The following is a 288,358-nucleotide window of genomic DNA, read 5'->3' as shown; positions in this document are numbered from 1 at the left end:
TATTGCCTCAGCGATTTTCCCGTGATCAAAACAGACTCCTAAAGAAGCCTTCGCCGCTGCCATGGAATCATGGCGTCAGCGTTGTGAAAAAAGTGTACGTCTGCAGGGCGATTACGTCGAGAAGTAACGCCAGTTTCATCGATTTCGGGTGAGTAGTTAATTAGAAAAAAATCGGAGGCCTTAGAATTTGAATGCACCTCATAAGTATAATACTTCACAAATAATTGATTGCTGGAATACAAAACAATGCCGAGCGAAAATCAGCGATAGGTGAACATGCCTCATAAGTTTTTCTTCAGAGTGCTACCACAGTGTCTTACAAAGAGAAACATAATCGTCTTACACGCCATCAAGTGTTAAAAAAAACGATCGCAACGACTACGTTACTGTCACAAGCTGTCTTGGTACTACAGGTGCTCACAAGTATCACTAACGATACCCATGTCAAAAACTATACAAGCCTTGTAAATCGAGGTATGGCATTATCTCCGACTGAAGCGGTTTTTCCAGACAAAAACGTAGACGCTGAATATAGACCATGATTACCTGAGTGTATATTAAAAGACCAACAGTGCAGTGATTTTAAATAAAAGACAGTCATAACATAAAGAAACTGGAAGAGTTTTGCGGCGTTGTGGAATGTTTCCAAACTACTATCCGAAGGTGACTGACGATCTCTACATTTAAACTCATCTGTCACAGTGACGGGATAGCTGATGACTCTGTGTTCCGTTTCGATTGATTCCCCATATTGCAGTCATGTACGCGACTACTGTTTCGGTGCTGCCCCTCCACCAAAACTCTTTCTCTATCTCAAACAAGAGATGTCAGTCAGTCATTATGTGGTAATCAACAGCGTACCAGTGAATGGATGGGATGCAAAAGACACTGTCGATGTACTGTAATAATAAGCTTCACAGTTGATAGAGCGAACAAATTTAGCAATTTTACAGTAATTTCAACACCAACCAGTGACATGGCAGCATGCTTTCCAGATTCTGTATCATCGCTAAAACACCCCTCCTCTACTTTGCGAGTACCGTTGCGAATGTAGATAGATGACTGTGCAGTATGTCCATTCATTGTTAAATCTCTCACATATACATCATCAAAGTATACCAGCCAGCGATCTACATATTTCTAGCACCTCGAGCATAGTGCGTAATTTACGATCTTTCTCTAGATGGAAGGGAGTCACAGGCCATTCTTGCATTCTTAGGATAAAGTTAGAGGCTGAAAGATCCTCTTGCACTGTCTTTGACAAACCCACCCTGCAGCACCATTGGGGACTGATGACCATGGATGTTAAGTCCCATAGTGCTCAGAGCCATTTTGCAGCACCATTACAGATTTGATCTGCAGCTGACTAGAAGCAGACCGCTACATTCCACGTCTCGTGAATGAAAGCAGCTTGCCGAGTCCTTAACTGCTGTTCTGCACCCAACCAAGTGCACAAAATTTCTCCAGATGCGCGCATGTCGAGGAGGTTAGCACCCCTTATCAGTATACGGTAGTAGATTTGAAAGTGTTGTGATACAATAGCAGACTGTTAAGAAGGACAAGAAACGGGTGGTTTTTATGCGTGATGGAGCTCCACACAGATGGAGTTCGAAGCATTTTACATAAATCAACTACGCTATCAATTCTAAAGTATTTTTCTAGTTTCTGCGATCATTACTGGGAAGGTATTGGCAAGAGAGAACATAAACACACGCACTCCTAAGACTACCGGTTACGCACTTAAAACAGGCTATAATATTAGATTGCTTCAGTTTCCGACCTATTAGTCATATGGAATGTAGCACTGTTAATATTTCAATGTAAGAAATATATTTCCAGCGCATGACATACATCCTTCTTGCACGTTTCTCTACGATAAACTATGGTAACAAACTATAAAATGAAATACATTCTTCCTTAAAATATCGATTCTGTGTGATAATCCACAATGTAGCTTTCCAGAGATGTATAGCGTCCGCTGTTCACATCCAATCACAGTTCAGAAATTATACTATGCTCGCATCAGTCTTTTATAAAATGATCATCAGTAACGGAGAATACCTCTTACAAGGAAACATATAAACGCATAGCAGAGGCGTTTGACAGGTGAAATTACACGTTATGCCGCCACTAACTCTGTAAACAGGACATCTGTCACGCATATGTATACATGGGGATTGCAGTGCCTTACAAACACCTGTCGCTAGCTTAGAATCACCTTACTTATGAAACTGAAGTCTCGATTTTATACCCATGATGCGACAGAGGAATAAAGTACGTCACATAAATATTCGTTCACGTAGAGGAATGTGTCAAAACATGATGGTCACGTTTCGACCCGCATGCGATAGAAGTCCTCTGATGACCGAGAGGTATGCTGTTAAGGCAGCAGTGCTCTGTGTCAAACACAAACATGTGGTTGTATATGAGCTGAGTGCAGGCTATGTCACACAATTGATGCATCCTGACAGAAAAACGGAAAAAAATGGTCAAATGACCTGCACCAACATCTCCCTCCCTCTCTAGAATGCAACAATAGTCTGCCATTAAATCGTACCTTGTTACAGCTCCATCTCAACCGATCACTCCATCTACTCTCTGTCATCATTTAACGCAGACGCATTTGAGTTTAGAGGCAGATGGTTCTCTGTTTTCCTGCAAAGCATGAAATACAGTACTTAACTCACGTGTATAACTGTTACTCAATAGACATACAGTAGAATGCTGCCTCAACAGAAAAAAAGTGACTGTTTCCCTGGTTCCCGTGGCTTCTGTGTCAACGTTTTCTCGGATTTATCTAGCTGTCGCATACTCGTTCCCATGTACAAGAATTGTTCTGCGCTAACCAGAAGACACGCAAGTACTTCCATAATTTCCCAACATTTCGGTGGAGTTTCCCTCAATTTATACATATTTTCCATAGTTTTTCGTTATACTATAGACTTAATGTCACTTCTACCCAAGCAATCATGACATACTTCTCGTTCCGTGTTCTAAAATTGCTTGTAAATGTAGTACAGCTGCCAACACCTAGCGCAAATGCACTATTTTTCTCGTTGGGCGGTATAGTATATCACTGTACTCGAATGCATCCCAAAGAGAACTGCTGATGGCAATAGGCGAACTGCATTTAAGAATCAAGAGGACGAAATTTGCTGTATATCTTGAAGAGAACAGCTTTAATGGTAAGAATATAAAGAAGGCAGATTAATAGTTCTCCAGAGCAATAATCAAATAACCGTTGCAGTTGCACCTTTAGTTATACCTTCTCTAGCTCAATACCCACAGGTCTCAACCCCCAGCCTCTGTGCACTGATATCACAACATCACAAAACTAAATCACCACTCTCTACCACATCTACCTGCTGCTACGGTCGCAGGTTCGAATCCTGCCTCAGGCATGGATGTGTGTGATGTCCTTAGGTTAGTTAGGTTTAAGTAGTTCTAAGTCTAGGGGACTGATGACCTCAGATGTTAAGTCCCATAGTGCTCAGAGCAATTTGAAGCATGTGAACCACATCTACCACATTACCAGATTAGTCGCACCAACTAAACAAATTCTCTGCATCGGATTTTTTATTAATCCAATATGGTAAGGGTTCCATGCTAATGAGCAATAACTTCCAGTCCACCACATTTATTAGCAATTGGATCTCACTTGCTGCAACAATTGTCAGTCCTTTGCAGGTCTCCCTGTTAATTGCTACAGATTAGTTGTGTTGCAACCCTCCTCCAGAAAACATCACTGTCTGTTAACAGCCTATATCTAAATACATATTCTGCAAGCCTCTGTACAGTACATGGTGGGGGACGCATAGCAACAGTATTGCGGATTTTTGTTCTCCTTAAATTTATCCAGTAGAGTTTTACAGGTAATATTCGATCTTTCTTTCGAGTTTTCCTGTTACATTGTACAGAATGGAGTATAACACTAGGTCATTTATAGTGATGCAGTTGCTTCATCAGGTCAGTCACAACCTATCACATTTTCAGTGGTTGTGACCTCACACAGGAATCATTGACTGACCAGTGAAGTGATTTGATGACTCAAAGAAGCATACCCCCACCTAACTTATGCTTGCACTCCTTCATGTGATGTAATCATCCATCTACATTGTTGCATGATCTTATTTGACAGCATGTGCTTACATAGTTTATTCGACCTGTGCACTATCTAATTTCATGTGGAACTTGGACTACCTTGTTCTCTCCCCTCTATTAAATACACATATGTGGTGTCACCTCCATCTTGTGTGTAGTACTTGTATTAAAGCTGCACTGTTTCTATTACAAAATTCAGAGTACTTCCTGCATATACTGCTTTCTCTGAGCGTAATGACGTACAGATGTAGGCAACAAATTACAATCGCTATGTAATGGAGTCTGATATTCCCCATGTTATACATTCCACTGTAGCCTCATGGCACTACTGGGTTAGTGGAATGTACAAGTTGCCTATGGAGTGCTAGTCCCACATCACAAAGCACTTGTTAGCAGATGATACAGAACTATGTAATACAGACCCGACGTATGGATGTAGACAACTGTTTATAACTGTTATGTAACAGAGCCAGATATTCTACGAGGTACATTACTAGGTTAGCAGAGTGTACAAGCTGTCTCTGAAATGCTATTCCCACATCACAAAGTATTTGTTACCAGATGATATGGAATTGTGAAGTACAAGGTCTTAACAGTTGTACTCTGCAGGAAATGAAATGACGCTTTTAACACTATGGAAGATTGCCTATATCGACAGATGTTGCCTGTCTGTTCTACATTTTGACACAAAAATCGCCATTTTTCAATGCAGGTCAGTGTTTTTGAGGGAAGTGCCATCGTATAAAGTGTTGACCTTTTGAGGTATTATCTGCCTCCATGCAGAATATTGATGTGCAGTTTATCACTTTAAACAAAAAAACAGCTGTATTCTTTGAGTGTATATAATTATACAGTATTTTTTGCTGACTAAACCGTAGAATTTGTCACTGTGTGTCTATAATACAGTATAAACTATGTAGAATATCCAAAAGAACGTCTACTCATCTCCCTTGGAATAACAGTGTTTGTGGGGAACAGTAGCAGTTTGTGGTGAGTTTTTCTTAAGACTCATGGAATAACAAGATCTGATGATTTCAGTCGACCACATGCTGATATAATATAACCATCCTTCTTAAGCAGATCCAGATGAAATGGAGACTTATAAGCAGATCTTCCATATAACTCATAATATGGTAGTAGACGTCATTATTTTCGACAAGTCCACCCACGTTTGCTCTGTGGCATTGATGGTTTCTTCATCAAGCACACATGATGTGTCACGCACCACTCATATATCCACAGATGAAACATTTGAACCAGTTACCACGAATCGCTGCTATAGATGGCTCTCCAGATGCCGCCAGATTGCACTTTATAGACCACTAGGGGACACTGAATTCGCATCACTTCAGACCCTGAAATTTTGATTGGTCTGCACATCTTTTTGAGGCCCCACACTCTGAGCTCTGCCTCACATTATCTTCATATTGTCCTCAGACTACTCACAGATGACGCTGAGGGCACATCAACAGTGCAGTGAACTCCTACGAACCTAGCTCGACGCCAGTGAGACATCACTAGCCTAACATAATGTTTCTGCTGCTCCAACTACTAGTGAATATTGTAAACCAGAGTTAACGAAACAGAGAGAGAGAGAGAGAGAGAGAGAGAGAGAGAGAGAGAGAGAGAGAGACTGCAGAGATACATAGAGACTACAGGATGAAAAATTACATATACTCAGAACTGTATATATTGTAACAAATTCATTTACGTTTGAATCATTCTATAGTGTTTGATGTACTGTAGGATGTCCAACAACTTCGTTACACCAGCAGGCACAATAAACATTTATAGCGACAAGGATAGGGTTTGTAACTATCGAGATCCACAGAACAAGATTCAATATCTCTCTACATTTTTGAACTAATAAATAATTATTTCAATGTTGGCAGAAGTACTTGAAATTTTTCTTTTCTGGAACCAGCCAGGAGCCGAAAGTGTCTAGATTTCTTCCTTTTTTATTATTTCAGTGTTCCTACATTTGTTAAATCTATTCTTGAAGTGATTTAATTTTGTATTCCGCGGTACAGGACTTCTGCAATAAGGATGTCATGCTACATTGACAGAGGATCTGATAGAACCCAAACATCTGTAATCCAAGGTCGTCCTTAGCACTACCAAGCAGTGCTTGTGTAGTAGCTGGTGGGTGGAAGACTGTCTTCACTAGGTGATTCCTAAGAGTTCGTCTTATCTTTCTAGGCAATACACCACCAAATGAGATAAACACAATGGCTATGGTCTTCCTGAGATTCCTTTTCTGTCTTCATTGGTTGTACAGTTAGTATAGTATGTAAGGTCCTCTAATTGGCAACTCTTTGGGGCCCTTTTCCTGGAATAGTATCCTCAGAGTTCTTGGTTGAGATTCAGTGTCAGGGAGGGTGCGAGACCCATGTACCAATGTTATGGGCCCCCCCATTCCTCTACATTAGGTGGCTGCAGCTGTATGTATGCAAGTATAGGTCAGTGTGTGTCTTCTTATGGTACATGCTGTGTAGCCACTCATCCACTTTGACCTCCATGGTAAATTTGGTGTTGTGGTGAACAGTACTGAGATATATGAGGAAATGGTTAAGAAGAGGAGGGAAACATCTCACAATGAACTGACTTCAGGGACTGGTGGAGCAACAGCAAAGACGTCAGCAGCATGCATCCCTTGGAACAAACCTCATATGGAGCAATGTGTTGGTATGAAGAGAGGGAACGAGATGCAGGGATCACACCAGCGCCTAGGCACAGAGTGCTGACAGAGCGCTAGATCGGAGGAAGGAGATGGAAGCCCTGTGCCAGCACCTAGGCAGTCAGTTCAGCAGCACACCTGATTATGATGATGTGATCGCTTGCCAAAATATTGTTCCCATTGGACACTGACATCTGGTCTTTCACTCATGAACTGTTTCATATTGAGAGAGTGGTACTCATCGTTTAATCAGTTAGATCCACCATTTTATATGCATAGATTTTAATACTCATGATTCTTCATGGTACTGTGAAATAAGTGACATGTACGGACAAGCAGTTTTGAATGCAATGAATAAACCTAATCCATTCATATTAAACCATTTGTCTACTACCTTGCTTCAAATGTGACACAAGAAAAAATCAGCTGCTGAATATTTATATATTCAGGATTGCTGGTTTATACATTTGAATGTAAATTTAACACAACCAATTAGCTCTGAGTACTTCCCATTCGAAATATGAGTGTATACATCCCTCATCGATGTTACTGAGAAAGCAAAATCAAGATGGAATATAAGGAAAGTAAACTACACTAATTATCAAAGGCTTTAAGAAATCGAATGTGCACATTTGACCCGCAGAAGGATACTCTAAGTAACTACAGAAAAATCGTAAATATGATCAGTACAGCCATATCAGCTTACATCTCTTAGAAGGTGATAAGGAATCCGAAATCTCTGCCCATGCCATGGAACTCCGAGTGTTCTCATGAAGTGGCTCAATGTATAAGGGGTGTTCAAAAAGAAACGAGCCGGAATGTGGAATGCGCAAACCAGTGACGGGAGGGTAATATCGTGCCATGTGTAACGAGGTGTGATTCCGACCTGAGCGTGGAAGTTCACAGCCCATCACTAGAGTGCACACGTGCACGTCACGTGACTATACAGAGCTAGCAGAAGCATGCATCAATCGTCCAACGGTGCCAGTCGCATACCAAAGTGACATGGAGGCGTCAGAAGAAGAGCAAAGAGGTGTTGTTCGTTTTCTGACAGCGGAAGGAGTAGGAGGAACGGAGATTCATCGACGAATGTTTCAAGTGCGCGGCGAACACTGCATGACCCTTGCAAGGGCAAAGTGTGGCACAAGCGCTTCAAGGAAGGACGGGTGTCGTTAGCCAGTGATACACGATCTGGAACACCACACTGCATTACCGATGGCATCGTCCAGCTGGTGGATGCACTCCTTACCCAGGACTGCCAAGTGACAGTGAAAGCCAAAGTTCCCTTAAAAACGCTCTGAGGGGCAAACGATTCACCTCAGATGACGACGTCCAGCTGTACGTGTAGAAGTGGTTAACATCGCAGCTCTGGGTATTTTATGAAACAGCCATTCACCGCCTTGTGTCACAGTGAGACAAGTGTCTCAACAGCCAGGGTCAATACTTTTAACATACAGATACTGGTTTCTGTAATAATGCCTCCAGCTCGTTTCTTTTTGAACGCCCCTTATAAATTAGTGTTTGCATTATACAAGCATAAGAGTACATGTGAACATTTTTGCATCTTATTGATTGGCGACTCCATGTTGTCTTGTGCACTACGACCAGATAACAGGTATACTTGAAAAAATATACTATCGCTAAATCGATTTTCTGTCACTCAGTGACAGAAAACCGATTTTGCGATAGTAAAAAATATACGACCAATGCTGTCTCTTTTTTCAAGTATTTTTGCATCTGTAAAAGAGAGGGTTCCAATGCTAAGCAATTCCCTAAACTTCAACAGAAAGATTCCATGCAAAAAATACTGTGAATGAATTGCAAGAAATGGCTCTCTTTCAGAAGTTTGAGCAATCGTAGAAAGACTTAGTACCAAACGTATACTGTGAAATTCTATAAACAATTTCATTGAACACTTCACAGACATTACTGCATCTCCATCAGAGAAAGAGAAACATCATAGTTTGAAAGCAATATTCACAAAAAACTAATGGTATGTAAATACTCTACTAGCACAGCATCCAGAGTTGGTAAAATAAATTTCTTTATGATATTCATCTTATCTATAGCACTAGAAAAACCTACTGTTGTGGGTTTTTAATGCAATATGGAGAGAAAGTGAAATTCTTCGAGAATGTACCACAAAAATTATTGTACTTTTATTAAACTTCAGTAAACATACTTGAACGATAGATTCATATCTTTTAATTGCACTGCTATGATGCTTTTGGAAGAGTTTTTGTGTCTTCCCAAGTATTGTTTCAAGTTGTGGTTGGAACATACTGAAATTTTGCACCTATCACATAAGACTTTCAGAAAGGGGAGAGCACTATTGATTAAGTATCTTGAAGATGGACATCACAAGATCCTTCATGAGAAAGATTATGTTACTGTTTTATTCTTGGATATATCAGGAACTGATCCAGGTGTCACACATGTCTCATATTTGTCTTCGTCTTGTGAAAAATTATTTACGTTGTAGGACTGTTTACATTGCCTAGCAAGACAACAGTTTATATAAATCCTTCTCAGTGCTGAAGGGAATAACTCAAGTTATTATTCTGAGATCCATTTTATATGTTTTACTCATAGCAGATCTGGATAACATATCTGGCTCCGCTATTTGTGTGCTATAGTATGCACACGATGTTTGCATATATATAGCATCTTCAGCTTAGAATTGTGTTGGTTATGTATCAATAATGCAGATGATTTACTATCTGAGTAGTCCTTGAAGAAAGATTTCAGTGTGTCATGTTCCAAATCTTCCATGGTTTTTTTAGACAACAGTAATAAACATACCCAAAGAATATGATAAACCTGGCACTTTTTAGTTTCAATGTTCAAACATCAGCAAAGTTATTAGGGCTTCTTCTGGAGAGTAGACTATCCTGGACTGAAAGTTTTAATCATACTGTTATGCAAATAGAGGAAGCTCTGAATGTCTTATTTGATGTAAGTCACGTTTGGTTTGAAACCCAGCTAGGCATCATTATCATCATCTTATACTAAGTACTGATATGAGCTGTAATGGACTACAGAAGCTTTCTTCTTAGAAATGCCCCACAATATGTACCACAAGAATTCAATGTACTTCAATATCAGTGTCTAGGAGCAATGAAGTTGTCGCCAACTAATGCTCTTGTAATAGAAGCCAAAATACTGCCTCTTGATATCCTCAGAGAACTACTAGCTAAATATTTTCTCTTTCAAAGATATGTAATAACTAATCATAAAGCTAAACTTTTGCCAGAAAGAGGATACCCAGAAGTTAGTTAGTTTCAAGTTCCATGGACCATTTTGCATAATAAATCGTAATGAGACATTTTACATTCACATCGCAAATTAATTTGTAAATATAGCTACATACTGACATTTATAAGAATTCTTTTGAAGAAATGTATAGATGTGATTTAGTAATTCCTATCCACCACCTTTTACACATTACTGTAACAGAAAGTCTTCTACAGAATAGAAAGTGCTTTCAAAAAAAACTTTTTCAATTTATTTTCAAATTTTATCTTACTGTTTGTGAGACAGTTTACATCCCTGGGTAAGCGATAAAAATTTTAGTTGCTGCGTTGCACGCCTTCGTGTGTTATAGACAACCTTAATGTGAAATAATGAATGTCATTTTTTAGCTTTCTGATGTTGCTGTTATGTACATTATTGTCCTTTTTGAACTGCAATGGATTATTTACGACAAAAATGAGGAAAAAAATTTACTGTGAAGCAGTAGACAGACTGCCTAACTCCTTAAATAGATGTCTATAAGATTATTGTAGGTGAATTCCACACATTATTTTTACAGCAAATTTTCGTGCAATGAAGACTTTCTTTCTTAAAGATGAGTTACCTCAGAACATTATTTCATATGACTTTACAGAATGAACATGTGAAAAATATGTCCACCTACTGGTTTGCCTCTTCCAAAGATTTTCAGTTATTCTAAGTGCAGACGTCGCTGAATTAAGTTTTTGTAGGAGTTCCAGAACGTGATTTTTCCAGTTTAAATTCGCATCGACACAGACACCAGAGAATTTCGATGTTTCCACCCTATCTGTTATTTCTCCACCATATATTACTAGTGGCTGTAGTACCCCTAAATGTGCAGAACTGTGTATGTCATGCGTTTTTAAAACTGTTGATGAGAGCATACGCAGAAAACCAGTCAAGGATACTTTTATGAACGTTATTTACCATTTCTTATGTTTCTGTGTATATGCATGGATTGATTACAACACTAGTGTCATCTGCAAAAAGAACTAATTCTGCTTCTTGTATATTAGAGAGGATCATGTACATATATGCATTGGTTGACTATGCCATCAGTCCCATAAAACTTCAATTTATCTGAAAGAATACTGTGATTCACACAGTCAAATGTCTTAGATAGATCGTAGAAAATACCAGCTGGCACTATTTTACCATCTAATGCTCATAAAATTTGGTTAGTGAACATCTAAATGGCATCCTAAGTAGAGCAGATCTTCTAAAATCAAAAATGCAATTTGCTGAGGATGCTATAGTTGCTCACTTGGGGTAATATTCTATAATACATCACCTTCTCAAAAAATTTAGAAAACGATGTCAGCAGTGAAACATGTCAGTAGTTATTGACATCTCATGTATCACCTTTCTTAAATAGGGGTTTGACAACAACATATTTCAGTCTCTCTGGAAAAATGCCTTGAGGTAGTGATGAATTACGTGTTTCAGTCAAGAGCGTCTTATTATATGGGAACAAATCTTTAGTACTCTATTGGAAAAACCATCAAAACTAGATGAGCTTTCATTTTTTTCGAGAATATATGACTTTCTTAGTTTCACAAGGAGAAGTTGGTGATATATTCATATGACTGAATTTTACTAGAACTACTTTTTCAACATACTACTGAGATTTTTCTCTTGAACTGTTTGTCCCCATGCTTTCTACTATATTTAAGAAATGATTACTAACTATATTTGCTACATCTCACTCATCATTTATGTTTCTTGATTTTTAATACCTTTTCTTAGTAATTTTGAGAAGTTTTCTAGTGTACAACTACTGCACTACTTGTTCTTGCATTTACCTTTTCCTTTCACAAGATACTTTAAACCCGCTAGTAAAATGTAAATGTCATGTAACTAGGTCCTCCCGTCGAGTAGACCATTCGCCAGGTGCAAGTCTTTCGATTTGACGCCACTTCGGCGACTTGCGCGTCGATGGGGATGAAATGATGATGATTAGGACAACACAGCACTCAGTCCCTGAGCGGAGAAAATCTCCGACCCAGCCGGGAATCGAACCCGGACCCTTCGGATTGATAGTCTGTCACACTGACCACTCAGCTACCGGGGTCGGACAACCCGCTACTGATACATGGTTATTTAATATCCTTTCTGATTACCTAATGTGGAAAGCTATTTTCGAATAACTGTATGAATTTACCACAGAATATATTAAATTTTATGTTAATGTTTCCCTCATTATAAATATCATCCCAGGTTATCGATCGTAAAATATTCTTAAAAACATATGTCCTGGAGTCATTAATTATACCAACTGCTTTCCACTTAGAAGTGTTCATACTGTAAGACACTATATTATTTATCATAACTAACTCTGCTTCATGATCAGAGAGAACATTTGTTACTAGGTAAACACTTATATTATCGCTTTGATCTTCACCAAAGGAAACATTATCAGTTAGGGCCCTACTGTCGTTATCGACATGTATCAGAATGTTAATCATTGAGATCAAATTTTATCATCCAAAGAAAGTTTCCAGATAATTTTTCTATCAGAACCCTTTGGAAAATCTACATTGAAGTTACCACAGACTACTAACTACTTGCTGCTGTCTGACAGGTAGGATAGTAAGGTATCCAGATTTCTCACAAGCATTTCAAAATTTTCCAGTGAGGATCTATATACAGTTACAATTAAAAGTGAACTATTTTTACAAGCACAAAGTTCTTTGTGCTCATCACTACAAAATCTACTTGTCTCAATGCTTTTGAACTTGTGTTCTGTCTTAATATATGTAACAACTCCTCTTTTTCCATATTAGTCCTGCATCAGTAAGCTGTTAGAGCAAGCTGTTCCAGGCGCATGCCCACAGGTGGGAAGATAGGTGCACATGGGCACTGCCATGCCTGCCGGACAGGGGTGCTCTAAGTGCGCATGTGCATGGAGTAAAGGAGTCTACTGCAGGCTTAAAGTGATGGGAAAACAGGTCACGTGTGAATAGTCAACATTGTATATAATGCAACCGGTTATGAGGAGACTATAACCAAGTAATGCATTGTAGCAGGATGTGTGTAACAGAAAAATTCAGTCTTTATTACAAGAGACTAAATATTTGGAGTGAGAACCCTTGCTTCTCTAAGATGAAGAACCCTTACAGTGTTGGGTCTTGGAGCTGGGACCATTCTGCAGTTTTTATCGTCTTCATAATGGAAAACAGTTGTTCATAACGATTTGTAGAGTCAAACACTGAAATAATGTTAGCTGCATTTCTGTGTAGCTTTGGAAATTCTTCTGGATGAACATCACAGTAACATCTTAACAAATGCGGTGCAGTGAAAAACGGCGTGCTGATTAATTTGAATTCTTTTCTAGGTTATGTAGGTCTTTAAGATTGGTCTGGACTGACTGACAGAGTTGCACAATTCGTGTTTTGTTGATAAGTGGAGAAATACGAGTCTGGAGGTAATTTGTAGCGATGAAAGGTTTTCAAAAAACGTTAGATTTCGTGTTGTAAGTCGTGTTTCAGACAGACAATGTTTGTTCATGAATGCATTTATTTTGTCATATGTGCAGATATTTTCCTTGAAGTGACAAAGCTCAGTGATTGTCTTGTGATTTTAGTGAGAAAGGTCAAGTCTGCAGCCAATTTGTCGTCACTGTGTACTGGCTATGTCTCTACGTTTCCATAAATAGGACGATTTCCTTCCGAATAGCAAAAAATAAGTTGAGAACTTTGCCTCTACTAAGCCACTGCACTGCACAATGATAGCGTACGTCACCACATGCTGCTTCGATGTCTTGCAAAAATTCCTTGAACTGGCGGTGATTGAAGGTCAATTCAGACTGGCTGTTATGCCCCATCACGTCCCATTCTGTCAAAACATTCTGCAATGCATTTCAAATGGCGTCCCATCCCATCATTTCACATCATGCCACTGTCAAGGTTTCTCATGAGGAACGTTTTGACGTTTAATGTCATCCATCTGTCGATGATCAAGTGACCCTCAAGTTCATTTACACCCGATACCTGGACAAGCGTAGCTCTCCATATTTCGTTTCGTCGTGATTGATATCAGTTGTTTGTTGTTCGTTATTTGTTACAGATTGTTTTGTTTCATTATTTCCTTTATTAAAATTTAAAATAAATGATGAAGATTAACTGAAGCAGTTAGGTACCAGTCCGAAGTGTACGACTATATTACTTGCCATCTACCACATTTATAATGTAGATTTTTATACACACCAGTACCGTATTTAACATTTTACAATGAAATGGGTTGCTACATGGTTCCAACTTGAAGTGAAAAAAGTACTGTGGGTATAATCAGATTGATCAGTAGGTGGAATTTATTTTAATATTGTCAGACATTTGCAGTGTTTCATAAAGAAATGGACGAAAACCTTCACACACTTCAAGTTGTTTGTTTAATTCTGTGTTTGTGACAGGCTTATTTATTGTTAAGTGGATCTCTAGATAGTTTGTCTATCGGCTTTGCTAGCAATAGTTGTCAGTGTACATGTGGTTTCACTAGCTAGCCCCAGTACAAATAAGGCACTTGAACTATTATGAACTTAATACAAGATGTAAAGAAAACACATAAATCTTGAAGCGAAAGGTATTGAGGGAGACATTACTACTGCAAAAAAATCTGCACTGGAGTAGCATCTAAACGTAACCTTTAAAAAACTAATTTTTCACGGCAGCTCCTAACACTGTGTTCCTTTTAGTTATTCTTATTTGAAGTAACAAATGGAAAAACTGATACTTCGACTTTCTAGAATATAAAATGCAGATTCCTCTTCCTCGAGCAGTGTGCGAAATTCCCTTTCTGTGCTATGTAATGACATTTTGCGGACCTGCACTCTTTTTTGTGCGTTTCGCAGTTCTGTCTTCCTTCTTTTATATACAAGCTATCCCTGCTAGCTGCAGCTGACCAGAAGCGTCATTTTCGTACAAAAGTGCATCCAGCATCCACGTATACAAGCTACCGCGTTGCGTGTGTGACTTCGCGCGTAAAAAGAGTTAAAAATCGCCTTGCGAAGCTCACAATTTCCCCGAAAAAAAAAACAGTTGAAGACACCCATACGAGTTGAAATTACGTGACTTGAACTGCTTTGACGTGCCGTGACGTGACAGACAGTGTGAATACACTTTGATGTAAAGACGCCGTGACTGTCAATGTGAATTGGCCTTGACACCACAGAGCCGTATAAAATTCAGACATTGTACCACGATTTGCATTACGTCGTAATATTGCGCACTCATCTCGCAAGGGGCCTCTTGGTGGATAAAATTGTGTATACTTGATAAGTCTTTCCCAAATGTGGTCTTGAATTTTTCCTGTCATACGAGACACAAATCGTTGGTGTCTCCCAACCATCTGCAGAGCTCCATCTTTGTCACAGAACAGAGCATGTATCATGGCAAACACGTTTTCAATGGATTCACATTCAAATACATCGCAACCTGTTGTGAAATCCATAGGTCTAACACATAATAGTTACTCAAACACTTTGTAGTGCGGAGTCAAAACCCCACACAATTATTGCAAGCTGTGCATAGCCTGTTACATCAGTGGTTTCATCAAATGCTAATGATATTCTAACCTTTCTTCTTCAGTTGGTTTTTCAGATCTGTACCCATGTCCCAGATATGACGAGAGACTATATGGTTCAAATGGCTCTGAGCACTATGGGACTTAACATCTGAGGTCATCAGTCCCCTAGAACTCAGAACAACTTAAACCTACTTAACCTAAGGACAACACACACATCCATGCCCAAGGCAGTATTCGAACCTGCGACCGTAGCGGTCGCGCGGTTGCGGACTGAAGCACCTAGAACACTCGGCCACACCGAGTCACTGTAATCCAACAGGACTGGTTGACAGGCTACCAAGTAAGCCTGTGCTGCCCGTGGGTGAGCTAACAGGTGGATGTGGGCACCCATGCTCGATGAGACAATGTTGGGACAGCCTGTGTAATCTAACTTATCTAACCCTGTAATTATGTGGGCTCGGATAGGCACTGGAATCTACCTTTTCAGAGTTCTCTAAGTTTTCCAAACAGACAATATTTTGATGAACCAAGCTAACTTTTCTTTTCTGTGCATTATTAAGTATTTTGTAGGGCTCTTCTATTAGCTTGACTTCTTTGCCGGCCAGTGTGGCCGAGCGGTTCTAGGCGCTACAGTCTGGAACCGCGCGACCGCTACGGTCGCAGGTTCGAATCCTGCCTCGGGCATGGATGTGTGTGATGTCCTTAGGTCAGTTAGGTTTAAGTAGTTCTAAGTTCTGGGGGACTGATTGCCTCAGAAGTTAAGTCCCATAGTGCTCAGAGCCATTTGAACCATTTTGACTTCTTTCAAAATAGGGTGCCTGAATCCTGATTCTAACCTAAACAAGGTACCTCTCTGACATCAGCAACCACAGGGATCTTGCTCTGTGTGATGGTGCCCCCCCCCCTCCCCATATATTATGTGCAAGAAGCTCAGCCAACCTATCTTTCCTTCTCTTCAGGTGGAGGTCGTTTCTAGTGTACCCTAACTCCCAACTGTAGTAACAGCACTGGACTCATACGAGATTTCATTTCAGTCAACAGCAGCCTGCTCAACTCAGTGTTCACATGACTCATAGCAGCGTTATCCCAGGGCTGGTCATGGCAATTAGGACCTCCACAAAACTCACATTTCTGTGTAGTTGCGACTCGTATTCCATCCAAGTCACCCCTAATGCTGTAATTACTGTCTTTAGAGAGGATGTTCCTTGCCTCACCTACTACAAGAACCTGATCCTCTTTGCCAAAATATTTACACAAATTCTCTATGTCCCCTGTCACCTGCCTAAGGCTAGCACTTGGCTTCGCAATACTTGTAACCTGGTACCCTGTTTCAACATTTGCCGTGCACCATCCAGTGTACAGTCGTGCTCAAAAATATCCGAACGACCTGAATTGCATTTTGCCTGATTCGAATGCAACCCACATAGCGCAGCTGTCTAGCAGGTCCTCTAATCGCTCCTCGATACAGTCGTTTCACTATTGAAAATGGTTCCAACAAATCACCACTAGAAAACACTGCTCTGTATCGCAATAACTCAAGATGTAAAGTAATACCAAGGTACTACAAATATCAGAGAACATCTTATCACAGATAAGACGGTCCTTAAGGCTTGTAAGCTCACATTTATTACAATAAATGACATACCTGAAATGTTACCACTCTCACTATTACGCCAGATAGGTAATTTACGTAGTAAGTTCGTCGTATTCATGATTTCCTCTTCAAAGTAACATACCGTACTTATTATTTAACACAAAATGACATTAAAAATTTTAGTTATTCACGAGCAGCTAGTTGAGAATACGTATGAACTTCAAATGAGACGACGAACCGTCTCGTTCTGCATATGGATTCAAACCCAGGTCATACAGACTAAGCAAAGACTTCGTGACTGACGGAAACTAACAGTCATTCCTGACTAGGCACACAGAGAGTGATATACCTCGATTTTAGACAGTATCAGTTCGCAAATATCAACTTTAAGTTACATAACGAAAACATTTTTAACGGTCGCGAATTCCTACCCAGCATCTATTGTCCTTGTTAACGAACTACGAGATATGTTAAATATTGCTTCTTCACAAGTAACTTACTTGAAATGCCGTGAGGTAAAGCTTTTTGTTGGACAGGGATTCGAACCCAGAACCTAACTGGATTGCCATCGAAGCACAGTCAACTGTGATATATCGGATTTTCTCGGCAGTAGCTAGATGTTTTAAAACTGAAATGACGAGACGAAACATTAATTTTTTCTTTCCCAGAACTCCAACCTCGCGCCTATCGCTGTTATATTCTAGAGAAAACGAACGTTAAAAATGGGTTTGTTACACCAGCAGCGACATGTGAGCATGTTTGAACTACAAATAATATGACGAAGAGTTCAATGCTGACTGGGAATCGAACCCCACACATGTCGTTGTTAACTGCACACAAAGAGACGTCAGCTACCGAATTTTTCTCCACCAGCAGCTCGGAATAACAGCCTTGAAGTTACAGTTATCTCGCAAACAGTTCTGTGTCTCACTTGGACTCGAAAACGTCAGATATCGTTAGTGTTGACAACGAATGAAAATACATTAAAAATCAAAATTATTATCCACCAGCAGATAGGTGATCTCATGCTAGAGCTTGATAATACATAATGAAAGCTTTAGTGCTGGGCCAGGATTCGAACCCTTTCACGCGCAATATGGGGAGATGTTGAGGAATCTGCAGTTTTGAACAAACAACAAATTGAGTCGAACTGTATTGTCACGAAGGGATCAAATACCGCGTTAAGGGCGGTCTGAGTTGCATCCCCAGTTCAGAACCAATTTTATCGACATACAGAAGCTCAAATAAGAGATGGAATTAATGTCCTGTGACCCTGCATAGCGTTTGTTTCGACACTAGAAATAAATAACTAGTATAAGAAAGGTTACTGTTGTAAGAGTTTCTACGTGTCGCGGCTCCTGACTTTATTGTGGTTTAACCTAACGTCTACTTGGTAGAGAAGGAATATCATGTTTGACATGAATGTCAGACCACAATGCCATTATACATTATTCACTTGGCGTAGCCAGAAGAGAACAGAATCTGTCTCTCCTTATCAAAAATCATCAGCAGAAGTTGGAATCGAACCCAGACCATACATACATGAACCAAGCATCAATCCAAGAGACCACCAAATTCTCTGCTCTTTCACTCATTTTCTGCCAAAACAATGTTGCACCACACTGGATGAGAATTCTGACACACAGGCTCCCTGTAGTGTTTGCAGCATGTTCAGTACATTCATTTACTTGGTTGACCGAATCGCCATGAAATAGCTGCCTTGGCTGCCCAGTGCATATATTCGACTCTATTTTGTAATCACCGAAATACAATCACGTAACTGACACCTACACAAAACTGCCAACAGTGTAGGATGCAGAAATTTAAATAGGAAGTGTTCCTTTGGTCTTTAGCTACTCTATTGCGCTATCTGTTTGTTGAAAACGTCATGCAGTGCAAAAGAAAAGCTGTAACTGTCTGTCTCTCAGAAGTCTAGATCCGGCCACATGCATTATCTCATAGCATTGTGCAATGCGTGAAGTTCTGGAGGAATTGTTGTTGACTTCTGGAGGTGTTGTAGCTATGTGTCAGCTAGTAGCGTAAGCGTAACAGTAAGCGTCGCGCACTGTTGATAAGACGTGGCGAGTTCGGGTATGTTCACTGCTGCATTTTTAAAACGCAATACTTCTGTCTGCTGAAGTTATCGATCTAATAGTACTTTGAACATAATTCCCTTCACTTCTCAACCCAAAATAGTCGCATGTGGAAAAAGGGCGACTTTCTGCGACATTTTGTTCTTTTCAGATTTAATAGATGGCCAGGCTGCAGATGCATCTCGAATCTTTTGTATTATGTATGGGGAGAGCGCATCATACCAAAACACGTTAGAAAAGTATTTTCTACATTAGCTGTCGTGTGGCAGCGACATTTTATTCTTCATCAAACCTTGTTTGACAGCTTTAACTCAGAACAAGTTTTCTACATGCATGTAATCAATAAACTGCATCTTCATTGTCAGGCTGTTACAGATAACATCAGAGAATTCGCATATTTCGTTGATGATTAATTTCTCTCTCATGTTAACTAATGTTTTAACAACACTAAAAGAAACCTTACGAAAATTGTTCACTATATTATAAGAAATGAAATAAAACTAGCCACGATAACCTTACGACGAATGTCTGTTTCAATAAAACTGAGTAACTGTACACAAGCGTGCCTCTATCGGCACGAATTAGTAAAATACTATTCACTTAGATTTCGATTGGGTCTGTGTTTGATTGGTATGCTGTGTCATACTCAAGTGGTATGCAAATGTGGCATTTCATAAATAAAGTTATGTATTCCTAGAACCCCAAAATTTCCTTCTCTGCAGCAGAAAGAGGCGTTACCTGTTGTGCAGCACTGTAAGTTTTCCACGATGACGCGAAAGTATTTTCTTGCGATTTCCTTATCGATGTGTGATCTGACTGCTTGTAGCTCTTTCACAGAAGGGATAAAAACCTGACACTCAGCAAGACTAGAACCGCAAACCATAACATACGTTTTCCCACAACTTAGCACGTTTCCACAGAGCTAGGGAAGAGTCATGCGTCTACGTTTCCTCTTACGAAGCCAATAGTAGCTAGAACTCGTAAACCGCTATTTAAAGGACGAGATTAGATGCGATTTTCACGTGCAACGACTTTCCTGGGCTGAAAACCGTAAATTTACAATCTGTTGTTGTAGCTCAAGGGATAATAACTCAGATTATTCAATGGAAATGACAGGAAAAATCAAGTGAACTTTGAGGCTTAATTCAGTGCACACCAGGAAATAACTCGTCGATCACAGAGTTGCCAAATCTCAGTTACATCACCAACAGGAAGAAAACGAACCGATGTGATCCTACAGTGGACTGGGAAGTGACCATAGCTGACGTCTTAAAGATGCGACTGCTACGGCCTGGAATACGTAATCCTTCTGATTCACATTTCTGTAACTGGGTTTAGGGACTGGAGCGTAGTTACTAATAATACACAGAACTGACTGCAAACTAAGCTTCGTAAATCAGTAACTCCGATATTTGTTTTTATTTTTCTTTCGTAAGTGTACTCAAAACTAAGAAACTCATTGACGGACGTTTCCTTGCCTCGCCGATAGTCGAGCACAACAATCAAATAAAAATAAAAAAAGAATGTGTGTGTGTGTGTGTGTGTGTGTGTGTGTGTGTGTGAGAGAGAGAGAGAGAGAGAGAGAGAGAGAGAGAGGAGAGAGTGAGTGAGGGAGACAGATAAAAATAAAAAAGAGTGAGAGAGAGAGAGTAAAAAATTGTTGCAAAGAAACTGAATCATGGTATGTAAAGAAATCTTTCATTAAAATGTCACGTTCCACATCATTACGAAATGTCGTGTTCATGAGCTATGGAACAAGCATTAATCTAATCTGATCTAATCATATAATATTGCTGACTAGTCAGGAAGAGGCATGAATTACAGAAATTTTCGCCAATATCAGTAACCAAATCTAAACTTGAAAATAAAAGACGACAGTTTTTGTAATAAACCGGGACTCCTATAAAGACCCTTTCATCCCTGTTAACTAACCATGAAAGATGTGTGATATACCTCCATTCAGAAGTAAAAAAGTGTTCATGGATTTAAAGATGAAGCGCATGATGTGAAGTTCTGTGACAGACATACGAACCCAACACGCAATCGGATTGTTAACTAAGTAAAATCAAATGTTACGTATCGATTTTTCTTACCGGCTGCTAGGTGTTTGAATCTAAAATAAGGATACAAATTTTTGTGCCTGAGCGATAATCGAACCGCGCACCTACTTTCTTTCTTTATCATCCACGAACATAGCTTAGGTATCAATTGTTTACTCACCAACATTAAGATGTGTGCATGTTTTACCAGAAATAATGAGACCTCTTGCTGTTGTTGGCAACACATGAACAGACATTAAAAATGCACATTAATTTTCGCTAGCAAACTGGTATGCACGTGACGGGCCTTAAAATGAAATTATGAATATTTTTGTACCGCATCAGGATTCGGACCCACATACTTACCTTTGGAGGAGACCTAGAGAAGACTGCAGTCTTGGGAAAAGAAACGAAATGATTGAACTATACTGTTCCGAGGGATTCAGATCCTCGAAAGAGAAGATACGAATTCGAATCACAGTCCAGCACCAAATTTTTCAACGTCTCTAGTTCGATCAAGTACAAGTAAAATAAGAGCCCTGTTCCTTTAAATGGCTATCGGTTCATCAAATCAAATAAAATTTTCTAATGTAAGTAAGTTTACTGGAGACAGTATTTCTGTTTACCAAGACATTCCGCCTATGTCATTTCCCAACGTAAACCGGCTCAGCCGAGTTGGTAATGAAGGAACGTGATGTTTAATGCGGGTTCTGGATTATAACGTCTTTCTCTTGAGGTTACCAGAGGTAAAGTAAATCTGTTTGTGCTTCTTAAAAGTAAATGCCTGAACCACCAATTGGACCTGTGATAGTTCGTTCCACCTGACCATTGTGGCCACATTTCCCAGACCCAGGAGTATGCTGTAACAGGTGATGTGCTTAGCTTACAAAATTAGTCACGGTGGAAAAAATGCGAGTCGACTAAATGGTTAAGTAGAAGCATTCTTCTGACGTGCAGATTATGCTATTCTCATGTCAGCAGGATGTAAAGACTCTTCTAGGCATCATAGCCTCGATGTGAAGCCATTTTGAAATTTTCACTAATTCAGCAAATTTCTTAGTTCGAGAAAATCCACTGTGAAGTGAGAAGTTAACGGATAATTCGATTATTACCGTCATTGTTACTATCACTTTCTTCATACCCTTGCTGGAACACATGTGCTTGAAGATCATTTAATGCCTTTTGGTCAGTATAGAAGTAGTTGCCAAAGAAGAGGTTCTTTCCTTGTCTATGGAGTCCTTTTCATGTTAATAGCAATCATCAGCAATTACTCGGAGATTACATTAAAACTAAAGTATTGATGAAGACGTTACTTGATAACAAAAACGCGCTGCCTTTCTTAATTTACTTGCGCCTAGAAATGGCTGCCGAATACTGCCAAACCAAAAGCCAAGGGATCTTACTGCCTTCCGATATACCTCGCTGTCAGTTGTTCCACATGATTTGGTCGACGTGACCTGTTTCAAGTTGTGTATGGCAGAGAATGTTTTAGAAAATCAATTGTTTTCCTTTGCTATAAACAGAAAGATTTTCTTCTAAGCTATCCAAGTTCAAAATTTTCGCATTATTAGTTCAAATTTAATATTCGCTTCTATAATGTAGGAAAGTATTTCACAGTTGCAAAACCCGCATCAGACTCATTTACCTTACACTTAGTCGCTGACCATAAATTCCAGCTCAGAGTGACACCAGTTTAAGTAACCTAATGTAGCGAAGACTGTTTGCCAGTGCTCTTTCTCACCGGAAAATATGCAATTCACTCATTGGGCTCCATAAGTACACTGTAACAGTAATTGCTGTGTGTATGCAATGCATACGGATTGTAGAATTTAGTGGTGCTCCCTCTTCCATTTCTGTATACAATATGCCTGACCTAAACGGGCCCTTTATCATTACAGGGCCGGCCGGAGTGGCCGAGCGGTTAAAGGCGCTATAGTCTGGAACCGCACGACCGCTACGGTCGCAGGTTCGAATCCTGCCTCGGGCATGGATGTGTGTGATGTCCTTAGGTTAATTAGGTTTAAGTAGTTCTAAGTTCTAGGGGACTTATGACCACAGCAGTTGTGTCCCATAGTGCTCAGAGCCATTTTTTTTATCATTACAGGCCCTGGGCAGTGCAACAACACACTGACAACAGTAATGTGCTTATACTGACAGCCTCACTGTTCGTTTTAGCTGATTTTGTAATCATTTGAATAAAACATGACTTTCCAGTGGGAGACATTTCGTCCCCCTTTTCCTTGTGTGAAATTTGTCAGTAAGTGTTTGCCTTCCAACCAGAGAAATGCGGCAGAGTACGGCCAGTAAACGATTCACAAACCACGATTTAGTGCCTTTGAGACGATTTCTTTCAACATTGTCGTAGCTGAAGGAATTTAGTTTCTTCTTAAACCGTCTTATGCAGCAACATTCACAGATATCGCAAATAGAGAAAGCTCTTTATCCAGGTGCGAAGGTTGTGAGACAAACTTTCTACAGTTTGTGTCAGGTTGATGTTTTCGTCTGATAGCACTGCGTAAGTATTTTGTCTAAGAGGTATCATAAGTAGTGTTCCTGTGTCTGTGGGAATCATTGATTGAAGGGACCGATGACCGTAGCAGTCTGGTCCCTTAATCCCACAAACCAACCAACCATTGGTTGAAAACGAGTTTAACACCAGTGGGTACAGTACTGCCAAATATTCAAAATGATTATCAACCTAAGTCTAAATTCATCCACAAACTGAGGCGTATTTATAATACGGAAGCTAGACTATGTATCCTTGTCTTCCTTGAGTGGGCATTGGAAGGCATTTACACACACGTATACAATACTATGAATATTTCGAACGCTGTAGCTAACGTTGCTCTCATAAATTAATTTTGTTTTGTTAGATTTTCTGGGTCTTCAGCGTGTAATATGTGTTGTAACTATAGTCTTAAACAAAAAAAAATTGTCCGTAAGGTGGACAATACAATCGTGCAGCCGTCAGAATTCTATGTACGGCAATATGCTCGATCTGGCTACATTGTAGACTGCGGCACTTCCTGGAGGAAGTCTTGAGTGCAGTCTGAGTGCATCACTTTTAACTGCGACTGTAGTCTTAAGATAAAACGCAAAACTAGCTAATACGACATCTGGCAACCGAGAGCACACGTCGACAAAATTTATATCGCCCCTTCCCTCTCGGTGCTGAAGCTATTAGTGTATTTCAAGCGAATCTACAAAATATTTCGCTTTCTGTCACATTGGTAATAACAGTGGGGTTCAACAGTATTTTAGCGAAAGATTTCTTTGCCGACCATCTGCCTCTGAACACCGCATCCGTCTGAGTTCTCTGGGACCCGTTTGCTGCCTACCGGCGGGGGCTGAGGCACTGCGCTGCCACGCCTTCCGCCGGCAACGTCAGCTCCACTCCTCACTCTCGACGATGTATAATGCTTTAATGCTGTTGAGTGGTGACCCATAAAATCTGTCTACGATTTGTGTTTCACACTCTATTGAAGCGGAGGCACAAAACCGTATTTATCTGGTGAGTGTTTTATTACACTAGTGTGCAATACATCAATGTGGCCATGATTTAATTTCATTGTGATCCAGTGCGCTATAATTAAAGTGTCATATCCTGTTCCTTTTACTTTCGCAGGAGATTCTTCAAATAATTTATTTTTTTCATGGATTCATATGTGTTAGTCAAGGCACAGAGTGTAAATGCAGTGCAATGTGTTTGGTTCCTTTCTTTGATTCCCTATGGTAAATGGATGCAAAACATTGTGTCAATACCTTTCAGAGCCTGCGCCATTGCTGCTCAGGCATAGTGCTTGTTTTTAGGTCTATACATTAATTATGGAGTAGTGAACGCTGTTCAGAAGTGATATTTAAAATATTCAATTGGATTTAAGGCGACAAAATTGCCCATACTTGAAGCTACCCAGAGATTAACCCAACTTACAGGGTCGAGCTACCAAGAGGACTTGAAGTGTAAAGGTTTTTCTGCGGATTTCGTTACAGAATTTTTTCTGGGAATTCGTAGCTGAATAAAATAAATCAGAAAAAAAGCTCGCACACGCTGTCCCCTACCACGGTTAGAACTGACGATTCATTGAGCTGTTGCGACACAAGACACAGGCTGTACAACGGGGCTACGGACACACTGCTGCCAACAGCCACTTTGAGAATGGTATTGGTCGCTCAGCCTCATAACACATCGTGAAAGATAATAAAAGTTGTCACTTATGTGAAGAACAGCATTTCTTTAGCCAAATAATTGAATTTTCAGTCTCAGTGTCTTAGTTTACATGAGGATTATATACTACGAGTCATTCAAATGGAAAAGGAATATCAAGCGAATTTAGCGAGTCAATTCAGTACCATATGTGGAAGTGATTTCACTGTCACAGTGTTGTCAAATGTTTGTGACGGTGTTGCCAATTCTCAGCTGTGCTAGGAACAGCTCTGTAGCGGTATGTGAGGAGAATCCCATGCTCATGTCATAGCAGGATACGGAGAGGAGGCGTGTGGTTTGGTTAATATGCAGCGTTTTCTCCTACCAGTTGTGTCAAACATTCAGATGTATAATCTTCCATAACGATTACAGTTTCCCACAAAATATATACAAATAAAACACTTACCTTGTTACTTTGTGACAACAGATTATTTCAATACAATAAAAAGTTTTTGGAAATCAACTTTGCCCACCTGTCACAAAAAGTAAGGTAACAAACACTATGCACCTTGAAATCGATTGCATCTATGTGCAGTCTTGTGATAATACAGGTAGAATTTCATGAATTGCACGAGAATGTAGAAAAAAGTTGGTGTGAATGGAAGCTGTAAGAAACACAGTTAACTAATTATCCTGCGCTATGTAATAATCAATTCATTTGAAAATTCAGAAGAGAAGAAGCTAAAAATCATGCCCATTAAGACAGAAAGTAAAGTGCAGATCTGCGCTTTTTCATCTTCAGTTCCATACAAATAATGTATACTAATCAGCGTATTCGTTGCTTTCGTAATGTTTCCTTCTTCTAATAATGAACTGGATCCACACCCATGAGTCTGATTGCTTCTTTGTATCCTTCCATCTTCTATCTTTGTGTGTTATTGCTCGGTGTTCAAAAAGCAATATATTATGCCTGCTACAACAAGGTATTAGAACGAGGTCGCAAGAAGGCTAACGAATTACAAGCAAAATACACTGTGACGCCAATTTGTCTGTCGTCATGGTGTTAAGTCGACAGAAATAATTGTATATTATTGCCTGTATCACCGGCATCCCGTTGTCGTCTTCTCTTACTGAGATTTTCATATTACCATGAACATAAGGCGCCGAGAGAAATGTTTATATTCTCCGTGACGAAACATCCCACATTAAATTCATCCTGATCCATTCGTAACGTGCATCGATAGCAGTGAGTGATAGGAAATATGTTGTGAGGTGACGAATAACAATGACAATGGTAGTAATAAAAAATCAGTAATCAAAGATGTTTACTGCATTACAGACAAATGTTAAGGATTAACAAAATAACGGAGAAAGACTGAGTGTTTAATTGTCGCACTGCATAGGTCTTCTTACCACTTTGTTACTGAATAATGTTCTGGTTGTTTGCACAGAGAAAAGAAAGAACCCTGTAGCCATACATATCGCTAGTAGAACGAGATACTATCTATCAACTATCCTTGCTTTACATCACGAGACGAGCATGGCCTCACCGAGCTGATATTTGAAATACATTTCTGTTTTCTCTGTCTGTCTGTCTGTCTCTCTCTCTCTCTCTCTCTCTCTCTCTCTCTCTCTCTCTCTCTCTTTATTATGCTTTTTATTTTCTGAGGAAAGCATCGAGAAGCACGAGTAATAATCAAGTAGGCATATAATCTATTTACAGCTATTTTCATCGTGATACATAATGCAAAAATACACATTTTTAGTGTATTATTGCGTAATTCCAATTATTGACAGTCTATTCGTGAGCTTGCTCGCATTCAGTGGGGTGAAACCTGTCACAGAAGAAAGCAAAACACAAATATTTCTTGCACCATGCGCAACACACAAACGAAAGCATTTCTTGCACCATGCGCAACACACAAACGAAAGAGGAGACGGAAATGGGATGCCGATGATGCAGGCAATAATACCCAACTATTTCTACCGACTTAACACCATGACGACAGACAAATTGCCGTCACAGTGTATTTTGATTATAATTCGTTAGCCTTTTTGCGACCTCGTTCTTATACCACGTGGGAGCAGGCATAATATATTGCTTTTTGAACACCGAGCAATAATACACAAAGATATAGATGGAATAATACAAAAAAAAAAAACAATCAGACTCATGGGTGTGGAACAAGTTCATCATTAGAACACTAAACAAGAGGGAAACATAATGAAAGCAATGCATACGCTGATTTGTATACATAATTTGTATAGGTCTGAAGATCAAAAAGCGCAGATCTGCACAATGACCGCATCTGCACTTTAGTTTCTGTCCATACCCATGAGTCTGATTGTTTCTTTGTATCCTCCCATCTACTAAAATTAGTTCTGAGAGCAACGATAGCTACAGCGTTCGAAAGTTTGTCTCACAATCTTCGCACCTGGATAAAGAGCTTTTTCTATTTGAGATATCTGTGAATGTTGCTGCATAAGACGGTTTAAGAAGAAACTAAATTCCTTCAGCTACGACAATGTTGAAAGAAATCGTCTTAACGGCACTAAATCGTGGTTTGTGAATCGTTTACTGGCCGTACTCTGCCGCATTTCTCTGGTTGGAAGGCAAAAACTTACTGACAAATTTCACACAAGAAAAAGGGGGACGAAATGTCTCCCACTGGAAGGTCATGTTTTATTCAAATGATTACAAAATCAGCTAAAACGAACAGTGAGGCTGTCAGTATAAGCACATTACTGTTGTCAGTGTGTTGTTGCACTGCCCAGGGCCTGTAATGATAAGGGCCCGTTTAGGTCAGGCAAATTTTATACAGAAGTGGAAGAGGGAGCTCCACTAAATTCTACAATCCGTATGCATTGCATACACACAGCAATTACTGTTACAGTGTACTTATGGAGCCCAATGAGTGAATTGCATATTTTCCGGTGAGAAAGAGCACTGGCAAACAGTCTTCGCTACATTAGGTTACTTAAACTGGTGTCACTCTGAGCTGGAATTTATGGTCAGCGACTAAGTGTAAGGTAAATGAGTCTGATGCGGGTTTTGCAACTGTGAAATACTTTCCTACATTATAGAAGCGAATATTAAATTTGAACTAATAATGCGAAAATTTTGAACTTGGATAGCTTAGAAGAAAATCTTTCTGTTTATAGCAAAGGAAAACAATTGATTTTCTAAAACATTCTCTGCCATACACAACTTGAAACAGGTCACGTCGACCAAATCATGTGGAACAACTGACAGCGAGGTATATCGGAAGGCAGTAAGATCCCTTGGCTTTTGGTTTGGCAGTATTCGGCAGCCATTTCTAGGCGCAAGTAAATTAAGAAAGGCAGCGCGTTTTTGTTATCAAGTAACGTCTTCATCAATTATTTTAGTTTTAATGTAATCTCCGAGTAATTGCTGATGTTTGATATTAACATGAAAAGGACTCCATAGACAAGGAAAGAACCTCTTCTTTGGCAACTACTTCTATACTGACCAAAAGGCATTAAATGATCTTCAAGCACATGTGTTCCAGCAAGGGTATGAAGAAAGTGATAGTAACAATGACGGTAATAATCGAATTATCCGGTAACTTCTCACTTCACAGTGGATTTTCTCGAACTAAGAAATTTGCTGAATTAGTGAAAATTTCAAAATGGCTTCACATCGAGGCTATGATGCCTAGAAGAGTCTTTACATCCTGCTGACATGAGAATAGCATAATCTGCACGTCAGAAGAATGCTTCTACTTAACCATTTAGTCGACTAACATTTTTTTCCACCGTGACTAATTTTGTAAGCTAAGCACATCATCCGTTACAGCAGGGCTTCCCAACCTTTTCAGCTGGCGGACCCCTTTTTCAGTCGAAAATACATGGCGGACCCCTAGTCAGTCAAGAGCACAGTAACTTTAAATTTCAGAGCGAAACACATGGGAATGAAAGCTTCTTAATGCAAGTGCCATGTTCCCAATGACCCCTCTTCCCCCCCCCCCCCCCGCCCCCCGCCCCCGAAGTATCAATTGTCTTTGATTTAGAGATGAATGAAAACAACTTGAAATTAACGATCCAATTTGAATTCCCATTGTATCCAGACACTTACTAGTGGATTTACTCCCTTTGTTCAACAAACCATAGCTTGATTAAAATTAGTTGGTAATTGACATTTCACAGATTGGAGCTGCCTTCCTCCAAGAGCAATCAATGTCACGTCCAAACTGTTTGCTGTTGACAGGCTGTCGCTTGTGGTCTGTTAACTTCCACTGTTTGGCTACTGTTGTGAAAGGAGCATGCATATTTCGTAACAGTCGTGTGTGTGTGTGTGTGTGTGTGTGTGTGTGTGTGTGTGTGTGTGTGTGTGGTTTTTCGTGAAATCCGAAGAATAATGTTCAAATGTATGTAAAGTCTATGGGACTTAACTGCTGAGGTCATCAGCCCCTAGTCTTACACACTATTAACCTAAGTTTAACTTCCACTAAGGACAACACACACACACACACACACATACACACACACACACATGCCCGAGGGAGGACTCGAACCTCCGGCGGGAGCGGCCGCGCAATCCACCACGACATGGCGCCCCAGACTGCGCGGCCATTCCGCGCGGCTGTGAAGAAAAGAGGCAGACCCATGATTCGAGATACAAACACCTCACGAAAGAAAGGAGGCCAAGGAATTGCCTTTAAAGGACTATTGTGACATCTGTTGTGCAATGTGTGGGAATACATACACCCAGTTTACATGCGTTTTCAAAACCGGATTTCGTAAGCCGATGTCCCAGTTCCGCTTTTGGTTGGTCACTTCATAATCGATTCTGGAAATCTGCTTTTATAAAGCCGTTTTCCAATTCCACAATCGATTTTCGTGCCCATGTAAACAGCTCAGAAAGTCTAGTTATTTTTACGTCTTTGCGTATCTACTGAACGGCAGCTGTCAGTCCATAGCCAGCAGCTAGCAGGCGGCGTTGCAACAGTGTACTGTCAGTTGGTAGCTGGCAACTGGCAGGCGGCATGGCAACAATTTAGCCACAGCTGACAACTTCAACTACTACTTGGACACTATATCGTGGCAGTCAGTCTCGACTGTAAACAAATTAGGAAAACAAACAAACCGACTCTCTTATTTCTATATAAGAAAACAAAGCATTTCACAGAACATAAGACTTTTTTTTCTCAAAGGAAACAATTCTGGCAGAAGAGGTTTACCTTTTACAAGGTGGCATGTGAAAAGTCCTCATTTGTTTACGCTCACAGCCAGTTGCCACAATATGGTGTCAGAGTAACAGCAAGTAATTGTAATTGAAGTACAGGCAGGCCATATTTTTAACTGAGAGGAGGGAATATACTATAAAGAAAAGAAATTAGCTTTAGAGATCATTCTAATTTTCGTAACAAAAATATCGATGCCAACAGAATTCAATTAATAATTATTTTGTAAATGATAGAAGAGAGAAACAAAATTCCTGCAGAGTTGTAGTTCAGGTACGTTCACAGAGTAGCTACAAAGAAAAATGCTTTCATCTTTACTACAGATGAGTCTGTAGGAATAACAATGGAATCCTAATGTGATGGTTGACGGTGCTTCTGCTGACACAATTTTGAAAAGTTGGGTTCAATTCTTGACAACTGGAGACTGATGTCTGATTACGCATCTAGACAGCTTCGGTACTTAATTTTGTGGACAGCATAGATCGAGAATCCAGAGTCACACATGTATGTTGTGGCAAACGGAAGAAGTACACGTTTTGCTTTTTCAAGAAGGGGGTAGTATTTCTTGTTATCCAAACGGATACAAAAGTGTGAGTAACCGTCAATGTCAAAACTTGATTTCAAGGTAGGATCTGTGGCAATTTCTATCAACAACTCATATTCATTTGATGATAAAATGTTCGGCTTTTTGGATACAGTGAATGGGTTGACCACCCATTCGTATTTCTGCAGCTTCTCATCTTCAGCTGTTGGGAAATAATGCTCCAACAATGACATCAAGCTTCAGAGATGTTCCAGGATTTGATGAAACAAATTCTTCCCAAGCGCCACTGTTTTGTTTTTCAAAAACTCCTTGAGAAGAGGAGAACACTCTACCTCCCCTTCCTCGACACTCTCTGCCCAAAAATTGATTTTCCTCTTGAATGCTCGAACTTTGTCGATATCGGTGACCTTTGTTTCACTTTGCCCTTGGAGTGAATTATTCATTTCGTTGATTTTGGAGAAAATATCTGACAAATAGGAAAGTATACACTGACAAATTTCGTCATTAATAAGATCTGCTAATTTAGTGTTATACTCCAAAAGGAAAGCTAAGACTTCCAATCTTAATTCGTACAACCGAGAGAGTGCATTCCCACGTGAGACACACCTCACTTCTGTGTGGAGAAGCAGGGAACGATGAAGGCTTCCCATATCTTCACACAATATTGTGAAAAGTCTTGATTTTATGTAGTTAATGATTTGAATGGATTTGTCTAAAACTTTCTTGAGCGAAACAGACATTTGTTTCGTAGCTAAAACGTATCTGTGGAGAGCACAATGACTACTGCGGCAATTCTTGGCGTTTTCTTTTATTTTGGTTATTGCTCCGACTATAGGACCCGTCATAGCTTTTGCACCATCTGTGCACGCATGTATGCAATTAGACCATGAAACTTCGTTAGTCCTTAAAAAATCATCCAATAGACGTAATATTTCAGCAGCTGTTGTGTCGGTAGGTAGTGGTCTGCACAATAAGAGGGCCTCCTCAAAACATTCAGAATATTCATAACGGACAAAAGCCAATAAAATCGCTAATCCTGCAACATCAGTGGATTCATCTGTCTCCATAGAAAATGAATTGTGTTGGACGCGAGAAACAAGAGTGTCTTTCACATCATTTGACATGTCTACAATGCGTCTCTTGACAGTATTGTTTGATAATGGCACCGAAGATACAAGCTTTACTGCCTTTTCGTCTAGCATCCAAGAAACAATATCATTAACACACGGCTTTATGAGGTTTTCTGCAATTGTATGAGCTTTGCCTGTTTTTGCCACTCGATAACTAACCAAGAAATAAGCTTTTAATGAATTTTCATTAATTGTTTTTGCATGAGTTTTTATGCAATGCTGAGAAGCAGCTAGTTCAGCACTCTTTCTTTTGAAAAAATCGATGTCTTTAGCCTGGAAATCCGGGTGACTACCTTCAAAATGACGGCACAATTTAATTGGAGCCATTGAAATGTTCGGAAGGATTCGCGCACGACTTACGCACAGCTTTACCCTCCTTTGTCTGCATAAAGCCCATTTCTTAATAGTTTTCGTTGTACTTACGCTTCTTGGTTATTCCACTTCCATAGGATATTGCAAACTGTGGAGTACTTGTAGCGTTTTCACATAATAAATCCGGCTGTGGAGTTTCTTGTGATTGTTCTTCCTTTAGTCGTCCTCCCTCCTCATTCATTTCAACTGGAAACTTCCCTTGTTGTGAAGGCGATGGAGAAACTGCACCCTTCTTCAATGATCCTGACTTCAGCCACCGATCCATGTTAGAAGTAATAACCTGGTCAAAAATCGACTTATGAAATAGGTAGTGCACTGACAAAACAAGTTTAACATTTAATTATGCCTGGGGCCGCATACGTGCTAGCGAGCGCTGTGATTGGTCGACAAAGCTCGCTCCGGGCACGCGTAATAGGTTTCAGCGCACCTAGCGCCGTGAGCTGGCGCACAAACGACCCCCGTATTGTTGCGAAATAGTCGATCAGAGAAGCCGCATTCTCCGGCACTAACCTGTGTATGTGTTCCCACATAGAAACCACAAAGGCTGCTTGGGAATACGACCTGAAGTAAAAGTACACATGTTATTCACACGAAAAAAAAATTGTGATGAATTTCATTTTCACATTTTTATTCAGTAATCTTACTCATTATTTTACACGATTTGGTGAAAGTTGGCCGCGGACCCCCTAGAAAGAGCTGGCGGACCCCTAAGGGGTCCGCGGACCACACTTTGGGAAGCCCTGCGTTACAGCATACTCCTGGGTCTGGGAAATGTGGCCACAATGGTCAGGTGGAACGAACTATCACAGGTCCAATTGGTGGTTCAGGCATTTACTTTTAAGAAGCACAAACAGATTTACTTTACCTCTGGTAACCTCAAGAGAAAGACGTTATAATCCAGAACCCGCACTAAAAATCACGTTCCTTCATTACCAACTGGGCAGAGCCGGTTTACGTTGGGAAATGACATAGGCGGAATGTCTTGGTAAACAGAAATACTGTCTCCAGTAAACTTACTTACATTAGAAAATTTTATTTGATTTGATGAACCGATAGCCATTTAAAGGAACAGGGCTCTTATTTTACTTGTACTTGATTGAACTAGAGACGTTGAAAAATTTGGTGCTGGACTGTGATTCGAATTCGTATCTCCTCTTTCGAGGATCTGAATCCCTCGGAACAGTATAGTTCAATCATTTCGTTTCTTTTCCCAAGACTGCAATCTTCTCTAGGTCTCCTCCAAAGGTAAGTATGTGGGTCCGAATACTGATGCAGTACAAAAATATTCATAATTTCATTTCAAGCCCTGTCACGTGCATACCAGTCTGCTAGCGAAAATTAATGTGCATTTTTAATGTCTGTTCATGTGTTGCCAACAATCGCAAGAGGTCTCATTATTTCTGGTCAAACATGCACACATATTACTGTTGGTGAGTAAGCAATTGATACCTTAGCAATGTTCGTGGATGATAAAGAAGGACGGTAGGTGTGCGATTCGATTATCGCTCAGGCACAAAAATTTGTATCCTTATTTTAGATTCAAACACCTAGCAACTGGTAAGAAAAACCGATACGTAACATTTGATTTTACTAAGTTAACAATCCGATTGCGTGTTGGGTTCGTATCTCCGTCACAGAACTTCACATCATGCGCTTCATCTTTAAATCCATGAACACTTTTTTACTTCTGAATGGAGGTACATCACACATCTTTCATGGTTAGTTAACAGGGATGAAAGGGTCTTTATAGGAGTCCCGGTTTATTACAAAAACTGTCGTCTTTTATTTTCAAGTTTAGATTTGGTTACTGATATTGGCGAAAATTTCTGTAATTCATGCCTCTTCCTGACTAGTCAGCAATATTATATGATTAGATTAGATTAGATTAATACTTGTGCCATAGCTCATGAACACGACATTTCGTAATGATGTGGAACGTGTCATTTTAATGAAAGATTTCGTTACATACCATGATTCAGTTTCTTTGCAACAATTTTTTACTCTCTCTCTCACTCTTTTTTATTTTTATCTGTCTCCCTCACTCACTCTCTCTCTCTCTCTCTCTCTCTCTCTCTCTCTCTGTCACACACACACACACACACACACACACACACACACACACACACACACACACATTCTTTTTTTATTTTTATTTGATTGTTATGCTCGACTATTGGCGAAGCAAGAAAACGTCCATCGATGAGTATCTTAGTTTTGAGTACACTTACGAAAGAAATATTAAAACAACTATGAGAGTTACTGATTTATGAAGCTTGGTTTGCAGTCTGTTCTGAGTGTTATTAGTCACTACGCTCCAGTCCTTAAACCCAGTTACAGAAATGTGAGTCAGACGGATTACGTATTCCAGGCCGTAGCAGCCGCGTCTTTGAGACGTCATCTATGGTCACTTCCCAGCCCACTGTAGGATCACATCGGTAACTGAGATTTGGCAACAAGGCAAGGTATGTTTGGAAACTGTGATCAACGAGTTACTTCCTGGTGTGCACGGAATTAAGCCTCAAAGTTCACTTGATTTCTCCTGTCATTTCCATTGAATAATCTGAGTTATTATCGCTTGAGCTGTAACAAAAGATTGTAGATTTACGGTTTTCAGCCCAGGAAAGTCGTTGCACGTGAAAATCGCATCTAATCTCGTCCTTTAAATAGCGGTTTACGAGTTCTAGCTACTATTGGTTTCGTAAGAGGAAACCTAGACGCGTGGCTCTTCCCTAGCTCTGTGGAAACGTGCTAACCTGTCAGCAAGCGTCTGTTATGGTTTGCGGTTCCAGTCTTGTTGACTTGTCACTTGGCACGATGCGCTCTCCCCATACATAATACAAAAGTTTCGAGATGCATCTACAACCTGGCCATGTATTGAATCTGAAAAGAACAAAATGTCGCAGAAAGTCGCCCTTTTTCCACATGCGACTATTTTGGGTTGAGAAGTGAAGGTATTATGTTCAAACTACCATTAGATCGATAACTTCAGCAGACAGAAGTATTGCGTTTTAAAAAATGTAGCAGTGAATATACCCTGAGTCGCGACGTCTTATCAACAGTGCGTGACGTTTACTGTTACGCTTACACTACTAGCTGACACATAGCTACAACACCTCCAGAAGTCAACAACAACTCCTCCAGAATTTCCGCATTGCACAGTGCTGTGAGATAATGCATATGGCCGGATCTAGACTTCTGAGATACAGACAGTTACAGCTTTTCTTCTGCACTGCATGACGTTTTCAACAAACATATAGCGCAATAGAGTAGCTCAAGTCCAAAGGAACTCTTCCTATTTAAATTTCTGCATCCTACACTGTTAGCAGTTCTGTGTAGGTGTCAGTTACGTGATTGTATTTCGGTGATTACAAAACAGAGTGGAATATATGCACTGGGTAGCCGAGGTAGCTATTTCATGGCGATTCGGTCAACCAAGTAAATAGATATACTGAACATGCTGCAAACACTACAGGGAGCCTGTGTGTCAGAATTCTCATCCAGTGTGGTGCAACATTGTTTTGACAGAAAAATGAGTGAAAGAGAAGAGAATTTGGTGGTCTCTTGGATTCATGTTAGGTTTATGTGCTTATGGTCTGGGTTCGATTCCACCTTCTGTTGATGATTTTTTTATAAGGAGAGAGAGATTCTGTTCTCTTCTGGCTACGCCAAGTGAAGAAGGTATAATGGCATTGTGGTCTGACATTCATGTCAAACATGATATTCCTTCTCTACCAAGTAGACGTTAGGTTGAACCACAATAAAGCCAGGAGCCGCGACACGTAGAAACTCTTACAACAGTAACCTTTCTTATACTAGTTATTTATTTCTAGTGTCGAAACAAACGCTATGCAGGGTCACAGAACATTAATTTCATCTCTTATTTGAGCTTCTGTATGTCGATAAAATTGGTTCTGAACTGGGGATGCAACTCAGACCGCCCTTAACGCGGTATTTGATCCCTTCGTGACAATACAGTTCGACTCAATTTGTTGTTTGTTCAAAAATGCAGATTCCTCAACATCTCCCCATATTGCGCGTGAAAGGGTTCGAATCCTGGCCCAGCACTAAAGCTTTCATTATGTATTATCAAGCTCTAGCATGAGATCACCTATCTGCTGGTGGATAATAATTTTGATTTTTAATGTGTTTTAATTCGTTGTCAACACTAACGATATCTGACGTTTTCGAGTCCAAGTGAGACACAGAACTGTTTGCGAGATAACTGTAACTTCAAGGCTGTTATTCCGAGCTGCTGGTGGAGAAAAATTCGGTAGCTGACGTCTCTTTGTGTGCAGTTAACAACGACATGTGTGGGGTTCGATTCCCAGTCGGCACTGAACTCTTCGTCATATTATTTGTAGTTCAAACATGCTCACATGTCGCTGCTGGTGTAACAAACCCATTTTTAACGTTCGTTTTCTCTAGAATATAACAGCGATAGGCGCGAGGTTGGAGTTCTGGGAAAGAAAAAATTAATGTTTCGTCTCGTCATTTCAGTTTTAAAACATCTAGCTACTGCCGAGAAAATCCGATACATCACAGTTGACTGTGCTTCGATGGCAATCCAGTTAGGTTCTGGGTTCGAATCCCTGTCCAACAAAAAGCTTTACCTCACGGAATTTCAAGTAAGTTACTTGTGAAGAAGCAATATTTAACATATCTCGTAGTTCGTTAACAAGGGCAATAGATGCTGGGTAGGAATTCGCGACCGTTAAAAATGTTTTCGTTATGTAACTTAAAGTTGATATTTGCGAACTGATACTGTCTAAAATCGAGGTATATCACTCTCTGTGTGCCTAGTCAGGAATGACTGTTAGTTTCCGTCAGTCACGAAGTCTTTGCTTAGTCTGTATGACCTGGGTTTGAATCCATATGCAGAACGAGACGGTTCGTCGTCTCATTTGAAGTTCATACGTATTCTCAACTAGCTGCTCGTGAATAACTAAAATTTTTAATGTCATTTTGTGTTAAATAATAAGTACGGTATGTTACTTTGAAGAGGAAATCATGAATACGACGAACTTACTACGTAAATTACCTATCTGGCGTAATAGTGAGAGTGGTAACATTTCAGGTATGTCATTTATTGTAATAAATGTGAGCTTACAAGCCTTAAGGACCGTCTTATCTGTGATAAGATGTTCCCTGATATTTGTAGTACCTTGGTATTACTTTACATCTTGTGTTATTGCGATGCAGAACATTGTTTTGTAGTGGTGACTTGATGGAAACATTTTCAATAGTGAAACGACTGTACCGAGGAGCGATTAGAGGACCTGCTAGACAGCTGCGCTATGTGGATTGCATTCGAATCAGGCGAAATGCAATTCAGGTCGTTCGGATATTTTTGAGCACGACTTTACATCCCTCCCATGTTTACTACCTAGCAGCAAGGCTATTTTCTTCCTACTCTCTTTTGGTACCCACCTATACTGAGTTTATTTGCTAGAAGTCTGCTATACCCTATAGTAATCTACAGCTGGATGAGGCACTTTCTATCGTATTTCAGGCAACAAGTCAAATTTATTCGAGACTGTACGCTCAGATATAGATGAAGTTGAAGAGGTGCTCCTCTTTCACCAATTGCATTTTACCTTTATCCAGTATACAAAATCTCTCCCTTTCAACCTATGTACTTCAAATATCTCCATTAGAGCTGAATTCCTTTCTTAAAATATTACTTAATGAGAATTACGTCATCAACTTATGGTTTTATTTATACAGGCAGGTCCGTTGATAGCGACCGGACCAAATATCTCACGAAATAAGCATCAAACGAAAAACCTACAAAGAACGAAATGCGTCTAGCTTGAAGGGGGAAACCAGATGGCGCTATGGTTGGCCGGCTAGATGGCGCTGCCATAGGTCAAACGGATATCAATTGCGTTTTTTTAAAATACGAATCCCCTTTTTTATTACATATTCGTGTAGTACATAAAGAAATATGAATGTTTAAGTTGGACCACTTTTTTCGCCTTGTAATAGATGGCGCTGTAATAGTCACAACGTATAAGTACGTGGTATCTCGTAACATTCTGCCAGTGCGGACGGTATTTGCTTCGTGATACATTACCTGTGTAAAAATGGACCGTTTATCAACTGCGGAAAAGGTCGATATCGTGTTGATATATGGCTATTGTGATCAAAATGCCCAACGGGCGTGTGCTATATATACTGCTCGGTACCTTGGACGACATCATCCAAGTGTCCGGAACGTTCGCCGAATAGTTACGTTATTTAAGGAAACAGGAAGTTCTCAGCCACATGTGAAACGTCAACCACGATCTGCAACAAATGATGATGCCCAAGTAGGTGTTTTAGCTGCTGTCGCGGTTAATCCGCACATCAGTAGCAGACATATTGCGCTAGAATCGGGAATCTCAACAACGTCGGTGTTAAGAATGCTACATTAACATCGATAGCACCCGTACCATATTTCTATGCACCAGGAATTGCATGTCGACGACTTTGAACGTCGTGTACAGTTCTGCCACTGGGCACAAGAGAAATTACGAGACGATGACAGATTTTTTGCATGCGCTCTATTTAGCGACGAAGCGTCATTCACCAACAGCGGTAACGTAAACCGGCATAATATGCGCTATTGGGCAACGGAAAATCCACGATGGCTGCGACAAGTGGAACATCAGCGACCTTGGCGGGTTAATGTATGGTGCGCCATTATGGGAGGAAGGATAATTGGCCCCCATTTTATCGATGGCAATCTAAATGGTACAATGCATGCTGATTTCCTACATAATGTTCTACTGATGTTCCTACAAGATGTTTCACTGCATGACAGAATGGCGATCTACTTCCAACATGATGGATGTCCGGCACATAGCTTGCGTGCGGTTGCAGTGGTATTGAATAGCATATTTCATGACAGGTGGATTGGTCGTCGAAGCACCATACCATGGCCCGCACGTTTACTGGATCTGACGTCCCCAGATTTCTTTCTGTGGGGAAAGTTGAAGGATATTTGCCATCATGATCCACCGACAACGCCTGACAACATGCGTCAGCGCATTGTCAATGCATGTGCGAACATTACGGAAGGCGAACTACTCGCTGTTGTGAGGAATGTCGTTACACGTATTGCCAAATGCACTGAGGTTGATGGACATCATTTTGAGCATTTTTTGCATTAATATGGTATTTACAGGTATCACGCTGCAACAGCATGCATGCTCAGAAATGATAAGTTCACAAAGGTACATGTATCACATTGGAACAACCAAAATAAAATGTTCAAACATACCTATGTTCTGTATTTTAATTTAAAAAACCTACCTGTTACCAACTGTTCGTCTAAAATTGTAAGCCATATGTTTGTGAGTATTACAGCGCCATCTATCACAAAGCGAAAAAAGTGGCCCAACTAAAACATTCATATTTCTTTACGTACTACACGAATATGTAATAAAAATTGGGGTTCCTATTTAAAAAAAACGCAGTTGATATCCGTTTGAGTATGGCAGCGCCATCTAGCGGGCCAACCATACCGCCATCTGGTTTCCCCCTTCAAGCTAGACAAGTTTCGTTCTTTGTAGTTTTTTCGTTTGACTCTTAATTAGTGAGATATTTGGCCTGGTCACGATCATGGACCACCCTGTATTAAGTGTGGGCATCAGCTCTGTTCTACTATTCTGAAACCTAAATCATTTTTCGCTTTCAGATATCTGACCTCCTTCTGGAAAACCACTCAACTGGAAATATGTGCAAGTCGTAATGGAACATTTGCAGTTCGCCACGAAAACAAAGAACAATAATAAAAAAAAGTTAAAGGTTAAGGAGACACAAAAGTAGAAAATCCACTACTATAACCTGAATGAGTGCAGCGAAAGTCGGTTAAATTCCGATGTTAAGAAGCATGTATGCATTTAATATTTATTGGAGATAGTAGTTCTTCAAACCTCCAATAATTGATGGGAATGCAATAAGTGATGCAAAACATCTCTTCTCGGCCAGTTTCGGTTGAAAAAAATGCGGAATTTGTGGTAGGACATCATGGAATATCCCCACTGCAGTCTCTTATAGTTTCATGAAGTTCCGGTAGATAGCGGCGCTATACGTAGCCTTCAAATGGTGTCTGCAACGGAGGTGCATTTCAAGCAGAGAGCAGTCATTGAATTTCTTACGGTGGAAAACCAGAGCATCACAGATATTTACAAACGCTTGCGGAATGTCTGCGGAGACATGGCAGTGAATAAAAACATGGTGAGCCGTTGGGTGAGGCATCTATCATCATCGCAACAACATCATTCAAACCTGTCTGATCTACTGTACGCCTGCTGGGCACACACAGCTGTGACACCTGCAATGTGGGAGCGTGTAGACGCTCTCTTTCAAGGCGATCAACAAATCACAAACACCTTGCTGCTCAACTGGACGTCTCTGTTGTTGGTGTTGACGAACATGTCCATCAGATAGGGTTCTCAAAGCTGTGTGCCCACTGGGTTCCTCGCCACTTAACAGAAGACCACAAAGAGCTGTGACGGATCATCTGTGCTGAACTGCTTGTGCGTTATGAGGCTGATCACGAAAATTTTTTGTCGTACATTGTGGGAGGACTCCAACGTCGACCACTAGGGTGGTACCATGTAGGCATACAGTTGCAGTAAGGCCATCGAATTGAATGGAGATTATGTTGAAAAATAGGGTTTTGTAGCCAAACAGTGAGTAATGATGTGGTGAGTTTTAATCCTGAATAAAGCCAATATGCTATCAGGAAAAAAATGTGTTGCATTACTTATTCTGTGCTCCTCACACTAAAGCAACCCAAACACCACCAATATTATTGTCAACATTTAGGATTGTCATAAACTTTGGTATTAAAATCGGTACAAAGCCCACAGAAATCCAATTGTAAAATGAGGATGAGGAGGGACTGCAAACGCCTGGAAAACCTAACCTGTGAGTCACTTCTGAGCATAATACTTATATAAATATATTTGGAAAGAATAAAGTCTAACATAAGGTACTTACATACTCAGTTTTTACACAGATTATTTTATGGATCAGTCATACTTCTTGGATGATTTAACAACTTTTAGAAGGGCAGATTGTTAACCTGCATAATTATAAAACTTTGCATGGCTCATTTGAATGTTATAGGTATACTGGAAGATGCTCACAATTGTTTATACGTCCAAACGATTCTTTTATTCAGTCTGTTGAGCTTCAATTAATGGAAAATTTCTCTTAATATCGGAATTATGTGCTACAACTGAAAATATATATTGGCATATCAATAGTAACTCTGACTTCTGATAGCTGAACTCTATATTTCTGAAAAATTACAGATATTTGTTCCAGGCAGTTAATAACGACTTCAAGTATCCTCTGAAACTTGTAAAGCCAGAAAATTCTTAAAATGTACCTACTGGTCAAACATTGCTGACTCAGAAATCTGTTTCTTATCCTCCTCAATAAACCAATGCCCGTTTTATGCTGTCCTGTTCCACTAATTTAGTCAAAGATATCCACTAAAAAATGTCAAAACCTGATAGTTGGTGATACCATTCTTTATGACAAGTAACTGGAGTTTCATAGGAGACATGTCTAGAAAGTAAGTACAGTTTTGGAAAAGCCACAATTCATATTTACAGGAAATAACATACTTTAAATTATTTTTCTATATAGCTACCACCATTGTTCAGACATTTGTGACAGTGAGAAACCAACATTTCTATGTCTTCTTCATAGAAAGATGCCAATAGTGAAGACAGTCAAAGCTGACCACCATTCTTTGTGTCGTCATTGCTGCCAAAGCGCCCTCCTCCAAAATCATGCTTCAAGTTCAAGAGAAAGTAGTAGTCAGACGGCTCAAGACGGGGGCTGTATGGTGGGTGACAGAAGTGCTTCCAACCAAAGTACTGAATAGTGCTTTAAGTGACACCAGCAAACTGGGGACATGTTTTGTAACGAAGTAATATGATGCCTTGATTGGGCATTCCACACCCTTTCGCTACAGTCGCAGGTTCGAATCCTGCTTCGGGCATGGATGTGTGTGATGTCCTTAGGATAGTTAGTATCGTACCACAGTGACAGTTTCACCTCTGTGAAGTCTCAACAAACAGAATGCCTTGTCTGTCCTAGAACACAGTGAATATTATTTTTTGTTCTGACAACGTTGTTTTGAATTTTCGTTTTTTGGTGGATTATGAGTGCCTTCATCACATCGAGTATTGTTTTGATTATGGAGTATTATTATAAACCCCAGTTTCATCACAAGTCACAATTCTGTTTAGGAATTTATCGGCCTTACCATTGTATCAGGTGATAAATGACAGAGCACTACTAAGTCTCTTCATTTTGTGGACATCTGTAAGCATTGTTGCAATCCAATGGGAACACAATTTGCAAAAATTTAAGTAATTTGTGACAATCTCATGCAAAACAGTTTTTGAAGTGTGTGAAATTCATCACAAAGCATTCTTATTGTGAACCATCTGTTTTCACGCATTGTCTCATTCACTATCTCAGCCAAACGATCACTGACAACAAAAGGCTGCCCAGTCCCTCATTCATCATGAACAATAGTTCTTCCATTATTGCACTGTCTCACACACTTTGTCGCCATTCCATCAGCCATTACATTTTCACCATAAATCTGTACGAGTTGACGATGAGTCTCAGCTGCCTTAACATTCTTTGCATTCAAAAACCTTATAACACAACGCCCTTCATAGTCTGCAGGCTCAGCGACTGTCTTAAACGTTTTGAACACTCACACAACACAATCAGGCTGTAATGGCGTCAGTGGAATGACAATGAGCCAGCCAGATAGGTGTGAATATGTGGAACTGTGACACTAGTGCTGCGGTGTGCCGGCCGGGGTGGCCAGTGGTTCTAGGCGCTACAGTCTGGAACCGCGCAACCGCTACAGTCCCAGGTTTGAATCCTGCCTTGGGCATGGATGTGTGTGATGTCCTTAGGTTAGTTGGGTTTAAGTAGTTCTAAGTGCTACGGGACTGATGACCTCAGAAGTTAAGTCCCATAGTGCTCAGAGCCATTTGAACCATTTTGTTGCGGTAGTGGTAGAACGAAACGGTATTTACTCTCGAAATATGCCTCATAAAACACTGTCACTTTGAAATTTTTCGATGGCTGTTTCAGTGCAGTGATATACTAGAGGAGTGATCAGGCTGTTTCAGTGCAGTGATATACTAGAGGAGTGATCTTCTACATTTTTCAAAAGTTTCTTACGTTTTTGTACTCAAATAACAACAGTCTTCTGCCTCTTTCAACGAAATCATTGATTCTCAGTAATGACCTTCACTCGAACCACAGATATGTTACTACTCTCAGTTTTCTTTATTTGGTTACTAAACAAACTTGACTGATGATGGATAAACCAAAAATAAGCCTCACTTAAAGAAACAGAGAAAAATTCTGCCAAGATGATTGATGGTTTTTCTTCCAACAAGAAAAAAGATTTCAGAGCTTCCCACAGTTGTAAGATTCTCTCAACTGTAAGCAGAGAAGAGAGGCATCTAGTTTTAGAGTGTGACAAAACCTCTCTATAGCAGGTATCCACAAATTAACAAAATTCAGCAAGTTCTGAGGTTTTGATTGAGTAGATGGAAAAGTAGTTAAAAAGTTTCACCACAATTAATTCGATAGCAACAGATAAAAGGTCTGCAGCAGTTGAAACAGTGTTATGTAGAATGTGTACTGGACAGCCAACTCCCAAGTATCGTTCTTAAGCAACTGAATATACTGTTTCGACGTATATAGTTCAACCCCCCCTCCTCCGCCCCCCTACCTTCCACACCCCACCACCAAAATTAGTGTTGCATTTGTCGCCGCAAAATGCTACACAATTTTTTTAAATTAATTTTATGATCTGTGAACACTAAACTGCAAAAATTGGATATAGTTCCTGATGTTTCATTTTGTACAAAATCCAGCTTAATTATTGTAGTTTTTATCCCTTCACCTGCATCAAAACACTGAACAAATATAGAAAATAATTTCAATGTTTTGTCATTGCCATCATCAGTTGCTAGTCCAATAAAATGGAGTTCCTGTCTTTTTCTTTTCTTTTTTTGAAGTTCGAATTGCAAATGGATACAGAATGAGGAGTAAGAATGTTTTTGATTACTACTGCAGCTTTTGTTCTGGTGACACTTTGCTTTTTAGAAATCACAGGATCAGGACAGATACCTGAAACAATTTCGTCATGTAATCAAGTGGCTTAAAATGAATGGTGATGTTTTACAAGTTTTTGTGGTAATTACAGCAGTAGAAATGAACATTTCCTTTCCTGTATGCGGTTTTAAACACACAAAAAAGAATGCGAGTTTTAGACTGTACAAGGTGGTCCATTGATCGTGTCCAGGCCAAATATCACACGAAATTAGCGTCAAACGAAAAAACTACAGAGAACGAAACTTGTCTAGCTTGAAGGGGGAAACCAGATGGCGTTATGGTTGTCCCACTAGATGGCGCTGCAATAGGTCAAACGGATATCAACTGCGTTTTTTTTAAAATAGGGACCCCCATTTTTATTACATATTCGTGTAGTACGTAAAGAAATATGAATGTTTTAGTTGGACCACTTTTTTCGCTTTGTGATAGATGGCGCTGTAATACTCACAAACATATGGCTTACAATTTTTACGAACAGTTGGTAACAGGTAGGTTTATTAAATTAAAATACAGAACGTAGGTACGTTTGAACATGTTATTTCGGTTGTTCCAATGTGATACATGTACCTTTGTGAACTTATCATTTCTGAGAATGCATGCTGTTGCAGCGTGATGACCTGTAAATACCATATTAATGCAAAAAATGCTCAAAATGATGTCCATCGACCTCAGTGCATTTGGCAATACGTGTAAAGACATTCCTCACAACAGCGAGTAGTTCGGCTTCCGTAATGTTCGCACATGCATTGACAATGCGCTGACGCATGTTGTCAGGCGTTGTCGGTAGATCATGATGGCAAATATCCTTCAACTTTCCCCACAGAAAGAAATCTGGGGACGTCAGATCCAGTAAACGTGCGGGCCATGGTATGGTGCTTCGACGACCAATCCACCTGTCATGAAATATGCTATTCAATACCGCTTCAACCGCACGCGAGCTATGTGCCGGACATCCATCATGTTGGAAGTAGATCGCCATTCTGTCATGCAGTGAAACATCTTGTAGGAACATCAGTAGAACATTACGTAGGAAATCAGCATGCATTGTACCATTTAGATTGCCATCGATAAAGTGGGGGCCAGTTATCCTTCCTCCCATAATGGCGCACCATACATTAACCCGCCAAGGTCGCTGATGTTCCACTTGTCGCAGCCATCGTGGATTTTCCGTTGCCCAATAGCGCATATTATGCCGGTTTACGTTACCGCTGTTGGTGAATGACGCTTCGTCGCTAAATAGAGCGCGTGCAAAAAATCTGTCATCGTCTCGTAATTTCTCTTGTGCCCAGTGGCAGAACTGTACACGACGTTCAAAGTCGTCGACATGCAATTCCTGGTGCATAGAAATATGGTACGGGTGCTATCGATGTTAATGTAGCATTCTTAACACCGACGTTGTTGAGATTCCCGATTCTAGCGCAATATGTCTGCTACTGATGTGCGGATTAACTGCGACAGCAGCTAAAACACCTACTTGGGCATCATCATTTGTTGCAGATCGTGGTTGACGTTTCACATGTGGCTGAAAACTTCCTGTTTCCTTAAATAACGTAACTATCCGGCGAACGTTCCGGACACTTGGATGATGTCGTCCAAGGTACCGAGCAGTATATATAGCACACGCCCGTTGGGCATTTTGATCACAATAGCCATATATCAACACGATATCGACCTTTTCCGCAGTTGATAAACGGTCCATTTTTACACAGTTAATGTATCACGAAGCAAATACTGTCCGCACTGGCAGAATGTTAAGAGATACCACGTACTTATACGTTTGTGACTATTACAGCGCCATCTATCACAAGGCAAAAAAGTGGTCCAACTTAAACATTCATATTTCTTTACGTACTACACGAATATGTATTAAAAAAGGGAGTTCGTATTTAAAAAAAAAAACGCAATTGATATCCGTTTGACCTATGGCAGCGCCATCTAGCGGGCCAACTATAGCGCCATCTGGTATCCCCCTTCAAGCTAGATGCGTTTTGTTCTTTGTAGTTTTTTACGTTTGATGCTTATTTCGTGAGATATTTGGCCCGGTCCCTATCAATGGACCACTCTGTATACCTCTCCTTGAGTACTTCTTTTGTGCTTTTGCGTATCAATACGATGACTTACGTCAGATTTTTCACCATGTTTACGAAAGTCCATATTTCTGTATGTCTGCCACTGAAATAGCACTTACGTATCGCTGGTGGGAATCAAAACAATGAGAACTCACACACTATAATAACACATAAAAGAACTACAATGGTAATAGATTTTATGGAACGCTAGTTACTAAACAGTATGAACAAGTGAATAATGCTTGTGTTATTTAAGTTCCATGGTGCTCAGAGCCAACCAATGCTTGTGATACAGCATATCCTACTGAAATCAAGCAAACTAGACATAGCAGGAGAGCAAGCGGCTACTGGTTGCTTATATGGTATATGTTAATATACATCAGTATATTGAACCAGTGGAATATAATTCTTCGATTCCCTTAATTGAAAATGGGGGCATTTAGTGTTCCGAATGAGTCCTTTTGGGAAACTGGTACAAAGAGAGAAAAATTGGGTCTTTCCCGATTAATCAGGAAATAACCATATTTTCACTTGAGAATGCGATTTTACGAGGTGACGGCCGTCCGCACACGGAGCGACTGAAGAGGGATGCAACGGGCAGGCGGTTTAAATCAGAGACTGGATGGCCACTGGCTGACAACGCTGTTCCATCCGCAGCACAACTCTGAAATGAGAAACTGTAGTTTTTGTGTGCGAGCGTGGAGGAGAGGGCCCATTTATTGTTTGTTACACCCGTGCATCTTTCAGTTTTGCACTCATCTACAAACAAGTCAACAGCTTCTTCACATTTCAGTAGAAAAGACAGCCGCAGCATCAACAGAAGGAAAATCAACACCATTCCAGAAAGCACACAGAACAGCAGGTAGATGTAAAGTGTCCTTCTTACCTGAAGGATTTTTTAACCACAGACACATGAAAGAAGAATCCACCAAGATAAGTAACACGCCAAACAAACTATCCAATTTTCATCAAAACATAGGGGGACTTACGAGTAAGCTAAATAACGAAAACGGTACCGGTAAATTACAGTCAGATCGGTGGTGTAAGAAAAAAATAAATAACATTTCGCAGGCCTCTTACTCGTTATTGCAGATATATGACTTATTTTCAAATGAATAAAATAAACAATGTTATACGTCCTAAAGTGGTACTAACATTAACAATGATTACCCTTACACAGGTCTGTTAAAATTGTTTTGTGTTAAAACACTGCCAGTACTTGAAAAATTCAATCTGAGGTATGACAAGCGCAAAGGCGAATTGAATAAATAAAACAGTGCGCGCTAATACCGTGTGGCTGATTAATGAACCACTGTCGACATCTGAATGGAGAGTGTTGTCAAACCGTCAATACTTGACCACACACGCTCGGTATGTATTGACAATACGGAGAATATTTTGAGAGCCATCAATACTGTTCGTCAATATTTATAGTGCTGACGATACAATACGCACGGGTCCCAAGACGGTCCATATCTTGACAATTTTGACAATATTATTGAACGTGTGAAGGTACATATAGCAGACGACGAGATCGTCAAAACTTTCTTCCTGAGAAACTCTGACGTGACGTAAATTGACGGTCCGTTGACGGCCTATGTGAATACCGGCTTTTGAAAAGTATTGTGGAATGTTTTAACGTGATGTGGAGCGGTGGCTAGTGTGAACTGGCCTTAATTCTCACCTTCTGTAGAAGTGCTTTGGAACCAAAAAAGCATCGGTTGTTGGAAATCTAATAGCTTAGTAATGGAAGTGAAGGAAAAAATAAAACCGTTCATCTAATGTTGTTAATGGAGCACTCGGGTATTTGGCACAGTGAAGCAGAAGATGATTTTGCAAAAAGACAGCTTCACGGAAGGGAAAATACAATTTATATAGCTTCCATATTCCGACTTTCTCCACGTTTCAAGGAAAGAGGCATACGGGCAATGAGAGCAGCAGTGGCAAAAACCCCGGCAGAAAATGGGTTTTCGTTCACTTAAGTCCAGTGCACTATTCTCATAAAACTGTGGCACAGGCAGAAGCAGCTTCCGAGGAGAAACAACGTAAGTTATTCGATTACGTTTGGGACACGCGCATATCCGTCGCAACTGTTTAGGATCTGAGTGATACAAAATGCAGCGAATATCCAAAAGACGACGAAGCTCTTAACCATATTATTTTGGAATGTTTTAAATATGCACCATCCGAAAATATACTTTGGTAAAACCATGCAAAAATCCGGATTCCTTCGCGAACAAATACTGAAACACACATCTTGAAATCAACCGTTCAACAGCACATTACCTGCAATATATAAATCTCTACTGCACGTATCAAAAACTGACATTTGTAAACTTAACACACACACACACACACACACACGCACACATCAATTGCAGGTCATGGCTGGTTGAGCCCATACGTTTAGCTCAGTCTCAAAATGCACTAATAAATAAATAAAAATAGTATTATTGGTTCCTACAGTCATTTAAACACTCGCTATTATGTTGTTATTTTAAATGCCAGTGATATAAAGATTTATATTATTTTCTTTGATTAGACTATAAAGAATTTTACACCTAATTTCCCTTGCAGACGACCGGATTTAGCCATTTCTGCTAGAGCAGTTGGGGTGAACTACGTTAACAATACGTTTCGATGAAAAATGTTTCTCTAAATTTGCTACAACAAAGATAGTTATACTTGTTTACTAGTGGTAAGGCCAGAAGGCTGTGAGGACTGGAGACATGGCGCTACTATGAGACGAAGTAAATTGGAAATATGGCGTCGTTTGGCAAGGGTATGTGGAATGCAGGATGTTTAGAAACGGCTTTTTCGTCCTGCAAAGGAAAACCAGTTCTTGCAGTGTATAAGGTAAATCTCTTAAGTACTACAGTTCGGTCATTGATACAAGGAGTTAACGGATTTTGTGCTACGTCTGATACAATCCTATCCGTAAATTGTAATACTTTCGCGTCCGCCATGTTAATTATTTGACGGATAGTTTTGTGGGATGTTTATAAGCAAGTGCAATGCTACACGACATGTAAACTCAATTGTTGTACGCGGAAATATCGCCTATGCGTTGGGCTAACGATTGTAAGTGTAATGTCAGTGGCATTGTGAAGGAGTGATATGGTACAGTACTCTGCGGTAGGCGTAACTTCGGTTTCAGAATTGTTTGTGTTTTGTGCAAATATTTTCGGTCTTGTCATCAGTAACGCGAATTCACCGGCATTATGAACGGATTGTGATGAGAATAGCGTGACCTTGAAGTGCTTCTAGCGTTGAATTTCTCCGTAGATGCAACATGTAAATATGCAACCTGTGTGTAATCATCCAGGTGGTAAACCAACTGTCTGCCCAACTCTTTGTGTTCAACTGTAAGTGATTTAATCACAAGCCTTTAAAAGTGGTGGTGGTGCTGGTGTGTTTGTGTGTGTGTGTGTGTGTGGTCCGAATTTTAGAAAGCAGAGTTGATGATCTGCGAAACTTCTGTTATGGGTCGCTAGCACAGTAATTGTTCTTCTTGTTAGTTGTGGCGTGTGAGGTGTGGGAGCTTGATTTAAACAGTGTTCAATATTTTTATAGTTTTGTTCCAAGTGTCAGTGTTTCGACTTATTCCTTTTCCTCCGTCTGTGTGTCCAGTAGTATGCAAATAATGGAATTGATTGTTGAGTCTCGGTTTTATCATTAGCGTTATTATTAGATAGCGAGTCTAGATTCCTATGTACCTATATTTCAACGAAAGTTCTAATTTTTGTTTGATAGGAAATGTGCCGGTTAGTAAATGTAAGTTTTTATTTTATTTATTTATTTGTCAATAGGACAATAGGTAAGATATTTTCACTTCATATGTATTTGATGTATTATTGGTGTAATTAATAGATAACAATTACAATATGATATTGTATTGCCGATTATTTCCAGAAAATCGAATCAGATTTTCAAATACCTTTATTAGACATGACGCAAATATATCATATGCTATCTGAAGAAAAATTTGGGTTGAAAAAGTAGAAGGTATTCCTTTGGTATGTGTCATCAGTTTTGTTGTAGTTACTGCACACACACACACACACACACACACACACACACACACACACACACACACACACACCTGTACTGTTGCAAGTTATGTCTAATTTAGGACAGATACCATTCTGATTCCTGTGTGCGATACAGGTCTGTCCATTTTCTGGTGTTTGGAGTTACAGTTTCAATGAAGATGCTAATGCTTTATCCTCATCAGTCTGTGCCAGATGTAAATTCTGGTTTATAATGTCATTTGTGTGCAGTTCCCATAGATTTTTGTTGTCATAGTAGATTAAATGTTTCACCAATAATTTTTTTCTACTGGGAGCGAGTAAGTGGTTTCAAGTGGGATATTGAATCTACAAACACTACACTGTTGATTGTACACTTTTCATGTTAGTTGCATAATCATTAAAAGCGTTTTGTTTTTGTAGTGTTGTCTGTCATTGGTCTATGTACACATTCTAGTGTTTTCGTTCGTTAGTTCTGATTGATGTCACCATTAGGTCCAGTGGTGCAGTAGTTGGTTTTCAGATAGGCTAGTATAGAAATTCTTTTATTTTTCAGAGTGTAAATGAGAGACTATTTATTGCTATTGTAATTTGTTGTTTCATACATTACAGATGGGTGATAATGAGTTTTGTTTGGGAGGTTTCAGATGCTGTCAGTGCCTGTATGAAATTCCATAAATTGAAGTGTGGGTTTGGTCACCAGTATCATTGACCTAAGTGCTCAGCTTTGTAGTTGTTTTCAGAACTTATGTTACCATTTCCAATCACCTCAACCCTTTTATCTTTCCTCTTAGTCTCTACTGATGTTGTTAAGCCACATGAGGTGTGAATTAGGTTCATACTTTCTTCTCAATAGCATTTTGAAAGCAATAGGTATACTGTCAGTACACTTGATTTTCAGTCTTTGGTGTTTCAGAGATTTCACAAGCTTGTTTGTTAGTTACAATATTGAAAACAATTGAGAAGAGAGGTAGACAGCACTTGCATTAAAGTATTTCCCTACCGGAGAAACAATTCCAAAGTAACACATCTGTATTTTCCATGATTCTGTTTGAATTTTCGAGTGCTGTCGCACAAAATCATTTGTGTGTAGGATAGCTCCATGAGTGACTGAACAAAAGCCAGTGAATTATTTTGCACTTTAAGCATTGCAATGTTAATGTAAAATGACTTGGCCGAGCGGTTCTAGGCGCTACAGTCTGGAACTGCGTGACCGCTATGGTCGCAGGTTCGAATCCTGCCTCGGGCATGGATGTGTTATGTCCTTAGGTTATTTAGGTTTAAGTAGTTCCAAGTTCTAGGGGACTGATGACCACAGATGTTAAGTCCCATAGTGCTCAGAGCCATTTGAACCATTTTTAAAATGACTTGTTCCACATTGTTATGAGTTAGCATTTTACGTTCCATTCATATACTGAGACTGGGCAACAAAATGACATAATTCAGTCATGCATATTGTTCTCATTTATAATACAATAATAATTCAGCTCACCCATTTTGTATAAAAATTCACAGAACTTTTGTTGCAGAGAGGAATAAATGCTCAACAAAATTGTGTAGAAGATTAATGCATTAAACAAGTATTTTACTAATGAAATTAAAAAAAAGAAATCCCCAGTAAGGGAATGACACTTTATTTTTATGCAATGACACATTGCCGATTGGGTGGGGAAAATGGTACTTACCCCTTTTGATCTACAGTAGATGCAGCCAATTTCTCTGCAGATTGGGCTATTCCCACCCAATATTTGTCTTCCATTGAGGAATTTGTAAATATCTTTTCATTTGCTGCATTCCTTCCAAGGAATGAAATTCCATAACTATCCTCAATGTAAATCACCTGCCCAAAAAAGTCTTTAACTCTTTTAATCCAGTGTAAGCAACCAGCTTTCCATAAAATTTCATTGGTATTGAAATTTTTTTAGGTTTTTTTCAGTAATGGAATGACAGAAGATAACAATTAAAAAAAAAATCAGCCTGGGAATCTTACTAAGAAAATAAAAGCTGTTTAAATGAACTGGCTTAAGTCATTTGTATAGTTTTGCAGAGATGTTTTATTTATATATGCCTTTACAATATTTTGTTTCATTGCTTTAAGAAATTAGTTTTCGAGGGTACCCAGAAACTGGAATATTAGTCAAACTATAAAACTGTTTACTGAGTTCCAGCACTTCTTAACATTTGAAATTGAGCTTCAATTAATAAAAAAATTGTTTCAACTATTAGAACTAGTTGTCAGATTTGTAATAAGAAAATATTTTGTTCTTACTTTTTATGTTCCTTTTCTCAGGGAATGGCCATGTAGTTATTGAAGGATCAGAAACATGACAGACTATATCCATATGTTTTTGTTCCACAACATAATCACTTGCATAAATTTGCATCTATCAACTTTACTCGTCATGCTTTGCTACTGGATGAAATAATACTTAATTTTGCTCACTGACTTTGTAGAGTGGTAGCTATGATGTAGATTATATTCCATTCCTTGTGTGCGTGTGTTCACACGTACGTATCTGTACTTGTACAATCTTGGAGGGGTGAGGGATTAATGTTCATGTTTGTGGTGTATCAGGCATGGTTCACAAAAACAGTTTATTTGCTTGCAAGTAAATGTATTTACTGGTTCAGAATTTTGTTTATGATGATATCCTTGGCTACCTTAGATCAGAAACCAAATGCCCATACATTATAGATTATAACAGCCTCGTTGCATTGTATTACTATTGCGTTAGTATGATACATCAAGAGACTGACTATATATTAAAATGGATTTGGGTGATGGTTCTCATTTGGCTCTGTTATGTGATTACAGTTTTAAACATTTCCCATTCACAAGCATAAAAACTGAGAAATGAACCATTCTCATAATTTATAAGATGCGAAGCCATTGCTCTTATCACAGTGCTTATTATTTGAAGAATATTACTTGAAAATATGCACGTTATGTTTTTCAAAAGAGCCCATTTCATTGCACCTTAGAAGTTTTTATTAATAAAAGTGTAGTGGTTTATGTTAGATTGATCACAGTGAGATCATTGCAGTTGTTTATGCATCACTATTAGACACAAATTCAAACACTTGATTGCATTACTTAACATTGCAGTTTTCTTTCTTGTTTTATTCATACTCATTTTAGTGAGTTTTTTCTGCTATTATGAATCCATCTAGAAAGACGTCTGCACTGTTCTGCTGCTTTGTAACTCACTTTCTAGTCAGTAACTAATCATATATAATTTGTTTTGTAGATAAATATGTAGCTGTTCTCAAAATACTCGAGGTTTTTGAGACAGGTATGGCTGTTAATCCTTTGAGTCCCAACAATAGTGTCAGAAAATTAATTTTAAAAGTTTTCAGAAAATTAGCATTTATCGTCATAGTGAACAATGAATACAAGAATAATTAGCAGAAAGTCAACAGTCAATTATTTTAATGAGTTTGTGTAACTTTGGAATATAATTTCAAAATTTTTCATGAAATTAACCTTCGTTATCACAGTAAGTAATGAATACATGAATAAATTGGCAAAAAGTAAACTGTCAGTTGGGATAAAGTTGTGATTTCCTATTAGAACCACTGGGGCATACAGTTTTCAACCACCCATCACTTCATGAGATGTATATGAAAGCAGTTTTGCATATTTCTTAGACACAATTCTGCACCTTGACACTTCCATGAACTTGTAATGCCCATAACAAATTGTAGTCCTAAGTAATAAGCAAAAATGGGCCTAAAATTTAATACATTTGTATCAAAAGTACATACTGCTACACGTGATTTCATTTCAAAATCACTCATAACAGCAGCAGTACAAACTCATAAAAATTATGTTACAGTACTGTTAGATATACTTAATTTCACTGTCAGTGATTTCCTCAATATGACCACTATAAAAAGACCCACATGTCACAGTCTCCATGCTGACTGTTGCTTTGAATGTTGTTTAAGTGGCTGTTACAATGCACTACATTTGTAGAAGTAGCTCAGTGTGTCATTGGGTGTCTTTGTCTTGCAATAGTGTAAGTGGTTTCATGTGAAAGGCACTGGTATTTAAAAAACAGTAATAATAAAATGGTGGTTTCAGGCAGAAATCACAGGTACTCACAGGGTTAACAAGCGGCCGTGCGAATCGTGGACCAGTGAGGAAATATCTTCACAGCTATGATGCTTTATTTTGTTATATATGTTTAATGATACTGTATGATACTACATGTCATTACAGTATTATACAAATGGTGTTGGGAACACAAACACGCATCTAAACATAATGTGGAGGTGTTAGAAAAAAATTGCTGAAAATTTGTAAGCTATGAATATTTTAAATATTCGTAATTTGGATTGTCATTGGACAAAGTGTCAAAGCAAAGTTACATATATATAGTATATATCTTGGCTGTTAAAGATAAGTACTTCATTTTGTTGCTACATTTTCTTTGATCTTGACACTATAAATAAACATTTTTCACCTTGGATAGCTAGAAAAAGATAACTACGTGGTTTATTGGCCTGGCATCATATACACTATCAAAAAAAGTAGTAGTTTGTTTTTCAGAAAAAGAGTTATGTGTAGAAAGAAATTGTTTAGTAATGTTAATTCAGAAGTTATATATTGTAATAAATTGTGGGATTTATGGTCTAAAGGCTGTAATTAATTTTTTCCAAAGATGATGAACAGACTGCTTATGGGTGTAGTACTTGTTTTTGGTATGTAAATGTTTAGCACCAAAAACAGTTCAATTATGAGCAGTATTTTAAATGTTGGAATTTGTTTTCATCTAAACAGCTAATATTTCTGATTCTATTAGTGTCTCGGTTATAATTAATAGAAATACTATAGTGAGTAAAGTTTTCTTTGTACTGTGGAGTTGACTGTGCAGTGTATAAATCTCTCTTACTCTGCCCCTCCAGCCCCAGTTTGAGAGACCAAAGCAGATTAATTTTATGGTTGCTGCTGTAAACATTAGAGATGGCATTAAACATGTGCAGTAATGTAGCCTTTTCTTAAAGGACAACTGGGTTGTTTCAGTCGAGAGGTAGTTGATGGCTCATTGCACAATTTTACTTATCAAAGCTGAATATCCATTTGTTCTTGTTATTGATGGGACATGAAAAGCTTTCAAAGATTTCAAATTTAACACAAATACAAGCAGTGGAGATTGAAATGGGAAACAGTTCGGCTTTGTATTGGCAGCTAAATCCCACAGCAGTTAATTGTGTTGCTGTGTCTGGAACAGGTTGATAAGTATTTTTTCAGCACCACCAGCCACCACCACCATTATTGTTGTTATTTTAGTACCTCAAACAAGAGTATATCCAGCAAGGAGCACAGGAGGTCAATACCACAGAGGTGCCTGTTGTATTGCTTGTTTGGCATAATAACCATAGTACTTTTATTATCAAAGAACTGGTTCTACACACTATTTCAAATAAAATAAGAAACTGTTGAATGTAACAAATACTAGTAGATTTGTGATGGCGCCCTCTAAACACTCTTTGTAACGTGTCTCCATAATGTCATCCCCCCTGCCCGTAAATTACTTGCAGCAATTGACATTTATGTTGAACCCTTTTTCCTGAATGAGATGCCATCATTAATCTCATAAAAATGTGATTCCTCTAGTGGAATGTTGTTAACACACAAACCATGAAGAAGGTAAAGAAGTCCCAACTGATAAATATTCTATTGTTTTAAAAAACTGTGGCACGTTTGAAGAGACTAATTGGGTGGAAAGCCATTTTGAAGTCCAAACTGTGTCAGGCAGAGTCCTCATAAGTGTATGTGTTAGATAAAAATTTGTAGGTCATGTTACTTTCTCAAGAATTCTAAAGCTAAATGAGTACAGTGTAGAATTTCCATTCTTAAAGATAGGCGTAAAATGATGTCTTTAGTGTATCAGGTGATTTGATTTAGCTCGAGTTAATGTTATTTAATATACACAAATAACATTATAGACTTATTAAAGCAGTGCTTATTATAAAAAGTACTTCTAGCGTTATCACTTAATCTTTTTATTGTGTGTATCCATACCCATTCTCTTCTCACCAGCTGTTACCTTTTCTTGTTTTTGTGCCGATTTTGCATTTGAGTATGCTGGTAGTTTCTGAACTTGCTGCAAATATGGAAGTCTCATTTTTTCCCTCTCAGTGTACCATACTGAGGTGCATATCTTCAGATGTGTTATGTACTGTAAAATGGTTTGCCGTGTTCCAGTAAATGTCATTACATTACAAAAAGTTTGAAAGTATTTACCTCTACCTGATGCTGCTTGCATTCCAGTTTTCACAGTACTTTCTCATTACTTTTGTTACTGTGGACCAGTTGTCTCTGCTGTTCTCTTCTCCCTCCTAAAACATAATTCCTCCCCCTTCTCTTATTCATTCATCATGTTCCCTTTTGCCTTAGTTATTAAGTTACTTGTTTTATTGGAAATTTGGTAAGTGATGAGACGGCATTCATCACACGTTAAGCTCTATAATCAAAGATGGTACAGAGTGCAGAAAATACTGTAAGCAGATACGCATAAGGTATGAAATAGCAGTTAAGGGAGTTTTGCAGACATTGGATTTTAACTGTGGAGTGGGGTATGGTCTTCAGAGTATTGGAAACAAATGTATGTGAAAGCTAGGAATTGGAAACATGTGGTTTACATACCTTATGAAAATAAATAATCTGATGAAGTGACATGGGTTTCAATAATATTTGTTGCCAATAAAAGAAGTTCAAATTCCATGCAACCTTCAAGAAAATTCATTTTTTTTATTGTTGTGTTAGAGCATACATTTAGGGAGTCAGAGCCCCATCTTCAGTTGCTTAACATCCTTCTTTTGTTATTGTTTGTAGACAGCAGTGTTCATTAGTCTCTTTGCTAGTTTACACAATGCACCAGAGTTTTTGCATGTTAGAGGTTTCCTGACACACATCAACACTTTAAATACCTGTGATGATTGAATCTGTGAGTAAACCATGTTAGCCAGCATTGTGAGCATCACATCTTAGAAATATCAAAATAAGATCGCATCAGTTCTAGAGTCTCTAAATGGTACACAAATGGACCACATCCAAGAAAAGGCAAAAGATCCTGTTGAAATTATTCATGTTGTCCTGATCACTCCCTGTCTTCTGGCAGTTTCCTATAAAGAAAAATACTTTTGCTTGTTGTTGTTGTAATGCTTGTCCCCCATAATTATTTTACAACAAAGCAAACCTGTTACCTGTCCTTAGCAGGAACTCACTTGTCACATAACCAGGCACATCCATGTTCCAGTTCAAGGTAGCATGCATTGTTACCTCTCAATGTGAGCACTAATGGTAGCCATGAAAAAATACCTTCATCAGAACCTGTCACAGTTTCCTATTAAAGTCATCAATTTTACTGCAAGTGAGAGTGAGAAATGTGAGAAAGAGGTCACAGAAGGTGCAAGCAATTGTTGACAAAGTTAATTAAGTCAGTCGTATGCAAATTATGGAAGGAGCAACACACAGTGCCAAATAATTCAGATATCTGTCCCAAATCGGAATAAGTGAATGCACACTATAAACATTTCATTGATGACATAGATAAATCTGTTATTAGACAGCAATTTCTGCAATTTTATGAACAGTAAAAGGGAATACCACTTTTGCAAAGACTTAAATGTTTGATGCACAGAACTAGACCACCTGACTAGTGATGAAACTGAGAAAGAATTTAGTTTGTGGGCTCTGATTTTAAAACGTACCACAGTCAATAAATCATTTGTGAGAGAACATACTTGTAAAAATAATGTACTATGTTTGAATTTTTATGAAAAAATGAACCTTCAGAATTAAAACAGCCAGTTGTTTGTATAAATGAACAGTGAATTTGTACACACTGAATAAATGTTCCGAAGTGACTGTTCACGAAGGTTGTTGTCAGACAACAGTGATAAGCAATGCTTTATTGTTGTGACTGCAGAGTTTTTTTAGTATTCATTTCTCCTCTGTGACTACAACAAGTGAACTTCAGACTGACATGTAGAAATCAGCAGAAAAAAATAAAAAGTATGTGGAGAGAAGAAAAACTTTACTTTGAGCATTAATTATATTGCAGTGACAAAATTTTGCAAGACTGTGGCTTCCTTCCTACCACCATCATAGCATGTATACTTGAATCCTACAAAACTATTTTGAAGTCTATAAAAATACGATACATAGATGTAATATGCTAATCACCTTATTATTTAACCAGAAAAGTAATGGCTAATACTTTTGCTATTGATAAATAAATGCTGTGTGTCACCTAGTCTAGTGAAAGCCTTTAGACATTATTTATGTGCTTTTATATTCAAGAAGCTTTCCAGTTGAGATCACAAGGCTGAGTGGACTCCTACCAGACCTTTGTGCCAGACAGCGTTACTAGCCACAAACACCTGCCACTAGACCACATAGCCAGTTTGCTCTTGCTGCTGTATCATTAACCTTTCCTATTGTGATAGTAGAAGACTAGAAACACAGTGTATCATGCCAAAAAAGTGTGTGATTATTATTGGATGGTAGATACTTTGATGGATGAGGAAAGTAAAATATAATAAAATCAGTTAACATAGATTCAAACAAAGAGCTGACATTATCATCCATGACTGAAACAGCATGTAGGGGAACAGTAGACATGGCTGTGGAAAATAGTGACATATCCGGGGAAGGTAGTTCTTCAGATACTGCCAGTGAAATGTCATAAGCAGCAGAGTCGAGACATACTGTATGTGTTGTTCCTGTTCTTATTCTATTAGGGGCTGCCAAGTGAAAATGATACAGATGGGAAAAAGTGAGTGAACTGGTCATCATTTCAAAATTAATCACTGTAACTGTTAACACACAGTTTGTGCAGTGCAGTTGAAACAGGCACACCAGCTCTGGGAATGTCATGATGACCTTTAACTTTGACTGCAAGGGGTCGTATCTTATTCAATTTCTGGAGCATGCTTCACAATTAATGCACAGCAGTATGTGGACACTTTGCAAAACTTGGAAGCTCGCCATCAAATCCAAATGTCAAGAAATTTTGATGGATGACATCATTCTGTTGCAGGATAATGTCTGCCCACATGTTACCAAAGTTGTTCAGAGTATGCTGCAGTAGTTCATCGGGAAGCCATCACACATCCTCTATACAATCTTGATCTCTCATCATGTGATCCCCATATTTGTACAGCCCTGAAGAAAGATATTTGTGGCAATCACTTTGCTTCAGGCGAAGAAGTGCACATCTGGTTGAAATTGTTGGTCCTGTAGGCAACTGCAAACATTTTCCCATGAAGGCATAGACCATCTTGTTTCTCAGTGGGATAAATGTATTAACCGTTATGGTGATTACTTTTGAAATAGTAAGCAGTTTACTTACTTTTTCCAGATGTCTCATTTTCATTTGATTGCCCCTGGTAAATGGGCATTTTATTTAGTGGCACGAACAGACGTGCAGTGTGTGACAGACAGCCCTGTACTTGCAAGAGTACCTCTCCTCCCTCATTCTTGGGTGTAAATGGTGCTGCCACCATGGCCAAGTAATCAGTATGCTTTGCTATTCTCTTTGCTGTTCTGTGTTATTGTCCCAGAGTTTATCCAGCAAATAAATATTCTGTGTATCATAATTGAAGACACAATACATGTAACTCACTTTTATGGATTGTGGTCAACTGGCATATTTGACTCTGGGTATGTGCTGTTTTCATTTGAATGATGGATTGTCAGTTCTTTATAATGAAAATGAAGCTGAAAATCCGTGGGAAAAAAGAACTGAAAATTCCACATAACTGCAAAGGAATGAACTTATGCATAAGCATATTATTGGAAACTCCTTTTGGCTGTTTATGGATGATGCTGTTGCCTAAATCCAGGAAGACTTACGGAACTCAATGATTGTTGCATTAACTGGCAGCTGTCGATCACTCTGAAAGTATTATCTCAACTCTCATATGCTACTTTCAAGTGAGCAACTACTTTTATTCTCAATGAAAAGATTGACTTGTGAAATGTCTGTAACTCCATAATCTTAATTCTCGACTTAAAAACTGCTTTCCTACATGGAGAGATATTTAACAAGCAATGTTAGTCGGCTGCAGCTGCATCCAACTTCACATTTACATGGCATATCGACACAGTTTTGCAGCAGTTTCTTCACTGACATTATGATGACCACTTGTATACTCTGCGAAATTTTTTGGGATAATTGAGATTTTATTGTGCTCAGCCCTAATGTGGAAGAATAATATGGTGTTCCCATATTTTTATTGGGCTTATGTGATAGAAGCAACTTACGGAATTCTTCAGAGACAATATTCATGAGTTTTGGCTGTATTTTAAAGACCACAGTTATTGGAGGAAGGCATGCCAAGAAGTCTTGTAGAATGTGTATGGCACAAGTACTGTTACCGTGTAAACCATTCATAACAGTTGAGCACAGTGAACATGCTAGTTCAGCAGCAAGGTGCTGCAAATAGGAAACAATTGAGTTAACATTTCGCCAGATGCAAGTTTGATTATTCTGGATTTTCTGGAGACAACGCATATAAAGATGGTTAGACTACATCTTTGTGTCACTTGTTGTATACCTCAATTAGAATGTGGTATTTTAATTAAATGCATTTTATACACTCCTGGAAATGGAAAAAAGAACACATTGACACCAGTGTGTCAGACCCACCATACTTGCTCCGGACACTGCGAGAGGGCTGTACAAGCAATGATCACACGCACGGCACAGAGGACACACCAGGAACCGCGGTGTTGGCCGTCGAATGGCGCTAGCTGCGCAGCATTTGTGCACCGCCGCCGTCAGTGTCAGCCAGTTTGCCGTGGCATACGGAGCTCCATCGCAGTCTTTAACACTGGTAGCATGCCGCGACAGCGTGGACGTGAACCGTATGTGCAGTTGACGGACTTTGAGCGAGGGCGTATAGTGGGCATGTGGGAGGCCGGGTGGACGTACCGCCGAATTGCTCAACACTTGGGGCGTGAGGTCTCCACAGTACATCGATGTTGTCGCCAATGGTCGGCGGAAGGTGCACGTGCCCGTCGACCTGGGACCGGACCGCAGCGACGCATGGATGCACGCCAAGACCGTAGGATCCTACGCAGTGCCGTAGGGGACCGCACCGCCACTTCCCAGCAAATTAGGGACACTGTTGCTCCTGGGGTATCGGCGAGGACCATTCGCAACCGTCTCCATGAAGCTGGGCTACGGTCCCGCACACCGTTAGGTCGTCTTCCGCTCACGCCCCAACATCGTGCAGCCCGCCTCCAGTGGTGTCGCGACAGGCGTGAATGGAGGGACGAATGGAGACGTGTCGTCTTCAGCGATGAGAGTCGCTTCTGCCTTGGTGCCAATGATGGTCGTATGCGTGTTTGGCGTCGTGCAGGTGAGCGCCACAATCAGGACTGCATACGACCGAGGCACACAGGGCCAACACCCGGCATCATGGTGTGGGGAGCGATCTCCTACACTGGCCGTACACCACTGGTGATCGTCGAGGGGACACTGAATAGTGCACGGTACATCCAAACCGTCATCGAACCCATCGTTCTACCATTCCTAGACCGGCAAGGGAACTTGCTGTTCCAACAGGACAATGCACGTCCGCATGTATCCCGTGCCACCCAACGTGCTCTAGAAGGTGTAAGTCAACTACCCTGGCCAGCAAGATCTCCAGATCTGTCCCCCATTGAGCATGTTTGGGACTGGATGAAGCGTCGTCTCACGCGGTCTGCACGTCCAGCACGAACGCTGGTCCAACTGAGGCGCCAGGTGGAAATGGCATGGCAAGCCGTTCCACAGGACTACATCCAGCATCTCTACGATCGTCTCCATGGGAGAATAGCAGCCTGCATTGCTGCGAAAGGTGGATATACACTGTACTAGTGCCAACATTGTGCATGCTCTGTTGCTTGTGTCTATGTGCCTGTGGTTCTGTCAGTGTGATCATGTGATGTGTCAATAAAGTTTCCCCTTCCTGGGACAATGAATTCACGGTGTTCTTATTTCAAATTTCCAGGCGTGTATTTTGCTGTAGGTGCAGCCCTTGTGTTTGAGTTGGAATGAATGAATATAGTATGTATGTTTACCATCTTCAGTTGAAAGTTAAGTTTTCAGGCAATCTATGAGTACTTTCTTAGAAAAAAGGGGGGGGGGGGTTATAGATACATTCTTTCAGCTTTCCATCAGTGCTTTTGCTTTGAATCCAATAATTTTACCGACTATAGAGCAGTTGTAGAGGTATTATGAAAGTGCACTCTTCATGTATTTTAATACAGATAGCATGTTCATTAATTTATATCTTTGTGTGGCTTTCCTAAACACATGCTGACAAAAGTATAGACTTTTATGGCAGGGAGGTTAATTATGCATAGCTGCTGCTAGGTGACAGCACATGACATTATACAAGGGCTGTGCAAAAAGTGTCTGACCTTATCTTTTATTGTTGAAACTAGCAGTGGCATCAAACCTCATGCACCATCTATGTTTGTAGACATACGTAGCGCGTGTGCCTTATTTTTCTTCCCATGACTAAGGAAACAACCAGTCTCTGGCTAGGCTGTTGACAAGTGAACATGTGTAAGTGGTAGTTGTGGGATTTTGTGTTGTGGGCAGAATGACAGAAAAAGTGGAACAACATTATTGACTTAAATTTTGTTTTAAGCTTGGTGATTTTCAAGTTGAAACAATCCGCAAGATTTGAGTAGTGTGTGGCAATGAAGGAATGGGTACCACACAGATAAATGATTGTTAAAAGTATTTCAAAGATCGCTGCTCATCAGTGAAGACTGAAACATATTCACGTGGGCCATCAACATCCGCAAATGACATTGTTATTGATCACACAAGGACCCTGGTGGTGCAGTATGGATGAATCACTTGCTGATGATGTTAAAATTTGTATGGGATTCATTCATTCCATTTTAACAGATCATTCGGACCTCTGGAGAATCCCGTCAAAATGTATACCAAAGTTTCTGACAACACAGCAGAAGCAACTTCATTTGAAGATTGCACAGGACATGCTGGATACAGGGAACAGCGATCCCAACTTCCTTAATACAGTGATTGCTGGTGGTGAGTCCTCGATTTACGTGTATGACCCAGAAACAAAATTTTAGTCATTGCAATGGGAGCATCTATCATCCCCGAGACACAAAAGGTGAGGCAGGTCTGCAGCAATGTGAAAGTTGTGCTGACCATCTTTTTTGACTCCTGTGGCATTGTCTGTCACATGTACACCCCAGAAGGTACTAATGTCAATGAGGAGTACTACCAGGAGGTTCTGCGATGCCTTAGTGAAGCAGGGAGATGCAAACAGCCAGACTTTGGGGCAGCGGGCAGGTGGCACCCGCTCATCATTCTCAATTAATTCAGAGTTGTTTAGCCAAACACAAGATGGCTGTAGTTTGTTGGCCTCCCTATTCTGCTGACATAGCTCTGAATTACATCTGGCTGTTCCCCTAAATTAAAAAGACTCTGAAAGGCACTATATTTCAGAACAGGGAAGCTATTATGCTGAATTCAAAGGAGTAGCTGTGCACTGTACGAAAAGAGGCTGTGCAGTGATTCTTCCAGCAGGGGCAGCAGCGTTGTGAGAGGTGTGTAGAAGCTAAAGGGGACTGTACTGTGAAGGTGGTTAGAGTCAAACAGTTCTATCTGAATAAAGATTGATTTTATAAATAAAAGTCTGATACTTATTGAACAGCCCTCATATAGGTGTATGCATTAAAATCGGTGTACACCCACATCTGTGCTTGACTATTCGACATGTGTGTTGACATGAATGTGAATTGGCAGGCACGGCCAGCTTTAAACAGTAGCACCTGTACACATTATAAAGAATTTTATGTGCTTTAGAAGCAAAGTGGTCTTCATAGAGAGACTGGGAGAATCCAATCAGTTGCACTGTTGCATCCCTAAATAATTGTTCAGTCTTCTCAGATGTAATTACGAGACAGTATCCAAAAGTTCTCAAAATACACTAATTATTATGTCTTGCCTACACTTTCTTTTGCATTGTCACCTTCTAAGTAGTTTCCTTTGGACTGAATACACTGTGACTTTTGAGAAATACATCTTATGTAAGCCGTCCTTTGTTGGGATTTTAGTACCCTTTGTGATTGCACATAAATCTCCTTCATCTGTATCGAATCTTCGCCCCACTAATTCTGTTTCTACTTTTGGCATTTCTGCCATATACAAGGTGAGACATATTAAACTTTCTGCTTTCAAAAAGGTACTAATAAAAACAAAGCGAGATACTATATATAATTGTTTTTATTTTTGAGTGAATATAGAATGCAGTTTTAATTTACTTGGTTTTGAAAATGATGTCTTGTAAATGCCCACCACCATTGTCCACACAACTGAGCCTATCATGGAAGTTGTCCATTACTCTGCGAGTCATATTCCAGTGAATAGCATTGATTTCTTTGTTGATGGCAGCCATCAGGTCATCAAAAGTTCAGGTACAATGTGCGTACATCTTATCCATGAGATATCTCCAGAGAAAAGAGAAAAAAAATATTGCATGGGGTTAAATCAGATGATCTAGGAGCTAAACCTGTGTCACCTTGGTAAGAGAGAAGGTAGCTTGGAAACATTAGAATTTCCATTGAACAACATTATGTATGGGATGTAGCACCATCTTGTTGGAACCATAATTTATCCTTGTCATGATTGTGCAGTAATGCATACAATTTTGGTTGCAGAAAGTTTTCAAGTATTTAACAATACCCAGAAGAAGTCGCTGTTCTGGGTTAACCATTTTGTTTGAAGAAGTAGGGACCTTGATACCAAAATCTGAAACAGCGCACCACACTGTCACTTAAGGGCTGTGGAGTGATTGTTCATGAAAGTTCTGGATGTTATTGTCAGCCCAGTATCAGAAATTTTGTTTATAAATAGTTCTACCCAGTTGAAAACGGGCCTCGTCACTACAGGTCAAAACACAAGTGTGAGGGATAATCTGCAGAAAGTTGCCACAAAAATTTGTTTATTGTCCCAATTCTCTTTCACTTAACTCTTGCATTATCTGCATCTTGTATGTGCGCAATTTAAGGTCTCTTTGTAGGATTCTTTGAACACGACTGGCAGATAATCTGATTGAAGCAACTTGCTTACGAACAGGTTGCTTGGGGGAGTGTTGAATGGAAGCCCATAGTCAATACACGTTTCCCACTAACAATGTCCTATTTCAGCCTGGTGGCTTTCTTTTCAGTGCAGATAATGTCGCTTTAAAATTTGATGCCCAATTCCTAGTGGTTGTTTCAGTGGGAATGGGATCATCATGACCAATAGCAAAATTTATGTGACCCGCATCCCATTTTTAGATCATGGATGTACCATTTCTCTTCCACTGCAAATGCACAGTGTTGTCCTGACACAGATGTTACGTGCGCTGAAAACAGCACATCGTTGTGCGTTTAACAATGCCATCTCTGTCATTCTTCCTGCATACGGGCAGTGAGTGACCTTATGAAATCGGATAGTTCGATATGACTCAGCCTGTATATGGCCTTTGGAATCGAATAAACAGAAAATAATGGAGAATGAAACTATCAACTTCCAATCTATGTCAGACCTTCAGTTATGTTAAAGATCAGTCTGTCACCACAGCCAAGGTTTCACTTCAACATTTGTCGGCTTGGCCATCTCTCAATCAGATTGTTACCTTCCGACTTAACCTAGATCTTGGGCTATGTTATATGTCAGTCACCACAATGTAGCTTCTGCCTTTGAATCAAAATCATTAGTAATATTTCAATGTAGATTGTGCAGGTTGTTGGGTATATACCCATAAAAGAAATGCCTGTAAACGGCAACAGCAGAAAATGAAGAAAGGGTCATCCACACAATGCAAGTAATTCATAAAATTTTATCACCTTAACCAAGTTTATTATTTTAGACAAAATCATTAACAACATTTCAATATAAACGCGGCAACTGTGATATGTTAATAACAGAAACATCTATCTGTATGTGGAAAAAGCAGGATGTGAAGGAAAGGCCATTGACAAAATGCAATTAATTTTTATATTAATGACATAAAGACATTTCTAGTTAACAGTTGTTCATTGGCTACCACTTTTTTGAGAGAGAGAGAGAGAGGGGGGGGGGGGGGAGGAAGGGGGAGGGAGCAGAGAAGAGTTTGTGTTCTTTACTGTGTGTTATCCAGTGTCAAGGTAGGTTCTTGTTGGAGATAAGTTAAATGAGTGAAAGAAATAATGCAGCTTGAGAATTAGGCTAATTAGAATTATTGAAAAGGGAGTGTGGTGTTTGACCTGTTACAAGAGTCTATCAAGAGAAATCTTAGCATTTTTAAATTTCATGTTAACGCATTTATGGAGCTTGAAATGTATGTAGTATGCAAGTAGCAATAACTGAGAGAGATACTAAGTAAGTTGCTACAAAAGTCATGCTGCAATATGTGCATCATTCTTAATACTTCCCTTTTATACAGGGTGTTACAAAAAGGTACAGCCAAACTTTCAGGAAACATTCCTCACACACAAATAAAGAAAAGATGTTATGTGGACATGTGTCCGGAAATGCTTAATTTCCATGTTAGAGCTCATTTTATTTTTGTCAGTATGTACTGTACTTCCTCGATTCACCATCAGTTGGCCCAGTTGAAGGAAGGTAATGTTGACTTCGATGCTTGTGTTGACATGTGACTCATTGCTCTACAGTACTAGCATCAAGCACATCAGTACGTAGCATCAACAGGTTAGCGTTCATCACGAACGTGGTTTTGCAGTCAGTGCAATGTTTACAAATGCGGAGTTGGCAGATGCCCATTTGATGTATGGATTAGCGCGGGGCAATAGCCATGGCGCGGTACGTTTGTATCGAGACAGATTTCCAGAATGAAGGTGTCCCGACAGGAGGACGTTTGAAGCAACTGATCGGTGTCTTAGGGAGCATGGAACATTCCAGCCTACGACTCGCGACTGGGGAAGACCTAGAACGACGAGGACACCTGCAATGGACGAGGCAATTCTTCGTGCAGTTGACGATAACCCTAATGTCAGCGTCAGAGAAGTTGCTGCTGTACAAGGTAACGTTGACCACGTCACTGTATGGAGAGTGCTACGGGAGAACCAGTTGTTTCCGTACCATGTACAGCGTGTGCAGGTGCTATCAGCAGCTGATTGGCCTCCACGGGTATACTTCTGCGAATGGTTCATCCAACAATGTGTCAATCCTCATTTCAGTGCAAATGTTCTCTTGGGCCCAATGTTCTTCCACCTACGCTCAATGGAGCACATTATCATGATTTCATACGGGTTATTCTACCTGTGCTGCTAGAACATGTGCCTTTACAAGTACAACACAACATGTGGTTCATGCATGATGGAGCTCCTGCACATTTCAGTCGAAGTGTTCATACGCTTCTCAACAACAGATTCGGTGACTGATGGATTGGTAGAGGCGGACCAATTCCATGGCCTCCACGCTCTCCTGACCTCATCCCTCTTGACTTTCATTTATGGGGGTATTTGAAAGCTCTTGTCTACGTAACCCCAGTACCAAATGTAGAGACTTTTCGTGCTCGTATTGTGGACGGCTGTGATACAATACGCCATTCTCCAGGGCTGCATCAACACATCAGGGATTCCATGCGATGGAGGGTGGATGTATGTATCCTCGCTAATGGAGGACATTTTGAACATTTCCTGTAACAAAGTGTTTGAAGTCACGCTGGTACGTTCTGTTGCTGTGTGTTTGCATTTCATGATTAATGTGATTTGAAGAGACGTAATAAAATGAGCTCTAACGTGGAAAGTAAGCATTTCTGGACGCATGTCCACATAACATATTTTCTTTCTTTGTGTGTGAGGAATGTTTCCTGAAAGTTTGGCCGTACCTTTTTGTAACACCCTGTAGATGAACTTTATTGCAAAATTTTCTTAATTGTTTCTTTTACTTTTGCCCTGAAGACTTGTTGTTGAAACATAAAGCTACAAATGTCAGTGTTTTGTTTGTAATGGAATAACTTTCATGAAACTAGATGTAGATTTCCCCGTTGTATAACTAAGTACCTGGTGGCTATAGTTAAACTTTCCCTATTCATCACATTGTAACACGGAAACTAAACAGATCAGGTGATCATGCCAGCCGAGCATTTGGAAACAGTCAGCTGATAATTCGATGGTTTCCAAATGTGTTTTGGAGAAGCATGTCGACTTCACGAGTGATGTGCGGTGGGGCCTGATCTTGGGTGAAAACTGTTGAGTTCAATGCGCCTCTCTGCTGTTGGGCGTTCATGACATTCTGGCGAAGCATATCGCAGTAATGCTGTCCATTCACACTTCACATCTTTGGTCCTTGAGTGCTAACCTGTTCAAAAAAGAATGTGCCATTAATGAACATAGCTGTGAAGCCAAATGATATGGTGACACGTTCACCATACAGAGCAACTTCATGCACGGTGACTGGAGGTGAAGATCCCCACACTCAGCAATTCTGTGTGTTCACCTAACCCATCAGAGAAATATGAGCTTCGCCTGTCCATAGGATGGTCCAGCCCTCATCGGCTTCAATCCTTGGAGGAAGTGGAGAGTGCAGTCAACACGTCGTCATGCGTTCTGTGGTGCAAACTGCTGTACGATATAGATCTTGTATGGATACCATTTGAGACTGGTTCTAAGCACCTTCCGTATGGTGGACTACAGGATGTTCAGCTGTCGTGACACAGCACGTGCACTGCCTGACGATCAGGAATTGTGTGCAGCGTTGTTTGCCATAGCAACAGCGATTTCATCAACCATGTGTAATGCAACTGCTCGTTGGCCTCTAGCCGGAGCGATGCCCAGTTCTCCAATTGATTAGAACTACTTCTTCATGCTCCGCACAGCAGGTGGAGAAAGAGGACCCTTCAGTAATCCTTTCAGCTGATGCTATTCTCGAAGTGCAGCTGCAGCATTACTGTTGTTTTGATAATAGAGCTTCACCAATAATGCCCTGCTCCTTTTCTCCAAGCTCGTGCTGACACATCAATAAGTGCACTGCGACGGTCAGGTGTGTGAGAGTATGAATCATGATGACTGATCACGGCACCTGTTGGCCATAGTTAGAACTGGTCAGCAGTCCTGTGACACACGGAAATCGTGCACCCCATACTCTGGACATTAAGGGGGGTAGGACGTCAAATGAGCCGACTTGGAGCAGGAGAGGCATTACAGGACATTTTAATTTCCACTGTGTATACTTTCGCAAATAAATTCATAAAACTTTGTCAGCATCATCACGAAGGATTCAGGATTCACACTCATTGCAGTGTAACTTCGAAAACATTACTTTTTTTTAATGTGAAATTTCATCAGTTTTTCACTTACTTATGGCTGCATTTGTTGCTATAGGTACACTTGTGTCTTCATAAGTTAGAGAGTTTCTTCGATGAATTTTGCACAGCATACATACCATACTTACAGGTGTATGAAACTCTAGAATTTATTTAATTTATGAAAAAATAAAGGAGCTGCTATAGTTTAAAGTTCATGTTTAGAAAAAACACAACTTTTATAGTTAATTACCTAATTCTTACCACAGTTTTTAATAGACTTGGAAAATTCTAGAGTTTCATACACTTTTAAGTATGGTTTGTATGCTGTGCAAAATTCATTGAAGAATCTCTTACTTATGGAGAAAAGTGTACCTATAGCAACAAATGCTGCCATTAGTAAGTGAAAAACTGATGAAATTTCACATTAAAAAAAAAAAAAGTAATGTTTTCGAAGTTCCACTGCAATGAGTGTGAATCCTGAATCCTTTGTGATGATGCTGACAAAGTTTTATGAATTTATTTGCGAAAGTATACACAGTGGAAATTAAAATGTCCTGTGATGCCTCTCCTGCTCCAAGTCGGCCCGTTTGATGTCCTAACCACCTAACCACCCCCCCCCCCCCCCCCCTCTTAATACTAGCAAGTTCAGTGTTCATACGGCAATTAGTATCTGTGTTATAACATGTTAAGTAGGGAAAGTTTAATTATAACCACCCTGTATATTAGTACTATCAAACTGCCATCTGATTTGTTAACTGTTTACTGATGAATTGTAATAATAAAATTCTGGATCTGCAACTGTGTTCCATTTAGTCTTAACATGCATTTTGGCCGTTCTTGCAAGGACCGTTGTTGTGTTGGTATCTTGATAACAGACTACACAACAGATAGAAATCCAACGTTGGTTGTATTTGATTATGTAACATGATCCCGAACCCAGAAGAATTTTGTTGGTGTAGACATTAACCATGAAAGTGCATGTCAGTGTTTAGCCAACAACTTCAAAATGTCAGCAAGCACTATATACATAAATTCATACATAACATGTGCTGTCTCTCATACTTAAAACCCAAGGTGTATGAAATTATGTAGAACATTGCAAATTTCTGAACCTTTGAGCAAAAGTCTAAACAGTCTTCAGATGATTTTCACTTGTAATCTATTGTTAAAATTGGTTAGTCCTATTCGGTTGTACTGTAGTCTCTCCCTTTTTCCTCCATCCGTAACAACTATTTTTTCTCCATTGTTATGAATGCATTTCAAATCAAGTTAGATCTTGAAATATATGCACAAAAACACGCTAGTGTACTGATTTATATATATATATATATATATATATATATATATATATATATATATAGAGAGAGAGAGAGAGAGAGAGAGAGAGAGAGAGGGGGGGGGGGGGGGGGGGGAAGGTGGAAATGTTGTAGTAAGTATGTCATACAGTTCCTGGACCTAACAGGACTTGTTTGATTTACCAATGCTGCTCTTAATTAAATGAGCCTTAAAGCTGGCTGTTGTGTACAGGAAATGGTTGCAGTCATAGAGTAAAAAAAAATCTGAGGTTACAGTGCTTCCTGATTGCCTTTGCATTACAGTTGCAGTGTTTATGGCTGAATTATTCACTTATTTTTTTGTTTTTATTTTTAAACAACGATCTATTAATCATAAAGTCTCATGGAGTGAAGATACGTAATTACACATCAGAGTTGGAACAGCAACAATGGACAAAACAATGTCAAGAGAGCAAAACCTTGTATCTCAAAAATACAGGGAAGTAATACTGCTGTAAAGATACCTTGACTCACAAACTAAAGTAACACTATCTGCTGTACGTATTATTTGTCAGTTTTATGATATTTACGACCTTACTTGATAAGATACAAGGTTTTGCGGCAAAACATTGTTAACAGATAAGAAGTTTGTGAGTTTTTACATCGAGATAGTTTTTAATGTTGCTAACAGAACCGAGCATACAAATGCATAAAACAAAAGGAATTTGAATTTAAAGCGTCTTCACACAGAAATAAGTCATGAGTTCTTTGTTTTTCACACAATTTTGTTGACATTATTTGTAAAGAAGGCCTTCATAAAAAGGATGATAATGTCTTGGAGTAACTGATTTGAGAGACATCAAAGCATGTTAACGTGCGTGCAGAAATTGCAACTGATCCAGTGTACAGAATTTTTATGTCACATCTCCAGTCACTATAAAATATTTTGTCACATTCTCGTTACCTCTGTGCCTATAAAATTTGTAATGAATGTTGCAGAAATGTTAGTATCTAACCCTTCTTCTCCTTCACAGGGGGGGGGGGGGGGGGGGGGGGGGGGGGGGAACTAAGCCATCTACTGAGTTACAAACTGTGAAATTGTAACATTTCAACTCCCGTGTGAAATAAAGACAACTGGCCTGGTCTGCAAGCACTAACTGCAGTGTTTATACATCCATGGTAAACACTTTCCTGCTTTATCTGCCCTTTCATCATTTGACTTCCCCCGTTTTCCCTCTGTTTCTTCTGTTGAGCATTGTACTGGTTCTGTGAAATATAACTTGTAAGAAAAAGAGCAATGATAGTACCATGACTGACACAATCACTAACAAACTCATTGTATGATTCACTAAATGATGAAAAGTGTGGCCCCAAATAAAGCTTGAAAGTAGATGCTTTGCAATAATAGGATACCAGCTTGGGAGTTTTATCTAAAAATTTCCAAACATTTTCTTTTAGTGCATTAAATTATTCCTTCTGCTCCCTTCATGTTTTGAAATAATTATCCTCATTTACTCCGTTTGACCCAAGTGCTGGCTGACTATTCACAAATTCCTAAAAGTGGATGAAACATTTCTTTACACATGGGTAACACATCATTGTGTACTTTTAAATTGTACTGAAGACAATATTTTCTTCTTCATTGTCCTACTTAAATTTCTTGTTTATCTTCTTTACTGTGTACTAGGATAGCAACACACCCTTCCTGTTGTTCCCACTTCATATTTGACAAAAAATGTATAAAATATTTGACTACTTTTCTCCTCAGATGTTGAAAAATACATTCTCTTGTTCTTTGATTTGCAACAGAATTTCAATGTGCATTGTAGATTAATTTTCATACATTCTGATGTTATTTCAGATTGTTCTTCTTTTTTCTTACTCAGTCTTTTATATTTTTTGTCTTTCATTGTAGAAATTTTAGCTTCATTTCTTTCCATATTAACGGATCTACTTTATCTTTCTTAGTACACCTCCTTGTTATCAGTACTAGTTGTTCAGCTTGGCTTTTCTTTTGATTTCGATTATCTAATACACTTCATTTACAACAACTGCAACTGATTATAAATTGACATTTTTCTAATTTCTGGTTTCTTACCTTACCACTCCCCCCCTCCCCCCTCTCCCTGCCCTGACTAACTTCTTTTGTCGGTCATCTTTTGTAGTGCAGATCATCCACTTAAGAGCATTCAGATTCCTCAGCTTATCTGAATCTGAAACAAATCATTGCCTTCTGAATTCTTTACATTTAAGTTAATAGGTACTGACTGTTCATTTGCTGGTGAGAATGATGCTGGTAGTACACTTGAAACTTCTGAGCAGGAACTGTCAAATAATTGTAGGTCCTTCTTCAGTATTCTACTTCCCCTTGGTCTGTGATTACTTACATGCATTTGAATTTTGTGCAAAACAAAGAAAAACCTCCAGAAAATCAACTGATTGGCTGTAAAATTTATGTACTGCCTACTTCTCGAACACGCTGTAAAATTGTTATAGTTCTATAGCATGACATTACTAGCTACACAAAGAGTAGTGTAGAGGGGCAGACAAATGAAAATGAGACAGATGGGTAAAAGTAAACTGTTTCTTGATTCAAAAGTAATTACAATATTTGTTAATATAGTTATCCCACTATGACACAAGATGGTCTATGCCTTCATGGAAAAATGTTTCAGATTGCCCACACAACCACGATTGTACTCTGGTGCACCCTTCTTCATGCAAAGCAATTTGACAGTCACAAATGTCTTTCTTCAGGGCTCCAAAAATATGGAAATTACATAGGGAGAGATCAGGATTGTACAGAGGATGTCTAAGGGCTTCCCAGCAAAACTCATGCTGTGTAGTCAAAACAACAGGGCACGCCAGCTCTGGGAAAGTCATGGTGATCTTTTTCTTTACCTGCAAGGGCCCACTGCTGATTGACTTTCTGGAACAAAGCATCACAGTTAACATACCAGTGACACTTTGCAAATATTGAAACACACCATCAAGCCCAAATGCATAGGAATGTTCTCAGATGGTGTCATTCTGTTGCAGTATAATGCTTGCCTACGCATTGCCAAGCTTGTCTCGACTATGATGCAGAAGTTTCTGTGGGAAGCCCTTATACAACCTCCATTCAGTCCTAATCTCTCCCAATGAGATTTCTGTATTTTTGGAGCACTGATGAGACATTTGTGGCTGTTGGCTTGCAGCAGACTGCTTCCATAGGCAACCGCAAGCACTTTTCCATGAAGACATTGACAATCTTGTCTCATAGAAGGATAATTGTTTTTATTTATTTCTTTTGTGGCCTTCATTGGGCCACTATAGTCAATTGTATGAAGGTTTATACAAGTTGTTGTTATTCAGTAATACAATTCAGCTCAATAACAATCCAATAATACAGTGGTTATACAAGAATATTGTATCTTATTGTTATACGAAATATGTTTTGCTCTTCTGTCTGCTCAATACTTCATTTTCTCAAGTATTTTCGTTTTTTCTTTGTCTAAGATCGCTCTTACTATTCCACAATATTTCTGTTATTGTCTTACTATTTTGTGAATTTCTACAAAATCAGTGATGAGAAACAGGTGTGGTCCCTTTGTTAAATTTATATTTGATGTTAACGTAGTTCTCTTTTTCAGAGATGTTTTGATTGCTATTATTGGTCTGCATTTTACATTCTTTCTACTTCTGCCATCGTAAGTTACTTAGCTACCACAATAGCAAAACTCATCTACTACTTACAGTGTCTCATTTCCTAATCTAGTTCCTTCAGCATCTCCTGCTTTAATTAAACTAAATTCTTTGTTGATATTCATCTTATCTCATCCAAGAGACTAACCATTCCATGCAGTGACTCTTCTACATCCTTTGGCATCTGACAATTAACAATGTCATAGGCAAGCCTTGTAGTTTTAATTTTTTCTCTTTAAACTTTAACATATTCTTTAAATTTTTCTTTGGTTTCCATTACTGCTTGCTTAATTTACAAATCAAATGACATCAGACATAAGCTACAACCCTGTCTTACTGTCTTGTCCACTGCTGTTTTCTTTTCATGTCCTTTGACTGTTAAAACTACAGTCTGTAATCTGTACAATTTGTAGATACGCTTGTGCTCCGTGTATTCTATCCCTGCTACCTTAGAAATTTTAAAGCTAGTGTATTCCAGACTCTCTCTGAATCCACAAAATGTCTAAAATCTAGGTTTGCTATTCTTCAACCTATCTTCGGAGATAATTCGTTGGGTCACTAATGCCTTGCATGTTCCTGTATTTCTCCTGAACCTAAAGTGATCGTTCTGAATGGAGACCAGTTTTTCTAGTCTTCTGTAAATAATTCATGTCAGTGTTTGGCAACCATGCCTTATTAAACTGATAGTTTGGTAGTAGCCATGCCTGTCGGCATCAGCCTTCTTAGTAATTGGAAGTATCACATTCTTATAGAAGTTTGAGGGTATTTCGCCAGTCTCATATCTTGCACACTAAGTGGAATTGTTTGAAGCAAATTAAACTTTCTTGCTCTGGGAGCCGCACGGCCCCAGCAGTCTCTTCTCAAACTAAGACATATTACAGTGCAGAGAGATATGACCCCAAAATGTTCCCTTCCCTGGTTGCACAATGAGGGGAACATATGGCTCAGAGACAAGGCGAGAAATACTCTGCCCAATACTTGAGTTGTTCTAGTTCCAACGGGGATTCCTTTTTGACAGCAAACCACTATTCTTTGTTGAACACCTCACCTCATGGACAGGTTTGGAAGAGTGGCAGTGATTTCAAAAATGAAAAGTGGTTCTATTCCGTTTGAAATGGTCTCTGGTGCTCACTCAAAGGCGCTGCTCGCCTGCAGCAAGCTGGGTAACATTCCTGTCACTATAATCCCCATAAAACTTTGAATATGGTACAGGGTACCATTTTTCACCGAGACCTCCTTTCACAGATTGATGAAGAGTTTTGACTAGTTGTGCAGTGTGCTTTTTGCCCGTCTTGTCCACTGGGGACCAAAAGACGACAGAGTATTTACTGGAGCATTCATCATGGCCTTTGAAGGTGACTCGTTGTCTTAGAAGGTCAACGTGATGGTGTATCACTGTGATGTCAAGCCGAATATTGCTCCTCCCATGGGATGGTACAAATGCATGCAATTTAGACACACAACTCCACATTTCAATGCCAGTTCCGTCTATGTGGATTGTGGATGTGTATTGCACACAAACGGTCCTCGTGCCCCTCCTCTCTTCTACATCAACTGCAGAAAGAGCCATTTTTCCCTGTTCACCGGACTGCATCATATTCAAATGAGAAAAGAAAATCCAGGAATACAAGACCGTTTACCCCCTCGCATATCAAGAGGCCAAGAAGAAAAATGATCATCTATATCCTACTCGTGTGTTGATGGCACATGCTGCTGCTATGATGATGACAACATGCTCTTTAATGACTGTGCCTTTGCCCTCTGTGTCTTCTGTGTCTGGACCTAAGTACCATTTGATTGCATCTGTTCCACTGGTGGGTCCTCCTACTACTACTTCCTCTACACCCCTTTTGGGACCGTCAACTCCCTATTTGCCAGAGACATCAATCCCCAACCCCCAGCCAGAGAAGCAGCACTCTCCTCCAGCATCCCTTACCAGGAAGGGGTTCCTCAGGGAGCTCCCTTCCCAGGTCTCCGCTGACCTGCAACTGTATGCTAGCTAATGGCTGAAGGAGCCACAGGTTGCAGGTCATTGGACTTTATGTTCCTCCTCTGTCCTGGAATGTGGGACAGACAAGCCCTCACAGAAGTCTAAATTGCTGAAGCACAGGAAGTTCTCCAGAAAGAGGGAGATTCTGATGGCCCCTGTCGCACCAGACCCTGCATGTTCTGCCTCTGTATCTGAGACAACGTTCCTGGTGGCCCTTATGGCCTCGGACCCCCCCCCCCCCCCTCCCCCTCCTCCCAATGTGTATTGGTATACCTTCACTTTGGAGGCTACGGTTGTTCATGTGTAGACATCTCTGGAATTTACTGTCTGTAATGTGTATTTCCCTCCAAGTGAAGTATCCCAGAACACATTATCTGCACTGTTTTCTCAGCTCCACGCACCCTACCAGCTGTCAAAACTTACTCATGGGACTTGATCTCTACCTCTTGAATACTGGTGTCCCCACTCACTTCTGTGTGGCATATGGGCCTTATTCAGCCATTAGTTTTTCTATTTGCAGCCCAGGTCTTCTTCTGTCCATCCATTGGAGAGTCCATGATTACCTGTGTGGCAGGGATCATTTTTGAATCCTTTTGACCCTGCCTCAGTGTCACTCGCCAGTGTGTCCACCCAGATGGACTCTCTTCAAAACTGATTCGGATACTTTCAACACTGCTATCGCCCTTCACAAGCTGCCGCATGGAGGTATCAATGCAGTTGTCCAGAGCACAAGTGCAGCCATTCTATCAGCAGCTGACAAAGTAATCCTCTTCCTTGGGATCCCCCATCGGGAGACAGTACCGTGGTGGACCCTCGAACTCACTGTGGTTATTAGAGATCACAGGCGTGCTTTCAAACAGCATAAGAGACATCCATTGATGGAGCACTTCATTGCCTTTAAACAGTTCCATGCCGAGGTCCACTACTTCACAAGTGTCAGAAATGAGAGTGCTGAGAGCGGTATGTTGCTTCCTTTGGACCATGTACCCCTCCTTTGCAGATTTTGGTGAAGATTCGATGCCTATATAGACACCAGTACCCCGTGGTTGTACCTGGTATGTCTGTGAATGGTGTTGTCTACACTGATCCAGGCACTCTTGCAAAATATTTTGCTTTTTGTTATGCTCAAGCCTGTGCATCTGAGAATCATAAGCCTGCATTTCGTATCCTCAAACAGTGGGTAGAGCAACTTCCTTTACATTTACTACATGTCACCCGGTATCTTATAATGCTCAGTTCAGCGAGCAGGAATTCCTCAGTGCTGTAGCCCTTTGCCCAGACATGGCTCCAAGGCCAGGCTGCATCCACAGCCAAATCCTCAAACTCTTACCAGTGGATTACCAACATCACATCCTTGCCATTTACAACTGTATCTGGAGCAATGGTGAGTTCCCATTCCAGTGGCAAGAAAGCGTGATCATTCCAGAACTAAAACTGGGTAAACACCCTCTTCAGATGGACAGCTATCGCTCAATTAACCTCACTAATATTTTCTGCAAGTTGCTCGAATGTATAGTGAGCCGTTAGCTGTATTGGTACCTTGAGTCTCGGGGTCTTTTGGCTCCTCCCAGGGCAGTTTTTGCCAAGGCCATTCTACTGCTAACAATTTGGACTGCCTGGGAGTCTGATGTTCGGTCATCTTTTTCGCAATGTCATCTTCGACTTGCACAAGTCTTATGACACCATATTTCATCACCACTTCCTCATTCCATCACAAAGACATGTATCATGCACTCCTATCGCCATTGTACTGTCCATCCCCAACCAGAACTCTCCCACGATGACCAAATGACCAATGTGGTGGAGTCTTAGTGTTTTTTAGGGCCTTCGATGCCCTGTTGATGGAGATTCCCCATCTTTGCCAACTAAAGTCAACATGCCAGCCATACCGTAATACCCATTCACTGTCTTGGGAACATCGGCTGGTGTGCAGACCGTTCTGTACTTTGTGGCCATAGAAAGCTCTGATCCTGTAGAGTCGATCTCATGGTAGTCTGGCGTATAGCGCAGCATTGTGCTCAGCATTGAGGATGCTGTATCTGTTACACTATTGTGGAATCTGACTTGTGGGGGACTGATGACCATAGATGTTAAGTCCCATAGTGCTCAGAGCCAGTCTGACTTGTGATAGGTGCCTTTCAGACCAGACCTGTCAACAGCCCACATGTGGAGGCTGGTGTCCCTCCCCTACAGATCAGGAGCCGACAACTGCTGCTCATCTATGAAATACACTTTCGCTGCTCCTCTGAGCATCTAAACTACAGTGTCCTTTTTCACAGGGAGATCTGTCTCTCTCAACACAGGCCAAGGTGTGGAGTCACGATCCCAGTTCACACACAGTGTTCCTGCTCTGAATTCCATCTTTCCCCACTGTTGCTCTTGTCAGGGAGAAATCACATACACCTCCATGATACGTACCCTGTCCTCTGATATGTCTCGTCCACTCTTTTGGGCTGAGAGACTCAATAGACCCTATGGCTGTTTGCCGCCTTTTTCTGGACATTCTCGATGCATTTCTGGGCTCAGACATGTTAAACACTGGTGGTTCTATTGTTGACGGATGAACCGGTTTTACCTACACACATGCAAGATGTAGTGAACAAGGCTCCCTGCCAGATGGTTGCAGTATATTCACTTCAGTATTGGGACCATTGCTCAAGCCCTTACCTACCTTCGTTCTTGCACTGGTGAGCTATTTTTAATTGGCAGTGACTTCTTGAGTAGTCTTCTGGCTGTCACCTGGTCAGCCTGCGTGAAGCGTCTGGTGGTGAGTGGCCAATTGCCATGGGTGCTGTAGGGCAAGGAACCTCTCAAGCATAAACAGTTCTGATCTTGACGTAGCCACGAGATCTTTTGCAGAAGGTTTTGCTATTAATGGTGGATTGGAAAGTGAAGCAAATTAACTTTGAGGCTCCATCAGACTGATTCCTTTTAGCAGACATCCAAAATGTGGTTAAAAAAATAAAGAAATGAGTGAACTCAAAACTCCTGACTTTGCGTGTACATTGTGTGGTGTTTACCACCAGATGATGAGCTGATATAGCACTGTAACATCGGGAGTGGAAGAAAACACTTCTTCCAGGCACTTCTGCATCCTACAGTGTTGCCAGATTGTGCAGCTAGCCAGACTTAGAATGCTGAGGGGCGGCCAGTTTTTGTGCTGTCAAGTGTACTTGTACAATGAAATTTTGCACACACAATCAGGATCTGCTAAGAACCACTGTAGGGACTTTGCAGATTGCTCTTGTGAATCAGATACATCAGCAAAATGTTTGTTAATCCTATAAACACCACACGCATTGCACATTGTTCCCATGTGTGGTAAACTGTCTCGACAATGATGTTGCTTAGTTCTTTACACATAGATGGAACTAGACAAGCTCTTTTGGTTAACAGCAACTCTGAAATTTCATTACATATTCAGTTAGAGATGCGGATTTGTCGTCGTTGAGTATCTCTAGATAAAGTGTCAAATTCACAAGAAGCATGTAAAACATCTCAAGAATTGTTGTACTGTGCTGTCCTATTGACTGGGTATGGAAATCTGCATACTGCAAATGTAACAACTATTCCCTAGGAGTGCAGCTGTAGAGTTAACTCTAAAGATCTGTGTACCGTATATTGAATGACAGTGTCTGTCATTGTATCAAATAAGATTGTTACACAGGTAAATCCGGGCAGATCCACATATTAATACATGGCTTTAAAAGACCACACTTTTGATTGATCTGCCAAAACATTTTCTGTAAGCTGATATGGAAGTAAGTTTGTTTATAAGAAGAAATAACACTCAAAGTGTGTCATTTTTGTTGATACCGTCTCAGTTCATTGTGACCCTGTTCTGGCACAACTGGTCACTTTTATCTACCTAATTTATATAAAGAACACAACAGAATATAATTCACGAAGTACCAACATCAAATGGCTATTAGGCCTATTACAAGAAAAAACTTTTATGTGAGGAAATAGGTTCACATATCATTCATGTACTCCAGTTTCTCAGGTGTGAGGTGCAAAAGTAGTACTACAAAATTTTTATATAAATTTGGATTTGTCATGTTCTTCCATATAATTTGTGTGATGTCCTCCTTTCTTCTCTTTCCTTTCCTAACAAACAATCTTGGCATCACTTATTTTGTACGTATTCCTGTCATCATCAAAACTTATTCTCCAGTTAACTTTACTAACCATCCCACAATCACTGATTTAGTTATCCCACGTTTATTCACCAGCTATTCACTATTGTATGTTCGTGCAACATGTTTTCCTAGCTGTTCAGAGAATAGAACCAAAGCAGCTGCTAACTGGGGCTGTACAACTTGCCCTTAGTATTGTAGCGATACAGCAAAAATTTTCTGTCACAATTTTATTTTCTTGGATACACCAAGAAGATTATATATTATCTTTCTTACCTGTAGTTCGTATTAGACGTTTATTTCCACTCTGACAGTCTGAATCTATGGCTTTAGCTAATAATTATAACACACTCATCATTCAAACAGCCAAACAACCACATAAACAAACAGCAATTGGTATTCACCGGTTCACATTTATTTGGCTCAGCGCATATAGCCCCAGCCCCTTTTGTCTGTGAGACTGTTTTTTATTTCTTGATGTGACGGGGAGTCCCCTGGAAGAGACATCACATGTGCTATGCACACATTCAAAACACAACTTATGATTCATTTAGAAATCAATTTAGACTGTGTTTAAAAATTGTTGAAGAACCAACAGGGACACATTTCAAAATCATGCGAATAATTGATAGAACAATGTGCTCTGGATGCTAGGCACTTTGTGAAACAAGTTTTTTTACGTCAAGAATATGAATTTTGCGGTCCCCTGAAATTGCCACCCTGGGCAGATACCCCACTTTGCCCTTCCCCTCCCCCACTAGATCCGGGCTTAGTTACTAGTGCCACAGGAAGTGGATATTCGAAAGAGTGTGGCCACTGTTGCCAATAATAAATACAAAATTTCTCAGGGCAAGTAGCCAATAGAGCAGGCTTAATAATCTTATTTTTTGACGCATCTACACTCCTGGAAATGGAAAAAAGAACACATTGACACCGGTGTGTCAGACCCACCATACTTGCTCCGGACACTGCGAGAGGGCTGTACAAGCAATGATCACACGCACGGCACAGCGGACACACCAGGAACCGCGGTGTTGGCCGTCGAATGGCGCTAGCTGCGCAGCATTTGTGCACCGCCGCCGTCAGTGTCAGCCAGTTTGCCGTGGCATACGGAGCTCCATCGCAGTCTTTAACACTGGTAGCATGCCGCGACAGCGTGGACGTGAACCGTGTGTACAGTTGACGGACTTTGAGCGAGGGCGTATAGTGGGCATGCGGGAGGCCGGGTGGACGTACCGCCGAATTGCTCAACACGTGGGGCGTGAGGTCTCGACAGTACATCGATGTTGTCGCCAGTGGTCGGCGGAAGGTGCACGTGCCCGTCGACCTGGGACCGGACCGCAGCGATGCACGGATGCACGCCAAGACCGTAGGATCCTACGCAGTGCCGTAGGGGACCGCACCGCCACTTCCCAGCAAATTAGGGACACTGTTGCTCCTGGGGTATCGGCGAGGACCATTCGCAACCATCTCCATGAAGCTGGGCTACGGTCCCACACACCGTTAGGTCGTCTTCCGCTCACGCCCCAACATCGTGCAGCCCGCCTCCAGTGGTGTCGCGACAGGCGTGAATGGAGGGACGAATGGAGACGTGTCGTCTTCAGCGATGAGAGTCGCTTCTGCCTTGGTGCCAATGATGGTCGTATGCGTGTTTGGCGCCGTGCAGGTGAGCGCCACAATCAGGACTGCATACGACCGAGGCACACAGGGCCAACACCCGGCATCATGGTGTGGGGAGCGATCTCCTACACTGGCCGTACACCACTGGTGATCCTCGAGGGGACACTGAATAGTGCACGGTACATCCAAACCGTCATCGAACCCATCGTTCTACCATTCCTAGACCGGCAAGGGAACTTGCTGTTCCAACAGGACAATGCACGTCCGCATGTATCCCGTGCCACCCAACGTGCTCTAGAAGGTGTAAGTCAACTACTCTGGCCAGCAAGATCTCCGGATCTGTCCCCCATTGAGCATGTTTGGGACTGGATGAAGCGTCGTCTCACGCGGCCTGCACGTCCAGCACGAACGCTGGTCCAACTGAGGCGCCAGGTGGAAATGGCATGGCAAGCCGTTCCACAGGACTACATCCAGCATCTCTGCGATCGTCTCCATGGGAGAATAGCAGCCTGCATTGCTGCGAAAGGTGGATATACACTGTACTAGTGCCGACATTGTGCATGCTCTGTTGCCTGTGTCTATGTGCCTGCGGTTCTGTCAGTGTGATCATGTGATGTATCTGACCCCAGGAATGTGTCAATAAAGTTTCCCCTTCCTGGGACAATGAATTCACGGTGTTCTTATTTCAATTTCCAGGAGTGTATAACACATTGTTCTCGAGCACAAACTTCAGGTGATTAAAAATTATCTTAACAATGAATGTTAACTCATAAAAGCCTTAATTATAATTTATCTGAAGTGTTTTATGTTTGTACATCTCGGAGAGAACATTGATTGAATTTCCTCAGTTTGAGAGTACTGAAGGTGTGACATGTTTTACTTGTTAAAAAACATTCAGCAGCCTAGATCGCATATTTATTTCTTTATCTAAGACAGCCAGTTTCGACAGACTTTGCTGTCATCTTCAGGACTGTAACAAAGTGCTTATACATGGAAATGTCTCATAACATGAGTTAAGGCGTGGTATTTAAGATAAAAGTTTCAGTTTGGCATTACAAAACCTGGAAGTCGAACAGTACATTTGCATACCTTAAAAATCTTTTTGTTGTGGAAATGTGTTCATTTTACGTTGAACTTCAAGCCAAGTTGTCATGTGGAAAAAAATCAGCACATTATAAAAGGTTTGTCATAACTAAAATATTTACAAACATAAAGCACCTTTGTAAAGGGCCATATATATACTTACAGGGTGTAAATTTTAAGTTGACAAACCAGAATATCTTGAAAAATAAGCTTCACACGAAAAAATGTGTAGAACCCAAAGCTGATTATTTTCGAGGGTGACATCTGCAGGTGCTAAAATTAGCCGCACCCCCTGTGGGTGAGGCGGGAGGCAACTTTAAAATTTCAAATGGGAACACCCCATTTTTTATTGCAGAATCAGATTCTACATAAAACACTATGTACATTTTGTCATAAATATCTGTTTTGATTCATGGTAGTTGGTGCTCTAATTCAAAAAAATGTTCTCATTTTTGCGTGGAAAATGGTTACGGACAAATAAAACATACTTATTTAATTTGTAAATTTTGATTCGCTAAAACTAAAACTCTCCCTCTCTCCCCATAGAGTGGGATTTGAGAGAGCGAGAGGAATTAGAGTTTTACAAATGTTGACCCAAATATTAATATTTTCCACAGATTCAGATAAGTTTTGTTTGTTTTGTGGTCATGAGGCCACACAACCTTTAATTATCAAACAAGTCATATGACTAGCTAACTAACTAACCAAACATCCTACTTACTAATGAGTGAACTAATTAACTCACAGAGTAAACAAAGTAAAAGACTAACTGAGGAAAAGACTAACCCACTCGCTAACTAAAGATAAACGTATTCCCCTCTAAGATTTGGTGGTCCCGAAAAGGAACTATTGGTTTTGTTATTGTCGATTATTTGCAAATACTTGCAAGTAAATGAATTTCCAGTGAGTCCCCTCTCCTCTCACTTCTGGCCTGCTTGTTGTCCGTAAATCCCTTACATCTCACCGAATATGAAATCAAATGTTCAAAGTGATGACCTCCAACTTCGATGCATTTATTGACTCATGCTGTAAATCCCTGCACACATCTTGATAACATGTCTGATGATTACATTGCAGCACAAGCATCTCTTATTCTTTGCATCATGTTTCCGAGAGTGGTAGGTGTTTCCTGATAAAAGATGAAAGATAACCCCATAGGAAGGCGATCTGGCTGGCCAATTCTCAGGACCTGCCCTGCCGATCCAGGAAAACGCTGCACATAAAGCGTGACTGCATCGTCGAAATTTCTCCCACTTTCTCCATAAATGTACACCATCTCAATTTTTTATTCCACAGAAAGATAATTCATAATGACATATGCCACCTATTAATCTCAAGAGAGGAAAGATAAGGTCATCGATAAAGGCAGGGTTAGAATTTCTGTGAGTGAGAAGCGGCCTGTGTAATCCCCCTTAGCAACACTAACTCCATGTCAGACGCGACCAGTAGAGAGCAAAAGCCGCGCGCGCAGTCACATAAGGTAATCAAACATAAATCACCCAAAAGACAATCGTTATTATGAACGATGTATTGCTGTCTGAATGCTCAGACAGGTAAAAGGTACAATGTGTTTATTACATTAATACTTACAATTTCTAAAGCCCAGTATTACTATGAAACAGGGCGAATTTCTAGTCCGTGCGCTACCTATTGGCACGCTGCTCATCATCAAGGTCTGGATGAGAGCATTGTTTATCGATCAGGGCTGAGTGGGATATCGATTATCGTGCATAATACTAAAAATATAAACGACGTAACAGCTGCGAAATTCCGAAATAAAATAAAGTTGTAAACAATGTGAGTTAAGTCAATAAATTCATGAATGTCGTTTTCTACGTTTTTCCACCCGAAACCAAAAGACTCAAATTAAGCAAGCACTCCAGTTGTGAGACGTCTCGACAAATGAGGGTGATTACTCCAAATCTAATAAAAAATTAGGTTCGTGAGTAAGTTAGTTTTTTAGTTAATGAGTTCACTCATTAGTAAGTAGAATTTTTGGTTAGTTAGCTAGCTTGTCAGATGATTTGTTTGATAATTAAAAGTTGTGTGGCCTCATGACCACAAAACAAACAAAACTTATCCGAATCTCTGGAAAATATTAATATATGGGTCAACATTTGTAAAACTCTTAATTCCTCTCTCTCAATTCCCACCCTATTGGGAGAGAGGGAGAGTTTTAGTTTTAGCGAATCAAAATTTACGAAATAAATTAGTATTTTTTATTTATCCGTAACCATTTTCCACGCAAAAATGAGAACATTTTCTTGAATTACAGTGCCAACTACCATGAATCAAATCAAATGTTTAAGACAAAATGTACACAGTTTTTTATGTAGTATCTGATTCTGCAATAAAAAAATGGGGGTTCACATTTGAAATTTTAAAGTTGCCTCCCGCCCCATCCCCAAGGGGCTGGGGTGGCGGGCTAATTTTAGCACCAGCAGATGTCCCCCTTGAAAATAATCAACTTTGGATTCTACACATTTTTTTGAATTATTCTGGTTTGCCAACTTAAAATTTACACTCTGGACATATATGTGTGTTCTACATCTACATTGGAGGGCACAATTCCCGCCAAAGTCATATCGTCGTGTGAGAGTCAGAGGAACGTATCTCCAAAAATGTGATTCTCGGTTTTTTTAACGTATGTCCTCACGGTAATCAGGTCCTTGTTGTGTCAAAATAGCGCATCTCTCTCTCTTCTCGTTGCGAGAATAAGCTGCTGCATATCTCCAAGTTGTGAGCTTAATTTAAAGACAGATAAACGAATTGGCTCTTACGTTCTTGTGTCTCGAGTCAGTGCAGTCTATTTTCGGATCAGCAAAACGTATGGGCACTTACGTTCTTCTGACTGCTTACTTCATGAAGTAAATTTGGAAATACATTTTTATTCAGCAGTTACCATTATCTGCTTGTTTTGTATAATACAATTTTGCTGCATTTGTGCACTATTTTCCTGTGTGCTGAAAGAGTATTATATGTTGTCTAGCAGATAATAATGAAGCTTGCGACGCCTCCCTGCTGAATCATCCTTCTGTTCATTAGTTCTCGAAACACTTTACGTACGAGGTTTCAAGCCGTTGTATTTTCCTTGCAAGAATCAATAAGCGGAGAAACGCTAAACAATGAGTGCCCTTTGTAAGCATTGTCAATGCAGTCACGTTGCTGTGATAGTCATGTCAAATTTTGTTTAGTTTCGTGTGGTATTCACTGTGAAGAGGTTGTTGTTAGTGTGTGCTCTCTGTTAGATAAAAAATGATGTCATGAGGAAGGAGAATGGTTGAGCTAGTGATGTAAAATTACCACAGTGAAAGTAATTCTACATCTGATGAAGGTAAGATGAATTACTATTAATTTTATATGTGAGATAATCATCCACGGAGATACAGATCGTTAGTTTGATTGACTTGATTCCCATTCATTGTCTGTATACCGTACTGTAGAAATTACAGAAGCAGAAGAAAAGAATGGTGAAATATTGTCTGCAATACAAAACTGTTCCATAATGAAATGGCTGCAAGAATTAACGGAAGAAGATTGCAATGATTTCAAAGTGCTTAGTTCGGGTTCATCAGATGATTACATACCCGAAAACAGCATGGATTCATCATCATCATCATCGTCATCATCACCATCTCTGAGGCCAAAGAAAAGGAGAGCTGCAGTTCAACAGAAACTGCAACTATCTTTAGAAAACCTCGGTAAGCAAAATGATAATCTGTGGGTCTTGTTTAACATTTCAAATACTAATTTCTCAGTTAGAAATTATTTGACAAGCAAAATACATATATTGGGACTATCGTTTGAATATGGTTGTGTGTGCGCATTTTCTTAGTGGTCCTTAATTACATTCTGATTTATTTCTTCTCCTAACTGCAATGTTACTCAAATAATAACACATGTGCATTTCAATATAGCTAGGGCCACATTTATTGTCTGTGGGTGAAGTACATTTTGTCGTAATTATCGCAAGTCATAATTTTTAAACTACAGTGGGACTGTAAGATTCATAGTTGATTAATGTGGTATATTATGCTAGATAAGGCACTAACACCAGTAATATAATTTTCTCTTTTCCAGGCAATCTCACAAAGGAGATACAATACGGATATCCACATTCACCGACAAATCAGCTATTCAGTCCTGATTCTTCAGTTTGTGTGGGCAAAGGTTTCGTGATGTTAGTGAACATGCAACAGGAAGAAGTTAATCCAGTGACCGTTGGGTCTAATGATCAAGAACATGGGCAATCTGACAGAGGAAATGAAGTAAGAACACTGACAAGTGGAAAAAGAACATAAGAAAAATGAATAGGCAGTCAGGAAAGGCGTACAAATCAACTGCTAATAAAGAAGTACCAGCCAGAACACTTTAAGTACGAGGATTGTTCCAAATGCCCGAGAAAGTGTAGCGAGGACATCAGCGAGACTGAAGGGAGACAGATGTTGCAAGGAATCTGGATAATGAAAGATTTAGAAAAGCAGCGACAGTATTTAGCTCCACTTATTAAGGTGGTACCTAAAGCAAGGTCACGTTCTGCAGGTGCGCAGTCTCGACGAAATGTCGCAAAGAAGTACGTTCTCCTGCAAAATTGGTAGTGAAGTTCAAGTATGTCTAGGGTTTTTCGTTAGCATTTTGAATATATCAGAAACATTTGTGCTATGTATACAGAAGAAAAGGGACAGCAGCAACATGATTCTGTCTGCTGACAATAGGGGTCATCATCGTCCATGTATAAGGAGATCGGACGAGGCAAAGGAGAGAATAAGGAACCATATAAAATCATTTGCTAACATTCCACCGCATTACTGCCGACAGAGCACTGTGCGACAGTTCTTACCAGCAGATTTGAATATACAAATAATGCACAAACTATATAAGAAACGTTGTGAAGAGGAACAGGTTACTGCTGAAATATATTGGCTTTACAGAGAAATATTCAATACAGAGTTTAACTTAGGCTTTCATGTACCAAGAAAAGATGTATGTGACCACTGCTATTGCTTTCAAAATATCTCTGAAGAAAATCAAGAAGCAGAGAAAGACTAGCACCCAGAACACCTAAAGAGAAAGGAGGCTGCTAGGATACTAAAAAATGAATTGAAGGAGCAGGCCAAAGCAGGAGAATGTCATTTACTGGAGTTTGACCTAGAAGCTGTGAGATACTGTCCACACATAGCAGTTAAAGCCATTTTTTACAAAAGAAGACTGGCAGTATACAACCTCACAGTATACAACACTGTTACCAGGAAAGCTAGAAATTACATGTGGCATGAAAGGTGTGGCTATACGCGGCTCAATTGAAGTAGCATCATGTGTATTTCAAGAACTCCAGAAGATTGCAGATGGCCGTCCAGTTGTTTTGTTCTCCGACACTTGTGGTGGGCAGAACCGAAATGTCAACATGAGTACCATGTTCCTTCATTCATTGAACATCCCGGTGATATAGCAGTGCTTCTTTGAGCCTGGCCACTGTTTAATGGAGTGTGATTCAGTCCATGCCCGTATAGAGAGGGCTGCAAAAAATGTTAATATTTATGACCCATTGAGGTGGTATACTGTTGTTCAAACTGCTACAAAACAAAGACTGTATGAAGTCATTGAAATGGACCAGAAGGATTTTTTGGATTTTGGTGCTATGCAGAAGGAAAAGTTTAAGAATACTAAAATTGACAGTGAAGGAAATCAAGTACGATGGCTTAAAGTGATGTAATATCGCAAAAGTGATGTTAATCACATCTTTTTCAAGCATTTCCATAGTCAACAATTCAGAAGTTTGCCAGTTTCCAGAAAATTCCGAAATTCTGATACAATCTTCCAGTTGGAACCGAAATACCATGGAGCACTGAAACTTCAGGAAGAGAAGGTAAAAGACCTCCTGGATCTATGCCGCAGTGGCATTATCAGGGAACAGTACCACGCATTTTACATGAGTCTTCAAGAAGAAATAGCTGGAGGTTCATACTGTGGTGGCAACAATTGTGATGAAGTTAATAGAAAGTGAACATTCATTGGTGATGTAGGTACAAATTCCACTCATATGTTTTTACTTTTACTGTACCCTATCTGTTTTTAATGAGTAAATTACCTTTGTAAGTTATATTTTGGCAAACCAAATGCGTATCTCCAAAGTGTAAAACCTCTATGTAGATTTATTCACTTAGGATCAAAAAGACGTATCTCCTCAGCACCATATTAAAAATTAATAGTGGTAGTCCAGTAAGAACCATTTTTATAAATATGTTATCATCTGACAGATTTTTAAGTGTATTTATGTGCAGTGTAGAAATTTTTCAATAAAGTTTGTATTATTCACTGAAAAACGAAATGTACTTCTTAAAATATCATTTTTTTAACCTCCTGTAATGTAGCTAAAATGGAGTTACGTTCCTCTGATCCTCACACGATGATATTTCCCCCATCTGTTCCACTCGCGGGATAGTCTTCAGTCGAGAGACTGGTTTGATGCAGCCCTCCATGCTAGTCTATCCTGTACAAGCTTCTTCACCTTCCAGTACCTATTGCAACCTACATCCTTCGGAATCTGTTTAGTGTAGTCATCTCTTGGTCACCCTATACGTTTTTTACGCTCCACGCTGCCCTCCAATACTAAGTTGGTGATCCCTTGATGCCTCAGAGCATGTTCTACCAACCGATCCCTTCTTCTGGTCAAGTTCTACCACAAATTCCTCTTCTCCTCAATTCTGTTCAGTACCTCCTCATTAGCCACATGATCTACCCATCTAATCTTCAGCAGTCTTCCGTCACACCACATTTCGAAAGCTTCTCTTCTCTCCCCGTCCATGTTTCACTTTCATACATGGCTACACTCCATACAAATACTTTCAGAAAAGACTTCCTGACACTTAACTCTATACTCGATGTTAAAAAATTTCTCTTCTTCAGAAATACTTTCCTTGCCATTGCCAGTCTACATTTTATATCCTCTCTACTTCGACCATCATCAGTTATTTTGCTCCCCAAATAGCAAAACTCATCTGCTACTGTAAGTGTCTCATTTCCTAATCTAATCCCCTCCGCATCACCCGATTTCATTAGACTGCATTCCATTACCCTCATTTTGCTTTTGTTGATGTTCATCGTATATCCTCCTTTCAAGACACTGTCGAATCCGTTCAACTGCTCTTCCAGGTCCTTTGCTGCCTCTGAGGTTTTCCGACGACCTTGTAATTCTGTCAAAGTTTTTATTTCTTCTCCATGGATTTTAATTCCTACTCCGAATTTTTCTTTTGTTTCCTTTACTGCTTGCTCAATATACAGATTGAATAACATCAGGGATAGGCTACAACCCTTTCTCACTCCCTTCCCAACCACTGCTTCCCTTTCATGCCCTTCCACTCTTATAACTGCCATCTGTGTGCTGTACAAATTGTAAATAGACTTGCGCACCCTTTATTTTTTGACCCCTGCCACCTTCAGAATTTGAGAGTATTCCAGTCAACATTGACAAAAGCTTTCTCTAAGTCTACAAATGCCAGAAACATATGTTTGCCTTTCCTTAATCTATTTTCTAAGATAAGTCATAGGGTCAGTATTGCCTCACATGTTCCAACATTTTTACGGAATCCAAACTGATCTTCCCCGAGGTTGGCTTCTACCAGTTTTTCCATTCGTCTGTAAAGAATTCGTGTTAGTGTTTTGCATCCGTGACTTATTAAACTGATAGTTTGGTAATTTTCACATCTGTCGACACCCGCTTTTTTGTGATTGGAATTATGTTATCCTTCTTGAAGTCTGAGGGTATTTCGCCTGTCTCATACATGTTGCTCACCAGACGGTAGAGTTTTGCAGGGTTGGCTCTCCCAAGGCTATCAATAGTTCTAATGGAATTTTGTCCACTCCTGAGTCCTTGTTTTGACTTAGGTTTTTCAGTGCTCTGTAAAAATCTTCACGTAGTATCATATCTCCCATTTAATCCTCATCAGTGTCCTTTTCCATTTCCATAATATTGTCCTCAAGTACATCGCCCTTGTATAGACCCTCTATATACTCCTTCCGCCTTTCTGATTTCCCTTCTTGGCTTAGAATTGGTTTTCCATCTAAGCTCTTGATGACAGGTGGTATTGTGAAGATACCATTTCTATGGTATGTTACAGCCAATAGATGCCTCTTACATCGGAATCTTGTAGCAGACTGTGAATAATTCTCTTTTTAATATTAAAATTTAACCACTTTAGTGAGTTGCCTTTAAGAGCAGTAACAATGACAAAACTGTATTTTACTTTCAACTGAAACACTTTCTCAAAGTCCCCTTTTACTCAATCTTATTACTGCATACCTGATAGGAAAATTGAGTTATTTACTCTGCAATAATTTATTTGGTCCTTTTTGCAGTGTGTACATGCCACAAATGCAACAGGTGCATAAGTGCCCAGATCCATGGCTGTAAGAGGTGGTGGGGACTGGGAACATGTACCTTAGACAGTGACAAAGGAGAACTCACAGTGTATAGGTTCAGTAGATACCATCAAACTAAGTTGTATGTACAAATCCATGCAGATTATTAATGCCTTGAGGTATAATTATTCACAAACAATAGTGCAGGATTTAAATATTATATAGTGAGACAAGAAATAACCGTTGTTCAAGAATGACTCATAGAACTGTACATTAGTTGCACAAAGTTTTATCTCAAAAACTGGCCATAGATAGGTGCAAGTCATACTTTGCTCTTTTGGGAGGTGTGGTCATAGGTGTTGTACTACAACATATATATATATATATATATATATATATATATATATATATATATATATATATATATATATATATATATATAGAAGGAAACATTCCACGTAGGAAAAATACACCTAAAAACAAAGATTATGTGACTTACCAAATGAAAGTGCTGGCAGGTCGACATACACACAAAATTCAAGCTTTCGCAACAAACTGTTGTCTCATCAGGAAAGAGGGAAGGAGAGGGAAAGACGAAAGGATGTGGGTTTTAAGGAAGAGGGTAAGGAGTCATTCCAGTCCCGGGAGCGGAAAGACTTACCTTAGGGGGAAAAAAGGACGGGTATACACTCGCGCGCACACACACACACACACATATCCATCCACACATATACAGACACAGACAAAAAAAAAAGAGTATAGTCATTTAAGACAAAAAGCCATGACAGATCTTTATACTATGAGAAATGTGGGGTAACCATGATATCATAATGCATATAATAATATTATGGATGCAAGAGAGTGATGAATATTCTTAACATGCTGAAATTACGTGTGTGCCTGGATGCAAACTATTTTTCTTTATTTTTTAAACATGACACTTATAGTCAGAAATATCTAATAATGTGCTAACAAGGCTATAACCATAACAATACCTTACACAGGGAAGCTATATTAATTATTTATAATAGTGAAAAACTAGAAAAGATTGGCTTCATGTTAAAATGAGAACCGTTCAGGTAGGTTACAGTGCATCAGTTTGTTATTTCATCGTGTTGTTTTGTGTTCACTTTAAGCTGTTCTGTTCCCTTTCCTCAAATCATACAGCGTGATTTATACCTTTGCTTGTTTGGAGCACGCACTGCCCTTCTGTATCCATAATGTTATTATATGCATTGTGATATTGTGATTAACCCACATTTCTCCCAGTGTAGATTTTAAACCATGACTTTTTATCTTAAATAAGTGTGCTCTTTTTTTTTTAAAAAAAAATGTCTGAGACAGTACAGAAACGATGGTGCTTCATGTACTCCAACAAAATGAAAAGCAGGAGCTATGGTGCTGCCTGCATAACATAAATAATATTGTTGTGGTTGGTCACATACTCCTGTCTATGTGATAATTACTCTGTCATACATATCTATATATTTTTCTATGTTGTAATAGAACTACCATGTACACACCTCCCAACATAGCAGAGCATGATTTGCACCTATCTATAGCAAGTTTTTGAGGTAAAATTCTGTTCAGCCAAAGTAAAGTACTTAATTGTCATGCTGGAACTACGGTTCTTTCTTGTCTCATCAGGTTCGCTATATTATTATTCCAGTCTACACTTTTGTCTATGAATAATTATACCTCGAGGCATTAATAATCTATGTGGGAAGATTTGTTCATACATTGTAGTTTGATGGTATCTACTGAACCATTACACTGCGAATTATGCTTTGTTGTTGTCTGGGGTGCTTTTTCCCAGTGTCTACTCCCACACCCTCCCGCCTACAGCAGTGGACCTGAGCACCTTTCGTGTTGCGCCATAACAAGAATGAAATAAACTATTGGATAGTAAATACCTCAATTTTCCTATCATGCATGTAGTAATAGGAATGAGTAAAGGGATTGTGAGAATTCAAAATGTGTTTCAGTTTAAAGTAAAGTACAGTTTTGTAATCATTACTACTCTTAAGGGACACTCACTAAAGTAGTTAAATTTAAATGAGGAAAGAGAATTATTTACAATCTGTTACATTGTTCCAATGTAATATGCTATAGAAGTGTTATCTTTGCAATACTGTCTGTCAGTTGTACCTTATGTGCTGTTTAAAGTGAATTTTCACTGTTTAGGATATGTCCAGCTTATGTAAACAGATATGAAACTGTGTACTGTGATGTAACAAGCATCTGTGAGTGATACATATACCAAGGTGCTTTATGTTTGTAAATATTTTAATTATGACAAACCTTTTATAATGTGCTGATTTTTATCCACATGACAACTTGGCATGGGGTTAAACATAAAATGAACACATTTTCACAACAGAAAGATTTTTAAGGTATGTAAATATACAGCTCCACTTCCAGTTTTTGTAATGCCAAACTAACACTTTTCTTAGAAATATCATACCTTAACTCATGTTAAGAGACTATTCCGTGTACATACACTTTGTTATAGAACTGAAGATACACCAAAGTCTGTCAAAACCAGTTTTTTTTAAATAAAGAAATATTTTACACAATCTAGGCTGTTGAATGTTATTTAGTGAGAATGTTTATATTTCAGATGATCTTGCAGGTGCTTTTTTTTTCCCTTAAATTTTTGAGCTGTGGATACAGATGTTATCTCGTTACTATGAAATAGTTTTCTCACTAGACATTACATTGTTTTTATGCATTTGTTATTAGATGTACATTCTGTTTTTGTTATTGGATCAGTATTACTGCTATAGATCATGGAAAGAAATGTGAAAAATTTCATTTTGGTCAGATTCAACAAAATGTCGCATCTATATGACACACTGTGTTCTCGTGCTTAATCCTTCAGGTTAAATGCACTGTACACTTCCTTGTAATATACCTGTGCTGTTAGCTTTAATTGCTGGATTGTCCAATACCATATTGTGTTCTTCCTCAGTGTTTCTTTATATGGCTCCAAGGTTGGGCTGTACTTCGTATTGAAGATCTTCAAGAAAAGTAGGTCCATATTTCATTTGTCCATTACTTATCTCTTTGCTGACTCTTTATAAACCTTTTTCTACTTGGATTTACTTCCGTTGGCAATAAACCACCCAAAACTTGATTCCAGTTTCTCTATTTCAACAAAACACATACAGCCCTACAAACAACAGTTCTATAGATATTGTGAACACGACTTACGTTGTGCAATATGTACTAACATATACAAACAAAATTTCTATTGACAAAACCACCTCTGTGGCTTTCTTGTAAATTTTCCCTGCAGTCTTGTACATGGACATACTTTCAAAGTTGCTCTGATTTGTGAACCAATGAATTACTGCCAATGTGACCTTATTAGTTTTAGCATTAAAATTGTTTATATTGTGAAAAATATCACCAAGGCAAATAAAATAATTCAGCAGTATTTTCTGAAGAAACAGTTTTCTGCCTGTTAAACATTATTGAGTGAGGTGGTGCAGTGGTTGGCACACTGGACTTGCATTTGAGATGACAACAGTTCAAACCCATGTCCGGCCATCCTGATCTAGGTTTTCTGTGATTTCTCTAAATTGCTTCAGGCAAATGCCAGGATGGTTCCTTTGAAAGGGCATGGTCTACTTCCTTCCCCATCCTTCCCTAATCTGATGGGACCGATCACCTCGCTGTTTGGTCCCCTCCCCCCAAGTCAACCAACCAACCTGTTAAATATTGAATCATTGTGTAGGAAAATAAATCCTCTTCAGTCTTCCAGCCAGCTTCTTCTTACACTCATGTTTGATCAACTCACTCAAGTGTCGCAGGCATCCCAAGAGAAAGTTGGTAACACATTTTTTGACAAAAAATCGACTGTTGAGACAGATTGTAGGGATAATTTACATTATCTATCTCATATCAGTTGATTATTTTAATATTACGTTAACAACTTTCTCATAACATCCCAGATGTGAAGCTAATATTAGTTGATTAAATAATATGTGGATCATATTCATATAATTCTAATTCCGTTTTAGACTTGTTAATGGGTTCAAAGAAATATTTTCAACGTGTTTGTAAACCAAAGTATTACATGATGATACCAGCATTGTTTTACTCTTCTTACCGTAATTTGGGTTCTAGTGTGTAGCCCTGAACAGAAGTGCCACATGGAGTTGTAAATTCACTGATTTTGCTGTGTGCTTCTGACTATGGTTAACAATTCTGTTGGATCTGTAGTCATGAGAGACATAATTCACAGCTTTGTGAAGGTTTCATCACCTGCATTCAACTGTCTTCTGTGTTGTCACATATTCATAGTTTTGTGACTAAGCCATTTGTGTAGTGAACCATGTTTTATACTGGAAATGCAAAATTCACGTGTGATTGAGGTATTTATTGTGTCATGATCTCACAGGTATATGCAAAACTTATTATTTTCAGAAGGAAGTTATGATCTCTGTTTTTTGTTATTCATTTCTGTAGCAGTGTGTTATGATATTGTCTTTATATTGCACATTTAAACTGAGTTTAAATCTGATTTTCAACACTGTGCAAACAGATTACCACATACTGGTACTACTGTAGCAATAACTAATAATCTGAAGACTGTAATTTTTACTGAAACAAGTAGTTTTTGATAGCTTTTGGTTATATGTGTGTGACCAAGAAAAATAATAAAAGCATCAAATAAAATAGTGTGCTAGAGTGTAGCAAGATACATGTGAAAGAATGAAATTTTCACTCTGCAGTGGAGTGTGTGCTGAAGTTTGAAGGTTGGTGATAAGGTGCTGGCAGAAGTAAAGCTGTGAGGACAGGTCATCAGTCATGCTTAGGTAGCTCAGTTGGTGGAGCAGTTGCATGCAATAGACGAAGGTGCTGACCGAGCGAGGTGGCGCAGTGGCTAGCACACTGGACTTGCATTTGGGAGGACGACGGTTCACTCCCGCGTCTGGCCATCCTGATTTAGGTTTTCCGTGATTTCCCTAAATCACTCCAGGCAAATGCCGGGATGGTTCCTTTGAAAGGGCACGGCCAACTTCCTTCTCCATCCGATGAGACCGATGACCTCGCTGTTTGGTCTCTTTCCCCCAAACCAACCAACCAACGAAGGTGCTGAGTTCAAGTCTCAGTCTAGCACACAATTTTAATCTGCCAGTTGATAAATCTGACTGTTAATAAATATATAAGGACAGTTCAGGGGTAGAGTCAAGATTCAAATTGTCTTATTCTTCCCAGCTATTTGCTGCATAATTCAACCCCCACCCCACACTGCTCCCTCCCCACCCCACCCCCACCACCACCACCACCACCACCACCACCACCACCACCATCACTGTCCAAGAATTCTGTTCACTGATTGTTTGTACTTTCACTACCATTCAGCTTATTGCTGCAATCATTTGCAGGAGTTTTCACTTAAAACCAGTAAGAGAACGCATTTTTTGTAATAACCTTGTTACCAACATCAAAAGTTCATTTTATATAGGGCTCATGACCAATTTAGATAGAATGTTTACTTCTGTGGTGTATTGAATGCTTTATTTTAACATGAGAAAATATAGGATTATTTTGTTCTTTATAGTGGGTGGTGTATTTGTACTGTAATTTAAGACAAGAAAATTATAGTTATTTGAAATGTTGAACATACTATTCTCTGTATCAGACAGATTGCTTTAGCTTTCATATTCTCTTTGAAAATGTTTTTCTGTCTCTGATTTGTCACTGAACTTTCAATGCTTCCGAATTTCAGTTTAATCATGAATGCGACTCGGAACATTGTTAAGATCAGCTGTTTTGCAATGCTAGTAACTTTTGAGGTGAATCCCTGTGTGGCAAGATATTTAATCAGCCACTTAATTTTTACAGGTCTGCACTCTACATTGACTTGTACATATAACTTTTGGCGGCATTTGTAAGCTAAATCATGTGTTAAATGAAGACTAGTTGGTGATTGTCTGCAGGCCAGTGAACAGGTTGTTGCTGGCCGGATGTGGCCCTTGCGCTGCCAGTCAAATACTGGGCTAGAGGTTACGAGAACACATCCGGCCTTGGTAATTGGTAATCCTGTCATTCTGTTGTGCAATACGCATGCAAAGCATGTACTGCTGTCTTTGTTCCCCCATAGAAACAGGCCTGTTGAGCAGTATTTTTATTTTATATATCTATGCTTGAGAGATTTGATGTACTTTGCAGTAAATTTACCTTCTTTAGTGTACATTTCTCATGTTCTCCCCCTTCTTCAGATGGACTTTTGCCATGTAAACTTAGCTGTAGCTTTTATTTTGTACAATTTTTTTTTGGTAAGTTTGTTTCTTTGGCTTGGTGCGGTTCTTTTAAAGTAAGCAAACACATTGAAAATTTGGAACAATCAGTTTAGTATATTTTTGTGCATGTGTGCCTTCTGCAGTCACCCATACAGTTACTTGATTTTATTTGGTTGCATCATTATATAGGACACTTTGTGTACAAATGAAGCATCTAGAACACATGCACCTTTATTACACTTAATTATTTGCTTGATCTTAGTTTTATGAAATAGTTCTGCCACAGCCTATCTGCAGCATTGCCTTGAAAAATATTCCTCCCAGGAGGATCAATTTTTTTAAAAATAATTTAGGAGGCATGTTAACAGAAAGGGTGCCAGAGCATTATTGATTAGCGTCAGTGTGAAGACTTCATAAAGTTTAGTGTTTTGTCATCAGTTATAATTGATTTTTAAATAATTTGTGTTTATTATTTAAGCATTTTTTCATCAGGTTGTGTCTGTATTTGTCCATCATCATATGTTTTGTGCACTTTGAAACATCTAATAACCAGTCGTAATCTAGCCAAGTTTACAGTCATGGAGGTGGTCATTTCGCCACCAGACATCTTTAATATGTAGATATAGTGAAGAAAAACTGATCCCCATCACGCCGCGGCTGCCCCCCCCCCCCCCCCCCTGCATATGCGCGCACGCGCGCCCACACACACACACACACACACACACACACACAGATACAGAAACAAAAGTTACAAATACTTCCAGTGATCAGCCTTTTGTACAAAGAGTGTGTGGAGAAAATGATGATGAAAGACCTAAGATGATTATGTGCTAGTGCTGTGTAATTATTTAGTTTCTAGGTTTTATGCCTATGACTGTGGACCAAAATTATTGAACAGTATGCACAGTACATTGTTTATAGTAACTGAATACTTGGTACTAGACAGTATGTGTTTTTCAAACTTAAAGAAAAGAGGGCAACTTTGAGGAAGTTTCATCTATCTACATTCAAGTGGGTTTATAGGGGATAGCTGGCAGCTTAGACTCTATAAAACGAGTGAGGAATGGAATGCTGTTGGTTGAAATGTCTAGTTCCCAACAAGTAACAAACCTCCAGGAAGTTAAATGCCTCAATGCAATATAACATTGAATCAGAACGTCGCATCATCTTGAATTATAGCTAAGGTGTGTTGTCATGTAGGGATATTACAGATATTCTCAAAGAAGAACTGAAGGTGAGTGGGTTCGAGAAGGTGTTATTGACTTGCAAAATACAATGAAAAGGGTAGATGTTGAACTGGTAAAAAACAGATGCCTTTATTCTTGCATTCAGTAGTATGAAACTTGCAAAGCATATAAAGACTGATTTCAGTGGCTTAAACTTTAGTCCTTACACATTGAACCCAATGCACTGTTTGAAATGTCAGTACTTTGAGTACACACACTCAAGTGTGTAAAGGAGAAACCACTTGTAGTAAATGTGGTTAGGCCACCCATGAGGGAATTGTTTGTTCATTTCCTATGAAGTGTGTTAATTGCTCTGGATTCATTCTGTCTGGATTACATCAAAGTCTACAACATACCCAGCAAGCCACCGTTTGGTGCTTGATGGTGAGAGGGGGTACCCTGTACCACTACTAGTCATTTCCTTCGCTGTTCTCCTCGCAGGTACAGCAAAGAAAAAATGAAGTTCTGTCTGTCTCTGTACAAGCCCTAATCTCAGTTATCTTATCTTCATGGTCCTTACGCAAAATGTATATTGTTCTGCAGTCGGCTTCAAATGTCAGTTCTCTAAATTTTCTTAACAGTGCTCCTTGAAAAGAACATCGCATTCCCTCCAGTAATTCCCATTTGAGTTCCTGAAGCATCTCAATAATACTTGTGTGTTGTTCAAACCTACCGGTAACAAATCTAGCGGACTGCTTGTGATTTTCTTTGATGTTTTCCGTTAACCTGCTGTGGATCCTAAACACTCCAATGGTAGTCACCAATGGTAGTCAACAGTGGGTCACTCTAGTGTCCTATATGCAGTCTCTTTTACAGATGAACCACACTTTCTTAAAATTCTCCCAGTAAACTAAAGCCGACCATCACCTTCCATGCTAAAATTCTTACGTGCTCATTCCATTTCATATTGCTTTGCAATGTTATGCCTAGATATTTAATTGACATGACACTGTCAAGCGGCACACTACTAATTTTGTTCTCGAACATTGTGTTTGTTTTTCCTACTCATCTGCATTAACTTACTTTTTTTTCTACATTTAGAGCTAGCTGCTGTTCCATCACACTAACAAGAAATTTTATCTAAGTCCTCTTGTATCATCCTACAGTCAGTCAATCATGACATCTTCCCATACATCACAGCATCTTCAGCAAACAGCTGCAGACTCTTCTTATCCTGTCTGCCAGATCATTTATGTATATAGAAAATAACAGAAGTCCTATTGCACTTCCTTGGGCCACTCCTGACAGTATCCTTGTCTCTGATGAACACTTCCCATTGAGGAGAACGTAGTGCGTTCTGTTACGTAAGAAATCTTAGAGCCACTCACGTATCTGGAACATATTCTGTATGCTTCTACCTTTGTTAACAGTCGGCATTGTGCCACGATGTCAAGTGCTTAATGGAAATCTAGGAACATGGAATCTGTGTGCTGCACTTCATCTGTGATTCACAGAATCTCTCATGAGAAAAGGGCAAGCTGAGTGTCGGACGAGCGATGCTTTCTAAAACTGTGCCTGTCGCCATCTGTGCGTTCTCTTTCGAGTTGAGACCACAGTGTCTACCTTGCAGGAAGGAAGATACAGGAGCTCTTTTTTTTACAGCCCTTATTCCGTATGGCGAGGCAAAGAAGATCTGTGAAGCAGTACAGTCTTCCATTTTCACTACTTCGTTTGTTTCAGTTCTCAAAAAGCCTATTTAGAAAGCTGACACCTCTACATAACTGGAGGTTAACAGAGCAGTTGCAAAGGTGCTGTTTTACAGAATCTATAGCTCCCTTCAGAAAATCAAGGCTATGGTTGCTTGCATTGTAGGGCTTTCAACATCCCAACTGGCAGACTTCAGGAAGCAGGTAAACATTGCCACTGCCAAGAACATCCCTACAAATTCTGTCAAACAAATTGAAAGGGAAGTGTCTACCACAGAACAACACACATCATAAACCATCAGACTATGTAGATCTCATTCCATTTGACAGTTTTAATGATTCTGTTTCGGAGACTACAGAATACAAAGTCTGCTTGAGGCCGCCATATAGAGAAAGGCTCAAAGACAAATCTCGCTGACAAAATGACTCCCAAACTACAATGGAACACCAGTGGCTTCAGGATGCAGTTAGAGAAATTGATATTCCTAGTCCAGTAACATGTGCTATGAACATATTTACAAGAAATACATTTTAAATTTACTGACACCCTTATACTATGAATCTATACCATCTACCACAAGGGTGACCTGACTGGGCAAAGGGTTAAGGGAAGGGGTAGCTGTGTTTGTAAATAACACACACACCACTCCTTGTCTCTATCTTGCAAGCAGTTGCAGTGTAAATGTAAGTGCATAAAAGGACCACTATATGCTCTCTGTGCTCACCACCACAAGAAGCCATCGATTGTGAGACTAACACACATCTTGTAGAACAATGCCCCCAGCCATTTCTCCTAATCTGAGACTTCAGTGCCCAAATGGATTATGGAGCTCAAACTCTGCTTTCCCCAGGGCTTGAGCTTTAGAGAGCCTAATGATATATATTAATGACTTGCCATTCTATATTCATGAAGAGGCAAAGTTAGTTCTCTTTGCTGATAATACAAGTATAGTAATCACACCTGACAAACAAGAATTAACTGATGAAATTGACAATACTGTCTTTCAGAAAATTACTAAGTGGTTCCTTGTAAACGGACTCTCACTGAATTTTGATAAGACACAGTACATACAGTTCCGTACAGTGAATGGTATGACGTCATTAATAAATATAGACCTTAATCAGAAGCATATAGTTAAGGTAGAATATTCCAAATTTTTAGGTGTGTCCATTGATGAGAGATTAAATTGGAAGAAACACATTGATGATCTGCTGAAACGTTTTTCAGCTACTTATGCAATAAGGGTCATTGCAAATTTTGGTGATAAACATCTTAGTAAATTAGCTTACTATGCCTATTTTCACTCGTTGCTTTCATATGGCATCATATTTTGGGGTAATTCATCACTGGGGAATAAAGTATTTATTGCACAAAAGCGTGTAATCAGAATAATAGCTGGAGTCCACCCAAGATCATCCTGCAGACATTTATTTAAGGATCTAGGGATATTCACAGTAGCTTCTCAGTATATATATACTCTCTTATGAAATTTGTTATTAACAACCAAACCCAATTCAAAAGTAATAGCAGTGTGCATAACTACAATACTAGGAGAAAGGATGATCTTCACTATTCAAGATTAAATCTAACTTTGGCACAGAAAGGGGTGAATTGTACTGGCACTAAAGTCTTTGGTCACTTACCAAATAGTATCAAAAGTCTGACAGATAACCAACAAGTATTTAAGAAGATATTAAAAGAATTTCTGAATGACAACTCCTTCTACTCCATAGAGAAATTTTTAGATATAAATTAAAAAAAAATATTTAAAAAAATAAAAATAAAAAACACAAAAAAATGAAAAAGTTGTTATATTAACTTAAGTATGTTGTTAAATTAACTTAATTATGTCATGTATTGGAAAATTTGACTCGTTCCACATCATTACGAAATATCGTATTCATGATCCATGGAACTAGTATGAATCTAATCTAATCTAATCTAATCAGGAGCTTTGTATCCTCGACATGGGCAATATAACTGATTTCAATGCTGCTGCTGCTGCTGCTGCTGGATCATCCACAGTTGTGGACCTCTTTTTCTGCTCCCTACAGCCCTCAGAGATTGTGGGCATTGGGAAGCTACTGATGACCTTCATTCCGATGACCACTTACTGCTCTGTATCCAGATTGAGTACTTGTTGAAAGGAAACCACCAAGATGGATGATCAGCAGAGCAAACTGGACACTGTTCGACCAGTTGGCTGTGTTTGAACACTGAGGCAGTGTCCGGGGATGGGTGGACTACGGCACACGTGACATCCATCATGACACTGACATATCCATCCCAAAATCCTCAGGTCAATTTAGAATGACCTTGGTGGACTGATGCTGCTCAGCATTTCAGATAAGGTTTTTGGCTCAGTGACAGATTAAGTGAAACTCAGCAGCAGACAACCTCACTGCACTTTGACTAGAAAGAGCTAAAGCTCAACAAATAATCAAGGAGAGCAAGGAAAGGTAATGCCAAGTGTCCCTGGACTATTAACCACTCCACTTGCTCTGGAAAATTATGGGGAGCCATCAGGATGATTTCAGTTAAATATAGTTGGTCACCTATAGCAGTGGTGCGCAAGCTGTGGTGTCTCCAAACAACACCCGGAGACATAGCCCACACAGTAACAGAGCATGTTGCAATGACTAGTCCCCCTGCCAGTCAGGATCCAGCATTCTGCCACTGCCGTGTGACCATGGAGAGAGGTGAGTTGGTCTTCAGATCCAACAGTTCAAAGTCAGAGACTCTTGATACTACACTTGATCCATATAGCATGCTGTAAAACTTGCAAAAAGAATCAAATGAAATCCTCCAAGAATGTTTTAATTAGATATGGCAAACAGAACAATTTGCCAAGCTGTGTTGGTGGTGGTGGGGGGGGGGGGGGGGGGGAAGGGGGAGGTGTTAACTTCGATACCTCTCCTCAAACCAGGAGAGCAGGAGCTCTGTTCTATATCATTCACACCGATCAGTGCAGTAGGTTAGTCTCAATAGTGATGTCATTTTCAGTTCTTTATCTGAATTTCTTATTCGATAAGCTTCTGAGACCTTTTACTCAATGGTCCTCCCAGCGATTTTTCGACAATTGTACAGAGAGGTTTTGGATTTCGGTATGGCCCTATCGTTCGGTTAGCTGTGGTTTATTTACACCTGTAATTTGGTATCTTAAACATATTGAGCGGTTTTAGCTTTGGATTTAGTGATTGTGTTACTAAAGAATCACCGCAGGACGTGTCCGGTTGGAAAGTGAGTTCATAAGAGACTGTTTTCCTTTCTTAGAAATATGATTAGGCTGGGTTGTTACTGTGAATGATTACAACTCCCCCCCCCCCCCCCCCCCCAAAAAAAAAAATCAGTCAATATTCTCTCAAAATACTTGTTATTTCATACAATTAAGAGTTTAAAGATCATTAAATATCAAGACATCGGCTCTTCTTATGTATATTACATGAGTGTTAGCAGAAATTACTATTGACTTTTTGTACTCTCTTCCGCAAATGGTTAACTTATTAAGTATCAAAACGCATTTGAAACTTTTAAGTAACAATGCAAAGGAATTTTGTGAAGCCTGATAGAAAGCTTTCAAAATTGCATGCATTTACGGCTTATGCTCACATCATTTGGCAACAAAGTCAGCCTGCAGGTCTCTCGACTGCAATTACATAAAATAAAGCTCTGTTAGCACGTGAGCTATAGTAGTGAAGTTGGTAAGGTGATGAACTGCTGTGGCAAAGGACATTGGTTCGTATACAACCAAATACAAAAATATTTTTTTTCCTCTTCGTGTTTGCAACACATTCTGAGACTTCATTAACCATCAAAGTTAAGCATTTTTCTGAAATATTCATTGTAATTTACACGTAAGAGCCCACTTTATCAGTAGTGAGTATCTCCAATTTCTTGACTTCCATATGTTCAAGAAATGAAAGATGAAATTACTGTGCATGAAGCAACTGACAGTGACATTTGTACAACTTCTTGTCACAAATAATTCACCATTTTTTTTGGAATATGTAGTGATTTCTGAGAGTGTGGTCAGACAGGAATCAAAGAGCACAATGTAAACTACTGCAAATGAAACTAGCAGCAATCATCTTTATACTCTAGCTTGTCACAAGTATTTATCTGCGATCGAATTGTTAATAACAGTAGACGGAGATGAGAGGTTCCTGCCACAATATTTTTGGACTATACCACCATACATGAAATGAATCAGTGTGTGAAAAATAGAAAACAGAAGAAAGTAATGAGGATACGGGATTGGAAACTGAAGGAGAGTGAAAGTGCTGAGAAGTATAGAGAATTAATCACACAAAAATTTCCAAAAGAAGTTTTCTGCGATGTAGTTTATTCAAAGACACTTTAGTTGAAGCAGCACAAAAAGTATGTGGTAGAACATCTGGAAAGGAAAAGTAAGACGGGCAAGTTGATGGGATGATACCACAAGCAGTTACAAGAAAAAATGTAGCATGAAGAAAGTGGTGGAAAACTAAAAATGATGAAAACCATAAAAGATACATAGAGGAAAAGAAGTAGTGCAAAGAAATAGTGGAAACAGCAAAGAAAAAGGCATGGGAAGAGTTTACAAAAAAACTTGAAGATGTGAAGAGCAATAAGAAAATGTTCTATAAAATGATGAAAAATAAAAGGAAGGCTTCTGAAGTACCAATAAAGATGGAAACAGAGGACAGTACCATGATTGAAGATCCAGGGAATATAAAAAATCTCTGGAAAGAACATCTTACGAAACTGTTAAATGCTGAGGAGCAGGTACATGAGGAAACAAAAAATAATGGAGAAATTGAGAAAAGTTGGGAAGCAGAATTAGGACAAATTACACTGGAAGAAATGGAAATAGCTGTGAAGAAGATGAATGGGGGGAAAGCCCCAGGTCCTGATGAAGTATCAGTGGATATGATAAGAGCAGCAGGTCCAGTGGGAATGCAGTGGCTGTATAGAGTACTATCAAGTGTGTGGAGAAATAGTATAATACCTGAAGATTGGAGAATGGGAGACATTTTACCTATCTTCAAAAAAGGCAATAAAAGACTTTGTAAAAACTGCAGAGGAATAACCCTTATGAGACATACAGCCAACATTTTTGAAAGAATTTTACTAAATCGAATAAGTGAAAAGATAGAAAAGGAGCTGAGTGAAGAACACCATGGGTTTATGAAAAGAAGAAGCACAATCGACTTGATACTTTCTATCCGCCAACTAATGGAAAAAAGTTGGTAGTATATCAAAATGGTGATAATGGTTTTTATAGACGTAGAAAAGGCATATGACTCAGTTAACAGGGAAAGACTCTGGGAAGAAATGAAGGAGATAGATATAGAAGATCGATACATTAATGTAATAAAGACAATGTACAGAGGACACAACTGTAGAATTAGAACACCATTGGGGAACTCAGAATACTTCCTTGCTTAAGTCCTTGTCTTGTTTAGAAGTATTCAATCTCCTGCACTTTTTAATGTTGTGATGGTGTGAATGAATAGGGCAGTTAAAGATATAGTGAAAGAAAAAGACAAAAGATGATTTTTGCAGATGATATGGTAATATGGGGTGATAAAGAGGTAAGTGTACAGTTACAACTTGATGTGTGGAAGGAAATAATGAAAAGGTATGGATTAAAAATAAATAAAGGTAAGAGTGAAGTAATGGTATTTGGAAGAGAGAAAGGGATCAACAGAAATATTGCCTTGAATGGGGAACCCCTCGAAGTGGTAGAAAGTTTCACTTATTTAGGGAGTGAAATATCTAGGGATAAAGAATAACAAACGAAATTAATAGAAGGCAACAGAAGGGAGGCAATTGCTACCAAACAATAAAACACCTGATCTGGAATAAGGAATTTTCAGAAAAAGCAAAACTCCTTATGTATTTGAATTATTACTTCCCTATTGTCACCTATAATGAAGAAACATGGACAATGACAGAAAGGGACTGGGGCAGATTGCAAGCAGGGGAAATGAAATTCCTCAGAGCACTTAAGGGAAAAACAAGAATGGACAGAGTAAAGAATGTAGAGATTAGAAAGGACCTTAAACAAGAAAGTATGAGAGAAGAAATTGAAAAAAAAAAAAAAAAAAAAAGAGATTAAGATGGGATGGGCATGTTAAGAGGATGCATGAGCAGAGACTCCCCAAAATTATGGAAGAACTAAAGATGGATGGAAAAAGACCTAGAGGGTGCCCAAGAACATGCTGGAAAATGGGAGTGAGAATACCTGTGGAAAGGAGAGGTGTGACCTGGCAGCAAGTGGAGGAAGAAAAGTGATGGGAGGACCGAGTCAAATGGATAGGACTCGTCAGCTCCCAGACCTGGCAATAGCTGGAGTGGGATCCAGATATAGATAGATAGACCACCATATATGAAACATTTTCATTCATCAGATGCATGTTATAAACTACAATGAACTTCTATAACTGCACTCGCCACACGCTCTTGAAAAGGCGATTTTTTAAATTTTGTTTTTATGAACCAAATCGTTCAGATATCACATAGGGAAGTAGGCTACTTCATCATTTGGATCTCTTGGAGCGAGTTATAATCACATTCTTTGCATTTTCTTATTCTTTGATACTCTCTTAAACAATTTTTCGGGTTCGTGCAGATGTGTTCCATCTATGCAACTAATTGAAAGCACATACGCATTTCGCTTCTGTTATTTTTGAAGCATCATCACGGATAAAGGAAGCAAAGCACATATGGCAATAAACAAACTGCCTTCAATTAGTTGCATAGACAGAACGTACCTCTGTGAAGTTTGAAGCACCTAAGGAACGACGGAAAACAAAAAAAATGACGAATTTTTCGGGTGGTTCTATAGATGTATTTGTACAATGTGGTACTACACTCCATGCCTAACTCATATTCTGAAACGTAAAATCCAAAACAAGATGTCAATGTGAATGAAAATAAAATGACGTAATGTGACATTTACGGCAGTTTCCAGAACACAGCCAATATGCTATCGTTATCATGCATTCACGGAAGCTCATGGTCAGCGAAATTTAATCAGTAGTACATACTCTAACCACACTTTTCAGTGCTGTAAAGAATGGCATCCTTGTGTCGGCTGCAAGCCGCTTCGAGTTCGTGGCGCTGCAGTGAACATGCGTGGATATGAGACAGATTGATTTTCATTTGTTGGCGCAAGGAGAACTGACAACATCGTTTCGGTTCCCTAGGACCTTTCGGCATCACTTTTGAAATGCTTACTGAATAATGTTGGGGCTCTGCTTCGAAAACAAGGCTGTTCGGTGCGCTTGTGTACTGTACCAATTGGCAAAATGGTAGAAAGATACAGAATAGGGCCCCAGGAGAGGACCAAAAGTGTCTCAATAGTTAGAGAAAAATCACATTAATGAACTGTGTTGAAAAGACCTTGGAGTGAGTGGTCAACCATCATCTGGTCTGGATATTTGAAACCAGACAGTTCCTTAGTGACATTTTGTGGGTTCCGGAGATATCAGTCCACTGGTGACAAGCTGACCCTGCCAGAGGCAGCTATTGAGCAGGCTTTCCTCTATAGACAGCATTGTATAGGGATATTTTTGACATTAGTAAGGCATACGACACTACTTGGAGACACTGTATCCAGGGACAGTTCATACGTGAGGCATTTGTAGTCGCCTATCCATATTCATTTGGTACATCTTATCAAAATACTTTTTTAGGTACTGAGTTGGTGAAGGTGTTTCGGTTTTGAGCTGGAAGATGATGTTCCCGAGGGAAGTGTTTGAAGTGTTACCCCCTTGGTCATAGCTATAAACAGTAGAATGTGTATGGTAAGGAGTCCTGTGGAGTGGTTGATTTTGCAGTTTTTTCCCCTCCTCCAACATTGCAACAGCAACTAGAGCTTGCAGTGAAGAGATTGGAGAAGTGAGCTGCAAAACAGACAGATTTTGAATTTTCTGCAGGTAATTGGATGCACACTTGCACGCATGCAGTGCGCATCTGTTCCAGTTTTATTTGCCTTTCGTGAGCTCGCAGCTAGAGCATGGGTGCCCAGTATGCAGGTTAGCAAAACTTTCTTACCTGAAAATTATTGACGCTATCCGCAACGAAGTGATCAGGCAGGCCACAGGTATTTACAGGAGTCTCTGTGGTGGTGCTAGGGAGCTGTCACAAAACGTTGCTAACTCCTCTTGGAGCATGAAGCCTATAAAATCTACATCAGTTTCTACATACACATTCCCCAAGCCACCATAAGGTGCATGGTGAAGGGTACCATATTAGTAATTACCTTTCCTGTTCCATTCACAAATGGAGTGAGGGAAAAAGAACTGTCTGTTATTCCATGCGAGCCTATATTTCTCTTAACTCGTCTTCACAGTCCCTAGGCAAAATGTACTTTGGTTGCAGAAGAATACTTCTGCAGTCAGCTGCAACTGCTGGTTATCTCTGTTTTCTCAATAGTATTTAAGATTTTGATTTGGTGACACTTATAAGCTGTTAAATAATTGAAAAATTCATTCTAACCATCAGCAGCTTTTATTTGAACCTTAATATATACAGATTTTGGTCATGGATCACCTTCACAGGATATCTAAGTAAAGTACAAAATGGAACAAGTAATGTGCATGAAAAAATATAAAATACAAAGTTTGTGGTAGGTATGTAAGTCTAATCTGTTCACAAATACTTAAAAGGTGAAAACAGATCAGATGAATTCAGAGACAGTTTTCCTTTCTGGCTGGTAGAAAATCCAAAACATAATAGGTGTAAGACTAACACAAAAAAGTTCCACAAAAATGTAATAGAGACAACCTCAACATAACAAAACCTTCTGTAACAATGTACAGAAAGAAACCCAAGATCTATACAGGGGAGCCTCTGCAGTATAAGAGGAGGACCATATCAAAACACATTGTGTCAATATGTAATAAAGTTCATATCTAGAACAAGTTGACAATTGAAATGTACAAAAAAAAAGTGAAAATGAAATTACAGTGTAGTTACTGTAAAGACCTCTTTATCATATGCAATAGAAGAGTTACAGCAGTGAAAACATAAATAATGAACTAGTAGCATGTTCATTATCCACCAGTCTAAAAAGAGTGCAAATTAAATTATAATATTATTAATGATAAATAAAAAATTGTTCTAGGTAATGTCTATACTGAAGCACAAGCTTAAACCATAAGCACATATATAGGTTAACAACAAGTAAGAAGGGAAAATATACACTCATTCTGATGTAGTTAACCTTCTTCAGTTAACAACACAAGTAATCAGTGCATAACATAGCATCACACTGTAAGTGATCGTCATCACAGGTGAGCAATCCTAGTTGAACACATCTCTGTTAGACTTTTGTGGAACATTTGTTCTGTTCTTATGCCTGTTACAACATTTTGGATTTTCTATCTGCCAGAAGAGAAAATGTTTTATGTATTCATCTGTTCTGTTTTTGCTTTATAAGTATTCATAAACAGATTTAGCTTATGTACCTATCACAAATTTTGTATTTTATATTTTTTATGTACATTACTTGTTCCATTTTATACTTTTGGTAGATATCCTGTGAAGATGGTCCACGACTGAAACTGGTAGGTAGATATTAAGCTTCAAATAAAAACAGCTGATTTTTTTTTTTTTAAGGTACAAAACGTAGTTCACTCCATGGATTCCCATATGAGTTCACAAAGAATGTCCATAATAATCATGTGTTGATCTAACCTACCAGTGTTAAATATAGCAGCCTGTCTCTGAATTCCTTTGGTGTCTGCTCAAGAATGTGTCGTATAAGTGTTCTGTACCCAGTCTCCTTTATAGATGAGCTACACGTTCCTAAAATTCTCACAATATACTGTAGTAGGCCAATCGCCTTCACTACTACCAACTTTAAGTGCTTGTTCCATTCCATGTCACTTTGCGACATTAACTCTAAATATTTAAAGGACATGACTGTGTGCGCACCATTAATACTTTGTTTGAACAATACAGGATCTTTTTTTTCCTGCTCATCTGCATTAACTTACATTTTTCTACATCTAGATCAAGCTGCCATTCACCACACCAAATAGGAATTCTGTCTAAGTCATCTTTTATTGTTTTACAGTCAATCAATGACAGTACTTTCCTGTATACTGCAACGTCAACAGCAAACATTCTCAGATTGTTCCTCATTGTATTATTCAGATCATTTATGCACAGGGTGATTATAATTAAAGCTCCAGTTTCATAACACTATAGAAAAAGAGGTGCTGCTCAGAATGATGTCAAAGTTGAACAGAATGTTATTGAAGAACAGGGAAATAAAGTTTCTCACAAGATGACACTGAGAGCATCATAACATATATGGGTTCATCTACAAATGACAAATGAATCACAATATGATGGCAGTGGTATGAGTTGCACATTAAACCAACTGTACTCTGCAATGTGCTTGAACACACAAATTTGGCATTTGACAGTTGTGGTACTGTTAAAATGTAGCCCATACATCATGGCAAAGTTGTACTGCATAGGATGGGAAAAAAATATGTTTTTAATTGTCCTGACACCAAAAACTGCAAGATAATCAACAATGACATCAGTTTTTAACTATCGTGACACTGGTGCAAAACGTGTTCAATATGCTGTCCATCATTTTCTTCCTAAAGTTGAAATCAAGGAACAGCATGTTCCACAACAGATCAGTGTGTCTATGCCTTCAATTCAGATACATTTGTAACTGGAGTACTGAACACAGCATCTTTCAGATAACCCCAGAGGCAGAAGTGACACGGATGAAGATCAGGTGATCTGGATGGTCAGGCTGTGGGGAAGTGACTGCTGATACTTCTACCTTTGCCAAAATGCTTCTGCAGCAGCTACTTCTCTGGCTGTGCAATGTGTGGAAGAGTGCCATAAGAATGACATTGCAAATTATCCTCACAGGGTTTACCATTGAGGGTACAGATAACAGTACCTGCAGGACCCATTGCCTAAACAAATGTGGCCCTACGATAAACAATGCCATCATCTTGCACCATACAGTTACCTTTGAATAACGAAGCAGTGCTGGTTGATGTGTGATGGGATTTTCTGTTGCCCATATTCTGCAGTGTATTGGCATGTGTTTGGAAGTGTAAATAGGATTAGTCTGTCCACAAAATGTTCCATGGCCCTTTATTGTCCACTTCCATGCGAGTAAAAAATTCTAGAGCAAACATTTGGTGTCCTGGCAGGTCAGCATGAAGCAACTCCAGAACATTAGTAATTCTGTATGGATACCAGTGCAGGCTGTTTCCTAGAATTTTATGCATTGTGCTCACAGGCATGTTAAGAATTCAGGCAATTCTATGTGCACAGCAAGTTTGCACATTGTCACTTGACCCCTCCTGCAGTGCTGTGGTCACATTTTCTACTGACCTCAAATCGATTGTCGTCCTCCCTCTGCCAAAGTCCACTTCAAGAAACCTGTCTTTTGGTAATCATTTTCTCCAGACTTGTGGCACACAATGGGCCAGAACCTTTTTTCATACCTTTGAGTGTCCAAAACTTCTGCAGAGATACTGGCGCACAGTCACTGTCATTGTAAAAGAGCTTTACGAGTAGCGTATTATCCTGCATTGAGACAGTCATGCTAATCATCTCAGATGCACACTGAGGAAAAGTTGTGTACCCCGTGTCTTTCATTTTGCATATTCTGCCACTACTAGTGGTAAAACATTAATTTTCATGTTCTCCCCTTCTGTGATGATATTCTGTTCAAATTTCATGTTATATGAATCTTTAATTATACACACATCAAAAAAACTTTTGCATCGCCCCAGTTCCCAGAACTCCTGAAAACAGAAATTGACTGTGGATATTGTATCACAGACCAGACCCTTTGACCATTCAGAGATGTCACTAAACCCGCCCAAAGATGTAAACAACCATGAATGAGCAGTGCTTATTAGACGGAGGAGGTCCGACAGTCGATCAGTTCCAGTCATTCCACCAGGAAGGAGGTACATGCCTCTTGTCTGTAGTTCAACCATGCCTAGGCAGTCAATACAGCAGTTCGATCATGTCTGCATTGTTACTTGTACCAGGAATGGCTCTCAACAAGGGAAGTGTCCGGGTGTCTTGGAGTGAACCAAAGCGATGTTGTTCACACATGGAGGAGGTACAGAGAGACAGGAACTGTCAATGACTTACCTCTCTCAGGCCACTGAAGAGCTGCTACTGCAGTGGATGACCGCTACCTGCGGGTTATGGCTTGGAGGAACCCTGACAGCAAGTCCACCATATTGAATAGTGCTTTTCGTGCAGCTACAGGACATCATGTTAAGACTCAAATGCCTGCATGATGTGCAACTTCACTCCCGACGTCCACGGTGAGGTCCGTCTTTGTAACGACACCATGCAGTGCGGTACAGATGGACCCAAGAACATGCGGAATGGACTGCTCAGTATTGGTATCATGTTCTCTTCACCAAAGAGTGTCACACATGCCTTCAACCATACAATCATCGGAAATATTTTTGGAGGCAACCCAGTCAAACTGAATGCCTTAGATCCACCGTCCAACGAGTGCTGCAAGGTGGAGGTCCCCTGCTGTTTTGAGGTGGCATTATGTGGGGACAATGTATGCCGCTGGTGGTCATGGAAGGCTCCGTAACGGCTGTACGATACGTGAAAGCCATCCTCCAACCAATAGTGCAACCATATCAGCAGCATATTGGCAAGGCATTCGTCTTCATGGACAATAATTCGCGTCCCTATCATGCACATTTTGTGAATGACTTCCTTCAGGATAACGACATCGCTCAACTAGAGTTATCCAGACATGAACCCTATCGAACTTGCCTGGTATAGATTGAAAAGGGCTTTTTATGGAACGACGTGACCCACCAACCACTGTGAGAGATCTACGCTGAATCACCGTTGAGGAGTGGGACAATCTGGACCAACAGTGCCTTGATGAACTTGTGGATAGTATGCTATGATGAATACAGGCATGCATCAGTGCAAGAGGATGTGCTACTGGGTATTAGGGGTACCAGTGTGTACAGCAATCTGGACCACCACCTCTGAAGGCCTCGCTGTATGGTGTTAAAACATGCAGTGTATGGTTTCACGAGCAATAAAAAGGGTGGAACTGATATTTATGTTTATCACTATTCCAATTTTCTGTACAGGTTCCAGAACTATCAGAACCGAGGCGATACAAAACTTTTTTTGATGTGTGTATGATAACCCTGTGTATAGAGAACAAGAGAACTTCTGATGTTACCCTTGTCTCTGATAAACACTCGCCAGCCATGGCAATGGACTGGATCTATTACTTAAGAAGTCTTAGAGTCACACACATATTGGGGAAACTATTGTGCGTACTCAGACCTTTATTAACGGTCTGCAGTTGGGCAGATCATTTCCAATTCTGTGATAAGTGACTTCTTGCTCCTGCAAGAATACATTCTGGTGTCTGGTGCTTGTAGCATACAGATTGCAGCACACAGCGTTTTAGTTCAGTGTGTTTTATGTTCAGCCAACAGGGCAGCAGCTAGTTTACCTACAGATTTGTCTTCTGTTTTAGCTGACATGAATGTGGTATGCTTTCAAGGTTCTGTGGAATGTCTGACTTGTTAAGCAAAATTTTTGGGAGAATTTTTTAATATATTATCGGGGTGGCTGGCTCATCCATGTTTTTTTGTAAGTGATTGACCAGCCACATTTCCCTATGTAATTATTTAAGCATTCCTGTTGTATCACGTGTGTTTTAATTGACAGTTTCAGAACATCTGGCCATTTGTACTCTATCTTCCAGGATGTGAGATAGTGTTTTGTGCAAGTGACCATGAGTGACGGTGGGAGAGAGTAAGTGCAGTTTTATGTGATATTGACGTATATTTGTTTTATATCCTTTTAGAAGTTTCAACCACATTTGTTTCTACTAATTTTCATAAGGACACTGAGAACCTTGCCATTAATTAAACTGTTTAGTCTTTTGACAATTGTGTTGTACACTGATGTGCAAAACTTTCGCATGATTTGACACTACAAAGTAACATAGCAGAGCTCAGAAGCTCATGAGAGGTGTAAAGTGGGTTAATAATCTCACAGAGGCAACTGATTTCACTACAGTTCTGTCCAATGCCACTGTGGACATGTGACATGCAGGGAAGGTTGTCGCACCTCCTTACATTTTGCTGCTCCTTATGACGCCTCCACATTGGACGTCAGAACCGCTACACCTAGCATTGAATTCACACAATTTTCTTATGGGTGAATGAGGAAAACGTCCAGACATACTGCTGATCAGAATAGAAACGAAAAGGTCTCAGGGAGGCACATATGGTGTCAATGAAACCACCCCACTGAACACAATCATGCCCTTTTGGACAGTGATGCAACCGAATTTTTGCTCTGCTGTACAGGGTGGATCCACAAGGGTCTGTTCAAAATCATTCCACAAAATTTGAATGTGATCTTAAGGGTGCTTATGCTTTTTAAGCCCTCCTGTTTTGCACCCTCTTGTGCATGATGTTTTGTGTGTGTGTGTGTGTGTGTGTGTGTTTGGGGGGGGGGGGGGGGAGGGATTGACATTGATGTGGATGAAAAAAATGGCGAAGGGTCCCTCTAAGACTATCCAGTTCAGCAACACCCTTGGTACCAACCACCCACCCACCTTCGTTGAACATCTTGAAAATGTACCTGTACAGACACAACCCATGACAAGAGTCCTGTGCGTCTGCTGTCAGGCTGCACTCCTGCTCGTGCGCCAGGTAGTGGGCATGTGGAACTGGAGGGTTGTCAAAGGAGTTACCTGTCTGCAGGTGCCTACAACTCCTGATGGGTTCTCTCTGCGTAGGTACATTTTTAAAGTGGTTGTACTGCAGGTGTTGCTGAACTGGAGGGTCTTAGAGGGCCCTTTGCCCTTTTATTCACTCATGTATTACAGAGGAACCTTGTAGGCAACTTTGAGCCAAATTTCAAACTTATTTGCCGCTATGGGATACAATTACAGGGTTTCGAAGAAGTGATCCTTTATGTTCTGCAGTGTAAATTGTGTTGCTTATGGGTTTCATTGTTTTGCTATGAAAGCTCATCTGTACTACTTCCTCGTCATTTATAACCACACAATTAACGAGATAAATCTTCTGCTCAATTTGTTGGTTTGGATACTTTTTGCCATAAATTGTCTTCAGTTTGTCTTTTTATTAAAAGATAGACGTGCACAAAGAAAACTGCCTTGCACACTGACAAACACTATGGTAAATTATTTATGATAGTCAAGAATAACAAAGGGCAAAGTATTGGGAAAGCCATAACAAACTTTTTTGCTGTGAAAGTATTCTTTATTTTTCAGGTATTTTTAATGTATGTTGCATGCCAGAAAGCTTGAATGGAAACCAATTGTAAGTTATTACATGGGCCCTGTAACAGTTTAATTCTATAGGGAACAGATTATGATTGATAAAAATAGAGGGTTTTAGAGAAACTGAATATCAGACCACAGTTAAAGTAGTCATAATCTGTAGCATTAAAATCTTGCTTCAGAAAGTCAGACAATTGTTCATTTGAAAAACTTTTCTTGAAACCATGTTGAGCATTCAGAAGTGGTTCAGTTTTAATTTTAAAACTTCAGTGTATCTCATTTAATTACTCATGAAAAGCAAATTTTAGCATTCATGTAATTTGCGTTTCTTGTATACTATCCTTTTCAGTGGTAAGTTTACCATATTTAATGTTTAAAGTTAGTTAGGAATAGTCCCATAGTAACGGAAAGATTGATGAAATCAGTTGGAGTTTATTTTCTCAACTTTTTTAGTGGTGGTATGTGGTATACCACTTCTTAGTCCAGAATCTAAATAAATGTGCATCTTACATTTATGGCATTTAGTATATCATTATTTGAATTGAATTTTGTTTTTGTGCTATAGTATAATGTTCATTAAATATGTTAGCAACCTGCATGAGATCTTTAACAATTCTCTCTCAAGAGGTGATGTTATTCGGTCCTAATTATTTTTACCCACATTATTGCTGCTGCTGCTGCTACTACTACTACTATTACTACTACTACTACTACTACTACTACTACTTTACTACTGAAATTGAAGACTGATTTCATTTTCTTATTTCATTGTTTGTAAAGAAGTCATTGGTTAACTGTCCTTCTGCTGTCATATGGTTCCCATGAACCTCTTTTCTTATTAGATATTGTTTCAGAGTTGCATTTTATGTACTGCTGCATTAACCCATGTAAGAATTTCTAGTGATTGTTTTATCTTTAATTTTCTTTCCAGGGGAATACAACAGTAAAGCAGGGTTTTGTAGCATACAATTTCAAAACCTGTTGTTACCTTCTTTAATGACTTAGCTGGTTCCATAGTTGACATTAATCATACATATCTTTTTAAGCACATTTCAAAGTGCAAAGTCAACTGCATCATGAATTGAAAACCAGTTAGTCACTTCAGCGTCATACTCATGTATTTGTTTGTCAGTAGATAAGGAGTCATTTATTATTTTACTCCTCGGTACATGTATGATGATTACAAGTACATTTGGTAATACATCATAAGAGATTAACCAGTGGAACATTGTGCTTTGTTTTCAGACTGACATTAAAACACCTTGCACAACTGCTTATTTAGATTGATTTTTATAAGCTTATGTAGAAGTCTTAAAAGATTTTCTGATACCAAAGAAAAATTGGTTATGCAGTCTTTTACATATCAGGTACAGCTATGTTAAGGGATCTATATATAGTAACCTTCTGCTAGTATGCACCTTAGTAGAGACAGTAGACCTGTTTTTCACTTATTTAGAGGATGGCATGTTACTGTTGACTATGCTGGGGACTGTCTTCATTCAGGGTGTTATCATCCTCATGTTATTTGTGCTTATACTGACCTGTGTGACAGGAATATTACTGTGGTATGCCCTCAGACATACACACTATATTCTCTCTAACTAACTCCAACAATTTCCCTTCTTAGACTTGTTTAGGTATAAGCTCTGCTGGTCTACAAATGGTCTCAACAGATGTTGGAGTGCTGTACAGTGACTTTGTTGCCGTCATTGACATCTTCATCTCTTCATTGACTTTACAGCATTGTTAATATGATGCTAGACCAGCTCAACAATGTAAACTTTTCTTAATCCCGGAAACACAATATTGAGGGTCAATTACAATCCATGCGTATATTGATATTGTGTTACTTAATCATCTGGGTATTCAGTATCTGTGCTGAATATTTTAGTGAGAAAATTTTGTTGGATTGTAGTTCTAAATTTGTTGACTAGGTAACAGGATGAAGGATTATACTTTTATGAATCGGTTTGGATAACTTGCATGTAGGGATCAAGATCTTTTTATTATCTTTCAGCCATTTGGTAATACTTTCCATCCAACAGATTTTTTTTAAATTACCATCAGGAGTTGAAATAATCTGATTGTTCTTAAACACCACATGCAGTAATCGCCTCATTTCACACTGAGCAGTGGTTAGCACACTGGACTCTCATTCAGGACAACATTGATTCAAATCCCCATCTGGCCATCTAGCTTTAGGTTTTTCACAGTTTCCCTAAATCACTCCAGCCAAATCCTGTAATGGTTCCTGTGAAAAGTACATGGCTGATTTCCTCCATAATCCTAGCTCTATGTGCTGTCGATGGAACATTAATCTATAACCTCCCTTCCTCCCTCCCTCATTTCCCATGTTAGTATATTTTGTCATGTAAAGGGGGAGTATTCGTTGATGTTCAATTCTGAAGAAATATTTGAAAGAGCTTAGCTATGAGGCTTTCATTTTGTTTTGTTGTTTTGCACAAGTTATTGTTATTGGTGAGTGTATGGAGACCTGCTTTCATGTTGGCAACAATGGTGTACAAACAGAAGTTCTCAGTATTTTGGTTGTTATTTCTGAAATTGTCATCTTTTGCCCTTCAAATACATTGCTGTGTTTTCAAATAAGAGCACCTGTTACCCTTTCTGTGTTTTGCTTTCAGAGTATTTACACACCGTTAGATTTTTCTTGAGAAGCTGTTGAATGTTGTTCATAAACTATGTAGGGCTCAAGACGTAGAAAACTGTGGCAGGTGCAAATCTTACAGAAATACAGTACACAATCACTTGAACATGACCAATCATTTGTATACATATTACTTGTCTCAACAATTTTTCCTACAGTGATATAAGCTGGCTGATAGCTTTTTGTTTAATTTAGATGTATACTATCTTGTTACTTTTTGTAACCCATAAACTAGGTTATTGTTTCCATGGCTCTCTTGCGGCCACTGATACAGTATCATAATTAATATCCTTCAAATCTGTTTATCAAAAAGAAGTTGAATATATTTCAGTTGTAGACCAAATTTGGTGGCACACTGGACAGCTCACTGGACTTGCATTTTACAGAAGCAGGATTTAAATGCTGTTTTGGCCAGTTGGGTGTAGATTTCTTAAACAAATCCATTGCTGATTTCCTTATTCTTTTCCATTTAGAGATTTTGTGATCTCGGACAAACTCGTAATCTTCTTCACTTCCTTTCTTTCCTTTCACAGGAAGGCTTCTGAATTATCTAAGTACCTTTCAGTGAAAAATGAGAAAAGAGTTTTGCAAGAAGTTTCCTGTTTCAGCATTTATGAAAGAGTAATTTGCCCAGTTTGTTGTAGTTTGGCTCAGATATATTCCATTTATTTTCTCCTTTTGCTGTCTGGTGCTGCAGATTATTAAAAACCTTAACTTCTGTGTAAGTTTAGTATGTATGTATATTCACTGTAGGTTACTTGTCTCTCATCCTGGTAACACATCATTATTGTCACCACTGCTCACAAGATAAGTGCTGGTACCCGTAGAAATAAAGTAGAGTGTGAATAGTCTGTGACCAGCAGGCTGTCACATTTATATCTAGTCACTGACATAATTGGATACATGTCAGATATTTAACTTATGCCCCTACGGCTTCTACAGAAATATCAGGACACTTTCTCTATGATCTGCTACTTCAGTTGCACTAGAGAATTGATAGACGAGACTAAATTAATAGTGTTGGTTGTATATAGGTTCAGGAGCACAAAAACTTTCTTGTATGTAACAGATCAGTCCCAAATTACATGTTGTAGTTAACTTGATGATTTCTTAAATAAGGCCCCAGCTGATTCATTTTCTGGCCATTGCTCTATTCTTCTGACAAACTTTCTGTCCATCTATAGAGGCAATACGTGATTACATAGTTGCTTAACTGTTGTTGCGGATTAAAATTCTGTCTGTCTGGGACATGAACCTGGACCTCTAACCAGTCTGTCCTGTCTGTCACAGTTTCAATTTGCTTCAAAGTTTCATTGTGGCTGATGGAAAATTTTGTACTGTACAGTGTTTTGGATGATGATTAGAGAGTTATCCATTTCTGATGCAGGCTTGTGTGCTAGTGTCATTGTCAATTTCAATTTAATGACATTGTTTATTTTTATGTGATATGATTGCTGTAGATGCATACTAGAAAGAGAGAGAGAGAGAGAGAGAGAGAGAGAGAGAGAGAGAGAGAGAGAGAGAGAGAGAAATCCATGTGCCCTAGACTTCTAAAATTCCATAGATATTGACCATGGGATCTGATAAATTTAGTGACCATGTTGTTGTTATTGTTGTGGTCTTCAGTCCAGAGACTGGTTTGATGCAGCTCTTCATGCTACTCTATCCGTGCAAGCTGCATCTCCCCGTACCTACTGCAACCTACATCCTTCTGAATGTGTTTAGTGTATTCATCTCTTGGTCTCCCTCTACGATTTTTACCGTCTGTGCTGCCCTCCAATACTAAATTGGTGATCCCTTGATGCCTCAGAATATGTCCTACCAACTGATCCCTTCTTCTAGTCAAGTTGTGCCACAAATTTCTCTTCTCCCCAGTTCTATTCAATTACCTCCTCATTAGTTATGTGATCCACCAATCTAATCTTCAGCATTCTTCTGTAGCACCACATTTCAAAAGCTTCTATTCTCTTTTTGTCTAAACTATTTATCATCCACGTTTCACTTCCATACGTGGCTACAGTCCATACAAATACTTTCAGAAAAGACTTCCTGACCCTTAAATCGATACTCAATGTTAACACATTTCTCTTCTTCAGAAACGCTTTCCTTGCCATTGCCAGTCTTGATTTTATATCCTCTCTACTTCCCCTATCATCAGTTACTTTGCTCCCCAAATAGCAGGACTCATTTACTACTTTAAGTGTCTCACTTCCTAATCTGATACCCTCAGCTACATTCCATTATCCTCGTTTTGCTTTCGTTGATGCTCATCTTATATCCTCCTTTCAAGACACTGTCCATTCTGTTCAACTGCTCTTCCAGGTCCTTTGGTGTGTCTGACATAATTACAATGTCATCGGCAAACCTTTATTTCTTCTCCATGGATTTTAATTCCTACTCCGAATTTTTCTTTTGTTTCCTTTACTGCTTGCTCAATATACAGATTGAATAACATCGGGGATAGGCTACAACCCTGCCTCACTCCCTTCCCAACCACTGCTTCCCTTTCATGACCCTCGACTCTTATAACTGCCATCTGGTTTCTGTGCAAATTGTAAATAGCCTTTCGCTCCCTGTATTTTACCCCTGCCACCTTTAGAATTTGAAAGAGAGTATTCCAGTCAACATTGTCAAAAGCTTTCTCTAAGTCTACAAATGCTAGAAACGTAGGTTTGCCTTTCCTTAATCTTTCTTCTAAGATAAGTCGTAGCGTCAGTATTGCCTCACGTGTTCCAATATTTCTACGGAATCCAAACTGATCTTCCCCAAGGTCGGCTTCTACCGGTTTTTGTATTCGTCTGCAAAGAATTTGTGTTAGTATTTTACGGCCGTGCCTTATTAAACTGATAGTTCGGTAATTTTCACATCTGTCAACACCTGCTTTCTTTAGGATTGGAATTATTATATTCTTCTTGAAGTCTGAGGGTGGAGTTTTGTCAGGGCTGGCTCTCCCAAGGCTGTCAATAGTTCTAATGGAATGTTGTCTACTACCGAGGCCTTGTTTCAACTTAGGTCTTTCAGTGCTCTGTCAAACTCTTCACACAGTATCATATCTCCCATTTCATCTACATCCTCTTCCATTTCCATAACATTGTCCTCAAGAACATCACCCTCTATATACTCCTTCCACCTTTCTGTTTTCCTTTCTTTGCTTAGAACTGGGTTTCCATCTGAGCTCTTGATATTCATGCAAGTGGTTCTCTTTTCTCCAAAGGTAACCCTCTACATCCTTACATTTGTCCTCTAGCCATCCCTGCGTAGTCATTTTGCACTTCCTGTTGATCTCATTTGTGAGACGTTTGTATTCCTTTTTGCCTGCTTCATTTACTGCATTTTTATATTTTCTCCTTTCATCAATTCAATTCAATATTTCTTCTGTTACCCAAGGATTTCTACTAGCCCTCGTCTTTTTACCTACTTGATCCTCTGCTGCCTTCACTATTTCATCTCTCAAAGCTACCCATTCTTCTTCTACTGTATTTCTTTCCTCCATTCTTGTCTATTGTTCCCCAATGCTCTCCCTGAAACTCTGTACAACCTCTGGTTCTGTCAGTTTATCCAGGTCCTATCTCCTTAAATTCCCACCTTTTTGCTATTTCTTCAGTCTTAATCTACAGAGTATCTCCAGGCTTCTTCCGTGTATACAACCTTCTTTTATGGTTCTTGAACCAAGTGTTAGCTATGACTAAGTTATGCTCTGCACAAAATTCTACCAGGCGGCTTCCTCTTTCATTCCTTGCCCCATTCCATATTCACCTACTACGTTTCCTTCTCTTGCTTTTCCTACTACGGAATTTCAGTCACCCATGACTATTAAATTTTAGACTCCTTTCACTATCTGAATAATTTCTTTATCTCATCATACATTTGTCATCTGTGGAGCTAGTCGGCATATAAGCTTGTGCAACTGTGCTAGGTGTGGGCTTGTGGGCTTCGTATCTATCTTGGCCCCAATAATGCATTCACTATGCTGTTTGTAGTAGTTAACCCGCAATCCTATTTTTTTAAATTTTTTTTATTCATTATTAAGCCTACTCCTGTGTTACCCCTATTTGATTTTGTATTTATAACCCTGTATTCACCTGACCAGAAGTATTGTTCCTCCTGCCACTGAACTTCACTAATTCCCACTATATCTAACTTTAACCTATCCATTTCCATTTTTAAATTTTCTAACCTACCTGCCCGATTAAGGGATCTGACATTCCACGCTCCGACCTGTAGAACACCAGTTTTCTTTCTCCTGATAACGTCCTCCTGGGTAGTCCCTGCCCAGAGGTCTGAATGGGGGACCATTTTACCTTCAGAATATTTTACCCAAGAGGACGGCATCTTCATTTAACCATACAGTAAAGCTGCATGCCCTTGAGATAAATTACGGCTGTAGTTTCCCCCTTGCTTTCAGCCGTTCGCAGTACCAGCACAGCCAGGCCGTTTTGGTTAGTGTTACAAGGCCAGATCAGTCAATCATCCAAACTGTTGCCCCTGGAACTACTGAAAAAGTTGCTGCCCCTCTTCTGGAACCACACATTTGTCTGGCCTCTCAAAAGATACGCCTCCGTTGTGGTTGCACCTACGGTACGGCTAACTGTATTGCTGAGGCACGCAAGCCTCCCCACCATTAGCAAGGTCCATGGTTCATGGGGGGGTTAGTGACCATATGGACAATTTATTTGGGAGCTACGAGGCATGTTTTTTAAGTAAGTACAGTTTTGAAATTAAAAAAAAAAAGACTTGCTAAGATATCTCAATAATTCTGTTTTTACATGAAAACCTGTACCTTAATCTATGCACTGACGCCATTACAGTCAGATTCTTCCTTGTTCACGTTGTGTACTGAGTGTTTAAGATGTCTCCGATGATCGTGAGTCCCGCCGACTGTGAAGTACGGGCTGTTATAAGATTTCTTAGTGCTAAAGGCCTAAAAGCGATAGATATTCATCGTGAGATCTGTGCAGGTTATGGAGAAAACATTATGAGTGATGGAATGGTAAGAAAGTGGGTGAGAGCATTTAAATATGGCCGTACAAATGTGCATGATGAACAACGGAGTGGGCGTCCTTCGGTCGTTAATGAAAGTTTGGTGCAGGAAGTGGACAGTAAGTTGAGAGAATACAGATGCTTTATGATTTCCTCCTTGTGGGATGACTTTCCTAATGTTTCTCGTAGTGTTTTGTATGGCATTGTGACCGAGCACTTGAATTACCGAAAATTGTGCCACGTTGGGTACCGAAAATGTTGACGGATGTGCACAAAACCAAATGTATAGACATTGCATTGACGTTCCTTGAGCGGTAGCACAACGACGGTGATGATTTCTTAAGCCAAATTGTTATGGGCGATGAAACATGGATGGCTTACGTTACACCAGAATCAAAGCAACAGTCCATGGAAGTTGAGAAAGGGCATCGTTTTTTGCTGCAAGACAACGCCCGTCCGCATGTGGCGAATCGGACCAAAGATCTCATCAAATCTTTTTGATGGGAAACTGTAGATCATCCTTTGTACAGCCCCGATCTTGCGCCCAGTGACTACCATCTGTTACAGCACTTGAAGAAACACCAGGGTGGTCAGCGTCTTCAAGACGATGACGAAGTCAAAACAATGGTGATGCAGTGGTTAACAAGTCAGGCGGCAGACTTCTATGAGGAGGGTATTCAAAAACTGGTACAACGTTATGACAAGTGCCTCAATATTGACGGAAATTATGTAGAAAAGTGGATTAAGATACAGGCTTTCATGTAAAAATAAAATTATTGAGATATCTTAGCACATCTCTCTTTTATATATATATATATGTATATATATATATATATCAAAACGGCACTTACTTAAAAAAACACGCCTTGTAAATGTGAGGCAGATGCAGTTTAATGCACATAGATTTGATATACAACTAAAGAAACAATTTGTTATGTTGGTAATTAAATTAGAAATCTACTACTACTACTACTACTACTACTACTACTACTAGTAGTAGTAGTAGTACTGTGAGCTTTAATAGGCATTTTTATCTGCAGGTATTGTTATTCAGTTAAAGTCAAAACTCTGAAGTTAAATGTCATTGTGTTTTGTTGACATAGCTCTTGCACAGCTTTCAAAAATTGATTTTTTATCCTGTGCACATAGTTCACATTCCCAGTATTTTCACTTGATACAAATTTCTTTTAGCAGTAGGTACTAAGAAACAAGTAATCTGTGAATTATCCTCTTGCTGGAGAGTAAATCAGTGTGTTCACAACTGTGATGAAATACAGTGTACTTATCAGAGATCAATGAACATAACTGTGCTGTTAAGAATGATATGAAGAAGTTGGTTGGTTCACGAAACATCAGAGAAGACTGTTTCTTTGTTTATCTTTGTTTCTCTTCATTTATATCTGGGCTTTTGTGTGTGGATTTTTGACTGATGCTGAACAGAAAGGAGTTGATGCTATGTGCTATGTAACTGGCTTCTGTGGTGGGAAGATGTTACATCATACTGACCACTGCAGCTGATTTTGTGCAATTTTCACATCTGTGTTAAGACCCACTTTAGAAAAACCACTTCATATGTGGACAGGTGACAAGTCTGAAATAAAAGTTTGTCTTGATTGTACTGATACTTGGCCCTATATAGACACAGTTAAGTCTCCTCTGTTCATTGACACACACTTACTGTTTGCTAACACCATTGGACCATCACATGACCATCTACATCAAAATATTTTTCTCAAAGATTGCTCAATATGTATGACAGTGACACTCCACTATGCAGCTATGGTGTGAATACTGTCATTTCAGCTTTGGGGGAAAACCGACTTTCTGTCCTATTGTGCAAATTGACTTCGACACTTCCTTTTTGGGTACAAGTATTAATCACAGCATACTTCCATCATTATTAGAATGGCTTTATTTTCTAAATGAGGGGGTCTGAGTTGGAATTATTTCCACTGACTATATATTTCAGTGTTTTTCACATAATGTGGCTCGGTTTAACGTTCCTTATCAAGTAAAACAGATAGCTAACATGACACCAGGTAACAATTAACTTGAACACATTGTGTAATGTCATGAGACGATAATTACATCTTATTGTGCAGAGTGTAAAACGTAACGCCCCCAAATTAACAACATGTTTACTCTAAAACCAGGAAAATGCCGAATTTTGTGTTTATTTTTTCATTAAAAACTGCAGTTTATGTGTAATTCATCACTTTATTGTTCAAACATAATTTTCATGTCCTTATTAATAAAAAATCATGGCTGTTTTAGAGGATAAACTATTTTAAACAGCTTAATTAGTATGTTTTTAAACCTCAGGAATTTTCACTCTGTAATATCAGTTTTATGTATTGTTAAATACAGTTCACTAGCACAATTAATTATTACTTTTAACATAAACAACAGTTCTTATATAAACTATCATCACATTCATGCAAGTGCAGTAATAATAATAATAATAATAATAATAATAATAATAATAATAATTTTGTGTGGCTCAATGGCCAGGTAAATTTTTTTTCAATTGGACACCACATCAGCAACTTTCATGTCCCAGATCTACCCAAGTTACCCAACCAAGAGAAGGGTCCTTCACTTTAGCACGGAATCCAAACCGTGTGTCGTTCCTGGAAACTCCACACACCATCGAGAAGTGAAGGATGAATTATTGGCAAATTGAAAATTTGTGTTGTGTGACTAGGATTTGATGCTGTGGGCCCTAGATATCCAGAAACACACTTTAATACTAGACCACCAGGCTTGATGCAAATGTAGTGAACACAAACCTATTTGTGTGAATCTTGTGCTGCGTGCTACTAAAAGCACACCACCACTCAGCAGTCAGTTACCATATATTTACTTTTAGTGCTACTATTGCTCTGGTGTGTCATATAAATGTCAGTGTGGATGAGGAATAAAATTAAAATGTAGTTCCCTTTTTTGGAGAGCATTCAGAAAAAAAATGGTTGATTACCTTCCCAGTAATTAAATTGATCATATTGTCTCATAAAAATCCATTTTCTGTTTAAAACATGGGTAATCCTTAGTTCTAACAAGTAAACCTACCCAAGGGATGCACTCAGATTTTGATTGGCTTTGAATATGATATAGTGTAGACCAAAATAAGACAGCCACTTCTTTTGTATATACTTGCCCATTTGGCTACTAAGGGAATGAAACACCCCCATGAAAAAGAAAATTGAGTTTAATATTTCTGAATGAATACCTTTGAGACGATAACAGATATTTAAAAAATTTCAAATAAAAGTTCTGTGGTTTTTAATTTACACTATAACAGTGCTCCCAGATTTGTTGAAAAAAAGTTTTTTTATCGAAATCCCCTCCCCCACTATTTTGTTTCTCATTTTGACATTTGACTAACAGAAAAGCATATAGCATGATTAATACCAAATTCAATCATATATGATGCAGTGGTATTCCATAAATGTTTATCGGAAATAAGCTATAAATATTTCTATATTGCTGTACCCACATGTGACGTGTCTGCTTCAGTGCCAGTTGTCATGTTTGATTGCTTAATAAGTCTTTCCCTGATAAATATATTCCAAACATAAATTCCACATGTATTGTTGTATTAGTGTTTTCTTTTTACATTTGGTGTATCTTTTTTATTTTCAGGTTGTGACCTTTTCTGATTTCATTGTGTTATATTTGAAAGTGTTTGTACATTATTGTAAATCTCCACAATAACAAGAAAGGAGCAGAATTGTTCGGGTTAAAAAAAAAAAAACAAAAAAAAACAAAAAAAAAAACCTAAATGCACTTCGTGTGTAATTAAATTTGGTATCAGTGATGTCATTCATTTTGTTATTAGTCACATTTTAAAAAACAAAATAGTGGAGGAGAGGGATTTAAAAAAAGAATTTGTTACTTATCATCATCATCATCATTATTTAATTACTGCTTCGAGCGTATTCATTCAGAAATATTAAAAAAAAAAAGTGTTTAAGGGGGTGTTTTGCACCCTTAATGGCTGTGTGGGCATGTATAAAAAAATTGTCCCTTATTTTGTTCTACTCTACAACATATTCAAAGCTGATTAAGACTGAGGTGTATCTGTTAGATTTTCATGAAAGTTTGTACATTTGCTTAGACTTATAATAAAAGAATTTCTACATTTTTGGTCTTCGGCAAAAACCTATTTTTATACTGAATTTTTATTCTAGTGATGTTATAATTTGGCTCTGTGAGCATGTTCATGCAAAGCGGTACTTGTCTACAGAAATACTTATAACCCAGATCTTTATGAAGCCTCTGATTTGAAATTTTTCCAGATGTCAAGAGGCGTATAGTTAACTGAAACACGTTGTTTAAGCAATAAAGTTACAAAGAAAATTACAAAAAGTATTAATGTATTTCACTTTTCAAGTTCTGGAAAACTTAGGATGACATTGAAAAACGCTTATATCATGTTTCTCCAACATGCAGGGAACCTGGTTTTGTATATTAAATAATTCCCTAGATTGTAAGCTTTCTAGTAAAATGAAAGTGTTAATGGGTTCCTGTGAATGGACACACAAATAATTCAGAAATCAAAAAACTTTTTGATGTGATGATAAAGTTCTTACAGACCTAACACCCACTGCCTCAGATTTTCATTAAACTGTTTCTACGTGATACTTACACCTTGGTAATAACCAGTGTAAAATTTCTTCCACATATTTCACATAGTTTTTAAAGGGGGGGGGGGGGGGGGTCAAGTTTTCAAATAGATACATGAACGCTGTGGTTTAAGCTTCCCATTTAGACTGCATTACCTTAGGACAAAATTGTAAACACATCACTGTAATATTTTTCCAGATAATGGAAAAATGATTTACCTTTATGGGAAAACATTTTTAATAATTCAGCTTGACTTCTGGGAATACAGAAAATCAGCTTAAATTGTTGTTACCCAAACAATGAGATTTCTTAAATATGAAAAGTACTTTCAGACGAGCGGTTATTAATTTTTAATTTAATTGTGGTCCAAAAATATACAATACTTGGGCCACAATTACAAACAAAAGAACAGCATGGGTTTGACAGACATGGGCTTTTCATTAAATTCTTTCATTTATATATTTGTTTCATGGATGATGGGGTTTGGGGGGGGGGGGGGCACGTTCCTGAAATCTGATTGCTGGCGTCATTGTACTCATCGTTTCCAAGTATTCTCAGAGCTTGATCAAGACTGAAACTCATATACAAAAGAAATAGTAGTAAATTACCATTTTCTATAAATGAAGCCACCTTTGTGGCTGATGTACTGTATGTGGTATGGCAATATAAGAGTGTCATTTTTAAAGTAAGAACAGATTTCAAATGGAGTAAGAGAAATTTTATTCATGAATGTAAATTTTATTGCAAACTAAAATATGCACATTTTTTTCACATTTTAACATAGTCATCATGAACATTTAAACATTTGTCAAGTCATGGCACCAGCTTTTGGATCCCAGCATCAAAGAACTCTGCCACCTGACCAGTAAACCAGTCAGCAACAGCCAACATGTCGATCATTTTCCAAGTGCTTTCCACCAGGGAGTTCCTTCAGTTTTGGAAACAGATAAAAGTCTGATGGTGCTAAGTCAGGACTGTATGATGGATGATACAGTAATTCCCAACAAAACTTGTCCAGTTGCATCTTTGTTCTTGCTGCAGTGTGAGGCTGAGCGTTGTTGTGAAGCAAAACAATGCCGCTCGAGAGCAGTCCCCACTGGCAATTTTGAATAGAGCGCCTAAGCTTTGATAATGTTTTGCAGTACCTCTCAGCATTTATTGTCATTCCTCTTGGCAAAAAGTCTAACAGAAGAACACCTTTCTGGTCCCAAAAAACCATGGCCATGATTTTCTGTGTTGAAGGTTCTTCTTTAAATATTCTTGCTTTCGTCAGGGAGTCTGAATGAGCCACTTTCTTGTTTATTCTCTAGAGTGTAGTGCACAATCCATGTTTCATCAATGGTTACAATGTGACTCAAGAACTCTTCATCATTGTTGTAACAGCACTCCAAAATGAAAAGAGTGTGCCATTTTTTTTTTTTTTTTTTTTTTTTTTTTTAAGTGAATTTTGTCAGTAACAATGAAAATCTACTGATCTTGAAACTTTTAGAAATTTCTGATGCAGCTCATCAATAGTAAATTGCCTGTTTTAGCAAATTGCCTCATCAGTTTTTTATGTCAAGTCTTCATTCATGACAGTAGGCTGTCCAAATCTTTCTTTTATCATGAACCTTTGTGCTTCCTTCATTAAACAGCCTGTGCCATTTATGCACATTTCCATCATTCATTACACGAGCACCACAAATTTCAACACAAACCAGTGAATTTCAGTAGGATAAACTTGTTTTGCATTGAAGAACTGAATAACCGAGCACACTTCACAGTCGGTGGGATTATTGATTGACATGGTGACAAACGAAGCAGTGTAACCATAGAACCGACACTGTCAGAGATGTGAAACATAATGGCGGTGTATTGAGAGACTGGCCAAAAATGGTCAACTCTGAACAGGCGTCACATGACAGGATATGTAGACAAAATACGCTGCTGATTCTTACTTTAAAAATGACCCTCGTATAACACTGAGTACTGTGGGTCATCGTTGATATTATACTGCTTAAACACCGTAGTATGATAGTGCCTTGTTTTGAAGTTGTGAGTATAAAACTGGTAAGTTGCAAATAAATGGGATGCATATTACACAAATCTTTCATACACAGTGTGATAGTGTTCTGCCATTTTTACAAGCACAGGAACATTAACACAACTTTCTAGTCACAATTACAAATCAGATATCCTAAGATTCTAATTATTGACTCAAATTCCAACTTCCAACAGTGGCTTACTGTAGGTACCAATGGCTGATTACATAATCGTATCACACAGTGGTGTTAAAAGAATAAGAAGAAGAACACACTTACCATCCTGCATGTAGGATGTCAATTTTATCTGGATTGAAGTATTTCATATCACAGTTGTGAAGGTAATTTAAAGACGTTATGTAGATTGATAAACTTTAGTACACGAGTCTCATGTTTTGCTAAAATAATAAAGTACAGAGCCAAAGGTTATTATTTTAATGGAAATATTTTCGTTGCTAATATTAACTTTATTTAGGGGTCTCAAATGAGCATATTTAAGTAACAGTTATTCTAGGAAGACAAATGTTTAAATGTAAAATGTACGTGTTTAGCAGTGAAGTTCCTTGGCGTTCTCAGTTGAAAGTTTTAATAGCATCTGTATTTTAATCCACTGTGACAAATTAGATTATGTTAACTTCAAATCATGTTCATTAAAGTAATACATCCTTCATAATATGCTTGATTCAGGTATCTCCATCCTATTCAGTTGCTACGAGAGTTTTTCGTAGAGGACCAGTGTGTATCTGTTGCGGGGCATTTTCAATGAATGAGAAAATCGAGGAAGGCTTTTCAGAACAAATCACTCCTCTAATTACTAACGAATAACAGGAAAGTGTTTTGTAAGTGTGAAAATTCCTCGTACCAGCTATTGTGTGGGTTGTCAAAAATCTCTTCTCAAAGTTTTTGCGTAATAAATGTGTGTTGGTTTTCTCTAAGAGTGGAAAAATACATTTATCGCTATTAGCCTTGCAGAAATTGTTAACGCCAGATGCAGTTGTTATTTGTACATCATCCTGTAACTGAAGACTAGTGTTTATTAGTACATGTTTTACAGTTCCTCCCAATCCATAACACACAGATTTTCTGTAGCTAGCAGTAAGAAAGGAATGTTCATTGTCAATAGAAAAATTATTGTTGTGTTCAGACAAGTTTTTAATTAATTTTTTTTTCTATTTTTATATTGATTCGCACAGCCATCAGTGAAGTAATTCAGTTTTTTGGCTCATGAGTAGTGTTCAGACATCCACTTCACCATTTCTTTCTTTATGAGCAGCATTTACAAATCTTGGATCATGTTCTGTATCTACATCAACGTGATTACTCTGCAATTTACAATAAGTGATTGGCAGAGGGTTCATCAAACCACCTTCAAGCTATTTCTCTATCATTCCACTCTTGAACAGCACGCATCAAAAATGAACACTTAAATCAATCCATGCAAGCCCTGATCCCTCTTATTTTATTATAATGATAGTTTATCCCTAGGTAGATGGGCACCAATAAAATATTATCACGCTCTGTTGAGGGAGTTGGTGATAGAAATTTCACTAGAAGATCCTGCCACAATGAAAAATGCCTTTGTTTTAATTATTGCCGCCCCCAATTCATATATCATATTCGCGGCACTCTCTCCTCTTTTTTGTGAAAGTAAAAAATGCGCTGCCCTTCTTTGAACTTTGATGTCCTCCATCAATCCTGTCTGTTGTAGTTCTCTCACCACACAGTAATGCTCCAGAAGAGGGCAGACAAGTGTAATGTAAGCAGTCTTATTGCATTTTCTAAATGTTCTGCCAGTAGATCACAGTCTTTGGTTGATTTCCCCCCTGCTTTATCTGTGTGATCGTTCCAGTTGAAGTTACACGTAATGGTAACCCCTACGTCTTTAGTTGAATTTACAGCCTTTAGATCTGTGCGATTTATCATGTAACAGAAATTTAACGAATTTGTTTTCATAATCATGTGGATGACCTCACACTTCTTATTCAGAGACAATTGCCATGTTTTGCACCTTACAGATACTGTGTGTAAACCATTTTGCTATTGGTTTTCAACTTCTGATGACTTTACTAAACAGTAAATGACAGCATCATCTTGCAAACAATTCTAAGAGGGCTGCTTAGATTTTCTCCAAAATTATTTGTGTAAGTTAAGAACTGTAGATAGCCTATAAAACTTCCTTGGGGAATGCCAGATATCACTTCCATTTTACTTAGTGATTTTTTTCCAGTTACCGCAACCTGTGACCTTTCTGATAGAAAATCACAAATACGGTCACACAACTGAAGCGATATCCCATAGGCATGGAACTTGATTAGAACTCTCTTGTGAGGAACTGGGTCAAAAAGCCTTCTGGAAATCTAGAAATAATGGAATTAATTTGAGATCCCCTGTTGATAGCACTCATTACTGTGTGTGATTAAAGAGCAAGTTGTGTTTCGCGAGAAGAATATTTTCTGAATCCGCGCCGACTGTGTGTCGATAGACCATTACCATCGAGGTAATTCATAATGTTCTAACACAGCATGTGTTCCAAAATCCTACTGCAAATTGACATTAGTGACATGGTTCAATAATTCAGCAGATTACTCCTATTTTCTTTCTTGGGTATTGGTGTGACTTGTGCAACCTTCTGGTCTTTCGGTATGGATCTTTCTACGAGCAAGCTGTTGTATATGATTGCTTAGTAAGGACATTTGTATCAGCATTCTCTGAAAGGGAACTGATTGGTATATAATCTGGACGATACGCCCTGCTCTTGTTGAGTGACTTAAGCAGCTTCACTGCACTGAGGCTATCTACTTCGAAGTTGTTAATGTTGACAATTGTTCTTGATTTCAAGTCTGGAATATTTACTTTATCTTCTCTTGTGGAGGAATTTCAGACAACTGTGATTAGTAGCTCTGCTGTAGTGGCATTGTCATGAGAAACATCACTATTATCATGCAGTGAAGGCACTGATTGTGTCTTGCTGCTGGTGTACTTTACACATAACCATCATCTCTGTGGGTTTTTTGCCAGGTTTCATTGTGCAAACTCTAAAAAGCATCTTACATCGAAGTTTGTGCTAAATTTTGAGCTCCTTTAAAACTTGACCAATCCTCTGAATTTTGCATTCTTCTAAATTTGGCATGCTTTTTTTTATTTGTTGCTTCTGCAACAGTGTGCTGACTTTTTTTATGCACTGTGGCAGATCATTACCAGCTCTTATTAATTTATTTGGTGGGTGTGTGTGTGTGTGTGGGGGGGGGGGGGGGGGGCACATCTAGTCTGCACTTAGAGTGGAAGGAGTGGAGACTGTCTCTGTCTCTTAGGAAGGCATTAAGTGAATTTCTATCTGCTTTTTTAAACAGGTGTATTATACGTTTATTTTTGGTGGGATTTGATGTTGTAATATTTAGTCTCACTACAACATCTTAGTGGTCACCAATCCCTGTATCCATCATGATTCTTCCTATGTGCTCATGATTGTCTATTTCTGAGCAATCAAGTATGTTTTTGCAACCATTTGCACTTAGGGTTCCTGAACTAATTGTCCAAAATAATTTTCTCAGAAAGAATTTCATACTAAGATGCCAGGTGACATTTTATGCCTACAACCAACTTGAAACATGTATTTTCACCAACATGTCGAAGATAGATTGAAGTCACCACCAACTGCAATTGTATTTGTGGGGTACCTTTTTGAAATGAGATTCAAGTTTTCTTTAAACTGTTCAACAACAGTATCATCTGCATCAGGGGGTCAGGGAAAGGGACCAGTTATTAATTTATTTCAGTTGTCGATTGTAACCTCAACCCATAACAAGCCAAAGGAACTATCTACTTCAACTTCACTACGAGGTAAACTACTTACGACATCAGTGAACACTCCACTACCAACTGTGTGTAATCTATCCTTTCTGAATGTCATGAAAATTTTGGCGAACGTTATTTCCTGCTTTAGCCTCTTTCTGTACATATAACGATTTGAGATTTAGTGCTTTCTATTAGAACTTTGAACTGTGTTTCTTTCCTTGCACAGTTACGACAATTTGCAGCTACAATACTGATTTTATTATGTCTTCCTGTGTTTGCCCCTGCACCCTTGTAGGTTGCCCCCCTTTCTGTGGATTCCAGAGATCTTCCAACCTAAAACACTGCCCAGTGTCCTCCATGCAGCACCTGATAGCCGTGTAGTCATTCCCTGTGTGTAGTGGACCCCAGTTCTATTAAGTGGAACCCAGGAACTCATTGTCCTATGGTGCAAGTTGAGGAATCTGCAGCCTATATGGTTGCAGAACCATCTGAGCCTCTGGTTGAGACCTTTTGCGTTTCGAAACAACACACATTGTTAGTACCTTATGCTCTTCATGGTATTCAGAAGCACTGGTTCCACATCTGGAATGCACACTGGGTTCCTTCCGCTCCTTGGCAGTCGTATCTATAAGGGACCCCAATATGCACCTGATGATAGAGCTCGAAAATACCAGTCATCCCACACTCTGTGAATTCCCAGATCTTGCAGACTGAGAGGCTTCCTGTGGAACAGAGCAAGTGACTGCATCTGGATTAGGGTCTTTACCAGCCACAGACATTACCAAAACTTATTCATCAATGGACCAGGGAGACTCTCCAATCAGCCCCTCAGATTTGGACAACCTCCCACTCGACCATGGGTGACGAGTCAGCATCAGTGTAGGCAGTGCTTGGGGAGGCGACAGTAGTTAGCCCATTGAGGGACTTTCGGGACGTCTCTCGAATCCCCACATCCGGTGCCCAACAGTGATGCCAATGGCAACAGCTTCAAACTGAGTGACTGAAGCCAACATCACCTGGCACTGTGAGTGAAGGGTCACCAACACAGCTCACATCTGAACACAGAAATCGCAGTTACACACACACACACACACACACACACACACACACCACACACACACACACACACACACACACACACACACACACACACACACGTTGAATGAGTGCTTGTAGCCCCTTGTAACCACTTTTGTCTTAGTGAACAAAGTTCCTGTTAGTTGTAGAGGATAAATCTTCTTTGCATATACATATGCTTCTGAATGTTAATTCTATCATTTACCTCTGGTAACATTTGAGTACATTCATCATTTTGGTAAAAATCACTGACAAACTTTACAACTTAATCAGTGATCATTTTACCACTCTTTGGTTTAGGAATTGACAAAATACCATTATCTGTTTTCAGTTTCCTTGCTTGTCAAACTATATACTCACTAACTTTGATTTATGACATTATCTTCTGTTTTGATCAAGAGGAAGGAGCTAAAGTTAAAAATGAAATTTTTTTCAGATCTCCTTATACTAGCCACATTTTCTTTCAGTAGCTATGTCACCACATCAAAATCTTTGATTTTTTTTAACAGTTGCACCATCTGTTTCATCCTCCCTACTGTCAGAAACTTCAGCACTGTAATCTAATACCCAATACTTTTTTCCTTCCGAAATGTGCTTCACTTTTCATAGCAACCATTTGGCTTATGAGGCCTTGCTGTTATTTGGAATGGAATGTAGTTTTAAGGGAGAGCACCACAAAGCATCAGAAGTTTTATTTGCACCATCAGTAGTTTGACTTTTAGTACTGACTCGTGAAAAGTCACTTCCTGCTCACCTGCATCGCTTTCATTTCCATCTTTGGTTTCAGTTTTTCGTTCAAAAATCGTAAGACATGTTGTACACGGTTTTTTGCTTGGTTTTACATGGATTCTCCAAGTGCTTAATGATGTAGACATAGCCAAGCTTACGGCCCCCAAGGATTTTTTTAACCATTTGTGTGTTTTGAAAGGATTACAAGTTCTTTGATGGCTTTCAAAAAGTTTTACGTAGTAGTATTTGCGATGTCCACATGTAGTTGTTGTTTCTTGATTTCTGAAAAGATCATATTGGACTAATAGTAGTATCAAATCTTGCTGGTCTTCGCTCAGCTCTGAAAGTTTAAGATTTTACCGAGACATTGTATGTTAGGTAATTTTCTGACACTATGTGAATTCATACTTTCCACTGTAATTAACTGAGTTCTAATTCATTTAAAAACATACCTCATAAGAAGTAGAATGCTAAATGGCTGTACTGCAAACAAATATGACCTGTCTCACAGAAAGACAAAGAGGAGCTGAGGCCAAATGTATTGATTATTGCATGTCAATGATATTGGACATTGTGTGTCTGTGAGTGTTGCATTGTTTTTGTGCCTGTACAGGTTCCAAGCAAGCTACTACAGGCACACACAACACTTCCTTTAACAGGTGGTTAGTTGCATAGATAAATATAGTGTGTTATAGTCTTTCAAAAATTACTGAATTAATAAAATGAAATAAATTTTCCACATTTAAAGTTAATTTGTGTGTCTAGAATAATTAGTATTTAAACATGCTAATTTGATACCTATGCATCTGAGGTTGCGCGGGGGGGGGGGGGGGGGGGTTAGGCATGGATGAACTTACTTGGAATGACCCTTTTTCATCACATCAAAAACTATTTTGATTTCTGACTTATTTGTGTCTCCATTCATAAAAACCCAGTACCATTTTTATTTTATTTGAAAGTGCACATTCACATGAATTATTTAATGCCAAAACTAGGTTCCCTGTAGGTTTTAAAAATGTGATGCAAGTGTTTTTCAATACCCTTCTAATTTTTCCAGAAAATGTAAATTGATATACATTAATGTGTTTGGAGTTTTCCTTGTAACTTGTCTGCTTCGATAGCTGTGTTTCTGTCAACTATATGCATAAAAAAATCAACAGCTTCATAAAGAAATGGGTTATGAGTATTTCTATAATAAGTAACACTTTGAATGGACATTGTCACAGAGCAAAATTGTCAGAACAAAACTACAATGAAAATTCAGTATAAAACTATGTTTCAGTCTGAGGCAAAAACTTGCAGTTCTTATGTTATAGGTCTAAGCAAATATGCAAAGTTACGACAAAATCTCAGATGGAGAGTTACAAATCCTAAAATTATTAGGTGATTTGATAGGGAATGACCCAAAAATCACCACATGGGAACTCAACTGCTAAATAGGATGATGATGATTATAATAGTTACATAGAAAGAGATTTAAATAAGAGAATTTAAGCTATAAAGATGTCTTTGGAATTGTAGTAATGATGCCTATTACCGGAATAATAATTTTTCTAGGTGGCGCTTAGTATATGGATGTCAACTCTTTTGTTGGATAGTGGGGTCAGGTTGAAGTAGTGTTGTTAGATCAACTGAATTTCTGTACCCATAAAGAAGCTGAATATTGATGCTGCAGTGGCAGATTGCAGATTGTGAGATTTTATGAATATTACGGCATGTTACTTTTAAAATTTATACAGGGAAAGCATAAAAATTTATTGCTTTGCTGGTTTTATAGAAAGATGTGATACTAACTCTGTATAACCAAAGAGGAGCACGAATGGACCAGACAAGATGTAATTCAGTAAGAAAAGTATGCCTGAAGTTTTGATAATATTCTCAAAGAGAACACTGTAACAGTGTAATGAGGATTAGTGCTGGATAAAGCCTCTTTACATCAAGATTGGGATGTCTGTAGTTTTGTATTCAAATGTTTTACTTTCTCTCTGTTACACAAGTAATCTGGACCATAAGCAAAGATGTTACAGTTGGTGACAAGTTATGTCATGAACAATTTTGGAGGAGGATGATATGTTGATATTTTAGGGACAGACGACAAAATAATAAACAATGTTTATAGAAGTAATAATTCTCAGCGGAGAATCAGGTGGTACACAATAAATAGATCAAAATATAAAATACTTCCAGTAATATTAGAAGATAAAATGTGGAAAACAGATTAACTTACCAGATGATATTGATGTGAGTTACATTACCCAGTGTTTGGAAAACTTTTGATGGGAGTCAGATATAGTAGAATATTAATAATTGTGATGCCCCCCACAATCTTGCTTGAATCAGTGGTAGGATGAAACTTTGCAGTGGTATCTAAGCTGTATCGAATTGGTACAAATTTTCACTCACCATTTCAGTCAATATACACTCCTGGAAATTGAAATAAGAACACCGTGAATTCATTGTCCCAGGAAGGGGAAACTTTATGGACACATTCCTGGGGTCAGATACATCACATGATCACACTGACAGAACCACAGGCACATAGACACAGGCAACAGAGCATGCACAATGTCGGCACTAGTACAGTGTATATCCACCTTTCGCAGCAATGCAGGCTGCTATTCTCCCATGGAGACGATCGTAGAGATGCTGGATGTAGTCCTGTGGAACGGCTTGCCATGCCATTTCCACCTGGCGCCTCAGTTGGACCAGCGTTCGTGCTGGACGTGCAGACCGCGTGAGACGACGCTTTATCCAGTCCCAAATATGCTCAATGGGGGACAGATCCGGAGATCTTGCTGGCCAGGGTAGTTGACTTACACCTTCTAGAGCACGTTGGGTGGCACGGGATACATGTGGACGTGCATTGTCCTGTTGGAACAGCAAGTTCCCTTGCCGGTCTAGGAATGGTAGAACGATGGGTTCGATGACGGTTTGGATGTACCGTGCACTATTCAGTGTCCCCTCGACGATCACCAGTGGTGTACGGCCAGTGTAGGAGATCGCTCCCCACACCATGATGCCGGGTGTTGGCCCTGTGTGCCTCGGTCGTATGCAGTCCTGATTGTGGCGCTCACCTGCACGGCGCCAAACACGCATACGACCATCATTGGCACCAAGGCAGAAGCGACTCTCATCGCTGAAGACGACACGTCTCCATTCGTCCCTCCATTCACGCCTGTCGCGACACCACTGGAGGCGGGCTGTACGATGTTGGGGCGTGAGCGGAAGACGGCCTAACGGTGTGCGGGACCGTAGCCCAGCTTCATGGAGACGGTTGCGAATGGTCTTCGCCGATACCCCAGGAGCAACAGTGTCCCTAATTTGCTGGGAAGTGGCGGTGCGGTCCCCTACGGCACTGCGTAGGATCCTACGGTCTTGGCGTGCATCCGTGCGTCGCTGCGGTCCGGTCCCAGGTCGATGGGCACGTGCACCTTCCGCCGACCACTGGCGACAACATCGATGTACTGTGGAGACCTCACGCCCCACGTGTTGAGCAATTCGGCGGTACGTCCACCCGGCCTCCCGCATGCCCACTATACGCCCTCGCTCAAAGTCCGTCAACTGCACATACGGTTCACGTCCACGCTGTCGCGGCATGCTACCAGTGTTAAAGACTGCGATGGAGCTCCGTATGCCACGGCAAACTGGCTGACACTGACGGCGGCGGTGCACAAATGCTGCGCAGCTAGCGCCATTCGACGGCCAACACCGCGGTTCCTGGTGTGTCCACTGTGCCGTGCGTGTGATCATTGCTTGTACAGCCCTCCCGCAGCGTCCGGAGCAAGTATGGTGGGTCTGACACACCGGTGTCAATGTGTCCTTTTTTCCATTTCCAGGAGTGTACATAAAATTATATATAATTTTCTGATGGTGTGAACTGTTGTGGTCTGTTATCCATATTATCATGCGACTTTTATTATTTGTATCTATTTTTATTCTAAATGACATCAATAAAATTTGATTTATAACACACATTATTTTTTAGGTATGCAGCTCATAAGGCATATTACAGAAGTTGTCTTTTTTCTACGTGTTTAACAGTTGTGAAAATAATTTGGTGTGATATTTTATTGTAGCCTCCACCTCACTTTAGATGAAGCACCATCACTGAGATTGCTGCATAGATTATTCGTTGAGTCTGGAAGTGACAAATTTTGGCACTGAGTTTTTGCAGACCTTTTCTCCCTGAAAACTGGCTGCTGACTTTTTTTGTATGTCAATATAATTGTATAACTGTTGTCAAATCAAATTGTAAGATGGCTGAGAGATTTATAGTGAACTTTTGATGTTTTAAGTGAAAAAGTTTGCCATGGGTTAAGTTACTGACCTCTGTTTATTTATTAATCTAATTAGATGATGACTTTAGATAAAGTAAAACAAAAAGAGCATACAGCAGAATTTTTGATGGCATTCAGACCGTCACAAAATTTGTTATCTTCTTATTGTTGTTCTTGTTGATAGTAATTGGAGTCAGACCCACCTAATCAAGAGTTCACATAATAGGCTACTTCAATGCTAACAGTACTGCAGTACTAACAGAAAAAGCACAGAATTTCGTGTCAGATCAATCCTTGCAACATTGCAATGATGCAGAACTTCAAGCATTTAGCCTCATGGTTGAAGCTAGTTTCATGAGGAGACAGTAGTTTCAAAAAAAAAAAAAAAAAAAAAAAAAAAAAACCAGAAACAAAAATTCCCTAGACACTTTTAATGTAAATTCACCCTTAAAATCACCAATACTGAAAACTGTAGTAAACATTCTAAAGAAAAATATAACAACAGCGCTGGAAGAAACAAGACTTACTGATACGCAGCTCTTTGATTCAGGATATTTAAGTAAAAGCTAAGCGACAGGGTTATGAAAAATATAGCTCAGTTTTGAAGGGGGTTTCATTGGGAAAAAAAGTATTATTCTCAATAATAAATTTAAATCTGCTAATAAGAGACTTCCCACACTAACATTTAAATCACGGAAGGGCAACTAACAGCCTGCAGGCTGGCAATTGGTTTCAGTGTGGCCCACAAAAGCAATTGATGGCAGAATGAAGCGCTCATGTTTTACTCCACCTGTGATGCCTTTTTGGATGTTGACCATTCTGTTGTTCACATTTTTCCAGTTTGGCTTAAGTGTAGTACAGCCAACATACATAAAGTGAAAGTGACAGAAATTTAAACTTTTTGAAATTAACAAAGAAATATGGCTTAATTTATTTAGTGTTGCAGAAACAGCCCGTGTGTATCAATCACTCATTAAAAGTATTTTTGGACAAATATTTAAAAAAATGCTTGCTAATAGTTCTGGTGAATACCAACACTCCAAATTTCAAACACTCGCTTGACCTGCCTTTGGCCAAAAATCACAAGTTACTACCAGTTGCTTGTCAACTGGGACTGCCTGTCTCATTGCTGTACTTCTTTTTGTTCTTTCTGGTAGTAACATTAGTAAATAATTTTTATCCATTGTGGATGTATTAGAACATTGCAACTGTGAAAATGATGGTAATTTATGATGAATTAGCAGCAACCAGTTGCTTTTATAGGTGTTTATTTTTCCTTTGACATTTCAAGATGCTTGACACCCCAACTTCAGATATTTACATTTATTTAGGTGCCATGAATATCATTTCTTTACTAAACAGTGATGTGGAATTTTGCAGTGGAAGTTTTCCAGTCAGCTATTATGTAACGTCATAAGTAAAGAAACAGTGTTCACAAGACACAAATAATGGTAAATATTTGAAGATGGGGTGAACATGAAATGAATGTACTCTCAAAAACAATTTTTGATGAATAATTTGTTGGCGTGGCGTGTCGGGGAATTGGGTGTCAAGTATCAGAGCATTACACCATTAACACAAATGGCACAGGCACCATAATTTTTTAATTTTATGCGCTAGGAGCACTGCTGTGGTGTCATGTGACGAGCCAGACCATGAGCCTAAGTATGTGAATCAGGTCCATGGGTCACCAAAGGTTGCCCATACATGATTTAAATCGTCAAACAAAGTTTACAGTATTTTAAATACACAAAACTAAACACAGAAAGAACAAATGGCAATTTTGTGGGAAGATGTACTAGACAACCTAGCTCAAATTCCATTGAAAAGCACAGTCATAGTACTTGAAGACTTACATCCACAAATTTACAAAAAATGTCATTACAGATCCATGTAGGAAAAATTCCTGCGCATAAAAGAACCGATGCAAATGCAATGGTAGTCTGTGTTGACAGCATAACATAGTACTGGAATGTGAATAAAAATAATAAGAATGAGGAAAATGGTATAGATGCCAGGAAAAGTGTGTCAAAAGATTTTAAAAAGATGAGTACAATGTTTGAGAGATTAACTAACATCAGTTAAGTCATATTCTTAGTGGAACACAGAGGACTTTTATAAAACATTCAAAAATAGTTTAAAGTAGTACACACCACTAAGTTTGCAGTTTACCAATCCAAAAACATTGAAGACAGCATAAAATAACACTGAAAACTGCAGACTACTTGCGAACTACTTCAAAGAACTACACAAGTGTGATACATAAACAGAAGAATTTCATTTTGTTAACGTAGTCCAAAGAGAAAAAGACTCCCAAGCCACTAACAGTAGAAGAAATCAGAGAAATCATAAAACAACTTAAAAAGAATGAAGCATCAGGAGAAGACAGTATAGTTGCTTGATTGTGGAAACTCACTAGTGACACCATTATTCTATGTTTAACAGAAATAATTAATGAAATATGTAAAGCAAACAGCTTACCATCAGAATTGGCCTTGGCATTAATGCATCTGCTGCATAAAAAGGAAAGAATTTCCTAACAGTTATAGAGGAATCTCCTTCTTGCCAATAACAATATATGAAATCTTGTCCTCGGCACTTTTGAAGAGAGCTGATGGAATACTCTACCCACTACTAGGAGAATGTCAAGCTGGATTTAGGAAGGGAAGGTCCTGTATAGAACAAACATTGAATCTAAAGAACATAATAGAAATGAGGAAAATTAGAAACTTCAAATATTTGATAACTCTTGTGAGTAGTTTGATAGAAAGACACTAATCAACATTATGAAGTGATTTGGACTTGATACCAAAACAACAGAAATAATTAAAGGAACTTAAACAAATGCAATATTGAAAGTAAAATTTATGGGGGAATTATCAAAACCTTTGGAAATAGTTGTGTGTAAGACAAGGGTTTTTCAACTGTGCATTGGAGAACATAGTGAGAGAATAGAGGAAAACAGTCAATAATAAGGTTGTTCAATGAGGAAGAAATCAAAATAAAATCACCATAGAGTGTCTAGCTTTTGCAGACAACTTGATGTTAATGACTGACTCCAAAAACCAAGCAGCCAAAATAGAACTAATAAAAACATTTGAGACAACACAATTCATGACAAATATCAGTGATTCTCAAAATCTTAAAATTAATAACAGCTCAATATCTAAAATCAATTATTTTAAAGACCTAAGAGAATCAATTATGAGAAACGCGAAAGTGGAGATAACAATAGATCATAGAGTACATAAAATGAGAAGCGCATGCTATATAACAAAAAATCTGTATCCTTCAATGCAAAGTACGACACAATCAGACGGTGATAAGGCCTGAAACAGTGTATGCAGCAGAAATTCATGAACTGATGAGAACTGGGGACATTGAAAAAGTTGTAGGAAGAATTCTAAGGAATATCCTGGGACCTAAACATAACCGAACGTCTTTGATTTACTAAACAGCTACAGATCCAGACCCACATAGTTCACTGAAATTTACAGAGATGAAAAAGTCTGGAATTAGAATTGAGATAACAGTACACTTTTTAGGGAAGCAACACAAAAGGCAGGGTTTCAGGAAAGAAAGAGGTAGAAAATGAAAGGAATTGGACCCTGGAAGAAAAGGAGCACCACTCTCAAAGGATGATTGAGGACCGAGAGCTAACAAAATAAAAAAAGAAGTAAAGCCAAAGTTAAATTATCATATCCTTCAAGAGTGTTACTGGAATCAATAAATATTTTTCCACAATGTCTTTCATGAATATATTTGATTCTTAAGTCATACATACAGCCATTCTTCAGGGATTCATTTTCTGACTAGTGACATTTGTGCATGTATCAAGATTATCTATCTTACATAGCAGTGACAGATAAAACACCATGGAAGTTCTGTTATTCAGCATATTTCGTTCCTCATGTAACCGTGACATAAGGTGCCATAGAAGTCTGATGGTTACAGTTTGCACTTTTGTTCATAACTAAAGTTATCTTTGATATCCACAAAAAAAAGAGAAGAAGAAGAAGCCATGGTGACAGTGTGTGTACTAAAAGATATGACATGACAGTGATTGATAGGGATCCAATGTATACCACATATCTGGCATTGGTAATGGGTTGCATTCATACATGGTATCCCTCCATAGATGGCATGCAGAACATCAATACAGAATGTGCTGGTCTTATGTGAACACACATGGCACACACTTGATCATCATACTGTGGATCAGGTATTCAGCATAGCCTCATGGATCTCCCATTTTTGAACAAGTGTTCTCAGGAGCTCAGTAATGGTCCTTGTTGGTGGTGTTTGTGCTACAATCCAATAACCTAGTGTTTCTGATTCCTGCTAAATGAGATTTAAGTCCAAGGATGAGCTAGCCACTTTAGAAATGCAATATACTTGCATTGCACGTGCTTTTCCTGGAGCTCTGTGCTCCAGGTCATAAATATCTATCAAATGGGAGCCATGCCCCATGAAAAATATCCACATACCATTGTGGGATGTCATTGTTATGGACCACATACATCATAGTATAGCTAGGAAATGCATGCAGTGGTGTAAGCTGTCCTATCATGACGATGACCCAGGTGAGAAAACTGGCAGAATCGTATTAGATCATTTGCACAACATGTCTCATATGTGTTCCAGATTAAAAGACAGCAAGAGTCAGTTATCAATTTCCAGATTAAAGGATTCATCTGTGAATAGGATAATACCCCAGTGTTTCGTGCACTACTCATGGCGGGGGAGACGCAGCACTTGGCAGAGCTGTGGTACGCCATTATGTGAGGAGTATATAGGGCAGAGTAACTTCTTGAAACCTACAGTATTCTGATCAGAGACAGTGAGATTTGAAGGTTGAAGTCAGGACAGGTTCCATACTATTTGCATATATTTTTGTGCTCACAGCAAGATGACAACCTTACCACTTCATTTTGGTACTTGGTCTACATTCTCTCTCTCTCTCTCTCTCTCTCTCTCTCTCTCTCTCTCTCTCTGACACACACACACACACACACACACAATCAAGAATGCCCACATAGCATATTGCAGCCACACTAAAGTCTTTTGTTTATGTATATATCTTGAAAATCGGAGAATGTTGCGTATATGTAATCCTACAGTTTTCTTTTTGGTGGTCTGTGTAAATACCAAATTTGTTAACAGTTTAGTTTATAGTTAAAGAAAGTTCCAAAGTAGGTTAAGTCTGAAAAATAGTTTTGTTTCGCACATTAGTCATTGTGATATGTAATTTTGAGGTAATTCTTGCCTCTGAAGTAGGGAAATACAAGAGTCCAACATGCACGTTCTTACAGTTAGTGGTATTTTGCCTCCATTGTATAATGAACTTATTGCTGTCATTATACCCTGCCAGGAAGATTTCCTGTCTGATGTAAAATGTTACAGGAGGAAAAAACCAAAATATGGATATTGTACTGGCTTGTTGAATTTAGATAAAGGAAGATGACATGGTATGAGATTACAATTTGGTTAATGGTTAATTTGGGGTGTGATATATATATATATATATATATATATATATATATATATATATATATATATATAAAGAAAGATGATGAGACTTACCAACAAACAAGACAAAAGGATATGGGTTTTAAGGGAGAGGGTAAGGAGTCATTCCAATCCCGGGAGCAGAAAGACTTACCTTAGGGGGAAAAAAGGACAGGTATACACTCGCGCGCGCGCGCACACACACACACACACACACACACACACACACACACACACACACACACACACACCTCCATCCGCATATACACAGCCACAAGCAGACATTTGTAAAGGCAAAGAGTTTGGGCAGAGACGTCAGTCGGGGCGGAAGTACAGAGGCAAAGATGATGTTGAAAGACAGGTGAGGTATGAGCGGCGGCAAATTGAAATTAGAAATTAGCGGAGATTGAGGCCTGGCGGATAGCGAGAAGAGAGGATATGCTGAAGGGCAAGTTCCCATCTCCGGAGTTCTGACAGGTTGGTGTTAGTGGGAAGTATCCAGATAACCCGGACGGTGTAACACCTTACCCTCTGGCTCCTACCCCTGTAACCGCCCCCGGTGTAAAACCTGTCCCATGCACCCTCCCACCACCACCTATTCCAGTCCTGTAACCCGGCAGGTGTATACGATCAAAGGCAGAGCCACGTGTGAAAGCACCCACGTGATTTACCAACTGACCTGCCTACACTGTGAAGCGTTCTATGTGGGAATGACCAGCAACAAACTGTCCATTCGCATGAATGGACACAGGCAGACAGTGTTTGTTGGTAATGAGGATCACCCTGTGGCTAAACATGCCTTGGTGCACGGCCAGCACATCTTGGCACAGTGTTACACCGTCCGGGTTATCTGGATACTTCCCACTAACACCAACCTGTCAGAACTCCGGAGATGGGAACTTGCCCTTCAGCATATCCTCTCTTCTCGCTATCCGCCAGGCCTCAATCTCCGCTAATTTCTAATTTCAATTTGCCGCCGCTCATACCTCACCTGTCTTTCAACATCATCTTTGCCTCTGTACTTCCGCCCCGACTGATATCTCTGCCCAAACTCTTTGCCTTTACAAATGTCTGCTTGTGTCTGTGTATATGCAGATGGATGTGTGTGTGTGTGTGTGTGTGTGTGTGTGTGTGTGTGCTAGTGTATACCTGTCCTTTTTTCCCCCTAAGGTAAGTCTTTCTGCTCCCGGGATTGAAATGACTCCTTACCCTCTCCCTTAAAACCCATATCCTTTTGTCTTTCCCTCTCCTTCCCTCTTTTCTGACGAAGCAACCGTTTGTTGCGAAAGCTTGAATTTTGTGTGTATGTTTGTGTTTGTTTGTTTGTGTGTCTATCGACCTGCCAGCGCTTTTGTTTGGTAAGTCTCATCATCTTTCTTTTTAGATATATTTTTCCCACGTGGAATGTTTCCCTCTATTATATATATATATCTGTGTGTGTGTGTGTGTGTGTGTGTGTGTGTGTGTGTGTGTGTGTGTGTGTGTGTGTAACATATTCACGAAAGATGTCATAAAGAATGTGGGAATATGGATTTTTATGAATGAAAACACACATGGAACTGGTGGAATTATATTTTATTTTACTATCTGATTTTTGACTGTTACTCGTTCATCTTTGTACCTGATGATGGATAACAGCCACAAACAGGTTTGTAAAATAAAATAATAACTATCATAGTATATTACAGCAGTGCTTTGTGTGTTTTCATTTGCAGTGTATAAAATATTCTATCAAGAACCAACGGAACAGTCAGTGCAGTATGTGGTATAATGGTGATCTTATGTGTTCGCAGTTATAATCCACTCATGTTTGAATGCAAATGCTAATAGACTTTCAGTATTCATCTGTGAATCTTGCAATTATTACTGCTTTGCATGTTGTACTTTTTACACAGCAATAAGTGACAGTTACCATCATTCTGTTTGAAACCAACACTGTTTCCCCTATTTTAACAAATTTTCGTGCATCAAGAACTGAGTTAATGTTTTTGCTATGATATGCTGTTTCTGTTCAGCGGACTACAGCTGTAACAGTTCACTAGGAGGTTTAAATATTTTCGACTGAATTGTAATTATAACTAGAATACAACATTATTTCAAGACAGTATTGGGAATAAGTGAAAATGTGTACTAGACAACACATGAAGGCACTATCAAACACTGGAAAATTTTCTTATTTAGCTGTATCATCTGTATCATTTATTTGATGAGGTGTAGTACTGAGAGGTTCCTCTTAATCAGTCTCTAGGTGTAGGGCATGGCTTCAAAAACTTGCATCTAATTGATAAATCCCTATATTATTTTCTCAGTTGTTAGTTTTTGTTGATTTTGTTCCCCAACTCTTAAAAAGTCCATTTCAGCTTAAGTTTTGCACTGTGGTCTTACTGCCGTGTTCAAAAAATATTCATCATGAGATCTTATACTGCATCTAGCTTTTTTTAGAATTTGCTACAGCTGTTTTATCTGTGGTATTTTGTTTTTTGCAAGTAGTTTTGTTGTGAGAACTAAAGTTTCTTCATCCATCCATCCATATATCCATCCAATGTACTCTGCTGTTGTAGAATGCAGTTTCTGACCTTCATTTCACTTGTTTTCATGAGACAGAGCTCCCATGTATCAAAAATTTCAACTTACATCAGAGATGCTCAGCCATTGAGCTGTTTTCGTGTGTGTTTTTTTTTATGCTGTAATGTATAACTTTTATTTAGGGAAACCTTTTACTTGGGAGCTCATTGTCTGGTCTGTGACGTGTACAAAATTGTTATGAAGAATATTTTAATGGGCATGTTGTCATCTCCTTCATTCTGTTCACATTGTTGCAAAGAATTTGACAACCAATGTATGTGTTTTCTTTTTAATGTGCTTGGCATATATGCATGCCTCCTGGAAAAGGCTTTTACATTTCTCAGTTATTTCAACTTGCCATTTTTCTTACCTGTTTCTTATCTGTTCAGAATCCTTCAGCACGTACAGTACCTCTGCTGATACAGTTCCTTTTTTCTTAAGTTCTGTAATAACATGACTTATGTTACTGTTACTCATTGTGATTACTGCTAGTTTCTCCCTCGTACTTAGGGATTTTCTTATTTATTCACCGCGATTAAGTCTAATGTTCTCTGATTTCCTTTTTCGCAGAGTTATTTGGTTCTTAAACAAGCTGTTCGAGCAAATTTTCTGTAAAGGATTCTAATATGACCTCGCACGATGCTTTATCTCTGACATCAATATGTAAAGGTACGTATTTGTTTGTATAGGTGACAAGTTGAAGCCTCGTCCTACATTAGTATTTTCATTTTAAAAGATTACAGAAACCATGAATTTGTTCTCATTTTCACACTGAGGAATATATGTATGTGTACACACATGCACTCCCATTCTGTCTGTAATGAAAGGTCAATGAATTCTTTTTCTTGAGACAGTTATTTAAGTTTCTCTGAGGCAGGTGATTAGGAAATTTCAGTCAATATTTTTTGAAAAAGTTACTGACATACCATTGGTTTGCTAACTAGAATGTTGTTTGAAACTTCTCTTAGAATCTGTCTGAAAAAGGAGTTATTCAGTACCGAATGTGTTAAATAAAATATAAATAAATAATAATAGAACGTTGTCTTGGGGCTAAGTACATCATTTTAAATACATACTTGTATATAGATGAGCGTTGAAGAAAATCTTTAACAGTGCAGGAGCATCGTAAGAAATTCCAGACATTCCGTCTTTAGTCCTTTTGACGTTTCACTGTTTTTGATAAAAAAAAAAACAATGTTATAATATTTTTTTACATGAGTTTCAGAAGAAGAAATTTTGCATCTTATATCCTCAGTGAGACTGAGATACTGATAACATGCTGGGCTGTTAAATAACTTGGTGCCATATAAAATTCCTTATTTATAATAGGAAGATCTTTCTCTTCAGTGAACTGTGTGTGGGCTTACCATAATCTCAGATCCTCACATATTAAGATTTTGGCTGGACCTGAATCACTGACTGCATGAGAAACTGTTTGTCCTTTAAACTGGGTACAGTGCACTTGTCATGTTTCTTGTTGAGCAGATAGTGCCATGTGATTTCTTACTTTCTTATTGATGAATGCTTCAAAGAATTATTTGGTTACAGCTAAGGACTATGTCGTTCTTGGTCTTTTTACCTCTTTTGTTCTTATCTCTTTTGTTCTTACCTCTTTTGTTCTTACCTCTTTTGTTCTTACCTCTTTTGTTCTTACCTCTTTTGTTCTTACCTCTTTTGTTCTTACCTCGTTTGTTCTTACCTCTTTTGTTCTTACCTCTTTTGTTCTTACCTCTTTTGTTCTTACCTCTTTTGTTCTTACCTCTTTTGTTCTTACCTCTTTTGTTCTTACCTCTTTTGTTCTTACCTCTTGTGTTCTTACCTCTTGTGTTCTTACATCTTGTGTTCTTACATCTTGTGTTCTTACATCTTGTGTTCTTACATCTTGTGTTGATAATTCTCATATGTTCTCACATGTTAATTTTAAAATTCCCATGTTTACAACTACTTTTTCACATGGAGCTTCAGTGTGCACTAATTAGGATTTGTAGTCCCTTCTTAGTCAGTTGTTTGTTTCTGTGTGCAGTCATACATTTTAAATGTGCATTCTAAGTTGACTGTACATAGTGTGTGACAATCGTTAATACAGTGGACTTTCCTTTAAGAGGATGCGTGATCTCGATTAAGACTTTCCAATGTGTACTAGTACAAGTCAATTGCATGGCAGCCTGGTTTTGTCAGCAGACTATTGCCTCTTCCATTCTCCTTGATTATTCAGCTGAATTAGATCTTCATTTATATTGACTTGGAGTTGTTGAGCTTTAATTTTCCTCTTTTGTAGTTTTGGAACCATAATTATTAAATAGTGATAATTGTGTCTTTCTAAGTCTGACTATCCTAAGTGAATATACACTTTTTTCAGCAAGTAGCTTGTTACATGCTTCACAACAGAGCCACAGACATTATTTTAAGACAGCCCTGCAAGAATACTCTCAGATTCCAGTTGAGTTTAGTTTTTGCTTGTGCACCACTGTGGGTTACTTAACATTTTCAGCTCTATTGTTAACTTGAAAATATTTCTGGGGACAGTCCTTTGCAACCCTCATGGTGCTATTCGCCTTTGTGGTTCAGTAGAATGCTCATAACTGTATACCTATTGCTAATCCTGCCATGTAAGGTCTTTGAGACCTTGCTTTTCTAGTGAGGGGACATCTAACACAAAGTAGTTGTGTTTAGTTTGACATATGCAAGCCATCATTATATTTAGCAGTAGCTGTCAAAACTAAAGTCAATGATTACAGTTCTAATTTGGAGTATCTATAAGATTTGTTTAAATAACAATGAATTAAAATTGTTTTTATGCATTAGCTTCTGTACATAACAGGGGTCCAGGTAAGAGTTTATATTTGGTTTAGGTGTGCGTGTGTGTGTGTGTGTGTGTGTGTGTGTGTGTGTGTGTGTGTGTGTGTGTGTGTGTGTGTCACCTTTCGCTTAGTGTGGTTTGGTTAAACATGATTACTGAATACATGCTTCATAATAAGCAGGATTTTCCCTGCTTTAAAGTAATTTTGAGTTTATCTTTCGTGCCTAGATGGATTTTCGGTTTCAGATTTATGCATCCATATTGTATCAGGTTTCAAGTGATCTATTTAATCTAAGAAAGAATGAGATCATACCAGTAAATGACAGTTTTGCTCATGAATCACCATTTAATGTTTGTTAAATTTCCCAAATGGCTTCAATATGATTTCTTAAAGAGAATATAAAGGATTTTAGTCATATGCTAGTGTTTTGTGCTAGATATGATAGCTGAAACTAGAAAAAATGCGATACAAGAAATAGGAAGTCCAGGTTGGAATATCAACAATTATACAAAAGATAGATTGCTATTCATTGTAAGGATGACTCTTTGAGTTGCAGACAGGCACAATAAAAAGACTCTTACATACTTAGCTTTCGGCCAAAACTTTCTTCATAAAAGGAAGGGATGCAGACACATAGCCCCCCCCCCCCCCCCCCCCCACACACACACACACACAGGCACTCGTTACTCACACGTGGCCACTACCTCGGGCTGCTTTACCTAGACTGCAATTGTTGCTTTCGTTCAATGAAACTATTGCAGTCTAGCTAAAGTGGCCAGAGATAGCAGTTATTTGTGCATGAGGTGTGCCTGCTTTGTTTTTGTGTGCATGTGCGTGCATGCATGTGCCCGCCCACCCGCCCTTCCCTTTTATGAAGAAAGATTTGGCTGAAAGGTAAGTGTGTAACAGTCTTTTCATTGTGCCTGTCTGCAACTCAGTGTGTCATCTTTACAGAAGTATGATTTTCCTCAAAGGCTGTTCAATCTCAGAGCAGCTGAGAAAATTAGTAGTTTCACTTAAAAAATTATTGGTGGTTATTCATTAAAATTGTGTTGCGTTGGGAATTATTGAACAGTCTAGTCATCTGGAAATGTCTTTTAGCAACATCTGGCTGGAATCACAACCCTGTACATCTTTTCAGTGAGAGATATGATGAAACATTTGCATGAATTGCATCCACAGCTATATAAAGATGAAGTAGTGAGAAACTGGACAGTGTCTTCATTTCAAATCATGTTTTACTTATTTTAGGTAATTACAATAATCAATGGTTGGTGTGTCACCTGACAACTTGTATTGTGGAAACAACTGGCAGTGGAGAGGTCATTATGAAACTGTCGATACGAAGATACAAAGAGGATGACAAAAGAGGTTTTCATACTTGTCATAATGCAGGGAGGCCTAAAGCAACTGCTAGGTGTCAAAAGTGAGCCATTTTAGTCTTCAGGGAATCCATTCTTGTCGGCTATAAATTTGGGCAGAAACCCCAAATTCATCAAGATATTGAATGCTGACTGCTGATACTTACTTTTGGGGGTGATTTGCAGTACAGCAAGCCTTCAAGAAAATATTGCAATGGTTCTTGTCTTTGAGGAAGGCACATAGCATTCTGTTTCCAGTACATAAACAACTGCTAAAGACTTCTGTGACTTAAGTATAATCTGTCAAAAAAATTTTCTGTTTGAATGAGGCCGGTAGGCCAGTATGGAGACAAAACACTCACTCTTCCTCAAATCACATTTTTGCATTATGAAGTGGAAGACTAGCTTGGTGGTTTGGAGTTGAATGACAGCAACCAGAATGAAGAAGGAGGAGAAGAAAACTGAAATCTGAAATTAATTCCAGGAGGAACACACGTTTTTTTCAAGAATTAAAGCTGTCAGTCATGCTTTCTTTCTTCAGGAAAGGTGTCTATTATCCACTTTTTGCAAAATAACATCAGTGTGCACACATTGGAAACAATCATGGCATTGGAATGTGTTTGTCTCCACACTTAAATTCAGTTGACCGTATGTGACCCTTAATGCTCAGTGGGTAAGTGTCATACGACCAATCCGAAGGTCTAAGGTTCAATTCCTCATTGGTTCAAGATTTTTTCAGTCACTTATCACTTATTTCACTTCTGGGAATGATTGTGTGTGTGAGAAATGTCGAGCAACACTGTGGTTCAGGGGCCTCTTTAAACTGTAGGTTGTCTAATTACAAGCTGAGTAAGTCAGTTTTAAAGCCAGAGGAAGGAAAGGGCACACCACGTCTGACAAGACCATGCTTTGTTAAGTACTGTGATGTTCAAAACAACCTTTTGAGGACTACTTTGATAACCTACTCAAGAGAGCCCTTCAAATGTTGTTGGCCTGTGGGAGAACATTAGGCAGTGTGAGCATATGTGTAGGTCCCCATTCCTCAAAGACACAACAAAGAGCTCTACCATGAGGGGAGGTGGACATGATTTACAAAATAAGACATGAAACACTTTCTAAATTTGTTTATAATTTTATTTTTGTGTTGTGGTCACACAAATATAGATTCCCACAATCCTTGAACTTCAACCTTTCTGGAAAGAAAGATTCATAGTCCTCACCCATTTTTCAAACAAAAAGTAATTTAATTTCTGTTTCTTGCATTTTATTCTGTTATTGCTCCAAAATGATGAATCCTTAATTGTAATTGAGAAAGACATTTTTGCTTTATTATGACTGTACTTCAGAATATCTTTCAGCATTAAATGTAACGTATCTCATTTGAAACTCACTTTTACTTAGTAGCTACACATTTCATCTTGATGCAACCAACCAACCAAAAGTAAAGTTTCTTGATCTACCCTGCGTAGCACAAGCTATCAAATATATAAAGCAGGCATTCGGTATCTGACAAAAAATCCATCAAAGGATCACTTTTAATAGTTTTATTGTAAACCAGTTACCAATGTTGAGGACCTACAAGTGTAATATGTAATCTTCAGCTGCTGCTAAAAAGATTTTAAATATTTCTCATTTTACAGATATGAAGCTTTCGTGTAACAAACCTATCCAAATGTGTATATTTTAACCTAGACATGTCATTTTCTGATACAAATTTAAAAACAATTGTAGGTTAAACCACCTGTGCATGTTGTTCCCAACATATTATATGAGATAACAATACCTACAACTAGAAATTCTGATAGTTAACTATTGCTTTGCCTCATTGTGGGCTGCCAAAGGATTTATTAAATGTGGGGTTCTTACAGATACCCCACCCCCTCACCCCCCACCCCCACCCCACCCAAACACACACACTTTCAAATTCCTGTTGTCAGAAGTTAAATTATTAATTAATGATGAAATTGAAATACTGATGATGTTAGCCAGAATAAGGCAATGAAATAAATTCCATGGCAGCAAGGGAATATTTGTGCTGCTGGGCTGGGTCTCGAACCCTAATTACACACTTTATGCACTCGGTCGTCTTAACTATTTCTGTTATCCAAGCATGCATCACATCCAACACAGAATCCCAGCTTATTGCACACTACATCTATAGCCTTCCCTTTCCATTACCCTCATTGCTCACAGCCTCGCACTGATTCCTGCAAGAGGTCCAGTGAAGAGTGCATCTGCACTGAATGATCATTAGTTGCTGTCGAGGCTCATATTCAGTTTCATTATGTATACATGTGGCTACAGGATCAGAAATAAATGGTGTCTGTTCTTTTGAACATATCCGAAAGAACAGACACCACACACACAAGTATAAGCACCTTGACGGCAATTAATAGTCATTCTGTGCAGATGCACTCTTTGTCTGACCTCTTGCGGGAATCTGTATGAAGTTACAGGCAATGAGGATAATGGACAGGGGATGCTGTGTATGCAGTGTGTGACAAGTTGGTAATTTGGGCTGGCTATGAAGCATGCTCGGATATCCGAAGCAGTTACAGTGACTGCTGACATGAAGCAGGAAATGCGGGTTTGAGTGCCAGTCTGGCACAAATTTCCACTTGTCACCACTGAATTTATTTCAATACCATATTGTGGCTAATGGTGCAAAACAACTTCAATTTCGTCATGTGTGTATATATTGCCAGGGATCAAAAATGAATGGTGTCTGTTCTTTTAGACATGCCCAGAAGAACAGACACCACACACATTGAAATTGTGAATTAAATAAAATATTAAATGAAAGCCAATTTTTTCCTGAAATTGCTGTTCGTGCTGTTCAGCAATGAAGAAGTCAGTGGTGTGTGTGTGTGTGTGTGTGTGTGTGTGTGTGTGTGTGTTTTAACTATAAAGGACTATGAAAACAATGAAGGCTAGATCATAGGCTTCTAGTAAATTTTAGATATGACAGATTTTATAGTAAAGTGTGTCCTCATAATAGTCCTTTCTCTTATAGATAATAGATTAGGAAATCCATTGTGGCAGTGCAGTAATTCCAGACGTGTACAGTTTACATTGCTGATTACCTTGATTAAATTTAAGTGGTGTACACTGCCAGTATCAGCACAATATGATATGTAAAGTTTATCTAGAAAGTAAGTGTTCTGGTACTAGACATAGGGAACAGTGTACCATGTGTATGGGAAGCTGCATGTATTTCCAGCTCTCCCAGAAATATAAAAATTCTCTTAGGAAGACAATGAATAATCGGTAAATCAGAGTTACTCTCCTTGCCCCTGCATCCAATCAAAGCATGGGTACTCCTCCAATTCTGTTTTTTTTTTTATTTTTATTTATTTATTTGTTCTCGGAAACTGAATTGCATACGAAATCATGAGAATCCTTTTCCTAAAAATGTATTGAGGGCATTTCAAAGGAAAGTTTCAAAATTAAAACCTCACCTTAACCCATTACATGCAGGTAATTATGTAGAAAATAAGTGCAGTTTGAAATGAGAAAAAATTAATTACTACGAAATTACTTGCAGACAGAACACTAGTGCTCAAAAACTATAAAACTGCTGTTGGAAAATAAGACTTCATTCTCATAATATCCAATAAATGACCTTTCTCCCTGATGTAACTGAAATAAATGTTACTATAATGAGTGTAGTGGCATTTAGCTCATTATAGACACAGTAGGAATCTTCTGTTTGTGTACTCTTTACCACCTCGCCATAAAAGACTCTCCACAGGATTCCCTACAGACCAAGAGATTTTTCCTGGTACAACAGAATGTAACTGCTGCCATGCAGCTCATGGGGGTTTGCAGGGTATAGATGTAGATAGAGCTGATTGCATTTCACAGCTTGGACAATCCACAACTTGATTACTATGCTTGCAACAAGTGACAAGTAATTATTTTTAAGAATTACCTCATTAGTGCAGACATTACTGCAATCTCCCATGAAGGGAAAGACAGGCATGCCGCTTCTTTGCAGCCAGTTGCATCTGTACCATCACAGACTGTCTTCTCCATCATTACTATGAAAACACTTTTTGTCTTTACATGGCACGTCTTAGTTTATTGGCTAACCATCTGAAACTCTTAAGTTCAATTTCTCAGCACCGACACATTTACTGTTTCTACCATTGGACCTCTCTTCTTTATGTGCTTCTGTTTGAGACATGCTTCACTCATTCCATACAAACTAAGTTAATTTCGACCAGATTTGACTTAAATTGAAAGAAATCCCCTGATTAGAAGTGACGAAAGAAGAATGCCAGATTTAAAAGACCGTAAAATCTCCAAGGTTGATGCTGAAATTCACTGGAATTTAATGTGAGATGCTTTTAATAGTATCCACAACAAAACTCTGTCTCGAAATCTGGCAGAAAATCCAGAGAGATTCTAGTTTCACGTAAATTATACCAATGCCAAGACACAGTCGATACTTTCATTGTGCAAAAGCAATCCTTATGTTACCAATGATAGTGCTACTAAAGTAGAGTTATAAACATGGTTTTCTGAAGTTCCTTTGCCAAAAAAGCTGCTGCAAATTTTCCAGAATTAGAATGACTGAACGTCGCCCACTTTGTTCCCCATCTTGCAAATTCATACAATCATCTTTAAAAGCATCGTCCATTCCTAGGTCCTCCACATGAAAAAAAAGTAAAATTTTGGTTACATGTTAAAACTTAAAAATTTAAAAAGTGCTGATTCAACAAATTACCTAGGAATTTGTTAAGGGAAATTAGTACTCGTGTGGAAAGATTTAGGTGTTCGTTTTTCCCTGTGTGCTGTTTGAGAGTGGAACAGTTGAGGATTAGTCTGAAAGGGGATCCATCAAACCTCTACCAAGCACTTAAATATAATATAGCACAATGTGAATTGTAGAGTGTCATTTAGATATATTTAATTTCTTGTACTGCTTCTTATGGCTACTTGTCACAGTGTGGACTTTAAAGCCATGATGGCAGGATAAATCCAACTCATTTCTCAGTGTTTATTTATTAGTACCTATAATGGATATTGTAATGTGTACTTCTGTGTGGCTCAAAGTAATTCTGTTGTTGTTTAAGAACATCATAGTCATGTAGAACTTCCTTTAAAGGACATATTCACCTTTGAATGTAGAAATGATTGTTAGCGTACTTCCTTCCTAAGATCGGGAAGAGATTTGCAACACATGGTGGTTATACAGTTAGTGAACAGTCTCCCATGAAGACAGCCAAAGTTTTTTACTGCCATATCCCAATACTGATTGTCACTTTCTTCCCATTGCCACACAAGCTTATCATTTATGAGCAACAACAATTCTGATTAACTATATTCCTAGCCAAATCGTGAAACTTTTAAGTGAGGGTATGTGTAAATATCTACATTTCTGTATATAAATGAGTAGGTAATACATTTCATATTATGTTGAGTGGTTCTCTTTTTCTGACACATCTCATCTAACATGGTTTGAACACACAGTGTAATCAATTGTTTATTTGTGCATATACAGGTCATTTGTATTAGCTTGGGGTATGATTATGTATTACACAACATTATTACTAACAGAAGAGTAAAATTTTTGCAGAAATTAATACTGCAAATTATTAGAAATATAGTAATGAATGAATGTATTCTTCCTTTTTGGTGTTGAGACACAAAAGAGGGGCGCACACACACACATGCATGGCAAAAATGTTGCTTTGATGTAAAGTTTTTGTGTTCTTGTACTGAATTCAAACAGTAATTATGTAAATATTTACAGTTGTGCCCAATTGCTGAGATACCTTTTATTACCATTAAGCTTTTGTGTAGTCAGTATTGTTGAATTTAGTAAAAATTGTAGGTGAGTTTTTCTGTATATCTACTGACGTGTGTTTTTGTGGTCATTAGTTTAGAATAGTAGGAGTGACTTTACCCAGCACAGGTTAAAATTTGCAGTTGCATGCCATTATTGACCCTTATAAATGGTGCTCTTTTTTGTGATATTTATTAATGAAATTTGTTTCTATACTGTCAGAAGTGTGGTTTTCTTATTCGTGTGGTAAGGAATTGATTTCCTCCACCTCCCCCTCCTCCATTGCTAAGTTTGTAGTAGATGTAACTCAGAATAATATCACAAATTAACACTTTGTAGACCACACCCAGTTATAGGTCAGGCCACAATTTTCTCAACGCGCAAGCCCTCTATCGCTTGAAAATGGACTCACTGCATATTAGAAGAATGTAGCAGTGTGTCAGTACCTGTCCCATGTTTGGTGCTGCCTTCTGTTTTCGCTTTCTAGAATTGTTTCGAAAGAAACATTAGTAAATCTAACACCTGCTGTTCCAGTCAGCTGAGCCAAAATGATCACATTGATATAATTTCCTGCGTGTACTTGTTAGGTTTCACAGTTTATTTTAATTCTACCACATGCACCACAAGTTTTTTGAGTGAGCAAGAAATTTTGAAAGCTCAAGAGGAAGAAACTGCTCACTAATTCACCTTGCATTTTTTTTTTTCCAGTAACATATGTGCCAGTAATGCTTTAAATAACAGTATAAATGGACAGTTTCCTATGCCCAATATTCTTCTGAGTAACCAGTCTACAAAGTGATAACAAAAAGTGGCAGTGTACTATGGTCTTTACTTTCATAGCAGCTGAGAGACAAAAGTCAAAGCATTAAATACCCACTGAGTGAGGTGGCGTGGTGGTTAGCACACTGGACTCGCATTCAGGGGTTCCAACCCACATCTGGCAGTCCTGATACAGGTTTTCCGTGATTTCCCTAAATTGTTTCAAGCAAATGCTGGGATGGTTCCTTTGAAAGGGCACAGCCGACTTCCTTCCCCATCCTTCCCTAACCCATTGGGACCAATGACCTCGCAGGTTGGTCCCCTCCCCCAAATCAACCAATTAAATACCCTGACGTTTTGTACTGGCATACCCCAGTTACTGAAATTGGTTAAGTTCTGATTCTACATTAGGGGACATTACCATAATTTAAAGTTTTGTTGAGCATACCTTATGGAAATACTGTAGGATTGTTACTGTATTATCCATCACACATATAAATTACTTAACAAATTGCAGTATCTCGGAGTGCAAATAACAGTATCGTTCATAGTGTTATCAGTTAAAAGTGACTGTGAAATTCAGAAAGACTCTTTCGTGCAATAATTGGCAGCTCTCTTAATATCAACTTATGAAACCTAATGTTCTTAATTAAGTGCCATAATCCAATATCATTAGAATGTAGATGTGGTGATAAAACTGCAAGATGAAGTCGCAAGAGTCAGGTATTTGGACAGAGCAAAAAAAAAGTGATATGAGGTGGCACAAATGTTTCAGACTGGTAGTGGTAAAAGTTAACACCAGAGATTCATTTACTAGAGAAGAACTTGTACAGATTTAAAGCCAACTCAGATTTAGGTATTGTTCATTTCTACGTTGTATAGACCAAATAAAATGTACTGTGTGTGTGTGTGTGTGTGTGTGTGTGTGTGTCAGTCACTAAACATTACACTGCGTTACACATATACTCACTCCAAAAGTCACCATGTGGTGCATGGTGAGCGGTACCTCTTACCATTGCTAGTCATTCCCTTTCCTGTTCCACCTTTAAAGGGAGCGAGGTAAAAACAACTGTCTTATCAGACTGTTCCAATGCTGTTGCATAGGTACAGACAGGAAAATATTGTTAAATTTTATGACCAATTTCAATGTTATTTTTTGCTAATTTTGATGTTGTTTTCTGCCAGTTTTGGTATTACGAGGGTTGAATGAAAAGTAATGCCTCTACCTTTGTTAATTGGGTTTGGATAGGAATATTTTAATAAATCAAATGCAAAAATAATCCTTAGAATGTGATCGTTAATTACCAATATTCACTTTTCCACATAATCACAAGCCAAGTGGATACATTTCTGCCAATAATGAAAAAGTTTTCTGAAGCTGTCACGGAAGAAGTTGACACTCTTGTTTCTGCAACCACAGTGTCTCAGTTCTCTCAACGTCTTCATCAGAAGCATAATGATGTCCCTGAAGATCATCTTTTATTATCGGGAACAGCCGGAAGTCAGACTGTGCTAAATCTGGACTGTATGGAGGATGCCATACAGTGGTGAGATTCAGTCTCTGAAGTTCTGCTGTGCTAGCATGTGAAGTGCGTGATTTGTTAGCTGTCGTTGTCAGAGTTCGCAGCATTGTAATCTAACACTCTGAATTTTTTGTTGTTCCACGGTCAAGGAAATCAACATGGATAACACCATCTGTGTCCCAGAACACTGTGTCCATGATTTTTCCAGCTGAGAGCTGTGTCTTGAATTTCTTTTTCTGGGGCGAGTCCTTGTGTCAATATTCCATAGACTGACATTTCATTTCTGGGTCATAATGGTGTCACCTTCATTCTCGTAACACAAAAGGAGCTCCTGGCAAATTTAAAGTCAGTGCGCTTTTGTTTCAGGAGTCAGCATCCGGGGTACGCTATATCTCTAACGTCGATCAGTTGTAGAATTTTGGAACATGTATTATGTTAGATATTAATGACTTTTCTGGAAACTAGAAATCTACTCTGTAGGAATCAGAGAAAAAGATGGTCGTGTGAAACCCAGCTCGCGCTATTCGTCCATGAGACTCAGAGGACCATAGACACGGGTTCACAGGTAGATGCCGTGCTTATTGACTTCCGCAAGGTGTTTGATACAGTTCCCCACAGTCGTTTAATGAACAAAGTAAGAGCATATGGACTATCAGACCAATTGTGTGATAGGGTTGAAGAGTTCCTAGATAACAGAACGCAACATGTCATTCTCAATGGAGAGAAGTCTTCCGAAGTAAGAGTGATTTCAGGTGTGCCGCAGGGGAGTGTCATAGGACCGTTGCTATTCACAATATACATAAATGACCTTGTGGATGACATCGGAAGTTCACTGCGGATGATGCTGTGGTATATCGAGAGGTTGTAACAATGGAAAATTGTACTGAAATGCAGGAGGATCTGCAGCGGATTGACGCATGGTGCAGGGAATGGTAATTGAATCTCAATGTAGACAAGTGTAATGTGCTGCGAATACATAGAAAGATAGATCCTTTATCATTTAGCTACAAAATAGCAGGTCAGCAACTGGAAGCAGTTAATTCCATAAATTATCTGGTAGTACACATTAGGAGTGATTTAAAATGGAATGATCATATAAAGTTGATCGTTGGTAAAGCAGATGCCAGACTGAGATTCATTGGAAGAATCCTAAGGAAATGCAATCCGAAAACAAAGGAAGTAGGTTACAGTACGCTTGTTCGACCACTGCTTGAATACTGCTCAGCAGTGTGGGATCGGTACCAGATAGGGTTGATAGAAGAGATAGAGAAGATCCAACGGAGAGCAGTGCGCTTTGTTACAGGATCATTTAGTAACCGCGAAAGCATTACGGAGATGATAGATAAACTGCAGTGGAAGACTCTGCAGGAGAGACGCTCAGTAGCTCGGTACGGGCTTTTGTTGAAGTTTCGAGAACATACCTCCACCGAAGAGTCAAGCAGTATATTGCTCCCTCCTACGTATATCTCATGAAGAGACCATGAGGATAAAATCAGAGAGATTAGAGCCCACACAGAAGCATACCGACAATCCTTCTTTCCACGAACAATACGAGACTGGAATGGAAGGGAGAACCGATAGAGGTACTCAAGGTACCCTCCGCCACACTCAGTCAGGTGGCTTGCGGAGTATGGATGTGGATGTAGATGTAGATTTAGATGCACAGATCTTCAGGTAGCCAAGCAAAGCAATAATGTGACCCACACGTTCTTGTGAAATGCCAATTGTGCTTGCAATTTCTCTTTGAGTGATATGACGATTGTCCTGAATCGATCTGTCAACGTTTTTCTTGTGAAACTTGGTGGTTGCTGTCACAGGACATCCAACTCTTTGTTTGTCATGCAGGTCAGATGTTCCCGCCTCAACATCTTTAAATTTACTCACATCAACACAATCACCATAAGCTGCTTTCGTTCTCTGACGTATCTCCTTTGCGGTGACACCTTCTGCTGTGAAGAATTCAATGATTGCACGTTGCTTAAATCACACTGACCGACCATTTGTGCAGGGTTCCATATTTTACTCTGTAACAATACAACCATTCAGTGCTAAGGCTTCCCACCAACTGCAGCTGTTCAGAAGAGGCTGCGGAACAGGCGAGTGCCTGCTGCTTACTGATGCTGCCAACTGTTGAAGAATTACGAAGGTGGAGGCATTACTTTTCAGTCAACCTTCATAGTTCCTGTAAACTTATTTTTGAAGTACCATATGTTCTTTGTGTTTTTCTTAGTTCATTGTTTTTCAGTCTTTTGTTCAGATGAAGATACACCCATCAACTACATTATACTTATTGACATCAAAGATCACATTTTCTACAGTATTATAAAGAAGAAATAATGAATATTAAACCCATTAAATGCAGTCAGTTACAGGAAATTATTACTTTGCAACCATACAATGCCAAAAATTTTTTGAAAGCAAGCATTGTCATAATTTCAAAGTCTACTGCTGAGATGTTATGCTGTTCATCTGTCAACACTTAACAGTAGTGTGAAACCAGCCACTAAGGGTCTCAAATTGAACACGGAAGACATATTGCCTTCAGCACAACACCAGACATTTGATAATGTTAACATATTGTACTGGTATGGAAACTTACTTTTCCACCAAATTATGGGAGGTTTAACAGTAAGGGAAAGGCAGTCACATACCTGTAGTAGAATCCATTCATGGAGCACAGAAATACATATCAGAAAACAGCATTCACACTAGCTCTTTTTATAGCAAAACTATAAACTTTAATGCACACAACCACACACCCCCGTGGCCTCTCAAGATATTATCTTTGTGTCTCATAACGTTCGCCCTGCAGGACAACATAGTGGATTCTATTACTGAAAACGTCTTCAAACCACTCACATATCTGAGATCCTATTCTGTATGCTCGGACATTTGTTAAAAGTCTGCAGTGGGGTACTGTGTCAAACACTTTCCGGAAGTCTAGGAATGTGGAATCTGTCTGTTGTTCATCATCAGTGGTTCCCAAGATATCATGTGAGAAAAGGTCAAACTGAGTTTCACACAAGTGGTGCTTTCTAAATCTGTGTTGATTTGTGCATAGAAACTTGTCCCTCTTGAGCAAATTGTATAATATTCAAACTTGGAATATGCTTCAGAAATCTGCAGCAAATATACATGTAAGGATATTGCTCAGTAATTTTGAGTGTCCATTCTTTTACCCTTTATAGAGATGTCCTCACCATATAGATGCTAAGTTAGATACACATTGAAGGGGTGTGCAAAAGGAAGGTACAGTGGAGCTGAAGCTGAGTATTCCTGGAAGGCCAAGTGAGAGGGAAAGGATTGCTGTTAGAGGGAGATTGGAAACCCTCGCTTCAGGCATGAAGGAAGTTACACTTCGCAAAGTTTAATCCAACAGAACATGTGATTCCTTTGTACCAGTGAGATCGAACTACTATTGTGTTGAACACTAATAAATGCTAACGTTTACGTATTTGAAATGTTAAATTTTTTTTACCAAACAAATTTTGGTCATTGGTATTTTCAAGTTAGGGAAACAAAACTGAAGTAACTGATTAAATTCACACATTTTTATACTCTTTTTCTACCACAAAAGAAACTGTCTTTCACATACTCTGATACTAATTATTCACAGTTATTCTTACATAGAAGATGGAGTCATTCCCGTATTTTCATCACTCCCACCCTCCATCATTTCTCCTTCAGGAAACTGCAGTTGTGTGGCTACAAACTGGCCCTGCTGCTCTTAAATCTGATTTTGTAAGTGGCCCAGCTTCATATTGGATCACTCAAAGAAACTCCTCAACAAGCTCACACCTTCTATTGCCTTACACTGGAGAATTTTTCCCTACAGTTTGAGAATTAAATAATGTCCCATTTTTGTGCATGTTTGTCGTTGCATGAACATTAGTACAGATTTAAATCTTGTCATCTCGTGATTGTCATTTATATGCTATAAGTGATCATGTTATTGAAAATGTGCAATTCTTGTTTGTCCTTTCTTCCTGAAGGTTTTGAAAGTTAGGGTGAAAGAAAAGATAGTAGAAAATTAAGGTTGATTCTGTTTGTATGAATCAAAAATAGTATCATAGATAGTGTATGCTGTGAGTATATCAGGGTATGCTGAGTAAAGTGGGGTCAAGTAATGTAAGAATTACGTACAATACATATATCTAAAAAGAAAGATGATGAAACTTACCAAACAAAAGCGCTGGCAGGTCGATAGACACACAAACAAACACAAACATACACACAAAATTCTAGCTTTCGCAACCAACGGTTGCCTCGTCAGGAAAGAGGGAAGGAGAGGGAGGTCTTTCCCTCTCCTTCCCTCTTTCCTGACGAGGCAACCGTTGGTTGCGAAAGCTAGAATTTTGTGTGTATGTTTGTGTTTGTTTGTGTGTCTATCGACCTGCCAGCGCTTTTGTTTGGTAAGTTTCATCATCTTTCTTTTTAGATATATTTTTCCAATGTGGAATGTTTCCCTCTATTATGTACAATACATATAATTACATTAAATTGTATGTACTATTGATACACACACAAAAATATCAAAAACTATAATAACCTTCAGAACTTTTGATCCTATCATGTGTGACCTAATCTCTGGTGTCTCCTATTTCATATTTTCCTCCCTTTGTTCTCACAACCACCCCACTCCTCCTCTCTAACTTTCCTCAAACAGCTTCGTCTTCCTCCCCTGAGGAAAGAACTACTAGCTCTGAAAAATGTTTTTCTTCTTTTTTTCACTAGTGTATGCCTATTAATAGTGCTTAGGTCTGGTATTTGCCTTAGTGAGACAAAATTGTCTCGTTCTAATTTTATTACCTTTCTCATGCAAATGTGTTTTGATACAATTAACGATGGAAAAATTCTCCTTCTGTGCACAGGAATGGAACTAGGGATAAAGACTCACATCCTGAGGAAATTTTGGAGTAGGACGTAGAATGCAATAACATTATGTTCTAAGTTTTTGCAGCTTAAATTGCATTCCAGTTTTAAGTACATAGAATCAGTGGAGAATATTTCCCAGTTAATAATTTGGAAGTACCCACGAGACAAAGAAGATATTTCAAGGGTGAAGGAAAACAGAGAAAATAAAGTGAGAGGGAAATATAGTGGCATATATTATGAGGTATAGTAGAGGCTGGGTGTGTGTAATTCCAGGTTTCTCGTCCTTCCTGTAAGAGCCTGATAAACTATTGCAAATCATCTAACTTTGTGTGTCGCAGGCCTTCCTGCACTCTCACATATTTGTGGATGTTGTATTTATCCACGCATTGTCCCTGATTAGAGTTATTGAGAATTTATCTCTTTTCTTAGGCTTAAAAGCTTACATGCTCTTATCTAAATGTTCTTCATGTTAAACTGCAGGGTGTCACAATGCATTGAAACATGAGGTGATGTGATACGGTAATGAATACCTCCAAGAGGATTTTGACTGAATTCATTGCTTAGGTCAGGCAGCCTGGTTTCATTTTTTTTCTAATTTCCTGAGATTAGACAAGAAAATAGTTGATGATCCTCCTTGCGAAAGACTGTGACCAGTTTCCTCCTTGTCCTTTGTTTTGAGGAAACACATTAGTTCATATAGCAAGTATTAGTCATAAACAAAAGTAAAGTTAGATGTTCCCAATTCTCTCAACATATACTATCTGCCAGACAAAGTAAGCAGCGCTCTTTAGTACTGACTACAATAAAGTACCACTACTGGACACCATTAAGGATATCCAGAACGTCTTGGACAAAATTTTCACATGGTATAATGGGTGACAGTTCAAATCAGATGTGTCCAATTTATATGTATGATGCACATAAACAACGTAAAAGCAGTCTTCAATATTCTCTTGCAAGGTTTGAGTGACTCCTTGATATATTTTCCACATCTAGTGATAACTTTGTAAAATAATGTGTAATAGAAGCAGCAAATAAAATCATTTGTAAGTCAAGTAAAATCAAAATAAAAATTTATCCAGGAAATTCTCAAAGGAAAAAGTAATGCATCTCTGAAAATAGAGCTTATAATTAAGTTTTCTAATCAAGTCTGGGGTTTTTAGGAACCTGATGTAAGAGTTTGAAGGAATTTGGTAGTGTTAGTTTCATTTATCTGCCTGTTTATTCATACTAAAGGGTAGCAAATATTGGTCAATTATACTGCAATCATTGAAAAGGAAGCAACTTTCTCATGAATTATGTATAAATTAGGGGAATTAGCATTTCAGGCATACTGAAAAACAGTATTGTTGCCTTCCATTTTATACTTTCCGTAAGTACCATAAGGATAAGAGCAGAAGACATACTATCTGTCACTCCACTTTTATATCATACATTTTAGATCAAGAAAGCAAATAACTAATAATATTACAAAGTACTTGTTGCCATGGTCTGTACTGCAGCTTGGATATTAATACACAGAATTTAATGTAACTGGATCTAAGAAATCACATAACCAACAGAAGTACTTTAGTGAGATCCTGAGACCTTCAGAGAATGTGTAATCTTTGTTTATGGTCCTTCTTCCACAGTAAGGAAAATAAATAAAAAGGTTATACAAAGAAATAGTTCCACAAAATCCATACACTTACTCCAATATCGCTGCAATGTTTTCACTATTCATTAACTATAAGGATGTACTGTCATCCTGGCCTTTTGAAGACTTCTTCCTTCCCAGATGTTCTGAACATTAATTTAAATGTCCGAAATCAAGTTGACCTTCCATCAGAATCACATTATGACCATTTGTTACGTGCAACATTCACAGCTGTGCTTACAGTGCATACTACTTTGTCCTTTTGGCTTTTTTCCCTTGCTGCCTAACAAAATTTCTCTCTTGCAATTGAGTGTTTCATTAATTGCATGTAAGTTAGCCATGTATATGAAAATAGTTATATTATCAGAATCTGTACACCATCCAGCAGTTTCTGTTCATAAACATGGTTGCTTCTCTGCGTCAGACCTTCTCGTATCTCTTCTAGTGGAGCTCTCTCTCTCCTGATGAAAACTACATGCATACCTACTTTTTCATCATGAACATACTTTAAAAATCCTTATTTGGTTTTGTATTCCAGTAGTCCTTTTGCCTTCCCCATTAGATCACACATCTGCTGATACATGTCTGTGGTATAAGGGCATGCTGGAAAGTAATACCTCCGAATTTTTTATGTGGAAACTTTTAAAGCATTTTAAATAAAACAAAGGTTAGTAATATTCTGCATCTGTATTCTTCATGTCTACATATTTATTTCTCGGCATAGTCACCCTGGCAACGAACACATTAGTCCCAACGTTAGACTAATTTGTTGATACCATCAATCTAGAATGTTTGACGTTGTTGAAAGAGCAACCACCTCATCTCTGCTTGTATCACTTAATCGCCATCCAAGTAAAGTCCTCAAAAGTGTTCTTTAAGTTTTGGAAACAAATGACAATTAAATGGGGCTAAGTTGGTACTAAATGGAGGATGATTGATGACTCGGTCCAAATTGTTGGATTGTTGCAGAAGTCACATTGCTCGTGTGTGGTTTGGCGCTGTCATGTTGAAGGAGAGTATGTTCCATGTGTGGATGAACTCTGTGAATTTTAATCTGGATTACAGCACACTGTTTCTCACACACTGACATAGTTACATTATACACCACCATGTTACATGCTACAATTCAGAGGCATGTACCGGCAGAGGGCTACAAATGTGTAGGCACTAAGAATAAAGATGTAGAATGTTAGTAATGTTTGTTTAATTTAAAAAGCTTTACAAGTTTTTACATAAAAAACCTTTGAGGCATTGCTTTTAGCACACCCTCGTACATCACCATTATCGGCCACAGAGGATTAATTATTAAATATAAAGCTTGTCATTTGTTTTGTCATGTAAAATCCATTACTCACTGTTTTCTTTCTTTGTTTTAAAATTCGTTTGGCCTCATGGTAACAAATTATAAATGGACTCAATGTAATGTGAATCTGTTTATAAAAAGTGTTTGTGTTACTCTTGTATATTCTTGTGTGTACATGAAGATGAAAGAAAAATTTGGGTTTCGAAGGTCTTCATATTAAAATCTTTTGCTCTTTGCTACCACTTAATTGTGTGCAGGTATTCGTTAGTCAGCTTGGAATAGTCAAAAATTTTTTCATTAAGTAAATATTGTACAAAGGAGATTGTTATGTTTCAAGCAAACCAAATGTGCAGAGAGAAAAATGAAACTGAATAAATCCTCTTTTGTTTTCCAGGGCCTTGAACACGCATTAACTGATCCAAACAAGCAATATCGTGACAAAGTAAATGCCCTGTTATCAGCCTGGGAACATGTCTGTGCACTGCTACAAAATTCCACTGCAGAAGTCAAAAATAGTATGATCCAATGGATAGTCAGGTCTGTTTCCAACATATTCGTTGAGGCGTAGCAGATTGTATTGTTAACTGCTCTGTTTTACGGCATTATGTTATTTGTGTACTATGTTGCTGGTGGAAGATAATCTTTTCAGGTAATTTTTGACAACTGCCTTGCAGTGTGCGATAAATAAGCATCCTTAAAAATGTAGGGGCAGAGATGAAGAGTCAGATGCCAGACAAAAGTGTGTGTTGTGAAAAGGCAGGCTAGTTATGAGATATTATACCAGCCATCAGTGTTATATTCATACCTTCTCTTTCGTTAGTGCCATTATTTCAATCTTTTATATTTGATTTTTACTTTCTATGTGTTTAATATTTGAATTTTGTTATTATTTTTCACTTATTTGTTGCCCTTTATCATGCACTTCCCTGTGTCTCATGAAATTGCATTGTATGTAAGAGCTAAATGTATGATTTGTTTAATTATCTCATTAATTTGGGCAATTTGCACTTCAATCCGGTTAGAAAAAGTAGATATATCCTGTCCAAGATTGATGAATATGAATAAAGCATATTCAATCTCATTTAATTGCGTGGCATTTATGTTGAATTATCTTTATGCTGATTAAGTAACTCCTTCCTACCATCTTTAATAGATTTAATTTTTCTAATAACAGTAAGTTTTATAATTTATTTTTTGAATAACTGATTCTATTCATGCACAGTAATCATTCATTAGTCATAAAAATAGGTAGTGCACATTTCGTGGTGCCATTTTGTACAGGTTTGCAAACACTTTCTTTAGTTTACTAAACTTTAGGTGTGGGTGCAGTTTATTTTGTGATATTGATTCCAGAGGTCTGAAAGTGTTTTTCTCCATCCAGCAGTTATTAAACATATGTCATTTATTTTGGTGGACAATAGAATTCTTTATATTTTTATGTGAATTTAATTCTTTCATTGTTCTGTGGTATTTACAGAATGCTAATTCCACTGGCAAGAGTTGTTTACAGAACAATTGTCATACTTAGATTAAGCATTTTTCACAGGAGTGAAACTCCCATTTGTGTCGGCCAGTAGCTATTGCTCCCCCTTATTTGTTCCATGTAATTACATTAATTTTATTGGATTGTTCTGTAATATGATAGCTGTTTGAAAAATTCATAGATAACCTAATGGTGTATGCACCTTAGCATAAGGCAGTGGTTTCCCTACTGGTTGCTCCTTCCTCTAAATAGATAATAATAATAATAATAATAATAATTATTATTATTATTATTATTATTACTGTTATTATCAGTAGTAGTAGTAGTAGTATTATTTGTTCTGCCCATAAGACTAGTTCATTATGGCAAGTTGAGCATTCTCCAGTCCTCCTGGTTTTCCTGCACCCTTTTTGTGTCATCAGTTAACTGCTACCTTCTTCTTCTTCTTGTTTCTTATCCTAGCGACCATAACTTCTAGTTTCTTCACACATAGTGTCCTAACCATTTGTCCCCAGTATTTCTTTTCACATTCATCCTGCGTAACAAAACTTCATTCCCTATTATACATGTCCATTACACTCTTCCTGTTCTTCTCCAGATACACATCTCATAATCCTCTTTATATGTGTACACCACAATGTCCTTGTTATGGAGCAATACAGGGTAACGCTCCATACAAAACTCTTCTGTAATGTATTCCTTGTCTGTTTATTTAATAGTCCGTAGAAAGTACTACTACTGTAAAACATTTCTTCCACAATAGCCACCCTTGTTTTCATGTCTTGATATCGTGCCATCTTACTAGTTATTTTACATACTAGATACCTGACTCTTATCAACTCAAGAGGACGTCGTTATCAGGAGAAAGAAAACTGGCGTTCTATGGATCGGAGCGTGGAATGTCAGATCACTTAATCGGGCAGGTAGGTTAGAAAATTTAAAAAGGGAGATGAATAGGTTAAAGTTAGATATAGTGGGAATTAGTGAAGTTCGGTGGCAGGAGGAACAAGACTTTTGGTCAGGTGATTACAGGGTTATAAATACAAAATCAAATAGGGGTAATGCAGGAGTAGGTTTAATAATGAATAAAAAAAAATAGGAATGCGGGTTAGCTACTACAAACAGCATAGTGAACGCATTATTGTGGCCAAGATAGACACAAAGCCCATGCCTACTACAGTAGTACAAGTTTATATGCCAACTAGCTCTGCAGATGATGAAGAAATAGATGAAATGTATGACGAGATAAAAGAAATTATTCAGGTAGTGAAGGGAGACGAAAATTTAATAGTCATGGGTGACTGGAATTCGTCAGTAGGAAAAGGGAGAGAAGGAAACATAGTAGGTGAATATGGATTGGGGGGAAGGAATGAAAGAGGAAGCCGCCTTGTAGAATTTTGCACAGAGCATAACTTAATCATAGCTAACACTTGGTTCAAGAATCATGAAAGGAGGCTGTATACATGGAAGAAGCCTGGAGATACTGACAGGTTTCAGATAGATTATATAATGGTAAGACAGAGATTTAGGAACCAGGTTTTAAATTGTAAGACATTTCAGGGGCAGATGTGGACTCTGACCACAATCTATTGGTTATGAACTGCAGATTGAAACTGAAGAAACTGCAAAAAGGTGGGAATTTAAGGAGATGGGACCTGGATAAACTGAAAGAACCAGAGGTTGTAGAGAGTTTCAGGGAGAGCATTAGGGAACAATTGACAGGAATGGGGGAAAGAAATACAGTAGAAGAAGAATGGGTAGCTCTGAGGGATGAAGTGGTGAAGGCAGCAGACGAGCAAGTAGGTAAAAAGACGCGGGCTAATAGAAATCCTTGGGTAACAGAAGAAATATTGAATTTAATTGATGAAAGGAGAAAATATAAAAATGCAATAAATGAAGCAGGCAAAAAGGAATACAAACGTCTCAAAAATGAAATCGACAGGAAGTGCAAAATGGCTAAGCAGGGATGGCTAGAGGACAAATGTAAGGATGTAGAGGCTTGTCTCACTAGGGGTAAGATAGATACTGCCTACAGGAAAATTAGAGAGACCTTTGGAGAGAAGAGAACCACTTGTATGAATATCAAGAGCTCAGATGGCAACCCAGTTCTAAGCAAAGAAGGGAAAGCAGAAAGGTGGAAGGAGTATATAGAGGGTTTATACAAGGACGATGTACTTGAGGACAATACTATGGAAATGGAAGAGGATGTAGATGAAGATGAAATGGGAGATAAGATACTGCGTGAAGAGTTTGACAGAGCACTGAAAGACCTGAGTCGAAACAAGGCCCCGGGAGTAGACAACATTCCATTAGAACTACTGATGGCCTTGGGAGAGTCAGTCATGACAAAACTCTACCATCTGGTGAGCACGATGTATGAGACAGGCGAAATACCCTCAGACTTTAAGAAGAATATAATAATTCCAATCCCAAAGAAAGCAGGTGTTGACAGATGTGAAAATTACCGAACTATCAGTTTAATAAGTCACAGCTGCAAAATACTAACGCGAATTCTTTACAGACGAATGGAAAAAGTGGTAGAAGCCGACCTTGGGGAAGATCAGTTTGGATTCCGTAGAAATGTTGGAACACGTGAGGCAATACTGACCCTACGACTTATCTTGGAAGAAAGATTAAGAAAAGGCAAACCTACGTTTCTAGCATTTGTAGACTTAGAGAAAGCTTTTGACAATGTTGACTGGAATACTCTTTCAAATTCTGAAGGTGGCAGGGGTAAAATACAGGGAGCGAAAGGCTATTTACAATTTGTACAGAAACCAGATGGCAGTTATAAGAGTCGAGGGGCATGAAAGGGAAGCAGTGGTTGGGAAAGGAGTGAGACAGGGTTGTAGCCTCTCCCCGATGTTATTCAATCTGTATATTGAGCAAGCGGTAAAGGAAACAAAAGAAAAATTCGGAGTAGGTATTAAAATTCATGGAGAAGAAATAAAAACTTTGAGGTTCGCCGATGACATTGTAATTCTGTCAGAGACAGCAAAGGACTTGGAAGAGCAGTTGAACGGAGTGGACAGTGTCTTGAAAGGAGGATATAAGATGAACATCAACACAAGCAAAACGAGGATAATGGAATGTAGTCGAATTAAGTCAGGTGATGCTGAGGGAATTAGATTAGGAAATGAGACACTTAAAGTAGTAAAGGAGTTTTGCTATTTAGGGAGTAAAATAACCGATGATGGTCGAAGTAGAGAGGATATAAAATGTAGACTGGCAATGGCAAGGAAAGCGTTTCTCAAGAAGAGAAATTTGTTAACATCAAATATAGATTTAGGTGTCAGGAAGTCATTTCTAAAAGTATTTGTATGGAGTGTAGCCATGTATGGAAGTGAGACATGGACGATAACTAGTTTGGACAAGAAGAGAATAGAAGCTTTCGAAATGTGGTGCTACAGAAGAATGCTGAAGATAAGGTGGGTAGATCACGTAACTAATAAGGAGGTATTGAATAGGATTGGGGAGAAGAGAAGTTTGTGGCACAACTTGACTAGAAGAAGGAATCGGTTGGTAGGACATGTTCTGAGGCATCGAGGGATCACAAATTTAGCATTGGAGGGCAGCGTGGAGGGTAAAAATCGTAGAGGGAGACCAAGAGATCAATACACTAAGCAGATTCAGAAGGATGTAGGTTGCAGTAGGTACTGGGAGATAAAGAAGCTTGCACAGGATAGAGTAGCATGGAGAGCTGCATCAAACCAGTCTCAGGACTGAAGACCACAACAACAACAGCATCAACTTCTTCAGTTAACTGATCTCAAATTTTCATTTTTATTTTCCTTGAGTGCCTAATAAAAATAGTTGGCTTAGGATTTTGAACATTTTATTGTCATTCTATCTTCCTTGTAGCTGCTGTTCATTTCTTTCAACATATTGGTGATTGACTTTTCATTTGCATGTAGTAATAAAATGTTGTCAGCAAATCTTATACATTTCGCTATCTATTGTCACAACACTCTTTTTTAACTGAATTATCTAAATAGATATTAAATCTTTCTAATGTCTCATTTCCTACCTTTACTTTTACTTGTTGTGATGTTGTGCTTATTACTCGCCTTTCTTTCCAATTAACTCCAATCTGCTCCAGGACAGCCAAAACTTTAGCCCATCAAACTTTGTCAAAGACTTTTCCTACAAGTCAACAAAAATGACACGAACTTTTTTCTAGGTATCACTTTCCAAATATTTGTAACAGTCCAGTTCCACCTCTTGTACTTTTCACCCTACTGAAGCTGAACTGTTCTTCATCCCATTCCCTCTCAACTTTTGATTGCAATCGTCTATCCATTATTTGTAGTAGCATTTTTGCCGAATGAGATCTCAGGCTTATTGTCCTATATTCTGCATATTTCATGCCATTAATTTTCATTAGTACTTGCAGCATTATCGTATTTGTGTAGTCGTCTGCCCATTACTCATCTCTGTGATAAATGTTACTGCACAGTTACAGTATTTTTACCTTCCTTTGGCTTGAGCCTTTGATTCCATCTGCAAAAGTTGCTTCTCCACAGTTCCTTTTCATTGGTGCCGGCTCAACTTCTTCGTAATGATTTGAAATCATTTGTCTTCTTTGAACAGTTCTTTTTCATCCTGTATTTACAAAGCATCTGGAGGACTTTTTGCAGCATAAAATTCTTCTAAGTACCTGTCCCAGACATTCATTATTTCATTAACATTCTCATCTTTTATCATCCACATAGTATTCCCCTTTCGCTTTCTGAAGTTCAAGTTATTTATGTCTCAGTATGTCACATCATTCCTCCCTTGCTTTGTAATTTTTAAATTTCTTCGCAGTTCTGTTGTAGCCATTCTGCTCTAATTTTATCAGCTTCAAATTTGGTTAAGAACTCGTGTGTTGCAGAAGGTGTTTTAATATTTCTTTTTATCCCCCCCCCCACTCATCTTATTCATCATTTCACAGTTACCTATGGTTTCTTAATGTAACTCTTCTCCTGAGACAATTTATTTCTTGTGCTGCTTTGTACATACCCAAGTATAAGATGACCCTGGATAGAAGACTCCCCCCTCCACCCACATTGATGTATAGGCTCCTGGGGAAAATTTATTTTTAACCTAATCTGACTAGTCAAAATTACAAACTGTTTTATTGTTACCAAGTATCTCCCTTATCCATTGTAAGCTTACACCATTTATTGATTGTCTACATTTGACAATAAAAGGGGAAATAAAATGAAATGGTTTTCCTTACTTAGTATTTTCACTTCCTTTTTTGCTTGCAATTTCTATGTTATCAATATTTTTAATCAGCAGCAGCACTATCTTGCACATCACTATCTTCATTTGTAAGCCTACTGGAATTTTTTCCTTCAGTATGTTACCTTCTGGCCCACTTGAGATTCTGCACCAGAAAGTTAGGATCCACTGGCCCAACATGGGTACTGAGGGTTTCTTCAACTTCTCATCTGGAGTGGTTGAAGAAGCCACTCAGTATGAAGCTGTCACAGGTGATCCTTAAAAGGTCTGTTCACAACAATGCTGATTACTTGAAGTTGAGGTCAACCACCAGGCATTATAACTAGGTCTGTGTTGTTATTTGCTATCAGATCCTTAACATTCTGGGTGAGGTGTCCTCTGAAAGAATCCGGCACCAACATTTTCCTTCTGTTAAGCAAAGAGCCTGGTGTTCTGTTCCAAACCACCTTCAGTCAATCTTCAGGTCATATGTCGTCCATCCTTTCTTTTTTAAATATATATATATATATATATATATATATATATATATATATATATATATATATATATATATATATATATATATATATATATATATATATATATATATATATAATAGAGGGAAACATTCCACGTGGGAAAAATATATTTAAAAAGAAAGATGATGAGACTTACCCAACAAAAGCGCTGGCAGGTCGATAGACACACAAATAAACACAAACATACACACAAAACTCTAGCTTTCGCAACCAACGGTTGCCTCGTCAGGAAAGAGGGAAGGAGAAGGAAAGACAAAAGGATTGGGTTTTAAGGGAGAGGGTAAGGAGTCATTCCAATCCCGGGAGCGGAAAGACTTACCTTAGGGGGAAAAAAGGACAGGTTTACACTCGCACACACACACATATCCATCCACACATACACAGACACAAGCAGACATTTGTAAAGGCAAAGAGTTTGGGCAGAGATGTCAGTCGGGACGGAAATACAGAGGCAAAGATGATGTTGAAAGACAGGTGAGGTATGAGCGGCGGCAGATTGAAATTAGCGGAGATTGAGGCCTGGCGGATAGCGAGAAGAGAGGATATGCTGAAGGGCAAGTTCCCATCTCCGGAGTTCTGGCAGGTTGGTGTTAGTGGGAAGTATCCAGATAACCCGGACGGTGTAACACTGTGCCAAGATGTGCTGGCCGTGCACCAAGGCATGTTTAGCCACAGGGTGATCCTCATTACCAACAAACACTGTCTGCCTGTGTCCATTCATGCGAATGGACAGTTTGTTGCTGGTCATTCCCACATAGAACGCTTCACAGTGTAGGCAGGTCAGTTGGTAAATCACGTGGGTGCTTTCACACGTGGCTCTGCCTTTGATCGTGTACACCTTCCGGGTTACAGGACTGGAATAGGTGGTGGTGGGAGGGTGCATGGGACAGGTTTTACACCGGGGGCGGTTACAGGGGTAGGAGCCAGAGGGTAGGGAAGGTGGTTTGGGGATTTCATAGGGATGAACTAAGAGGTTACGAAGGTTAGGTGGACGGCGGAAAGACACTCTTGGTGGAGTGGGGAGGATTTCATGAAGGATGGATCTCATTTCAGGGCAGGATTTGAGGAAGTCGTATCCCTGCTGGAGAGCCACATTCAGGATCTGATCCAGTCCCGGAAAGTATCCTGTCACAAGTGGGGCACTTTTGGGGTTCTTCTGTGGAAGGTTCCGGGTTTGAGGAGATGAGGAAGTGGCTCTGGTTATTTGCTTCTGTACCAGGTCGGGAGGGTAGTTACGGGGTGCAAAAGCTGTTTTCAGGTTGTTGGTGTAATGGTTCAAGGATTCCGGACTGGAGCAGATTCGTTTGCCACGAAGACCTAGGCTGTAGGGAAGGGACCGTTTGATGTGGAATGGGTGGCAGCTGTCATAATGGAGGTACTGTTGCTTGTTGGTGGGTTTGATGTGGACGGACGTGTGAAGCTGGCCATTGGACAGGTGGAGGTCAACGTCAAGGAAAGTGGCATGGGATTTAGAGTAGGACCAGGTGAATCTGATGGAACCAAAGGAGTTGAGGTTGGAGAGGAAATTCTGGAGTTCTTCTTCACTGTGAGTCCAGATCATGAAAATGTCATCAATAAATCTGTACCAAACTTCGGGTTGGCAGGCCTGGGTAACCAAGAAGGCTTCCTCTAAGCGACCCATGAATAGGTTGGCGTACGAGGGGGCCATCCTGGTACCCATGGCTGTTCCCTTTAATTGTTGGTATGTCTGGCCTTCAAAAGTGAAGAAGTTGTGGGTTAGGATGAAGCTGGCTAAGGTAATGAGGAAAGAGGTTTTAGGTAGGCCGGCAGGTGATCGGCGTGAAAGGAAGTGCTCCATCGCAGCGAGGCCCTGGACATGCGGAATATTTGTGTATAAGGAAGTGGCATCAATGGTTACAAGGATGGTTTCCGGGGGTAATAGACTGGGTAGGGATTCCAGGCGTTCGAGAAAGTGGTTGGTGTCTTTGATGAAGGATGGGAGACTGCATGTAATGGGTTGAAGGTGTTGATCTACGTAGGCAGAGATGCGTTCTGTGGGGGCTTGGTAACCAGCTACAATGGGACGGCCGGGATGATTGGGTTTGTGAATTTTGGGAAGAAGGTAGAAGGTGGGGGTGCGGGGTGTTGGTGGGGTCAGGAGGTTGATGGAGTCAGGTGAAAGGTTTTGTAGGGGGCCTAAGGTTCTGAGGATTCCTTGAAGCTCCGCCTGGACATCAGGAATGGGATTACCATGGCAAACTTTGTAAGTAGTGTTGTCTGAAAGCTGACGCAGTCCCTCAGCCACATACTCCCGACGATCAAGTACCACAGTCGTGGAACCCTTGTCCGCCGGAAGAATGACGATGGATTGGTCAGCCTTCAGATCACGGATGGCCTGGGCTTCAGCAGTGGTGATGTTGGGAGTAGGATTAAGGTTTTTTAAGAAGGATTGAGAGGCAAGGCTGGAAGTCAGAAATTCCTGGAAGGTTAGGAGAGGGTGATTTTGAGGAAGAGGAGGTGGGTCCCGCTGTGACGGAGGACGGAACTGTTCCAGGCATGGTTCAATTTGGATAGTATCTTGGGGAGTTGGATCATTGGGAGTAGGATTAGGATCATTTTTCTTCGTGGCAAAGTGATATTTCCAGCAGAGAGTACGGCTGTAGGACAGTAAATCTTTGACAAGGGCTGTTTGGTTAAATCTGGGAGTGGGGCTGAAGGTGAGGCCTTTGGATAGGACAGAGGTTTCGGATTGGGAGAGAGGTTTGGAGGAGAGGTTAACTACTGAATTGGGGTGTTGTGGTTCCAGATTGTGTTGATTGGAGTTTTGAGGTTTTGGAGGGAGTGGAGCTGGAAGTGGGAGATTGAGTAGATGGGAGAGACTGGGTTTGTGTGCAATGAGAGGAGGTTGAGGTTTGCTGGAAAGGTTGTGAAGGGTGAGTGAGTTGCCTTTCCGGAGGTGGGAAACCAGGAGATTGGATAGTTTTTTAAGGTGGAGGGTGGCATGCTGTTCTAATTTGCGGTTGGCCTGTAGGAGGATGCTCTGAACAACTGGTGTGGATGTGGGAGAGGAAAGATTGAGGACTTTTATTAGGGACAGGAGTTGATGGGTGTGTTGATTGGCTGAGTGGATGTGTAGGTGAAGGATTAGGTGGGTGAGGGCAATGGATTGTTCGGTTTGGAACTGGTATAGGGACTGATGGAAAGAAGGGTTGCAGCCAGAGATGGGAACTTTAAGTGTGAGGCCTTTGGGGGTGATGCCAAATGTCAGACAAGCCTGAGAAAATAAAATATGGGAGTGTAATCTGGCTAGGGCGAAGGCATGTTTGCGGAGGGAATGTAAATAAAACTTAATGGGGTCGTTGTGGAGGTGTTATACACAAATATTCCGCATGTCCAGGGCCTCGCTGCGATGGAGCACTTCCTTTCACGCCGATCACCTGCCGGCCTACCTAAAACCTCTTTCCTCATTACCTTAGCCAGCTTCATCCTAACCCACAACTTCTTCACTTTTGAAGGCCAGACATACCAACAATTAAAGGGAACAGCCATGGGTACCAGGATGGCCCCCTCGTACGCCAACCTATTCATGGGTCGCTTAGAGGAAGCCTTCTTGGTTACCCAGGCCTGCCAACCCGAAGTTTGGTACAGATTTATTGATGACATTTTCATGATCTGGACTCACAGTGAAGAAGAACTCCAGAATTTCCTCTCCAACCTCAACTCCTTTGGTTCCATCAGATTCACCTGGTCCTACTCTAAATCCCATGCCACTTTCCTTGACGTTGACCTCCACCTGTCCAATGGCCAGCTTCACACGTCCGTCCACATCAAACCCACCAACAAGCAACAGTACCTCCATTATGACAGCTGCCACCCATTCCACATCAAACGGTCCCTTCCCTACAGCCTAGGTCTTCGTGGCAAACGAATCTGCTCCAGTCCGGAATCCTTGAACCATTACACCAACAACCTGAAAACAGCTTTTGCACCCCGTAACTACCCTCCCGACCTGGTACAGAAGCAAATAACCAGAGCCACTTCCTCATCTCCTCAAACCCGGAACCTTCCACAGAAGAACCCCAAAAGTGCCCCACTTGTGACAGGATACTTTCCGGGACTGGATCAGATCCTGAATGTGGCTCTCCAGCAGGGATACGACTTCCTCAAATCCTGCCCTGAAATGAGATCCATCCTTCATGAAATCCTCCCCACTCCACCAAGAGTGTCTTTCCGCCGTCCACCTAACCTTCGTAACCTCTTAGTTCATCCCTATGAAATCCCCAAACCACCTTCCCTACCCTCTGGCTCCTACCCCTGTAACCGCCCCCGGTGTAAAACCTGTCCCATGCACCCTCCCACCACCACCTATTCCAGTCCTGTAACCCGGAAGGTGTACACGATCAAAGGCAGAGCCACGTGTGAAAGCACCCACGTGATTTACCAACTGACCTGCCTACACTGTGAAGCGTTCTATGTGGGAATGACCAGCAACAAACTGTCCATTCGCATGAATGGACACAGGCAGACAGTGTTTGTTGGTAATGAGGATCACCCTGTGGCTAAACATGCCTTGGTGCACGGCCAGCACATCTTGGCACAGTGTTACACCGTCCGGGTTATCTGGATACTTCCCACTAACACCAACCTGCCAGAACTCCGGAGATGGGAACTTGCCCTTCAGCATATCCTCTCTTCTCGCTATCCGCCAGGCCTCAATCTCCGCTAATTTCAATCTGCCGCCGCTCATACCTCACCTGTCTTTCAACATCATCTTTGCCTCTGTATTTCCGTCCCGACTGACATCTCTGCCCAAACTCTTTGCCTTTACAAATGTCTGCTTGTGTCTGTGTATGTGTGGATGGATATGTGTGTGTGTGCGCGAGTGTAAACCTGTCCTTTTTTCCCCCTAAGGTAAGTCTTTCCGCTCCCGGGATTGGAATGACTCCTTACCCTCTCCCTTAAAACCCAATCCTTTTGTCTTTCCTTCTCCTTCCCTCTTTCCTGACGAGGCAACCGTTGGTTGCGAAAGCTAGAGTTTTGTGTGTATGTTTGTGTTTATTTGTGTGTCTATCGACCTGCCAGCGCTTTTGTTGGGTAAGTCTCATCATCTTTCTTTTTAAAAAAAATATATATATATATATATATATATATATATATATATATATATATATATATATATATATATATATATATATATATATATATATATAAAAGTAAGCCCTGCAGGCAGTTTTTGTTTCGGTATTTTTTTCCTGTGAAGAATCTTATAAGGGACTGAAGGAGCTTTCTTCCATCTGCCAGTACACCCAGAATTACTGTTATTCTGACCTTTTCATTGCCAGAAATCCTTATATGAATGCTTTTCATGCCTGTCACCTTGACAGTAACATTTGACTGCATATCAAAATAAACAGACATTTGATAGATATTGCCTCTATGTCCTAGCAGATAGTTTGGATTATATGATGTTAAGCTGCAAGTCATTTTTCATCATATACCATGAGAAGCTGCTGAGGTGGCACAGTTTTGCATCATAATGTAAGCCCTGTTGTCTTCTTCATCCTCGCACATCAATCTTATCTCAGTGCTTTCATTTAGAAACCTCTCAAGTGATCGGGAACCTTTCATTGCATTTCTCTTCCATGTACTGAGCAACGTGGTGCTCCAAATTGTATAACCTTCCCTGCTATGGTCCCCTGAAAGTTTGGTGTGTGGAACTGGCTTTCTTTAATTTATTCTTCATCTTGACGCCATCTACGAACATTCACTTCAGTGACACCAAATTTTTTTCCTGCTGCACAGTTGTTTGTGACCTGTGCTTCATGAGTCGCCATTAACTTAAAACTAGCATTCTACTGTCTGCATGAACAAGTTGGGAACTGCGAACTTGCAGACCCATGTTTCTCAACTGAGTCACAGCTGTATTTTGCATCCATTGTTAGTTGCTTCAGTTTACATTTCTTACAGCACTGACAATATAAGCATACCGAGTGACAACAATGTTGTGTTCTCGTGGTGCGCTACAGCTGAATTAGCAGAAATTTTACAACGTAGGATTAACATTGTAGCAAACCTTGAAAATTAACAATGTGGTAGAGCAGTGGCAGCTTTAGGGGCTCCAAACACGAGTGATGGAAATAGTGACATATTAGGAAAAAAACAGCCAAATATTTTTGACAAACAAGGATATAAATGTCATTGCTGATCATGAGCTATGATATTAGGTTCTTGTCTAATCACAGTTTGTGAAGGCTTAGCATTGCTTTTTACAATAATGTTTACGTTGAGGTGATAAAAGTCGTGGGATACCTCCTAATATTGTGTCAGACCTCCTTTTGCCAAGTTTAGTGCAGCAACTTGATGTGGCATAGACTAAACAAGTGTTGGAAGTCCCCTGGAGAAATATTGAGCCATGCTGGCTCTATAGCTGTCCATAATTGCAAAAGTGTTGCCAGTGCAGGATTTCATGCACAGACTAACCTCTCAATTATGTCCCATAAATGTTAGATAGGATTCATGTCAGGCAATCTGGGCAGCCAAATCATTTGCTCAAACCGTCCAGAATGTTCTTCAAACTAGGTGTGAAAAATTCCATCATTGTACGGGAACACACAATCCATTTATGGCTGAAAATGGTCTCAAAGTAACAGAACGTAATCATTTCCATTCAATGATCGGTTCATTTGGGCTGGAGGGACCCAATCCATTCCATGTACACACAGCTCACACCATTATAGAGCCATCAGGTTGCAGAGTGCATTGTTGACAACTTTGGTCGATATCTCTGTGGGGTCTGCACCACACTTGAACCCGACCATCAACCCATATCAACTGAAATTGGGACTCATCTGACCAGGCCATGGTTTTCCAGTCACCTCGTGTCCAACTGATATTGTCACAAGCCCAGGAGAGGCGCTGTAGGTGATGTCATGCTGCCAGCAAAGGCAGTTATGTCAGTTATCTGCTGCCATAGCCAATTAATGGCAAATTTCACACACTGCCCTATCAGATACAGTCATCATATGTCCCACATTGATTAATGTGCTTATTTCATGCGGCGTTGCTTGTCTGTTAGCTCTGATAACTCCAAGCAAATGCCACTGGCACTCTGCCGTTAAATGAAGGCCGTTGGCCACTGCATTGTCTATGGTGAGAGGTAATGAGTGAAATTTTGTATTCTCTGTACACTCTTGATGCTGTTCCTCTCAGAATATTGAATTCCATAACAATTTTCGAAATGGACTGTCCCATGTGTCTAGCTCCAACTATCATTCTGTGTTCAGAGTTAATTCCTGTTGTGCTGCGGCCATAATCGTGTTGGAAACCATTTTAAATGAATAACCTAAGTACAAATGACAACTCTATCAATGCACTGTCCTTTCATACCTTGTGCAGGTAATGCTACCGCCATCTGTATATGTTCATATTGCTATCCCATGTCTTTTGTCACCTCCTTGTATATGTTAATTTGAGACATTAACTTCGTTTGTGTCATCATATTTTCTGATAATGCTGTATGAATCTTGAAGGAATTTTAAATCCATCTTTGCAGCTACAAGATGATGTGCATTTTGTCACCAAATGTGTTTTGTTTGATTGAAACAAAAAATCATCCATGGTATGTAGTAAAAGATATTTACAATGTGGCCTGCTTTTTAAATCAAAAAGCAGTTCATTACGAAATATGCTGATTTTACTTATTGTGTTTTATGTCCAATTTTTGTTCATGTCAGGAAACAACAGCTGCTTCCACATTTTTTAGCTATTCCTTCATTTGGTACTGTTGATTCCAGCCTTCCACCACATTGCTTTGTGATGCTGTGTTTGGGTTGGGTTTTACATCAAGAAATGCTTAGTTCTGTAAAGAATGTGGGAGTAGGCCAGTAACAACATGCCAAACAAAGGAATACCTCAAAAATGTGCAAGCAGATGTTTACTGATGTGAGCGAAAATCTGACATAAAATACCATAAGTAAAATCAACATCTTTTGGAGCAAACTGTTTTTCAATTTAGGAAGCAAGTGATATTGTAAATCTTTCATTGCAGATCACTGGTAATGTTTTATTTCAATAAAATAAAACACGTTGGGTGACAAAATATGTGTTTTGTTGTAGTTGCAGAGACTGATTTAAAATACCTTCAATATGAGATATTAAGGGTCTGTATTATACGTGCTGCTTGTGTAATATTCTATGAAACAGTTACCTGAAAAAATTGTCTCTCCTGTTCAGTGATTGGCCAACACAAGCAAATCAAGCAGCTGGCATCTTGATTTCATGGCTTATGAAGCTAACATATGTCATACTGAAAGGTTTTTGTATTTATACTTGCATGTTATGAAAGTATGCAGTTCCAATGATACACTGCATTAAACATCTCTCCAAAACACATTGTTTTTAGTACAGTTTGTTGTGCTAAACTGACAGGAAGTGCTGCTTTGGTATATAAAACCTTTATCTAATTGATTACTCAACGTAAAAACACTGGCATCAGCAGCAGTTGTTTAATCTGGGAATGTGGGATGACTGTATGTTTTGAATGACAAATTTGAGAAAAACCTCATCATGTAATCGAGTAAATACAGTGCAGTTTTTCAATGTAATCCAATTGTTACTGCTGTCTTATACGTAACTCATTTCTCATAGATTTTTTTTTTCTTTTCTATTTACTTTCCTCACTTACTCCTTTTTTAAGTTGTTTCACATTAAATTTTTTTTCAGCTCAATAATTATTTTTCCTACTAAAGGACACGGTCTGAATTGATATCGGCTCCTCGTAATGTCTCAGCATTTTTCAAACAATTTCTAAATATTTTCTGTATCAGAACATCTGGCATGTGTTTGCATCAATTGGACCATTGCAAGTGTATGTTCTCCTGTTTTGTCCATACAAAGTTTTTCCAGTAATTAAGCAGTTTCTTTTCCAAAAGTGTACCAAGAGCTCTCCTCTCATTCTTTTTTCCTAATCCATAGTTTCCCATAATCTTTCATTGTGGCTTTCACATACTACTGCATTCCAGTTACTCAGTACTATTAACCATGCCCACATTTTTTTATTTGTCTTATTATATCATCTGTCTTCTCATAGTTTTCATTTACTTCATTAGGCTGTCTGCTGTTTGGTAAGTATGTTAGTATTACCACAAGATTTTTCTTCTTTCCTTTGATTTTCATTGCTATCAACCTTTCATGTACATATCTCACTGATGTCATTTTTTCATTGACGTGTAGGTCTAATGTTTTGCCAACAGCACAAATTCCTTTACATTTTCCTCCTTAGTCAAATACTCTGATTTTGTGACTTATCTATTCTCTATTCTGTTCCCATCATATTTCAGAGATTCCCATTATATCCACTCTCATTTCCTCCTCCACATTCTCCAACTTCTCCACTTGCCAGAGGGTCTTAATATCCCCTGTTCTTCTTCTTAATCATGATTTCTTCCCTATTTCCATGGGTTGTTCCTCGGCATCTCCCACCCAGACATCTGAATGGCAATATATTTTATGCCCAGAATTAATTTTTACTGTGGAGTTAGCAGTTTTCCAGCTGGTACATTTACGGGCGGCTGTGGCACCCAAATGCCTTTTAACACCAAACACTTGTGTTCTTTGAACAGATTGAATGTCATAGAAAACTTGGCAAGGCAGAAAAGAGGTATAGGGAGATTGCAAAGAAAATAGTGTGGGTGTAGATTTTGGTAGATGGTTTGAGCTTGAGTGAACGGGAGAGACAGAAAAGATACAACTAAAGAAATGGAGACTTGGACAGTGGTGTGCATACATTTGGACAATTAGGGCTGTGTGCAAATGTGGCAGGGAAGATCTGTTTGTTGCATAAGTTTGGAGGAGAGTGCATGTCTATGAAGGCGGAGGATATGCTATGGCAGAGGTAAGGTTCAGTGTTCGCATCGGTTCAGTTTTAGTCACAGAGTTGTGTGGCAGGAATGTTTTTCTACTGCAGGGATCAGAAGAAAGAGAATAGATCTTTAACAGTACAGCAAGATTGAATTTGCATATAGGGCTGAAGGTGAGACTGTGGAAAGGACATTCTGCAGGATTGAGTTTCTTAGTGCATAGACTGACAGCTGTGTTTTGCACATGTTCATATTCTGGGCTTCTACGATGTTGGGAGGGAGTTTTAGGGGGTCGATACATGTTGAAGAGGCAGCAGTAGGAAGTGGTGATGTGATATGTGGTGTACTCTTCCATTTGCTAGAGAGCAGGTACTTCAGTTTAGGAAATACAGTATAAGACGGAAGACACCAGGTGTAATAGTATAAAACTGGACTTCCCCTATAGGTGGTGCTAGCTGCCATCTGCTTACTGTAACGGCTGTCAACTGATGTTGGAACACAGTAACCCAAGTTTCATACATCGGTATCTCTTTCAAACCTGTAAATGTGTCGAGTTTTGTGCCTACTACGAACTACGATTTGTGGACAGCATTGGTTTTCTGTTATCATGTGAAGAAAACGCTGAAGAATTGCATCGAATGCTTGTCAAAGCTTTTGGTGAACACGTACTTGGGAAAATAGTGTGTTTCGAGTGGTTCAAAAAATTCAGAAGTGGTGATTTTGACATGAGAAATGACAAGCACAGGAAACCACTGAAAAAGTTCAAAGACAACGGATTGCAGGTCTTATTGGATGAAGATGATACTCAAACTCAATAGGAACTCACAGAACAATTAAATGTGACACAGAAAGCCATTTCTTTTCAGTTGAAAGCTATGGGAAAGATGCAGAAAGTGGGAAAATGGGTTCCTCATGAGAACTGAATGAAAGATAGCAAGCAAATCGAAAGACCACTTGTGAAATGCTGCTCGCCATATGCAAAAGAAAGTTGCTTCTCCATCGAATAGTGGCAGGTGATGAAAAATGGATATATTTTGAGAACCCTAAGCATTGTAAATCATAGACATCCACTGCAAAACCAAATCACTTTGGAAAGATGACAGTGCTCTGTGTTTGGTGGGATCAGAAGGGTTTCATCTATTATGAGCTGCTAAAACCTGGTGAAAATGTGAACACTGATCTCCACCAACAGCAAATGATCAATTTAAATCAAGCATTATGTGAAAAATGACGGGAATACAGAAAAAGGCAACACAAAGTCATATTGCTACATCATAACGCCCTATCACACACAGCAAAACGGATTGGCGAAACGATTGAGGCATTCAGTTGTGAAGTACTAGGGCATGTGGTTTATTCTCCAGACTTGGCTCCATTCAGTTATCACTGGGACACACTGTCACTGAAAAACACTTCAATTCATATGAAAATGGCTCGCTGACTGGTTCACTTCAAAAGAAGAACTACTGTTGGCTTTTTCTATGTATAAATAGCAATGGTGATTATTGTGAATAAAATATTGTTTATCAGTTTCAGACAACAGTTGTGTAATTATTGCAACCAAATTCCAGTTTCATACGTCTACACCTGGTAAACATAAATAGGTATGTGGAAAACTGAAAGGGATGGGAAATGGAAATTGCACTGTGGGCTGTAGGATAGCTTGTAATGTGAGAATATTTGACAGTATGTTTGTATTGATCCATCCAGTGTATGAAATATCTTACACCACATATATCCTCAACCCCTTGCCACATAGGTCATATCCCTGTGAAAAGCCCAGTTGCAAGACCAGTCCTGTGCATCCACCCAAAACATAGTGTTTCAGTATCTATGAGGGCATGTCCTACCTCATCAGAGTTGTACCATATGTCAGCTGTGGTGACTTATGCACATGCTTTTATATGGCCATAACCATCAACCTGCTATCCACCTGAATGAATGGTTACCACCAGATGGTATCAAGATCAAAGTTGACCACAGCTTCAGAGCATAACCACTGAGCACAACATGCTCAACTTCATTTGCTGTTTCATAGAATATGCTGATTGGGTCGTTCCTCACTCCTCTTTGCTATGATGCTGTCACCCCTCTTTGCTATGAAGCTGCAATTCTTTTGACATCAGTCTCTGCTGGGCGTTGTCCCACACCCATCTATATTCATTTGGATTGGTAGGGTTGATGGAAGGGGAAGGGGAAGGGGAAGGGGGTGGGGTGGCGGGACAAATCACTCAACACCATGACTAGAAGGACTCCATTTATTTTGAAGTAGAAGGGAGGCAAAGCAAAAGATGTTGGTGAGAATATTATTAGATGCAAAAGTACATCAGTGACCCACGTACCTGTTAATCACATAATTAGAGGCTTGGATAGATTTAACATTTAATATGGGTTATGAGAGCAAATGAATATTTATTATTTTTTTAATGGGAAGAATAGTGCAATTAAAGAAAAGTGAATAGAAGTAAAGGAGGAATTGTGAAATAAATAAAAATGGGGAAACAAAAAGTAGAAGAAATATGGGAGAGCAGTAAATAAGTAAATGATAAACTGTACATTTAAAAAAAAAAAAAAATCACGCATTTACTGTTCTTTTTCTTCTTTTGTACTTCTCTGTCTACACAGTTCTTGTATAATCTCTGAATGGAAGCTGGCACAGTGCTTACATTGCTCCCTCTACTCTTCCCTGTACCCTATCTGATCAATCTGATCCCAACCAATTCTCTGAATCCTTAGGAAGGAATCTTTATTATGACAGCTAGGAGTACAGAAGTTCATTTATCTCTGTCAGTTTAGCAGTTTTCTGCATTTAATTTCCTTTTTGTAAAAGAAATTTGAGGTTATCCACAACTATCTATTCATATCCCAGCACATGTAGAACAATCTAATAGCCAATACCATGAAGCTGTTGTATACACATGGTTCTGTGCTGTTGTGTATACTGTCATGCTGAATGCAAAAATACCAAAATTTGTCAAGAAGTGTTAGATATTTCCTTTGACGATGAATTTGGGCATTTCACAGTAAAAGTTTCTATTTAGAAGATAGAAATAGAGCCTCCAACCCTACTTTATCCCTCACCATCATAGTTATGCCTGAGCTACATCTCTAGCAAAAGAACAAGCATCTGCGTACATAAACAGAAGAGGTATATGAAAGGTCTACAGATCTGTCTTCTTACAAAGAGACAGTAGACAGTTAAAATAATAAAATGCATTGCTGCTACAGTGAGGCAATGGAAGTTTTCAGAGTTCCGTTTATGTCATTGTGTTCATTCCAGTCCTTCACTTCTACTTTTATTTTCAATTTGACTCATTGTTATTACTAAAAAACACTTTTTCTCTTTCATTTCCTGTATTTTCACATGCTCATCACTATTATTCTTGATACTCTAAATTGCATTGCACTCTTAATCAACATCTGGAATTGCTTTGTTTGACATTGTTTCCCTCTCTGAAACTTGTGAAACCTATTGATTGTACCTTGGTCTGTGCTTTTATAGTACTACCTTAGCCTTGGTGTGTCAATTTCACTTCCATACAAAGTAATCCAAACTTTAGGTCCAAAATACACAAAATTTATTCTCCTAATAGAAAACCGCTATGCCATAAATGGTCTTTGTTCTGATATGTTAAAAAAGGTTGCATGAAGAGGAGTCAGCTCACACGTTATGAGTGATGTTTAACATGTGTGACTCTCTGCACAAATGGCCCACAAGAAAACTGTAAAAGTTCTTCCAAATTTCACCACTAGCTACATATAAAAATCTATGACTAACTAATAGTCGTGCATTTTTTATATATTGCAGTATAGTAAAAAAAAAACAAAGCAGAACCTCACACATCTAAAACATTATGAAAAAAATGGAATAATACAAAGAAATAAACACTACGAAAAGAATCATTTCCCAAAATGCATTGTGTAAAAATAAATGAAAAGAAAATCATGACTGGTTGCAGAAAGTTATTTATAAACAAACCCATTGTATTCACAGTTTCAGGCTTTCAACAAAACCATTTATATTGGACAAAATCAGAACTTAACTACTGACATAGGTTAAGTCCTTAACTCATTATCTTGATTTCAATAGTTATGTGTACATCCTTTGTTGTGCTTTCCAAGCATTACTTGATTTTGAAGATCAGGTGTTGTAACTTGTCACACATTGCCACAGTGCTGATTAGTTTGGCCAAAAAGGCAATTAAAAAATATATTATGACTGGCAGCCTTACAATTGTGTTCAAACACTTGGAGTTTGATGTGCATTCATCTAGTCAATGTAGGTGACATGGGCTACACATTTAAAGAAATTGTCAGGGAATATGAGTAATATTTATTCAAGCAGTAGATTAATACACTCCTGGAAATTGAAATAAGAACACCGTGAATTCATTGTCCCAGGAAGGGGAAACTTTATTGACACATTCCTGGGGTCAGATACATCACATGATCACACTGACAGAACCACAGGCACATAGACACAGGCAACAGAGCATGCACAATGTCGGCACTAGTACAGTGTATATCCACCTTTCGCAGCAATGCAGGCTGCTATTCTCCCATGGAGACGATCGTAGAGATGCTGGATGTAGTCCTGTGGAACGGCTTGCCATGCCATTTCCACCTGGCGCCTCAGTTGGACCAGCGTTCGTGCTGGATGTGCAGACCGCGTGAGACGACGCTTCATCCAGTCCCAAACATGCTCAATGGGGGACAGATCCGGAGATCTTGCTGGCCAGGGTAGTTGACTTACACCTTCTAGAGCACGTTGGGTGGCACGGGATACATGCGGACGTGCATTGTCCTGTTGGAACAGCAAGTTCCCTTGCCGGTCTAGGAATGGTAGAACGATGGGTTCGATGACGGTTTGGATGTACCGTGCACTATTCAGTGTCCCCTCGACGATCACCAGTGGTGTACGGCCAGTGTAGGAGATCGCTCCCCACACCATGATGCCGGGTGTTGGCCCTGTGTGCCTCGGTCGTATGCAGTCCTGATTGTGGCGCTCACCTGCACGGCGCCAAACACGCATATGACCATCATTGGCACCAAGGCAGAAGCGACTCTCATCGCTGAAGATGACACGTCTCCATTCGTCCCTCCATTCAAGCCTGTCGCGACACCACTGGAGGCGGGCTGCACGATGTTGGGGCGTGAGCGGAAGACGGCCTAACGGTGTGCGGGACCGTAGCCCAGCTTCATGGAGACGGTTGCGAATGGTCCTCGCCGATACCCCAGGAGCAACAGTGTCCCTAATTTGCTGGGAAGTGGCGGTGCGGTCCCCTACGGCACTGCGTAGGATCCTACGGTCTTGGCGTGCATCCGTGCGTCGCTGCGGTCCGGTCCCAGGTCGACGGGCACGTGCACCTTCCGCCGACCACTGGCGACAACATCGATGTACTGTGGAGACCTCACACCCCACGTGTTGAGCAATTCGGCGGTACGTCCACCCGGCCTCCCGCATACCCACTATACGCCCTTGCTCAAAGTCCGTCAACTGCACATACGGTTCACGTCCACGCTGTCGCAGCATGCTACCAGTGTTAAAGACTGCGATGGAGCTCCGTATGCCACGTCAAACTGGCTGACACTGACGGCGGCGGTGCACAAATTCTGCGCAGCTAGCGCCATTCGACGGCCAACACCGCGATTCCTGGTGTGTCCGCTGTGCCGTGCGTGTGATCATTGCTTGTACAGCCCTCCCGCAGTGTCCGGAGCAAGTATGGTGGGTCTGACACACCGGTGTCAATGTGTTCTTTTTTCCATTTCCAGGAATGTAGTACAAAGAAAATGGACAAGAATTAAATTTACAAAACCTGCACAACTAGTAAAAAAGTGTGACATGATGAGAGAAAAATGTGAGATGTCACAGGTTATGAAACAACATAGTAATTGTAATTGCCACTGTGGTTAGATAAAGGCTTCACAGATTTCTTGTCACGTCAGATTTGTGTGTAATCTCAAGAGTTTGACTACTTCCTCAATTGTCATTGCCAGGAGTTACATGTAGACAATCAAGTACTTTTATTTGTTTGGCTGTATTATGTTGTGGAGATGCCAGTCACAGAACTTCCACATGCTGCCAGAGATTGTCTCTATATATGACAGAAGAATGTTGGTAGTGATGCTGATGATGTTAGATGCTGGAGAACACAGTTTATTTCTCTGTAGCCTTTCAGGATCAAGCTTCTGTTTCCATGCACCACTAAGGGCACAGCCATTGTCGTGGTTAAAGTTGTTGCTCATTCTGATTTCTTGGATATACAAATCCCAGTTGGTAGATGCATGTCACAAGATTTTTGTTTCAACAGTCATAATCATACACTATGTGATCTAAATTATCCAGAAAACCCCAAAAACATATGTTTATCATATTAGCTGCATTGTGCCGCCACCTACTGCCAGGTACTCCCTATTGGCGACCTCAGTAGTCATTAGACATCGTGAGAGAGCAGAATGGGGTGCTCCGCAGAGCTCGCGGACTTCGCACATGGTCAGATGGTTGGGTGTCACTTGTCATACATTTGTGTGCAAGATTTCCACATTCCTAAACATCCCTAGGTCCACTGTTTTCGATGTGATACTGAAGTGGAAACATAAAGGGACATGTACAGCACAAAAGCATACAGGCTGACCTCATCTGTTGATGGACAGATACCACTAATAGTTGAAGAGGGTAGTAACGTGTAATAGGTAGACATCTATCCAGACCATCACACAGGAATTCCAAACTGCATCAGGATCCACTTCAAGAACTATGACAGTTAGGTGGGAGGTGATAAAACTTGGATTTCATGGTCAAGCGGCTGTTCATAAGCTACACATCACTCCAGTAAATGCCAAACGACATCTGATGTGGTATAAGGAGCATAAACATTGGACGACTGAACAGTGGGAAAACGTTGTGTGGAATGACGAATCACAGTACACAATGTGGCGACCCGATGGCAGGGTGTCGGTATGGCGAATGTCCTATGAACGTCATCTGCCAGCGTGTGTAGTGCCAACAGTAAAATTCGGAGGTAATGGTGTTATGGTGTGGTCATGTTTTCCATGGAGAGGGCTTGCTTGGGATGTTTTGGAATGCTGACTTTGTGCCAGGCCTCACCGACTGACATCAATACCTCTCCTCAGTGCAGCACTCCATGAAAAATGGGCTGCCATTCCCCAAGAAACCTTACAGCACCCTATTGAACATATGACTGCGAGAGTGGAAGCTGTCATCAAGGCTAAGGGTGGGCCAACACCATATTGAAATCCAGCATTACTGATGGAGGGTGCCACGAACTTGTAAGTCATTCTCAGCCAGGTATTCAGATACTTTTGATCACATAGTGTATGTTTGTTCATGAGGCTAGGTTTGGCAGCAACAGATTTGACGAAATCAAGATATTTAATTTGGCGTTGGTGTTTGGTGCAGTGTTACAGAATTACTTTGTATTGAGTGTAATTTCCACCCCATTCGCAGGGAACTTATAAATTCGAGGAACATTGAGCTGAAGGATGTCTTTTTCTGGGCACCAAATCTCTTCTTTTCTCAGGGGGTCAGAAAACAGTTCGAATACATTCTAGGGCTCTTATTATTTGTTGCAGCTCTGAATAAAAGAGGGGATGGTATAGGCTGATCATCTTGTGATGAGTGCATGTTTCCATGTTTTTATTTCTTAGAGATGGCTAACTTAATCTCTCATTCACTATATCAATGGTTGATAGTTCCCCCCCTCCCCACCCACAGTAGTGGTAGTTCTGCTTAGATTAGCTGTTTAACAGGCTGCCATGGTCATATCAACACATTCCCACTCAAAAGGAGAAAGGACTGTAGATGGAAATTATATTTTGGCCATTAAAATAAAATGCAAATTGTGTATACCATATTCCTTATTTAAAAATTGTTAGCCTAGTCCTCCATAAAACTTCATTTTCTCCAGCAGATCATGAATGAGGCAGAAAGCTAAATCTGTTTCTGACAATGAGCACCTGGTTTCTGAGTTCAGATATCTGGAAATGATATTCCATAAGAATGCCTGTAACGAATAAGATAGCGAGGGTGATCTGACTATAGCATTCCTTCCTTTCTTGGAAGCTACAGAAAATAAAGCACAGTTCTAGTCAGCCACCATATTGAATCTATTTTCTGACCACACTACTAAATTAGAGATGATGTGCTCAGAAAAAGACATCCTCCGTCTCAGTGCTTCTGGCATTTATAAAATGCTTTGTTTATGGGGTAATAGTTACATTGCTCAATCAAGACGAAAAAATTTAAGAACAATGTAGAGAATAATGACACCTCATCAAATAGTATTATTTTGCCAAATCTGTTGTTGCGGCACACAGTCTCATGAGCACACTCATGGTTATGTTCGTTGAAATGGAAATCATATCCCATACATATACATATTGGGATCTGAACATCAAATAAGCTATTAATGTCAAAATTTACGATAACTACTCTGAGACAGCAGCTATACTCTTAGTGGTGTGGTACGTGAAAACAGACGCTTGATGCTGAAAGACCACAGAGAAATGTAACAAGATAAGCATCACTACCAGTGATCCTCCATAATAAACAGAATCTCAGGTAGCATGTGGAAGTTCTGTAGCTTTGTGACAACCCCGTGACATAATTCACCCAATTAAACAAAGTAGCTTATTTTCTACAGATCTGACATGGCAAGAAATCAGTGTAGCATTTATCAAGAATGTCTTCATGAAAAACCATTCTCATGCCCCAGCAGGTCATAAGTTACACATAGAGTGCTCTTGCTCTTAGTAACTAAAACAGTTGACAGTAGTTATTAATACGTGTAAAATACTGAAATAGTTTGTCTACTAAACAGTGACAGGCAATGAGTGGAAACTGTTTGCAGGATTAGTTAAGAGATTAGCAAAAAGGATTTGAGGGTTGTTTTCCTAATATGTATGAAACACCACAATCTCCTATCTGACATATATTTCTCACACTAAGTCCCAGATTACTGCAGTTTGTATCTCGGGACAATCTGTCACGTCTACAGCATGTGTGGCAAACTTCTCATTAAACAGAAACAGGTATAATAAATATGGGCAAATTCATTTAGAAATGTACAAGATTCTCAGAGCTATTGCTGCAAACCATAAAGAGTACTGTAATAAAATACTATATTGAGCAAAATGGCACACTGCTAAGACACTGGACTCTCATTTGAAGAATTTTGGTTCAACTAACCCTCCAGCCATGCAGATTCAAGTTTTTCGTGGTTTCATTAGCTCAATCAAGGCAAAGGATAGGGTGGTTCCTCTGATACTGATATGGTAGATTCTCATCCCAACTCTAGCTTGTGTTCCGTCTCTAATGACTTCTTTGCCAATGGGACATTAAGCCCTCATCTCCCTTCCACGTGTATTAAAATAGTTGTATATAGAGATCACATCTCCAATAATACAGAATCAACTATGGAACAACAAAAACATAATGAAAATATGATCTGTAAGTTAAGTTCTAGACAATCGTTTGTAGAGACCTGAAAAATTCACATTTGTAATAAATGTGAACATAGGTGAAAATTTCAGCCCAAACTGCAAAAAACATGAAATTGCCTAAAAAATGCTTTTTTGTAGCAAGGTGGCACAGTGGTTAGCACACTGAATTCACATTCAGGTCGACAACAACTCAAACCTGCATCCAGCCATCCAGATTTAGTCTTTCCACAATTTCCCTAAATCGTTACAGGCAAATTCTGGGATGGTTCCTTGGAAAAGGAAAATTTAGAAATTTGTGGTAAGTTCTGTGGGACCAAACTGCTGAAGTCATCGCCCTAGGCCACACTGCTTAATCTAACTTAAACTGTCTTACGCTAAGGACAGAACACACACACACACACACACACACACACACACACACAAAAGAGAGGACTCGAACGTCTGACAGGGGGAGCCACGTAAACCGTGGCAAGGCGCCTTAGACCGCGCGGCTTGGAAAAGACTCTGCTGGTTTCCTTCCCCATCCATGACACGATCTGAGTCTGTGCTCCGTCTCTAATAACCTCAATGGCAATGGGACGCTAAACACAGTCTTCCTTCCTCCTTTCTTTTGTAGCAAAGTGTATTCAGATGGAGTGTTCTGCTGGTGATCATTTCACAAAGTTTTATTTCATGCACATGAATACTGACGAAGTAACCAATGTTCAGTTATGCATGCAATTGGCACTCCCAACCCATGTTCTATGAAAAGAAGTGTTTTAATTTTTTTCCAGCTAGTCATTATATTTATTCACCTTATGCATAATGCAGTTTCAGAAATAATTTCCATTATCAGGCACTCTTTTTACTGTATTGTAGAATTTTAAGTATGATGCTTTCTGTTTTGAGAGGTGCTGGAATGTTGTGGTGATTTGGCTGCAGTGTAAACCCCTGAAAATATTGTTACTGTTGTGTTGTTTATAGATATTGACAAATGTTAATGTAATTATATTAACAGAATTTTTAATGCCATCTTCTGTAGTGTTATGGGGTTGTTGCATCTGTCTAGTGCTGTAGGCGAGATGGGTTCTCCAGTAGAGCAGGGAGTGTAGAGTTCAGAATGCAAGAACAATTAGTTCTTCATGTATTTGTTGATGACTCCATATGTCACTATAGTGGTCGCAATCATAGTGTGGCCTGTCTCGAATAGGCAGTGTGTGACGTCCATACAGCGGAATGCTGAGGAAATGGCTGGCGGCATTGCATCCTTGCTGACCAAGTAGTGTGTCAACCCTACAATTAAAGCCAGTGACTGGTTTACATAGCTTGTGGCTAATTATGACCGTCAGAAACATACAGGAGTCCCTGAGTTGAACTCAACAGCTATGGAGGCCACGTGCTGTCAGGTCTTGGCTGCTGGATGTGGAATGCTGCCTGAGCCAGGAGTATTTGTACTACTCCTAGCTGAGTTTTTTGTCCCAGGAAGCAGGCTCATGCCCCATACTTGGCTGTAGAAATGCTGTATTGTGCTGCACAGTGTAGCAATATGGCACACCTCTGCTAGCAAACAACAGCATAGCTGGTCTTCTGGTGGCCTGACAACAGCATGCAACAGCGTTAGTTTAGCATCCAGCTGTACATTTGAGACTGATGTTGACTTGCTTATAACTCTGCTGGCTGCAAAGGCCCACTCCCAGCTTGGCTCTCAACACTCTTGGGAAAATTCAGTCCTCTGAATGTTGTCAGCTGTTGCTGGCCCTGTGAACTGGCTGGGAATGACGTGTTGTGACGCAGTCCGCAGCTCGTGGTCGTGCGGTAGCGTTCTCGCTTCCCACGCCCGGGTTCCCGGGTTCGATTCCCGGCGGGGTCAGGGATTTTCTCTGCCTCGTGATGACTGGGTGTTCTGTGCTGTCCTTAGGTTAGTTAGGTTTAAGTAGTTCTAAGTTCTAGGGGACTGATGACCATAGATGTTAAGTCCCATAGTGCTCAGAGCCATTTGAACCATTTGTTGTGACGCACTTCGTCAAGGAACTATGGCTTTTGAATTTGTTTATTTGATACAGCACATGACAGTGCAACTTACAATAAAGTGGAACTACACCTGGAAGTGATACGAAGTGAGTAGCACAACAATGTATCCAAATCTCAAGGGCTACACAATAGATGACAGTTAACAGCACCGTGTAGACTGTGGCTCAGAGATGTGAGTGAGTCCTGTTTAACAGTATCCCAGTGTTTCATAATTCTAATTGTTCTGTATGGCTTGGATGTCACTGTTTGTAGCAAGTTGTGACAACAATGACAGAGCCCTACATGGAGTAGGCCTACACTCAGTGGGGTCACAGTTTCTGAAAATGTGGACTTGGCGGGAGAGGGGACTGTGATATTCCTTGGACAATGTGTCTGTGTTTGTTCTCCCAAGGAATAATTCTGTTATGCATATCCCTGTGACTGTTTTACCATCATGGAGGGGCATACTGTATCCTGCTCCTTGAGACATTGGTGCTGCTCTAGTGCTGCCATTGGCATGAGTTTTCCTATCTGTCATAGTTTAACAGGATCTCATTTGTTTCGAGATGTACTGACTTCACTAAATTCGCCAATTTTGCGGGATCTCGGGTATCACAATGTGTGTGCAACTGCCATTAATGTCTGCTAAAGGTAAAGATGATTCTTATTTTATGGACTAAAAGACCCTGCTGATTATAAGACACATCTTAATTTTCAAGCAGTTTTTTTAATAACATTTTTACAATTTTTATTACTAGACTGCAAAGACAGACTAAAAACAGATTCTACGTTTATAAAATCAAACTGACCTTTAAAATCCCTGAAAATCATCATCTGAACTACTACTACTACTACTACTACTACTACTACTACTCTTCTTCTTCTTCTTCTTCTTCTTCTTCTTCTTCTTCGTCATTGTTGTCCTCTTCATATATAAGATGGTCTTCACTGCCACTGAGAGCATTACTTATGCCACACTTCTTGAAAGATTTAACAATAATGTCTCCTCTCACTCTAGGCCATGACTGTTTTATCCACTGACACACTTGTTTGATTTTAGGTCATTTTAAAACTCCCTTCAGCATGAATTTACGTTGGGTTTCATCCATCATCCATTTGTTCCATACCTCTCTCATATACGCTTTACCTGGAATAACAGCAAGCTCTGTATTTACCTGGCGCAGTTTCTCTGTCACAGAATTTTTCAAATGACTGCTAAACTGATCTATCACAAGAAGAGAATTCTTCAACAAAGCACTTTTCCTTCTCTCCCACACTTTGTTAATCCATAATTTCATACCAGCCTTGTCCATCTATCCCTTGTCATGTACATGAACACCACCACCTGACAGTAATTCAGAATGTTTTGGCATTGTTTTGCACTTGAAAATTATCAATGGATTAAGTTTAGTACCATCAGCACAACATGAAAGGACAACAGTCTACTGCATTTTTTCATGTCCACTTGTTTTATAGTTACAGTTTTAGCACCTTTCATAGCAACAGTTCTGTTACTTGGCACATAAATTGTCAGGGGAGTTTTGTCCATATTAGCTATCGGGCTCAGTTGCACAATGGTTTTCTTTTGATGTTGAATAATAAAGCTATGGAATAATATTTTGTCTTCATACTCTTGTGGCATTTTCTGAAATATTTTGGTTTTTGTTCTCCTGCTAAGGTCATGACACTTCATAAACCTGTAGCACCAACCAATTCCATCCTTAAAGTGTGTTAAGTTTCACTGTAGCACTGTTACAAGCACATATTCGAATCATTTTGGTATTAATTACAATGCCATTTTAATGGTGTCCATGAATCCAGTTCAATATGTCGTTATCTAGTTTTGACCATTTTGCATTCAGTCTTCTATTGGCACATTTAGTCTTGCTCTTTCTTTTTTATTTTATTTTTTCTTCTTCCAGTTCTCCTGTACTAGACCACCAGTCGCAATTTATTTATTTTTATTTCTTAATGGAAGGCCGATATGTCACTCAGCTGCTCTGTTTCCATGTTGTTCTACATATGCTATCACTTTCAATTTATAGCCCGCACTATATAAATACCTTTTACTTATTTCCATTACAAAATTAGTTTCTAACAAAAATATTGTACTGCTTTCAATTCAAGTTAACTGGTGCCTTGGACTGCAATGACATAGGCTAGACAATGTTCTGGGTTTGTGATGGCAGGGTGGGATGGAGACAGTACAGCAAGCTTGTGAATCCTCGCAACTCACGTTTGTCGCATCAGTGCACTGCTGCTGCCAGTTGAATCCAGTGCTGCCAGATAGAGAGAGGTTTCCGGTGACATTGAATATATGGCCATTTTTAAGACTGAGGAAAATCCAGGATGGTTTGTAACTGCCACCATGTAGCATAGATGCTGAGTCACAGATAGACACAACTAAAAGACTGTCATGAATAAAGCTTTCGGCCCATATATCTTTTTGTTGTGCCTACGTGCGACTCAGCATCCCTGCTATATCGTGAGTGGCAACTTTCTTTCTCATAATATTGTTACATTTTTAAGACTGTCAAGAAGTATAAATCAAACACACATTTTCATATTAATTTAGAGTACAAGATGCACCTGAATTTTGTAGGCAACTTTTCAAAGGGAAAAATGTGTCTTACAGTCTGTAAAATACAGTAGTACTTGGAATTTGACATAATCAGCACCAATCTGCACTTTTGTGAGATATTAGTCCAAGGACAGTGCATTCAGTTTCATGGCAATACATTCTCCTCTGGAGTCACAGTTAATTCCAGCATGCTTGGTAGCCTGGACTGTGCCTGACACATCCCTGACAGAAACTGTCCCAACAGTAGCAGAGTTGGAGTTAGCTGCCCTCACAGTGTTTGGTGCAAGGCTTCCTATAATTCCATTACTTCTCTGTTTAAGCATCCAGCATGGGCACACTAAAGCAGTGTGTCATAACGCATCGAGTCGTACTAGTACAATATCTAAGTCCAGGCGCAATGTATCAGATGCCCTCTTTGAGGTTAGCTCCACAGTAAGTGCTATTCAGTAGTCTTTGTTCCATATGACTTAGCTGGGTTTATGCCACTCACAGGCTTCTGATGCCTCTCAATTTGTATGTGTACTAATGTGTCATTACCTGTCTTATACCATCAGCATCAGCTGTCCTGAAGACAATCTTCAGTATCCTCCCATTGCATCTATCCCTCCCTGTTTACTCTTCCTCAAGATTTGTGACTCGAGGTCAAGTCCATGGCCTGTGGTAACTGCCATTGTAGGCGATAGTGAGTGACCTGCAATACCTGATATTCGTCACATACCCCATCATACACCACACCTCAATTGGCTGGGCTTCCTGCTGTATCTCAAGAGGGCCTCATTCATACTCAACCTCCTTTTTCAATGTTCAGGTGTTGAACATCAGTTTTAATGTCCATGTTGACATCTTCCTGCAGGGTAAACAAGAATCTACCGTCGAGCGATCACACCTACAGCGTTTTTGCCCATCCATAGCTACAGAGGGGGAGGAGCACCCTCAGTGTGGCAATCCTTCCAACTGTCTTTGGCAGTGGTGTTACCTAAAGAAGGGAAATAACATTCACCCTTCTTCCTTCTCTACACGGACCTATATTTCAATCTTAAGTGTGTATGGCGAAGCACATGTAGAATGTGCCCAAGCTGCGTGCTCATCTTGTAACACGACTTTCCCTTCTTACTCTCCAGTCCTCCCCCTTCAGAAATTGGTGTTTGTATCTCTCTCCCTCCTCTCCTCCCCCATATCTCTCTCTCTCTCTCTCTCTCTCTCTCTCTCTCTCTCCCCCCTCCCCTCCCTCTCCCCCCTTCCTCCCCTCCCTCTCCCCCTCTCCCTCCCTCCCCCTCACTCTGCCCCACACCCCTCTTCTTCTTCTTCTTCTTCTTCTTCTTCGTCTTCGTCTTTTTCTTTGAGAGCTCATCACCACTGCTCACTGCCCTATATGGTACTGCGATAACACTGCACACCATTGTAAAATATGCTCTTGTTGCCCTAGGATGTTCCTGTTGCCCTAGGGTGATCATGTTTGCACTTGGCACCATACTGTTTGTAAGGTTTTCACAAAATTCTGCAATGGTGTTCCATTTTCCTCCACTCTGCCTTTCACTGTCTCAGTTGGTGACAGCATCTTCCAACCCTACACTACCTCTTATGGTGAGAATCCCCTACACCTTTGAATTGTACACTGGTGCTGTTTAAAGTAACAAGAGTGTCCCAGTCATTATGACGACTCAACAGCTCCCCTATTGTTCTGTGCACCTGTTTCATTCTTCCATTTTGTTATTGTCCTGTTTACGAATTCTTAATGAATGACCAAAGTTGCTTTGTGGATTCTGACATGAACTGATAACCTTGATCTGTGGTCGCGCTCTCTCTTGTACCAAATTTCAATGACAAATTATTATTCATTGCTTCTGCCACCATTGTGACTAGCTGATTGGAAATAGCCACCATCACCACATAAGTGAAAAAGTGAATGATTGCCATCAATATGTACACTGTGTAGCACTATAGCACTCCACTGATGGCAGAACATTATTCATGGTTTTCGGGTGACCTGACGACACCTTGCACGAACATTATTACAGCATCAAATTGTAGAACTGCAATTGCATCTAACATGTACGTGATTCAGCTGGTTGTGAAGACACACTTGCAACTTTGGCCACAACGGCAGGAACACTCACTCTTACTCACATGTGCACAGTTCACTTCAGGATTCTGCAAGTAGAATTATTTCACGTTTTCAGTGTACAGGGTGTAAATGAGAATTGTTTAGAATGTACTGCAGTGGAGTGGAGGAAGTCAAGCTGAACAATGCTGTACAGGAGACTTTTGGTCAGGTTGGGAAAGTACCTCAAACTGGCTTACAAAAACTACCTAAGCTACAGCAGATGTGCATTGCATGAGATTTTCGTATTCATTCTCTCTCTACTCACAAACTATTAGTAGTAAAGAAAATATGAATATAATTGTTTTTGTGGTAAATTTAATGTAGTTCAATTTTGTACTGGGATATGTTTTCACAGGATGCCATAGTTTTCAAATTATTCAAGAAAATCATGCAATAGTGACCTTCAGGTGCACACCCTCGCACCCCCAATCCCCTCAGGTCAGGGCTTTTAGTACATTTTTCATAGCATTCTCTCCTACAGCTGTAAGAAATGTGCAACCACACAAATTATTTTCCGTATTAAATCTTTTTTGGTCTTCATTGAATGGGCTATTATGCCACCAGCTTAGTTAATTATTTCATTAACATTATTAAACATGCCTGTGAGGGTAATGAAGGAAAAATGACTTTTGTAAATATTACACAAAAACTAATTTCATTGACAACTCGATCCATGCCTAACCTTAACAAGCACTATAGTCTGGAGGCCATACAAGCAAAACCATTTAACTGTTAATTATATGTTGTTAAAATTCACCCAAGTGTTAACTAAAATTTATACAAGTATCAGTTCTATGGTTTGTAAGTGCATGAGTAAGCAGTTGGAGTAAACAGCTGAATCAATGAAGTCAAAAAAAAGTCAAATGAGAAATAATCCATATTTTTCTACAGTGGTAAGAGGGAGTGCCATGAAGAACATCTAAAAATCTTGAGCAGCAGGGGTGTCTTTGAAGCCCCCCCCTCCCCCCGCCCCCCCGCTCGCTCGCTCGCTCTCTCGAATAACGAATAACTTGAAATCCGTATCCTCTAGGAAAAACGTACACCAGTAAAAAATAAATTCAGTTTCCTATGTGAAAGGTCCTATTCATTTTTTTGTGTAGGACTAATAGTTAGCACATATGGAGTGAAAGAATATGAAAATTCCACATGAAGTACTTGCTGACTTGATAGACTAAAAGTATCCTGTACAAAATTGTTTGACTCCCTTTCCTCTACTCTACTGTGGTACACTGTGAAAAATATCATTTACATGCTGTTGTACGACAAGATACATCAGTAAAGATAAAATTTTCACATGTGTATGTTACAGTAAGCAAATGAATTTGAAAGTGATTCTGTTTGATAATGGATAAAATGAAATTGTAGAAAAGGGCAAACTTAAACCAACTTTACTGTCCTCAGTTATTTCTAGCTGAATTCATACTGTAACACCGAATCTCTGACTAGTGTGCCTTATGTGCCATAGATGTCTTTTTATGTGGAAGTCCAGTATGTTTTAGAAATTTCTCTGACCAAAAGAAATTCACTAGCAAAACTGTAATTGTAAAGAAGATAAACTTTGTTTGTGATGGAATCACAGTACTGTTGTGAAGTCTTCTGAAGCAGCAGATGTAATAGAAACTGTTCCCACTTTGTAGATACACCATATCAGCACAAACTGCTATATGGTGCAGTGAATGTATAAATGACTCTGCTCCGTACATGAGACATAGTTACAAAAATTGACAACTTATTGTAAGTGATCATCTGATCCATGTGCAGTGTTCATCACACACAAATTCAGTTTGATTGGCATATGGTGGACAGCAATTATATCTGATTTAAATTAAGTAACAATAGCGAAGTCCTTCTTAAACGCTAGAGACTGTAAATATAGGTGCCTTTAATTTGTTAGGTTAAAGACTATGATTTTAAAGGAAGCTTTCTTTTTCTGTTGTCATTACTTGGGAGTAATATTTGTTCTAAAGCTGTGTTTATTTGGAAAAATATTTTGATGATACTGCAAGTTTATTTAAAATACCGGAAATGAGATACAGTAGTAATTGTGTTGTAAATTTTATGTAAAATTTAACAGACAAATGTGTGACTGAGATTTATGCCCATAAGGTTTTTGTGACAGAAGTTCCAGCTAGTTGGTTTGCCTGATCTAATTTACACAAGGGGTACAGGTACCCAATCTTGGATGTATTCTATTCCAAACGTAAAACTATGGAATTAAATTTCGAATCTTGTGTGAAGTAGAGTAAGCTGAAGCAATAGAAAACATACTGTGTGAACTAACTACATTGGAACAAGCAGAATTCAAAGGTGTGTTTGATAAATTAACAAGAACTGCAAAAAGCTTGCTTATCATGAAACACAAAGATCCCAATCAGAAAGGGTTTGAGGCTTCAGCTCAGACATTGCACCCAAGGAATGTGATTTTAAGTAACAGTGAAAAAGTATGCAAATTGAGAAGCATTTATGTTTATCAAATGGAACATTAAATACAGTGCCTAGTGGCTGTGATTATTTCAAGAAATGTGTTTTATGTGCATCTGAAAGACAACACAAATTTGGAGCACGAATTGTTTTGACTGCCATTCCCAGTGAGCATGAAGTCCTTGCAAAACATTGTTTGAGTTCATTGTGGACATGATTGTACAATGTCGACAGGTGTAATGCTGAGATATGTATATTATTTCCTTTTCAGTAAAAGTTAATACATATTTTTAATATAAGTTCATGAATGAGAGTAGTGAAACAAGTTATCAAGTACAAGCTGTAACATACTTGAGTAACAGGGAAATTTCATGTTCTTTTAAAACTATATCGAATCAGTTTAAAAAAAATTAAATATTTATGTGACAGAAATCAGACGCAAATATGAAGGAGAGATAAATTCTGCTTTTTCTTTTCCCTAGCCATTCGCTGTTCAGTAATAAATAAGAATTTCAATTACTGAATATTACAACATTGAAAAAGAACTTTTAATATGTAGTACTTCAACTGTTTGACAGGTCACACAACAATTTGGATGATGGAGGTAGAATGATAGCACCATGCAAGAGATTAGATATCTAGCAATAATTGTGCCACAGATTTGAGATGGTGGTGCATATTTGTTCCTATAGCAATTTGAGTGCATGCTGTATGGTGCCCAGTACTACATAATTAATTTTCAGCAACCCTTGAGTGTACTGGAATGAAAGTTTCACTCTGCAGCAGAGTGTGCGCTGATATGAAACTTCCTGACAGATTAAAACTGTGTGCCAGACTGAGACTCAAACTCGAGTCTCAGTCCGGCGCACAATTTTAATCTTCCAGGAAGTTACATTGAGTGTACTGATGTGCATTGATAATGGGTTTAAGTATTTCATTCTTCTTTGCTCAGATTGCTGTATTTAGCTATGTACATGCAATCCCAAGATAATATAGATATTTGCTGTAAATACACTTTTGCTTAACTACTTTTCTTCATACATGTGCCTTTTGACTAGCAATTGTCTGCTGTTTCTTCTGTACAGATTTCATGCAATTTCCAACTACCTTATAATTTATATGAAAGAAGTACTTTCATTACATTTAATATTGATGCCAATGTTTTCGTGCTGTATTATGTTAACTTTTATTCATGGTTGTCGCAGATGGGCATCACAGATACCTTAGAGAGGAACTGAGGGCAATCCAAGTTTCTTCTGATTTTGACATAGATAATTTGCAAGATTTAATGTATTATACAGTTAATGTTCAGTCTAGGTATGAATGTGAAAAAGATTGGTCATGCTGAAAGCCTGTTCAAATATTTACAACTGTCTATTGAAACAGGCACACCCTGAATGTTGTTCTACGCAAGCAGTGGCCTGGAAGTTCAAGAGCTACAAAAACACATTTGATTGTTAGCTTGAAGAGATGTTCATCGTTACTCACGGGATCTAATGCCCACATGTGCCATATTCTTTCTGAAATGGTGAACAAGCCATGGGCTCATCCTTTACTGCGAAAAGTCATGGAAGAGTCTGAGTGTATCACTGAAGAGGAAGGTGAGCATCCAGAACTGAAATTAACATAAACATTCATCAGTCACTCAGAATTATGTTATTAGTATGTATGATGACAGCAGGTAATAAACTGAGCCATTTACCGTGGAGCTTGTTACAATGAATCTGTTAAGATATACAGATGATTAACCATTAAGTTTGTATATTATATTCCAAGGTTTCATTTAAATTAAGACTTAAAAATCCATGCAGTTGTAAAGGATATTTGTATTGTTGGTTCTTAATATCATCATCATCTATGTAATGGACAAAGCTACTACCTATTAAGACACACAATTAAGAAAATTTCAGCTGTTTGAAGCGAAATTTATGTTCTGTTTGTTGGCCGCAAATGCTATTTCTAGTTTCCTCTTTTGTGGTATATCTTATGTACTTTGCAAAGAAATGAGAATTCTTAATAAATAAAGTTTACAGCCAACTGGTGGTGTAAGTTTAATGTGAAGGCCTTTACCAGATTTCGATACCATTAAGGTTACCTTCTTCAAAAGGAGGTCACACAAAGAAGGTATCCTCATTAGCATCAAAACCTGCTTAAGGTTTTTACATTTAACTTACGCAATCCGTTGGCTGTAAACTTTGTTTGTCAAAAATTTATTTAGTTGCTGCTATCAGCCATGTTTAAAATTGTGAAAGAAGAGTTAGTAAACATGAGGTGCATTATTTACACGGTATTGTTTAAGATACTTTTGAGTGTGACTATTACAGCTCAAAGTTATTGCTTTCTTTCTCTTGACTTACTTACGTATGTGTATAGTGATGTTGACCCTAATACAGAACACTACAGTGCTACATTAAAACAATAACAATGAAGATATTTAATTAGCAGGTATGTTTCTAAAATGTTCTTCCAGTGGCATTGCATGAAATTAGTAAGAGAGAAATTGTGGTAGCTCCTTCCCATAGTCATAGGGAGACAAATGTCGCAGAATACTGAGTCGGGGACTTTCGCATGCTGAATCATATGTGCGTAAATTTAAAATGCGATGAAATGCTTTGCATATGTAGATTATGTATGGCAGTTGGCATTTATAGATGTTTTTCTAATCTTTCAGTTTTCATTATCAGCACAACCAATGTTTTTGGGTTTTGATAGATTGTATTTTGAAATTGTTGGCTGAAGACATTAATATTTTCCATAAACATGAAACCCTTCAATATTTATGTATCTTACTAGTAGTTCTATATTTTTTGGTCAGTTACATGAACAATTGTGGTAGCTCCTTCCCACAGTCATAGGGAGACAAATGTCGCAGAATACTGGGTCGGGGACTTTCGCAAGCTCTTATTACACGATTTTCTTACTTGTTATTATATGTTGGAAATTGGGGAACAGCATCAACCGAGGTACACTGCTGGCCATTAATATTGTTAGGAAGGATACTAAAGAATGAAATTTCAGTAATGGTTGACGTAATGTCATGAGAGATTCTGCAAATGTTCAAATTTTTTGAAGTATTTATTGTAACAGCATCAGTTGCAAGTAGTCACACTAGATATCTAGTTCCAGTCACATTTAATGGTCTTTTTCAGATCTAAAAATAAAACATAACATTAATAAATAACTATTTTTGTAGATACCATAGATTGAAAACATTTAAAATTTAATGTTTTTAAAATTGTTCCTGAAAAGCAGATAATGTAGACTGACAGTATATAAAATTTAAAGATCTTTAAAAAGAACAAACAAAATCTTTCACTATTAATGTTTTGGTTTGGTTTGGTTTATTTTTAGATCTGAAGATGCTGATTGTTAAATGTGATAAAAACTGGTTGTAAAGTGTGACTATTTCCAGCTGATATAATAAATATTTCTAAATGAAATTTCACTCATTGTGCATATATAGTACACTAGGAAGATTACACAATTAAATTTGTAGATAATTTGGGGTATATAACCCAGCAGATTGCGTCGAACTGAGCTCTGATGGCAGATTTAGGCACATCATTCCTGTCTACTTCAGCTCTAATGTAGATGGCGTTATGCCCATCTACTTTGTGCAGTTGTATGGAAATGCTAATCATTCGCATATTACAAGCATGTGGTACATTTCATGCCAAGTTGACTCTTTCTGCTTGCCATTTTCTTGGTGTTGCAGTTTTAATGACGTGCAGTGTATATATTCTGTAGTGTGATCTCTTGGATCTCGTACTGTTTGTGTTGACAAGGATGTGTCTTGGCTACAAGGAAGCAGTATCTCTCGTATTTCTGCGTAGTACTGTATGTTGTGTTCAGTCAAAGTACACGAAACTTACTGTACATTTTCGTATGTTGCTACTGTCAGACTAGATATTAAGTTTGCAGTAGAAATTTATTACTTAGAAAAGGAAGTTGTTCAGAATGTTGAAAAGAGCAGCAAGGAGAATTACAGCCTTGTATCTCACACACACACACACACACACACACACACACACACACACACACACACACCTTCTCTCTTGACAGCTAACCATCTCCAATATTTCATTCTCCTGAACCTTCTACTGTTCTTATAAACTTTCCACTCAAATTAAGTTAGTATTGCAGGCCATCTGTTGATAATCTAAATCACTCTTCACTTCCATCACAGTATCATCTGCCTGTGAGTTCCCGGAAGAATTCTCCCTTCATAGGTCTGTATTGTTTGGTCAAAGATCTTTGCCCCCTCCCTGCTCTGTATCAGCATCTTTGATCTGAAGAAAGTAAGGAAGATGTGCAGGAAAACAGGAGATGAAGAAGTGTAAGAAGAATGAAAGACAGTGTGAAAAAATGCCAAATATTTTAATGTGTGATGCCTAATGCCTTAGCCTCTACTATTTATGTCAAAGAAAATGCTGATATTCCTACAGTTTTTTTCCTCCCTTCCCCCCTCCTCCCCATCTTTTGCATTGTTCAAGCCCTTTTATGTTGACTGCACACAATCATTACTACCTCAAAATTGTTAAAAACAGTGAGATAATTTGCTCTAAAAGTTATTACTTGATAATCAGATGAACACTATTTTCAAGAGATACAACAATATGGTTCATGCTCTATTCTTATAGTCAGTAATTATGCTCCATATGAAAATGTGCAGACATGAAATCACCAAATATCCCCTGGTATAACAAGAGTGCCTATCATACAGCCAGGAGAGCAGCGTGCGGACCCCGTGCCCCTCCATACTCTATCCAAATGAAACGATGTGGCACAGGATGACACAGTCGTCAGTCAGCATCACGCAGTCCTCTGGGGCTGTTCACAGTGTTTACTTTTAATTATATAATCAATGTAGATTTATGAGATACATACATTTTCAGGACATAGTTAATTCTCACTTGGCTCTTATGTCAACATATGCCTATTGGACCATTAGTGATTTCAGAGAGAATTATAGATAGGCTCCTTTTTTAGAGGAGATCATACTAAGTTATCTTATTTTTAATATTTATGTAACTTGAACATCATAATTGTACAATTGTCCATTATTAACGTGTGTGTGTAGGGGGGGTGGGGGGGGCATGTATGTGTGCACTCAAATTTTGACGGCTTAGGTTCATTTGAGCAACTGCCAGTGGGCTCTTGCTTGGAATGTGGTGTTTGTTATTTGAGTAGCAAGAAGCAGCCAGAATATGTCAGGACAAATTTTTTGTCGCTCTCAAGCTGCAAGTTTATGTGCATAGCCGTCTTGAGTGTAGTAGGGTTGTCTCCATGTGACCTGTGTACACATTTTTGTTATTTTTCTATTTTTACTTCGTGTACAGCTCTCACATCAAATGAAAACAAAATGGATTTCTATAACTGGAAGCTATCAAGTGAATTAATATACATTCACATAATCACGGAAGACTAAATAATATGTTGTAGTTTCAGTTTTCTGATTTTATATTATTAGCAGGTCAAGCATTCATTGCCACGCAGAACATAGAAGTTATTTTTGTTGGTTTGCAAAGTTAGTTTGGCTTTTCTTAATGACCTAAAATAAACTTCTCTTTTCCGCTACAATAGTCAATTTATTTGAAACAAAGTGCTTCTTTCCACACTGTTGGCTAGTTCCAACTATTTGCTCAATTTCAAATGCACATGTTCATTTTCTTGTATGTATGACATTAACAGATCACTTATTATGCCATAATAAGGAATAAAACGTAAGAGAACACTCCAAGAAAGTTGTCATACCGAAAACCACACTGAAAAGCTTAATACCTGGTACTTCAGCGTGAATCTCGACACATGAATGTGCACTTTTATCTGAATTATGCTTATTAGTTTGGTTTACAAAATTCCAATGCTCTTTGAGTATTCTAATGTCTTGTCCTTTTTTATGGCATAATGTGAGATCTGTGAATGCTATACGTACAAACATGTGCAGTAAATGTTTGATTGAAGGTGACTAACAGATGAATTTGGTCAGTAGCGTAGAATGAAATATTTTGTTTCAAAAAGTATTGACAGCTTCAGCAGAATAAATTGTTTCTTTTAAAAATCTGCATTCCATGAGCACAATGGTTTTTTTATCATTAGACATGTTTTGACATCTCTCTGGTATCTTACCTAGGTTTCACATCATTGTCTTGTGTTCTGTACATCTTAAATTTTCAGAATGTCATTCTGAGGTAAATGCAGGGTGTATACCCAGGACAACCGGGAGATCTGGGGAAAAAATCGAGAATTTTTTCATCCAGGAGAAAACCGGGAAAACCCCGGGAATATTTTAGAATTCCAGGAATTTTTCATTGTTTTAGTTTTCAGTTAAAATTTTGTAACTTTGATTGATAATAACCAATACTCTAACAAAGTATATTACTGTATCTCGCTACTGTAGAATAATACTGAAGCAATAAAACATGAGTGAGAGAGAAGAAAACGAAAATAAGACCTGAGTTGCAAAGGAAATGCGACCATGTACAACATCAAAACACAGTGCTCATACAAGCATCTGCCAACAGAAAAATGTGTCAAACGCTTTAGAAAGACTGTGCAGTGCCTCATGACAACAGATTGCCTCCAATGAGCATGATGTTACAACTGCTTAAATTAGATTAGTTTGAGCAGTTACGAGCGAGCTCATGCGCAGTTGAGTCGCGTATAACTAGTACCGTCTCCCGCTTCTGGCAACAGAAATGTGGCAGTTAGCTGAATGAGCAATAGCAGCTAGCAGCCAGATGCTACCTGGAAAAATTTTGCTGACGCGCCTAAGCAGGCAGAATCACGCATGCGTAACGGGCCCGAATCTAGGGGACAGGTGGCAAACCGGGGTATCTGCTCCGGGCGGCAAAATTTCAAAAGGAGGTGAGGTGGGGGGGGGGGGCACCAAATTCATATTCTTGACAAAAAAGACCTTGTTTCACAAAGCACCTAGCATCTAGCGGATGTTGGTCTATTGATTTTTCATATGATTTTGAAACGCATCCCTGTAGGATTTTGAACATTTTTGAACAAATTCTAAGTCGATTTCTGACTGAATCATAAGTTGATTTTTGAATGCTTGGATAGTGTACATAATGTCTCTGCCATTGGAATCCCCGTTGCATCTAGCAATAAACTTTCCTGCAGACAAAAGTGGAATGGGCTACACGAGCTAAGCGGAGCAAAGCTGAACGGGTGAATGCCAGTCGCTGTTTATATGGTTGACTGGGATTCTGTTGTTATAATTACTAGCAAAATCCATAGGTTGAGACTACCAGATAGGAAATATACGAGTAACGGGAATAAGAGGTAAGAAATATTATGTATTATCTTCTCGGTGTATCCAAGAAAATGAAATTTTGCAGAAAAGTTTTGGCCAGAAGTATTCTTGTTCTTCCGGTTCCCAATAATCCCATCCAATATTAATTGGGAGTTTTTTTTAAAGAGGGGCAGGATGTCAAACCGGCTGACTGGGAGCAGGGCATTTTAATTTCCACTGTCTTGAATATAGTTTGATGGCATCCATTACAAAATATTACATGTTTGAATTCCACAGAGCGAAATACAGTGACATGCAATAGAAAAATGCTGTGTGAAGAGGCGTGGCATTGCACTTTGGCATGCTGAAGACCAACTATCAAATCTTGCATTTCTTCAAACATGTGTGTTTTATGTATTGGACTGTTCAGAAAGATGTGTGCTGCAATATGATCATTTTTTGAAAAGTCGATTTTTTAAATTTTTGGCATTCTATCTCAAACACTTGGTGCGAGGTACGGAAATATCGTAGATCCGGGACAAATGTGCAGAGCAGTCTGAGTTGTAGTGGGGAGATGGTTAGTCTCCATGTGACCCATGCTTACGTTTAGTGATTTTGGCGTTTCCTCTTTGTTTACTACTGACACGTCAAATGAAAACAAAATGTATTTCTGTGACCAGGAACTATCAAGTGAATTAAAATACATTCGCATAGTTACAGAGGGCTAAAATTTGTTATTAGTTTCAGACTATTTTATTTCCACCTTTCTGACAGTCAAGCATTAATCGCATTGCAGAAAAATGAAGTTATTTTTGTCTGTTTGCTAAAGAAATTTGGCTTTTATTAAACTTTTTCCACTGCAGCAGTCAATTTATTTGAAAGGAAGTGTTTAATTCCACATTATTGGCTGATTTTAACAGTCACTGAATTTCAAGCGCACGTTTTCATCTTCTAGCACGTTTGGCATTATGCCATAATAAAGACCCAAACATGAGATAGTACTGTACTGGTACTCCAAAAAAATTTACATCCGAATCTGGACACGCGAATGTGCACTTTAGGCTGAATTATGCATTTTAGTATGGTTCACAAAATTCCGATGCTCTTGGAGTATCCTCTGGTGTCTTGTTTCTTTTATGACATGATGTAAGATCTTTTAATTTTTTACACATATGAACAATCGGGCTTCCTGCATCATTGTAGCTGCGCATGCGCAGTGACACCTGTTTTCTGTCGCTCTCTGGCAACTGCTAAAATGAACCTATTTCCGACAGGTCGCGAGAAAATATTGTGAATGATTGTTTGAAAAGCGTTACTTTCAAAGTAAATTTTCTTTTACGCAAGATGATCTATGTGCAGAGAATGTACAATAAATTTCTTAAATCACAGACCATTTGACTCTCATTTAAAAAACAACTCTTTGAAGACGACTATTTAAAATAATTTCGAGCCCAGAAGATTAGACATTTATGTTGTCATAAAAAATTTTACTGGCACATTTGTGTAATGTATCTTAAAGTGTAGCACGCCCAAAAAGGATCAACATTATATGTGAAAGCTTAACTTGTCGTCCAGCTTATTAATCTTAGAGACTAATATATGAAAGCTTTTCTTTTCTTTTCTTGTAGCAACACTGTGCATATTAATTTAAACCATTAACATTTCCTATTTGTATGTTTGCGCTACTTAACAGTGATGTTCCTATTGGCTGAATAAATCACGTGTCCTGTGCTCTGAATATCCGCTGTCATCGGCTGGCGAGATCATGTGACATGAGCTATGACTGGCTTACAAAAGTGCATCGCAATCTCGATTTCAACGCTTCAGAAAGTAACATGCGGTGTTTGGTGGAATTCGAATTTATACTTTCATAACATGAAAATATAGTGTACATGTTGCTGCACATCAGACATCTTTCCAAAACGTGTTTTTTCACTGAATTTCATTTCCTAAACTGCCGGGAAATTCTATGCCAGTGTATAAAACTATAACCACTCAAAGGATTGATAAGTTTTACAGTTTCGAGGAATAGTATACTGTCCCTTAACGCGGAAAATGTGTATTTTCACCCGGGAGAAAGTTTATTTTTTACCGGGAAATCTGGGAAAAATCCGGGAATTTTTATTTTTATTTATTTTTTTTTTTTTTTCCTTTTTCCACGTATACACCCTGTAAATGATAAAGTTGCGGCATACCTTGTTTTGTATGTATGGTATGTTTTGTGAACAGTATTTTTATATCTTTATACACCTCACTTTTATCATGGTTTCAATAATACAACCTAAAACCAAGCATGAAAAAAACTGTAGACCACATGGTCTAAGAGCTATTTCAGTAGTGCTGCTGCTCTGCATATTTGACTGACAGTAGACACTATGTAGGAATTCTGAAAATTTATTGAGGCAACAGATTAATTTCGACTTGAAACTGTGTATTTTCCTGAACTTTAATATCTAAGAACAAGAATTATGAGTGATTCTGTACATAACGCAGCATGAGATCAGAGACTATTGACACTGTACTGTGTCTGGACTAATAACATAATACATGTTGTGGTTGTTCTCTCCATCTATCTCTGACGTTGTTGTCACTCAGAAAAGAGTGATAAACAATATAAAGCCAACAGAAACGTAAAACAACTCTCTTTCCACTATTCACTTTTTTCATTTCGTACTCTACATATTGAGATCATCTAAGTCTGTTGGAAGTAACAACAAAAAATTAAATGCCCATGCACAAAGTGCAAGACATAAAATGAATCGCTATGTTTATACAACAGAAATCCCGACTTCATAAAAATAGCCAGCCCTTTTCACCAGGGAATTCAAACACAAAACTAGCCAACACAAATAAAATACAAAATATTTTTCTTGTTGTTTAGAGAGAATCTTAAATGTGTATTGTTTTCATACAGTAAAATTGCTGCATCAGGAATTATGTTTTAACTAATTCTTATATACTACTAAATCACACATTTTGCCAACAGTATTCCCATGTTCCTGCAAAATTATATTGTATGATACAATGCCGGAGATGTGACATCATATGCACTGAGATGCATAAAGCAAATCTCAGGACGAAATTCACTAAGAGATACAGGTGACTAATAAGTACAGATATGTTAAATATATGACACATGTGCATAAGTGAGCAAAGCCTCAGGTAAAAAATTTCCTTATAAACCACTGTATCAATTTCAACCAAACTAAGTACACATACACCAATGAGCCAAAACATTATGACCTCCACGATTACTAGCTTGTTTGTCTGTTTTTGGAATATAATACATCACTGATTCTGAGTATCAAGGCTCGAACAGTTTGTTGTTAGGTTTGTGGAGGTATGTTGCATTAGATGTCTATGCACAGGTCATGTAATTCGCGTAGATAATGGGCTGCTGATTTGCGTATACGGTGATGGCACACAATAGCAACCCAGATTGTTTCCATAGGATTTGCATCAGGCAAATTTGGTTGCCGAGACATCAACGTGAGTTCACTATAAAGCTCCTCAAACCACTGTAGCATGGTTCTGGCTCTGAGACTCTGACAATTGAACTACTGAAAGATGACATAGCCATCGGGGAAAACATCAAGCACAAAGTGATGTAGGTGGTTTGGAGCTCTTGGCGTGTATTCGATTACTATCCCAGGCCACATGCTAGCACAAGAGAATATCTCTCACAACAGAATACTGTTACCACAAGCCTGCGTCCGAGTCACACTTCACATTTCAAGCCACCTTCCACCGCAATGACGGCGTTTGTGGAGACGACCATTGACCTAGGTTAGCTAAAATGTGAATCACCCAAAGAGCCGACACATTTACATTGGTCGACAGTCGAATCCCAATGGTCTCCTGCCCACTGCAATTGTAATTAATGATGTAGTTGGGGCAACATGTGAACACACAGGGATGGTCTATTTTGGAGCTCTATGTTCAACAATATACAGTGAATGTTGTGTTCTGAAACACTTATGCATGCACCAGCATTGTGCTCTTTTGGCAAAAATGCCACAGATTACCATCTATCCTACTTTACAGAGCAGACAAGCCTCTGAACCCTACATTCTGTGAAGAATTGTGGATGTCCAATCTTTGAGCACCTAGTGTTAGTTTACTGTCATCTCTCTTTCCGTAGATGCTCACGACAGTAGCATATGAACATTCGACCAGCTTCACTGTTTTCGAGATACTCATTCACAGGCTCTGCATAACAAGAATCTGTCTTTGTCAAAGTTGCATATCTCAATGGATTTCCCAATTTGCAGCACATATCCCATTCATATCTGCTCCACTTACATACTTTTGTTACAGCATTATGTGCCTGCAATGCTACTGGGCAGCATCCAATATTGTGGTGGGCAGTGGTCATAATGTTTTGGCTTATTGGTGTACTACTCACTATCTGGAAAGAAATGCTGTGGGGGTAAGAACCAGCAACCTATTATTAGGACAGAGAGTGAAGGGGAGAGAAAGAGAGAGGCAGATGGAGAGGGGAAGGAAGAGATAAACAGGTGAAGAGGGAGAAGGAACAGGTGGACAGAGAAAGGAGGTACAAGGAAATGGCTAGATGGAGTGCTGGAAGGAGGAGATGGACACGGGGGAGGGGGAGGCGGAGGCGGATAAGGACGACAGAGGAGGAGGAGGAGATAGACAGGGGGGTCGGGGGGGAAGAGGAAACGGATTAATAGAATTGGAATAAATACATACCCAGGCACTGTCGGTATTCAGCTAGTGTAAGAATAACAGAGATAAGCAATTGTGCAAAATCTTTGTGCACGTGCTTTGTGTGTGTGTGGGGGGGGGGGGGGGGGGGGTAGGAAAAGGGAATGCTGGAATGTGAAAATGTGAAATGGGAACTACATATTTTGTTGCTTGATATCACTATGTGCAATTGTCAGTTTTTGTTGACATGATGTATATATGAATTTCCATCACATTATGCACTATGTCATTGTGTCATTTATCGCTGTACCTTTCACATCATACCACACTTAATGTTTACATCATGTGCATAACTTCTCCGAAAACATTTGGGGAACTAAAAGAGAAATAACAGTACAGGTAACACTGTTCCGTTCTGATAAACAGTGTGCTTGTTTCAAGTGATTTCTGGAAGTATTTTATGACTATTATGTAATTGCAGGCACAAAAATCCCAATGCACAAGATTAAAAAAGTTGCTTGATTCAGAATCATAAACAGAAACAGATTGAAGGTAGCACATTAATACATGGAAATTGCATTTCCTATTTTTAACTACCTCAATTTACACAAAAAAAACCATGTCCTTTTGTAGACCTTTGAGGCATTATTGTATCTAAGCTTGTATCTATGCAAATTGTAATACATTAACTGCCAAATATGGTTGTTTGGTTTTGGAAGTAGCTCTCTGGCAACTGCTCAAATTTAATATTTAGGGACATTCAAATGAAAATGAGACAGATGGGAAAATGTAATTAAACTGTTTACAATTTCAAAGGTAATCACCATAACTGTTAATATACTCATCCCAGTGTGAGACAAAATGATCAATGCCTTAATGGAAAAATTTTTGTGGTTGCCTTCGGAACCATCATTGTACTGGATGTGCACTTCTTCATCCTAAGCTAATTGATGGCCACAAATGTCATTCTTCAGGACTCCTAAAATATGGAAATCACATAGGGAGAGATTGGGACTGTATGGAGGATGTGTCCATGTGGACACTTTGCAAAAATTGGAGTGCACCATAGAGTCTAAATACCCAGGAATGTTGGATGGCATCATTCTGTTGCCGGATAAGGTCTGCTCACATGTTGCCAGGGTTTCTAGGAAGCTCTTAGACATCCGCCTTACAGTTCACATCTCCCTGTGTGATTTCCATATTTTTGAAGCTCTGAAAAGAGGCATTCGTGGCCATCAATTTGCTTTGGACCGAGGGGTACACATGCCTAGGTACAATCATGGTTCTGTAGGTAACCACAAACATTTTTGCATGAAGACCCTGACCGTTTTGTCTCACTGTGGTATAAACACCTTGACTGGTTTTCACTTGACTTGACTTGACTTGACTTGACTTGACTTGACTTGACTTGACTTGACTTGCAGGTAAGATCATGTGTGTCATCCATGTCGTAGAAGTTGGCTGTAGTAATGGTGTAGCTCCATTCTTAATACCTGGAAACTTGTAAATGCACCACTCTAATTATGTGTTTGTGTGTTTTGACTGTTAATCCAATTTGTGTTTTACCTATGCAGTGAACTAAGTGTGACAATTTAAATGGCCAGGTAATGTAGTATCGAAGTTCTATTTGAGTTCGTTTGTTGTGCAGTATCCGTCGACAAAATTTAAGGAAAATGGGAAGTTATTTTGTTCACTCTTTGTAAGTTTTTCTTCCAGTCACTAAGTTTGTAAGTGTTGGCATCCATATCTAAATTACTAAAAGTCTGATTCTAGTGGTTTTAATATTAAGTTAATTGAAAACCAAAATAATTTCCACCAGTGTGTGATGGTGTTGAAGGACCTCGTTCAGTGTACAAGAGAAAACACTGGGTTTCGTGACAACTTCTGTTTATTGTTACTAATGAAATTCCCTGTTTGTAAGTGAAGACATCCACACTTGTTGCTGTGAGAGAAGCACTACTAACAGATAGCAGAGGTATACAGTTTTTATCAGTAAGATTATTTTTTTTTTTTTTTTTAGAAGTATTTGATGTACTGCAATTGAGTCTCTCTCTCTCTCTCTCTCTCTCTCTCTCTCTCTCTCTCTCTCTCTCTCTCTCTCTCTCTCTCTCTCTCACACACACACACACACATACACACACACACACACACACACATAATAGTTCGTTTGTACAGAGGGACCTGCCAGGATCTACAGATGAAATTTATGTTATTCAAATTTTAATGCTCTCTGTTTCCTTGCTGAAAACTTGCAGAAAGTTCTCATCAGCAACAACTATTTAATTTCTAGAAGTATGAGTTTTAGAGACAAAGCAATGTTTGAAAGTGTTTGCTGTATGCTAGAGGAAGTCTCTGATTTGATATAACTGCTGCAAAAGTGAAAATTTGAAGTATCAGCTAGGAAAATATTAAAGTTTTCAGATGTCATAAGAGTAGCATACATGCATATACTATTTACAAATCACCGTTCTTTTTCCCCCCCTTCTTGGACTCAACAATAGAGAATAATTGGAAAGGCAGGGAAATTTAGGAAAAAATTTCCCTAATCAGTTATTTATCTTCGGAGAGTAGCTTTTAAAATAACACTGATCAGTTACATTCCTTCCACTGCATAAAAAATGGTGTCAGTGCTGCCCCCATATAATTCCAGTGATTTCTTTGTGAAATGCATAAAGATGATGTGACTTACCAAATGAAAGTGCTGGCAGGTCGACAGACACACAAACGAACACAAACATACACACAAAATTCAAGCTTTCGCAACAAACTGTTGCCTCATCAGGAAAGAGGGAAGGAGAGGGAAAGACGAAAGGATGTGGGTTTTAAGGGAGAGGGTAAGGAGTCATTCCAGTCCCGGGAGCGGAAAGACTTACCTTAGGGGGAAAAAAGGACGGGTATACACTCGCGCACACACACACACACACATATCCATCCACACATATACAGACACAAGCAGACATATTTATTGCACACACACACATATCCATCCACACATATACAGACACATGCAGACATATTTAAATATGTCTGCTTGTGTCTGTATATGTGTGGATGGATATGTGTGTGTGTGCGCGAGTGTATACCCGTCCTTTTTTCCCCCTAAGGTAAGTCTTTCTGCTCCCGGGACTGGAATGACTCCTTACCCTCTCCCTTAAAACCCACATCCTTTTGTCTTTCCCTCTCCTTCCCTCTTTCCTGATGAGGCAACAGTTTGTTGTGAAAGCTTGAATTTCGTGTGTATGTTTGTGTTCGTTTGTGTGTCTGTCGACCTGCCAGCACTTTCATTTGGTAAGTCACATCATCTTTGTTTTTAGGTATATTTTTCCTTCGTGGAATGTTTCCTTCTATTATATATATATATATGCTCTGTTGCAATGTTATAATCTGCCCAACAATATTACTTCTCACTTAAGCTATTGCAGTTTACACCACATTTAAAACTGTGTCACTAGAATGTTAATTGCCTAATATTTGTACCCATTGTTGTGAAAACAACAAAATTCATATTCTTGAGGAAAATAAAACCTTGTTTCAAAGAGCGCCGACCATCTAGCGCATGTTGGTCTATCGATTATTCAGATGATTTTGAAACGCATCCCTATTGGTTTTTGAACATTTTTAAACACATTCTGATTTCCGAATGAATCATAAGTTGGTATTTGAATGCGTGCATAGTGTTCGCGATGTGTCTGCCAGGGGAATCCACCTACAAATAAACTTTCCTGCAGACTAAAGGGGACGGAGCTATATGAGCTGAGCGGAATAAAGCCGAACGGGTGAATGCCAACTGCTGTTTGTTTATGTGATTGATTGCGAATGGTCAGCATTGTTATAATTTCTAGCGAAGTCCATAGATTCATACTACCAGTGTGGAAATAAACGACTAACAGGAATAACATTTAAGAAAGATTGCGTATTATCTTCCCGATATATCCAAGAGAATGAAATTTTGACAGAAAATTTTTGGCCAGATCGCTACACTAGAAAGGGCAAGTTGTACAGTCCCCGGCTAGCAGTCACTGGAATTCTATTCAGGGAGTAGTGTGGAAAACACATTGTACGAACACATAATAACGCCTAACCAGAGAATAATCGCTGGATAACTAAATCAGTGATTCTGACAGGGTTAATAGAGTTAACTGGAGAATGAGTTTTGTCAGTGGTAGGAATAGTTACAGAATTAGTGATAGGAAGATTGTTAGAATGAGGAAGGAGAAGAAACGGGGACATCACACAAATTATGGAAGAATATTATGATTCCAAATTTATACAAAAATTTCACACTAATACTTTTTGATCTCCTGCTTGAGAAACTGGAGCATATGAATGAAATGTGAAACTGTTTCCGAACATAAAGCTTTTTGCTTGTAGTAGGCCAAATAGGCATTTCATATTGGTATTTTGCGAATTGTATTCTGTCGTATTATAAAAATGACCATTATTACCAAAACAGTCTCACGTACTTGGTGTGTGTTACAATTGCTGCAATATTAGAAAGGCCTATTTTCTTTTATCTAGTAGACAGTGACAAAATAGACGCAGTCAGATCGAGAAACCACACCAGTCTTGGGTACTGTTTGTATTAACAGCTTTTTCAGTATTAGATGACGACATTTCAATTTTTCATGTAGCAAAACGTTTGACAAATTTTGATGAGGTAATAGATTCTTTTGCAGAAAGGAAAGCATGCCATGTAAAGCTGTAGCAAGATTAGACAGAAAAAAATGCTAGGAGCTAAGGCCGGTATTACACTATCAAATTTCTTTGTCCAATATCTTTGTCAAAGATATTTGATAGTGTAATAGGGACTTTGTCAAATGTCGTCCAATATTTGATCAAATCTAGGGCCTCGCTGTATATTTGATCAAAGAAACCGCTTGTCTTATGTTCACTGCAATGTGACATGTTACCACATGGAGCGCTAGCATCGCTGCAGCGTACTGTCGTCTGTAGTGTTTTTATAACCATTGCCGATAAATAAAATTGATGTGTGCCGACAACTACAAAATTAATAGAGATGTCTGAAGCTGATGAGGCGCTTTACAACGTGAGGCACCCTGAATAAAAAAATAGATTAAGAAGATTGGAGACCTAACCTGATCTAACCTAACATAACCCTCTCCTGTAGCAAGGAATGGGACTGTTATAGTGAGCCTGTCTTCTGAAGATGTAGCAGTTCTTAAGTGAATATTGTGCTTTGTGATATAAGGATACACTTCATTGAGCACATACAGAAATGTATGCTCATCCATTCTTAAGTAATTGATGTACGACTTGACGTCTTCCACTGTAAGCTCATGTAACAAGTTTTGTTGAATGCATTTATCGTGTCGTCGTAAAACCCACGGCTTCACCCAGATTAGATTAGTTTTTCGTTCCATAGATCCGTGCTGAGGAGAGCCTCATGGATGTGGAACATGTCGATTTTTTTTAAGCTGTAATAACAATACTAATAGTATGAATAAATACAATACATCATTTGTTTCTATTAACAATTTCGCCAATGGAGTAGAAGGAGTTGGCCAGTAGTAAGTCTTTCAGGCTCCTTTTAAACTGATATTTATTTCTAACTAAATTTTTTATGTTTCCTGGCAAATTATCGAAGATGAGTGTTCCTGAGTAGAGAGCCCCTTTTTGAACTAAAGTAAGTTGGTTGGTTTGTGTGATTAAAGGTACCAGACTGCGATGGTCATCGGTCCCGTTTTCCAAATACTAAAAACACCCACAGAGAATAAAAACGAGTAACAGAATAGATCACAGATGCTTTTAAGTCCTTGTGCAGATCATTTTTGTTCCTGGTATTGTATGTATGAACTGAGTTGTTTGTTGGAAAGAGAGATATATTATTTACGACAAATTTCATTAAGAAGTAAATATACTGAGAGGCAGTAGTTAGTATACCCAGTTCTTTGAAGAGGTTTCTGCAGGAGGTCCGTGAATTTACTCCACAAATAATACGTATTACACGCTTTTGGACCTTGAAAACTTGTTTGACTTCAAGATTTACCCCAAAATATTATCCCATATGACATTATGGAATGAAAGTATGCAAGCTTTTTCATTTTTATGTTTCCTATGTCTGCTAACACTCGAATTGCAAATACAGATTTGTTAAGGCCTTTCTGCAGTTCTGTGGTGTGCTCCTCCCAACTGAATTTATTATCAAGTTGTAATCCCAGGACTTTTAAGACTGTCAACCTCGTATGTATGGTTCCATTTTTTCCCCCCACTTCTTTTCCACATGTGCACACAATGCAATTGGAGTACGTAGAACTGCTGCGGTTAGTAACAAGTTGTTGTCAGCCAACTTGAACTTTGACAAAAAATTTGATGACAGTGTAATACCCCCTCTAGCGCTACGTCAAAGATCTTTGTCAAATATATTGGACGGAATATTGGATCACATCTTTGATCAAATCTTTGACAAAGAAATTTGATAGTGTAATACCGGCCTAAGGACTGAATAAATGTGTATTGCTTGTCTCGTGTATATTGCTTTTATGTATCCCATATTTAATTTTATGTCACACAGAACAGCAAGTTATGAGCTAATAGGCAATAAAGAGTCCAAAATTTCTGAAGAGTTCTTTTTCTTCCGGTTTCAAATAATTCCGTCCAGTATTATTTGCAAGGTGTGGTGTTTTTTTTTTAAAAAAGAGGGGCCGGATGTCAAACTGGCCAACTGGGAGCACGAGATTTACCACAGGACATTTTAATTTCCACTATCCTTAATATAGGTTGATGGCATCCATTACAAAATATACACATTTGAGTTCCACAGTGCGAAATACAGTGACGTACGGGAGAAGAATGCTGTGTGAAGAGGGGGGGCACTGCACTTTGGCACACTTAAGACCGGATAACACGTCTTACATTTCCTTGAAGTTATACGTTTTATGCATCAGACTCTTCAGAAGGATGTGCACTACAAAATTAACATATTTTTGAAAATCTGAAAATCTCTTTTTTTTAAACGATCTGTCTCGAACGCTCTAGGGAAGTGAGTAGAGGGAGGGACGCCACCATCTAGTATTGCTAGTATTGCCCTGGTTCGAAATATCTTAGAGGGCTAGGGCTGTTGCGCAGAGCAGTCTTAGTTATGGTGGGAGGGGGGAGGGGAGTCTCCACGTGATCTGTGTTTCCATTTAGTGATTTTGGTGTTTCTTCTTTGTTTACTGCTCTCACGTCAAATGAAAAAAGTGATTTCTGTGGCTGGGAGCTAAAATATGTTATAGGTTTCAGATTTTATGGTATTTCCACCTTTCTGATAGTTGAGAATTAATCGCCTTGAGAACAATGAAGTTATTTTTGTCACTTTGCTAAATAAATTCAGCTTTTATTTATCTCTTTTGCTGAGGCAGCCAATTTATTTGAAACAAAGTGTTAATTTTGACACTATTGGCTGCATTTCAAGCGCATCTCTTCATCTTCTAGCTCGTACGGGATTATGCCATAATGCCATAATAAAGAACCAAACCTGAGATAATACAGTACTGGTACTCCCAGAAAATTTACATCCCGAAAACCACACTGAAAAACTTAATATCATGTCGAAGTCTACTTCGTTGGGAATCTGGATATACGAATGTGCACTTTAAGGCGACTTATTCATTTCAGTATGGTTAACGAAATCCCGATGCTCTTGGAGTATCCTCTGATGTCTTGTTTCTTTTATGACATAATTTAAGATCTTTTAATGTTTTAAACACACGGGCTTCCTACATCATCGTATCTGCATAAGCACGGTGACGCCTCTTATCTGGTGCTCTCTGGCAACTGCTAGAATAAATCTATTTCTAACTGATTGTAGGAAAATGTTGTGAATTGTGGTTTGAAAAGCATTGTTTTCAAAGTAAATTTCCTTTTATGCTAGATGAACTATGTGCGAGAATGTACGATGAATTTCTTAAATCACAGAGCGTTTGACTCTCATTTAAAAATCAACTCTTTGACGACAACCCATTCGGAAGAGTTTCGAGCCCAGAAGAACAGATTTATGTTGGTATTAAACATTTTACTGGCTCATTTGTGTGATGTATCTTAAAGTGTAGAACGCGCATAAAAGATCAACATTATATGTGAAAGCTTAGCTTCCCTTGTAGAAACACTATCTATATTAATTTGAACCATTAACTTTTCTTGTTCATTTGTTTACACTACTTAACAGTGATATTGCTATTGGCTGACTACGTCACCTGTCCTATTCTCTGAATATCCGCTATTACTGGCTGGCGGGATCACGTGATATGAGCTATGACTGGCTTACAAAAGCGCATCACAATCTCGATTTCAATGCTTCGGAAAGTAACATGCGGTGTTTGGCGGAATGCGAATTTATACTTTTGTAATATGAAAATATGCAGTGTACATGTTGCTGCACATCAAAGTACATTCCAAAACATGTTTTTTCCCTCTGTGTTTCGTTTTCTAAATTGCCAGAAAATTCTAAGCCGCTGTATGAAACCACAACCATTCAAATGTTGGACAAATTTTACAGTTCCGAGGGAAAGTATACTGTCACTTAACCTGAAAAAAGTGTATCTTCACCCGGGAGAAAGTGCATGTTTAACCGGGAGATCCAGGAAAAATCCAGGAATTGTATTTCCTTGTCCACGTATACACCCTGATTCAGTTTATGTGCTCTCTTTCCCGAGCTTTGTACTAAAATTTGATTTCTATGTAAGTATGATACTATTTGAAATTTCTGTATATTGTATTGGTATGTTTATTCAGGGTATAGCAACATGATTTTATCAACATATCCTTAAAAATCTTCTTTCTATTTCCCTTTAATTTGTGTTAATGGTAACAACATGTTGGGTAGTGTGATATACAGGGTGTTAAAGAGGAATAGTTAATATTTCAGGTGGTGGTATGCAGGGTGGGCAGAAACTGTCTGAAAAGCTTAAAAGAGTGTTCGGAATAGGTTGTGCTGAAAAATAATTGTTAAGAAGAAATTCAATACATTGAGCTGTTTCCAATTTCATTGACAAGGAAGTTGTCGGTTCATCATACACACAAATTCAAGAGCCTTCCAAATAGTCTGTGTCAGTTGTTCTCATAGAATAGATAATAGTGTACGAGACTACTCAGCTGTTCACTTGGGTACAGTCCTTACTACCACCCCATGTTCAGTTTTTATATCACTCTCTTCTCTGGTTTTAGGAAACTAAATGAAGAACACATTTGGCAACACTGTATCTGGCAGGCTGCCTGAATTTGCACATGTAACAACCTGTTTGGCTAACTTCAGTGCTAGGTAAATTGGAAGTGGTGTAATGTATAAATTTTTTCTTCTCAGTTCAACCTACCCTCCAACACCCTACAAGCTTTCCTGACTTTTCTATAATACTTCAAATAAAATATTATGTACAACATGTCCAATTCTTATTGGTTAGACAGATAAAGCTTGTAGAATGTAATCTAATCAAATACTCACAGAAGGTGTTAAGCTAAGGCAAATGAAAATTTCAAAGTTGATTTTCATAAATTCTGCCTCTGGCTTCAGTGCATTTTCAAATTCTCATGAAAACACCACAAGCAACTTTTCTCAGGTTGTCTTGAGTTCTTTTTTTTAGAGCAGTACTATTCATAATCCAATCAATCAATTTCTCTCTTGTGTACACATTTTCTTTGTAGACTTTGCCTTTCAACAATCCCCACAGCCAAAAATCTAAAGGTGGTAAGGTCCGGGAATTGTGGTGACTAAGAACCATGACCATTTCTGCAATCCATTTTCTGGGAAATGTTAGGTTTAGATAGTGCGTCATTGACAACTAGAATGTGCAGGAGCCCTGTAATGGCGGAAGAACGTAACAATCATTGTTGCTAAAGAAACCTCTTCCAATAATGCTGGAAGCTCATTTTCAAAAAAGTCTAGGTAACTGGGGCTCTATTAGATAATGAGGTAATGCAACAGGCACAATCAACTAATTGTCAACCATACGACACCACACATTTACACAGAAGTATTCTTGAAAACTTGTCCCTTCGAAGGCACCAACTCGGTATTGAAACCTCTGTGAATGATAGGGATAGTGGAATGCATATGTAATGTTAGCCACAGTCCTGTTGTGGAACACCAATATACATAGAAATTCTGTGCCTTTTGGAAGATACATTCTATCACCTGAGTAATGTGTTCTGCTTCAGCTGCACATTGTTCATTTGCATGCTTAGAAGAAATATGACTGCTAGGTACTGAGTCAGTCTCATGAAACTAGAAATAAACCCTCTTAAGTCTGGTACTTTGCGGTTAGGAAGTCATATATAGTTACTCCAGGTAGCAGTAGCAGGATTTCCATTACAAAACCTGTACACAAATACCATACAGCATACTCACCATTGGTAAATATGTGCAACATGCTTAAGCAATATACACTCCTGGAAATGGAAAAAAGAACACATTGACACCGGTGTGTCAGACCCACCATACTTGCTCCGGACACTGCGAGAGGGCTGTACAAGCAATGATCACACGCACGGCACAGCGGACACACCAGGAACCGCGGTGTTGGCCGTCGAATGGCGCTAGCTGCGCAGCATTTGTGCACCGCCGCCGTCAGTGTCAGCCAGTTTGCCGTGGCATACGGAGCTCCATCGCAGTCTTTAACACTGGTAGCATGCCGCGACAGCGTGGACGTGAACCGTATGTGCAGCTGACGGACTTTGAGCGAGGGCGTATAGTGGGCATGCGGGAGGCCGGGTGGACGTACCGCCGAATTGCTCAACACGTGGGGCGTGAGGTCTCCACAGTACATCGATGTTGTCGCCAGTGGTCGGCGGAAGGTGCACGTGCCTGTCGACCTGGGACCGGACCACAGCAACGCACGGATGCACGCCAAGACCGTAGGATCCTACGCAGTGCCGTAGGGGACCGCACCGCCACTTCCCAGCAAATTAGGGACACTGTTGCTCCTGGGGTATCGGCGAGGACCATTCGCAACCGTCTCCATGAAGCTGGGCTACGGTCCCGCACACCGTTAGGCCGTCTTCCGCTCACGCCCCAACATCGTGCAGCCCGCCTCCAGTGGTGTCGCGACAGGTGTGAATGGAGGGACGAATGGAGACGTGTCGTCTTCAGCGATGAGAGTCGCTTCTGCCTTGGTGCCAATGATGGTCGTGTGCGTGTTTGGCGCCGTGCAGGTGAGCGCCACAATCAGGACTGCATACGACCGAGGCACACAGGGCCAACACCCGGCATCATGGTGTGGGGAGCGATCTCCTACACTGGCCGTACACCACTGGTGATCGTCGAGGGGACACTGAATAGTGCACGGTACATCCAAACCGTCATCGAACCCATCGTTCTACCATTCCTAGACCGGCAAGGGAACTTGCTGTTCCAACAGGACAATGCACGTCCGCATGTATCCCGTGCCACCCAACGTGCTCTAGAAGGTGTAAGTCAACTACCCTGGCCAGCAAGATCTCCGGATCTGTCCCCCATTGAGCATGTTTGGGACTGGATGAAGCGTCGTCTCACGCGGTCTGCACGTCCAGCACGAACGCTGGTCCAACTGAGGCGCCAGGTGGAAATGGCATGGCAAGCCGTTCCACAGGACTACATCCAGCATCTCTACGATCGTCTCCATGGGAGAATAGCAGCCTGCATTGCTGCGAAAGGTGGATATACACTGTACTAGTGCCGACATTGTGCATGCTCTGTTGCCTGTGTCTATGTGCCTGTGGTTCTGTCAATGTGATCATGTGATGTATCTGACCCCAGGAATGTGACAATAAAGTTTCCCCTTCCTGGGACAATGAATTCACGGTGTTCTTATTTCAATTTCCAGGAGTGTAAATTGGCCAACAAATCACAATAATAATCACATTGAACAAAGCCAGTTATGTAAACCCAAACATGACTTCAAAACAAAAATGAGAGTTGATAAACACAAATCAATTGGAATACTGACATGTAAAATTAAAACTTATCTCTGTAACCAATAAAAATTGGACAAACATTATGTAGAATATATTATTTGGATTAGTCTATAGTACCATTTCCTAAAATGTGCTATTCCTCCTTCAACACCTCATATTTCTTGGAAATACTTGCTGTCCTTCAGGGCTGTGGGTGGTGCAGCCTTATGTTTATCAGCTGGGTAGATGTAGTGTATGAAAAGGAAACAAATTACCGAGTGCATCTCTCACCTTCACTTTTTCACCAGAGCACAGAACAGAGAGTCAACGTAATATGATAACTCTACCTAGAGTACATGAAATTTGCCAAACCATGGCTGGTGGTAAGGAATTCCTGCAGGAAGTCATTTTGCTGCATAGGCCATTTTGATTTGTAATAACTACTTCATTTCACTATTTAAAAATTAGTTAATTTGCTCCTCTTGGGTCTTTTCAACATACATATCAGTAAAAGGATTTTAAATGCATATAGCACACACATCTGTGTGAAGGAAGCAACATGTGATGGCCTCCTTAATAAGCGTTTAGTACAGCCACAGTAGTTACAGGCACAATTACATGAAATCCATTTATAAACAGGAAGAAACATGACTCTTATGTGGGTTTTGTCACTGTGCCAGCATACAACAAATGAAAATACATTAGTGTAACTATTTAAAATGGAAATACAACAACATAATCAGCATCTTAAGATTTTTATTTCTTTTTACATATGAGTTTCACATCCATGATAGTTGTGCCTGTAGGTACTATGGCTTTGTGAAACCGTTACTAGGAACATCATCACATAATGCTTAATTTACAAATAAAGTCTCTATTTTATTGAGGCTAATGAAAGAGACAGTCACTTGTTCCTTTCTCTACTTATCATGGATGTCTGTATATAAAAAGAGGGGAAAACTGAGTGCATAGAAGAGTTGTTTCTTCAGTAATGTATGTTTCTGATACCCTCATAACAAAGCAATAGAAGACTTCACTGTGCCATAACCAAAACATTGTATTTTATGTCGTACAGAAACCAAACCATGTGTGGTGTGCAGAGGTAATCAGTGAATTTAAATTTGATATGTAAATGTCATAACACAAAGTTTCTTCTTCATAAAACAAGGTCCTTGAACTATTCTTGGAATTGATACATTAGCATCTTGCAATAAATGTATAAGTCATTTAGTATGTGATATTTGTGTTTGATGGAGGTGTTAAACTGATAATGGTTAGAAACTTTCTGACAAAATTAAAACTGTATGGGGGATCAGGATTTGAATGCAGAACTCTGTCTCTTCATAGGCAATGCTCATATTAATTGACCCAGTTGACAGTACCTCAAAGCCCAACTCATAGCTTCAATCTACCAGCATCTCTCCATAGCCGAGGAACATATGCAGCAGAACTTCTGTGGAGTTTGGAAGAGTGATAGAGAGGTAAATGGTGACAGATTTAAGTTTAGTGATGTCAAGAGGGATGCTCAGATGGCTTGATGGGTTTGAGCACTGCCTGTAAAAAGCAAAAGTCCAAGTTAGAGTCTTTGTGATGAACACAGTTTCATTCAGATAATATTTTGTTCATATTACCACAGGTAGACTTTCATCCAAACTACAGTACACAAGTATGGTAAATTATCATTTACTTCATACCATATGCTCCTGTGTTTTATGCTTATTTCTGACTTTAATAATTATATTCAAAAACTGTATTAAGTTATAAATTTAATTATAATATGAGAATTTAATTATTGAAATTCTTAATCTGAATGTTAGTAGTTACTTTTCTTTCTCTTTTTGCTTTTATTGATAATTGAGATAAAATTGTTACTTTGTTTTACTAACCAACTTTCTTTAGTAAATTTCTGACGTGTATTATTGTACAATCCTGCATTAGTAATATTGCCAGTAACTGTAAATGGGACACCATTCTGACTAACCTCTTGAAAGCATTTATTCTTCGTATTTGCAGTGACAATTCAAAGTAATTGTTGCAATCTGTTTCTGTTGCAGCCCTTAATTTTTGTAAATATGAAACTTCATGCATAGTTATAATGAGGCTGCAGATATTGGTTGAAGAAGGATTGTCGGAGTACTCAACTTTCAAATATGCTGAGTTTGTAGCAGCATGTTTATCATTTCATGATCCATCATGGGCAGAAGATGCACCTGAGGAGGACACCATGTTTGTTCATTACACATACCTGGTCCTGCTTTTAAAATTCAGGAAGAGTGATAACTTACTTGATTATGTAAGTTATGTTCTTCAGTATGTATTGATAATAAGAACCAGCATACTAAACAAAATGTTATGAACTGAGCAGTTTGCTTTTTCTGTTTTTATTACTTTTGTTGAATTTTTTGGCTGTGTAACATTGGCTGCATTGCCTCTTTAGCTTTTGTGTGAAATGTGTCGCATACTGTTCTACGTCTTTGACTGGTTATTACATCTTTTATGCGGTGTCACATGTTTGACACTGTGAATTTCTTTTCCCCCAGAGTTTATTTCAGAATATGCAGACTATATTTTACCCTTCTCAACTAAATTGCCACCATTGTCTTCATATCCAACAGCCAATCCACCAGCTGTTTTTTTAACAAGTCATTTTTTCTCAAAAGTTGACATGTTCTGATTTTGGATGATCTTCCCCTGAACTAGCAAATAATGTTCTGCCTTGTGTCAGCCAACTTAATGCATATCACTTTCCCCATTATGTGAAATTCTCTATCTGTCAGAAATACTGCCCAAGTTAAAGCACAGTACTTCCATTGACCTGCATTTGCCCATTTAAAGCATTACTGAAAATGTGTGGCTTGAATGCAAAATGTATGTCACTAGCGATAACATAGATTTGGCTTCATTCTAGCACTCATTATGAATTTTACCCCTGGCAAATACATATACCTTCAGTTCTAATCTCCATCAGAACATACAGATTTAGGTCTTCCTCAGATTTAAGTATTCAGCTGTTTCTGTAATTCATTAATGCAAATACTGGAACGGTCCCATTGAAAGGAACCTGGTTCATTTCCTTTCCTGTCCTTAACTAATCCAAGCCTGTGTTCTGTCTGTAATGGACTTCTCATTGGTGGAACATTAAATCCTAATCTTCTTTCCTGGATATTTCACTTTTATTTTCCTGTGTTCCTGTTCAATTAAAAAAAGGGGTGGGGGGGGGGGGGGGAGCTTAGCTTATATGCATGAAGGTAGGTATGTAGCATGTGCCAGCAACATACAGTATTTAGCTCCCGAACAGTAAGAGTATATGCTGTACAAGACTAGGGAATTTCTTGCACCATCGCAGTAATTGGGGTCCCTCTCCAAGAACCATTACATACGAATTTTGGAAAAAGTGTACCCAAATGAAAAGGAGACTACAGTGATATGTAAAGAAATTTTAGTAACAATATTATAATTACAATTAATGTGGAACAGTACAAATATACATAATTGCCATTGACAGCAATACATCGATCCCAGAACATAAGAATAGACTAGATGGCTTCAGTGTAGAATCTCCTGGGTTGCTAATGGATCCAGTTTTCAATCTACACCTTTATATCATAGGTGAAAGTCTCACCAAGTCTCACCTTTCAGAGATTGTTTTAAGGGGCCAAAGATAAGCGAGTCATGGGGAATAGTGTTGTTGTGAATAAGCACCCCCTGCACTTGCTCTTGAAGACCTCAGCAATGTGTTGACATTAACTGTTGCACCTTGTACTAGCCTGTCAACGAATATAGTTCCGTCTTTGTCAAAAAAGAAGCAGAGCATCACTTTTCAGCCTTCGGGACAAAATTGGCTTTTTTTGAATGAGGATAGCCAGGATGCTGCCGCTCCATGCTTATCCATTTGGATGCAGTGCATACTCCTTTTGAAAAGGACTTGGTCAGTTCCTTTTCTCACCCTTGTCAAATCAGAAATCCCCCCCCCCCCCCCTCTCTCTCTCTCTCTCTCTCTCTCTCTCTCTCTCTCTATCTATCTATCAAAGACCTCACCATCAATGGGCTGTTGAACTTCCTCTCCTCTTGACCTCTCCCTCCCTCCATCAAATGATCAACCCCCCTTGATCGATAGATTGATCGATCCCTCCTCCTCCTCCGATTGATAGATCCCCCTCCCTCCTTCAATTGCTCCCACCCTTCTTCCACCTCTTTGTGGATGCTGAAAAGTTTAGAAGTTTAATAACTATCAAAATTTGCCAACATGTTTCTTTGGGTAGTGATGTTTGTAGTAACTTGTGTTCTCAAATAATTTCATTAGATCCAGTATTTTATTTACTGCTGTCCATTGACTGTTGTAGTATACTGTTTTTCTATTGTTGCAGATCAGAATAATGAACCTGAATGAAGGATTGAAGTTTATGAAAAGTCTGACAAGGATAAAGAGTATAGTTCCATGTTCAGAATGGCCGGGACTGTGCAAAAATGTAGCAAAATTTGCTGCTAAGTATTTTTTGAGTTTGGCGTTAAGAACGCCAGAATGTGAAAATATGTTGTTAAAAGATGTTGCAAGTGAGTTTGTGTTGTGTTGTGAAATGGACTTCCAGTTTGTGTGTGACCATATGAGACTCATGCCCCATCTTGCCGCTACTGTGACACACATGTATATATTGTGTGAAGTTCTGGAGGAGAAGGTAATTTATTCCATATCTGATACATTTAATGTATACCTTAGATAAAAGTAATGATTGTGCAAATTATCATATTTGCCAGCAAAAACATAAAGTAATGAAACTGTAGATATTGAAACATTAGTGTACAACTAAGTAATCCTCCTTGAAGAATCCTTGAGAAGGGAACAGAGGAGGAGGGAGGGGAGGAGGAGGTGAGAGTAATTATGATGATAATAGACAAGGTGTATCGTCAGTGGCCATTTGTTACCACTGAGATGAGATGCAACATAGACTGTGATATGTAATGAGGCAAGGGAGCAGAAGGAGGATGAACAGGACCAAGACCGCAGTGAGAAAGGCACCTATCATTAACCAAATGTATTAAAGTATATACATGTTTCTAGGTGCTCCCATGATATTAATGCTGAAACAGAATCGGATTTTATTGTCGTGCCACCGAGCTTCTTGTTGTTGTGTGTGTATACTGTCTGCTACTGCGAGGCAAGTGCAAAGTGTATACGACCCGGGAATTTTTTCATCTGGGAATTTTTTAGAATTCCGGGAATTTTTCATTGTTTTAGTTTTCAGTTAAATTTTTGTGATTTTGACTGGTAAGAACCAATATTCTACAAAGGATATTACTGTATCTCACTTCTGCAGAATAATGCTACAGCAACAAAACATGAATGACAGAAAAAAACGAAAATAAAATTTAAGTCGCAAAGGAAATATGCCATATACAACAATAAAACACAGTGCTCATACAAGCATCTGCCAACAGAAAAGTGTGTCAAAGCCTTTAGGAAGACTATGCAATGCTTCCTAACAACAAATTGCCTCCGATGAGCGTGACATGACAGCTGTTTACATTAGATTCGTTTGAGCAGTTGCGGGCGGGCTCTTGTGCATGCGTAGTTGAGTCGCATATAACTAGTACCTTCTACCGCTTCTGGCTACAGATGTGTGGCTGGGCTCCACTATCTAGTATTGCCGCGGTTCAGAAATATCGTAGATCCGGGGCTGATGCACAGAGCAGTCGGAGTTGTAGTGGGGAGGTGGGTAGTCTCCACATGATCCATGTTTACGTTTAGTGATTTTGCTGTTTCCTCTTCATTTATTGCTCTCACATTAAATGAAAACAAAACGGATTTCTGTGGCCGGGAGCTATCAAATGAATTAAAATACATTTGCATAATTACAGAAGGCTAAAAAATGTTATTAGTTTCAGGTTTTATTTTCACCTTTCTGACAGTCAAGCATTAAATGCCTTGCAGAACAATGAAGTTATTTTTGTCTGTTTGCTAAAGAGATTTGGCTTTTATTAAACTTTTGCGCTGAGGCAGTCAATTTATTTGAAACGAAGTATTTAATTTCACATTGTTGCTAGTTTCAACTGTTCGCTGCATTTCAAGGCACGTTTTCCATCTTCTAGCTCGTATGGCATTATGCCATAATAAAGAACTAAACATGAGATAATACAGGACTGGTACTCAAGAAAATGTACATCTGATTCTGGATATACAAATGTGCACTTTAAGCCGAATTATGCATTTTATGGTTCACAAAATTCCAATGCTCTTGAAGTATTTTCTGATGTCTCTTTTCTTTTATGATGTAATGCAAGATCTTTTAATGTTCTACACGTACGAAGATGTGGGCTTCCTGCGTCATCATAGCTGCGTGAGTGCAGTGACGCCTGTTACCTGGTGCTCTCTGGCAACTGCTAAAATGAACCTATTTCTAACAGGTCAAGGGAAAATATTGCGATTGGTGGTTTGAAAAGCATTACTTTCAAAGTAAGTTTCCTTTTACGCAAGATGAACTATGTGCGAGAATGTACAATGAATTTCTTGACTCTCGTTTAAAAATCAACTCTTTGAGGATGACCATCTAGAAGAATTTCGAGCCCAGAAGATCAGACATTTACGTTGTTATTAAAAAATTTTACTGGTACATTTGTGAGATGTATCTTAAAGTGTAACACGCGGAAAAAGATCAACATTATATGTGGAAGCTTAGCTTCTCTTGCAGCGTATTAATCTTGGAGGCAAATATTATATGTGAAAGCTTTGTTTTTCTTTTAGCAACGCTATGTATATTAATTTAAACCATTAACTTTTCTTATATGTGTGTTCGCACTTCTTAAGAGTTATCTTGCTATTGGCTGACTACATCATGTGTCCTATGCTGTCTTCAGCTGGCGAGATCGTGTGACATGAGCTATGACTGGCTTACAAAAGCATGCCGCAATCTCAGTTTCTATGCTTTGTAAAGTAACATGCGGTGTTTAGTGGAATTCAAATTTATACCTTCGTAACATGAAAATAAGCAGCGTACATGCTGCTGCACATCTAAGATCTTTCCAATATGTGTTCCCCCCCCCACCCCCACCCCCGAGTTCAGTTTTCTAAAGTGCCTGGAAATTCTACGTCGGTGTATAAAACCATAAACATTCTAAGGATTGATAAGTTTTACAGTGCTGAGGAAAAGTATACTGTCACTTAACACGGAAAAAAACAGTATTTTTAACCAGGAGAAAGTGTATTTTCAACCAAGAAATCCGGGAGAAACCCACGAATTTTCTTTCCTTGTCCATGTATACACCCTGCAAGTGAATTAAGAGTGGGACCAGCATTTTTCATTTGTGCGTCACACTTATGGTGGTGAACAAATTTTCATGAGTAATTATGATTTGGGCTATCTAGAGGTTCCCCCATGACCATCACGGATTTTGATGAAATTATGTATGAACAGTCAGATATGTTACCAATAAACATCAGTAAAGCTTCACGATCACTAGTTCAATATTTCCAGAGATACAGACATTTGTTTGACCTCATAGCATAGCTATGCACCTTGAGTTTTCAGCATCTTTGAGACCTTATACCTCAGCCAGTATTTTCTTGAAAGGAACAAAACTAAGCCATTGTGTACAACATCTTGCGCTCTCTTTATGGAACTAAAAAAAATAGTAGTTACTCAGCAATTTTTGTATGGTAATGTGAAGCAAAGGCGGCCGAAAAAATAGATGCTTGAAAAAATGTGAAGTTTAGCTTTTAATATCTCTGAAAGTAACTTGGGGATAATTCTGAAACTTGGCACATATAAATTTCCCAATACAAGGTCTTAGAATACAAAATTTCATTCTCCTGCATTCCAGTAATTTACAAATTGAGGGCAAATGTGATGATATTTTCTAGAAATGTGAAAAATGGCTATTTTGGTTCACTTTTACTAAAAATAGTCTGCAAACTCTTTTTAAACAGTTTTCATTAGAGAGACCATGTTCTATGTCACCTGAAAACTAGATTTGGTTTTGCAGTGTGGGGAAAGAAGGCCCTAAAAATGCCAAGTTGGTGGTTCAGTGAAAATGAGTCCATATTCTGGTGGTACTAAAGTCTGACATCTTTTATTATGTTACACAATTATTTATTGCTCTCTGAGGGAAGCAATATCAAAAGACTTGATGACTAGGAAATGAGATAAAGAATGACTCAAAAAACTTCAAAAGAGGGGTGTCTCTTGTCATAACTCATCATTACATATTTCAGTCCGTTTTTCTGCTATAACTTCAGAATGAAACTGGTTATAAACTTCACAATTTAACTGTGCATTATCAGGGCAGTGGAGACCGTGGTAATAAAACTGTTGCATAACAGCTGCATCACACACCGTACACCCAACCAGCACTTTTCTCATGTGATACACTGAAAGCTTTGGATCAAGGCAATCAGATAGCTGCAATATGTCTTGATTTCCGAAGAGCATTTGACGCAGTACCCACCTACGCTTATTGTCAAAAGTATGATCATATGGGGTATCAAGTGAAACTTGTGACTGTATTGAAGACCTTTTGGTAGGGACGACACACCATGTTATCTGGGATGAAGAGTCATCATCAGATGTAGAAGTAACTTTGGGTGTGCCCCAGCGAAGTGTGTTGGGACCCATGCTGTTCATGTTGTATATTAACGACATTGCAGACAATATTAATAGTAAAATCAGGCTTTTTGAAGATAATTTACCTATCTATGATGAAGTCCTATCTGAAAGGAGCTACATAAATATTCACTCAGATCTTGATAAGGTTTCAAAGTGTTGCAGAGAGTGGCAACTTGCTCTAAACATTCAGAAATGTAAAATTTTGCTCATCACAAAATGAAAAAATGTACTATCCTGTGACTATATCATCAGTTAGTCACTGTTGGAATTGGCCAACTCGTACAAATACCTAGGTGTAACACTTTGTAGGGATGTGAAATGGAATGATCACATAGGCTCAGCTGTGGTTAAAGTGAGTGGTAGACTTCGCTTTATTGGTAGAATACTGGGGAAGTGCACACAGTCTACAAAGGAGATAGCTTACAAATCAGTTCTGTGACCGGTTCTAGAATATTGCTCAATTGTGTGGGACCCATACCAGGTAGAACTAACGGGGGATACTCAACATACACAGAGGAGGGCAGCATGAATAGTCAAAGGTTTGTTTAATCCATGGGAATGTTTCACAGAGACACTAAAGGAATTTAACTGGCAGACTCTTGAAGACAGAAACATTCCTGAGAAAGTCCATTAATGAAGTTTCAAGAACCGGCTTTAAATGATCACTCCAGGAATATACTACAGTCTCCTATGTATTGCTGATAGGGATCATGAAGATAAGATTAGAATAATTACAGCACGCGTAGAGGCATTCAACCAATCATACTTCCTGTTCTCTGTGCCATGAATGGAACAAAGAAATTCTAATAACTGGTATAGTGGAACATACCCTCTGCTTTACTCCATATAAGTTTGGAGGAGGTTCATAGCAGTCTTCCTGACATTTTTTGGAATCAATTAGTGTTATAGAGATTTATTAGTTTGTGTTTTCATTGCATAATGCTATTGCTGTGAAAGTTTTAATTCCAGTTTAAGGTACGGCGTACTTTGTGTTAGCATAGTTTGTGGCTTATGTGGAACATTATTGTGCTGATGAAAAACTGTATAAACCTGTTGCTATGGTCCATGGTGGTTTAATCATTGCTGGTTCTTTCTAAAGTGAGAAAAGCAGTATCCCCATCACTACATGGGCCATGCCCAATAGCATTGCAACAGCAGCCACAGATGGGTTTCTTTACCACAGGTTCACAAACCCGGTATGTGTTCTTTTTACACAAGACTATAAGTGTCAGCAACAATAGCTAGAAGACGTTTCTTTTAGGATCGTAAGCTTATATTTACATCAAGCTACTTGAATTTTTGACAGGTTTAATTAATTTGCCGCAGAATTTCATGAGGAAAACTTTACCGCCTGCCAGAGGAGATGTCACTGATAGGAATTTTTTACAAAATGGAACCCAAAAAATTCCACTTTTCAAATTGATTACCTCGAATTATTTGAGCCACAAAAAAGAGGAACCTATTCTTTTTATTTGATTCATTATTTGATTTAATTTTTTATAAAAAGAATTTTGCAGAGCTGAATGCAGTAGACATGTCAAGAAATACTTATTTGCAATTTTCTGACTAAAGCTCATTTGCTAGTCATCAGGATATTTGATCTTATCATTCACAGACAGTACTAAATGATTGTAGAACATAATAAAAAATGTCAGATTTAATTTCAGTGCTAGTGGAATATGGGCTCATTTACAGTGCACCTCCAACTTCTTGTTTTTTGGGATCGCATTGAAAAACCAAATATAGTTTTTATTTAGAACATTGTCTCTCTAATGAAAACAGTTTAAAAGAGTTTAAGAATACTCTTCCCTCTAAAAGTAGGCCAAAAATAGCCATTTTCATGTTCTTTAAAAAATCTGTCATCTTTGCTTTCAGTTTGTAAACTATTGGAAAGAAAGCAGGAGAATTAAATTTGATATTCTAAGCATTTTATTGGTAAGTGCTAAGTTTCAAGTTTGTACCACAGTTATTTTCAGATATATTAAAATCTAAACGTAAAATCATTATTATTATTATTATTATTATTATTATTATTATTATTATTATTATTTTCTCTCTCCCAGCATCTATTTTTTTCAGCAGACTTTTGTTTCACCTTTTCATTGTTTTCTAGGCCCTTATGTGCTCAAACTGCAGAATGAAATATAGCTTTTAGGTGATTTAGAATATGATATTTGTAGTGAAAATTATTTAAAAGAGTTTGGAGTAGGCACTTTTTTGTAAAAGTGGGCCAAAAATATCCATTTTTGGCATTTTTAGGAAAATCATGAACTTTTCCCACAATTTGTAAGCTATAGGGAAGCATTAGGCAAACGAAGTTTCATATTCTGTGACCTTGTATTGGTAAATTATTATATGAAAAGTTTAAGGTTTATTGGATAATTACTTCCGGATATGTAAAGAGCTAAACTTCACTTTTTCTTTAAAAAAAAAAAAAAGCAAAGCATCTATTTTTCGGCTAACTTTGCTTCAAATTATCCATACAAAAATTGTTGAGGAAATATTTTTCTTTTTTATTTCGCTTAAGAGAGTGCAAAAAGTTGTACAAGATGGTGTAGTTTTGTTCCTTTTAAGAAAATATTGTCAGAGATACCACATCTCCCAAAGTTGCCAAAACTCAGTGTCCTGTTGATAACTACACTATGGGGTCAAACAAACGTCTTTCTCTGGAAATATTGAACTAGTGCGTATGAAACATTACCAGTGTTTATTGGAAACGTGTATGTTCACACAAAGTTTCATCAAAATCTGTTATGGTCATGTGGGAACTGCTTCCAAAATTAAACCACTTCACATGGAATGGCCCATATGTGAATGCTCCGGAGTCTGACAATAGTATAAGAAAGTATGAAAATAGAATTTGCTCACAATATGTAATTTACAACTGTGATATTTTGCTTCTGTTCAGATAAACTTCCATGTCTGCTTACATACTGTTGCAGCTAACATATAGTAAAAAAGTCTGAAGTACAAGATTGTGGTTGATTGCAAAGCAAATGGTAGAGCACCATACTTAAAGCCACAAGAGTGATAAAGTAGTGTCCAACACATATTTAGAGCCAAAATTTAGACATGTTCTGTACAGATGTCTTGTGTGATAGCTGCAGAACAAAATATTTTATATGTCACTGCGCAAAAAACTTTGAGTTGAAAATAAACAGATGTATCTGGGTTTGTGGTGGGAATAGTACACACTTGTAACAGGGCATGTTCAGGTCTACCAAAGTGTCATTATTACATGTTCCATTATTAGGACATGACAAGCAAACAGTAAGGAAGTATTAGATTCACTGCCACCTAATCTAACAAGGGAATGGTCAGACTTGTCCTGTCGAAACCTGTGTTGCTTTTTTTACCACTGAGAGTTAACAGTGCAAGAAGTCTGCATGCAGAATTTTAGCTGCTGACATGACCTGGAAGTCTGTAAACAATTTTATGAAGTAAGACATTATTGTCGCATGGTTTCCGCGCTTATAACTGCCTCTTGTACAACCCTGACCCCTTTCGCTACATTATACCAACGCCATCTAGGGACAAGGTGGCGTTAGCTACGCGCCGCTTTCTTGCCACAGCAGTGAGAGAGCTGATTCCCCCAGTGAAAGCGATCGTACGATAAACATTCGTTGACAAATATGGCTGATATGTTATCTACAACATTCTTTCCAAATAGCTATGAAATAGACACAAATAAATATACGGTTTATAACAAGTCCAAATTTTATTTCTTGTAATTACCGCAAAAATGCGAAATATTGATACAGTGTTCAAAACATAGGTTTTTTTGTGCACCAAGAACATACAAGCAAAGACAACATATTACAGCCCTGCGAATCACAGACGTTGTTAGATGTCCGTAGACAAAACTGGGCTGGTGTTACGAATGAATCAGGCCTAGTATCAGTATATTTCGAGGAGTGCCACGCATATTTAATCAAATTCTGAAACCGTGAGGAGGAAAATTGATAATGTACTACTGATTGCAGCTTGAGAATATTGTCACGGTGATAGACAGGAAATTGCAGTGATCTGCACACAATAATTTTCTCTGTTAGTTTTCTGTAAAATGCCTTCCACTGACGGAAAAATTCTCTGTCTAAAGGTTGAATTACGTTCGTCGTGCCTGGTGGAATCTGAAGTATCTCTACTTCTTTGTCACGGTGGGCTCGAAATACAGCTTTTAATGAATCAGACCTTTTATGACCTGACCACAAATCTAGAAGGAGAAGAGATTTGTTCTTGAAGACACACACATAGTTTTGGCAGCAGTGAACCATCCAGACTAATTATGGGCATTATAGTGTATGAATGGGTGAGTGCAGTCGTGAACTGCCCAATTGCCTCAATATGTTTTTCCCCTTTGAATGACAGTGTTCTTTTTGCACGCATTTCTTTTTGAAAACCTGACTGATCTGCATTGTGTACGTACGATTCACTAAAACTAGCGATCTTATTTTTTGCATTCGTAATAAAAGCTTCTATCATTTCGATTTGTGTCACTTCATTTTCCGGCCTGTTTCTCGATACAAATTTTGTTATTTTTCTTGCCACAATTTCATGTGATCTTTTGAAGCGACTAATCCAACTGTGAGAAGCTATAAATTCTGTAGCGCCTATTGCGTTGGCAATCTTTAACGCCCAATCACGCAAAGTTGCAATGCTGACACTAAATGACTGTTGTCTGGCACTGGTAAATAGCTCAAAAAGTCTCGCATTTATCTCCGTTGCAATTTCCAGTCGACTCTTACGTCGTCCAGTGACTTCCTTTTTCCAGCTATACAATTCATGTTCAGAACGGACAAAGCGATACTTATTTTGAACTGTACTGACAAGTAGGCGTTTCTTACCACTTTCGTTCAACCAATACGTCACCGCTTTTTCTTTGGCTGATAAGGTAATTGTAGTTGCTGGTGTTACTTTTGGAGATAATTGATGATGGTACGTGGCACTATCACTCGAAGAGTCATGATTCATGAGTTCAACTTTCGTCGGTGTCTTCGCTGTCTGTAGATTCACAGTCTGCAATATAGAGTGTTTCAGTTGTCTGCGCCATTTATATGCTCGTCTAGAAGCTTAACAAGAATGTCGCACAACACAGTCCTCACGCATGTTTTCTGTTGATTGCTTCATTTGGCGTCTGTGGTATATCTCCATGGCAAGCAGCAAAATATTTACAGGGTTTGTCATCACCTGTGAGGGGAGATTGAATGTTCACCGTAAAGTGGCTTGCAGAGTATAGGTGAACATGTACAGAACACCTTTCACATCTCTAACCAGTTTCAGGGTGGTATGTTTCGAAATACGTACCAGAAATTAAAAGGACATGCATGCCACAGAAACGAATATTTGTTTCTCCTTTCCACCAAAACCGTGCAGCGATATTCCTCTTCAGTGAACACCGCGATAAGACGGCCGCACTTCCCGACCATGAGCACAATGCTTGCGACTCGCCATTTCCAGGGGTGGCCAGCCGTCACTGCAAGCCAAGCAGGAAAAACAGCCATGTTCGTGATTTTTTTAGGTGACTACCAGTTCATGTCAGCAGCTACAATTTTGCATACGGATCTTTTGCACAGTTAAATAACAGTGCTAAAAAAAGCAATGCATGTTTCGGCATGACAAGTCTGACCATTCCCTTCTAAGATTGTTTGGCCTGAAAGGAAGTTATTGGAGTGGTCTCTTTTTAGTGGGCTCCAAACCATTTATGAATGTGAAATATTGTAGCCAACTACAAATGAGTTTTACATACTTGGAGATTGTAACTTGCCATATCTGATGAAAACACCCAGGGCTACAGATACATATTCGGGCAGAATGTGCTTCACACATCCCATGTGCCTCAGGCTCTACTTGTTATCAGAGATTTGTGGCAAAACAATCTACACAAATAAGAAGTAATTCAGAAGTTGTTATCAGAAGATGGGTTCTAGAACGTACTTCAAGAGTTGCTCGTCCACAATACTGAAGGCATTCAGCTCTTGAAGTGGTCCGTATTTAAAAAGACAATATTTACCTTGTATGTGCCTAAATAATTTGAGAGCAAAAAAATAATTCCATCCTTAATAGGCTCATTGTAACAAAAATTGTTGTTGGCAGTGTTGTTATAATTACTTTTTATTTGTGTGTATGATTTTAACAAAAACTGGATTTAAAAAAAAAAAAAATAAGTCAGTCTGTTTTGGTAGTATAAATCATTCCAGAGATGCTCCTGTAGATGGATGTGTTGCTAATATTTTGATGCGTGATAATGAAAAGTCACTGTAGATGACTATAACTCTAGTTCTAAAATTTTCAAAATGACTATTTCAGTGAAAGAGTTACAAAAGTTCCCAGTATTTTCTGAACATGAGATGTGGTGACTGATGAGGTTAGTGAGATTAGTGGGCTGATGTATACTGTGATGTGTAAGATAATGGATGAAATTTATGAGAAGTATCAGTTACAGTGATGACTTTCGGTAAAGACCTAGCCTAGAAGACAGTGATTATATCGGGCAAGTCCAGTGATAGTTATCATAGTGGTGGCACTATAAATTTTAATAACTAATGCCAAGTGAGAGATAAAGCTGTAACCAGCTGGCATTACATTCTGAATGATTGATACGAGCATACTGTTCAGCAACCTTATGCAAAATACAGTGATTTAATCGTATGGTTCATAACTAAGGACATTTGAAACTACTTCTTTGCCTGTTTCAAGATTATTGCTTGTTTGTTGCCACTGATATCCTGTATTTCAGTGTAGTGTTCAGAATCTAGCCTACTTGACTTTCCCATTATAGTGCTGTAGGGCAGTCAGTACCAGCTTATAATTTATGATGAACTTGACAGCTTGAGTTGCAATTCATTAATTGACAAATCATGAGCAGTTTTGACCTCATGGAATGCTATTATCAGGTGGGGAGACATGGTCTTGATTTGGTGCAGTGAAATACATTTGTCTGACTGACTTTTTGTGCCAAAATACATTCATCATAATACCAAAGATGTCAGTCAGCCAAATTACCTTGCAACAAGCAACTAGAAACCTTAGTTCCTCATATTAGAGCATTCTGTAGATATTTCAAACAATCTGTGAAAACTGGTCAGCAGAGCTAGTAAAAAGCTAAGAAGAAAAAAAATGCAACCATGTGCTAAATTGCGTACAAGTTTAGATTGAGGACACTCAAACAGTGTTGTTGATAGGGGCACTATCAGGTGTGAAGAAAGTCAAGGAAACACAGTGATAAAGACAGTGGATTTTCATTCGGTAGGATGATGAGTTTAGTCGCCTACTTATCATCTAAATAAAAGTTTTGCGTGGTTTCCCTAAACCAGTTCAAGAAATTCTATAGAAACACTGAAAGTAGGTTTTAAGCAATCCTACACATCATGAATTGAATTTCATCTTGTTCTGTGCAACTGTTGAAACTTATATTAAGTCTATACAAGTGCTCCTGTTCTAGAACAATGTAAATACAACTGTGCCCTTGTTAACCAACCACTTAAACTGCCATCAGTTGGTTAGTTACAGATGCAAAAATCATGATGCAATCTCTTCTTTTATCAAGTACCATTGTAAATCATAATAATCATCATTTGTCTGTTGTGACTCTTAGCAATGTAGGCTACTAGATTCCACTTAGAACAGTGTTGTCTCAACACATTGCAGCCAACAGTGAACAAATTGAAGTCAGTCTGGCCCAGAAACTCTACACTGTACCACTCAATGTGCCAGCAATGGCATCCATGACTGTATTGCAGTTTTTTTGAGCTGACAGAGTGGCCATGGACTCTCTCCCTCCCTGCCACCTGTAGCAGCTGATGTATTCATGGAAACATTCAGACAGACATTGTTAAGATCGGCATGACTGTGCCTATGTTGTTGGCTGAGGTACGTAGATGACATCTTTGTCACATGTCTGCATAAGGAAGCAGAACTACACAGATTTCATAAACACGTAATCAGCTTACATAAAAACATACAGTTCATGCTAGAAATAGAAAATAACAGAGCGATTACTTTTCTGGATATCAGAGTGTACAGAAAATCTAGCAGCAGAATAGGACATATAATGTATAGGAAACCAATGCACACCAACATACCACCCAGCACAAAAGGACACTATATTATATATGCTACAGGCCGAGAACACCACATTAGTGATGCAAACGAGCTCCAAAATGAAGTGGACAAGCTCAGGACAACATTCCATGCAAACGGATATAGCAGCAAAACTGTTCTATGAGCTTTGAGGCACAGTGAAGATAAAACAGGCAAGGGAACAAAAGGACCTCTTCAAATTGCTCATTTACATCGTGTGAGAAATGTCAGCACCTGTGGAGGAATTAAACCAATACTCCAGAATGGCAGCAAAATCGGAGATCTCTTGAGGCACACAAAAGATTCTGCAGATTTCTCCCTACTTCATGCATCTGCAAACTTCATTGTGATTGTGGTGAAATTTCAAAGACCCTCATGTGCTTGCATGGCAGCTGGTGATGCAGCAGAGAAAAATAAGAGAGGCCATTGAAATAATTTAATGCCATGGGAGGAGGGCTGGAAGTTATCATCACCCAGGCTGTCAGCAGTTACAGTCCATCAGATACATGTGTTTGTCAGGCAGCAGCTCCCCAAATATTCCCTGTGAGTACAAGCTGCCAATTTGCTGTTGCCTACTATTCGCCTGCCAGAGTAGCACAGGCAATAGCCTACCATACCAGCACCCTTCCATAGCAATCTTCACTTAAAATTGTCGAGTAGCATATCAGAATGTGATGTCAATAACCACGTGACAGCTATAATAGAACAGGATGTATACACTCTGGGAAACCTGGAAAAGACCCGGGAATTTTTTCATCCAGGAGGAAACCGAGAAAAACTCAGGAATTTTTTACAATTCCAGGTATTTTTCATTGTTTTAGATTTCAGTTAATTTTTTGTAATTTTCACTGGTAAGAACTGATAAACAGCAAAATATGTCAAAGGTTTGAGGACGAAGACTATGGAATACTTCATAACAATAAACTGCTCCCGACAAGCATGACATCACAACAGTTGCCTGCGAACACGTGCATGCGCAGTTAAGTTTTGTATGGGCAGTGCCTTCTCCAGCTTCCAGCTACTTGAAGTGTGGCTGTATCAGCAGTAGCAACAAGCAGCCAGATGCTACCCGCAAAAAATTTTTCTGGTGCACCCAAGCTGCCAGATTGCCGCATGCGCATTGCAGTCAGGGTTGTAGTGGGGAGGGGGTTAGTCTCCACGTAAGCCATGTTTACGTTTAGTGATTTTGCTGTTTTCTCTTCATGTGCACTTATGACATCAAATGAAAACAAAACAGATTTCTGTGGTTGGGAGCTAGCAAGTGAATTAAAATACATTCGCATAATTACAGAAGGCTAACATGTTATTAGTTTCAGTTTTCTGATTTTATTTCCACATTTTCAGCAGTCAATCACCTTGCAGAACAATAAAGTTAGTTTTATTGATTTGCTAAATGAATGTGGCTTTTATTAATATTTTCCCCAGAGGCAGTCAATTTATTAGAAATGAAGTGTTTCATACCACGCTATTTGCTAGTTTTCAACAGTTCACTGAATTTCAAGTGCACATTTTCATCTTCTGTCATGTTTGGCATTATGCCATAATAAAGAACCAAACATTGGTAATACAGTACTGGTACTCCAAGAAAATTTGCATCCAGTAAACCACACTGAAATGAAATGTTAGTATCGGATTGGGGCCTACTTCATTGTGAATCTGGACATATGAATGTGCACTGTAAACCAAATTATGCATTTTAATATGGTGTACAAAATTCCGCTGCTCTTGGAGTATCCTATTTCTTTTATGATGTCGTGTAAGATCTCTTAATACTATTTATGTACGAACATATGGGCTTCCTACATCATCGTAGCTGCCCATGCGCAGAAATGCATGTTTTCTGGCAACTGCTGAAATGAAGCTATTTCTAACAGGTCACTAGAAAATACTGCAAGTGGTGCTTTGAAAAGCATTAGTTTCAAAGTAAGTTTCTTTTTATACTAGATGAATTATGTTACGTGTGCGAATGTGCAATGAATTTCTTAAATTACAGAGCATTTGACTCTCATTTAAAACTTAACACATTGAAGACTAGTGACTTAGAAGAATTTTGGGCCCATAACACCAGAGATTAATTTCATTATTTAAAATTTTACTGGCACATTTGTGTGACGTATCTTAAAAGTGTAACACGTGGAAAAAAAGACCAATAATATATGTGAAAGTTTAACTTTTCTTGTAGCTTATTAATCTTCAAGACCAATATTATAAACGAAAGCTGATTTTTTTCTTGTAGCTCCACGACGTACATTAATTTAAACCATTAACTTTTCTTATTTGTGTGTTCACCCTACTGAAAAGCGATGTTGCTATTGGCTGACCACCTCATATGTCCTATGCTCTGAATATTTGCTGTCATAGGCTGGAGAGATCACGTGACATGAGCTATGACTACAAAAGTGCATTTCAATCTCAATTTCAATGTGTCGTTTCGAACCTATACTTTTCATGCATACACACACACATTGTCGAATTTGGAAGGAGACCTTTTTGGCCAAAAATGTACTTATTTGACAAGTTTTATTTACTTGTCTGACAGTCTCTTTGTTGTCTGTATCTGCATCTTGGCATCTCTGCTATAAGGTGAGTCGCAGACTGTCCTTTCCATCCTGTATTTTAAATCACATTTTAGTTATTTTTATGTTTAATAGTGATATGGCCTAGTATCCAAAATGATTGTATTCAAATTGACACTGGCCACTGAAGCCTACAAACTAATATAAGTTGCTCTGTTTCTGAATCATGGGTATTGACCCAACGACATTTTACCAGTCCAGTACACTCCAGAGAACATTGAACCATCAACGCAAGACAGGTCTACACCCATTGCTTTGCTCTAGTACAGACTCACAATGTAGACAGTGTTTTGTGGTCTTTTAAGGTCAGTATGTTTTGTGGTCTGTTAAGGTCAGTACGGACTCAAGCAAGTCATCTGATCCTGTTGTCATATTGCATGTTCCCAATACCTGTTCATCACTGCGAATGTGCGCGCGCGCGCGCGCACACACACACACACACACACACACACACACACACACACACACACACACACACACACACACACACACACACACCACTGTTTCAGCAACTAGCCGTGTGTAAACTGAAATCTCACAGGATGAGAGAGAGAATTTTTGGTGAGTCTGTGAGCCTCAGCTGACTCACTGATATTGCACCTTTGATGAGGATGAGGCAAACTATGTACTTTCACACTTCAACATTGTTTCAAGTTTCCTTATGGTAGGCCTTAGCTTATCAGTGGCCTCTCTAGCCACACAAGAGTGGTAGCATTTGTGGGTATATACATGTACATTTACGTATTTATTCTACAAGCCACCATAAGTTGTGTGGTGTAAGGTGTCCGGTACCACAACTAGTCGTTTCCTTTCCTGTTCCACTCTCAGATAGAGCAAGGGAAAAACAACTGTCTATATGCCTCCATATGAGCCCTAATTTCTAGTATCTTATCGCCGTTGTCCCTGTGTGAAATGTATGTTGGCGGCAGTAGGATCATTCTGCAGTCAGCTTCAAATGCCGGTTCTCTAGACAAAAGAAGTGTAGTACCAAAAAGACATTGTCAGTGTAACTTTGTATATGTACAAACCACTGGAAGGTATGTAAATGATTAGAGTTTCAACGACCTAAGACTGGCAGATCAGCCACCAGAATGTGCTAGTGTTGTTTGGGTTTAGTGATTGTACTGGGCCTGGTAGTGTATATAAGGGATGTGAATAGCATCAGATGTGAGAGCACTGTGAAGGTCATGAAGATGCTGCGCACTTCTGTGAGACAGCATTATCCACATCTGATTGACTTTGAAAGGGGCCTCATTAAGGGTCTCCAATTGGCCAGCTAGTCAAATGTATCCAGATTTGTGGAACACTCAAATGTGACAGTGGCCTGATGTTAGACTACATGGAATTGTGAGGGCAGACATACTCGTCATCAAGGTTTCAGTCAACGATGTGTGACCACCACAAGGGAGAATCACCATATTGTGCACTGAGAACATCATAACCTCTTCACGTCTGCACCTGCCATGAACACAAAAGGCTGCATTGAAAGTGGTGCCATGACCAGGTACCATCGACTGCTGATGAATGACATTGCACTGTGTTCAGCTCTGAATCGCAGTTCTACCCTGTCCTCAGTGGCCATCGTCCATTGGGTATGATATCGGGTCACAGCTGGTAGTGATTGAGGGAACTCTGATGGTACAGTTGTATGTCAGTGGCATCCTGCATCCTCGTGTGTTACCTCTCATGCAACAGTATCATGGTTCCAATTTCAACAGGATGATACTCATCCACACATGGAATGTGCCTCTCTGAACTGTCTGCATGATGTTAAGTTAATCCTGTAGCAAACAAAATCCTCCGATTTGTCCCTTATAATACATTGTGGGACCTTCTCAGATATCTGCTCCATCCCAGTATCAGTATCCAGGATATCAAGGACCAGAGACAATAGTTGTGTTGCCCAGTTTGCCTCAGGAGAGGATAAAATGACTTTATCATACCCTTCCGAACCAAATCAGTGCATACATACAGACCAGAGGGTTTGCAACATCATTCTAATAAATGGGCCAAGTTCTTCATAAATTTGAGTCAGTTTTGTAATTGTTGAAATAACATTACATACTTGAATGAGATCTTCACTCTGCAGCAGAGTGTGCATTGATACTAAACTTCCTGGCAGATTAAAACTGTGTGCTGGACCGAGACTCGAACTCGGGACTTTTGCCTACCATGCACAAGTGCTCTACCGACTGTGCTACCTAAACACATCCTCATATAAGCTCTCTTGCGGGGAAAAGTCCCGAGTTCGAGTCTCGGTCCAGCACACAGTTTTAACATCACATACTATCTCAACGCATAAAGTTTCATGTCATGTCAAGTCAGCCTCACCTAATGGATGTTTAATTTTTTTTGGCAAGCAGCCCTCCCCCTCACCAAATGGGTGCTTAACCGTTTTTGGCAGGCAATTTATTTATCATGTCTCCTCTCTCTTCCCTCACCTACCCTAGCCCTATCCCCCCATGAATCTAGGACATTATGTGTGTGTGGGGGGTGGGGGGTCTTGTTTGTATCAACAATACATATAACCATACTACAGGTGCAACTATATCAGAGGGTATCTGTGGGGAAGCCGCACTAACATGGGGTCCGTGAAGAGGGGCACTGGTGTTTTTCAGTATTTCCAGAGTTAATGTCTTGATGACTGATCTAACCTTGTAACAGCCAGTGGGACCCTGGTATGTCAGTACCGCGGACTGCTGAAAGGAGGGAGAAGCTACAGCCATTACATTTCTCAATGATGTGCAGCTCTATTGTATGGTTTTATGATGATGGAATCCACTTGGATAAAATATTTTGGAGGTAAAATAGTTCCCCATTCATATCTTCAGGTGGCGACTGCTCAAAAGGATGTTGTCATTAGAAAAAACAAAACTTGCTTTGTATGGCTCGTTGTGTAGAATATTGGAGCATTTATTCGGGAATGTAGGTTTTTTAGAACTTGAAAAGGGAAATACATAGGTTTGCAGTCCGATTTAGTGGCAATTTGTGAGGTGAAAACAGGACATCTGGTTAGTCAAGTAAGGGGATGTACACATATCAAGTGGTAAACTGTAATAAATTATTTACAGAAGTGAGAAACAGAAGCAGATGTAATTCATGTTGTACCTGAGTATTGTCATAAGTTTACCAAGCATAAATGAAACTTTACCAAATAATAATAATAATTTCTAAAAGAAAATGTGATTTTTGTCATTTTATCTTTAAGATGCAGCAACCTCAGCTTCACATATATTGTATTATCATAGTTAATACAGCAGTATCAATAACTTAAGTCCAGAGTAATAAAGTTATTGGTTAGTTAATAACATAAATATAGTCATTATTGAGATTAAAAATTGATGTTATTGTGTGATTATCATTTTTTACAAATTGAGTGCCGAGGGGGCTCCCCATATCTTTTTGAGCCCAAATTGCTCACAACTTTTTGTCAATGGAACCAAACTATACAACATGACAATGGAAATAAATCAACCTTGCAAAATAAGAGCCACCCTTCTAGACATAGACACCGAGTGCATCAGATGATCCTTCTTGGCCCTTGCTATCATTTCCCTTAAGGGATACCATTATTTGCCATACATTCAAAATGCTCATGATTGACAGATCTTTATTCTTGTGTGGTTTGCTTCTCCCTGACACTGGTACCAGCAGCCTTCCCTTCTGGTGAATTGTCACACTAGCTCGGTTTCAATTTCGGTGGGAGACAGCACCACAAACCTAAGGGTAAGAGAGATGAGTGAAAAGTCTCAAGTTCTCCTGATGACAATATTAAAACATTCCTCTACTAAAATTTGCAATGTGCAAAAATTATGAACTTCCATTGTATGTTTCACATACAAAACCTAGAGTACATTTTGCATGTATTTTGACCTTTAATTGTTGTTTTTAATCTAGTTTGAGGTGCCTGTTAGCCTTCAGCTTTTTATTGGAGTTTATTCCTGTGATATAATTTCTCATCTAGAAATTCTGCGCTATTCATATTAATTTATTGCTTCATATTGGTGTTCATGAAATGATATAATAATTGTGTCTTCTTTCTCATTTCAGTTTGGTGCGATAGCGAAGTCCTTCTGTGTGCAAGGATTCATAAGACGCCTGTTTTCTGAAATAGGCACAATTGAAGAGCTACAAACAACACGTCAAGAGGAAGGGGACTCTCAAGAAAAACGTGACTTGCTTTCCGATTTGCAGTGTATGTTGTCTGATGGATATTTGAAACTGGGTCACTTACTGCGAGAGAACTTGAATGTCTACAAGGAGTGTGTGCTAACAGCGTTCTCATTAAACCCTACAGAGGATTTATACCATCATTTACATAGCCTTGCCTCTTTAAGTGGTAAATGTATTTCTGATGAAAATAAATGTACAGAAATCGTAGAGCAGCCACTGGTTCAAGACTGCACCATTACAAAGCTACCTATTAATGAACACTTACAAGAAACAAATGAAAGTAATTATGCTGGCAATACAGACTTTGCTTATATGAATATGCCATCAACGTCATCTGCTGTGTTCCCTAAATATCAAATAAGGCCACAGACAAGGCATACAGCCTCACGTGGGGATATACCCATTGCCACTTCATCTTTAGTAACTGTAAGGTGCAGATTGAAAGAGGATGACAAGAGAGACTTGGGAGCATTGTATGCAATGAGTGGAAACCTATTTACTAGTGCAGAAAACTATGATCCCTACAGTGCCCCCAACCATGTGTTAGATGCAGGAGAATTCAAGTTCTCTAGAACTGTACTTCATGATTTAGTATCTGTGTTAAACAATCCACGAAACAAACAGCTTAGTTGGGCAGAGGGTTGGGCTCAGCTAAGCAGGAATTGTCTGGAATACTTAAGAAACAAAGAGACACGAAATTGCATGAAGGAACTGAAATTTCTGGAAATTGATTATGAGAAATACCGTGACTGGCCAAGATTGTGTGACTATGGAGGTATAGAGAAGGGATATGAACAGTGGGCAGATATCAGTAATGATTCAGAACAACTTTGTATTACAAGTAATTACAAACATAGATCTTCAGAGTTAACTGTAGATTCCTGTATAGATTCGGCAACACAGGATAGCGTAGATACTGTATTTACATTAAAACCAGTCCGGAAACGAAAAGTGAAGAAACCTGGAAAATCCCCACAAAAAGGAAAGAGGGGAAGAAAAAGTACAAATGTCACACATAGCAGTGTTAAAAGTATTGTTTCACAAGGTCCCATAACTGGCTTCTCGGATTGCACTCAGGACAGCCAAATTGAGGAGAATAATGAAAGAAAGATTGCAGCAAAGATTTGTAAGGATAAATGTATTAGGAAGTTTACATACAGGAGGAAGAGGTGTAAGACTGTGGAAAAAATGTCTACACTAGAAACAGACTGGCCACAGCAAACTGAGGTTAGAGGCAGTCTTAAAAAGATAGTTAATAAAAAGTTTACTAGGAAATCTAGCAAATGTTTGAAGCGTGTGAAAAGCTTAGAACATGCTTCTCCAATAGAAACAGACTGCACAAGTGACGAAGTGACATCTGTTGGACCAGATATTTGGAAAAGAGGTTATAAGAATTTAGACAAAAATATGTATATGAAAAACCCTGAACTTTCCTTGTTAGAAGTAGATGAGGTACCAGATATTCAGGCTAGTACTTCAGTGAAGAGTTATAAGAAGAAATATGTTAAAAAGTCACGCAAATCTAGAAAGCATTGGAAGAATTTGGTTGAAACAGACTGCTCACATTATAGTGACATTGATGAAAATAGTATTTCTAAGGTTGCAACAAAGCGTCCCAAAAGAAAGTGTGTTAGAACATTGAAAAAATCTACCAAACGATTGAAAAATATGGAAGAGGATTCACTTCTTGAAACTGACTGTACAAGTGATGAGGTGACCCACCTAAATTACCAGCCAGACGTTTATGTGAGTGAAGGTGAAAATGTTTCTGAAAGATCTATGCATGTGCAGAATTTTGAAGACATTTCTATTGGATCAAATGGTGCTCAGAGTAGACGATATGAGATTAGAACTGCAGAAGATTCAGCAAGAAATGTTCTTGATAGGGGGCCAACCGAATATTGGAGTACTTTCAATAAAATACCTGAGATGGATACAGGTTGTACACAAGGCAGTGAAGGTGAGCAAAGACCTGGGGTGGTGACTGCAACACAAACTATACAAAGAGAGAAGATTGCTAAATCCACAAAGCAAAGAAAAGATTTAGAAAAAGATTCTGTATTGTATTCAACATGGGGGCATAACAGTCAAGCTGAAGAAGACATTGTTAGAAAGGCTCAAACAAAGGCACAGAAGAGAAAGTCAGATAAAAGTGATGTCTGTACTAAGACTGTAGAAGAAACAATTCTAGTGAATTCAGGTTACAGGGTTGATAGTTATGTTGATGGCAACTTGGAGGGAGTGCAAGGATCGAAGATTTGTGAGAGCCACAAAAGTGTAAGAACAAGTGGAAAATCTGTTGCCGATATTAAGGATTTCCAAGGAAATTCTTTGTTGTTCTCAAATTACACACAAAAAAGTGTGGCTGAAGCTACTACTGTGGGAGAGATTGCAGCAAATACTTGTAAAAGGAAATATCTTGGGAAAGTAGAGCAACAGACAATGGGTGTAAAGAATTTTGATGTAAAATTATTGTCAGACAATCAAACTGAAGAAAGGAATTTGGTGGGTACCACATCCAAAACTCATCATAGAAAATATGCAAAGAAGACTGAGAAACGTGCAGAACCTGTTATGGACTTTGAAGAAAAAGCTGTGTTAGACTTTGGAGGTGTTGCAGAGCCGTCCCTTGAAGGTTCTGCATTTTTTGCGTATGATTCAGACACACAAGATGAAAAGAGTGCTGCTAACGTATTTAACATGGAATGTGATGTGATGAGGAAGAAAGAAGGTATTGTCAGAGGCCTTAAGAAGAAGAAATTACCTCCAGAGAAGATCACAGAAGTTTCTGCTTTCAGCAGTGCAGTACATGATCGTAATAATGATGACGTGGGACCACCTATTAGTTCTGTCTGTGAAACCGACTTTTCTTCACTTGGGAAGCAAGTAAATCCTCTTTCACCAAGTGTGGGGCAGCTGAATCCGGAACCATCTAGTGGGATACTATTTCATCCTGATTTAAATACACAGTCCTTTATCCCTCCATTTAAGAAAGCCAGTGAGCCAGAAGTTTTGCAGTCATTACGCAAATTCAGACCAAAAAGCACAAACAGATCATTAGAAGAAAGTATCTTTTCTCCAAATATGATTGGTGATGGAACGAGAATGTTGTTTCGTGAGGGTAAAATTTATTATACTGAATTCGCACCAATGTTAAGTACACTGAACCTTAACCCACATGTTGTACTTGAAGACATAGCAACAGTTTTGAATTCAAGAGAATGTGGTGGACCATTTGATACATCTCAGCAGACAAAAAACTCTAGTGCGTTTTCTGAAAAAAACAGCAGCAGTCCTAAGAAGAGTCATAGTACAAAATTTACACCACCACCACCGCAGTCCAAGAAAACATATAGCTCCTGCACTGGACTAAAAAAAAAGCCCAATCGTAAACTGTCTGACAGGGAAATACTTGCCAATAGTGTTCCTGGTTTAAATAGTCTTGAAATGATTGTACCTCCATTCCAGGAGCCAACAGTGCAAGTTGTTCAGTTGCCAAGAAACCATCCTTCAGGTAATGCATCAAATAATGAAACTAGTTCACTTCCTACTAAAGTGAACCAAAAAATTGAGAACAGCTCCAACACCAGTGGAACAAGTCACATAGAAACAGCCTCAACATCTGTATCTCAAGATCCAGCTTCACAGCAGTCACAAGTTACAATAAACTCTGAAGAAAACAGAACCTCTCAGAATTTGCCATCCAGTTTCTCAGCTCAAAGTAACTCATTAGCATCACATAATGAAAAACAAAGAAGTTCGCAGTTAGAAGTGAAATACTTAACAAAAGCAAGTGACGTTAATGAAATATTACGCAGTACGCTTACAGACTGCTCATCGCAGAGTCCACCGACATCTGCTGTTGCACCATCACTAAATTCATCAGGACCTGTTAAACATAAAGTTAAATCGCAAAGTGAAGTGAAGTATCTAACAACAACAAGTGAAGTAAATGAAGTACTTCGTAGTGTAATTGCAGAAAACAGTCAGGGTCCAATGTCCAATTCGACACATATCATGGGATTGGTGAAGCAGAAGCCTAACACCAGAGCGGAGGCGAGGTTACTTGCTGCGTACGAAACAGCAAGAAGTATTACGGCAAAGAAAGCCACAGAAGGTAGTACATCTCTAGGAGGAAGAGGCAGTATACTGAGCACACTGCAGGTTCCACCTTCCAAAGGAGTTGTTGATATTAGTATGCTTTCCAGTCTTATTTCTTCTGGCACTCACCGATACTTGGAAAATTACCCTTCCAAAAAGGAATCTTCTAAACCCCCAACAAAGTTAAATTCACGCTCACAGGGCTCAAGAGTTTGTGTATCTTCTTGTGATAGCTCTCGTGCACATAATCTGCAAAGCCATATGCAGAACTCGGCCATCATCAGAAGTGCACACACTGCTCAGTCAGATGAGCAAATCCCTGAACGGATGTCTGTCCTTGAGGAAAGGTTAAAAAAAAGTTCTGTTGCTAGTGTAGCTGTTAAGTGTGATACTACTAACCAAAGTGAAACACCAGTTTGTGCTTCACAGGTTGCAACTTTACCAAAATTTCAACAAGCATTTGGAAAGTCTATATATAATCAGACAGGCAGCAGTGGCAGTGGTGCTGGTGGCGGTGGCAGCAACAGCAACAGCAGTACCAGCAGCAACAGCAGCAGCAGCAACAACAACAACAACAGCAAAAACAACAACAACAACAATAGCAGCAGTGGGGGTGGTGGCAGTGATGGGAATGGTGGAGGTCGTGGTGGTGGGGGTAGCAACAGTGGCGGCGGCGGCGGCGGCGGCGGCGGTGGCGGTGGCGGTGGCGGTGGTGGTGGTGGTGGTGGCAGCGGTGGCGGCGGTAGTAGTGGAGGCAGCAGCGGTGGAGGAGGAGGCAGCAGCAGTGGTGGAGGCAACAGCAGCAGTGGTGGTAGCAGCAGCAGCAGCAGCAGCAGTGGTGGTGGTGGTGGAGGTGGAAATGGAAGTGGGGGTGGTGGTGGGAGTGGCGGGGGTGGTGGTGGTGGTGGTGGTGGTGGTGGTGGTGGTGGTGGTGGTGGTGGAGGAGGAACTGGCAATGGAAATAGTGGAAGCACTGGTAGCAACAATGGTGGCAGAGGCCACTGCAACAGCAGCAGCAGCAGCAGCAACAACAACAACAACAACAACAACAATGGCAGCAGCAGCAGCAGCAGTAGTAACAACTGTAGCAGCAGTGGCAGCACCAACAGCAGTAGTAGTCGCTGTAATGGCAGTGGCACCAACAACAGTGCTGTAGAAAATGGAGCTAGTGAGCCTGCTACCACTGTATCAAACACAGAAGATGTGCATAGTACTCATGGCATTGCTGGAGGCTCGCAGAAAAGTGATTCAGAGCTGCAGTCCATACCCAAATCATCAGTAAGTACACTTCATTCAAAGGCAGTACAGACAACAAGCATTAGTACTTTGGTGTCACTTTCAAATCCAGTTTCATCAGCTTTGCAAGCTGACTCTCTAAATGTCTTGATGACTACAGCTCTACATCTTAATACAGCATCTGTTCCTCATGAAGGTTCTTTGCAAAAGTCACTTGCTACCACATTTAAAAGGGCAACTAGATCATCTGTCCAAGCAGGACAGTGCCCGTCGTATGACATGCACCGTACAAATGCCTCTGCTGTTACAGACAACCCTATATCTGGAAGTTTAGATGGGATATCTAGTCATACCTCAGATAGTAACAATGTGACACACAAAAATTCTCTGCCAGCCTCCCGGTCGTCTCAGGTACCGACCACAACTGATAGTACCAGTGCTCCTACACAAAATCCAGTACTTGCTGTCACCAAAGATAGTATTATTAGAAGTAATAAGAATGCATTACTGGCTGCTGCGCTGCAATCAACCACACCTCTTAGACGATCTTCTGTGAGTAGTGGTACGTCTTCCAGTTTGACCAGTAACATAGAACAAGCTGCCAACATGTGCATTGCTGAAAGCTCTTCTTCAGAAGATGAAGCGACAGATGTTGGAACTCAGACTCATATTTCTTCAGTACAGCAGACCCAGAGACTATCTGTTAATGAACTTCGCAAGACTACTTCAAAACCTTTGTTGCAAACATCTCACAATTTAAGACCTGTTCTACATATTCCCAACAGTAATCTTGTTGGAGCAGCTAATGTTACTGAATTAACCAGTTCAGTTTCATCACCTTTAAGACAGCAGCAGATTGTCCATTCTTTGTTAGGTCCTAGTTCCTCTGCTGTCACAAGGCTTCCATCGCAGAATGTGGCAGCAACTGATGCGTTAATAAGCCACAGTGCAATCGAGCCATCTGTAAGCTCAACAACATTGGAACAGCTGAGAGAATTTGAGTCTGTTTTAGAGCAAGTTACAAACACGTCACAAATGAAGGAGCGGAGCACTGCTGTGACTCAGAATCAGCCGGACCTAATTAATGAAGATCTTCTTTCTCAGTCATCAAGCACGGTTGAAACGTCTTCGGATTTCCCAAGTGCACCAAATGATAGTTCATTCTCACAAGATTCTTATCCATCAACTACAATTACAACCCCACCAAGAGTTGGTATAACTTTTGTTGCTCAGTCTCCACTTCGATCGTCGAGCATTGCTGGAACGAGTGGAAAGATTGCATCTCCTGTAGTTGTAGTTACCAGTTACTGTCAGCCAGTTACATCACCAGCTTTAAGTGTGACTTCACAGAGTTCTTCTAGTCCTTGTGTGACACCTGCACCAAATCCTTCCATATCAAATGGAAAACCACCACCAAAATCCTCAAAATCCAAAACTAAATCTGTTAAGTCAAGCCCGTCAACGACAAATTCTAAATCTTCACCAGTTCCTAAACCACAGCAGAAACCTCAAGAAGATGAAGTTACGGCTCAGCGTATTTATGCAATACTTGATGAATATGCAGAACAGCTTAGAAATTCTCCAGATTTGAATAACAAACCTGCACCTCGCAGAAGATCAAATCCACCTACCAACCCAAGCCAGTCTTCAAAGCGAAAGAAGTCTTCCCAAAACAAATCAAAACTTCTTGGGCAGCAGTCATCTTCATCAGCACCTGACATGAGTCCTGGCACAGATGATCCAAGAACTATGGGAAGTGAAGATAGTTCTAGTGGTATAATGCAGCTTTCTCATATTCAGGATTCACCAGCTTCATCCGCCCAAGCAAGTGATGAACCAGCAAGTTTAAGATCTACTTCCACAGAAGCATCTTCTGAATCCTGCAAGCCAGTTGTGTCGGAATCAGGTGAAAATCAAGACTCTCGCCAACAACCACGTTTAATTTTTGCTGAAGCAACAGGTCGTCAGGGAAGAGCAGTATCTGTTCAGGATGACATTCAGTCTGCTGAGGTTGCTGTCTCTGGTAGTGCAACTGTTGTTGCAGGAAAATCAGTAATGGTGGGAAGCACAGCAGTACCATTGTATGTGCCAGGAAATGTCCGTCAGGTGTTTCTACCTGTGACTCCAGGATTGGCTGCACATGTTCAAGGTCGACCAATGGTTGTATCAAAAGGATCAAAATTTATAAGAGTTCATCAAGTAACAGTCCCAGCTGGACCACTTCACCTCCACCAAGTGCCGGTCGTGGTGCGCCAGATGTGCGTCAATAAGCAGTCATCAACTGTTGGTGCTTCAGTATCTGTACTTACCCAGCCATCTGTCAAACAGGTTAAGCGTCCACCTGCAAATACTTCTCCAGAATCTTTATCAGGAGGATTGGCACAGTCTTCTGTTCTACACCAGTTAAGCAGTCAGCAGCAAACATCTGTTTCTGATGTATCTTCCAGTGCTACTCAAAGCTTATCTTTTCCAGAGTCGAGTCTGGATAGTGTAGGCACTACTATTGCAGACGCTGTTATAAAAACTGAACCTACTGATGATACCTCATCAGTTTCAGAAGGCCATATAATGTGCGAAGGTAGTCAGAACAGTCTACTTGAGACAATAACATCTGCTGCTAATGATGCTACTGCTCTAACGTCTCCAGCAACTACATCTTCTGGTGTCATAGCTACCACTACTTCTTCAGGACCAGGTGTAAACATTTCCAGTGTTATTTCAGCACCTGAAGATAAACTATATCAAAGCTCTGAACACAGCACAGTAAATGTGAAAGTAGAACCTCCAGATCTGTCTAATAACAGTAATGAAGAGCAGAATGAAGAAAACCAGCTGTGCAACAATCACGAAGAAAGATCTGTGTTTCGACGAACATATGCAATTGTAATTAATCCACCAATCGATGTGCAGAATTCACGAGTAAATAGGACTATGCAACGTTTGAATATTGGCTTTACCAGACATTCCACAGTAACTTCTAGGAATGGTAACCAACCAGAAGCACTAAACAAAGATTTTGCATCAAGCAGAAAGCCTCTTAAGACGGAAGCTGATAGTATGCTTAATTCTGAATCTGAGAGTTCTGAATATCATTCGGATAATGCTCTTGCAACACAACTGAATCATTTCTCAAAACACAGTGGCAGCTTGACAGAAAATGGTGAATCTGGACATTCTGTGAACAGTGTGTTGAACTGTCCACTACCTTCAGCATTGCCAGATTCAACATACCATTTGAGGAAATTGGGTAAAAGCAGAGAAAGCAGCCAGCCAGCTGGAGGATTCCAGAGCTCTACTCAAAATACAATTTGCACAAGTACGTACAATGTTGACATAAACTGCATGTTATGAAGTTATTGTTGCTAGAGATGGACATTGCAGAGTTCATGGTACTATTGACTTATGAAGTCATTTTTTGTTTGCACTCTCATTCTCTGGAGATAGTCATTTAGAGATAGTTCTTCACAATAGGTGATGCAAGTGTTAGTATACTATTTAGTTGAGTTTTCACTTCATTCTTATTCACAGAAGTATAAACACCTGAAACTGCTTTAGTTTTGTCCCTGATTTCAAACTGCCTAGTAGATGTTACTTGTTCACAATTTGTAAATCTTAAAAATTCAAAACATAGTATTCAGTGCAGTATCATTTGCAGTTTAAAAAAAATATAAGGAGAGTTTATTTTGTTTGCCTAGCGTTCATTGTGATTTAGCGTATTGAAATTGTAGATATGACAGTTAACCTTTCTATTTGTCATTTGAATGTTGCATCAATCAGAACCAAATCAGATTTATAGTGCAATTTCTCTATTTCCTGTTTGGCACCTTTCTTCTCTGATACAATTTTTAAAAAATTCTCCTTTGCAGTAAATTGTAAATTATGTATGTAGATACTAAAATATAGTAATGTATTGCTTTCCATTATCTGCATAAGATACATAGGCTTTCTACACTTCGTATGTGTTTTGTGTTTCAGGTCCATTAGATGTGTTTCCAACTGAAAGTGCAACTAGCATTCTAGAAGACTGCCCACCAAGAACTATAGAGGAGAATGGTTGTAGTGACAGTTTATCATCTTCTGAACCAAGTTTAACACATACACTACTTTGTCGCAGAAACTCTCAGAGCCCTCAGAAGGTAAGCTTACAATCTGAAGTGGGAAGGAAAATAAGTTCATGTGATAAGAATGGATCAGCTGATATTGAGCTGAATGCAGCAGTTGAACACATTGTGTCTGAAAGTTCCAAAAGTGCAAATGATCAGACACAAGGAAAAGAAGTTGGTGCGTCAAGTGAAGCTCAGCTAGATTACTGCAGCGGGCCGTATTCATCCATTAAAAGCCAACTGGACTACATTTCTGATGGACCTTATAGCATATCAAAGATTGATGGCTGTGATACCCCATGGCGTTTTGTTCCGCTTATAAGAAAGGTTAAAGTAGCTATACAACCAGTAACATTAAAAAAGGATACAGAAGAAAGTGAACCACTTGTTAGGAATATCCATCTTTCAACTAATTTGCCAGAAGTGGAAGATACAGCAAATGAACAGCGTGACTATCTAACGGATTCCAAGCTGGCTACAGTTAATAGGAAGGCAAATGTGAGTTCGACTGTTCTTACAACTTTCCGGAAAAATGATATTCCCAGTACACGAGTAGATAAAAGTCAAGGGAGTGACAGGGTACAGCAGAAAATAGCTAGAGTTGAGAGAGAGTTAAAACTTCAGAAAAGTCTGTCTGAAGAATGTGAAGATTTAGGTGTTGATGAGCCAAGTACAAGTGATCTATTTCCTGAAGCAGATCTGTTATTGGATACGAATTCATCACCACCCTTTGATCAGACACTGCAGGATACAGCTTGTGGTCATTGTGTTGATGGTACAGAAACTTACTCTAATTCAGCTTTTAAACCCCTCGAATACTCTTCCAGTAGTCAGGATGATTCTCAGAACAGTTGTATTTCTTCTGATATTCATGAATCAAACAACAGATTTCGGCAAGGAAAGAAACGTAAACGTAGTGTCAATATTCCTAATTTTGATTGGAAGTATACAGAAAGAAAAACTTTTTGTCACGACATTGTCAGTAAAATATGCCAGAGTTCCCGTGAAACATCCAGCATTTACCATAGTGGAAATACTATAATAAAAGGTACGGGCAGTGGAATCGGATCACGATCGTTGGAGGATACTAGTGGAGGTTTCAGAGACACTCTGTCAGATAGTGCACCAAGTAGCAGATTAAAACACTCTAGTCCAGGAACAGATGCTGTCTTGCCTGACGTCAGCACCTGTAATACAAAAGAAGTGTCTGATAATTTAATGAAGGATGCAGTTTGTGGAAAGAAGTTAGAAGGACCATTGCAGCAAACCCATCCATCCAACAGTTGCATGAAAAGTCAAACAGTTGCCACTGTGAACAGTAAAGGAGATATGGTCGCAAGTGCCAGTGATAGCACTTTTTGTAGCTCAAGTGAAGACAGTGTCACAATGTTGGATACGTTCTCAACAAGTATGATAGTATCATCTCTAGATGTAACAATTCCCTCTCCTCTCCCCACATTGCCATCTGTCATACAGTCTAATGATAATTCCCAGGAACCACTTCCATCTGCAACGGGAACTCAGAAGTACTCGAATACATACAGTAAGAGGCCCTCGTGTGAACAGGGCAGTAGTAAGCTACTGAAGCGTGCTCGTCTAAACCAGTCCGAACAGTATTATAATGAACATATAGATTCTCAGGAACGATGGGAGTCGTCTAGTTCACAAGAGAAAGTTTGCGCTGATGATGAAGATTCGGGATCTCGTAGCAGGTCAGAAGAACAACCAAATTCTGATGTTGATGTTTTAGATATAAGCAATGATGCATTTTCATCATCACCGAGATTCCCTTCCTTAAATATTACAAATAGCACAGGTTCAAGTTCACAGTGTAATGAATCTATAATAAAGACATTTGAGTTGAATGGGATTGATAGAATTTCACTTTCAAGTGCTAGTATACAAGAGAAGCGGATATCTTCAAGGAAACTTCCTGATCATAGTGATTCGGAATGTCACTCCTTAGACATCAAGAATAGCAGAAATGTGGAGCACGATCATTTCTGTCATAAACAAAGTGTAATACATATAAATTCTTCAAAGACGAGAGCTTCGCAGCGTGGTCATCTGAAGAGAGGCTGTCCATGCTGTTCACTTTCATCTCGCTCATCTAAGAAGAAGATGGAAGAGAAACCAGGAAAGAAAGGACCTTTGGGAAAGCAAACAATAAAAGGTTCCTTGCCAAAGAAGAGATAGTTGATTTTAAAAACTCATGTAAATAGTTGTAAATTCTGTGAAGATTTGTATTTGTTTTCACATTGGGTGCGACAGTCACAGATAGTGAACTGAAAAACTGCCACAGTGTTTGTATAGAATTGCTTTTGCATATCTTATGTAAATAAGTGAGATAGATCCTAATACATGTTCATGAAGCATGAAACACAAAGCCATATTCTTTTTAAACTTTTATTGTTTGCATTCCCAATGTTCTGAGTCAGATATGCAGTAATTATTCATCCTTAACCTCAGTTTAAGCTAGTCAATTTTCCTGTTAATCTGAGGTACTCAGTATCACTTTCTGCACTGTTAGTACAAATTTTTATGGTTAACCATGCTTATTCAGTCTTTCAGCAAAGCAGTTGTGTGTTTTCTTGAAATTGGTATGTGAGAAACTGCTTGGAGATGCAAATATTCAATATGTTATTTTACATTCTTTTATTTTGCATTTGATAAATATGTTGTGAGTTAAATTGATGTTAGGTGTAAGTTGTGTGTGTGTGTGTGTGTGTGTGTGTGTGTGTGTGTGTGTGTGTGTGTTTTACTCATGTTATAGAGTTGTGACAATTTGTGGATGTGAGAAGATATTAGTATTTTTTTATTAAATTTGATTTGATGAGTAATGGGGAAAGTCCTTGCATTCCTGTATATTAATCATTATATAATCGCCTGATGTGTTGAAATTTGTGAGGTCACTGTTAGAGAAATGGAAACAGAATTGAAGTATGGTTAAATGATATTTGTACAATTACCTTACAATATTAGGTATGGCTTGTATCAGTATTTTATTTTATTTTATTAATTTATTTCATATTTGAAAGAGATTTATGTATTCAGACATTGTATAAATGAAGCTTTATTAAACATCTCAGATTTTCCCACAAAGAGAGAAATCTCTTCGCTGTAATACAGTGTTTCACATCAGTTGAAAGCTACACTTTTAAGATGATTTGTCTCTTTCTGATGGTGTACCTTAAGTTTATGAAAAGAATTCGTAATTGAAATGAAACATTTCAAAAGCAGGATCCAGCTGTAATAATTTTCATACACACATTATGCTGAAAACGCACAGTTAATTTCCAAGAGGAGGTGTGGTTTGATAATTTAAGTAAGGAATTTGTGTTATGTGTGCTATAGAAAATACTTTTTAAAAGTTTCATCAAGTGCATTGTTTAGTATAATAACGGGATTGAATTTTGTTAAACATTGTCGCTCCATATAGATTTACCTGATTTTTTTTTACTGCTGATGCAAAAGGCAAAGTATTTATTAGTTGAGCAACTATTATTTAACATGGAATATTTGTACAAATTTGCCACCTCATTCTTATGTTGTCGTTTTTCTGTGTGCCTGTTATGTACTAAAAGATTATTCTTCCCCTACAGATAAACCTAAAGATAAACAAAAAGTACAACTCTCTCTCTCTCTCTCTCTCTCTCTCTCTCTCTCTCTCTCTCTCTCTCTCTCTCTCTCTCTCTCTCTCTCTTTGTCATGTGGTTGCTTTGTTTTTGTTGTGTGATTGTCCACCCCCTCTGCTATCTTCTTACCTCTTTCTCCGCATATTCTTCTCTCTGAAAGAAGAGAATCAGTCCAAAACAGCTCTGTAAATTATTAAATATTACTTACACAGTTACAGTGGCATTATTATTTCTAAAATTATTACTCGTGTTTTCATTTGAGTAAAATATGATTAACAAGTTTACTCGGTAAATCTTGTAGATTATTAATTGGATTTTGTAAACAACCTACTAAATGCACTGGAGGATTCCACAAGAGAACTACCATAACCATAATTTGGAAGTATTATTCATAGTATTAGGCAATCTTCATAATTATAAAACCTGAAGTACAGCAAATGATTTCAGTTGCAAGTTACATGTTGTAGATTGATTTTATTTCATATTAAAAATTTATTATTAGTATTGATGTGCATAGTGAAGTTAATTTCCATGCACTTACATATAGTGCCAACATTATAGTAAAACATGCTCAGAAGAAAGTACTTCTAGGTGTACTGTTCTATTTTGCCTCGAATCATGTAAAAATATGTCCATAGTGACAATGAAAAGAGACTAGACCTATGAAGTGCTTACAGTTAACCTGCAGAAAAAGTTAGTAGGTGTGTGTAAAATCTGCTCAAGAAGACAGGGGGTCTCTCTCTCTCTCTCTCTCTCTCTCTCTCTGTGTGTGTGTGTGTGTGTGTGTGTGTGTGTGTGTGTTGGGGTGGGGGGGGGGGGGGGGTGCATCAGCGCAATATTGAGACAAGTTCCTCATCTCATGAATGTGAATTTCCTATCACCCTAATATACTGTTTTTCCAAAATCTCTGAAGTCTCGTGGGGATATCAGAGGAATGTTTTCGTGATGATATTAGAAAATTACTGAAATTATCAGCCTGTTATGATTGTGGTTTAAATATGTTTTATTTACTGTGAAAGTGCCAGTTGAGAGGTCCGTGAAACTTTCTGACAGCTTAAAGCTGTGTTCTGGATCAAAACCACAACCCAGGACCTTTGCCTTTTACAGGCAAGTGCTCAACCACCTGAGCTCCCCAGCCACGACTCAACTCATCCCCACAGCTTTACTTCTGCCAGTACCTCATCTCCTACCTTCCAAATTTCACAGGAGTTCTCCTGTGAAACTTGAGGGACTAGTACTCATGGAAGAAAGAATATTGCAGAGACATTGCTTAGCTACAGCCTGGGGCATGTTTACAGAATGAAATTTTCACTCTGCAGTAGAGTACGTACTGATATGAGACTTTCTGTCAGACTAAAATTGTGTGGTGGACCAAGACTTGAACTTTGGACAATTGCCTTTCGTGAGCAGGTGCTTTTTAGAGCACTTGCCCGCGAAAGGCAAAGGTCCCGAGTTCAAGTCTCAGTCCAGCACACAGTTTTAACCTGCTCCGCAGAGTGAAAATTTCATTGTGGAAATATCCCCCAGGCTTGTGACTAAGCCATGTCTCCACAGTATCTTTTCTTCCAGAAGTGCAAGTTTCGCAGGAGAACTACCGTGAAGTTTGGAAGGTAGGAGATGAGGTACTGGTGGAAGTAAAGCTGTGGGCACGGGTCGTGTGTCATGCTTTGGTTTCTCAGTTGGTTGAGCACTTGCCTGCGAAAGGCAAGGGTTCTGAGTTCGAATCTCAGTCCGGCACAGTTTTAATCTGCCAAGAAGTTTCATATCAGAAAAAACTCTCACTGCTGTGGAGTGAAAATTTTATTCTGAAAAGGTCATTGTTTAATTCCTTGAAAGACTGTTGTTCAAGCATGTCTTACTTGTCAGCAATTAAATTTCAGAAGAAAATGTAATATTTAGCAGACAGTTAGATCATTCATCACCTAAATGACAAAAGGGAACCACTGTGTTCATATCTTTACACAATGTGTTCCAGAAATTCCATCACGAAGGAGAGTTACGGATTATGGAACCAGTACTCGCCTTAGACCAAGGCAAGTTCCCCCACCCCCACCCATGCCTGATTTTTTCGTACCACCTCCACTTTGTAGTAATCATAAAGGAGTGCAACCTTTTTTCAGATTTGTAACCAATGAAGTATTTAAGTGACATATACTCACCATTAATATCCAGTGCTGTGTCTGTATTTGTTTTAAAAATTACACATAGGTTGGGCATACAGTTACATGCACAAATAAATTTTAATGTGAGTTAGTGAGTCGTAGAGAAAAAGAGAGAGTGAGAGACAAATAAAATTAAGATTTCTGAACAAAGTGCAATAAAATGTGGAAAGGAATATTATACATCAGCATGGAAGATATGCACTGATGGTGACAATATCGCTGTACCTAATATTGGAGGAGGAATTGGTTGTATATTACTCATTAATTCCACATAGATATTTAATGTATGATTGCATTGCTTGTAGACACTTGTGAATGTTGATTTATTGTGACCACTAAAATAAATGGATCACAGTTTTTCTGTAGTTTTAATTAAAATTATTTCCTACATTAAAATGGCGGGCTGTTCAGAATCATGCCTTAAAGATGCCTGACTATCTGGCACAGTTATGGGACAGTATAGGCAGCTGCAACTTTCCAGGTGTTACACACACATTGTGAGATACCCAGTGAAAAATGAGAAGTTGCAAAAAATAATTTTCAGTTTTAGGAACTGCAGATACAGTGAGAATAAGAAGGCTTATTCCTCAGTAATATAAGTAGGAAGGCAATGTACAATCACAGTTTACAAGAAGTTGGAAGCCGAACTTACAGAGTACACTGTAAAGTTTGTGAAAACTTAACACCATGCCCAGGCCATCTCATTTCGCAGAACACTAATATTATGATTTTACATATTTTCATTGCCTAAGATGAAATGTCATCTATAATGCTATGGTATGACAACATGTATGAAGATGTAAACAAAATGAGAGTGGAGAAATTAAAAGAATTTGTGTGTTAACAGTATGTAGATATTAATACAGGTATACGCACCATCTTTTATTGTAAATTAGAAAATTTGCATCATTAGTGCATTGTCAAATATGTCAAAGATGATTTTCTGTCATTTTTATTGTATGCCTGTGAAAAACGTTGTTACGTTGTCCTTGTATGGTTTCCTAAGATGTCAACAGAACATAAGCATCACTGTCAGTGTGGCAGCAAACACAAAATGGTGATAAAATTTTTCCACAACGTACCATAGACATGTGAGGGTATTTTGAAAGTGTTTGTGACCTTCCCCCCCTCCCCGCCCTCCGCCCATCCCTGCTGAAATTGTGATTTGAGTAACCTCATTCATCCCCATGAATAATTTATCGTTATTGCATCAGAATGAGAATTTCAGACATAATGGTACCTAAATCTAGTATACCTTTGTACAGTTTGTGCATTGTGAACAACACAGTATTTAATTCTCATTGAAAGAAAGAAATATGTTCATCTAGCTCTTCATGTGATTGTTGGATGTGAGAAACCAACTGCATAAATTTCAGTCCAGTGTTAAATGTTTCATGTGTGTGTGCATCACATATTAATAATTTGTACTGTCTGTTGATTGAAATTGCACATTTGTGGGCAGTGCTGTTTTTGCTCTGCTGAGTACTTAACCTATAACTCTAGTTCTCTTGTAAATATTTACAGAAAATTGTTGTTTGTCAGTCTATCTTTTCCAGTTGTGATGAGAGAGGTACTTACTATTAAAACGACTGAAATTCAGGGAAAATATTCATATGTCCTCTGATGAAGGGTAATAGCAGTGGGTTACACACTGTTACGTTTTTCAAATTACACCATCAGGCCAATATTATTTGTTTTGTGTATTATGGAATTTATTGGTTTCCTAACTACAAAAATAGATTTTTGAATATTTTGGAGGACCATCCTTAATGTACGCAAGACGCTTTGCAAAAAAAATGTGGTCGTTCCCCATTTTGCTTACGAAGGTTGTGATTTAACGAGTATTCACCGAGAGATTAGTTACTGACAAAGATCTCATTTGAGCAGTAAGAAAGTAGCGTTGAGGTAGGTATTAGCCTACATCAGACATATGTTATAGCTGCTTTGTGATGTCGCTCATTATTTTTCTTCTGTCCCTCCCTCCCTAAAAAAAAGGCCCCCTCTCTCCCTTTCTCTGCCTTGTTTTATTTAAAACACTGTGAAATAAATGTTTCTCAAAAGCATTTGTAATTTTTATATTTTATTTGGTCTGCTTGCTGTTAGTCTGTGTCCCAATCTTACACCACATGTTGCTGAGTTGTTCAGACTCTAGTTGCAAAACAAATCCAGCTCATACTCACTAATATTTCAGTGAAGTAAAGTGTTCAGCTATTTCCACATGTTTTACATAGGGTATGTTTATATCCAAAAAACCAAAAATTTGTTTGCGATTGAACTTTCACGTGTGTGTGTGTGTGTGTGTGTGTGTGTGTGTGTGTGTGTGTGTGTGTGTGTGTGGGCACCCGTGTGTAAGGGAGGGGGGTTAGCGGGGGGGGAGAGAGTGGAGAGTAGTTGTTTTCAGTGTTTTGTTTTGTTTTGTTTTGTTTGTGTTGTTTTGTTTTGATTCCGGGCAAATAAACTGTGACATGGGAGTAAGACTTGGTAACCAAGAGCCAGAGGAACATATTGCTTGTATGTTATCCACAGGAAATTTTGAAATTATAATATCATATAAAACAAAATGTGAATACAAATATTGTTGTAATGTTTTTAAAGAAATATGCTGGTAGAGACTTCATTGCAAGCAGAAGGAAATTTGAGATTAGATTTTTAACTTGCAGTTAAATTTATATGCAGCAGCTTCCATCAGAATGTTAATGTTTTCTATTTAGTTCCCAAAGAGGTAAATGTTTAAGTAAAGGACGTGGGAAACAAGCTGTCAAAGGTGTTTTGTAATTTAGATCCATTTCATACTTGCAGTAATAATGTACACACAATATTCCTATTATTAAAAGACAGATTTATTTGAAATATTTGTCTCATGTATGTTGTATTATTTTCATTTTCTTGCACTTTATGTTGCCAGTTTTTGCTGTGGAGAAGCCAAAGAATTTTTAAATTGCATATTTGATGAGTTTGAAAGTAACAATGAAAGTGAAAACAAACTGTACATGTAAAATGACTATTCGTAACAGTAAATGATAGTAATAAAAATATATGTGCCAGTATTATAATGCAGTAGCTAACTTATTTTTTAAAGTTGTGCCACCGTTGTGGTAATGTTGAATAAAAGTAGTTTCTCTAACAACTGACAAATTATTCTTGTGGAATGTCATGACTGCTTTCAAAAGAGCTTTAGGTCCTTGTTAAATGATCCTTTGGGCAAAGTAGCCTACATAATAGTGAACAATGTAGCTAACTCATAGATTCAGCAGTTTCCCCAGATCTTGGTAGAAACATATTTCTTTGTTATTTTTATTTTTATTTTTTTATTTATAAGAGTTATTTTACCCACATTGATAGTTCCTTCATGTACTTATTTAAAAAAATTGTGCTTAATCTTGTGTATACGATGAAAAATAATTGAGTGACTGTATAGTCTTACCTTCTCATATTTGTCTGTAAATGTGTACATTTTTTAACCATTTTTTGGTACAGTTTGTTTCTGCAACAATTTTATAGATGGATGTTAAATGTAAATTGAGTCTTCATTATTTTCGTATATGTAAATTTGTAACTTGTATATATCATTAGCAATGGTTTACAGAATTTAAAATGTCTGTTGAGCCATTGCATTTCAATTCCATATTATTTATGTTTTTGTGCAGTAACATAAAGTCGGAGTGTTCACTTAATGTACAGGTGCAGAAAGCACAGAAATTGTTTCTACTCATTGATATTTTGTACATTTTGTATGAAGCTGTGAACCTACTATCCAATTTCTCTTGTAAAATAAGAAAATATGTTGAATCCAGTAAACATTTGATACAGATATTTCCTTGTATTTTTTTTATCAAATCCATTAAATTACTTTAACATGAGGGTCTATCGGTACTTTTTTAACAAAGTTACTGTGAAATGAGTAACTTTTATGACACAAGTGAGGTATGCAGATGTAATAAATATTAGTATTTGTTAAATGATTTAAACTCACTCAGCTGTAGTAAGATTTTGCTGTGAATATTAAATCAATAGTCATTTTTATATAAAAATTGTTAACTGGACATTAATTGCAGATCTCTTCTTGATAGTCCAGCCAGAAAATTCTTATGCTGAGGTACAACATTACAGAGAGCTACATTTTTGTAACATTAGTGATAGCTCTTGTGCATATATTGTGATTGTGTATTAGCTTTGTGTTGTAATCAGTATAGCATGTGGAATACTTATGGAAAACTTACCCTGAAGTGATACCGTAACTTCCTCAACAGTGACTGAACATCTCAGTCTGGTGCACTAGTGTGTATAAGATTCGGTGGCAGGAGAGTAAGTTTTTATTTGAACTCATTACCTGTAAACGGAGAGGTACTGGTAATGGCTTTTTCTGCTATGTATCATCACTTCACTCTGTTTTGTGTCGGTTGGCCAAAGTGATCTGTATAGAAGTTTCTGTTAAAATGGTTGTTTACATAAATGCTGTTTGAGGATTCCAGCACTTTCCATTTCACCTCTTGTAATTTTAAAAATACGTCATTTTTATGTCCTTTCTCATTACAGGGAATACAAGAAAGTCACAGGGGCCCAGCTGTGGAAAGTAATGTGAATGTGATACAATTGCTAAGTTCGTTTTAGGAGAAAAAAAGATTGATCCTAAACACATTGTTACAGGGAGTACTGTGGTGGAGCAATAAATCCTTAGATCACCACAGTGCAAGCAATTTTCTTCTGCAAGGATTTACACGTTTGTTTTAATAGGTACATAATAATGTTGATTAATTTTGGTAGCTTGAGGAAGAGGTTATTGATGGACTACCCCCTTCATGTCACAGAGACAAATCAATATTGATATGTTGGTTCCCATCCATTTTATTCCTTAAGTCCTGGTGACACAATTATCCACTGGCTTAGCTATAACTTTATTTTTGGGTCATACACTTAACACATCATATCATCATTTGTAATAATTCTGACACAAACTTGATCCCAGGGTATTATTCTCTCATGCCCATAACTGCATTGTAGCTAAACACATGAAACTATTTTCACAAACAAGTTCGCACATCTTATAAAAACTATGCACAGACCCCCCACCCAAACTCTGTAAGGATGATTCTTTTATCTGTCTGTAGGATATTTGCCACTTTAGTTTTCAGCTTAAAACCATCAAGCTATTTTTGTGTTTCTCTTGTGAACTGGGACTATTCAGTGGATAAACATTACAGTTTTTCCTCTCTCCTATATTGAGATTTTGTTAACTGCAAACACTATGTACACTATTTTCTCCATGGTGTGAACGTTATGGCAGAATGTATACAGCCCTTGCTCTTGTTGAGATTTTTATTCTCGTCAGCCATCCAAGACATCTATAACAAATTTCATTACTATCCACTGTGTTCCCATAATTCACATTTTTTCACTAAGGATTCACTATGAGCAAACATGCAAGACATTCTAGCTTAACTTCTATGGGATATTTCCAACATATGCATTATCGGGAATGCCAGAATGTCTGAGGAATCATTAACACACAGTTTTCTGATTTACAGTGCTACAAACACCTGAAAAGAAAGTAAACCCTGTTCATAAGATACTTTAGAATGGATTATAAAAATTTACACCAATAAGCTGGAAAGAGATGTTTTGAAAATGCCTTACCACTTTTGGTTGAAACTTCCACCAGGAAAATGTGAATGGTTGGAGAGATTCCCCAGCAGGAAGCATATCAGAAAAAGCTGAGATAATTGAAACATATAAACGATCATGCGTTTTTCAGGCAAACAGATAATTAGACTAAATGGACTGCAAGGAGTTAATTGTACAACTTTATAGAATTAACAGAAACCTCAAAAAGTACATATGTGAAACCAGATAACATTGAAATCATGTTTAATTCGTATTTTTAGTTAAGTAAGGTAATTTGTGGTAGTAACATGATAGTTATTTTGAATTCTGCTTTGCAGAGTTCATGGAACAGAGTTTGTCACAAAGTTGAGAGATGGAATAGATGCAAAGAAATATATATGGAGGAAGTATGGAATAAATATATACCACTAGATATAGTGACTAACCACTTGGAAGTTTCAGTGCTGAAGTGATGGTCTGGCCACATTCAGGTTTAGGTTTTCCACCATTTTCCGTAAATCAATTAAGGTGAATGATGGGGCAGTTCCTTTGAAAGGAACACTCCTAGTTTCTCATCCCATCCATGTCCATAATGGTATCCGAAACCTCAACAAGTTGATATGTGACACCAGCTAATATTGAAATCATCTGTTTAGTTTGCTTTTTTAATTAAATATATAAATTGATGGTAGAAACACACAGTATAATCATTTTGGATGACTATCCAATTCCATGATGCTCAGTTGCAGATTTCCTGTCAACCAACTTATTTGTTTTCTGAGCTTGTTCTCAGGCTCTAATGATTTTTTAGCTGCTGATGGTGTCAGTCAATTATTTAGTTAGTAGTTTCATGCCCCATGGATCATTTTGCACAATAAATCATAATGATGTGGAACAATCCATTTTACATTCACATCGCAAATGAATTTGTAAACGTGGCTTCATGCTGAAAGTTAGTAATTCCTACCCACCACTTTTTAAATGTTTCAATAATAGATATTCTTCTGTGGGATAGAAGGAGCAATCATGGAGAAACTTTTTCAGTTTCTTTTCAAATTTTACTTTTACTGTCTGACGACATTTAATATCATTAGGTAATAGATCAAAACATTTTGTTGCAGCATTGTGCACCCCTTTTTGTGCTAAAGATGATTGTAATGTGGAGTAATTAACATCATTTTTCCTTCTAGTATTATGTACGTAATTGTTCTTTTTGAACTGTAGTGGATTATTTATAAGAAACTTCATGAGGGAGTAAATATATTGTGAAGCAGTAGTCAGAATGTACAACTCCTTAAACAGATGTATACATGATGATCATGGGTAAGCACCACATATCCTTACAGCACATTGCTGGAGAATGAATGAAAGTATGCTAAATATGTGAATTTACTGATTTGTCTCACCCTGAGATCTGCAATGATTCTAAGTGTAAATGAACCTGAACTAAGTTGTTTTAGGAGTTCCAAAATGTGCTTTTTCCAGTTCAAATTCTCATGAATATGGGCACCTAAGAATTTTGAAGTGTCCACTCTATTTATTATTTCCTCATCATGTATCACCCTTATCAGTCAGTTATCTTGATGTGAGGAGGGTATAAAAGATGAAACACTCTCTCCATCTGAGCATGCCTCGGAAGGCAAAATTGTACCGACTGATCGCCACGACATCCTCACTCGATAGACATCACTGGATGTGGATATGGAGGACCATGTCATCAGCACATCGCTCTCCAGCCATCGTCAGCTTTCATGATGAGTCGCTACTTCTCAGTCAAGTAGCTCCTCGTTTGGCCTCACAAGGGCTGAGTGCACCCCGACTGCCAACAGCACTTGGCAGACGTGGACAGTCATCCATTCAAGTGCTAGCCAAACGCAACAGTGGTTAACTTCAGTGATGTGATGGAACTGGTGTTACCACTTTGGCAAGGCAATTTGCTTAAAAGATGAAACAATTGTGAGAATACTGTAGTGAACAGGTGGTAACTGGTTGAATTTTTAATGGTGTGCTCACTGAGTATTTTTCATCTGATGGGAAACATAACGTTGCAGAATTATTGGGAACATTGAAGGTCAAAAGAAGAGCTAAACAATCTGTGACAATTTAGTTTGCACATAAACATTACAGAAATGCTCACCTGTCTGCACTTGGGGGACAGCAAATTAAAAGTGGCGTGCTGCTTTTTGGAATAGATAAAGAAGACCATATTAGCCACCCTACATACATATGGGACCAAAATAATATCACTGGAAAACATTTAGGACATATACAGAACTGTACACACAAATACATTTTGCATGTGACAAAACGGGGAGGAAGGAGTGTTCCTAAGTACCCTTAGGTGGACTCATGTATGCAAAGTTACCCTAAGTGACTCGAGCATGTGTTAGTCATATTTGAGAGGTTGTGTGGAAATTGTTTGAGGCAGTGAAAGTCAATTTAACATCATTATTGGTGCTGCAGTATGGGGATCTGGCATTGTCGTGCAACAGATGTCACAAAGAATCAAACCTCTTTGAATGATACCTAATCTAATTTTTTACAAGAGATTACATTTCGCATCCATAGTCGCCAAATAGTTTATAAAACTAAGAGAAAAGGGCCCATTGAATCCACAACGGCCTACTGCCACCACCTTGCATCCTCTTAGAATACTTGATACTCTTTACTAAACACAAAAATGGATAACTTCATACTAGTTCTAATTGACTTGGGTACTTAGTAGTTCTCCCAGTCCATGTCAAAAGTCACCATGCTACTCATGAACATGTCTTCTGCTTCACAGTGACTCACCACTTTCAGTATGTACATGTGTTAAAACAATAAAAAAAAACTTGTCACATCTTCTAGAAATTGCAGATAATGATTATGCATAGACTGCAATGTATCAAAGCTAATCTTAAGTTACTGATGAATCACCACTTCTGTTAACATGTTATTACTTTGTGAGTTACACATTTATAATGTGTGACTGGACAGCAAACAGTTGTGTGTGTGTGTGTGTGTGTGTGTGTGTGTGTGTGTGTGTGTGTGTGTGTGTGTGTGTTTGATTTCTTCTTCTTTTTAGAATGCCCCATCGGCATTATTGTATTTGGCAAGGTTAATTTAAAGTGTGCCCAGATGCCCTTTCTGTTGCCACCCCATTTAACAACCGGGAAAGAATGTGTGTACCCTAACTGTCAGCGTGTAGTGTTATTTGTGTGAAAGTGTGCAAATGTTTTTCAATTGTGTAACTGAAGTGAAACTTGGGTATCAACCCAGTATTCACTTAGTAGGATGTGGGAAACTGCCTAGGAACCACATCCAAGCTGGTCAGCACACTGATCCATGTCATTAATCCGCCAGGCAGATTCAATCTGGGACCTGCGCACCTTTGTATCCCAGAAGTGGCACTTTAACACACACGGTTATCGAAGTGGGTTTGTGTATGTGTGATTTCTGGCTGTCTATTCCAAGGCTGTCTCTCTTGATCATCATATGAACCATACATGTGCATTGCACATTACTTTTGGGATACACAAATACTTGAAGGATGAGTTGACATCCATTTGTGCCATTTAAAATGAGCTAAAGCTCAAGAATGGCCAGTGATCTTAAAGTACACATTTTAATTAAATGGACTGGTGGAAATACTGTCATTGTGTGAGGTCTTATTTGTTCTCAGAGGTCACTGAAGTTGATTTGCGGAGCATCTCTTCCTTCAAGATATTGTAAACTTCAGAACACAGTTTGCATGTCTGAGAATGTTGATTTCATGAACTGTGCCTATTGCCATTCCCAAAATTCAGAAGATTTGAAATTTTCTTTCGTGACAACTTGTACTATATTGGATCACCATTATCATGTGACATTCACCTCCACATCTCAAGATTTCAGTTGAAGAAGGAAAGTTGCAGAGGGAGGATCATTTGTAAAGGTGGGAAGGGTCTCCACTTCTCACTTTGTTACCTCTCAACCCTCATTTACTTTCCTTTGCATCACTGGCTACAAAAGAGAGAGCTCAGTTTTAGATTTGATTCCCATCCCCCAATTCATATTTTTCCACTTAATCTTACCTAGATTCGGTGGTTTTATTGTCAGCATCATCAAGCAGCTCGATTATTCTTGTTACTGCTTGCTTTGTATTAATGAATAGTATCATCTTTTGCTTTTCAAATCACAGGAGGACTGCACTCTTTGTAGCAGTCCATTACTGGGATTCACCATTGACAGTTCCTTCATTCTCATTGTCACAGCATGGAAGGTTGTATTGAATATTGGTTTTTAAACTACCAGTATCTGACTCATTCCTTGTGTGATTTTTATGATGGTGTGACACAACATGATTTTATTCCCCCTGAGTCTGACTACAGACATTGCCAGCTATCATAGGTATAAGTACATTTTTAGCAATACTGGTGATTGAAAAAAAGGGGGGGTTGCATAATGTTCTGACATTTTTGTATTACCTACCGGGTGATCAAAAAGTCAGTATAAATGTGAAAATGAATAAATCACGGAATAATGTAGATAGAGAGGTACAAATTGACACACATGCTTGGAATGACATGGGGTTTTATTAGAGCAAAAAAATACAAAAGTTCAAAAAATGTCCCACAGATGGCGCTTCATCTTATCAGAATAGCAATAATTAGCATAACAAAGTAAGACAAAGCAAAGATGATGCTCTTTACAGGAAATGCTCAATATGTCCACCATCATTCCTCTACAGTAGCTGTAGTCGAGGAATAATGTTGTGACCAGCACTGTAAAGCATGTCCAGAGTTATGGTGAGGCATTGGTGTTGGATGTTGTCTTTCAACATCCGTAGAGATGTCGGTCGATCACGACACACTTGCGACTTCAGGTAACCCCAAAGCCAATAATCGCACAGACTGAGGTCTGAGGACCTGGGATGCCAAGCATGACGAAAGTGGCGGCTGAGCACATGATCTTAACCAAACGACGCGCGCAAGAGATCTTTCACGCGTCTAGCAATATGGGGTGGAGTGCCATCCTGCATTAACATTGTATGTTCCAGCAGGTGTTTATCAGCCAGGCTGGGGATGATGCGATTCCGTAACATTCGGTGTACCTCTCACCTGCGACGGTAGCAGTTACAAAACCAGAATCACACATTTCCTTGAAGAAAAAAGGCCCGATAACGGTAGATGTGGTAAATCCAACCCATACTGTGACTTTCTCGTCTTGCAATGGAGTTTCCACAACAGTTCTAGGATTTTCGGTAGCCCAAATTCTGCAATTGTGGACGATGACAGACCCTCTGAGCATGAAACGAGCTTTGTCAGTCCACAACACGTTACTCAACCAATCGTCATCTTCTGCCATCTTTTGAAACGCCCACACCGCAAATGCCCTGCGCTTCGCTAAATCACCAGGCAGCAGTTCATGAAGCGGATGGATTTTGTACAGGTAGAATCGGAGGGTACGCCGAAGTGCCAACTAAACAGTACTGTATGGAATGCCGGTGCGATGTGCAACTGCACGAGTGCTGACTTCTCCGTGCATAGACGAACCTGCTACAGTCTCCATTTCTTCTTGAACTGTCACAGCAGCATTACACCTTGTGCTCGGTCGGCCACTACGGGGTCTATCGTCTAAACAACCCGTGGCTTTGAACTTCGAAATCATTCTCGCCACAAAGCATTTGTCAACGGACCTTTACCCGTTCGAATCCCCTTCCTAGGGCGATAGGATCGACGCTGAACTAGCACATTCCCCATTCTGATAATACAGCTTCACTAAAGGCACCTTTTCAGGTAACGTCAACATGCTATGATTGATTGCTGGCGCATCTGATTTTCTCTCTCATTACAGCTCCTTTTATACACGATTGTCATGCGCAGTCACTGACGTTTTGCTGTCCAACGCCATCTGTCAGACATTTTGTGAATTTTTTTTTTTTTTTTTTTTTGGTTCTAATAAAACCCCATGTCATTCCAAGCATGTCTGTCAGTTTTTACCCCTCTATCTACATTATTCCGTGGTTTATTAAGTTTTCAAATTTATACTGACTTTTCGATCACCCGGTACATTCCATTCCAACTTACTTAAATTTTCTTACACAAGTAATTAAATTTCATACCTGTCTTCACATGTATTGCAAAATATTTTATATAGTGTAATTTTTGCTTGTATATAGGCACTCCTCATATAGGAAGTCACTTGGATATTACAAACCTTAATAGCTTCATCCATCTCCATTAGCTTCATCCATTTCCATGAAAGAGTCATCAGTGTGTGTGACTGCCATGCAGAGGACTTAGGTCTGATTGCCAAGTCTTTTTCCTGAGTGAAAAGACTGAGGGGGTGTATGTCAGACATGACCAGTTACAGGCTAATTGAACAGAAGTGCCAATTGTGGTTTATGAACACTGGCATTAATGGTTGTATATCAATGTGCTAATCATATGTACCCCTCTGTAGTAAAATCCACTAGCCTGGCACTTTAAGCCAGAAAACGACAGTGATCCATGAGGCCTGATCATGGAGTTCCAGTTATTTTCTGGTAACTTCTATAATTATATTTCCTCTTTGCAAAGAGTTGACCGTGCAGGCTCAGTCTGCTGGACAATGACTGTCATTCAACTGAATTACTGTATTGTTATAGAGCATTCCATTGGAAAATCGTGTTACATCTCGTATTACTTATAGATAAGACAACAGAGACTATCCAGGTATAACTAATCCATATTGTTCACACTGATAATCCTCTTAATAAGAATACTGAGACAAAATATCAGTTACTTGAATAGGTGGAAGTTATAGGGACTAAGACAGTGAAAAGAACGAGTTTGGACCCAAAGAACTTTTCTACGTACCAGCTAAGCTGTCATTTCTGTCTGTCTATACCAAAGTCACCTCCTAGTGTCCATGTGCAGGCTAATCTCAGGAAGTGCTGTAGGAATTTTGATCCAGTTCTCGTTAATAGAAACTGATCCACAAGGCAGGTTTCTGTATATAATTTATAAACATTCTGTACGAATTGTCTGAATTACAATGAATTAAAGTTGTTGTAAAACCTCTGCTGCCTTCTGAATAGTGGCCATAACTCAAGAGAGCAGTGGTGCCTAAAGTTAGCAGAAGTGTGAACAAATTTATCTTTATACTTATATAGATATGCTGTATGGTATTAATATAATTCAAATTTATCTGTGGTTTGATGGTCTAGTGGTAGAGTGTTTGGCTAGGAACTGTAAAGATGGAGGATCAGAACATTAAAATAGTGAAGAAGGAGGCCATCAGCCCATGGCAGACCTGTGCAGTGCTTGGTAGGGGGATCTTCAATGCCATACGCACATACAGACACATCATAAGCCCATGCTACAATGACCAGAACGTCTGTAGGCATAACTTCTGTTGACTTTCACAGGACTTTCAACAGAATCAGTCACCAGTACTTACTGAAAGCAATTACATATTTCGGATTTGGCTTGAAATTTATGCAAATTATTAGAAACATAGTAACCAATGCCACCTCTTAAGTAGCAGTAAACAGATGTACATGCAAACTAGAGAAATCAGTATGGCAAGGCTGCCCATTATCAGTGGCATTACTTGTATAGCCCTAGATCTGCTGCTATGAAAACAACAGAACTAGAGCCACGAGTGTCTATGAATGGAATACGCTGATGATATGGGTCTATTCGAGATGAAGAGGGGAAATAGACAAAATCAAACTGATTATGAAATGTTTCAAAAAAGCATCAGGCGCCAAAACAAATCAGAGGAAAACCATGTTACTCCCAATAGGAAATGGCAGACAGAATGACCAGACAGTGTTACTGAGTGACAGAAAACCACAGGGCACTTGGAGTAGAGATACGAGAGGGCTAGCAAGAACCCACGCAAGCAGAAACCTGACACTAAGCCAAAAAGTGCAACTAATAAATTTAACAATCCTATTGAAAGCCTAGTACGTGGTGCAGATACTATGATCACCTGCAGAAATTGTGCTAGTGGTAACAGGTGTGGTCTTTTACATGCTTTGGAAGTGTGAAATATTTTTAGTATCCCAATCGATACGTTTTTTGTCAAGGAAAGAAAGTGGACTCGGAGTGCCCAATCTGAAGACAAATTGGACAGTAGTGTTGCTCCACAGAGCGCTGAAAATCGAAAACAGGAATGCAGACTACATCATGAAAAGCCTTATCAATGTTTACAGACTGCAATCCAGTCAATACCTGCCACATTCTGTTTATGTTGTGGCACCTCAGCTTACAATAGATGAGAGCTACTCTATCATTATTGTGGCTAACCCAAAAAAAAAGAACGAGAAAAAAACCATGGTGCTGAGAGAGGGAAAATGTACAAAACTAAAATTGAGATGAAACATCTAGACCATGACCAGCCACAAGTCTGGAAGAATGTATGTGACTTTGCCAGCGCCTGCTGAAGGCGCCTAGTACAAAGTAGTGCACCAGGCAGTATCAACGAAAGTGAGATCGGTGTTCATTGATATGAGGGAATCGCCAGACTACAAACTTTGCAGTCAGACATGATCAAACACAATTTTCAATGCAGAAGGAGCAAGGAAATATGGGTGATATGGAGACAAATCGTTGCCCAGATCAACAGAAGTGATGAAAGAGTAATAGAAACTACATCAGTCACTGTCCCTGAGGCAAAAGCCTTCCCAATCCCAAACACATTACCACGAAGTGGATTCAAGCCATGATGGCACATTCAATTGTCACCAAATGGCATATGGACAAGGTGTAATTCCTCACGGACCTGTGGGAGGAACACAAGAGAGCCAAACAACGCTCCAAGTACTGCAAGAAGTTCCAGGGCTTCCTGCAAGCCCCATTCTGTGCCTCTTTCAGACACACCTTCCTCACATTCTGACCGCCGCCCTCCTCCCAACACAAACACCAACACCAATGCATAAGTCGCTGTCGATGCCCTCCCCCCCCCCCCCCCCCCCCGGACGTCAGACTCCCCATAACATCACGACAAGTGATGTGTACCCAAAGTGTCCAAACACTCTCTCTCTCTCTCTCTCTCTCTCTCTCTCTCTCTCTCTCTCTCCCTCTCTCCCTCCCTCCCTCCCTCGCCACCCCTCCTTCCATCCCTTCCCACGTCATTTCCTCCTACCAAGAACTAAAAGTTTTCACTGTCACAAAAAAAAAACTTGTGGTGCCTCGCGAGGGAATACATACAAAACTAAAATTGAGAGAAAATGTGTAGAGTCCAGACCATGGCCAGCCACAAGTCTAGAAGAATGTATGTGAACGGGATTTGCCAGTGCATGCTAGACACACATGGTGCAAAGTTGTGCACCAGACAGTACCAACAAACGAGAGATTGGCGTGCATTAACTCAGGGGAATTGCCAGACTACAAACTATGCAGTCAGATGTGACCGAACACCACTTGCAGTGCAGAAGGAGCATGGAAATTTGGGTGATATGGAGGAAAATCGTTACCCAGATCAACAGAAATGATATATAAGTAAATTTTGTATTTCTCTTCCTATTAATAAATGTACAGGATGAGTCGACGAGAATTTACAACTTTGGAATGAGATAACTTAGCTACAGAATCGCATGATGTGTCGTTTTGTAGTAACCAACCCGAAGTTTCACATTCAGGTGTGATTTCGATTCAGTCTGACCACCTTGTGATGGAGCAAACATGCCACTGGAAATCAATTTCTTTGTACACTCGTTGCAGCAAACCGGGCATAACTTGTGCAATGGCACCATAAATTCGATTTTTCAGGTCGGTTAAATTGTTTGGGAGGGAAGAAGCAAACATACGATCTTTAACACTTTCGCTGCGGCTGACGCATGTAAGCGTCACAACAAGCCACGAGCCAGTGCGCCTGACGCTTATAAGCGTCCGCTCTCACTGTCGGATTACTCAGTTTAGTTACAGCGTCTAAGCTAGCACCAAAGAGTGTAAACGTTTGTTTTGTGTGGTCAGTTATCGAACGTATATTGTTGGTAATGGTGGCTAATCAACCAACACCTGGACCTTCCAATGTGGAAAGGAGCAGAAAAAGTGTTAAATTGACAGAGATACAGTTACTTAGTGTACTAAACGACAGTGATTTTCTGTGTAGTGAGGACGAGGCATACCACGGAGATTGTAATTTAGAGGCTGCAAAAGAACTGCAGAGCGATGATAGCGTGGAAGCAGAGCTTTCGAATCTGTTTTGTGACAGTTCCGAATCTGACGATACGGATCAAGACGATTGTGTGGAAATCGACGACGAAAAAGAGCCCGACCTGTCACACGGAGATAATCCAGGTGAGTCCTGGCATAAAGAACCACATAATATGCAGTATCACCCATTTACGAAGGAAAAAGTTCTGAAAATTCATCCTGCTGGCAATTTTCCTACTGATTTCTTCAGATTAATGGTAACAGACGAATTGTTGCAACTTGTAGGTGCCGAAACGAACGATAACGCAGTCAACATATTGCTGAGCGAAAATACAAAAGAGAGATCTAGGATCTGTAAATGGAAACCTCAAAGTGTAGGCGTCATCATTAAGTCAGTATAGAACATGATCCTACAGATCTTACAAGGTCTTGACGTCGGCCTGTAACTCAGGTGTCTTAGGAGCGTCTGCTCCGAGCGGTACCTGCCCTTTCAGAGTGGTACCGGCCCGCACTCGCATGTTGCCGGGCCGCACTGGAGAGTTGCCCGCCTGCACCGATACCGCAGCGAAAGTGTTAATGAAACCCAAGTGAAAGAAATCCAGTGGTGTCAAGTCTGGTAAGTGACGTGGCCATGCGATTGGCCCTTCACGGCAAATCCATTAGTGAATGTAGCTATTTTAACTGCGCACTAGACTTGGCCACTGTTTCTATGTTTCGATACAGTGTATCGATACGTGGAACTGTTTCACTGTTTCGAAACTGCTATGTTTCACTGTTTTGAAACAGTGGTGTTTCATTCCGCACTGTGTCGGATAACGGGACCAGATTCGATCTCGAGCCAGCCACAGAAACTGTATTGTTGTTTCAAAATAACGCTGTTTCAGTCCACTTGTGCTTGGACGGACTAACTTTATCGAAACAGTGATGCTTCATTTCACTTTGTCTCGGACGAGATTCGGGCACGGCACAGATACGGAAATACGTTTAACATACTACTTCATCAAACTCTTTCAAGAGTTTCGAAATCTTTTTCACACACAACAGCATGATGCTTAAGATTTCCGAAAATAAAGTTTCGTTTCTAATTGACTGCTCTATTCCGAAATGGCGTAATATATGCTTTATAAACACTAACAAACAATAAAATAAAGCACACTATTCGCATTCAAAATAATAAAAGTGTGAAAAACATTCAGTTAAATTACACATTTCCTATAAAATATGCTTCTCTGTTCATGTACAGTAATTACATTAAAAAAACTCAAGTAAACCTACAACATTTTGAATTAGAAAAGGCGTAGAGTGGCAGTTTTTAGACATATACATAAATTGGATGTACTTTCAAGCAATGTGATTGACGGATCATTGATGATGTAATGGTGAACGGGAAGGGCTGGGAAGCATGGTGGATTTATAGTAATGATTTGAAACACCTTGAGGGACAAAAATTTTTTCTCTTATATTTCGTTATTTTTTCGATTTATGTGGCTTTATTCATGAGTCTATAGTCAATGTGCCTATTCTCCACAATGTGTGGACGAATATTAGCAGACCGGGTATATATTATCCATACTAACGAAATTTGGGAATCCTAGTGGCGTATCCGTTGTTTCTGCAGTTTGTTCCCGCCTCCAGTACTATTACAAAACACAAACTGTTTCACTATTTCGAAACAGCGTTTCGAAACATTACATTGTATTGTTTCATTTGTTTCGAAACAGTTATGTGTTTGAGTTTGCCCATCTCTACTGCGCACTACGCTGACGCTACTGGTGGCAGAATGGAATACTTATGCACTACATGAATCAAACTTGAGGTTATTTGCTACAAAATGACACATCTACCGATTCTGTATCATTCAAAAGTTCTAAAAACCATTTTGACTCACCTTGTATCTTTCCCTTATGTTTATTATTCATATGTATGTTCAACTTTATATATCGTTTATCCCAATCAACTGATTCCAAAGTTATTTCGTGCACCTAAATATAATATATTTGAATCTTTCTATTATTCACATACAGTTTTTTTTGTATACTGTGTCGTTATCGGGACTTTGGTGTTTATGTTTTCACCATTTTAAATGCAATATGTTTGTGCATTTATTTGATTTAGATCATGTAACAAATACCACTATGCCAAAAACAATCAAAACTGACAAAATATGCGTAATTAAAACATTTAATGTCTTTGATTTCAGCAAATCAAAGTGATTCAACTGTTTTAACGGAAATCATCAACGTAATACGCAAAAATCATTTGAAGGACAATTGAAGAATAAGATTTTTCTTACTACACAAAAGGCAGTACAAATCTGTAAAATAAAAACGAGAACAATCTACCATTCATTTTTAAAATGTAACAGAAAATTTCGTGTCAACATTTGTAATTGTTAAAAATCTGTGAATAAAAGTTTATATAAGTTACAAAAAAAAGTCCCTGTCACGTCAGTTTTTTTTTTCACTCTGTGTTTTAACGTAGCATTCACCTCTCAATAATGTGGAGATTCGCCAGATACGAAACGTTCAGCTCCCTTTTACCCGGTTTGAGTTGTTCTGGAAATGCAACTCGTCTAAATGACATCCAACAGATTGCAGTCATTTCACAACAACTGCCTCGCCAAAAATTATATGAGTGTCCAATCAATACCTGTGCTGTTCAGTTATTTATGCATATAGCAAAACGCAGCACTGGATGCCCGCATCTCGTGGTCGTGCGGTAGCGTTCTCGCTTCCCACGCCCGGGTTCCCGGGTTCAATTCCCGGCGGGGTCAGGGATTTTCTCTGCCTCGTGATGGCTGGGTTTTGTGTGCTGTCCTTAGGTTAGTTAGGTTTAAGTAGTTCTAAGTTCTAGGGGACTGATGACCATAGATGTTAAGTCCCATAGTGCTCAGAGCCATTTTCGCAGCACTGGATGCCGCTTTACTTCGTTTATATAAAGTTTTGTAGCAGCGCGGGGAACACCTCAATTTAGGCTTCCTGCTTTACAAATATAGATACGGACACGATTCTCTGCACGGTGAGGCGTAAGATATTATTTGTTTGGACACTTGCAAATTATGTAGAAAAGTGGTACGCGAATCTTCAATGGCGAGAAAGAGATTTAGTGTTGGGGTGTTTGGGGGAAGAGACCAAACAGCGAGGTCATCGGTCCCATCGGATTAGAGAAGGATGTCGGCCGTGCCCTGTCAAAGGAGCCATCCCGGCATTTGCCTGGAGCGATTTAGGGAAATCACGGAAAACCTTAAGCAGGATGGTCAGACGCGGGATTGAAGATTGAACCGTCGTCCTCCCGAATGTGAGTTCAGTGTGATAACCACTGACAGGCGTCTAAAGCTAGCGAAATGAGGGATGCTCAACTAACGGACTTACCGATAGATGGCTGTACCAGCTGTTTACTGTCGTCTGTATTCACACCCCCAAAGTTTTCTTATAATATTTTTTCATCAAGCCTTGAGTTGTTTCAATCATACATAACGAAATTATTTATTTCAGAGTGCAGTTGGTTCTTCAGTAATTGATTGTGGTATACAGTCGAAAGTAGAAATGGAAGACAAGGCGACTGAAACTTGCACTTTTTTTCTCAGACACTGTGCACGAATTAAAACGTTAACTGAAGTGTGTCCGTGAAAAACTTCGAAGAAGAGAGAAGAAAGTGTTTTCCATGGATGACATCATAAGTTCATTGAAGGAGAAGGGGCGTCTTCCTGAGAAGTTACATAACTTCCTCAATCATCAGAAAGGAACACAAGTGGAATTAGTGTGCAATTTAGTGAACAACTCTCTCTCCTCAAAGAGTAATAGATACACAACAAATAGGAAAATGTTTGCGACGACTGTCTACTTTTATTCACCAGCAGCATATGAATACCTGCAAAAATTAATGCCTCTGCCCCATAAATCATTGATTTCCAAATGGGTGGCAAGTGTAGACTGTGAACCTGGCTTCTTAAAAGATGTTTTAAGTACATGGATTTGAACCCAATTGTAAGGGACCAGTTCAGCGATTCATGTAGACAGTATGGAAATTAGAAAGCAAGTAGTTTGGGACCAAGGAACTAAGCAATACACAGATTTTTTAGACTTTGGTGGGGAAGTGCCTCAGTCAAAAGAAGTAATAGAGGCATCTGAGGTTTTCATGCTTGTCTCTATTAATGGCAAATTTAAATGCCCGATTGCATATTTCTTTATCAACGGTGTACAGGCAAATAATCAGGCCACAGTGATAAAATCTGCTTTAGAGAGGCTGCATAGTTCTGGCATTAGGGTTTGGTGTGTTACATGTGACGGCTGCAAGGTAAATATAAGCACTTTACGTTCACTTGGCTGTACTTTTTCCAAGGGTGATTTTAAAAGCTACTTTCCTCATCCTGTAGAAAAATACAATGTTTATTGTATCTTGGACATGTGTCATATGATTAAGTTTGCCAGAAATGCTCTAGCAGAAGTATCTGCTATTGAGTCTTCAACTGGCATTATTAGATGGCATTTCATTGAGCAATTGAACAAGGTACAACGAGAAGATGGTATGACATTTGCCAACAAACTATCAGGACAACATATAAGTTATGTAAATAGAAAAATGAATGTTTCATTAGCTGCACAGACTTTGAGTTCTAGTGTGGCAGATGGTATAGAGTTTTTGAGGAGGGTTAGTGATCCAAATTTTAAAGGAAGTGAAGCAACAGTAGAATTTTTGTATTATATTGATAGGATTTTTGATATTCTGAACTCCAGAACTCCATTAGGTAAAGGGTATAAGAGCCCCCTGAGACTTGACAACAAATCTTATTGGCTTTGTATTTTCAGACACACTGAAAATTATATCAAAAGCTTAAAAATCATTGGTGTTCCATTGCTGCTTCATGCAAGAAATACTTTTGCTTTTGGGATAATTTTCAATATGCAATCAGTCAGGCACATAGCTCTGGCAAGTATGCTTCGTGCTGAATCTCCTCTGAAGTATTTGCTAAATTATAAACTGTCACAAGACCATTTCCTGCATTCGGTCCAGAGGTGAACAACAATCCAAATACATACCAGTTCAAATGTGCCATGAGAAAGTTGCTCTTGGGTAACACTGTCACTGCAATGAATGGGAATTGCTCAAATTTTAATGTGTGGTGTTTGCCACCTGTTTATGATTTTCATGCAAGAAAGCATGTAGTAGAAAGTGCTGCAGAAAATGAAGTAGAGAAGTGGTGTGCACTTCTTGATGATAAGATTTAAGTTCTCATTTTACAAGCAAAACATACTCTATTATATTGCAGGGTATGTGTCACTGCGCCTTTCAAGGCAGATCACATGCAAAGACTGTCTTCACATACTGAAGCCACCAGTAGCTAAATCTGCATTAGAATGTATTTATCTCTATGCTTTTCCCAATGTGGCCAATAGAAATGCATTTGTAAATTTTATTAACTGGGGAAAACTGGTTAAAACAAGTGTACTCTGTTGTAGAATACTCAGAAACTGTTTCATATGTTTGTGATTGCTGGGGATATACGACAGAAATATATACT

At 39.0% G+C, this 288,358-nt stretch overlaps 1 protein-coding gene across 1 annotated transcript; it reads left to right on the top strand.

The window, feature by feature from the left end:
• Nucleotides 1–49,638: 49,638 nt before the first annotated feature.
• Nucleotides 49,639–265,743, top strand: LOC126184214 (serine-rich adhesin for platelets-like). Its single transcript, XM_049926582.1, has 8 exons — nucleotides 49,639–49,772; nucleotides 169,482–169,624; nucleotides 206,076–206,290; nucleotides 230,520–230,758; nucleotides 232,833–233,141; nucleotides 251,768–256,816; nucleotides 256,955–260,543; nucleotides 261,203–265,743. The coding sequence occupies exons 1-8, from the start codon at nucleotides 49,680–49,682 to the stop codon at nucleotides 263,524–263,526; spliced, it is 11,961 nt and encodes a 3,986-aa protein (XP_049782539.1). The 5' UTR covers nucleotides 49,639–49,679; the 3' UTR covers nucleotides 263,527–265,743.
• Nucleotides 265,744–288,358: the final 22,615 nt, after the last annotated feature.

This window comes from Schistocerca cancellata, chromosome 4 (assembly GCF_023864275.1).
Source record: "Schistocerca cancellata isolate TAMUIC-IGC-003103 chromosome 4, iqSchCanc2.1, whole genome shotgun sequence".
Taxonomy (NCBI): Eukaryota; Metazoa; Arthropoda; class Insecta; order Orthoptera; family Acrididae; genus Schistocerca; species Schistocerca cancellata.
This window is presented reverse-complemented; position numbering and strand designations above follow the sequence as displayed.

Coding starts and splice junctions, on each gene's coding strand:
- LOC126184214 (XM_049926582.1), top strand. CDS start 49,680: ATGGCGTCGTTTGGCAAGGGTATGTGGAATGCAGGATGTTTAGAAACG. Junction 49,773..169,481: donor CAGTTCTTGCAGTGTATAAG/GTAAATCTCTTA, acceptor TTTGTTTTCCAG/GGCCTTGAACACGCATTAAC. Junction 260,544..261,202: donor TCAAAATACAATTTGCACAA/GTACGTACAATG, acceptor TTTGTGTTTCAG/GTCCATTAGATGTGTTTCCA.